Source organism: Ranitomeya imitator, chromosome 1 (assembly GCF_032444005.1).
Source record: "Ranitomeya imitator isolate aRanImi1 chromosome 1, aRanImi1.pri, whole genome shotgun sequence".
Lineage (NCBI taxonomy): Eukaryota > Metazoa > Chordata > Amphibia > Anura > Dendrobatidae > Ranitomeya > Ranitomeya imitator.
This window is the reverse complement of record NC_091282.1, coordinates 119,716,344-119,963,116: the sequence shown is the minus strand read 5'-3', so window position 1 is coordinate 119,963,116 and position 246,773 is coordinate 119,716,344. Positions and strand designations below refer to the sequence as shown.

The 246,773-nt window shown below is 44.5% G+C and overlaps 2 protein-coding genes across 4 annotated transcripts; one reads left to right on the top strand and one right to left on the bottom strand.

Annotated features, from left to right (window-relative positions):
• Positions 1-20,999: 20,999 nt before the first annotated feature.
• Positions 21,000-129,002, top strand: ANKDD1B (ankyrin repeat and death domain containing 1B). Its single transcript, XM_069750174.1, has 15 exons — positions 21,000-21,365; positions 34,271-34,374; positions 38,766-38,864; positions 40,208-40,306; positions 40,893-40,997; positions 65,724-65,822; positions 67,188-67,286; positions 77,609-77,707; positions 84,101-84,199; positions 86,881-86,979; positions 91,297-91,395; positions 92,888-92,983; positions 95,042-95,234; positions 119,205-119,336; positions 128,160-129,002. Exons 1-15 carry the CDS (start codon positions 21,203-21,205, stop codon positions 128,216-128,218), a joined length of 1,644 nt encoding a protein of 547 aa, XP_069606275.1. The 5' UTR covers positions 21,000-21,202; the 3' UTR covers positions 128,219-129,002.
• Positions 129,003-131,923: 2,921 nt separating this feature from the next.
• Positions 131,924-225,261, bottom strand: POC5 (POC5 centriolar protein). 3 transcript variants are annotated; one of them, XM_069750164.1, is made up of 13 exons: positions 225,136-225,261; positions 216,995-217,078; positions 197,410-197,554; positions 195,606-195,701; positions 191,022-191,230; positions 189,633-189,809; positions 170,042-170,146; positions 164,906-165,085; positions 163,235-163,397; positions 157,822-157,949; positions 156,033-156,146; positions 133,470-133,649; positions 131,924-132,460 (listed from the first exon to the last, which is right to left on the bottom strand). In XM_069750164.1, exons 2-13 carry the CDS (start codon positions 217,076-217,078, stop codon positions 132,317-132,319), a joined length of 1,725 nt encoding a protein of 574 aa, XP_069606265.1. In that variant the 5' UTR covers positions 225,136-225,261; the 3' UTR covers positions 131,924-132,316. The 3 variants fall into 3 exon arrangements, with proteins under 3 accessions (XP_069606265.1, XP_069606250.1, XP_069606257.1); XM_069750149.1 differs by lacking the exon at positions 225,136-225,261 and having other exon boundaries at positions 197,410-197,489; XM_069750156.1 differs by lacking the exon at positions 195,606-195,701 and having other exon boundaries at positions 132,173-132,460; positions 225,136-225,246.
• Between the last annotated feature and the right edge of the window lie 21,512 nt (positions 225,262-246,773).

Here is a 246,773-nt window from a genome sequence, read left to right as displayed (position 1 = left end):
ATCCTGTTGGAACCATGTATCCTCTAGTTCCATTGCCTCAAGAGCCGGCTGAAAATAATCCTGTATCATAGACAAGTACCGTTCGGAGTTCACAGTTATGGCACGACCATTATCCTGAAAAAAGTAAGGACCAATGATGCCTACTCGTGATATGGCGCAAATGATTGCTTCCGAGCAGAGCGTTTCGGAGATTGCAGTACTGCTGCTCTAACTCTCTCGATGTTTTGTGGTGTTGTAATCCTTCTCTCAGGTCCCCTTCGTACACATGACACATTCCCTGCTGTTCTGAATGCATTCACCCAATTTACAATTGATTGCCGTCCAGGAACACGTCCGCGTGGAGGAACAGCGAATTGTAAACGAAAAGCACGCTGCACTGCAATGATCGAGTGGGCATTTGAAAAATACGCTTCAACACAAAATGACCTCTCCTCACGTGTCCACTGCATGATGGCAACTGAAAGGCAAAGGAATACAAATCTCCCATCAGCCACTGTAAGCCACACCCACTCTCCCCTCTCTTCGACCGACAGTGCCGCCACAGCATGCAGTGCAAAAAAGCAAATTACCGCGCTCCACCCTGTACAAGGGGAGCTGAGATAAAAGGCTGTTCACACCGCTACCCACCCTAGCTATATGATTTAATACTAGAGATACCAGGGGTACTGAGGTAAGAAGAGGCTGCTCACATACAGGAAATACAAGTGGCGCTGAGGTAAGAAGAGGCTGCTCACACTGCTATCCACCCTGTCTATCTGATCTAATACGGGAAATACAAGGGGAGCTGAGATAAAAGGCTGTTCACACTGCTACCCACCCTAGCTATATGATTTTAATACTAGAGATACCAGGAATACTGAGGTAAGGAGAGGCTGCTCACATACAGGAAATACAAGTGATGCTGAGGTAAGAAGAGGCTGCTCACACTGCTATCCACCCTGTCTATCTGATCTAATACGGGAAATACAAGGGGAGCTGAGATAAAAGGCTGTTCACACTGCTACCCACCCTAGCTATATGATTTTAATACTAGAGATACCAGGAATACTGAGGTAAGGAGAGGCTGCTCACATACAGGAAATACAAGTGATGCTGAGGTAAGAAGAGGCTGCTCACACTGCTATCCACCCTGTCTATCTGATCTAATACGGGAAATACAAGGGGAGCTGAGATAAAAGGCTGTTCACACTGCTACCCACCCTAGCTATATGATTTTAATACTAGAGATACCAGGAATACTGAGGTAAGGAGAGGCTGCTCACATACAGGAAATACAAGTGGCGCTGAGGTAAGAAGAGGCTGCTCACACTGCTATCCACCCTAGGTATACGATTTAATACTAGAGATACCAAGAAGAGGCTGCTCACACTGCCGTCTCCCCTACCTAATGCTGGACATGCTAGGGGTGCTGAGATGGGGTGTACCACCTATAGTAGTGGACTATGAGGCTGCTATGGGGCCCATGATTTGGGGACCTGATGCTGCATAGTACCTAGCCTCTCACCCGTCATCCCAATTTCAGCTGCATGTGCATCAGGATGCGGATACCATTGCAGTGGATCAGGACGTCAACGGACTCAGCACATTGCAGGCATTATAACGTCAATACAATACACCTGCTGCGTCAGCTAAAATGAGGGTAAGTAGTATTTTTTTGTTTATAAATTGTCAGCACTTGTGGGGTTATCATACTGAGAGGGGGCTATCTTACTGAGTGTGGGCTATGGAGGCCTTGATCCTGAGTGGGGGGTGGGCTGTAGGGGCCATCATACCGAGTGGGGAGTTGTAGTGGGCCATAAAATTGAGTAGGGGACTTAGAGCATAATACTGAGGGGGTGGGATATAGGGTCCATCATACTGATTGAGGGTTCGCACTGCCCTCCAAACATTATATTGTACCCCCCCCTCACACACACACAAGCAGTGTAATGGTCCCAATTAGTATAATGTCCTCCAAGTCGTATGATGGCTGCTATACAAATTGCCCTCCACAATATTAAAGAAGACTACTTGCCTTACCCTGCTGCTTTGCTCTTCAGCACGTTCTGAAGCTCCACACTGTGGGCACGATAAACTGATCGCAGACGCACAGGTAGAATCAAGGAGCTGACAGCTCCCTGCCCCATCATTACATTCAACTGTACGTATATCCATGAAGCAGATACAGTTAAGAGGGTAGTGTTGGCACCGGTCCCCCTGACCCATGGGCCCCATACCTGCCACATGTTCTGCTGCTATTAGCGGTATGCACACGGTATAGATTATCGCCAGGTCTCATGCTCATGTACTAACATTCAAGGACAGGTTTCTTTCAACGTTTATGAACAGCGTCCATTTTATTTTTATAGTGATCGCCTCCATAGACAAAACCATTGTGATTTTCTAATTAAATGCATTTAGGAATACATAATGACATTTCCTATAGTTATTTGATTTTTCTATTCCTGGAGAATCCCTTTAACTGACAGCAAACAGATATTTTGAAGACAGAAATCCGTTGCAATTACCCTGTTTCTGGAATCTGTTACTCCATAATAAGAAACAGTCGCTGATTGCTCCGTACATATTGATGTCTGTTTCTTTGTTCTCAATGTTCGGAAAAAAAAAAAAGTAAAATGTAATATATTGTAAGGCGATGAACTAGCGAGACGTGACTTTCATTAACGGGAAATGCCGTGTCAGCAGGGGGACTATCAACATTCTGCACTGTGACAAATATTATGTTTGGAAACCGTAGAGCGTTCACTCCTCTATTTTACTGATCAAAGAAAGAATAACATCATGAGTTCCCAATTATTAGTCACTTATATTAAATGAGGCTTCTGTACTGATCGATGTAATATTCAGGAATTGTGTCCTGTCCCTTGATAAAATGTTATCATACAATTTGCAAATAAACTGTTGAAATTCATATGTTGAAAGCAGAAAAAATGGCCAAGTGGAAGGTTCCCTGTGCACATTAGATAGCTGTCGGGAGAACTGTGGTTCGACCAGCAATTATATCGCCCAACTCTCCCCTACACAGGAGCACTTGCTCTGCCGAGCGCAAAAGGATTTGTGACTTTTGATGCTAAAATGTGTAAAAAATCTTATTAAATACACATATTGAGAGTATTTTATTTGCACCAAATTCATGCATGTGTAATATAATAATAATTTTTATTTATATAGCGCCAACATATTCCGCAGCGCTTTACAAATTATAGAGGGGACTTGTACAGACAATAGACATTACAGCATAACAGAGATCACAGTTCAAAACAGATACCAAGAGGAATGAGGGCCCTGCTCGCAAGCTTACAAATTATGAGGAAAAGGGGAGACACGAGAGGTGGATGGTAATAATTGCTTTAGTTATTCGGACCGGCCATAGTGTAAGGCTCGGGTGTTCATGTAAAGCTGCATGAACCAGTTAACTGCCTAAGTATGTAGCAGTACAGACACAGAGGGCTATTAACTGCATAAAGTGAATGAGAACATGATGCGAGGAACCTGTGTTTTTTTTCTTTTTTTTAAATAGGCCACACAGGGATTGTTAGGTTAATGCATTGAGGCGGTAGGCCAGTCTGAACAAATGAGTTTTTAGGGTACGCTTAAAACTGTGGGGATTGGGGATTAATCGTATTAACCTAGGTAGTGCATTCCAAAGAATCGGCGCAGCACGTGTAAATTCTTGGAGACGGGAGTGGGAGGTTCTGATTATTGAGGATGCTAACCTGAGGTCATTAGCGGAGCGGAGGGCACGGGTAGGGTGGTAGACTGAGACCAGAGAGGAGATGTAGGGTGGTGCTGAGCCATGGAGTGCTTTGTGGATGAGGGTAGTAGTTTTGTACTGGATTCTGGAGTGGATGGGTAGCCAGTGTAATGACTGGCACAAGGTAGAGGCATCGGTGTAACGGTTGGTGAGGAATATGATCCTGGCAGCAGCATTCAGGACAGATTGGAGCGGGGAAAGTTTGGTAAGAGGGAGGCCGATTAGTAGAGAGTTACAATAGTCCAGACGAGAATGAATAAGTGAAACAGAGTTTTTGAAGAGTTGAAAGTAAGAAAAGGGCGAATTCTAGAAATGTTTTTGAGATGCAGGTAAGAAGAGCGAGCCAGTGATCGGATGTGGGGGGTGAATGAAAGGTCAGAATCAAGTATGACCCCAAGGCAGCGGGCATGTTGCTTTGGAGTAATGGTGGAACCGCACACGGAGATGGCAATGTCAGGCAAAGGTAGGTTAGTAGAGGGAGAGAACACGAGGAGTTCAGTTTTTGACAGGTTTAGTTTCAGATAGAGGGAGGACATGATGTTAGAGACAGCGGTAAGACAATCACTGGTGTTTTCTAAAAAGGTCGGCGTGATATCAGGAGAAGAGGTGTATAATTGGGTGTCGTCAGCATAGAGATGGTACTGGAAACCAAATCTACTGATTGTTTGTCCAATAGGGGCAGTATACAACGAGAAGAGGAGGGGGCCTAGGACTGATCCTTGTGGAACCCTAACAGTAAGGGGAAGGTGAGAGGAGGAGGAACCAGCAAAACATACAGTGAAGGATCGGTCAGAGAGATAGGAGGAGAACCAGGAGAGAACGGTGTCCTTGAGGCCGATGGAGCGGAGCATAGTGAGGAGGAGCTGATGATCCACAGTATCGAATGCTGCAGAGAGATCCAAGAGAATTAGCATGGAGTAGTGACCATTAGATTTAGCTGTTAGTAGGTCATTAGAGACTTTAGTGAGGGCAGTTTCAGTAGAGTGTAAAGAGCGGAAGCCAGATTGAAGAGGGTCGAGAAGAGAGTTATCTGAGAGATAGCGGGTAAGACGGGAGTGGGCCAGGCGTTCGAGGAGTTTAGAGATGAAGGGAAGATTAGAGACAGGTCTATAATTAGCGGCACAGTTTTGATCGAGGGATGGTTTTTTAAGTAATGGATGTATGATGGCATGCTTAAATGAGGAGAGAAAAATACCGGAAGTGAGGGAAAGGTTGAATATTTTTGTTAGGTGAGAGGTGACAGCCGGGGAAAGGGACTGGAGGAGATGTGACGGAATGGGGTCACTGGTGCAAGTGGTCAGGCGAGAAGATGCAAGGAGCCTGCTTACTTCTTCTGTAACTGCTTCAAAGTCAGAGAGTGAACTAGATGCAGTGGGGGAGGGAGGACAGTGCATGGTATGAAGAGATTGGGAGATGATTTCCTGTCGAATGTGGTCAATTTTTTCTTTGAAGTAATTGGCCAGATCGTCAGCACGGAGATCCGTGGTTGGGGCCTGCTCTCTTGGGTTGAGTAGGGACTGGAACGTGTCAAAGAGACGTTTAGGGTTATTGGACAGGGAAGTGATGAGGGTGTTGAAGTAGGTTTGTTTGGAGAGGTGAAGGGCAGAATTGTATGTCTTTAGCATGAACTTATAATGGATGAAATCTTCGGGTAGATTAGATTTTCTCCACAGACGTTCTGCGCACCTGGAGCACCGCTGCAGGAAACGTGTTTGCAGCGTGTGCCACGGTTGTTGCCGTCTGTGCCGAGTTGTTTTATGTATAGGAGGAGCAGCTTCATCCAGGGCACCTTGCAGGGTTTCATTGTAATGCTTCAGAGCAGAATCAGGACATGAGATGGAGAAGATTGAGGCCAATGAGGACTGCAAGTTCTTCATAAGTTTCTGGGTGTTAATGGCCTGTATGTTTCTATAAGTGTGGAAAGTGGGGGTGACCTGAGCAGGATGGCAGTTCTTGATAGAGAATGAAAGAAGGTTGTCAGAGAGCGGGAGAGGGGAGTTTGTGAAATCATCCACTGAGCAAAGCCGGGAGAAGACCAAGTCAAGGGAGTTTCCATCTTCATGTGTTGGAGAGTTAGTATGCTGCGAGAGGCCGAAAGAGGAGGATAGAGATAAAAGGTGAGAAGCAGATGGGGAGAGGGGAGAGGCAATGGGGATGTTGAAATCACCCATGATAAGGGTGGGGGTGTCACAGGAGAGAAAGTGTGGAAGTCAGGTGGCAAAGTGATCCAGGAACTGATGAGAGGGGCCGGGAGGACGATACACCACCGCCACTCGCATGGAGATGGGGACGTAGAGTCTGACCACATGGACCTCAAAGGAAGGGAAGACAAGTGAGGGTACTTGGGGGATAACTCGGAAAGTACATTTGGGTGAAAGGAGCAGACCAACGCCTCCACCTGCTCTGTTGTCCGATCTTGGGGTATGAGTGGACCATTTTGAAGAATTTGTGGCAAAAAAATGTGGCAAATACCACAAAACAAAACAAAAAATATAAGTGACTTTTGTAAATTACAAATGATGATTCTGGCCACAAGTTTTGATGAGTTTAGAGTTTTTGAGGAAGATTTGGAGAGTTTCTGCTGCAAAAACTCGTTTCCATCTTCAGTATTCACCCCATACTGCCACTTTTCCATACTGCCCCCCCCCCAGGCTTCCACCTCTCCATACTGTCCTCTCAAAGCTCCCATCCCGCCATGCTGTCCCTCTCTATGCTGCACTGCCTCTCACACTGCCCCCCCTCTACACATTGCATCCACCATACTGTATCCCTATATTAACATCAGTATTCATATAGCGCTTTCCTTAGCCGCACTCTTTGCCGCCTCTTCGGTGCAGCACTTACGACAAAGTACAATGAGGTCAGCACCATGATGACGTCATCATGCCGGTGCACGTTAGGGAAGGAAGCTGATGAGGACTCCTCCGTGCCAGCCCTCATGTCTTCAAATGTTTTTGTTTCTGAAAGATGCAAATTCAATTAAATGCAAAACGAAGCAAACCTGACTTTCTACAGGTTCTCCAAGCGGACTGCCAGGAATCATTTGGTGGACCAAATGTTGTGCAGGTATGAGGTCTTAAGTCTGGGTCAGCACATTGGAGTCCTTGTGGGAAATTCCTGGTATGCAATGGTTATTACCAAACAAAAGTGGACAACCAGAGAACTGGTGCCAGGATTACGGACGCTCAAGTATCATTTGTGTGTTACTAGCCTAGTGAAGACTAGCTGGTTAGGACTGTTTTTTTTCCAGAAAATCTGCTGTAAAACAAGTAACTCAAAAAGATAGAGCTGACCATGTTGAACTGTTTGTTGTGGAATTTTTGTATCACAATATGCTGTATATCTTGCGAATCCAGTCTGAATGCCTCCTGCCTATCACTTAAAATGCCCTCAATAGACATGTGAACATCAGAAATTGACCATGGAACAATGTGTTATGTTGGATAACCAACAAAGAATCTAACATGGTTGGATGCTTGCGTTTTTTTTTTGTTGTCTTTTAAATAATGGCCATGGGCGCCGCACTGCTTACCTAGGGAAGAGATAACGTCAGGGTGCACTATATGAAAAACCAAACGGGCAGAGGCAGTGTAATGGCCTGGGCAATGTTCTGTTGGAAAACCTTGTGTTACAGGCTCATAGTACAATGGTATCATGTATGTATTTTACAAGAGTGTCCAGGATCATGGCCTCTGAACTCTATAAAATCCTGCATATACCCAAGGCTACAACTACAAGCTAATATCTACAATACCCATGCACCATGATGGTCACACAGCGTACAAACATGCCTCTTTATAAGGTTCTTGCCAACCGTTGGCAGAAACATCAACTTCACAGTAAGCTTGTTTTTATTTTTCAATCAATGGTTCAATCAAACTGCATCATCAAAACATCTCAATATGACATCATCACACCTGTTTTGATGATTAAAGAGGTTGTCCAGTGAAACACATTATCACTTATCCTGCAGCTATCGGCAGTATGGGGCATTTTTATCCCTGTTACAATGGAGTGGCAGTGCGTTCATTTCCTATGGGTCTTTTGAGGTCTGCACTTAGCTTTTTCCAGCAGTCCCGAAGAGAATGAATGGAGCAGCGATCCAACCTATTGCGCCATATTGTAGCGGGAATAAAAACTCCCTGATCTACCCATCGGTGCAAGTACCAGCAGTCAGATCAACGAGTTATTACTTATCCTATTGATAGGTGATAACTTGTTTTGGTTGGACAACTTTTTTAAGGTTTCCCAAAACGAGATACCCTAATTAATGGCACATGATAAGTAGAGACATTGGCGCCCATAAGGCTTCGAGATAACGATTTGATGACATCGATATATAGCAATCATCCAAGCAGACATCAATGTTGTAGAGAACATAGAGGAACAGCTGACAAGAGGTATCGATAAGCTCAAACTTCTTCCTGCAGTGATGGAGGCAGTGGTGTAACTTGAAACTCGTGGCCCCAATGAGATCTCTAACAAGATCCCCCAACTTGGAATTTTTATAGTCTTGGACTTTTCATATGGGCTAAACAGGTCTCTTGGGCCCCCGTAGGCTCGGTGTCACGACGCCTCCTGCACCCACTGTAGTCATGTCCCTGGATAGAAGTACGTATGTATAATATACTGCACAATCTACATAGAAATGTAGTGGGTGATCATGTGATTACTTCTATGGTTGTTATGACGTACATCTTTACAATGTTCGCATTCTTTCAGTAGAAAGTTTTCTGGGTCATATCAGTGGCACAAACCTCAGGGCAGATCTGTCATCTATTTTTCATAATCTATTAATCTACACAAATGTTTCAAATATTTTGCTGATTCGTCGCACATTGTTCAGGAACTGCTGCCGAATACTATCATTTATCTCCCATTCCCCCCATTCCCTTGAATCACAGTAAAGATATAATAGATATGACATTGTAAAAATAAGGGCAAAGCACATAGTGATATCATAGCACAGAAGAAATGAACAGAGTGATGTCACAGGAAAGGGATGAATAGAGCATGGTAAAAGAAGAATACACACAGTGATGTCATTAGACATGAATGATGAGCACAGAATTACAATACAAAGATAATGCACATAGTGATGTCACAGTACAGAGATAAAGATTAATGTTGATGAAAAGAATTTGTAGGACCCTGTTGTAGCAGCCACATTGGTTGTCCGTAGCTGTCAGACCAGAGCCCTGCAAACCTCCTCCGACCTCATCACCGGCGCCTCTTCTGATAGTACTGTAGGTCTGGCGTAACGCACACATGGTATCACGATGGGGCAACTAATCACAAGAGGCGCCAGGGATAACAGCTGAAAAAAAGTTCACAAGGCTCTGGTCTAATGGTTACGGACAACTGACATGGCTGCTAGACCAGGGTCTGGGGAACGGTTTTAATCAACTCTAGTAATGACCATAATGAAATGTTATGTAATAAATAAAGTGATGTCAAAGTACAGGAAAGTGATGCCACAGCACAGAGGTAATAGACAAGGTGATGAAACTGAGAGATAATGCACACAATATATCTCAGTACTGTATATTAAACAGTGATGACCACATATCCAACCCAACCTACTTGGGTTTTCAGCATGATAGCGTAAACACTGCAGATTGCCGTGTCAGGGACATTGTCATTCCACCTGATGTGGAGAAATCTACAGAGACAGATCATGTGAAAGTGATTGAGCTGTTGGGCATGCCAGTTGTAGACCGTCCAGGTCTCACGAGCATAGAGAAGTGTGGCAAGGACCACCACGCAGTAGACCTTTAGCTTCATGGTAAGACTAAGTCCTCTTGGTTCACAGATATCCTTAAGCAGTCTCCCGAAGGCAGTGCTCGCTTTGGCAATTCTGTTGTTGATCTCAGCTTCTGGGATCACTGCGTGGGAGAATCTGTAAGGAGATGGAAATGTTGCCTATGTTCTCCCTTGAAGACGTGTGTAATTTTGCAATGTGTTATGATGTTTGTAATAATCTTTATTGTTTGTGATGAAGCTGTTTTGTGCCCAGCAACAGGTAGTTAACAGGGACAGTTAGGCTATGTGCACACGTTCAGGATTTCTCGCAGAAAATTCCTGAGAAAAGCCTGAAATTTTCTGCAAGAAATCTGCATGCGTTTTTGCCGCGTTTTTGATGCGTTTTGTTTTCCGGACATTTCCCAATGCATTTTGTAGTGGGAAATCCGCAAAAAAAACGCAAAATTAATGAACATGCTGCGTTTTTTACCGCAATGCGTTTTTTTTCATGTGCACAAAACCTGCGGAATTCATTCTAAATGATGGGATGCTTATTGTATGCGTTTTTGTGCAGTTTAATAGCATTTTTATCGGGACAAAAACGCCAAAAAACAGCAACGTGTGCACACAGCCAACAGTTGGAACCAGCCTGGAGGGGGAGGGGCTAAAGTGAAAGGACAGAGAAAGAGAGAGTTTCCTGTCAGGAGTTAGACAGGGCCTAACTTGCAGCTAGGACAGACCTCTGGTCTGATTGCTTATCAGATTCGCATAACGTGGGTGTCCCTAAAGTGAGAGGAGACCCAAGAGGACAGAAAGTGTTATCCCATAAGAAAAATGACTTGTTGGATCGCTACTTCCAACAGGTGGCGCTATAGAGTTTAAGTCCTCTTTTTCTCAGAAGAGGCAATTTGCATATTATATTTCCCAGAGGAGCATTGCACGGCGAATAAGCCTCCTTACCTTGACAAGCCAGAGATGGTATGTCACTCTCCATAAGGAGAACACCTAAGCAGAACACCTACAACCTCTGGCAAAAATTATGGAATCATCGGCCTTGGAGGATGTTCATTCAGTTGTTTAATTTTGTAGATAAAAAGCCGATCACAAACAGGGCACAAAACTAAAGTAATTTCAAATGGCAACTTTCTGGCTTTAAGAAACACTAAAAGAAATCAAGAGCAAAAAATGTGGTAGTCAGTAATGGTTACTTTTTTTAACCAAGCATAGGGAAAATATTATGGAATCACTAAATTCTGAGGAAATAATTATGGAATCACCCTATAAATCTTCATACCCAAAAATAACACCTGCATCAAATTAGATCTGCTCATTAGTCTGCATCTAAAAAGGAGTGATCACACCTTGGAGAGCTGTTGCACCAAGTGGACTGACATGAATCATGGCTCCAACATGTGAGATGTCGATTGAAACAAAGGAGAGGATTATCAAACTCTTAAAAGAGGGTAAATCATCACACAATGTTGCAAAAGATGTTGGTTGTTCACAGTCAGCTGTGTCTAAAATCTGGACCAAATACAAGCAACATGGGAAGGATGTTAAAGGCAAACTGGTAGACCAAGGAAGACATCAAAGCCTCAAGACCGGAAACTTCAAGTAATAGGTCTCCAAAACAGGAAATGCACAACAAAACAAATGTGGAACGAATGGGTGGAAACTGGAGTCAACGTCTGTGACCGAACTGTAAGATACCACCTAAAGGAAATGGTATTTACATTTTGAAAAGCTAAACGAAAGTCATCATTAACACCTAAACAGAAAACACAAGGTTACAATGGGCTAAGGAAAAGCAATCGTGGACTGTGGATGACTGGATGAAAGTCATACTCAGTGATGAATCATGAATCTGCATTGGGCAAGGTGATGATGCTGGAACTTTTGTTTGGTGCAGTTCCAATGAGATGTATAAAGATGACTTCCTGAAGAGAACATGCAAATTTCCACAGTCATTGATGATATGGTGCTTCATGTCAGGTAAAGGCACTGGGGAGATGGCTGTCATCACATCTTCAATAAATGCGCAAGTTTATGTTGATATTTTGGACACTTTTCTTATCCCATCAGTTGAAAGAATGTTTGGGGATGATAAAATCATTTTTTCAAGATGATAATGCATCCTGCCATAGAGCAAAAACTGTGCAAACATTCCTTGAAAAAGGACACATAAGGTCAATGTCATGGCCTGCAAATAGTCCGGATCTCAATGCAATTGAAAATCTTTGGTGGAAGTTGTAGAATATGGTCCATGACAAGGCCCCAACCTGCAAAGCTGATCTGGCAATAGCAATCAAAGAAAGTTGGAGCCAGATTGATGAAGAGTACTGTTTGACACTAACTAAGTCCATGCAACAAAATACTAGTGATGTTTTGGAGTGCTTTTTGTTTGTTTGTTTTTCATGATTCCATAATTTTTTTCTTAAAATTGAGTGATTCCATAATTTTTTCCCTATGCTTGGTTAAAAAAGTAACCATTACTAACACATTTTTTGTTCTTGATTTCTTTTAGTGTTTCTTAAAGCCAGAAAGTTGCCATTTGAAATGACTTTAGTTTTGTACCATGTCTGTGATCTGCTTTTTTTTCTACAAAATTAAACAACAGAATGAACATCCTCCAAGGCCGGTGATTCCATACTTTTTGCCAGGGGTTGTAGCAGTAAGGCACAGAGTTTATAACTTTTGAAGGTAACAGGCCTAGACAGGACTGAATACATGAGACGAGTAGAGTACCCCAGTTGGGAGTTCCAGAGAGTGAGCATTAGAGAAGATAAGTATGGTACCTGCCATATTGGCACCATAGCTCCCCTGGCGTGAAAAAGACCAGGGCTCTTGTAAAACGGAACTGTAGTGTAGTGGTGAAGTAGTGAGAAACAGATGAGAGAGGGGACAAGTAAAGAGGAAAGGTGAAGATAGAGAACAATAGAGAAAAGAGAAAGGAAAGCTTGTGGAAAATGCTCTGAGTTGTGAAAGAAGCATTCATAAGGTTGTGTTCCCGGTATCTTCTGTATATATTCTCTACCAAGATGCCCTTCAGTAAAAAGTTTATTTTTGAATAGTAGTCTAGTCAGCAGGATCAAGTCTTGCAACTGGTAAAGCAGAGTGATGCGGGGAAGACACAAGATACATGAAAGATGATGATCAATACACAGTCGAAGATGGCACCGAACATGAACTTCATAATGGCGGTTAGTTGCGCAGAACAGCAAGAAGGGCTTGCCAATCATGGGAGAAGAAGGAACGAAAGGGTGCAAAGCAGTGTCCAGTCCTCCAAAGGTTACACCTACCGGAGGGAGTGACGGAACTGGAGGTGCCAGCCTACGACGAGTAGTGGCCACTGCAGGAAAATGAAGTGGAAGGAAAAGCCTCGCCCAATAAGGTGTGACTCGAGAACCGGTGGAGAAGGTAGAAAAATGGAATAATGAGGTGAAGACAACCCCACTCAGCGAGAGATGGAGCGGTGACAGACATCAAGCCATGGAAGAAACGGCGCCACTTGTGGGTTGGAAGTTGAAGAAAGTGCACTGTGGTGCAGTAATGATGGCAGAGCAGGAGTTGTTCGCGAAGGAAAACCTGGCGCAGAACGAGCTGTTGGATGAGACGATCGGGTGAGGTACTGATGGAGGGAAAGGTGAGGCCGAGTGGCCTGATGGAGGCAGATGTGAGCAGGAGGCTGAGAATTTGACTACAGCCATGCCAACTCCAAGAATGGTTTCTTTCCTGAACAAGCACGCCCTACCACCAAGATGCAGTGGATCATGGATCTAATCCAGGATAAAAAGAGGTAAGAAAGGTACAGAGGAAGGAGAGGAGTCGTCTCTGTATTCCTAAGAAAATGAGGAAGGTCGGTAAAAAAAAGACAGAGTCTGAGGCTGAAGCAGGCCAAATTGTGCTCGTTGCATATAATCATTGGGAAAGTTCCAGATTCCTGAAGCCAACCTATGATTAACTGTCCTGCGGAGTTCGAAGTAAGGCCTAGAGTCAGTTACTCCCGCGGTGTTCCGGCCACCGGCTACGCGCCTCAGTAGGATGTTGCCTCGGTCTCAAGGCACGACTCCTACTGGTACTCCCTTGTGCTTGATCTCATTTGCACTGTTCCACAATATCCTTCCCTTCGTGTCTCTCTCTTGGATACCGCCGCGGGGTGTGCAGGCGTGGTTCCGTTACGTTCTGCTCTGTTCGCTAGGCACCTGCTAGGTTCCCACGCCTGACAGGGACCCCCCTGTGTCTTCTCCCTGCAAGACCCCCTGCCACGGGATGTTGCCTGAATCCAACCCAGTCAGCTTCTCACTAACTTCCTATCCAACCCCTAGTTTTACCAGTGTGAGGAGTGGCCCAATAAATAAAGCCTTTTGCTCCCCCTAGTGGCCAGAGTGTGAAGTGTAATGTGTTCTGGTGATACCTGGTCAGGAGAACTCCTTTAGTGCCATCAGACGTACCATCACTCCCCTTAGTGGCAGAGCGTCATACTGCAACGACCAGGTCTCTGGGGCGCTGCACAAACACTCATGCCTAATGCATTTTCACAGACTCTGTGCATTCCATCCATATCAGCCCATCTCTCCTCCCCTCTCCTATATACAGCTAGTAATGGTAAACTGACTGAACAGCGAACTAGTCTGAACTGGTGCATAACTAAAAACAACTTACATAGCAAATAGATGAATGGCTGCACTCAATTGTACTAAAGCAAGGGAATGTGTGATACATGAAATGTGAATAGCATAATGGCTTGTGAAATCTATGAAAAAAACACAAGATGCTTAGCACAAAATTTGGCCAAAAAATGTGAGCCTATCCACCAACGTCAAGGTAATCTCATGGATTGGATGGGTCCCTGACCTGACTGCCTAGTGTGAACACTTACCTCTGCCTAATATCATGGTAAAGCCTGCATTTATAGGAAGGTCGGAGCCTACTGTGTTTGGATGTAATTAAAATCACAGCATGGTGAAGGGTGGGCGTTCACGTCAGAATAGCAAGTAATGGTAAACTGACTGTACAGCGAACTAGTCTGAACAGACTTCTCCCGAATATCCCCCATCCTCTGGAACTCTCTGCCCCAACACGTCCAACTATCAACCACAGTCGGATCCTTCAGATGGAACCTGAAAACTCATCTCTTCAGGAAAGCCTACAGCCTGCACTGACACCGCTGCCGCCTCATCACTATCGAAGCTACCGCCTCACCAACACCGGAGCTCCTGCAACCCTCAACCTACTGTCTCCTTCCCCATAATCCTGTAGAATGTAAGCCCGCAAGGGCAGGGTCCTCGCCCCTCTGTATCAGTCCGTCATTGTTAGTTTGTTTACTGTATGTGATATCTGTAACTTGTATGTAACCCCTTCTCACGTACAGCACCATGGAATCAATGGTGCTATATAAATAAATAATAATAATAATAATAATGCAGTCCGTTAACACTGCCATTAACCCCTATTATTGGGCACATCGCCAATGCATGCCATAATGGACATGCGCTAGCAATGTGCTGTCATTCTGTGACCCTCGGACGTGGGCTGCAGCGTTTCCGGGTCCGTAACCGCTAGCACAGATAGAGCATCTGCGCTAGCGCGATCGCATAACGAGATCTTTTTCGGTACTTGCGTTAACGCAGTCCATTTAATGCATGTGTTGAACGGACTGCAGTAGCGCAATGTGAACCTAGCCTTAAGGTACCGTCACACTAAGCGACGCTGCAGCGATACCGACAACGATCCGGATCGCTGCAGCGTCACTGTTTGGTCGCTGGAGAGCTGTCACACAGACAGCTCTCCAGCGACCAACGATCCCGAGGTCCCCGGTAACCAGGGTAAACATCGGGTTACTAAGCGCAGGGCTGCGCTTAGTAACCCGATGTTTACCCTGGTTACCAGCGTAAATGTAAAAAAAAAAAAAATAGTACATACTTACCTTCCGCTGTCTGTCCCTCGGCGCTCTCTGCTTCTCTGCCCTGTGTAAGCACAGCGGCCGGAAAGCACAGCGGTGACGTCACCGCTCTGCTTTGCGGCCGCTGTGCTTACACAGGGCAGAGAAGCAGAGCGCCGAGGGACAGACAGCGGAAGGTAAGTATGTAGTATTTGTTTTTTTTACTTTTACGCTGGTAACCAGGGTAAACATCAGGTTACTAAGCGCGGCCCTGCGCTTAGTAACCCGATGTTTACCCTGGTTACCAGCGAAGACATCACTGAATCGGTGTCACACACGCCGATTCAGCGATGTCAGCAGGAAGTCCAGCGACGAAATAAAGTGCTGGACTTTCTGCAGCGACCAACGACATCACAGCAGGATTCTGATCGCTGCTGTGTGTCAAACTGAACGATATCGCTAGCCAGGACGCTGCAACGTCACGGATCGCTAGCGATATCGTTTAGTGTGACGGTACCTTTAGTCAAGTTGACAAAGGTCACAAAAAGGTCGCTGCGTTGCTCCTGGCACTATTCCTGGAGTTGATGCGACACGAAAACCATATCTGCTGTTCCATGTTCAGCATGGTAGCTGCAATGGCTTTCGTGTAGTAGACCTTGTCAAGATGTTGAAGGAGGAGGTTGAGCAAGAGACTAGCTGGAATCTTCCCATTAGTGGACAAAAGGAAGATGCCTCGATGGTTGTCGTAAGATTGGTGGTTGCCTTTTCTCTTGTAAATGCGGATTATGCTGGCATCATTCAGTTTAGCAGGTATAGCATTGTTTCCTGGCGCTTCACCACAGGAGAGTAGTTTTACTGCCTTATTGACTTTATCTTCACTGGGAAGAACATTGAGGTCCTTGTTGATTTGTTGATGAGGCAATGGCCTCATCTTTGATATTGACAGGGTGATTAAGGACACTGTTGAAGTGCTCAGCCCACTGTTCCAGAATCTGTTTCTTTTCTGTTAGCAGCTTAGTTCCATCCACATTGAGGAGTGGGATAATTGAGGTCCATATACAGCCTTAGCACATCATAGAAGCACTTCAGTTTGTGGCTGTCTGTACAGCCCTGGAATTTGTCAGCCTTCTTGCTAAACCAGCTGTCCTGCATCTCGCTAAGCTTTATCTGCACCTTTCTGTGTTGATAAAGGCATCCTTCTTGGCTAGCGACATCAGGTCAATTTGATGCGTTTTGTAATGCTGATGTTTCTCTTCTAGGAGTGCCTTTATTTCGTCATCATTTTCACCAAACCAATTTTAGTTAATGTGGTCTGAGATGCTCCAGGGCAGTGTTGTAAATAGCATTTCTAATAATCGTGCACTGTTCTTCAACACTGGTCTTGTCAAACCGTGCTGTGTCTGACAGTCTGCCGTCAAGGTCATTGGCAAATTCCCCTGTAACTCTTCTGCTTTGCAACTTGGAGAAATTCAGCCTCTTCGCAGTTTTCTGCCCTTGGGGGGTCTCCTCGATGGTAGAATGCCAAGCTTGCACTTAGACACAACAAGGTGGTCAGCCTAGCAGTCAGAACCAGACATGGCTCTTGTTACTCTAAAGCCATACCATCCCATTTCCTGGCAATGACGTAGTCAATGAGATGCCAGTGCCTCAAATATGGTTGCATCCACGATGTCTTCTTATGAGTGGGTAGACGATACAGGGTGTTGGTGATGAGAGGGGTCATGTGTGGCACACGTCTTGAGGAGCAAAAGGCCATTACCGTTAACAATGCTGTTTCTCCTAATGACTTCTTCCCAGTTTTAATAGTCTGTTCCCACTCTGGCATTACAGTCTCAGATTATAATGAGCTTGTCCGCCTGAGGAATTACTGAGTGTGTCAAGTTCATTATAGATCTTATCCTTAATGTCATTTGGATTGGTAATGGTGGGAGCATAGGCATTTATTAGCTTAGCACACTTCTTGTTTGTAAGTGGGAGCTGATGTGTTATCAGGCGGTCAGTGATGCCCTCCAAATGCTAGGCAAGTTTACGGACAAGGTGAGATTGATAACAAATCCCATGCCTGCTTCTCGTTGTTCAATGCTGCTTCGACCACTCCAGAAAAGCGCGTACCCATCACTACACTTTGTGAATTGGCCCTTATCTGCTAAGCAAGCTTCGCTAAGAGCTGCTATGTCCATGTTGTAGCGAGCTGGCTTCATAGCAATTAGTGCCATTCTTCTCTCTGGTCTGTGTGCCTTGATATTGTCTAGCAGAGTTCTCACATTCCACGTGTCAAGGTTGAACACCATAATTTTCTTCTTTGTGGGTTGACTGCTATGAGGGATACCCGCCAGCTGCAGTAGGCTGACCAGGTCAAGGTGAAACAGACTACATTTGAGGCATCTTTTCTAGCCCCTTCCTTTACGTACGTGAGCAGAGTGATCCTAAAAAGGGTGTCATGTGTCTGGGTTCGAACCCTTGAGTGTGCTTTGTAGTCAGCTTCTCCATCCGCTGAGCCACAGTAGTTAAACCCTTTTTCCAGGTGTTTATTATCAGTTATACCGGCTTTAGTCTTTTTTAGGTTAACAGTGTTTTCATTTATTAATTTGTCTGCCCAATCACCTTTTGGGTGCGGCTATATGTACTTTCTCAATGCTAGTATTTCCTGCTGGTGATAATCTCAGTTGGATGTCCAGCAATACTGCCATTGTTTATGCCAGTCAGTGAAAGACCAGCTAGGGTTTATCTCTCTGCTGATTATGCTTTTTACCTGCGCCTATCTTCTGTTTCTTGTTTAGGAAATAGGTGGCATACTATCTAGTAATATGTAACTTATCTTTTTATTTTATATTTCGTGGTTTGTTTTAACTCACTCTGGGATCTCTTTCTATCTCAGCACTCCTTCCCTTCTGAAGGTAAACCACACTCTGCCCTGCCCTCCGAAGGAACGTGAAGCACTCAACAGCCTATTAGGATTCCATAGGTTCGAGCTGCCCTTGTTTAGTATATTGCTAGAGCTGTTCCAGCACACATACGTTTCACTAGGGACTGCGGCGTCAGAAGCTCTAGTTAGGCCCCACGATCAGTATTTGGTCAGTATTTTTCCTTAGTAACTGTAATCAAAACCAGGAGTTGGTCAAAAATACAGAAGTGGTGACGTGTTTCTGTCATACTTTTCCTCTGATTGTTCCTCATCTGGTTTTAGCTTACAAATGCTGACGAAAATTACTGACCAAACACTGATAGTGGGGCCATAACCTAAATAGAAAAACCTGCTGACAAATTCCCTTTAAAGAGGATCTGCCACCAGAAACCAGTGGCCTATTTTTTCTCTTTTATTATTCCCCTTATTCATTTTGTTTGGGTTTTCTAAATCTGCAATATGGTTCCTGAGATATGTACTTTTTTATTTAGTGCTAACAATTACGGTCTTTACCGAGACACTCAATTTTGAATGCCTTTTCACAAAACCAAAAATTACTATTGCAAGAAAATGAGGCCAATTAACTCTCCATGAAATTATTGAACCTACATGATAAACAAGTAACTGATTTGCAAATGATGGAAACATCATTTTCAATTTATCTCGATTTATTGGTCCACAATCGCAAATCAAACTGTTAGCAGTGGATATTGATGATTTGTATGCCCAAGTGCATTCAGAGTGGTAGAATATTCCTCAGACAACCATTAATAACCTCAATGATAGCAACCAAGATGTGTAAGTGTATGGTTTTCTGCATGTGGCACTCATACTCAATACCCAATATGTCGAGATGTTTTTAAAAATTTTGATTCCATTTTTTCATCATGTTCATGTCAGTAACATGTCTACCCAACCTGTGATTTCCATAACTCCACGACTTTTCATTCTTGGTGTTCAATGTTGAGGAATGTGTACTGTATATTTCTACATTGCTCAAAAGAATAACAGGGAACACTTAAACAACAGAATATAACTACAAGTAAATCAAACTTCTGTGAAATCAAACTGTCCACTTAGGAAGTAACACTGTTTGACAATCAATTTCGCTTGCTGTTATGCAAATGGAATAGACATTAGATGGAAATTATTGGCAATTATGAAGACACTCAATAAAAGGAGTGGTTCTGCAGGTGGGGACCACAGACCACATTTCAGTACCAATGCTTTCTGGCTGATGTTTTGGTCACTTTTGAATGTTGGTTGTGCTTTCACACTCGTGGTAGCATGAGACGGACTCTACAAACCACACAAGTGGCTCAGGTAGTGCAGCTCATCCAGGATGGCACATCATTGCGAGCTGTGGCAAGAAGGCTTGATGTGTCTGTCAGCACAGTGTCCAAAGGCTGGAGGCGCTACCAGGAGACAGGCCAGTAAACCAGGAGATGTGAAGGGGGCCATAGAAGGGCAACAACCCAGCAGCAGGACCGCTACCTCAGCCTTTGTGCAAGGAGGAGCACTGCCAGAGCCCTGCAAAATGACCTCCAGCAGACCACAAATATGCATGTGTCTGCACAAACGGTTAGAAACTGACTCCATGAGGATTGGAGGGGGGTTGTGCTCCCAGCCCAACACCGTGCAGAATGCTTGGCATTTGCCACAGAACACCAGGATTGGCAAATTTGCCACTGGCACCCTGTACTCTTCACAAATTAAAGCAGGTTCACACTGGGCACATGTGACAGATGTGACCGAGTCTGGAGACGCCGTGGAGAGCGATCTGCTGCCTGCAACATCCTTCACCATGACCGGTTTGGCAGTGGGTCAGTAATGGTATGGGGTGGTATTTCTTTGGAGGGCTGCACAGCCCTCCATGTGCTCGCCAGAGGTAGCCTGACTTCCATTAGGTACCAAGATGAGATCCTCAGACCCCTTGGGTGACCATATGCTGGTGCAGTTGGCCCTGGGTTCCTCCTAATGCAGGACAATGCCAGACTTCATATGGCTGGAGTGTGTCAGCAGTTCCTGCAAGATGAAGGCATTGAAGCTATGGACTGGCCTACCCGTTCCCAAGACCTGAATCCGATTGAACACATCTGGGACATCATGTCTCACACCATCCACCAACGCCACTTTGCACCACAGACCGTCCAGGAGTAGTCCAGGTCTGGGAGGAGATCCCTCAGGAGACCATTCACCGCCTCATCAGGAGCATGCCCAGGCATTGTACGGAGGTCATACAGGCATATGGAAGCCACACACACTACTGAGCATCATTTCCTTGTCTTGAGGCATTTCCGCTGAAGTTGGACCAGCCTGTAATTTGATTTTCCACTTTAATTTTGAGCATCATTCCAAATCCAAACTTCCGTGGGATATTAATTTTGATTTACATTGATCATTTTTGTGTTTTATTGTTCTCAACCCATTCCACTATGTAATAAATAAAGATTTGCAACTGAAATATTTCATTCAGTGATATCTAGGATGTGGGATTTTAGTTTTCCCTTTATTTTTTTGAGCAGTGTATTTTCCTACTGTCTAATTTCTTTACACCATGTAAAGCTTTCTTTATATAACTATTTTGTTGTACATGTGCTTTTCTTCTAGTTCACTTCTTACCTTGATAATGCTTTGTTTGAAGAGAATTTTATAACTTTCTAGGTCATGAGTGCCTTCAGGTATGAGTCACCCGGGGCTGGTTGTACTACACCTGAGGGGACTCCCATCACTGACAGAGACAGAGGAAAGACCTGATCTACCGCCCAGCCCAAGTCTCTCACTTACTGTTCAAAAAGTAGAAACACAGCAGAGCGCATGGAGTTACTGCATGGAGGGAATCCCTAGTAGAAATCTACTGAAGACTTTGTGAAAGTTGTATACAAGTATTATAGTGAAAAAGGGAACATACGGCACAGACATGAGGGAGGACGAAGAGGAGAACAAGAAAGACGATAAGAAAGCAAAGCTGGTTGCACTGGGAAGAAATGGAGCGCAGAAGATGATTGGTACTGTCAATGGACTGGTTCAGACTGTACGGAATAAAAATACCCCTCAGAGCCCAACTGAGGATCATCAGATATGTAAGTCATGGCAAATAATTATTGTGAATCTTACAATGTAAGTGTTTAGCAGATGTTTCATGTTAGGTCCATATGTCTTCAACATGTGCCAATGTACCAGAAAGTTCCACCAATGTTAATAAATACAGATGTAATGAAGGGACTGTCCAGCATTTACATTTATTATTTCTTAGGCTCAGAGACTGATAAAATAAAAAACTGAGTTATTACTCGTCCCCTGGACAAGCGACGTCTTTCCACTGCTGCTCCATTCCTTGTTATTGAGCTGCAGCAGTAATGTCACATCAATAGTGCTCGTTATCGCTGCCGTCAATCTTTGGACTCAGCAGGTCTGTTGACAGCACGAGCTGCTGATCCTAGTGATTGGCGATTGACTGCAGCATTGTTGACGTGACATCACCACTGCAATCGATCACTTGGATTCAGTTTTGAGTGTATGGAGTAAGAAAGGTTAAAACAGAACAACCCCTTTAAGATAGTTGCACATATGTGGGTACTGTACATCCTATAATATAATAATAATTTTATTTTATATAGCGCCAACATATTCCGCAGCACTTTACAAATAAGAGAGGACATATATGGACAATAAATTCAATACAATGTAAGACAGATTAAACAGTTACATTAGGATTGGGGTCCCGGACTCCCTGCTCGTAAGCTTACAATCTACAAGGAAATAGAAGGAGACACAATAGGTGAAAAGTACAGGTTATTTCAGATCCAGCAATTGTGATAAATAAGGCTTTTCATATAAAGCGGCATGATCCCGTCATCAGCCAGTGTGTTTAAGGGCAATTATCAGGTGCATGAATGGTGTGGAGGCAGGTGAATAGGAGGGATCAGATTCTGAATAATGTTTAGAAGGAGGGAACAGGGGAGAGTTAGGTTAGTGAGTTGAGGTGATAGGCTTGTTTAAAGAGATGTGTTTTTTAAGCACACTTAAAAACGGGGGGGCTAGGTAACAGTCGGATCTGTTGTGAATTCTGTGGCCAAGCTCCCTCCTGTGGTCGTGAGTGGTACTGCGGCTGGTTCTGTCTATAAGCTTCCTTTGGTGGATGAGAGTGGTACTGCGGCTTCTGAGTTTCCTTCCTCAGGTGATGAGGTTAAGTCGTTAGGTGCTGCTCTATTTAACTCCACCTGGTGCTTTGATCCTGGCCTCCAGTGAATGTTCTAGTATTGGTCTTGCTTCCTCCTGGATCGTTCCTGTGGCCTCTCTATCCTGCATAAGCTAAGTTCTGCTTGTGTTATTTTTGTTTGCTATATTTTCTGTCCAGCTTGCTATATTGGTTTTTCTTGCTTGCTGGAAGCTCTGAGACGCAGAGGGAGCACCTCCGTACCGTTAGTCGGTGCGGAGGGTCTTTTTGCCCCTCTGCGTGGTTGTTTGTAGGTTTTTGTGTTGACCGCAAAGCTATCTTTCCTATCCTCGGTCTATTCAGTAAGTCGGGCCTCACTTTGCTAAATCTATTTCATCTCTGTGTTTGTATTTCATCTTAACTCACAGTCATTATATGTGGGGGGCTGCCTTTTCCTTTGGGGAATTTCTCTGAGGCAAGGTAGGCTTATTTTTCTATCTTCAGGGCTAGTTAGTTTCTCAGGCTGTGCCGAGTTGCATAGGGAGCGTTAGTCGCAATCCACGGCTACCTCTAGTGTGGTGTGTTAGGATTAGGGATTGCGGTCAGCAGAGTTTCCACGTCTCAGAGCTCGTCCTATGTTTTTGGTAAATGTCAGGTCACCTTGTGTGCTCTGAACTTCAAGGTCCATTGTGGTTCTGAATTACCTGTTCATAACAGTACTGGAGGCCCAAAGTACTAATTCTTTTCAATAGAGGGAAAAGAGAAGTTCTGAGACCATTTTTTTTTCTTTGCACTGTGTTCTGTCTTTCTTTTCCCCTATACATCAGGGTGGTTCAGAACACAGGTGTGGACATGGATATTCAGGGTCTGTCCTCTTTGATGGATAATCTCACTATAAGAGTACAGAACATTCAAGATTTAGTGGTTCAGAATCCTATGTTAGAACCTAAAATTCCTATTCCTGAGTTATTTTCTGGAGATAGATCTAAGTTTTTGAATTTTAAAAATAATTGTAAACTGTTTCTGGCTTTGAAACCCCGCTCCTCTGGTGACCCAGTTCAACAAGTTAAAATCATTATTTCTTTATTACGTGGCAACCCTCAAGACTGGGCATTTTCCCTTGCGCCAGGAGATCCTGCATTATGTAATATTGATGCGTTTTTTCTGGCGCTCGGATTGCTGTACGACTAACCTAATTCAGTGGATCAGGCAGAGAAAAATTTGCTGGCTCTGTGTCAGGGTCAGGATGAGATAGAGATTTATTGTCAGAAGTTTAGAAAGTGGTCCGTGCTCACTCAATGGAATGAATGTGCGCTGGCAGCTATTTTCAGAAAGGGTCTCTCTGAAGCCCTTAAGGATGTCATGGTGGGATTTCATATGCCTGCTGGCCTGAATGAGTCTATGTCTTTGGCCATTCAGATCGGTCGACGCTTGTGCGAGCGTAAATCTGTGCACCATTTGGCGGTATTATCTGAGCATAAACCTGAGGCTATGCAGTGCGATAGGACTTTGACCAGAGCTGAAAGGCAAGAACACAGACGTCAGAATGGGCTGTTTTTCCACTGTGGTGATTCCACTCATGCTATCTCTGATTGTCCTAAGCGCACTAAGCGGTTCGCTAGGTCTGCCACCATTGGTACGGTACAGTCGAAATTTCTTTTGTCTGTTACTTTGATCTGCTCTTTGTCTTCCTATTCTGTCATGGCATTTGTGGATTCAGGCGCTGCCCTGAATTTGATGCACTTGGAGTTTGCTAGGCGCTGTGGGTTTGTCTTGGAGCCCTTGCAGTGTCCTATTCCATTGAGAGGAATTGATGCTACACCTTTGGCCAAGAATAAGCCTCAGTATTGGACCCAGCTGACCAAGTGCATGGCTCCTGCGCACCAGGAGGATATTCGCTTTCTGGTGTTGCATAATCTGCATGATGTGGTCGTGTTGGGGTTGCCATGGCTACAAGTCCATAACCCAGTATTAGATTGGAAATCAATGTCTGTGTCCAGCTGGGGTTGTCAGGGGGTACATGGTGATGTTCCATTTCTGTCTATCTCATCATCCACCCCTTCTGAGGTCCCAGAGTTCTTGTCTGATTACCGGGATGTATTCGATGAGCCCAAGTCCAATGTCCTACCTCCGCATAGGGATTGTGATTGTGCTATCGATTTGATTCCTGGTAGTAAGTTTCCTAAGGGTCGACTGTTTAATTTATCTGTACCTGAGCACGCCGCTATGCGGAGTTACGTGAAGGAGTCTTTGGAGAAGGGTCATATTCGCCGGTCATCGTCGCCATTGGGAGCGGGTTTCTTTTTTGTGGCCAAGAAGGATGGTTCGCTGAGACCTTGTATTGATTACCGCCTTCTAAATAAAATTACGGTCAAATTTAAGTACCCCTTGCCGCTGCTGTCTGATTTGTTTGCTCGGATTAAGGGGGCTAGTTGGTTCACCAAGATAGATCTTCGTGGTGCGTATAATCTTGTGCGTATCAAACGGGGCGATGAATGGAAAACAGCATTTAATACGCCCGAAGGCCATTTTGAGTACCTGGTTATGCCATTCGGACTTTCTAATGCTCCATCAGTGTTTCAGTCCTTTATGCATGACATCTTCCGAGAGTACCTGGATAAATTCCTGATTGTATACTTGGATGATATTTTGGTCTTCTCGGATGATTGGGAGTCTCATGTGAAGCAGGTCAGAATGGTGTTCCAGGTCCTGCGTGCTAATTCTTTGTTTGTGAAGGGGTCAAAGTGTCTCTTTGGTGTTCAGAAGATTTCATTTTTGGGGTTCATTTTTTCTCCTTCTACTATCGAGATGGACCCTGTTAAAGTTCAGGCCATTTATGATTGGACTCAGCCAACATCTCTGAAGAGTCTGCAGAATTTCCTGGGCTTTGCTAATTTTTATCGTCGCTTCATCGCTAATTTTTCTAGCATTGCTAAACCGTTGACTGATTTAACCAAGAAGGGTGCTGATGTGGTCAATTGGTCTTCTGCTGCTGTGGAAGCTTTTCAGGAGTTGAAGCGTCGTTTTTCTTCTGCCCCTGTGTTGTGCCAACCAGATGTTTCGCTTCCGTTCCAGGTCGAGGTTGATGCTTCTGAAATTGGAGCAGGGGCTGTTTTGTCGCAGAGAAGTTCTGATTGCTCGGTGATAAAACCATGCGCCTTCTTTTCCAGGAAATTTTCGCCTGCTGAGCGAAATTATGATGTTGGCAATCGAGAGTTGCTAGCCATGAAGTGGGCATTCGAGGAGTGGCGTCATTGGCTTGAAGGAGCTAAGCATCGCGTGGTGGTCTTGACTGATCATAAGAACTTGACTTATCTCGAGTCTGCCAAACGGTTGAATCCTAGACAGGCTCGTTGGTCGCTGTTTTTCTCCCGTTTTGACTTTGTGGTTTCGTACCTTCCGGGCTCTAAAAATGTGAAGGCGGATGCCCTGTCTAGGAGTTTTGTGCCCGATTCTCCGGGTTTGTCTGAGCCGGCGGGTATTCTCAAAGAGGGGGTAATTTTGTCTGCCATCTCCCCTGATTTGCGGCGGGTGCTGCAAAAATTTCAGGCTAATAGACCTGACCGTTGCCCAGCGGAGAAACTGTTTGTCCCTGATAGGTGGACAAATAAAGTTATCTCTGAGGTTCATTGTTCGGTGTTGGCTGGTCATCCTGGAATCTTTGGTACCAGAGATTTGGTGGCTAGATCCTTTTGGTGGCCGTCTCTGTCGCGGGATGTGCGTTCTTTTGTGCAGTCCTGTGGGATTTGTGCTCGGGCTAAGCCCTGCTGTTCTCGTGCCAGTGGGTTGCTTTTGCCCTTGCCGGTCCCGAAGAGGCCTTGGACGCATATCTCTATGGATTTTATTTCGGATCTCCCCGTCTCTCAAAAAATGTCGGTCATTTGGGTGGTTTGTGATCGCTTCTCTAAGATGGTCCATTTGGTGCCCTTGTCTAAATTGCCTTCCTCCTCTGATTTGGTGCCATTGTTTTTTCAGCATGTGGTTCGTTTACATGGCATTCCAGAGAACATCGTTTCTGACAGAGGTTCCCAGTTTGTTTCGATGTTTTGGCGAGCCTTTTGTGCTAGGATGGGCATTGATTTGTCTTTTTCCTCGGCTTTCCATCCTCAGACAAATGGCCAGACTGAACGAACCAATCAGACCTTGGAAACATATCTGAGATGTTTTGTTTCTGCTGATCAGGATGATTGGGTGTCCTTTTTGCCTTTGGCTGAGTTCGCCCTTAATAATCGGGCCAGCTCGGCTACTTTGGTTTCGCCATTTTTCTGCAATTCTGGGTTCCACCCTCGTTTCTCTTCAGGGCAGGTTGAGTCTTCGGACTGTCCTGGTGTGGATACTGTGGTGGATAGGTTGCAGCAGATTTGGACTCATGTAGTGGACAATCTGACTTTGTCCCAGGAGAAGGCTCAACGTTTCGCTAACCGCAGGCGCTGTGTGGGTCCCCGACTTCGTGTTGGGGATTTGGTTTGGTTGTCGTCTCGTTATATTCCTATGAAGGTTTCCTCTCCTAAATTTAAGCCTCGTTTCATTGGTCCATATAGGATTTCTGAGGTTCTTAATCCTGTGTCTTTTCGTTTGACTCTTCCGGCTTCTTTTTCCATCCATAACGTGTTCCATAGGTCATTGTTGCGGAGATACGTGGCACCTGTGGTTCCATCTATTGATCCTCCTGCTCCGGTTTTGGTTGAAGGGGAATTGGAGTATATTGTGGAGAAGATTTTGGATTCTCGTGTTTCGAGACGGAAACTCCAGTATCTGGTTAAGTGGAAAGGTTATGGTCAGGAAGATAATTCCTGGGTCTTTGCCTCTGATGTCCATGCTGCCGATCTGGTTCGTGCCTTTCATGTGGCTCATCCTGGTCGGCCTGGGGGCTCTGGTGAGGGTTCGGTGACCCCTCCTCAAGGGGGGGGTACTGTTGTGAATTCTGTGGCCAAGCTCCCTCCTGTGGTCGTGAGTGGTACTGCGGCTGGTTCTGTCTATAAGCTGCCTTTGGTGGATGAGAGTGGTACTGCGGCTTCTGAGTTTCCTTCCTCAGGTGACGAGGTTAAGTCGTTAGGTGCTGCTCTATTTAACTCCACCTGGTGCTTTGATCCTGGCCTCCAGTGAATGTTCTAGTATTGGTCTTGCTTCCTCCTGGATCGTTCCTGTGGCCTCTCTATCCTGCATAAGCTAAGTTCTGCTTGTGTTATTTTTGTTTGCTATATTTTCTGTCCAGCTTGCTATATTGGTTTTTCTTGCTTGCTGGAAGCTCTGAGACGCAGAGGGAGCACCTCCGTACCGTTAGTCGATGCGGAGGGTCTTTTTGCCCCTCTGCGTGGTTGTTTGTAGGTTTTTGTGTTGACCGCAAAGCTATCTTTCCTATCCTCGGTCTATTCAGTAAGTCGGGCCTCACTTTGCTAAATCTATTTCATCTCTGTGTTTGTATTTCATCTTAACTCACAGTCATTATATGTGGGGGGCTGCCTTTTCCTTTGGGGAATTTCTCTGAGGCAAGGTAGGCTTATTTTTCTATCTTCAGGGCTAGTTAGTTTCTCAGGCTGTGCCGAGTTGCATAGGGAGCGTTAGGCGCAATCCACGGCTACCTCTAGTGTGGTGTGTTAGGATTAGGGATTGCGGTCAGCAGAGTTTCCACGTCTCAGAGCTCGTACTATGTTTTTGCTAAATGTCAGGTCACCTTGTGTGCTCTGAACTTCAAGGTCCATTGTGGTTCTGAATTACCTGTTCATAACACGGATCATGTGGGGTAGTGCATTCCAGAGAACTGGTGCAGCATGAGAGAAGTCTTGGAGACAGAGCTGTGAGGTTCGAATTATGGAGGATGTTAGTCTTAGGTCAGTTTCAGAACGGAAAGAACATGTAGGACGATAGACAGAGATGAGAGATATATACTTTTTGAATACACTTCAGTACCATGTAGCGCCATGGGAAAACTAAATCAATATAACATGTACCATCCTCAGACTCAGGACTCATCCTGCATGACTTCTTACTTCTTCTGTACAGAGCCATACAGCCTCCATACTGCTTTGCCTCCGGGCACTGCTTTGCTTCTGAGCACTGCTTTGCTTCTGAGCACTGCTTTGCTTCTGAGCATTGCTTTGCTGCCGAGCACTGCTTTGCCTCCGGGCACTGCTTTGCTTCTGAGCACTGCTTTGCCTCCGGGCACTGCATTACCTTTGTGCATGGCTTTCCAGGTTAAGTCAGGTAATGGGGGATATTTATGAAACTAAATGAACCAGAATTGTGATATAATTTTTGCCTAAAACTGCTTTTCATGATCATTTTTGACATTTTTTGTGTCTTGTCTGACACGAAGAAACAAAGTATATCAGAAAAGGGGTGTGATCTCAAAATGTATCACAAAATGTACAAATATTTTGGTAAAAGTTTTTGGTACAAATTACGCCTGCCAATAGGTGATTAAACTTAGCCCAGACAGTCTTAAAATTAGGTAAGATTTATCAAACACTACTTTCGTAATTTTATCCCTGTCTAGGAATTAGAGGGAATTGATGTAAATCTGTCGCTCTGTGGACTAAGATGTAGGAGAGAACACCTCCGTACAATATATACAGTGGGTACGGAAAGTATTCAGACCCCTTTAAATTTTTCACTCTTTGTTTCATTGCAGCCATTTGTTAAATTTGAAAAAGTTCATTTTCTTTCACATTAATGTACACACTGCATCCCATCTTGACTGAAAAAAAACCCAGAAATGTAGAATTTTTTGCAAATTTTATGAAAAAGAAAAACTGAAATATCACATGGTCATAAGTATTCCGACCCTTTGCTCAGACACTCATATTTAAGTCACATGCTATTTATTTCCTTGTGATCCTCCTTGAGATGGTTCTACTCCTTCATTGGAGTCCAGCTGTGTTTAATTAAACTGATAGGACTTGATTTGGAAAGACAAACACCGGTCTATATAAGTCATCACAGCTCACAGTGCATGTCAGACCAAATGAGAATCATGAGGTCAAAGGAACTGGCCAAGGAGCTCAGAGACAGAATAGTGGCAAGGCACAGATCTGGCCAAGGTTACAACAGAATTTCTGCAGTACTCAAGGTTCCTAAGAGCACAGTGGCCTCCATAATGCTTAAATGGAAGAAGTTTGGGACCACCAGCAGTCTTCCTAGACCTGGCCATGCAGCCAAACTGAGCAATTGTGGGAGAAGATCCTTGGTGAGAGAGGTAAAGAAGAACCCCAAGATCACTGTGGCTGAGCTCCAGAGATGCAGTAGGGAAATGGGAGAATGTTCCACAAAGTCAACTATCTCTGTAGCCCTCCTCCAGTTGGGCCTTTATGGCAGAATGGCCCGATGAAAGCCTCTCCTCAGTGCAAGACATATGAAAACCCGCATAGAGTTTGCTAAAAAATACGTGAAGGACTCCCAGAATGTGAGAAATAAGATTCTCTGGTTTGATGAGATGAAGATAGACCTTTTTGGTGATAATTCTAAGCGGTATGTGTGGAGAAAGCCAGGCACTGCTCATCACCTGCCCAATATAATCCCAACAGTGAAACATGGTGGTGGCAGCATCATGCTATGGGGGTGCTTTTTAGTTGCAGGGACAGGACGACTGGTTGTCATGAAGGAAACATGAATGAAAACCTCTTCCAGAGTGCTCTGGACCTCAGACTTGGCCGAAGGTTCACCTTCCAACAAGACAATGATCCTAAGCACACAGCTAAAATAACAAAGGAGTGGCTTCAGAACAACTCTGTGACCATTCTTGACTGGCCCAGCCAGAGCCCTGACCTAAACCCAATAGAGGATCTCTGGAGAGACCTGAAAATGACTGTCCACCAACGTTCACCATCCAACCTGAGGGAACTGGAGAGGATCTGCAAGGAAGAATGGCAGAGGATCCCCAAAACTTGTTGCATCATTCCCAAGAAGACTCATGGCTGTTCTAGCTCAAAAGGGTGCATCTACTCAAAACTGAGCAAAGGGTCTGAATACTTATCACCATGTGATATTTCAGTTTTTCTTTTTTAATAAATTTGCAAAAATAACTATGTTTCTTTTTTTTCAGTCAAGATGAGGTGCAGAGTGTACATTAATGAGAAGAAAATGAACTTTTTTGAATTTACCAAATGGCTGCAATGAAACAAAGAGGGAAAAACGTAAAGGGGTCTGAATACTTTCCGTATCCACTGTAGAGAGTTTTATAGAACATGGCACAATTTTCTATCATAACAAAACACTTGTTTGTCTCCATATGAGATTGTGTGGCGTACAGAGGTTCAGCAGAAGCCTTATGCACCCCTATGGCAGTGCCGTTACTGCTCTGTATAAAATGAAGCTGGAATATAGCGGGTGCATGAACCCATATTTTGCTACAACAATAATCAGTGCATAGTGAATTTGCAGGATGTTTCTGATGTGTGAAATGCTTCTTATTTCTTCCCTATTGGCAGGATCATCAGATTCAACATTGCCAAGAAAAATATTTAAGGACAGAGGAAAACAATATAAATGTTTATGTTCTTTCTCTATATTGACAATGTATTTAGACCATAATTCACACCACATGACGGATATTGAATCCTTGTCTGGTTAAGATCTAACGAAGTTAAAGTAAAATGAGAAGTAAACAAAACCAAAGCATAAACAGTGCGACAAAAAGCGAAATGCCATTGCCCAAATGTCACTACAAATACATGGTGTTCATTTAGTTGAGGGAACAGCTAATTGTGTTGGCAAGTGGGTATAAATAAAGCTGACGGGGTTAAGTTGGGAACTGACAACTGACAATTGCTTGGTGCTTAGGCTACTTTCACACTTCCGTCTTTTGTCCTCTGTCGCAATCCGTCGTTATGGGCAAAAACCGGATCCTGCAAATGTGCTTACAGGATGTGTTTTTTGCCCATACACTTTTATTAGCGACGGATCGCGACGGATGGGCACACGTCGGGTTTTGGCGGACGCGACGCACAAAAAAAACGTTCAATGTAACTTTTTTTGTGCGACGTGTCCACCATTTTCGACCGCGCATGCGCTTCTGAAACTTCCGCCCCCTCCTCCCCGGACTGCAGAATGGGCAGCGGATGCATTGAAAAACTGCATCCGCTGCCCACGTCTTGCAGTTATTTCACAACGTCCGTTGGTACGTCGCCCCGACGCATTGCAACGGGACCGTACTGACGGAAGTGTGAAACTAGCCTAAGGCCTCTTTCACACATCCGTCTTTCAGCTCCCGTCACAATCCGTCGATTTTTGAGAATGCAAGATCCTGCATTTTCTCATAGATTTGTATTAGCGACGGATTGTGATGGATGGCCATCCGTTTCATCTGTCGTGCACTGGATCCTGCATAAAAAAAGGTCCGTCGGGCGGAGAAAACGTTCAGAGGAATGTTTTTTCTGCATGTCGGAAAATCGGTCAGCGACGCATCCTGCGCTGCCCGTCACTGGCTGCAATGGAAGCCTATGGGCGCCGGATGCATCACTGACTGTGAAAAGCAGGAATTCAGCTACGGGTCCCATCTTTTCAAACTGAGCATGCGTGGAAGAATTTCCCATCAGGGAAATTCTCTCTCGCTCGCTCTCTTTCTCTTTTCACTATTGATGCTGCCTATGCACCATCAATAGTAACAAGATATAATGTTAAAAATAATTAAAAAAAAATAAAAAAATCGCAATATTCTCACCTACTGGCGTTCCCGCGCAGCCTCACCGATGCTCCCGGCACCTAGCGTTCCTAGTTATACATTGCAAAATCTTGCGAGAAGAAAAAAATGCAGCGCTTTCCAGTGCCAGCAAAGCGAATGAGATTTTTGACAGCTCGTGCACACGCTGCTTATTTTTTACTTGCAGGTTTGAACCATCAAAGTGTTTTTCCAAATTTACAGCTTGAAAATTCTTTCATCATTTTTTTTGCGTTGCTATTCATCCATTCAAATGAATGGGCCAAAAATGCAGACAAAAAAGGGGATTAAATGCGCACAACCCTTATTGTTTAGAAATATACAATGTAGTGGTCGATTCGTCCAGCAGATTCTGCCAAATTTCTGGCTTAAAACTGGTACATCACAAAATTTTTGTTCATTTTCAAGCTGCGCAAAACTTTTCGTCGTTTTACTTCCGTCCCGTCCAGGACCAGCAACTTTTTAATAAGTGGGCGAAGATGTGGACGGCACGGGACATAGCCAAGCATACCCAACAAACTCATCATACTTTACACCACAATGGTGGCATAAATAACAGAAATGTACAATAGCCCTCCTGGCTTACATTTCTGGCAATAAAAAGTATATTAAAAACACAATTTTACTGAATCAGAGCCATTGTGTAAAGTAGCATACACTTTTAATTAATTTTGATTTTTACTATGTTATTACCATATTAGGATTTCAGCCCCTTCACCAATATTGGACTCTAATTCCAGCAATGTATCGCTTACTGGGCCGCTTGCTGTCATTTTGATAACATCTGTTTTATCTAGGAGGTGTAACTTAAAGCTTCTGTGCTCCTTGGCAGGATCCTCCATTGTGTCCTTTACAATGCTAGTGTCTTCCTACGTGTCAGAGGGCTTTGGGCCCCTCAAGCGCTAAGGCGACTGCTACCTCTGCTATGCTTTTCGATATATCTTTATATTATTGCTGTTTTATATGAAAGACGATATGTAAAAGGTAGAACATTAGTGTCCACTGTCCACTGAAACCATAAGGCTGTGTGCCCACGATGAATATTTGGTGAGTTTTTGATGTTGCAGATTTTCTGCATCTCTTAAGTAAATTAGGTTACTTGTGCTTTTCATTATGTTTTATTACGTGTGGTTTTTATTGCGTTGCAGTTTTGACTATTTGGTGTGTCATTTTCTTTTTAAATAAAGCTGCTTTATTTTTGATACTTCCTGGTATTTGTCTTTGAGAAATCTTTATTGATACAGTCACGTGCAGATTACATATGGTTTTGGTGTGTATCCGCAGCGGCTACGCACTAATAAAGTTTTGACTTGCATCAGGGCCGGACTTGCCATCTGGCAATTCTGGCAACTGGCAGAAGGGCCTGTCTGGTTATGGGCCGCCTTGTCTTCTACATTGTTAGCAGAATCGGTGTTCTCAAGACACCAATACTGTTAAGGGTTGTGAAGGAGCACAAATTTGCTGACTCCATCCCTTACCCCACCAGGCCATGGGTATCATTAGAAATATTGGTCTTGTAAGAAATCTTGCTTTCCTCCATCCAGGGTAATATTAGTAATATATCCACATTTGGTGCTTGGGGACGGGGACAACATGGGCCTGTGCGATTTCAAATGCCAGGACTGAATTTCAGCCCCAGTCCGTACCTGACTTACATATACTGAGGTAAAAAAGTTACTAATACTGGATGTGTGAACGTGGCCTTAATCACGCCGAGCCTGCATGTTTCCTGGCAGATGTTATTCAGCCATCATGTGCCTTTAACAGGCGCTGGAGGATCTAAGCTAAGCTCCACCCGCGGCTGTTAATCTGTTAAATGCCCATCAATCTCTGACAGCGACATCATTCAATGCTCCCTCCCAGTGAGCCCATGATGTGATAGCGAGGGGTCGATGGGCTGCCATGACAATCGAGGGTCTCCTGAAAACTTCCATGCTTGTCATGACGATCCTCCTGTGAAAGCCAGTCTGTAAATTGCATTTTTTTTCTTACCAAAAATAAGCAAGGTTTTAAACCTAGTCCAACAACTTTTTTTTTTTCATTTTCCAGTTTTTCTTAGTTTTTTTATCTTTCTTTTTTGCAGGCTGATAATATTTGATAGTCTTCCTAATTTTCCTGCACTTGGCGAGCCTGCTGACATTACTTCCATTTATCCTAATATTATGTTTTTCCAGTGCTAAAAAATGAGATGGAGTTTCATCAAGCAGCAAAGAGAAATGATGTGGAGACGATGACCTTACTCAAAGAAAAGAAAGTGAACATCAATTCTAGAAATGTGGTAAGATGAAGTGTTATAGTGCTGGGCAGGCAATGGAGGGATGGATCATAAAAGTCAACATTACTTTTTGGTCCAGGAATATCTTCAAATGACTTTTCTTAGAAGGCCATGCAAAATATTATCTTACTTAGAGGACAACTATGAGCACAGGAATAAGCACCTCACAGGCGTTCAGGACCTAAACACTAAGCTGTGTTCACACATAGCGTAAATAGTGCAGTTTTTTCTGCTTCTTTTTATTAGTATGTTTTTTAAAGATAAACAAAGTAAAATAGGCAATAACTATTGTGTGATTATTAAAATTTTCCTGTTTTTTTTAATGCTTTATTCCTTTAATTTAATATGTTTTTGGTACAAATTTGAGGAAGCATTTTTTCCTAAGCACTACTGGGTCGCCCGCCTGGGCCGTGGGGTACTCAGTACCGGGTCCTGTACTTAAAGGGGATGTCACGGTGGCTGCGACTCGGTCCGTGGCTCTGGGTGCCCAATTAAAGGGAATGTCTTTAAAGGGGTTTTGAGAATAAAGTTTGTTCGTGACACCACCTGTGGTATTTGGTCAGTAGGGACCGACGCTGCTTAAAGGTGTCGTCTGGGGTGATGGTATGGCAGCTAGATGATATAACTTCCCACAGGTGAAGTAAGTCCCCAGGGCTCCTGTGTGTAGTTGGAGATGGTGAATGGTGCAGTAAAGAATATGGGTCCGGCCGGATTGGAAGCAAGTTGGGAGTTCCCTTCACCAGGTGGAGATAAAAGCCTTCTTCTAAGTGCGGTGGTATTGTAGTCCCTTACTGCCTATGGATTCTGGCAAGGTCCTCACAGTTCATCTCTGTCCTCCATTAAGGTTAGGAAACCCGTATGACAGGTGACTCGAGCCTTTTTACAGGGTGTCTATCACGACCCGAGCTCTATGTGCCACTGTGTCTCCTGGATGTTAGGGCGGACAGGTTACTTGTAATAATCCAGCTGTCCTGCCGGTTTCTGCTGTAAGTCTTAGCGTCCCTCACAACCTCGGTCTTCCGGCTACCGGTATCTGCGCTATGCCAGGGAGGTAGCCCAGTTGCATCATGTTCTCCCCAGATGTCACTCGCCCATGCTTCGCTCTCATGTAGGTTCACTCCAAGCCTGTTTGTCTTTCTAAGTCTCTCTATCCAGGGGCTGCAGCACCTCTGGCTGAACGACCCCTCACACCCTCACACATTTTCCTGTCTCAGACTGCTCTAGTCTGCTGTCCGGCACTATCTGACTCACTTTCCCTCAAAACCACAATATATATATAGGGGAGCCACCCATAAGCAGGATCAGAGCTCCTCTTGTGACCTGGAGTGTGAACATGTTGCATGTTTGTGTTTACCTGGTGAAAGATATCCTTCTTTGCCCCAAGCGTGAAATCACTCTCCTCGTGAGGAAAGCAATGCCACTGTGACAACCAGGGCCCTGGGGCGTCACACCACCAACATTGGGCAATGTCAGAGTGCGTGGATGCAAACTCCAAAATACTAATACTAACTCTAAGGCCAGCTTCCACGTCCTGATATTTCCAGTACCGGAAAAACAGATACCGGAGATATCCGTGTCCATGTGTCCGTGTGTGTACTACGTGCGGCACATGTGTGATGGTCAGTGATGTTGCGCTCTCAGCATCTCATTCACCAATGGATTTCAGCCGGGACGGTCACATCTTGGCACCATCCAGGTTGAAAACTATTTAGCCCCCAGACATGGATTACAGCGTGAGACACAATGACAGACAGGTATGGTATATTGTTGTTTTTTTTAATTTTACTTTTATTACAGGAGATCGAGGGCTTCGCAGGAATTAGGCATTGCAGCATGTATGGTTTAATTTAGAATATTAAAGGAGTCTGTGTAATTTTTTCAAATAAAGGATTTTAATCTGGCTGTGTCTTTATTTAACATATAACTATAGGATTAGCAATGGAGAGGTGCCTTATAGACACCTCTCCATTACTAACCCATGGGCTTGATGTCACCTGACATTACAGAGGTGACATTAAGCCCACAAATATGAACCCCACTTGCCACCGCTACAGGGCAAGTGGGAAGAGCCGGGCAAAGCGCTAGAAAAGGCTCATCTAATAGAGGCGCCTTTTCTGGGCAGCTGCGGTCTGCTGTTTTTAGGCTGGGGGGCCTATATCAATGGCCCCTTACCGGCCTGAGAATACCAGCCCCCAGCTGTGAGCTTTAGCAAGGCTGGTTGTCAATAATGGGGGGACCCAACACTGTTTTTTAAAATGATTTATTTAAATAATTTAAAAAAAACAGCGTGGGGACCCCTCTATTCTTGGAACCAACCTTGCTGAAGCTGACAGCTGAGGCTGTAGCCCCCAGCTGTGAGTTTTGTCTGGTTGGTTCAAGAAAATAGGGGGGAACCCACGTCGGGTTTTTCATTCATTTATTTAGTTAGATCGCAGGTGGCGGCTGAGGAATACCCGATAATCCACTCCTGCTGTCACTGTTATTAGCGGCAGCAGGTGTCGGAAGATGGGGTTAAGAGTCACAAAAGCCCCCACCTGCTGTCACCGTTCGGACTTTAAGATAACTCTCATTCTCCTCTGCTCACGCCGATCGCCGGCAGAGCAGGGGAGAATGATGAGAGCCAACTTCATCCCTGGCAGCCGTCCGTGTGTGGTACGTGTTTACATGAACCCATTGACTTGAATGTGCCCGTGTGGTCCGTGCAGCTGCACAAAAATGGACATGTCTACGTGTGGGTCACTCAAACACACGGTCCGTGAAAAAGCACAGATGTGTGTACAGACGCATTCATTTGAATACTGGACTGGAGACACTGACATGTGAAAGAGGCCTAACCCAGCTGTTTTATTCATATATTTTAAGGAGGAATAACTGAGGAACGTAACAATATAGACGTCTAGGAAACATGCTGCAGTAATTGTTATATTATCAGATATTGACTGGTGACTGATCCTGTCTGACCCTAAACAATGAAGGCTCTTGTCACATATACTTTTTGCATCCTGTTGATAGATGCCTCTTTAGGGAGCAAATTTACCTTTGAAGGAAGTGCATCAGGACACAAAAAATGATGCAGACTTCTTTCCTTTGCCCTCTTTTTTTTAGTGAATCATGTTTCTTTACAGTAGTACTCTTAAAATGAGGAACATGACAATGTAAAGTTATTAAATTATTCAATTAAAGTCATGTAAAGGGGGATATCCGGGACTTTGCAAAAAAAAAAGTGCCTAAGCACTAACATACAGGAAAGATATATATCTTGGTACCATGTCAGCCAGTGGATAGAAAAATATTTAGAATTGAGAGTCCTCAGTGGTTGATACCTTTTAATGGCTAACTGAAAAGATGGTAACAAATTGCAAGCTTTCAAGACTACACAGGTCTCTTCATCAGGCATAGACTAAAAGAAATTTTGGAGAATCACATATTTAAGCACTAACAGGCAGGTGACTGCGACCTACTTGCTTATAATGCCCGATGCCGTTCTCCATCGCCCCGTCGACAGAGCAGCAGTTTCTCTTCTGCTCCGCTCTGTTGACAGGGCGGGACTGCTGACATCATTCTGATTCACAGCTGGATCGCCGCTGCCTATCTGGGGGAACTGACTGTCAATCAGAATGATGTCAGCAGTGCAGCCTGGAAGAGCTGCTCTGTTCACAGGGAGCAGCTGAATCGCCAGCAGGAGCGGTCAATGACCACTCTGTGCTGGCAGAGAATGGCGCTGTGCACAACAGGCAGGTAAGTTGCAACCACCTGCCTGTTAGTTCTTAGGCACATTTCCTTTATCCCCTTTAAGAAAACGTTTCAGAAACGTTAGATTAATGTAATGTAAATCTGACACTGGGGTTTTTGCTATGTAATCTGAGAGCACCATAATACAGTTCAAGAGAGCCTGACTACAGGGATGTGTCACTTATTGAGTTGTGTTTCGCGTTTTTCAATATAATCAGTATTTTATCAGAAGGAGATCATCACTACAGGACCAAGTGTCTCGTTTTCTCTAGTCCATTCCCATCCCCAGCACTAATTCACAACTCTGCCACTATACAATGTACACAGAAAGCTGTAATGTGTACTGGGTTATATACAGCTCAATCTGCTATAGCTGCAACAGAGAAAACTGTGATTCTATCACAGCTGCTGCACCCAGTAAACTAAGAGATACATCCCTGGAACCAAGTTCTCTGTTCCGACTTCATGCTGCTGTCTGATTACATAAAAAAAAACTGCTGACGTATTTCCTTTAACAGTTTTTTTTATAAAAAAAAACAATTTTGGAAATGTGTATGAACAGTAAAATGTCTTACATCATTGTCTTCTAACTCTGTGTGCTTGTGTATAGAGCTATATACTAATGCACATGAAATAAAATCGCTGTTTTTGACTTTTCTTAGCTCAATCGCACGGCTCTACATTTTGCAGTTGCGGGAAAACATTATCAAGCAGTATCTTTTCTTCTCAACCATAAAGCACGAGTTGACGTTGCGGATAAGGTAAGAGAAAAACTGCAATATGTGTATTGCTACTTGATTACAATTTAAAGGGATAGTGTGAGGTCAGTATAAAAAAGGGTCTGTTCCTCTCACTCAAAAACCTGCACCATTAAATTGTGTTACAAAGCTAAGAAAAATGGAGTAAGCCATAAACCACCATAGATTATAAACTGAACAAATGTTATCAATACCAAGTATACAAACTTGATAAAACAGAAAACACGTAATAAAATGGAGTGAAGACATATGGAGGAGACATGGAGGTAGGCAAGGAGAGGGTGCAGGTCCAAGTAAGACCTAGGGAGGCAGAGTCACTATGGCATATACTGACTGTGTGGCTCCTAAGGAGGCATCCTTAGGTCTTACTTGGACCTCTACCCTCTCCTTGCCTACCTCCATGTCTCCTCCATATGTCTTCACTCCATGTTATTACGTGTTTTCTGTTTTAACATGTTTGTATAATAAGTGAACATGCTCTATCTCTGTGTAGCTGCTAGGAGGTCCCTCAGAATCATCCATGAACATCAGATGAATAATGTACAGGCCTTTGTCTATGATAAGTTTGGCGTGTATTGGATAGTTTTATAAAATATTATGTGGAGGCACTAAGCTCCCCGCCCCTAGTATTCAACTTACCAGTTGCCATCATCAGCTCTTCCCGGTGCCGCTCTGGTCCTGATCTGCCGTCTTGTAAATACATCTTCTGACTGACTGGAAGTCAGAGGTAACGGTCGCAAGCTCTCAGTGTAAGTCTATAGGAGCCTTGTTCGGGCCTTGTTCAGGCTCTCATACACTTACACTGAGTTGTGACTTCTGGATCCCTCAGCAAACACTAGAACGATCCGGAAGGTCCCAACCTGCAGAAGACTGACCGGAGCAGCACTGGGAACAGCTGAAGATGGTGGATGGTAAGTTTGATATTTGTTGCAGGGAACATACATTAGTTTTATCACTCCAGGGCTGCAATAATAAAACCCAAACGATTTATTAATATGGATGAATGGGCGCTACTCAGAGAAGAGAGGGACCATAGAAAAGCTTAAACTATGTCCCTTTTTTGGTCTACAGAAGGGTCTGGTAGTAGTACCCCTGTCCATGACTCTTGGACCAATTCATCACCATTCGTTTGCTTACAAGGCAGATCCTCTACAGAGGCGAGTCCTTCACAGGTGACTGGATAAACTAGGACTGAGCAGCCTCTCTCCATGGGCCCAGCATGGTATTATGCTTGTAAGGCATGAACTAGTTTCCTCCTTTTTGTAACATTTGCTTCTTATATTTCTTTATTGAAGTCAGCTGAAATTTTATATAAACCCCCGATGACCAAGTTGCTCTTTTCCCAGCATGGCCTCACTGTCCTTCACCTGGCCGCATGGTCAGCAGATCTGACAATTGTGCAGATGCTGATCAAAGCAGGAGCAAGTCAGAAGGTGACAAATCAGGTCGGTATCATTTATTACTCAGGTCATATACATATATATCTCATTTCCTTGTGGGAATACTAAATACTGAGGAGAGCACAGGAATTCATGCAGTTACAGGTTGGTAAAAATGGCGCATATGGTGTGATAAGGTTGGCTTAGTGCTGTATATCAGACACCCCTAGTATACATATTCGTTTTTTTACTATAAAAAGATGATAGCGTTTAATAAATTTGACGCTTTTTCACAATTTCTCTTAGCCACACTGTATTTCTGAAAACTGTCAAAATAAAGAATATTCTAGAACACATAATACATGTATTCTAATTCTATGGTAAAAACTATCATGTATATTGCTATTACTTGATTAATATCTATGTAATCGATTGTTATTGGGACTAATCGTGATCTTTCTCTATTCTTGGATATTCACCTTAATTAAAAGACCAAATACAATAAAATTCCTTTTTTTCTTTTTCTTTATTTTCCTAATGACAGAAGTCATTTTATGTTTTACTCCCCAATGTTTCACTTGTCTGGTCTTATTAATAAAAGACAAAAAGAATGGTCAAGAATATAAAATGTAAACTGGATTGTGTTTCACAGGATGGAATGAACGTTCTGCATTTTGCTGCTCAGAATGATAACAATGACATAGTGGATTATTTGCTGAAAGAGCTGCAGCTAAAAGAGTTAAACATCAAGGATAAGGTACCGTAAGTGTCCTCCTTTATATTCTGCATATTAGGAGTTAAAGCCAGGAAACATCCCAGAACTGTATGTACTATAGGCCGTATATTTAGTGACACAGATCTTTTGCCTGAAGTGCAAACATACACATTTCTCTTCTAAAGTTGGAAGGTGACAATAAATCACATCCACTATAGTGCAAAGTATGTTTCTTACCATCTTATCTATAGGTGACTCCTACATATTGTGTTGCCAACATTTTATATCTCAGAAAACACCTGGTATTGGTCAGTATTTAAAGTCAAGAGCTGCATTCAAATTTCTGCTAGTTGTTACTGGAAACAGTGATTATCGAGCACTAAAATGCTCGATTGCCGTGTACTCGAATGGATCAGGTCAGATGCTCGGACGGGCATGACTCGAGTACCAAGTATATTAGAAGTCAATGGGAAACTCAAGCATTTTTCCAGAAAACCCTGACAGGAGGGCTGGGGAGGCAGGAAAATCGTTGAAATGGATGGAGACAGCATGGGGAAGACGCCTGGATGCATCTCTGACTCCTAGGTCGCTGCTGGGAACAAGGGGAGGGCGCACTGCTACACAATCCCGGCCATCTGATCAGGTACATACTTGATGATGAACATTTTTTGTACATATGCATTAGAGGTTCCTGCCTATTTGTTACTAGGCCTATTGGGAATGTGCAATATAACTAGGGTTAGTTGATACTTTCATACTATATATACCCTGTTAGTTTGTGTGCCCATATCTTGCATGTGCATGTTTTGGTGGTCCTTTCCCCCACTTCCATGTACCCCTATTGACTAATAAAGATTGTTTGTACTTTTATAAAACAATGTTTGGGAATTTTTGATCGTTTTTCTTGGTTGCATAGATTAGTAGTTCAGTGATTTTTTTTTCCCCATTAGGTCCATAATACGTTTTTGACCACATATAATTTATATTTAACCTACACTACATTGATGGGTCATTGTGGTTTTTCCTTGAAGCTTTTATGGGAACAAAGTGGCCAGAGAGGGTGATTACCCTGGGTCCCGCGCTCTGAGGGGTCCACCCGGAGCTAGGCTACTGTTAGCTGTATAGACGTGCACATCACACCCATACAGTTAAACTCTGCAGCAGAGCAGAGGCCCCCACCCGTCAACGCAAGTTCAACTGTATCGGCTGGATACAGCTGAAAGCAATGATGAGAGAGGGAGTATCATGCTCCCCCTACCATCATTTCCCCTCTGTGTCTGACGTAATTGATGCAGACACTGACAGCAAGTGCAATGACGTCACTACATGGCTCCTGATGTCCAGAGATCTGCGAGCGCTCGGAGCAGCGGATGAACGTAGAAGAGGGGTGATTATTATATTTTTTGCATTATACTGTATGGAGGCCTTTGGGGGAGTGCATTATACTATATATCATGTAGCATAAACCCAGAAGAAACTAGGAGTACTCAGTCCAGATATTTCATATAAACGTATATAGTACTTTATTACATCACTTGTAGAAACATGTATAACAACATTACATAATTAGAGGGTTAGGGTAGTCACAGTTACACCGGCACAATCATATATCACAACGTAAAGTGCATAGTGCTCTAAATTTGGATGGGAAGCTTCCCCAATAATGTATACCCACTAGAGTCAGGGATTGGAGATTGCTACACACTTGTAGCCCAATAGAGTGATAGTACTCTTTAAGGGGGCTTACCCATCATGTGGTAAAAGACCGGGTCTGTGTTGCACCGTGGCGGTGCAACACAGACCCGGTCTTTTACCACATGATGGGTAAGCCCCCTTAAAGAGTACTATCACTCTATTGGGCTACAAGTGTGTAGCAATCTCCAATCCCTGACTCTAGTGTGTATACATTATTGGGGAAGCTTCCCATCCAAATTTAGAGCACTATGCACTTTACGTTGTGATATATGATTGTGCCGGTGTAACTGTGACTACCCTAACCCTCTAATTATGTAATGTTGTTATACATGTTTCTACAAGTGATGTAATAAAGTACTATATACGTTTATATGAAATATCTGGACTGAGTACTCCTAGTTTCTTCTGGGTTTATGCAATTGGTTGGAGTGTCCTTTTGATGTTATATGGCCTGTGATACGTGGTTCGTATTTACGGATCCTATGGGCTGTGGTAGAAGTAGAGTGTTCTATCTGGTTTGGTTTTATATTATATATATCATGTAGAATGTAAGTCCGCAAGGGCAAGGTCCTCTTCCCTCTAAATCAGTCTATCATTGTTTGTTTGTTTACTGTAAGTGATACCTGTAATCCCTTCTCATGACATGATATGATATCATAGGCATCACTGAAACTTGGTGGGATGATACACATGACTGAGATACAAACTTTGGGGGTATGTCAAAAGCAAAAGAAAAGTCATCAATGCTATAGGACTTTTACTTTATGAAAATGGTGAACTGGTCAAAAATGATGTTCAGAAGGCCGGACTTTTAAATTGCTATTTTGCTTCTGTATTCTCTAAGAAAGCAATTGTAACATCAACTGATCTTCACAGTGCCATCGACAGAATAAAGGAATCCACACACTATCTATAAACTGAGCGATGGTTAGGAGACACATTTAAATTAATTTAAATCTTCTGGTCCAGATGAATTACATCTTAGGGTACTGAAAGAATTAGCAGAGGACATCGAAGAACCACTAGCCAGAATCTTTGTAAAGTCCTGGAGACCAGGAGAAGTCCCAGAAGATTAGAGAAGGGCAAATGTTGTCCCTATCTTCAAAAAACAGGAAATAAGATGGAGCCAGGAAATTACAGGCCAGTGAGCCTTACTTCTATACCACGAAAGATCTTTGAACAAATTATTAAACAGCATGTATGTAAGCACTTGGATAAGAATGCAGTAATTAACAAGAGTCAGCATAGGTTTTTAGCAAACAAGTCATGCCAGACTAATCTAATTTCCTTGTATGATGAAATCACTGATTGGGTTGATCAGGGAAATGCGGTAGATATATTATATCTCAGCTTCAGCAAAGCATTTAATAAAGTATTTCGTACTATCCTTATTGAAAAAATTACCAAGTATGGGATTGACAAGGCTATGGTAAGGTGAATTCATAACTGGCTTAGTGATCGTACTCAAAGAGTGGTAATAAATGTTTGCACATCCAATTGGAATAGTGTTCCAAGTGGGGTACCACAAGGCTATGTCCTGGCCCAGTGTTGTTCAACATTTTTATAAATAATCTGGATAAGGGAACTGAAGGTAAATTGATCAGATTTGTAGATGATGCAAAGCTAGGAGGGATAGTTTACACTAGAGAAGAGAGAGAAAGGATCCAGAAGGATCTAGATAAGCTTGAACAATGGGCAGTGACTAGTAGAATGGTATTTAGCAGGGAGAAGTGTAAGATTCTACAGCTGGGTAAGAAAAATGAAAATTACATCTACAGTATGGGAGGAATAGAACTAAGCAACAGCACGTGTGAAAAAGACTTGGGTATACTAATAGATCAGAGTGCACATGAGTCAACAGTTTGATGCAGCAGCAAAAAAGGCAAACGCAGTGCTAGGATGTATTAAGAGAAGCATAGACTCTAGATCACGTGAAGTACTTATCCCCCTCTACTCCTCCTTGGTCAGGCCATATCTTGAATACTGTGTCCAGTTCTGGTCACCACATTTTAAAAAAGATATTGAAAAACTGGAGCAAGTTCAGAGAAGAGATGCTAGTATTGTGAGTGGACTGCAAAGTATTTCCTCTGAGTAATGGTTAAAGCGTCTGTCAATATTTAGCTTGCAAAAAAGAAGGCTAAGAGGAGACTTAATAGTTGTCTACAAATATCTGAAGGGCTGTCACAGTGTGGAGGGATCATCCTTATTCTCATTTGCACATTGAAACACAATAAGCGATGGAATGAAACTGAAAGGGAGAAGATACAGATGCGGTATTATAAAAACCTTTTTGACAGTGAGGTTGATCAATGAATGGAATAGGCTGCCACAAGAGGTGGTGGTGAGTCCTACTTTAATGGAAATCTTTAAACAGAGGCTGGACAGTCCTCTGTCTGAGATGGTTTAGTGAATCCTAAACCACATTGAGTAGGGGGTTGGACACGATGTCCCTTGAGGTCCCTTGCAACTCTAACATTCTATGATTCTATGATGGAATGGAATCAATGGTGCTATACAAATCAATAATAATAATAATAGAGGCATAAGGGGAGTGCATTATACTACATGAAGGCCTATGCAGAGTGTATTATACTATATAGAGGCCTATGGGAAGTGCATTATGCTATATGAAGGCGTATGGGGAGTGCATTACACTATAGAGGCCTATGGGAGTGCATTATAATATATAGAGGCTAGGAAGTGCATTATACTATACATAGGCATATGGGGAAGGCATTATACTATATAGAGGCCTATGAGGAGTGCATTATACTATATAGAGGCCCATGGATAGTGCATTATACTATATAACGCCCTATGGGAAGTGAATTATACTATATAGAGGCCTATGGGGAGTGCATTATACTTCATGGAGGCCTATGGGGAAGGCACTATACTACACATAGGCATATGGGGAGTGCAATATACTATATAGAGGCATATGGGAAGTGCATTATACTATAGGGAGGCCTATGTGAAGTGCATTACACTATATGGAAGCCTATGGGGAGTGCATTATACTATATGTAGGCTTTTTAAGGGACTATCATACAGTGAGGGGGCCATCATACAGTATGGGAGCTAATGTGGGGTCTTTGTACAGTGTGGGGGCCATCATACAGTGTTGGAGTCTTCAAACAGTTTTGGGGCTACTAAGGAGTCAGTATACTGTGTGGGGGTTACTCTACAGGGCATTATACTATGTATAAGAGACCATCATACTGTGTATAGGGGAGCTGTACAGGGGGAGTCTTGGAACATTGTTAAATGATAAGTGGGCACTTATTATAGGAGAGGTTATTCTGACTATCAAAGGGGCACGCAGGGCATTATTACTTTCTAGGGCGCAAAATGTGGGAACTGTTTTCTAGGGGACTTGCACATGGCATTCATTAATATATTCTAGAGGTCTGTTTTACCATCTAGAGGGCAAACAGTACCACACTGCAGGTGCAGTAATAGGGACACATATGGCAGAAGCAGCTCAGCATTGAGGTATCAGTAGGATGAGAAGTTTGTGCAGGTTGTGAATAGATGGGACCGTTCTGGAAATGTGAGAAGTCAAATGTGAATTTCTTGTAATGTCTGTAGATGAGTCCTGCCTGGAAGAAGTTGTCATGTTGGACTGGGCAATATGGTAAAGGCAGGAACTGTGAATGATGCTATCATAAAGAACAGGAAAGAAATATATCTTGGTACAGTGTTAGCCAGTGGATAGAAAAATATTTAGAATTGAGAGTCCTCAGTGGTTGATACCTTTTAATGGCTAACTGAAAAGATGGTAACAAATTGCAAGCTTTCGAGACTACATACGTCTCTTCATCAGGCAAAGACTAAAACATATTCTGAAGAATCACATATTTATGCACAGCATAGTATAGAAAAAAAAAAGGGGGGAAAAAAAACATGGATAAGCCAGGTGACATGAAGCAGAATTACCATGGGTGATAAACAGTTACGTCCATAAATATTGGGCCAATTCTTAGATAAGGATTGTTTACTGTCCTGTGATTAGGGTATCTGTTGTGATGACCCTTCATGGTCTGATGGGCAAGTTCCTTAGTTGATGTAAAAAGACATAAATCCATGTGACACATTCATTCCCTCAGTGAGTGTGTCAAAGGTCGTCATCAGTTTATATTCCCAGACTCTTCTCTCTTTCTGCGATTTGAAGTTACCTTTTAATACAAGTACTGTAATTTCATGTCCATAATGTTATGATTTGGGAGACAGAAATGTTTTGCCACAGGTAGATCCATTCTTTATTCTCTTATTGTATGTCGGTGAGAGTTCATCCTTGTTCTCAGTTTCTGCCCTGTCTCCCCCACATACAGACCCCCAGTTGGACATTTGGTATATATAATTAGGTACACCACATTAGAAGTGACGCAGCTGAAAGTACCTGGGATCTTGTAGTCCTGATGTGAATTGGGGATTTTTATCTTGTCCGTGATCATTATAAATGGACAGGTTTTACATTTTTTCTGGTTGCAAGGAAAGGTACCTGCAGCTGTTGGAGAGGACAGGGAGCTCTTGACAATGATGCTTCTTAGATTTGGGGGCTGCCTAAAACACAGTAGTGGGGGGTCTGGAAAAATGGATTGTAGGCATCTTTTTGCAGTAAAGGTTGTAATTTCCGTGCAGCTCCCCTTAGCACCTCCAGATTTGGATTGTGGGTAACCACTAGAGGTACCCGGTTATTTTCTTCTTTAGCTTTGTAATGTAGCAGGTGATTCCTTGATATTCTGGTGGCTCTTGTGATTTGATTTTCAATTGTTCTTGGATGGTAGCCCTGATTCAAAAAGGTCTTTCTGAGGCGACGAAGGTGTTCATCTCTATCCATTGGGTTGGAACATATACGATTGTATCTGATGGCTTGGCTGTAGACAATAGAGTTTTTTATGTGTTTTGGATGGAAACTGTCCCATTTAAGGTATGTTGGACGGTCGATTGGCTTCTGATACAGGGATGTGTCTATCTTATTGTTCTGCAGCTTAATGATGGTGTCCAAAAAGTTAATTTCAGTGCAGGAGTAGTTGAGTGTCAAGTTGATGGTAGGATGAAATTGATTAAACCGTTCATGGAATGTCTTTAGCTGTGGCTCAGACTCCGTCCAGATGATTAAAATGTCATCAATGTAGCGGTAGTACGCCAAAGGCCTGATGGGACATGAGGACAAAAAGTCGCTTTCAAGCTTAGCCATGAAAAGATTTGCATACTGTGGGGCCATTTTACTTCCCATTGCTGTGCCAGTCTCCTGTAGATAGATCTTCTTGTCAAACTCAAAGTAATTGTGGGTGAGGATGAATTTTATAAGTTTCACCACAGAATTTGCATCAGTCCCTGCGTTTTCCAGGAAGAATTTGCAGGCATTTAATCCATCCTGTTGTGGGATATTGGAGTACAAAGATTCCACATCCATGGTGGCCAGGATGGTTCCTTCTGGTAGAGGACCTATTGCTGATAGTTTATTCAATAGGTCAGTTGTGTCCTGAATGTAGCTGGGTGTATCTTTTACCAGGGGTTTAAGAATACCCTCTACCCATCCAGATACCTGCTCAGTAAGGGTGCCCACACATGAAATAATTGGTCTTCCTGGGTTTCCAGATTTGTGGATTTTGGGGAGCATGTAGAATGTCCCTGTTCTTGGACTTTCTGGTATCAGGTCATTGTTTTTTATGGATTCATCGGGCAGACAAGATACCAACTTGTTTAGTTCCTTGTAATAATCCTGTGTAGGATCCAACGAAAATTACAACCTTTACTGCAAAAAGATGCCCCCTTACAATCCATTTTTCCAGACCCCCCACTACTGTGTTTTAGGCAGCCCCCAAATCTAAGAAGCATCATTGTCAAGAGCTCCCTGACCTCTCCAACAGCTGCAGGTACCTTTCCTTGCAACCAGAAAAAATGTAAAACCCGTCCATTTATAATGACCACGGACAAGATAAAGATCCCCAACTCACATCAGGACTACAATATCCCAGGTACTTTCAGCTGCGTCACTTCTAATGTGGTGTACCAAATTATATATACCAAATGTCCAACTGGGGGTCTGTATGTGGGGGAGACAGGGCAGAAACTGAGAACAAGGATGAACTCTCACCGACATACAATAAAAGAAAAAAGAATGGATATACCTGTGGCAATACATTTCTGTCTCCCAAATCATAACATTATGGACATGAAATTACTTGTATTAAAAGGTAACTTCAAATCGCAGAAAGAGAGAAGAGTCTGGGAATATAAACTGATGACGACCTTTGACACGCTCACTGACGGAATGAATGTGTCACATGGATTTATGTCTTTTTACATCAACTAAGGAACTTGCCCCTCAGACCATGAAGGGTCATCACAACAGAGACCCTAATCACAGGACAATAAAACAATCCTTATCTAAGAATTGGCCCAATATTTATGGACGTAACAGTTTATCACCCATGGTAATTCTGCTTCATGTCACCTGGCTTATCCATGGTTTTTTTTCCCCCTTTTTTTTCTCTTCTATACTATGTTGTGCATAAATATGTGATTCTTCAGAATTTGTTTTAGTCTTTGCCTGATGAAGAGACGTATGTAGTCTCAAAAGCTTGCAATTTGTTACCATCTTTTCAGTTAGCCATTAAAAGGTATCAACCACTGAGGACTCTCAATTCTAAATATTTATCATAAAGAACGTCATTTGTAACATTCTTTCCCATATAATGACTTGTATACAAGGCAAAAAAAATAGAAAAAAAGTCTGCTTCACCCTTTAATAGCCAGGTCTTCCATCACAGTGTTTACCCGTCACCTATGACTGAATTTGATGACATAGTAGAGGGGGAATAAAACTACACCCACCAATATTGACCGGTAAATGCAATTTTAAATTTTTTTTCAACTTATCTGGACTTGTGTTCTGTGTGACATGGTCAGACACATCCTGTTTGATTTTTAAAGGAGAAACTCTGAAGCTCACAAAGCCTATGCGGACAATGAAAGTACTGCCAAAAATTAGAAGGAAAAGGAACTCAGATACACCCTGTATACATAAAGGAGGGCCTCTTACACATTCTGTTATAATTGTTAGGTAGTAGGACTCCTAGACTCATAAAGGCTATGCACTAAAAGCAAGGGCTGCCAAAAATTAGAAGGAGGGACTGCCATACACCCTGATAGACATGCAGAGCAGGGCTTCAGAAATGTTTTTTTTCCCATTTTTAAGGAGTGGGACTCAAGACTGCTTAACCTCTCAGGCTACGTCCACACGGTCAGTAATTGGCAGAGCTTTAGACGCAGCACATGTCCGCTGCATCCAAAGCGCTGACAGCTTTTGAACACAGGTGATTCTGCATTTGTACATTGAACCGTGCGGTATCACCCGTCCAATACATTAGATGGGTGAAATTTATCTTGGAGGCTGAGGGTCTCCGCAAGAATAGACATGCTGCGGTCTGGAAAGACGCGTTGCATGTCCGTCTCCGCAGGGAAGCTGAAGGCGTCCTTGCACGCATAGTGGAGATGGGATTTCTTGCCACTATGCCGTAACATCTGGCCGCTATGGGTTGGAAGCTGCGGATGTACGCAGCGTCCAACCCGCAGAGTTTACTGACCGTGGGAACATACCCTTAACAACTGGGCAATTTTTCATTTTTTTTCCATTTTTTTTCCTCACTTCTTTCCAGGGGCAATAGCTTTTTTATTTTTCTGTCACATACCCGAATGAGTGCTTTTTTTTGCAGGACAAGTTGTACTTTTGAATTATACCATTCTTTTTTTTTACACAAAATGTACTGAAAAAAGAATCCGAGTGAAATCAAACTGGTGGAAAAAGAATTGTCAGTACAATTGTGACAAATAAGAAACTTGTATTTTTTTTTTTTATTATTTAATGCTAAAAAAATTCAGAAGTTTGCAAAAAAAACACATTTTTTTGCTGTTGCCATTTTCCCAGGTCTGTAACCTTTTTATTTTTCTGTCAATGGAACTGTGTGAGAGCTTATTTTTTGCATGGCATGCTCATGGTTTTATTTATACCATTTTTTGATACATACAATGTGTTGTCCTCTTTTACTGTAATTTTAAGGGAGATGTTATGCTTGGAAAAGCAATGTTTGTGATACAAGATAATTAATTTTAGATTTTGTTAGATCCAAGTTTTACAGAGTCGGCAATATGAAATATGTTTATTTCTTTAATTTCATTCATTCATTCATTTTATGGCATTTGCTCCAAGCTGGCAATGTTGAATCAAAAGGCTGCATAAAGGACAGGAAAAACTCCCAGGGACTGCTGCTGCTGATCTAGATTCTGCAGCTTATTCTATGTACTATGTGGATTATATATCAGCCTCCCCTCTTGTAAACGCGACACAATATATTTCTTTAGTAAGAATTAGGTAGGCTGAATGTAAAAGTCTTCCAATATTGGTTCTGTGAGGTGTGCCCGGCTCCTTTGTGAAATAGCAACCAGGTACAATCTAATCTCTGTGTTATTCTTGTGGTTTATTCTGCAGATAATCCTTGGGTCACATGGTTAAAGGCAGAAAAGTAGCTATGTGTTATCATATCGAAGGTGCAGCTGGTGGCAAATATAGAATTACGCACTGGGTAATGTGGAGAACATGATCACACTCATCACGCTGTCTCCTCCTGCTAGACTGGCCTGCCCCCATGCTATGTGACTTCAGTCATCTGAGAGTAAAGTCAAGCAGCAGGAGGCATCGCTAGGTGGGGAATAGAGCTGGAGTGACCAAAGCTTCAGATCTACAGCCTCATTTGCAGAATAATTCAAACGCTAATTTCTCAGTACCAGAGAAACAGACTGGCCATGTATAGGAATTGCTGGACCAAGAGCTACTTGTGAACAGTCATAGTTTGGGTTGTGAAATGTTGCTGACAGATTTTCTTTAAAGGGAGCCTGACAGCTGATACATGTATCATTTAATCCGTATAGGCTTAACTATGAAACGCTGTGGAATTTCAGAGAAAAACACAATTTAGCAGCCGCTACTGACCGAGCCACACTGGAGACTAGTCAGACCAGAAGGTCCCTGACGGGTTCTCCCTGCTCGCTGCCCGTGACTGACAGGTCTCTCCTTCCGAGCATGTATAGGGAGAGACTTGTCTCTCCAGGGCAACAGGTGGGGAGAAGCCATTGGGGACCCACCTGTCTGACTAGTCTCAATTCCCTGCTGCTATTAAACTATGTTTTTCTCTGAAATGCTGCAGCATTTTAGAGTTAAAATATATATGCAGGGGCGTAAAGGCTGCGGTCACAGAAGTCACTGCTGTGACCGGGCCCATGCGGGTGGGGGTCTGATGAGACCAGCACAAACTTCAAATGGATGTCCATCCTTAGATGCACATTCAGCTGAAGTGAATTGCAGTGCAGATTGCTTGCCGGGTCCATGCACAGCAATACATGCTGTTGGCCAATCAGAGGCCAGCAGCTGACGTCGGCGTGCACATTACTGGGGTCGCATGGCAGTGATGTAATTCTCTCCCGTTGCTTGCATGCTTAAGTCAGCTGCCGGCTTTAGAAGAGGACAGTACACGGTGCGGGAGCGGATGGGATTAAAGACAGTGGCAGACCGGGAAACATATACCATGCTGGGGAACATACCAAAATGGGGCCCAGGATAAGGGACATATATATCAGGATGGGGACCAGGATAAGGGATATACATTCATGGCTGATAGTGTTGGCATCCTTGAAATTGTTCCATAAATTGAAGCATTTTTCCCTTTCAAAAATTGTGGGTAAACCACTTTGTTTCAAGCATATGATGCTTGTTCAAATTCACCTGTGGCAAGTATCAGGTGTGGGCAATATGAAAATCACACCAGATAAAAATGGGAGAAGTCGACTCAATCTTTGCTTTGTGTAAACGCTGCTGCCCGACTAATCCACCTGTCCCCCCACTATTCCCCGGCCTCTCCCCTCTGTCAATTCCTTCACTGGCTCCCCATTGCCCAGAGACTCCAGTACAAAACCCTAACCATGACGTACAAAGCCATCCACAACCTGTCTCCTCCATACATCTGTGACCTCGTCTCCCGGTACTTACCTACACGCAACCTCCGATCCTCACAAGATCTCCTTCTCTACTCCCCTCTTATCTCCCCTTCCCACAATCATATACAAGATTTCTCTTGCGTATCCCCCCTACTCTGGAACCCTCTACCACAACACATCAGACTCTCGCATAACCATCGAAACCTTCAAAAAGAACCTGAAGACCCACCTCTTCCGACAAGCCTACAACCTGCAGTAACCACCAATCGACCAAACTGCTGCATGACCAGCTCTATCCTCTCCTACTGTATTCTCACCCATCCCTTGTAGATTGTGAGCCTTCGTGGGCAGGGTCCTCATTCCTCCTGTACCAGTTATGACTTGTAATGTTTAAGATTATTGTACTTGTTTTTATTATGTATACCCCTCCTCACATGTAAAGCGCCATGGAATAAATGGGGCTAGAACAATAAATAATAATAATAATAATATGCTTCAGAATAGTGAGATCACAGTGTTCATGCAAGCACGATGAGACGCATGTTACACAAGTTTGGAATGGTTGCCTAACAAAGAGGCAATCCTTGCATGTATTATGGTTGTCAAATAGACATGACACATGTAGCGGCGGCGACTCAAGCATATTTTTTTTTTCTTAGTAAGCCGAAATACTCGATTAGGACATGAGCGTGTTCGGATAACACATTATCCAAGCACTCTCGCTCATCACTAATACCCAAGTGAATCGACCAGTAAGCACCCACTTTGAGAACGTGTAGAAGAGACCTGGGATCAGATTTTGATCAAGACTTGTTTGAATTTGATCAAGAGCATTCCCAGAAGGATTCCGGCAGTGTTGAACGCCAAAGGTGGAATTAAGAAATACTGACAAAATTATACAAATTAAAATGTAGATTTTAGGAGCAAAACAGTAACAATGCAGTGACATGTCAAGAGTCTACATAACTAATCATTTGCTATATAGTTGCAAGTAAAATTTATGTATGAGATAGCCAAGATTGTCTATAAAATGATGGAACTCTCACATTCGAAGCAGTAGTGGATGGTGAGAAATGGAGCCTGAAAGTCAAAATGTCAAGACATTGTTACCCTATTGTTCGTCAGTGTATACTAGGATGGGCCCAGGATATATACACCAGGGAGGATCCCAAGATGGGGGACATTACTACATAATGGGTGTGTGGGTGCTACTCATATGTCCTTATAGGATTTAGAACACTACAAAGTCCCTTACATCTGATACGGGGGAAAGGTACGCAACTGCATATATGGCTGAGATCCTAAAGCCTGTGCCTAATACATAATATCCATTGATCAAGCAACATGGATCAATTGTCAGGTTAACGCTAAGATACTATCTCAGGCCTTCATACTATAAGCTGTAACTTCTCTTTTCATTACTTGTTCTGACTTTGGGGTGGGTGAATTTGCTTAAACAACCACTCATTGGTGTTACGCCTGCACGCACATGTCGTTCATGGACGCACTGTGCCACAGACTTGACCTACCCTGGAGGGGAAAAACTAACTAGCTACCTTGGTGTTTACTGGAGCTTCTCGTGGTGAGGTCAGGCTTGTATGGCAGGTAACTGTCAGGTGCCACTCAAGGGCGATGTCCGGCAGTAGCAGCTGACCCCAATGGTCTAAGCCATTAATCCTGATTTCTACACTGGGCAGTACGGCCACTGGGACAGGTTCAGACTGTGCAGACAGGATGGCCACTTGGGGCAGGTTCAGACACACAGATCTTGGGTAGCCACTGCTGCAGATACAATGGACGCAGCTTCAAGATTTGGACACCACGAAAGTGGTCACAGGAAATAAGGACAACCTACAGTGGACTAACGGGACACAGGATACGGGAAAAGCTTTAATAGGCTAGGGAGATGGGACCTGAAAAAAAATCGATAGGTAATGGAGTGGAATTCAAGTAAGCAGTTCACAGGGAAACCCCCCAAAATTAAAAAAAAAAAAAAAAAACCTTTATTAACCAATTTATTAAAAACTAGTGCACACAAAACCATCACCAAATAATTTTGGCACTTAAATAGAAAAGACCTAGGGAAGTGCCTATCCCTAATTGCCTATCACTCATTAACGCCCTACCTGACAGTGGAGGTTGGCACCCTAAACCTGTGCAGTCACGCCCCCGCTCACCGTCGACTGTCCCTTCTATCCTACAACTCCCTATAACGGAAGGGATGGAAAGATGTATGTATATTATGTTGATAGATAAGGACCAAAGGATAGTGCCTCTATCCAGAGGGTAAACACCCGACGTGCTGATGTCCTGCATCGTTATGGACAACTAACATAATAAGCTAAGTAGCGGTCTCTGATAATATGTGAATATACTCCTGATGAACCTCTTTTGGGAGGAGAAACGCGTTGAGTTTGTGAGATTGACTTATATATGCCTATCTATGGATTCATGATTTTTAGAGTTTGTGAGACTAACTTATTTATGGATTCATTAATTTTAGAGTCTGAGAGACTGACTTATATAGGCCTATCTATGCATGGGCGGACATACCGCCGGTTCAACCGGTGCGGCTGCACCGGGGCCCAGAGGCTCCATGGGGCCCCTGCAGGGCAGCTAATAATGAGGGCAATCTGGCCAGTTTATCCGGCCCTGAGGGGCCCCTGGCCAGATTGCTCTCATGTGCGGCGGCTTGGGAGCCATCCCTGCACTCCGCTGCCTGCAACAGAAAATGGGAGCAGAGCTGCAGGGAATTGATCCATTTCACTCTCACTTCCTGCCTTTCTTGCTGCAGTGCGAGTGCTGACTGAACGATCCTCCCACAATCCTCTGCACATTGTGGGGGCTGGGGCCACAAGATCCCAGGAAATTCAGAGGCCCGTTTGCGTGGCTGCTCCCGACACCATGGCAACCACAAGCACAACTGGGGCCCCCAGGGGCCAGCCGCGCAGTCCGGTGCAGGTGAGGAGCGGCATCCATCCCGAGGTGGGGGGTGTACGGATATGAAGCAACGAGGACAAGATGTCTGCTGTATAACTGGGGGACAGAGCACAAGCTGGCGCCATATACCCAAGGGAGCAGAAGTCAAAGCATGCCCGCCAGGTTGGATCTGGAGCTGTTATGACTCGCACAGCAGCGGCTGAATGACATCATCATTCAGCACCGTGGCTGTGCAAGACAGGAAGCTGCCGGCGATGGTGCGATTTGGGATACCGTGTGGTGAGGTGTGTGTATGCAGAGAAGTGACTGGTGCTGTGTGTGTGTGTGTGTGTGTGTGTGTGTGCTGAGAGGTGAATAGCAGTGTGTGTGCAGAGAGGTGACTGGTGCTGTGTGTGTGTGCAGAGAGGTGAATGGTGCTGTGTGTGTCTGTGTGTAGGTGGAGGAGAGGGCAATGATGGGGGTGATGGGGCAGAAGGCAGTGATTGGATTGAGGGCAATGATGGGGCAGAAGGCAATGATTGGGTTGACAGAGAGGGCAATGATAGGGTTGGTGAGGGAGGAGGAAATGATGGAGGTTGTGAATGGGCAATAATGGGGGTTGTGGGGGAGGAGGAAATGATGGAGGTGGTGGAATGGGTAATGATGGCGTGGTGGGGGAGAAGGCAATGATGGTGGCAGTGGTAAGGACAATGATGGGGTGATGGGGAGGAGGCAATGATGGAGGTGGTGGAATGGGCAATAATGGGGTGGTGAGGAAAAAGCAATAATGGGGGTGCAAGGGGGAGGAGGACAATGAGGGGTGTGGGGGATTGGGATGGGAGGAAGGGGGATTTATAATGGATTTATGAACAGGGCAAGGGGGAGGAAGACGTTATTGTCGATTATTATGTCTAACCCAGTCCCTTAGTATAAAGTGTACTCACTTATGTATAGCACAGTCCCTTAGTGTATATATATACTGTATATATATATATCTTTGTCGCCTTAAAAGGAGGGGGGCCCAGACACATTTTCTGCACAGAGGCCCCAAGCTGTCTGTGTCCGCCCCTGTATCTATGGTTCTATAAAAGTGTGTGAACCTGGGTTTTATAGAAATGGGATGCAGGTTTTTTCTAGATGGAATATTAACTTCTGTGCATAACGTATAGTCTATTTGAACTATTGAGACTATCATTGCATGGCATTGTGCAATATATTCTTTTTCTAGGATAATTGTTTGTGCTCAGTTAATATCCTGTGTTTCTCTTCTACTGGGATTTATGGTTATTATTACCTAGACTAATATTGTATAGTACTGGTACTTAGGATAATTGTTGATCAGAACAATTCCTGCAAATCCCACTTCCGCCTCTTTTTTTTTCTCCCATGGTTCACCACTGTCTGTTTATATATGGTCTTACATTTTGGCACCTTTTACTAAAGCCATATATTGCCCCGACATTGATCTATTAGGGCAATTCTTTTTGGGACAGTCGTCGAGGAGCGGGGGCGCCACATATCGTGAAAATTCAGGGTGCCAACCTCCACTGTGAGGCAGGGCCAGATTTAGGGACAGTCCCCATCCTTTGGTCCTTATCTAACAACATAATATACATACATCTTTCCATCCCTTCCGTTATAGGGAGTTGTAGGGTAGAAGGGACAGTCGACAGTGAGCGGGGGCGCCACTGTGCAGGTTTAGGGTGCCAACCTCTGCTGTTAGGTAGGGTGTTAATGAGTGATAGGCAATTAGGGATAGGCACCTCCCTAGGTTTTTTCTATTCAAGTGCCAAATTTTTTTGGTGATGGTTTTGTGTGCACTAGTTTTTAATACATTGGTTAATAGAGGTATTTTTAAAAAATATGAACTGAGAGATGGGACCTGGCAACATATAGTTGCACACACTAAACCACCTAACAGTAACTATAGGGGTTGCTCAGGCACCTTCCTATTGGGGAGGGTGCCTTTTATACAAGATGCCTCCCAGCTAGCACGTGTGTTCTGTCTTCCTCCACGTAGGATGCTGTGTGGATTCCAACATACGGCTAAACCTTCATCCACATCCCAGTAAACAGACTGTGTTGATGCTTAAGTCTTATTTATTAGGGTGATGATAACCAAAACTATAACGTTGAACAACAATGGTGGACAGTATTCATAGTAGATGATCGAATAGTGAATGATGTTGATGTACAAAGTGGATGTTCAGTGAATAATCATAGTGGATGACTGATCATAGTGGATGACTGATCATAGTGGATGACTGGTGAAAAACTGTAAAGAATAACAGCATTTCAGTATATGCACATACAGGGTGCAATCACATAAATAACTGGGACATTACAGCAAGAATTATACAGAGTGCATTACACAGTAATTCTAACAGCACTGCCCTATTCTATACAAGAATGCATCTATCTAAATGCAGAGTACACATTAACCTAACTGCAAGCTGCAAAGCACATCTGCCTAACTATATCTGACTATAGGAGCTGCATAAGGCTTAAATACTAACACAAACATAAGATGCATTAAACCTTTATAAACGTACCGAGATCCGTTAGGACAGGGGTAAGAAAGCAAGCGAGACAGGAGCACGTGTGCCTCTCTGCAGATCTGAGGAAAAATGGCTACTGAAGCTTGTCTTCACAAGAAGAATGTGGGCGGAACTAACCCATAAGACATTGCTCTTAGGAGGGAAAGGTTGGTAAACAACATGAAAAGTAGGCAACTGATGACCTCCAGTGGCCACAACTTGAATAACATGATAATTAACTCTCTGCACATTAAGATGGGCAGAACACTCCCCGCTTGGCGTCAACAGATGCCACAATTAGGTTCTTTTGGGGAAAATAATAATACAAGCTCGGTAACGGGTCTGAGGAACAGTTTGTTTTCTCCAAGCTTGCACACTCTGACCTCTACTTTCCGCACTTTCCCATCTTTACTGGGCAGGGTCTTAATGACTAGGCCGAGTGGCCACTCGTTCCGATGTGACTGACTGTCTTTGACGAGTACAACATCGCCAGATTGAATGTTTGGGCGGTCTTTCTGCCACTTTGTCCTGCTTTGCAGAGTGGAGAGATACTGTTTCCTCCATCTATTCCAGAAGACGTTGGACACGCTTTGTACTTGCCTCCATTGTCGTCTGTAGAGGTCTTTGTCATTGAATTCTCCGAGTGGAGCTTTCGGGACACAGGTTTTCTGTGTGAGTAACATTGCAGGAGTAAGGATGGATGGATCTCCAGAATCACTAGAAAGGGCTTTCTTGTAGGACTGGGTTACATGAAATAGACAAGCTATAGCTCGAACAAGTGACTTCCATGTGGAGAACCTGCTGAACCGGTGAGATTCGAGGTGGCAGCTTGAAATCTCTGTATGTAGAGCAGACACTTGAGGTCAGATCTCTTCATCTGTGTCTGAACCCACTAGTTCGAAAGTTTCAGGCCTGCTGATGTGGGACATCGAACGGTACAAAGAGGTAGGACCTGTGAACCATGAAGTGTCCTTCAGATGACTGGGTGCAACGGATCTAGTCGCGTGGTCCGCAGGATTGTGGTGAGTAGGTACGTAGTGCCACTGATTAGGGTCGGTGGATCTTCTTACCCGAAGTACCCGGTTGCTGACGTAGACGTAGAAGCGTCGTGTCTCGTTACAGATGTACCCCAGTACCACCTTGCTATCGGTGTAGAACTCTGCATCCCCGATCTTCAGGCCCATCGCATCTGAGACCAGCTCGGCCAACTTAACTGCGAGGACAGCAGCACAGAGTTCCAGTCTGGGTATCGTGTGTTCACGAAGTGGCGCCAATTTCGTCCGGCTCATAACGAACCCGATATGGCATTGCCCGCTTACGTCTGTGGATTTGAGGTACGCTACTGCTGCAATCGCTTTGACTGATGCATCACAGAAAATACAAAATGTTTGCGTTTTGACCTCTGTGGATGGCACAGGAGCATACGGTCGTTTCACACAAAGGTTGGTCAGGGCTTCAAGAGACTTCCTCCACTCTGCCCACAGGTCAGCCTTTCCCGCTGGAAGTGGATCATCCCAATCAGTAGTGTCTTGGGTGAAGTCCCTGAGCATCAGCTTTCCTTGGATGGTTACTGGAGCTACGAACCCCAAGGGGTCGTATAAACTATTCACGAAGGAAAGAACTCCTCTGCGCGTGAAGGGTTTCTCATCCTTGCTGATCTGAAAGGTGAAGGTATCTGTCTTCAGGTCCCACAGCAATCCAAGGCTCCGCTGCATAGGAAGGGGGACGATGCTGAGGTCTAAATCCTTTAGATTGCTGGAATAGTCTTCAGAGGGAAAGGCTTCCATCAACTCTCGGCTGTTGGAAGAAATCTTGTGTAACCTTAGGTTAGACTGAGCGAGCATGTCACGAGTCCTCTTTAGTAGACTGATTGCGGCCTCACTTGTCGGTGTGGACTTCAAACAGTCATCCACGTAAAAATCCTTTTCCACAAAGGACCTGACGTCCGAGCCATACTCTTCTTCACCCTTTTTGGCAGAATGTCGGAGGCCGTAGATTGCGACCGCTGGGGAAGGACTGTTCCCAAAGATGTGTACCCGCATCCGGTACTCTGCGATGTCTTCGTCCGGGTCATTGTCACGGTACCAGAAGAACCTCAGGTAGTTTCTGTGTTCCTCTTTGACGAGAAAACAGTGGAACATCTGTTGTATGTCGGCCATAAATGCCACTGAATCTCTACGGAAACAGAGTAATGCTTCCAGAAGTCTGTTGTTGAGGTCTGGGCCCGACAGTAAGACATCATTCAATGACACGTCTTCGCATTTGGCACTTGAGTCGAATACCACTCTAATTTGACCTGGCTTCTTAGGATGGTACACTCTGAAGATGGGCAGGTACCAACACTCCTCTCCATGTCGAAGTGCAGGTGCAATCTCTGCGTGGTTGTTCTGGAATATCTTTCCCATGAAGGTAAAGAAATGTTCCTTCATCTCAGGTGACTTCTGAAGCTTGTGTGTTAGGGAGATGAATCTGCTGTAGACCAATTCGTTGTTGTTGGGTAGGCGTCTCCTCTGAGGTCGAAATGGTAGAGGTGCGACCCAACTATTCGCCGTATCCTTGACTATTTGTTCGTCCATGATGTCCAGGAATATCTTGTCTTCTATAGACATCGCTACCTTGTTGTCTTCCTTTGTCCTGTGGAAGACTGTACATCCTATGTGGTCTTGTTCACCTTCACAGGCGTGGTCTTCGTTGATAGGAACTGAGAAAGGGCAAGGTAGGGGAGTGCTGCTCGGTAGTTCCTTTACCAGCAGACTATTGTGACACGGCTGGAAGAGAGATGGACGTCCATTTTCTAGTGTGCTGGTAAGCATACTGTTGACTGAGACCGGCTTGTGTGCTCCTCCTAGACAGACATCTCCTACAATGACCCATCCAAGGTCTTGTCTCTGCGCGTATGGAGCATTCCGTGAGCCGTTGATATATTCTCTAGTCTTGTGGACTCGTAGTATATCTCTTCCCAGAAGTAAAGCTATTGGCGCTTCTGGTTCCAACTTAGGTATCAGGTGGGTTATACGCTTCAGGTGGGGGTGATACGTTTCCACCTCTGGTGAAGGTATCTCAGACCTGTTGTCAGGAATCTGGTTGCACTCCAGGATGGTCGGTAGTGACAGACAGGTCTGGCCATCCATGGACTCCACTTTGTATCCGGTTGCTTTCCTCCCCGCCGTCTCGACGGTACCTGAACATGTCCTAAGGGAGTAGGGAGAACTGGGGCCTACAATGCTGAAGTTGTCAAAGAAGATGGACCTGGCTAAAGACCTATTACTTTGGTCATCTAGGATTGCATATATCTTGAGCGCTTTGTCTCTGTGGCCTGTTGGATAGACTCGGACAAGGCAGATTTTTGAGCAGGATCTTCCTCCCTTGAGTCCCTTACAGATCTCCGTACATTGAGAGGTGACCGCAGGGGTGTCTTCGTCTGTGTTCTTCTGTTTCTCATCGTGCTCCTCTGCTTGTGAGTGACAACACTCCTGGAGGTGGTCCAGGATGCAAGGCTGTTTTGTGATCCGTGCTGCTGCATTCTGCACATTTCACGCTAGCTCCACAGTTCCTGGCGAAGTGAGAGGTCGTAGCACAGCATTTGAAGCAGATGTTGTTTTCCTTGAGGAAACCTTTGCGATCCTCTAAAGTCTTCTCCCTGAAGGCTCTGCACTTTAGTAGAGGATGTGGTTTCCTGTGTAGAGGACACTGCTTACTGACATCCTGAGGTTTGCTCTCTTTCGTAGGGGGCTTAGTTGTCTTGTGTGGAGGACCTGTGGAATCAATATCAGTTTTATGGACTGCCACGGGTGTCTTACTGGGTTTGACACCAGGGGTAGTGGAACATGACAGAGTGAAATCAAAACTAGGGTCATTTCTGATCTTGGCTTGCTGGGTGACAAACTCAACAAATACAGCAAAAGGAGGGAATGGTACGTTATGAATTTGTTTATACCGTGAACCATGTATAATCCACCTTTCTTGAAGATTGTAAGGAAGTTTTTGTACTATTGGATTGACACCCCTAGCAGTGTCTAAGAATGCCAATCCAGCCAAGTGACCTTCCTTCTGGGCGACCTGTAACTCTATCAATAAATCACTCAATTCTCTAAGTCTTTGATATCCCTTGGGTCCTATCTTAGGGAAATCATCAATTCTTTTGAATAAAGCATTCTCTATTACTTCTACGGACCCATAGCATTCGTCAAGTCTTTCCCACACTTTACATAAACCTATGTGTGAGTATTCTATGTTAATGTCTCTTAGTCTTTTAGCATGCTCAACCGATTCAGTTCCAAGCCACTTTACCAGGAGATCTAACTCCTCACTACTAGAAAGGTCCAGTCCCTGAATGGCGTTCTGGAACGAAGCTCGCCACGACCTGTAGTTTTCGGCTTTGTCAATGAACTTTACAAGTCCTTTTGTTACCAGTTCTCGGCGGGCAAAGAACTTTGCCAAGTCTATGGTGGCTTGATCAGTGTTGGTACGAGCCGGTATGTTATAGCCATGTCTAGTGTGTGGTGCGTCACCATACCTGTGAGACGCTCTTGGCTTTGGACAGTCTGCATAGTACCTTTCTGGTGAAGAAGATGTCTCTTTAAGGTGAGGTGGGAGCTGTACCTTCTTCTCAGTGGAACGGTAGCTGTGGTCAACTCCTCTGTGTTGGACGTCTTCTTGTTTGTAGTAGTGAAGTTCGGGGTTGGATCGATGATAATCGGCGTAGGCTGATCGTTGTAGTCTGTCGAGGGTGTTGTCCATGCTGGAGTGTCGATGAACGTACTCTGCGACGCGCTGAGCTGGATCTTGCTGCTCTAGATCTGTTCCAAGAACGTTGCTGCGTCTCTCATAATCAGGATCCTTCATGGCTTCCAAGTACTCTGCCTTAGCTATTGCAGCTGCTGCCTCTTTGTCTACCATAAGTCTTTCTAGAGACACTTGCAGGCGCACACCTTCTGCTTCTTGCTCTGCCCTCAAACGTGCGGTTTCGGCTTGCAGGCGTGCAGTTTGTTCTGCCTGCAAACGTACCTTTTCTGCCTCATGCTCTGCTTGTCTCAGCTTTAGATGCATTTCTTTCTCGGCAAAGGAGGACCTCGCTTTGGCTGCTTCAGCTTCAGCACGAGCGATAGCAGCCAGCTCTGCTAATGATGACCTGTTAGAGCTTGCTCGTGACCTCGTCTTGAGTGAGGATGTGCTGTTTCGAGACATTGTGCGCTTATCTGCGTACTGCTGAGTGTTTTGGCGGGAAACTGAGTCTAGGTGCGGTGAGCTTCCGCGTGGCGGGAATGATGTAGCTCCTCTTGGCGGGCTGCAGTATAGTCCCACGGCTGTATGGCGGCTGCTGTGATACCCGAATGCGGAGCAGTGTGGGTGTTAGCGGTTCCGTACAGTCTGAACAACTACAGCCTGCGACCGGCTATCAGTTTCACTGAAGGCAGCTAATCTGTTCTTACTTTACAATCACCGCCTGCGACTGGCGGTCTCGTTTTTCACTGTTCTGTCTTCCTCCACGTAGGATGCTGTGTGGATTCCAACATACGGCTAAACCTTCATCCACATCCCAGTAAACAGACTGTGTTGATGCTTAAGTCTTATTTATTAGGGTGATGATAACCAAAACTATAACGTTGAACAACAATGGTGGACAGTATTCATAGTAGATGATCGAATAGTGAATGATGTTGATGTACAAAGTGGATGTTCAGTGAATACTCATAGTGGATGACTGATCATAGTGGATGACTGATCATAGTGGATGACTGGTGAAAAACTGTAAAGAATAACAGCATTTCAGTATATGCACATACAGGGTGCAATCACATAAATGACTGGGACATTACAGCAAGAATTATACAGAGTGCATTACACAGTAATTCTAACAGCACTGCCCTATTCTATACAAGAATGCATCTATCTAAATGCAGAGTACACATTAACCTAACTGCAAGCTGCAAAGCACATCTGCCTAACTATATCTGACTATAGGAGCTGCATAAGGCTTAAATACTAACACAAACATAAGATGCATTAAACCTTTATAAACATACCGAGATCCGTTAGGACAGGGGTAAGAAGTAAGCGAGACAGGAGCACGTGTGCCTCTCTGCAGATCTGAGGAAAAATGGCTACTGAAGCTTGTCTTCACAAGAAGAATGTGGGCGGAACTAACCCATAAGACATTGCTCTTAGGAGGGAAAGGTTGGTAAACAACATGAAAAGTAGGCAACTGATGACCTCCAGTGGCCACAACTTGAATAACATGATAATTAACTCTGCACATTAAGATGGGCAGAACAACGTGCGTACTAGGCGTGCTGCGAGGACCCAGTGCGACATGCACAGAGGAGGAGGAGACAGCTTCTGGGAACACTGCTGAGCATGGGGAGGTGAGCAAGCCAGCATCCCCGCATGGTGGCAGAAGGGGAACCCTGTGGAGGCCTCAGCAGATGCTACAATTAGAAGAATGTCATCTATCTTTTCCACTTGCAAATAATCTCTCTCACTGTAGAACGATGGACTCCATATTGCTTAGATCTGTTCTAATAACCCATCTCAGATTGCTGGACAGCAGTAATTTCTTATCTAAGATCACTGATAATTTCTTTCCTCCTTGGCACTGTGTTAACAGACGCCTGAAGGCTCCAGATCCGCAAACTGCTTGCTTTTATAGAGGTGGTCACACTTGTTTTTTCCACATTTAATTAAAAGGGCATTTGATTACCAGTTCCCTCTTAATTGCTATGAAAGCAGTAAAGGTGTACTTAATTTTCTACACACTGTATTTGCATTTTGGCTTAGTTTTTGCCAAATAAATAATCACAATGGCACATGACAAATTACACTTTGTCAAGAGAGGTTGTATTTACCTAATTTTTAGATCTTCTAAGGATTTGATGTTTTTGTATTATGTTTCTAGAGTTCACAGAGGTGTTCTTAGTTTTTCGCATGACTGTATATTAAGAAGTAAAGAGCACTGAGCTCAGTGATTAGCTGCAGTGCTGTCAAAAGGACGTCACCACTGCAGTCAACGCAACACAACAGAGACGAGGACGGGAGCATTGAGTCGGCTCTGGATCAGGGGAAGATAAGACCCCAGTCAACTGTTATCACTTCTGGTGGTGGCTGGATATAAACAGTGTGCGGAGCAGAACACCACAGCCGCGTCCACGGTCGGTGGCTGCTACCAGGTGCTGCCGATCACCACTTTTTCAGTATATTCTGATCTATCCTTAATGTCCATTGAATAGAAAAAGTAATGAGCAATCGCTTTAATCTGGTAAAGCAATGACGGGGGTATCTGATAATATCGCCTCATTGCTCGACATATCAACTAGCCAAATAGGGGCTGTGTGACCGCAGGGTGATCGTTTCCCTTTTTTTTATTGCAATGTTCCCACTTATAGAAGAGGGAGAATTCCAGAAACCGAAGTTTTTTTAGAGAATTGGTGCATTCACTGGAGTTCTGATAGTAGTTAGTAATATCCACATTAAAAGTTAAGTGTGTAGCCATAGGGGGTGCAGAGGTAACCTACAACCGTAACTGTTCCAAATTTTACATTGGGCTCAGAAGCTTCTTATTACCTCTGGGTTTAAAGTTCTATAAAACGGGAATGATTTGTATCATTGTCTTTTCCAGAGAGGCAGAGAACCGTTTCATCTAGCTGCTGAGAATGGACATGTTAACATGATCAACAATCTACTTTCTATGGGATTATTCACATCTCAGGAAGACAAGGTGCAGTATTGCTCAGCCTGACCTTTCTTTTCTTTTTTTTTTATTGCCATAAAGTGATTGACAAATATCATGGTGACAGCACAATGTGTCCCGCTGACTTACATTCCTAGAAAACAAGTTTTTCATGTTCTTCCATGACCATTTACCAACAGTACTGTAAGGTGTGTTCATTTGCTATGAACAGCTGTAAAGAATACAGTATATTCTAAAAGGAGTTGTCTGGTCACCACAAGTTGCTGCTGACCTATCCCATGGACAGGTCATCAATACCGGAGAAGTATGGAGTTCCCTAGTGGTGGACATCCCACCCATCACTACCTGCGGCAGCCGGATGGAGACAGTGAATGGGGTGATCAGCACAGCCCTGTACACAGTGTAGTGGACGATATATACAGAATATTATATTTATCACATAATATTTCTCCCAAGGGGTCAAGAAATATAATGTTTTTCACTGCAACTGGGACATCCACAAGTATTACAAGGAAAACAGCCCCCTGAACTGCTAAAACACAGCAGCCTTGCAATGCTGGGCTGAAATCCAGCAAACATGCAATAGTAGATGCCTACACATACTGCAGATGTCGGGAAGGAGTTAAAACTCTCACCATACATAACTATTAATTTCTTAAAGGGGTTGTGCAGGATTAGAAATACCTGGCTGCTTCTTCTAGAAGCCGCATCATTTCTGCCCATGAGTTATATCTGGTATAGCTCAGCTCCATTGAAGTGATTAGCACTGCAGTACGGCATGCAACCTGGGAACAAGAAATATTTCTGGAAATATCCAGTATTTAAAGGGAGAAGATATATATATATATATATGTATATATATATATATATATATATACATATATATATATATATATATATATACTGTATATCTATATATAGAGAAGAAGGAGCTGAGTGGAATGATATATAGGTTTATTAGGAAAGATTCACTTGAACTTGGATTTTATTAATTGAAATCCTTGGTGTTTGTATGTATACGAGTCCAGTGGGCAGATACATATTTCTGCTTTTCTGCACGCACAGACACATAGGGAAGACTGTCAATCACTGAGCAGGACCGCCCACTGGACTCATGCATACAAACGCCAAGGATTTCAATGTATAAAATGTAAGTTCTACTCAATCTTTTCTAACCAAAATGTATAACAATGTGATCAGCTTCCCTAGCTTTACAACATCCGGCCTACAGATCAGATACCATTTTCAACTTGACAGGTTCACTTCAAGTAATAAATTGCTACAACTGGATTGAATATTTCTCGCAATATTCTTACCATTGAGATCATGGCTTGTAAGTAGATCAGATCATTGATTACGTCTTCACGTTCCTTATTTTTGTATTTGGCACAGGATGGTAACACGGCTCTACATCTGGCTGCTGCTAATGGTCATGAAACAGTTGTAAGGGTTCTGTTGGAGCATTTTAAAGAAAAGGACAGTCCGAATAAGGTACAATTATCATAGATTTTTAGAGATGAGAGTTAAGATGACTATAGCTAGGGCCGGCCTTAGACTGAATGGTGCCCTGTGTTAAAATTCTCTTTGGTGCCTCGACCTCATTGTTTATACCGTTTACATGAGAGTACATATTTGTATATGAGAGGAACCCTACATGGTGTATGGAGCTGTGCTCTTCTTCACTTTTTGCTGCAGTGAGACCTGCGTACAGCTGAACATAGGGTATCAGACCTCAAACCATCTGATGAATATGACCCCCTATGGAATAGTCCTCAGAAGAAAACCTCTCCTGTGTCCTTCACATAAAATTCAGTACCAGAAGTATGCAAAAGAACATCTAAACAAGCCTGATGCAAGTCCTGTGGACAAATGAGGTCAAAATAGAACTTTTGAGCACAATAATCAAATGGTATGTGTGGAGAAAAAAGGGCACAGAATTTCAGGAATAGAACATTTCACCAACCATTAAGAATGGGGGTGGATCAATCATTCTTTGGGGTTATGTTGCAGCCAATGGCATGGGGAAGATTTCACAAGTAGTGATAAGAATAGATTCAATGAAATTCTTGATGCAAACATAACACCATCTGTAAAAAGTTGAAGTTGAAAAGAGGATGGCTTTTACAAATGGATAATGATCTTAAACACACAATTCAAAATCCACAATTGACTACCTCAAAAGGCGCAAGCTGAAAGTTTTATAATGGCCCTCACAGTCCTCTGATCTGAACACCATTGAAAATCTGTGGCTAGACTTCAAAATAGCAGCGCATGGAAGACGGCCCAGGACTCTCACAGAACTGGAAGAACCAAGAAAGAATGGATGAAAATCCATCAAACAAGACTTGAAAGACTCTTGCTTGGCCACCACAAAAAGAGTTTACAAGCTGTGATACTTTCAAAATGAGGTACTACTAGGTACTAACCATGCTGGGTTCCCAAACTTTGCATCAGACCATTTTCCTTTTTGTAATTTTTAACCCCTTTACCCCCAAGGGTGGTTTGCATGTTAATGACCGGGCCAATTTTTACAATTCTGACCACTGTCCCTTTATGAGGTTATAACTCTGGAACGCTTCAACGGATCCCAGTGAATCTGACATTGTTTTCTCGTGACATATTGTACTTCATGATAATGGTAAAAATTCTTTGATAGTACCTGCGTTTATTTGTGAAAAAAACGGAAATTTGGCGAAAATTATGAAAATTTCGCAATTTTCCAACTTTGAATTTTTATGCAATTAAATCACAGAGATATGTCACACAAAATACTTAATAAGTAACATTTCCCACATGTCTACTTTACATCAGCAGAATTTTGGAACCAAAATTTTTTTTTGTTAGGGAGTTATAAGGGTGAAAAGTTGACCAGCAATTTCTCATTTCTACAACACCATTTTTTTTAGGGACCACATCTCATTTGAAGTCATTTTGAGGGGTCTATATGATAGAAAATACCCAAGTGTGACACCATTCTAAAAACTGCACCCCTCAAGGTGCTCAAAACCACATTCAAGAAGTTTATTAACCCTTCTGGTGCTTCACAGGAATTTTTTGAATGTTTAAATAAAAATGAACATTTAACTTTTTTTCACAAAAAATTTAATTCAGCTCCAATTTGTTTTATTTTACCAAGGGTAACAGGAGAAAATGGACCCCAAACGTTGTTGTACAATTTGTCCTGAGTAGACCGATACCCCATATGTGGGGGTAAACCACTGTTTGGGCGCATGGCACAGCTGGGAAGCGAAGGAGCGCCATTTGACTTTTCAATGCAAAATTGACTGGAATTGAGATGGGACGCCATGTTTCGTTTGGAAAGCCCCTGATGTGCCTAAACATTGAAACCCCCCACAAGTGACACCATTTTGGAAAGTAGACCCCCTAAGGAACTTATCTAGAGGTGTGGTGAGCTCTTTGACCCACTAAGTGCTTCACAGAAGTTTATAATATAGAACCGTAAAAATAAAAAATCATATTTTTTCACAAAAATTATTTTTTCGCCCCCAATTTTTTATTTTTCCAAGGGTAAGAGAAGAAATTGGACCCCAAAAGTTGTTGTACAATTTGTCCTGAGTACGCTGATACCCCATATATGGGGGTAAACCACTGTTTGGGCGGATGGGAGAGCTCGGAAGGGAAGGAGCGCCGTTTGACTTTTCAATGCAAAATTGACAGGAATTGAGATGGGACGCCATGTTGAGTTTGGAGAGGCACTGATGTGCCTAAACATTGAAACTCCCCACAAGTGACACCATTTTGGAAAGTAGACCCCCTAAGGAACTTATCTAGAGGTGTGGTGAGCACTTTGACCCACCCAGTGCTTCACATAAGTTTATAATGCAGAACCGTAAAAATAAAAAATCATATTTTTTCACAAAAATTATCTTTTCGCCCACAATTTTTTATTTTTCCAAGGGTAAGAGAAGAAATTGGACCCCAAAAGTTGTTGTACAATTTGTCCTGAGTACGCTGATACCCCATATGTGGGGGTAAACCACTGTTTGGGCGGATGGGAGAGCTCGGAAAGGAAGGAGCGCCGTTTGACTTTTCAATGCAAAATTGACAGGAATTGAGATGAGACGCCATGTTGCGTTTGCAGAGCCCCTAATGTACCTAAATAGTAGAAACCCCTCACAAGTGACACCATTTTGGAAACTAGACCCCCTAAGGAACTTATCTAGATGTGTGGTGAGCGCTTTGACCCACCAAGGGCTTCACAGAAGTTTGTAACGCAGAGCCGTGAAAATTAAAAAAAAAAATCTTTCCCCCCAAAATTATTTTTTAGCCCCCAGTTTTGTATTTTCCCGAGGGTAAGAGGAGAAATTCCACCCCAAAAGTTGTTGTCCAATTTGTCCTGAGTACACTGATACCCCATATGTTGGGGAGAACCACCGTTTGGGTGCATGGGAGGGCTCGGAAGAGAAGGAGTGCCATTTGGAATGCAGACTTAGATGGAATGGTCTGCAGGCGTCACATTGCGTTTGCAGAACCCCTAATGTACCTAAACAGTAGAAACCCCCCACAAGTGACCCCATATTGGAAACTAGACCCCCCAGGGAACTTATCTAGATGTGTTGTGAGAACTTTGAACCCCCAAGTGTTTCACTACAGTTTATAACGCAGAGCCGTAAAAATAAAAAATCTTTTTTTTCCCACAAAAATTATTTTTTAGCCCCCAGTTTTGTATTTTCCCAAGGGTAACAGGAGAAATTGGACCCCAACAGTTGTTGTCCTATTTGTCCTGAGTACGCTGATACCCCATATGTTGGGGTAAACCCCTGTTTGGGCACACGGGCGAGCTCGGAAGGGAAGAAGCACTGTTTTACTTTTTCAACGCAGAATTGGCTGGAATTGAGATCGGACGCCATGTCGCTTTTGGAGAGCCCCTGATGTGCCTAAACAGTGAAAACCCCCCAATTATAACTGAAACCCTAATCCAAACACTCCCCTAACCCTAATTCCTACGGTAATCCTAACCACACCTCTAACCCTGACACACACCTAACCCTAATCCCAACCCTATTCCCAACTGTAAATGTAATCTAAACCCTAACTGTAACTTTAGCCCCAACCCAAACTGTAGCCCTAGCCCTAGCCCTAACCCTAGCCCTAACCCTAGCCCTAACCCTAACCCTAGCCCTAGCCCTAACCCTAGCCCTAACCCTAGCCCTAACCCTAACCCTAGCCCTAACCCTAGCCCTAACCCTAGCCCTAACCCTAACCCTAGCCCTAATGGGAAAATGGAAATAAATACATTTTATTAATTTTTCCCTAACTAAGGGGGTGATGAAGGGGGGTTTGATTTACTTTTATAGTGGGTTTTTTAGCGGATTTTTATGATTGGCAGCCGTCACACACTGAAAGATGCTTTTTATTGCAAAAAATATTTTTTGCGTTACCACATTTTGAGAGCTATAATTTTTCCATATTTTGGTCCACAGAGTCATGTGAGGTCTTGTTTTTTGCGGGACGAGTTGACATTTTTATTGGTAACATTTTCGGGCACGTGACATTTTTTGATCGCTTTTTATTCCGATTTTTGTGAGACAGAATGACCAAAAACCAGCTATTCATGAATTTCTTTTGGGGGAGGCGTTTATACCGTTCCGCGTTTGGTAAAATTGATAAAGCAGTTTTATTCTTCGGGTCAGTACGATTACAGCGACACCTCATTTATATCATTTTTTAATGTTTTGGCGCTTTTATACGATAAAAACTATTTTATAGAAAAAATAATTATTTTGGCATCGCTTTATTCTCAGGACTATAACTTTTTTATTTTTTTGCTGATGATGCTGTGTCATGGCTCGTTTTTTGCGGGACAAGATGACGCTTTCAGCGGTACCATGGTTATTTATATCTGTCCTTTTGATCGCGTGTTATTCCACTTTTTGTTCGGCGGTATGATAATAAAGCGTCGTTTTTTGCCTCGTTTTTTTTTTTTTTTTCTTACGGTGTTTACTGAAGGGGTTAACTAGTGGGCCAGTTTTATAGGTCGGGCCGTTACGGATGCGGCGATACTAAATATATGTACTTTTATTGTTTTTTTATTTATTTAGATAAAGAAATGTATTTATGGGAATAATATTTTTTTTTTTTCCATTATTTAGGAATATTTTTTTTTACACATTTGGAAATTTTTTTTTTTACTTTTTTACTTTGTCCCAGGGGGGAACATCACAGATCGGTGATCTGACAGTTTGCACAGCACTCTGTCAGATCACCGATCTGATAGCAGTGCAGGCTGCTTCACAGTGCCTGCTCTGAGCAGGCTCTGTGAAGCCACCTCCCTCCCTGCAGGACCCGGATCCGCGGCCATCTTGGATCCGGGCCTGGAACAAGCAGGGAGGGAGGTAAGACCCTCGCAGCAACGCGATCACATCGCGTTGCTGCGGGGGGCTCAGGGAAGCCCGCAGGGAGCCCCCTCCCTGCGCGATGCTTCCCTGCACCGCCGGCACATTGCGATCATCTTTGATCGCGGTGTGCCAGGGGTTAATGTGCCGGGGGCGGTCCGCGACCGCTCCTGGCACATAGTGCCGGATGTCAGCTGCGATAGGCCGTGAGCGCCGCCGATCGCGCTGGACGTACTATCCCGTCCGTGGTCATGGGGGCCCACCCCACCTCGACGGGATAGTACGTCCCATGTCAGAAAGGGGTTAAAATGTAAAATATGAAAATATATTTTTTTCCCCCTAAAATATAAAGGAAATGTGGCATATTGAACTTTAGGCCTTTTAGAGATAATTTCAGCTTCATCTTGCTTCTCTGTTCACAATAACAGTAATTTTGCCCAGTGGTGCCAAAACTTTTACGTGCCACTGTATGTACAATGTATAGCTAATATCAGGCCATCTGCATGTCTGCGCAGAACGGGTATAATGGGGATGATTGTTTAGAGTGACTTTTAGTTCATTTTAGGAGGATGTACATCGTCCTGCATTCAAGATGGCAACATAAAGACCTACAGTGAGTACGGAAAGTATTCAGGCTCCTTTAAATTTTTAACTTTTTGTTTCATTGCAGCCATTTGGTAAATTCAAAAAAGTTATTTCTTTTTCTCATTAATGCACAGTCTGCACCCCATCTTGACTGGAAAAACCCCCCCAGAAATGTAGAAATTTTAGCAAATTTATTAAAAAAGAAGAACTGAAATATCACATGGTCATAAGTATTCAGACCCTTTGCTCAGTATTAAGTAGAAGAACCCTTTTGAGCTAGTACAGCCATGAGTCTTCTTGGGAATGATGCAACAAGTTTTTCACACCTGGATTTGGGGATCCTCTGCCATTCTTCTTTGCATATCCTCTCCAGTTCCATCAGGCTGGATGGTGAACGTTGGTGGACAGCCATTTTCAAGTCTCTCTAGAGATGCTCAATTGGGTTTAGGTCAGGGCTTTGGCTGGGCCAGTCAAGAATGGTCCCAGAGTTGTTCTGAAGCCACTCATTTGTTATTTTAGCTATGTGCTTAGGGTCATTGTCTTGCTGGAAGGTGAACCTTCGGCCAAGAGCACTCTGGAAAATGTTTTCATCCAGGATATCATTGTACTTGGCCTCAATCATGTTTCCTTCAATGACAACCAATCGTCCTGTCCCTGCAGGTGAAAAACACCCCCATAGCATGATGCCACCACCACCACCACCGTGTTTCACTGTTGGGATTGTATTGGGCAGGTGATGAGCAGTGCCTGGTCTTCTCCACACATACCACTTAGAATTATCAAAAAAAACCGCCTATCTTCGTCTCATCAGACCAGATAATCTTATTTCTCATAGTCTGGGAGTCCTTCATGTGTTTTTTTTAAAGCACTCTATGTGGGCTTTCATATGTCTTGCTCTGAGGAGAGGCTTCAGTTCGACCACTCTGCCATAAAAGCCCGACTGGTGGAGGGCTGCAATGATAGTTGACTTTGTAGAACTTTCTCCCATCTCCCTACTGCATCTCTGGACCTCAGCCACAGTGATCTTGGGGTTCTTCTTTACCTCTCTCACCAAGGCTCTTCTCCCAAAGCTCAGTTTGGCTGGATGGCCAGGTCTAGGAAGACTTCTTGTGGTCCCAAACTTCTTCCATTTAAGGATTATGGAGGCCACTCTGCTCTTAGGAACCTTGAGCACAGCAGAAATTCTTTTGTAACCTTGGCCAGATCTGTGCCTTGCCACTATTCTGTCTCTGAGCTCCTTGGCCAGTTTCTTTGACCTCATGATTCTCATTTGGTCTGACATGCAGTGTGAGCTGTGAGGTCTTATACAGGTCCTTCTCAAAAAATTAGCATATAGTGTTAAATTTCATTATTTACCATAATGTAATGATTACAATTAAACTTTCATATATTATAGATTCATTATCCACCAACTGAAATTTGTCAGGTCTTTTATTGTTTTAATACTGATGATTTTGGCATACAACTCCTGATAACCCAAAAAACCTGTCTCAATAAATTAGCATATCAAGAAAAGGTTCTCTAAACGACCTATTACCCTAATCTTCTGAATCAACTAATTAACTCTAAACACATGCAAAAGATACCTGAGGCTTTTATAAACTCCCTGACTGGTTCATTACTCAAAACCCCCATCATGGGTAAGACTAGCGACCTGACAGATGTCAAGAAGGCCATCATTGACACCCTCAAGCAAGAGGGTAAGACCCAGAAAGACATTTCTCAACAAATAGGCTGTTCCCAGAGTGCTGTATCAAGGCACCTCAATGGTAAGTCTGTTGGAAGGAAACAATGTGGCAGAAAACGCTGTACAACGAGAAGAGGAGACCGGACCCTGAGGAAGATTGTGGAGAAGGACCGATTCCAGACCTTGGGGAACCTGAGGAAGCAGTGGACTGAGTCTGGTGTGGAAACATCCAGAGCCACCGTGCACAGGCGTGTGCAGGAAATGGGCTACAGGTGCCGCATTCCCCAGGTAAAGCGACTTTTGAGCTACAGAGAAGCAGCACTGGACTGTTGCTAAGTGGTCCCAAGTACTTTTTTCTGATGAAAGCAAATTTTGCATGTCATTCGGAAATCAAGGTGGCAGAGTCTGGAGGAAGACTGGGGAGAAGGAAATGCCAAAATGCCTGAAGTCCAGTGTCAAGTACCCACAGTCAGAGATGGTGTGGGGTGCCATGTCAGCTGCTGGTGTTGGTCCACTGTGTTTCATCAAGGGCAGGGTCAATGCAGCTAGCTATCAGGAGATTTTGGAGCACTTCATGCTTCCATCGGCTGAAATGCTTTATGGAGATGAAGATTTCATTTTTCAGCACGACCTGGCACCTGCTCACAGTGCCAAAACCACTGGTAAATGGTTTACTGACCATGGTATTACTGTGCTCAATTGGCCTGCCAACTCTCCTGACCTGAACCCCATAGAGAATCTGTGGGATATTGTGAAGAGAAAGTTGAGAGACGCAAGACCCAACACTCTGGATGAGCTTAAGGCCGCTATTGAAGCATCCTGGGCCTCCATAACATCTCAGCAGTGTCACAGGCTGATTGCCTCCATGCCACGCCGCATTGAAGCAGTCATTTCTGCCAAAGGATTCCCGACCAAGTATTGAGTGCATAACTGAACATTATTATTTGTTGGTTTTTTTGTTTGTTATTAAAAAACACTTTTATTTGATTGGATGGGTGAAATATGCTAATTTATTGAGACAGGTTTTTTGGGTTATCAGGAGTTGTATGCCAAAATCATCAGTATTAAAACAATAAAAGACCTGACAAATTTCAGTTGGTGGATAATGAATCTATAATATATGAAAGTTTAATTGTAATCATTACATTATGGTAAATAATGAAATTTAACACTATATGCTAATTTTTTGAGAAGGACCTGTATAGACAGGTGTGTGCCTTTCCAAATCAAGTCCTATCAGTTTAATTAAACACAGCTGGACTCCAATTAAGGAGTAGAACCATCTCAAGGGAGATCACAAGGAAATGGACAGCATGTGACTTAAATTAAAGAGTGAAAAAGGAGGAAGAATCCGATCATATAGTCCAAGAACAATAATTTATTATTACAATACAGGAAAACGGTAAAATAGCTAAAGGATAAAAAATGAGAATGCTAAATGGGACGCCTAATACAAGAGTATATGCAGGAAAAATGTTTACGATGTTATAAAAATGTGGGTGGGAAGGAACCACCCCTAACAACAGTAACACAAAGTAAATACTGATACTTGGTTTAAAGAAACAATTCAATAAAGTGCTTGGTGCAGCATGGTAAAAACATGATGAAGCTAGAATATAAAATATATGGTAGAAATATAAAAGATCAAATCGTGGCAGTGTAGTCAGTGATACAAACATAAACCACTAAATGTCATTCAGTGATGAAAATCATATGAAAGCAGTGCTGGCAACTAGTGTAACGAAACATGCAGTAAAACATGAAAGTGTGCCCAATATAAAAACCAAAGTAAAAGAGCACTTACAAGGTAGTGTAGCACGTTTTGCTCCTGGATGGCGTCCTCCCCAACGTGCGTTCGGCACACAGCCTTCGTGTTACTGTTGTTAGGGGTGGTTACCTTCCCTCCCACATTTTTTTGACATCATAATCATTTTTCCTGCATATACTCCTGTATTAGGCGTCCCATTTAGCATTGCCATTTTTTATCCTTTTGCTATTTTACCGTTTTCCTGTATTGTAATAATAAATTATTATTCTTGGACTATATGATCGGTTTGTGCCTCCTTTTTCAGTTTTATGTAACCTTCCGATTGTCAGCTTGATATCACTGCTGCCCGGCTTCTTGGTTGCAGGGTCTTTAATTTAGCTTATATTGTTTATCCACTATTTATTACAGATCGCCTCACCAATATTTAGCATTTCCTTTGTCCTCCTTCTTTTGCTACTTAAATATAAGTGTCTGAGCAAAGGGTCTGAAAACTTATGGCCATGTGATATTTCAGTTTTTCTTTTTTTAATTAAATTTGCATATGACATAAGAAGGCCCGTATAGAGTTTGCTAAAAAAACACATGAAGGACTCCCAGACTATGAGAAATAAGATTCTCTGGTCTGATGAGATGAAGATAGACCTTTTCGGTGATAATTCTAAGCGGTATGTTTGGTGAAAACCAGGCACTGCTCATCATCTGCCCAATACAATCCCAACAGTAAAACATGGTGGTGGCAGCATCATGCTATGGGGGTGTTTTTCAGCTGCAGGGAGAGGGCGACTGCTTGTCATTGAAGGAAACATGAATGCGGCCAAGTACAGAGATATCCTGGAAGAAAACCAGTTTTTCTTTTTTAATAAATTTGCAAACTACATTTCTGTTTTTTTCAGTCAAGATGAGGTGCAGAGTTTACATTAGTGAGAAAAAAAATTGAACTCTTTTGAATTTACCAATTGGCTGCAATGAAACATGGAATGAAAAATTTAAAGGGGTCTGAACACTTTCCGCACCCAATGTATAATGTGTAGGTGTCTCAATAGTTTAGTGTACATACAGCAGTGTATAAAGAGATCTAAAACATGCACGACATAGGGATCAGCTCCAGAAAGATCCTCCGGTAGGCCCCTGTGCTGATTCTTTATAACAGCAGTAGTTGATGCTATACATTCATCGCTCATTTAAGAAACTACCCAGTTTATTATTATTATTATAAAGAAGGAGAGATAAAGTTATGAATGAGGGTTATGTAATATTTGCATGTAGTTGAACAGTGGGCCCATAGTCAATGTTACTAGTGGGCCCCCAGCACCTCAGGGGCCGGCTCTCACATCCTCCATGATAAGGTGTTGCAGGGTAATAATAATAGGTGAATACACAGTTCTGCCTTGTTAATAATCTCTGGATTATTCACTAGTCAGGGGCCACGCCGTTTTTCTTGGCCGTTGAAGAAGGACATCAGGCTTGTGCTCGTCTATTACTGGAAGATGGAAGTGATATCGACACTATGAACCGTGTATGTATTTTATTCTTATTGTATTTTAATTTTTTTTTATTGAGAAATTATGGCGCTAAGTAGATTGAAATCATTAAAGAAAGTCATGTATCAATGGGTTTTATTGAACGAACAGATCACAATTAGTGATGAGCGAGCGTGCTCAGATAAAGTATTGTCCGAGCATGCTCGTGTTTTAATAAAATATCTTCGGCATGCTTGAATACTGGGTTCGGGTCCCCCTGTTCGACAGCCTCAACACATGCCTGGATTGACTGTTTGACAATCTCTGCACGTGTTGCGGCTGTTGAAGAGCCGTGAGACATGCAGCCGCGGAGGCTCAAACATAATATTCGAGCACACTGAAGACACTTAATTAGCACAGGAGCATGATAACACCTTATCCGAGCACGCTCACTAATCACAATGATTTAGCTCAAAAGGCTTCATAAAGGTCCTTGATTTCTATATTTATAGAGCGGGGTTCTCCAACTTATTGCTCTTCTATAGTTGCAAAACTACAACTTTCCTGCTGGTTGTAGTTTTGTAATAGCTTGGAGGAGGCCTACAGAATGGAGACCACTGGTCTGGGGCTCTGTGTCCAGGAGTGCAGCCTTTATGTTTACTAATGGTTTTTTATCTGTTCAAAACTCTGCGATAAAAACTATAGTAATTCAAAATATTTTCTCAACACTTTTGAAATGAGGAAAACTCTTACATCAGCTGATTGCGAAGGGCACGGCAAAATTGTGACGTTACTGATGGCAGTTGCAGTCAGACAGAAATGTCCCTTTTTCAGTGGCCACAGCATGAAAATCATTAAAATAAGCATTTACATTGACAATGCTGGTCAGCCTGACATATTGTGGGGCATGTCTCTATTGCAGAGCTGCGTTCATTTTCTCACAGCATTTTGTCAAAGTGTCAGTATTATTATTATTTTTAAAGCATTAATTCCATGGTGCTGTACATGTGAAAAGGGTTTACATAGAGTACATATTAGGCTACTTTCACACATCCGTTTTTTTGCCGTCAGGCACAATCCGATGAATTTTCAAAAAAACGGACCCGGCGAATGACGCCACCGGATCCGTTTTTTTCCCATAGACTTGTATTAGCGCCGGATCGCCTTCCGTTTTGTACGTTTTTCACCGGTGTGGATCCAGCGGCCGGACAAAATAGACAGATTAACTTTTTTTGTGTCGGGTGAAAAACCGGACAGCACCTGAGTCTGGTCTCTCTCTCTCTCATCACGAGCTTACAATCTACAGGGTTGTGGGTATGGAAACAGTAGGCCAGGGCGTTGCAGCAGCTCCATTGGTAGTAAGGTGGAAGCAGGGTTATTGCAGGCTATGGGATTTCCTGAAGAGGTGAGTTTTCAGGTTGCGGTTAAAGTTTCCAAATGTGCAGGAAAAGTTGAGACATTACATTTCAGAGAATGATGAATGCTTGGGAAAGAGCTTACAGGCAACTGGGTGAGGAATGTACGACAGCAGAGGAAGAAAAGAGATCTTGTGAGGACTGGAGATTACGTGTGGGGAAGTATCGGTTGGTCAGTTTGGAGATTTATGCAGGAGAACGATTATGGATAGCCCTGTAAGTCACTGTTAGTAACTTAAACTGGATTCAAAGGAGAATTGGAAGTCAGTGAAGAGATTGGTAGAAGCAGAGTAGTAGCGAGGGGAGAGGTGGACTAATCGGGCAGCGGAGTTAAAAGGACTCTTTCAGCACAGAATGACTGTTTGAATGAAATCCCACCACTCGGCGCATCGTGCTCTGCCCACTCCTTTAAATACCCCTTCCCACCTGCTTGTTTTCCCGCTGTCTCCACTCCCTTCTTCTTTGACTGACAGCTCTGGCTTCTTAGGGCCAGAGAAGGGTGTACATAGAGAATAAACCAAGCAGGTGGGGTTTATTTAAATGATTGGCTCTTTCATGAAGCACCGAACGACTGTACTTGATTTGAGCAGTCATTCTGTGCTGACAGGGTCCCGTTAAGGATGAAGTGGAGAAGTGCGAGACTTAGTTGATAGAGGGATAATGCAGTAATTGAGGCAGAAGATGATATGGGCATGCACTAGCATTTTAGTAGATATGGGGTTGAGGAAAGGTCAAATTCCGGAGATAGTTTTGAGTTGGAGGCCACAAAAAGTGGAAAGAGCTTGGATGGGTGGTTTAAGGTACAGGGCAGAGTCAAGGTTTACACTGAGATAATGGACTTGTGACAAATGAGAAAGAGTGATGTAATTTATATTGATACATCTTGTAAGGGGGTTGAGTTAGATGGAAGAAATATGATCAGTTCAGTCTTGTCCACATTGAGTTTTAGAAAGCGTGATATCAAGAAGGAGGATATGGCTTGTAAACACTCTGGGATTGTGAAAAGCAGAGAAGTCACTGGGCCAGAGAGGTAGATTTGAGTGGAGTGTCATCAACATAAAGGTGATACTGGAAGCAATGACACTTTACGAGTTGGACAGGTCAATGGTGGAGATGAAGCAGAGGAGGGATCCCAGGACAGAGATATGAGCGACAGCAATAGAGAAGGGGTGGGATGAGGAGTTAGGATGGGAATTGGAGATACTAAATGTGAGGTTTGAGGAGATATAGTAGAAGGCAATGTTTTTGATGCCAATGGAAGAGAAGATATGTACTAAGAGGGAGTGGTCAATTGTGTTGAAGGCAAAGGACAGGTCTAGAAAGAGGAGTATATAAATATAGGATATTGTCTGTTAGCTTTGGCAGCTATTAAGTCGTTAGTAATTCTGGTTAAGGCATTTTCATTGGAGTGCTGGGGAGAGAAGCCAAATAGTAAGTTGTCAAAGAGTGTGTTGGATGATATGTGGGAGGAAAGTTCAATGTGGATGTGTAATTGAAGAAGATTGGAGACAAACAGAAGTTGTGATATAGAGTGATAGCTGGACATGGAGGTTGGGTCAAGGGTTGGATTCTTCCAGATAGTCGTGATTGTTGCAAATTTGAAAGCAAAAGGGAAAACATCAGAGGTTAAAGTGGTTTTGCCACAAAAAAAAATTATTTTAGTTAATAGATCTTTGAATAGTAGTAATACATTCCACAATTGGATGTGTTTAAGAAAATGTTATTGTGCTGATATACCGTAATCTTATAAATGTGTCCCTGCTGTGTATTGTGTAATAGCTGTGTCTGACCATACAGGAACATGGTCTTATCATATCATATCTCCTGGGCAGGGGAGGAAGCAAAAGAGAGTATGCAGGCATTACAGCATGTGATCGCAGCTGATACCAAGCCAATAGCTGATGTGAGTGAGGCATTGTAGAATACAGTGGCTCTTTCTGGGTCATGGAATGAGGATAAGGCGAACAGCAGTAGAAGAGAGTCAGAGCATGTTTGAACGTCTAGTCGTAAGGTTTCTGTGATAGTGTGTTAATTGCTGGACTTGAGGAACAAAGGAAAAGAATATGCAAATGTATAGGTATCACCTATAAAATATGTACTTTTTATTAGCTTGAGAAGACAAAAAAGACAACTGCACAAACAATTAGTAAACCAAAAGGCTGTAAATGCCAATTAGGCAAACCAACAATAAGGCAACCACCTATTGCTGGACTTGAAAGGCAGTAAAGCATTACAGGAATGACAATATAAGTAGGTGACGTCAGATGGGAAAGAGGTGTAGTTTTGACATCTAGACTATTTTGGCCCTTTTTAGTGTATTGTGGAGGCTAACTGTATAAGCATGGAAACTGTGGACTGTTGGGTGTCAATGTGGATGTTGAAATTGCCCATGATGATGGTGGGAATATTAGCAGAGACAAATTATAGAAGCCAGGTGGAGAAGTGGTTGATAAAGGCCGTGACAGGGCCTGGAGGTTGGTATGAGATGGCCACTAGTAGGTTGGAGTGTGAGTGGAGGTGGATAATGTGCACTTCAAAAGAAGGGAGGATATGGAAGGGTAGAGGTGGGATAGGATTGAAAACTGACTTGTTAGGAACGAGAAGAACAACTCCTCCACCGTGTTTTTTTTTTTATCAGGGCGATGACTGTTGGTGCAGTGAAGACCACCATAACACTGCAGAGGAGGCTGCTGCAGATAGTGTCATCCATGTTTCTGTGAAGCCTAGGAAGAATAGATAGGGTGTGTCATGCAGTTTATTCCAGATGGAGAGGGTTTTCCATAGTGTTCCAGAGAGAGGGAGTGGAAGAGCAAGGGTCAATTAATTCGCTACACTCTACATGACTCATGAGTCACTGCAAAACTCAGGGCAGAGCAGCTGGGTCACGGGTTGAAGAGGTGAATGATTTATGCAGGGAAAAGAGACTGCCTGTTTCTACATAGAGCTTAGGAAGATTCAGGTAGTCAGTTTTTAATCATGTGATGTCACAGACATAATGGAAAACAGAAGAAATTGCTGGGTAGAATGGTAAAATCAGCAATTGTAAGTACACAGTCCTGTACGATATGATGATAGCAATATATTAAGAGGATAAAAACTTTGATGGAAGGAGGGCTTTAAAGGAGCTGTACCCACAGACCGCTGTCAGAATAGACCTATGCCTTCAAATTTATGTAAGTCTAATGGCACATGAATGTTACTAGGTGTGGACAAAGGGCAGGTGCTAAAAGGTGAGAGGTGAGAAAATCAATGGAAAGGATGTACTAAGTGTATGGATGGATGTGTGTGCATGGATGGATGTGTGTGTATCGATGGATGTGTGTATGGATGAATTTGTGTGTATGGATGGATGTGAGTGTATGGATGGATGTGAGTGTATGGATGGATGTGTGTGTATGGATGGACGTGTGTGTATGGATAGACGAGAGTGTATGGATGTATGTGGGTGTATGGATGGACGTGGGTGTATGGATGGATGTGGGTGTATGGATGGACGCGTGTGTATGGATGGATGCGTGTGTATGGATGGATGCGTGTGTATGGATGGATGCGTGTGTATGGATGGATGCGTTTGTATGGATGTGTGTATATGGATGGATTTGTGTGTATGGATGGATGGATGTGTGTGTATGTATGGATGTGAGTGTTTGGATGAATGTGAGTGTATGGATGGATGTGAGTGTATGGATGGATGTGAGTGTATGGATGGATGTGTGTGTATGGATGGACGTGTGTGTACGGATGTGAGTGTACGTATGGATGTGTGTGTACGTATGGATGTGTGTACGTATGGATGTGTGTGTACTGATGGATGTGTGTGTACGGATGGATGTGTGTATGGATGGATGTGAGTGTATGGATGGACGCGTGTGTACGGATGGATGTGTGTCTACGGATGGATTTGTGTGTATGGACAGATTTGTGTGTATGGATGTGAGTATGGATGGATGTGAGTGTATGGATGGATGTGTGTGTACGGATGGATGTGTGTACGGATGGATGTGTGTGTGTATGGATGGATGTGAGTGTATGGATGGATGTGTGTGTATGGATGGAGGGAGAGAGGGAGGGACAGAAGGAGGGTTGGGAAGCAGGGATGAATGAGGGAGGAATGGATGCACACAGCACATTGTATTCACCTACAGAATGTAGAAACCTTATCTTTCTTGGTTCGTCTAATCAGCTGAGTCTTTCCCCTTCTGCCTCCCACTGTGTGCAGCACCAGGAGGCTGGAGCAGGAGGGTCTTGCAGAGACTGGGGATGGTTACAACCAGTCTCTGCCAGACTGGAAAACTCTTGTCAGTGAGCGAGCAGCTCCTCCAGGATCAGGAGACATCTGCTCACCAGTGTGATATCTAGGACACCATGCAGAATGTATATTACAAACTGTCAGCGTTCTGCACCCTACATACACAAGTATACAGAGAGCCCGGACAACCCCTTTAATATCGACAATTTGCAATATACAGAGGGGGAGCGAAACACACATCCCAGAAATAGATAGATACAGAGGTGTGACTATACAATTGGGAGATGCTGGGATTAGTGAGAGAGCTGGAAGGTTGGATCAGAAGTTAGTGATGATAAAGTAGATGAACATAGTCCATGAGATGACATTTCTTGGATATTTCTATATTTCTAATGTGCACTTAGCAAGCTGCCCGTATAGACCATGGTGTGTAGTATACATATAAAGCATACACGGAGGACTTTTTTTTTTTTTTACACAGCTGCATTTGTGGCATTTTTTTTGCATATAACTAAAAACAAATTTGGACTTGGCCGAAGAAAAAAAATTGCATAATTTTCTTGCCTTCCCTCTAGGCAAAACACAGACATGGCCGACGTCCGGCAGAATATCGGCTGGTGTTTTAGCAGCTTTTCATCCTGAATCATAGACTGCGGCTCCGATTGCAGATCTATATTATATTGTGCTATATAATATTTATATTTAATTTTCATACCAATCTAATGTGTAATATAATACTTTTTGCTTAAAATATGCTTGAACTTTACAATCTACTCCATCTTCAGGAAGGATACACGGCTTTACATTTAGCCTCAGAGAAAGGTTACTTATCCCTGGTCTGCTTTCTCTTGAAAAATAACTATGATATGACACCAAATCCCAATGTAAGTAACTATTAGTATTAGTGTTTATATTGGAATTGGAACTATGTAAATGTATTTATTTATATTTTTTTCTTTTAGTCATTTTTCATGTATTAGTTGTTTTCCAGAATTCGATACAAGATAATTTATAAACTAATTTCTTGGATTAAGATTTAAAATAATTCACATTGAGACTATAATACTGTCTGTCATACATTAGGTTGTGAATCTTAACATTAATGGCTCGTGCAGACAACTGTATTTTTTGGTATGAATGGGATTCCAATAAAACATCGGATCACACCCAATGTTATTCTATGGGGTAATGAACATGTCCGATTTTTTTTCCTCTGACTGAGTCTGTCCAAGGAAAAAAAAATCGCAGCATGCATGATTTGCATCTGTAAATCCAATCGCACTCAGACATGTGATTGTCAAAAAAAATAAAAATCAGATGGCATTTGGATGATATTCTAGTGCGGTCAATTTTCACTGACTGACAGAATGGAGAAGATGGAGAATTTTATTTGTGTCATCTTCTCCGTATCCGAGAAAATAGGATAACACTATGATCGATCTCTGATCAGAGTGCGTCAGAAGTAGAGATAAGGAATATATCAATATTCGGTTCGGATTACGATCGCCGTATTTGCAATATTTGTTGAACATAGCCAAACGCCATTGGAGTCAATGAGAGTATAGATGAGCGAATGTGTACGATCTTCAAACATAAAATTGGCACAAATATGGTACGAATATGGCAAATTTGGACTTGGCGATCGTTTTCTGAACATATTCCCTCATCTCTAGTCAGAAGTCTAAAAAAAAAGGGTGTAACTTAAGGAAAAATAGTACTAGTTACAGAATTCCCGTACACCACGCCTTCACCTCCATGCTGACTTTGGGGCGACTCTTCACTAAACCAACTAGAAAATCCAACAAGATGTATCTAAGGCATCAGAGTTTTCCTCAATTATTCATCTCATCACATGGCAGACAAATGAAAAGGGACACAAATGGCCTTTATCAAGCCAAAATAATAATAATAATAAAGACAACACATACAGGTGACAAGCAGAGCAAGTCGTCAATTCCTTCCTTCTCCTCTCCTCCTCCTCAAGGAAAAATACTATGAATATATTGACTTTTCAAATTAAAGCTTCATCTTTGCTGTGACCTTTAATGGGTTACCTAAATCTTGAAATATTATGGCCTAAATAAACTTTAGGCAACAAAACAAAAACCTGCAGCTGGAAGTAGCAATTCTGACATGGCGCATGGAGGTGCACACTACTCAGAAGGAGCGCCAAATTCATGTGTCTCTTACTGAATTCGGCACCTTTTCTACTCCACGAGACTGACCTAATGCGAATGTGCACTATGCCAATGTTGATTAATTAGTCTCATAAATATACAGAGCTATACCTGGCTACTTCCTTGACACCAATAAAAGTGAATAAATAGTGTATCACAAATGAGTAGCCAACTACTTCTACTTCCCATGGTCAACTCAACAGGCAAGATGGAGGTTTTGAGGACTCCTGATCTGGAAAAAGATGCGAGTCCTAGAGATTAGTCCCTCTTTAACATTGGCATATTTGGCCATACATATCTAAGATGGGAATATATATTTAAAGGAAATATTAATGACTAGATGGCAGCCCGATTCTAAAGAATCGGGAGTCTAGAATCCATATATACTTTATTTATTCAAATGTAAGAATAATACAATTAATAAATAATAGTAAGAAAGAACAAAAATAATAGGCAGTATATGGAGAAAACACCAAACAAAAGTTCAAAATTGGTGTGAAAATGTCACTGAACCACTTCACAACTAAATATATATAGTTTTGGTAAATGGTATTATCATTTTTTTGACGAAATTCGGCAGGAGCTTGAAGAGCAACGTCACTGGGCCCGCCTCCACGCAGTAGAAACTTGCTGTGAGGTAAAAATTCAAAAATCACACCAAAATGGCGGGCGGAGTGTGTCACAGTACGGCACGTTTCTGATTGGTCGCTTGCAGCAGGCGGCAACCAATCAGACACTGGACACTGTTGACGTCACTTATCTCCGGACATTAGCTCCGGACATTAGCTCCGGACATTAGCTCCGGACAAAGCCACGGAAGTTGGCACAAATTGCAGGAAGTAGTATTCTAGGCAATTATATATTAGATAACAATATTATAACAGGGGAGTCATACCTACGCAGTATTCTTCATGTTGTTCTTGTAGTGTCGCTTTACAAATAGTTCCATTGCCCCATTTGCACATTTCTCTAACATTTGACATCCGTGTGTTTTCTGTACACCCCTTCCTTTTAGATGAATAGGAGGCTTAGATATAGCTACACCTTATTGATTATTAAAGCACCAAATGCAAAATTAGCAAAAGGCATTGGAAAGCCCATTTTGCACCAACAAAACAACTTTTCTTGCTGATTTGAGTTTTATGGTGTCTCACTCTGAATTACTTCTGAAGACAAATAAGTTAAACCTCCTTGAGACAACCAGTCCAAGCTGCAGTTAAAAAATGATACGTGGTCCTCTCAAGGAGGTGGGCACAATGCATGGGATAAAGTGGAATTACAATTCTATCCTGGCAAATTGTAGTATAAATCGGAAGTGGTTTAAAACAAAGTTGTCTTTAGAAAGGTGTAATTAACTTGATCTCTTTGCGTGTTACGTGCACTTTCAGGATAAGAATACCCCCATCCATTTAGCCATTCTCAATGATCATATGGATATTGTAGATGTTCTCATGGAGAGCGGATATGACATTAACGCCATCAATGTGGTAAGTATTGGTAAAGAAGAGGAGTATGAAACAACAGATTACTCTCAACAAACAAAATATATTGTTCAGGTTTAGAATCCTTAACAATTAGATTTAGTTTTCTAAATGACAGTAGATAGATACATTCTAATTGTTATACATAAAGAGGACCTGTCTGCACCATGTCTGTTTTTGTAAGTACTTATTGTACTTTTCTTTTGAAATAAATATTCTGGGGCATCGTTTTTTTTAACTTTGATTTATGGTGTTCCTGTTATTCTTCTTAGTTACAAATTATCAGTAAATTTCTAGGTGTTATCAGTTGGGGGGTCTCTATTCTGCCAGTCAATGTCCAATCAGGGCCGACCATGTCAGGCTATACAGATGCACACCTCTTTGACAAGGGGAATATAACAACTGGTTGTCAATGAACTGATACATTGGCAGTAGAAATAACAGGGGAATGGCACAATACAGAGGGTATGCTTCAGAATTGTTCTAATATTCAGAAGGCACTTAAACACATTTTCCTTTTGCAGCAAGTAACTCTAAATTAATAGGGATATAATACATTTTGTTTTGCTGACTTTTTTATTTCATCATCCAAAAAGAAAAAGAAAATGAAGCATATATGTGAATAGTTTTAATTAATAAAAAAAACTTTGCATGCAGTCCCTATGGGTGATTTATCAATCCATAGCTACTAACTTTCCATAACTACTAACTTAAAACAAAAGTTTGGTTTAGTCTGATCCTGTAGTTATTTTTCTGTCTCTAGAAAGAAGAGGGTGTATGTAGAAGATGATCAGACTACACTAAACATTTGTTTGTAGTCTGTAAACATTTGTTTGTAGTCTGTGTCTATGGAGACACACAGGTCTTCACAGGAGCTATATAAGCAAATACCAACATATTTAGATATTTTTCATGCCTGACATGCCAGAGTAAGGAGACTTATAGGCCATGCAATGCTCTTCTAGGAAATTACATACACAAATTGCTTCTTCAGGGAGGAAGAGAACTTGAACTCTAGTGGCTCCTATTGGAAGTAGCAATCCTAATAATTAATATTGACCCTTTAACAAGCCTTTCCTTCATCCTAAGTCATGTGGATAGGCTTGTTAAAGGGTCAAAATCGACTTAGGATCGCTATTTCCAGTAGGTGGCATTAGAGTTCAAGTCCTCTTCTTCTCTGAAGAAGCAATTTGCAGATTGTATAGGGACACACCTGAACTAGTAACACCTCATTTTCAATTTTTTTTTCTAACGGGAGAATGGTACGGCACAGAGTTCTAAGAAAAGATGCTCTACAAATACTATATTAAGGGTAATACAATTTTAATACAACTTTAATACTAAGGCTTGTCAGGAGAGGTGACAGGTCCTCATAAAGGGATTTACAGTTGACCATAAGTGGCTCAACCTTCTAATTTATTTGTTACAACTGTTCTAAATTTCTAAGAAATACAACAACCATCAGCTCGCTGCTCCAAGTAAACCAAGCCGCCAAAGCTCAGCCTGAATAAAGCGCCTCCAACAATGGTTTTTGCCAATTTGGAGATCTAGGATTAATAGTAGCATGAGAGAGCAAAGAGTAAAACGGATTCACAGGAACAGTTCTCCACAGCCAGTGCTATACACTATATATATATAGTGCTCTGCGCCGTTCATATTTCCCCATAGCTGTGCCCCATATAGTGCTCTGCACCGTTCATTTTGTCCCATAGCTGTGCCCCATATAGTGCTCTGCACCGTTCATTTTGTCCCACAGCTGTGCCCCATACTGTGCTTGGCACCGTTCATTATTGCCCCATATCTGTGCAACATCTTAGGTGGAGATTTCAAGTCTTACAAGATTTTGAGTTTGGAATCTTGTAATGAGGTCAGTATTCACCGATTATTGAGCACTATAGAAAACCTAGAGAGATACATAAATATACCCTTCCCATCAAATAGCAAAGTCCCAAAGATAGTAACCCTCATTAGCAGGTTATGAAACTTTACATTTAACTCAGATTGCTAAAACAAATACATTTCTAGAATATGGTGAATATAAAATACTAATATTTGTCTTATAACGAGAATGATAGTGTTTAGATTATTATAGGTAGTGTGATATGCTATGTGGGTATCATTTTTGTGTACCGTATATACTCGAGTATAAGCCGACCCGAGTATAAGCCGACCCCCTAATTTTGCCACAAAAAAAAACTGGGAAAACTTATTGACTCGAGTATAAGCCTAGGGTGGAAATGCAGCATTTACCGGTGAATTTCAAAAATAAAAATAGATCATTATTTCCCCATAGCTGTGCCATATAGTGCTCTGCGCCGTTCATATTTCCCCATAGCTGTGCCCCATATAGTGCTCTGCACCGTTCATTTTGTCCCATAGCTGTGCCCCATATAGTGCTCTGCACCGTTCATTTTGTCCCACAGCTGTGCCCCATACTGTGCTTGGCACCGTTCATTATTGCCCCATATCTGTGCCCCATATACAATGCTCTGCACCGTTCATTTTGTCCCATAGCTGTGCCCCATACTGTGCTCGGCACCGTTCATTATTGCCCCATATCTGTGCCCCATATACAATGCTCTGCACCGTTCATTTTGTCCCATAGCTGTGCCCCATACAGTGCTCTGCACCGTTCATTATTGCCCCATATCTGTGCCCCATATACAATGCTCTGCACCGTTCATTTTGTCCCATAGCTGTGCCCCATACAGTGCTCTCCACCGTTCATTGTGCCCCACACAGTGCTCTGCACCGTTCATTGTGCCCCATACAGTGCTCTGCACCGTTCATTGTGCCCCATACAGTGCTCTGCACCGTTCATTTTGTCCCATAGATGCTCCACATAAATCTGTGCCGCCGCTGATGCTGCAATAAAAAAAAAAAAACACATACTCACCTTTCTTGCTTGCAGCTCCCGGCGTCTCATTCCGGCGTCTCTCTGCGCTGACTGATCAGGCAGAGGGCGCCGAGCACACTATATGCGTCATCGCGCCCTATGACCTGAACAGTCAGATTGCAGATGCCGGGAAGATGGAGGCGCCGGGAAGATGGAGCAACGCCCGGCGGCTGGAACGCGGACAGGTGAATATTACATACTTACCTGGTCCCAGCGCTCCTGACGCTCCCTCTGCCTGTCACACGGTCTTCGGTGCCGCAGCCTCTTTCTCTATTAGCGGTCACCGGCACCGCTGATTAGAGAAATGAATACGCGGCTCCACCCCTATGGGAGGTGGAGCCGCCTATTCATTTTTCTAATGAGCGGTCCCACGTGACCGCTGAAGAGGGACTAGGTAAGTATGCCTCAGCGCCCTCACCCCCTCACCCGCCGACCCTGCCACCCACCTTGACTCGAGTATAAGCCGAGAGGGGCACTTTCAGCCCAAAAATTTGGGCTGAAAATCTCGGCTTATACTCGAGTATATACGGTATATTTCTATTTTACGTATTTTTATGGTGTTTTCTTGTAGAAGGAGTTATTTGCTAATTGATGAATGGCTGTTGCTGCCATCTGATATCAGCCCCCACACTACTGTATCGTATGCTAATGACATGTTGACCTAGCTTGTTGAAACAATGAGCCCCTGAGACCTTCCCCCTCCTGACCTGTGAATGAGGTGGGAGACTTGTAAATATCATGGAGGTGAGACACAGATCAGTCCTGTGTGGAATGATGATGTGCTCACAGCATTTCAAAGAGAAAGATGAGTATATGGACTATGTTATCCTATGTCTGCTGGATTGTTGGACTTTTACCCTGTTACTGAACTGCATTCCTGTTCTGGAATATTTTATCCTTTGTGTAGTGGATCGTATATGGACCTTTCGTATTTTTGCCTAAATAAAGGTCATGGAATTGTTTACTATACTTTAGCTCTGCTGATTGTGTGGTACCGGAGAAGGACCCTGTGACAGGTAGCAATTACTTATCATAGACATGATAGATGGTACCCCGCAGTATCATCCAAAGATGAGGGGCAAATATTAGGAGCATAAAACTTAGACAGAAAGCTCATGTCCCTCTGACATGTTTCACTGCATACACGGCGTCATCTGGGAATGGGACAATGGCGTCAGTGGCAAAATGTCAGAATGTTATAAATATATATGTTTTAGCAATATGAATTAAATGTTACATTTTATAACCTGTTAGGGAGGGTTAAACTCCATTGGGGCTTCACCCTTTTAGGCTATTTAATTCACTTTTTCTAATTGTTTCGGCAGTGGCACACGTAAGAAATCCTGCATGCCATTCTCCAGTAATGATTGTCTTGTTCAGATGAAGTTATCTTTTAAATTAAATCAATCTGTTTGTGTTAAATATAGAGGCAACAGACTCCTTTGCATTTGGTTTCTGAACTTAAGAACATTGATTTGGTGGAAAAGCTTCTTATAGCTGGCTGTGATCTCAGGATTGCAGACAAGGTAATGGTCTGCGGGCCGATTTGTTACATATATCTAACTTTTAGAACAGGCGTAAATTTTTAATTAATGTTTTTCTCTGTAAATTCCACTCCTGGTTTTGGCATACAAACTTTGATGAAATACTGAGCAAATACTAATGCGTCAATAAGCCCCTAGAAAATGCAAACTTTGAATAGCCAGTTTTAAAGCCACCAAATGTATCAAAATTATTGACGCTGTTTGATAAATTTGGCACATCTATAAATTCTTCAGTCTAAAGCCCCCCAACACTTTAGACTAATGTTCGCCGAACCCACAGATATAGATGGACTTGGCCGATAGTCTAATTCCATACCGATGATATCGGGAGAAAAGGATTTTGCATGTCTGATTTTGGACTACCGATCCTTTTGTTCTCCAAGAAATAAGATGTCACCAGGGAGTGTGGCAATGGCTCTGTCATAGAGAATGTAGGAGTGCTCGGAAGTGCAAGCGCTCCGGTGTATGGGAGAGTTAGGTATGATTGCTGCCAGCTGAACCATCGTTTGGCCAACAGCTAAAGTATAGGCTTAACGTTTCACCATCTATGCTGCTAGTTGGCATAATTTGGCAAAATATTTGCACTAAGTTTTAGCTCAATTTGATTTAGAATTTGGGCAACGGCTCCTTTAGTCAAACTACAACCTTTTTAATAGGCCACACACCCAGTTGAGTGTGTTAAAAAATGTGTCTGAAACAAATAGAAAATGCGATGCAAGGCAGGCAAGACATTTTTTTTTATTGCAAATAAAACCAGAATTTTTGTACATATAGCAAGATTATAATTAAGATTCAAAGCAAAGAGAGTGGTTGACTTATCCCTTACTATTCATTAGGACCTTCTCCAATAACTATACTTGTAATGCTGATAACCATTCAAGAAATACCAGTACAAAGTAATGTTACCATATTCCAACCTATTCCCAGGAACTGTGTACTGTGCCTAAGACATATTCCCAAATAAAGTCTGCATAGTTTGCCACCATACCGTGCCCGGAATAGCAATTATTCACTACGAGTTTTTCATCAGTCAGTCATTTACTTGGTCATGAGATGGAACTTCCTACAAAAACATTCTGTGACATATTGCTTCTGGAAAAACTAGTCTATGTAGCGCCACTCATCTCTGTAAAATACTTCTAGATATTCTATGGAGTGGAAGGGAACTCCAAATTTAGAATGTAAAAGCTTGGCGTATCAGAATTCCCGAGTGGTGGCATATTGGCTGCCCCAAGTACAGCACCTCGGAGGCCGCAACCATCTGTGTGGCACTAAAGCAACATCTGCATATAAGTAGTTCTACAGTAGATGACACGCTGGTGGTGGAGGGCGGGGGATAGTTACGTCGCTCAGTCAACACGTTGGTCCTCCATGGCAATATGGGTATATTTTTCGGAATGGTGGGCATGTAACTACGGCACTATCATTATTCCTACTATTATATTTTTACTAAATATTATATCTGGGTTTGCAGCAAAACAAAACAGCACTTGATACAGCAGCAAGAAGCAATCACACCCTCATCGTGGATATGATTATCAAAGCTGAAAGATATTACACGTGGATGGAGGTAAGATATAGCTAGATCTAGTACAGCGGTAGCCATAATGAAGCGTCAGGCTGCACTTGTACAGAATGTTGTGAATGATGGTGAAATCACCCAAAACGTTAGCACAATGTTATAGTAACATTATGGAGTGTTAAAGATTTTATGGACACTCCATGAAAACGAACATTATCCTGCAAAGTGCATGGCCTGATGGGGAAGTGCCTGATCCAAAGAGTCACTAGAAATAGAAGGTATCTACTGGCATCTTCAGGCCCAGCTTTAGGTACAACTGCATACAGCAGTTTTTTTTATAAGGCATTCTCCATAATAAAAAGAGAAAAAAAAAATACTTCCTAGTACCGTTTGTTTCGGACTATAATACGCACCGGACCATAAGACGCACTCCAAATTTTCAGAAGAAAAATAGGGAAAAAAATGAATGCGTCAAATGAGGGTCTGTCTTACAGTCCAAATTATTCAGCTTACCTGGGGGGTAGGGTGTGATAGGGAGCGCTGGTGGAGTGGGTTCACAGGAGGTGTTTGGTGGTCTGGCTCATCCCAGGCTGGTGCAGCAGTTTTGGTGGTGTGGTGGCTCTGCCATTTTGTGAAAACCCTCACACATCCATGCCAGGCTGATGGGTGGCAGTTTCGCGGATCGGTGGTGTGGGGGCTCTGCCGGCATTTGTGGAAATCCCGAAGCCCCCACACATCCATCCCAGGCTGGTGCGTGCAATTTTGTGAAAGGCCGGAGCCCCCGCACTTCCATTGCTGTAATGAGTTGGTCTCCATGAAAATGGCGGCCGGAGGCGGCGCATGCGCAGAATGAGATCTCAGCCTTTTACAAAATGTCAGCAAAGCCCCCGCACCACCGAGCATCTACAAAAGTGCATGCACCAGCCTGGGATGGATGTTTGGGGGCTCCAGGATTTCCACAAATGCCAGCGAAGCCCCCACACCACAGATCATCTGCGAAACTGCCGTGCATCAGCCTGGGATGTGTCTCCTGGTAAGTGCATCCGGCCACCCCCATTTTCCCCAAAAATTTTTTGGGAAAAAAGTGCGTCTTATAGTCCGAAAAATCCGGTAGATATAATGGAATATTCTTTGATTAATTTAGCCATTTTTTTCATCCGTTTCTGGAAAAGCGTTGCAACAACCAGAGCGTCCATGTTAGCAGCACGCCGGATCCTTGCTCTGACATGCTGGGTCGGCGCCGTGTCTTTTCATTCACCCATGCTGCAGATGGTTCTTTCCCTCCCCATGCTTGGCATGCTTCCAGCCGTTCCTCTAGCCATTTCCTTAGGTCTCGCATGCGTGCACTCCCACCCCCTTAAAGGGCCAGCACGTTCACTTGCTATTCCCTCCCCAGCCAATGGCTGTGAAACACTATGTATATATTGCTTCCTCACCACTGGGGAGGTGCCTGAGCAACCTTCCTGTTTCAGTTTGTTGTGTAAGGTCGCATACCAGTGCAAATCCTGCCTGCTGCATTCTGAAGCAAATCCTGCTTGCTGCACTCTGACACAAACTCTGTCTCCGACAAAAACTCTGCTGCACTCTAATACAAACTTGGTCAGCTGCACTCTGATGCTAGCTCTGCCTGCTGCTCCATCTAGTCACTCCTTTGGGTCCAGCTGCTGCGCGACCATTGCTCTGTCCTGGAGTGGCAACTGGCATTCATCGGAAGCCAAGTGTAACCTCACCATCAGAGGCTCTAGTGAATAGTCAGGTGATTGCTTAGTCATGCCCCTCCAGGCTCTCCTCGGTCCATGGCACAGTGGTTCCACAAACCACGATCGTGAAAGTCCTCTATTAAAACTCTTATAGGAGTTGTTGTTCTCCTTTCTCAGACTCTTGGACGATATGATAAATTTGCGTTATATGTACCATAGTTAGAATGATTTACCTTTTCACAAGTTAGGGAAAACTTGCTTGCAAGTGTGATTACATTCACTTTACTCCAGAAAGAGATCTCACCAATGGAGCATCTCACAGACTTTTATTTACTGATTTTGGCATCATTGCTCAATTTCGTTAAGTCTTGTCTTGATGTGTCATTGTCTCCATTGCTTTGGTTAGAGCCTTAATGAAGAGGTTAGCCATGAGGGACCTGTGTCATTCAAACAAGATCACTTGTCGAAGAACGGTCAGATCCGCTCAGCTCTCTGGAACTTGGCGTATCAGCAGCTGAAGCCCGATGAATGGAAGAGGTTGGCTCAGGTGTGGAACTTCTCCGAACGGCAGATTAAAGCCATTGAGATGCAGTGGACAGGTATAGTACGAGGACTCATTAAAGTAACACTCTCATTATTTGGAATAAGTAATGTTGGAGACATATCTGTTTTAATTTTTGTTTTCCATTTCTTTATTTCTACTCTGTTCACATCTAAGGCTACATTCATACATCCATGTGAATCTTACCATATTTTTCTTTTACTAAAGCAGGTAGACTAAATTTTATTTTTAGCCATTAACTCTTAGCAATGTATCAGTTAAAAAACATAGTACTCGGATGGAACTCTAAAGTAAAAAGTATGGGGGCAAATCATTAAGATATTTACAGCAGAAATATAATGTAAACACAATAAGTTGCAATACGGTATTTTTGCTCAACTTGAAAGTTGCGCAAAAAAATCATACGACTTTTGGCATGTAAACGCCAGTCCTGGCCAGCTACACCAATATTGGCAGGGCATGGATGTCCCGAGGTGTGGTCACACCGCCTGTCAAATACATCATAAGCTACACAGGTGGCATAACTTACTCCAGGAATGTAGGTCTATCTCAGACTGGAGCACATTTCTGGCTTCAGCGCTGGGTAATAGTTGGGCATAATTGGTTAAGTGGCTCTTCCTATGTCTTCAGTGTGTCATCTGGTCTGCACTGCTTCCTATAGACTTTAATGTCCGAGTCTGATCTGCAAGGGAAGAATAAGACAATGCTTTGAGTCTCACGGACTGGAGACATGGATCCATTTTATTAAATTGATGTGTGTATGGCGCAATGAAAATCTATAGGCCTTTGCGTTGTTCGAGAAAAACAGCAGCACTAGGATGTGTGAATGCAGACTTAAAAGAAATCTATCACTAGGTTTTTGCTACCTTTTCTGAGAACAGCATGATATAGGGGCAGAGACCCTGATTCCAGCGATGTGTTACTTACTTTGCTTCAATTTTGATAGACTGTCTGTTTTCTCTGCTGTAGATCTACCAGTTCTCTCGATGCTGAGCTCTGTATGACCCCACCTACCCCAATTGACAGCTTCCTGTGTACACTGTGCATAGGCAGAAAACAGCCAATATGTGGGTATGTTGTTATACAGAGCTCATGAATATGGAGGACTGCATGGCATCAGGTTTACTAGTTCTCTAGTGATAATTTCCTGCTGATAAAATAGTGATTTTTATCAAATCTACAGCAAACAGAACAGTAAGCGACACATCAAGCTGCATTCCGATTAGGTGTTAAAAATCAAAATCCTTTTATGCTAAATTCAGAATTCTCTTGGTCTTCTGTTACCAGAGTGCTGGGTCTTATGTATGTTCTAAATACAATTAGGGAATAATTACTTGTGGAAGATATGCTGCCGATTTTCCGGGTGGAACATTTTGCAGCTTATTACAGTACCGTAGTTATTTTTTTAATAACCGAGTTTTATTAAATCTTTCATATATAAATTTACAGAAAAAACAACAACATAGAAAATATTCTATTATCTAACGTTCCATCTTAGTTTGACTCAACACTGAAGAACCCATTGCTTGTATCAACCATTGTACCTGAATAAATGACAAGATATTGACACATGGTGGGGGGAGAAGGAGGTACATCTATCTCAGCCTTTAATACCAGGCCTACTTTACATAGCCCTGACCGCTAGCAATTTCTTTGTACCGCTTGCAAACAGTCAATTGTGTTATTCAATAGAGCCGTGAGAAGTTCCATATTTCACATGTCCTGAATGCGTGTGTCCATGCGTGCAACTGATTATTAGAAGAAGGTTGAGACATCTTCCATTTACACGCTATCAAACATCTAGCTCCCATGGTCATGTGCATCAAAAGTTGATGAGTTTTGTGGCTGAACTGAAATGGTGGGATACTGAGTAAGTAAAACCGTTGATTTTCCATGTAGATGAAACATGTGGAGGTCTTATCTGCACTCCTCCAGACTCCCTAACGGGTATCAGGTAACGAGATCCCCCCTCTTGAAATATCTCCCATTTACTCATACAGGGCTGAGTCTTGTGATCAAGTAAATGAGGGATAAGTGACAGTCGATAGATATCAGATCTAATCCCTCTAGTGAAGACGCCTGCTCTACATAACTTTTCGAAATATGTAGGTTGGGAGACCTTGAGGAGGGAGAAGAGGGAATGCATATAGTGTCTAATTTGCAAATATCAGTAACAGGAGTTTACTTATATGTTAAATCGAGATTGTAAAGTCTCAAGAGTTAATAAGACCCTAGAGTGTAAGCCGACTATATCTGTGAAACAAAAAAGTTGCTTGTTAAACCACGGTCTAAGGAAGTAGTTTTTCAAACTATCAGGTATAGCAGGGTTAAATAGATAAGAGTAGAGATGAGCGAACCCGAACTGTAATTTCGGGGTTTGTACCGGACACCTAGCATCCAGTGCTGAATTCCAAACACGGACTTCTCCCAGAAGTCAGTGTTAGGAGAGTGAGCGAGAATTCTGTGGGGATACTCTGCTTCCTTTGGCAGCCCTCTAGCCCTTACTAGGACCATTTTACAGCACCAAAGTTCAGGTCCCCATTGACTTCTATGGGGTTTGGGTTCAAGTTCGGGTAGAGTTCTGGTACCTGAACCTTGAAATAAAATTCGGTCAGACACGATGAACCCAAACATCCACGGGTCCGCTCATCCCTAGAAAAGAGGTCAAAGAGGTGTTTGGACATTGATGGAAACTTTTTCGAACATGTATCCCAGATCATCGTAGTAAAAGTTATTGGGCCAAGCATAGGGGAATCTAGTTTATGTGATGTGGTAGCCCAAAGGTATGAATTCAGGTGGATTGGGGCCAACCATAGTTTATCAATTTCCACCCATCTAGAGCACGCTCTGAGGGCAGACCAAGCAGGTATATGACGGAGAGGAGTACAGTGGATGACATTTTAACAAATATCTTTCACATAGTCCAGAAAAAATCATCAGCAAAAATTATTCTGTGGATTGAATTTGAAATCTGAATAGCAAAAGACAAATAATAGTACAAGGTTCACCAATAATGTATACATATTTATTGAGAGAAAGGACACCAAATAAAGAACATGATTAAAAGCATTTAAAAACATACATGATTTAGGTAAGGTGTGTCTATGATAAGATAACACCCTTCTGTTATGCCAAGAAGAAAATAACCACAAAGGCAAATTTCCAATGAAAAATGTGTTGACAGGACACCATAAAAAAATAAAGCAAAAAGTACTTGAGGAGGATAATTTGCATATTCCAGGGGCCTTCTGGGAAAAGCGAAGAGTCTCCCTCAGCTAGACGATCGTTGGGTACAGCCGGGACCAGCTGCTTGGAAAGCATCACCAAACCAGGGATTCAAGCTTGAGGAGGATAATTTGCATATTCCAGGGGCCTTCTGGGAAAAGCGAAGAGTCTCCCTCAGCTAGACGATCGTTGGGTACAGCCGGGACCAGCTGCTTGGAAAGCATCACCAAACCAGGGATTCAAGCTTGAGGAGGATAATTTGCATATTCCAGGGGCCTTCTGGGAAAAGCGAAGAGTTTCCCTCAGCTAGACGATCGTTGGGTACAGCCGGGACCAGCTGCTTGGAAAGCATCACCAAACCTATATATTTGCCTGTAGGACATTATTGCAAGAAATCTTGGCTGAGTAGATTACACAAGAAGGAAAACACACAGCAAGTCAGCAGGATCTAGGAGCAACATGGCAGATGTGACAACCTACATGGTGAGCTGCAGCATGTGCTACATGTTCACAGATCGACCAGAAGAAGAATCGAATTTCACCTGTCAGAAGTGTAGACTAGTGGCCCTTTTAGAAGAAAAGGTGTGGGGTCTGGAAGAAAGAATAGCAACTTTGAAACTCATCAAAGAGAATGAAGACTTCCTAGACAGAACAGAAGCATCTCTACTGGTCACAGAAGGTGAAAAAAGTGTCAGAGAACCTCCAAAAGCAGATGAGTGGAAGCATGTGACCAAAAGAAGCAAGAAGACCATGGAGAAATCACCAACCACACAACTGAAGAACCGATATCAAATCTTTGTAGAGGATGAAGATGGCACACCTAAGGATGAAGCAATACCAGCAAGCAAAAAAGAAAAGGGCACACAGCAACAAGTGACAGCAAAAAGTACAGCCAAGACAGCAAAAAGTACAGCCAAGAAGCAACGAAGAGTGGTGGTGGTGGGAGACTCACTACTGAGAGGCACAGAAGCAGCCATCTGCAGACCGGACATAACCGCAAGAGAAGTATGCTGCCTTCCAGGTGCGATGATCAAGGATGTGACCGATAGGATACCAAAGCTCTTCAGCTCCAAGGACGTCCACCCATTTCTTCTGATACATGTTGGCACCAATGACACGGCAAGGAAAGACCTACCGACAATCTGCAAGGACTTTGAAGAGTTGGGGAAGAAAGTAAAGGAACTGGATGCACAGGTAGTTTTTTCTTCTATCCTTCCAGTAGACGGGCATGGCACCAGGAGATGGAACAGGATCCTTGATGCGAACAACTGGCTAAGACGATGGTGCAGACAACAAGGATTCGGATTCCTGGACCACGGTGTGAATTACTTGTACGATGGACTCCTCGCCAGAGACGGACTACACCTCAACAAACCTGGGAAACACACAGTCGCCAGAAGACTCGCTACACTCATCAGGAGGGCGTTAAACTAGAAGAAGAGGGGACGGGAAGAAAAACATTAGACTCGAACAAAGAAGACCCAGGAAAACATACTCAGAAGGGAGGTAAGAACATTTCTAAAACAATCCACAGCGAGGAGATTGGAACAAAACAAAATCCTCTAAACTGCATGCTCGCAAACGCCAGAAGCCTGACAAACAAGATGGAAGAACTAGAAGCAGAAATATCTACAGGTAACTTTGACATAGTGGGAATAACCGAGACATGGTTAGATGAAAGCTATGACTGGGCAGTTAACTTACAGGGTTACAGTCTGTTTAGAAAGGATCGTAAAAATCGGAGAGGAGGAGGGGTTTGTCTCTATGTAAAGTCTTGTCTAAAGTCCACTTTAACCCCTTCCCGACCTTTGACGCATACGCTGCGTCATGAAAGTCGGTGCCATTCCGACCCATGACGCAGCATATGCGTCATGGAAAGATCGCGTCCCTGCAGATCGGGTGAAAGGGTTAACTCCCATTTCACCCGGCCTGCAGGGACAGGGGGAGTGGTAGTTTAGCCCAGGGGGGGTGGCTTCACCCCCTCGTGGCTACGATCGCTCTGATTGGCTGTTGAAAGTGAAACTGCCAATCAGAGCGATTTGTAATATTTCACCTAAAAAACTGGTGAAATATTACAATCCAGCCATGGCCGATGCTGCAATATCATCGGCCATGGCTGGAAACACTTATGTGCACCCACCCCACCCCTCCGATCGTCCCCCCAGCCCCCCGATCTGTGGTCCGCTCCCCTCCGTCCTGTGCTCCGCTCCCCCGTCCTCCTGTCCGCTTCCCCGTGCACCAATCACACCCCCTGTGCTGCAATCAAACCCCCCCGCACTCCGATCCCCCCCCCCGCACACAGCGACCCCCCCCCGTGCTCCGATCCACCCCCCCCGCACAGCGATCCCTCACCCCGTGCTCCAATCCTTCCCCGTGCTCCAATCCTCCCTCCCGTGTTCCGATCCACCCCCCCCATGATCCGATCCACCCCCCCGTGCTCCGACGCCCCCCCGTGCCCTGATCTCCCCCCCCTTATACTTACCTGGCCGCCCGAGGTCCGTCCGTCTTCTTTCCTGGGCGCCGCCATCTTCCAAAATGGCGGGCGCATGTGCAGTGCGCCCGCCGAATCTGCCGGCCGGCAGATTCGTTCCAGAGTGAATTTTGATCACTGAGATATATCCTATCTCAGTGATCAAAATAAAAAAAATAGTAAATGACCCCCCCCTTTGTCACCCCCATAGATAGGGACAATAAAAAAAATAAAGAATTTTTTTTTTTTCACTAAGGTTGGGGTAAGAACTAGGGTTAGGGGTAGGGGTAGGGTTAGGGTTAGGGGTAGGGTTAGGGGTAGGGTTAGGGTTAGGGGTAGGGTTAGGGGTAGGGTTAGGGTTAGGGCTAGGGTTAGGGTTTCGGTATGTGCACACGTATTCTGGTCCTATGCGGATTTTTCCGCAGCGGATTTGAAAAATCCACAGTGCTAAACCGCTGCCGATTTATCGTGGATTTACCGCGGTTTTTCTGCGCATTTCACTGCGGTTTTACAACTGCGATTTTCTATTGGAGCAGTTCTAAAACCGCTGCGGAATCCGCAGAAAGAAGTGACATGCTGCGGAATGTAAACCGCTGCGTTTCCGTGCAGTTTTTCCGCAGCATGTGTACAGCGATTTTTGGTTCCCATAGGTTCACATTGAACTGTAAACTCATGGGAAACTGCTGCGGATCCGCAGCGTTTTCCGCAGCGTGTGCACATACCTTTAGAATTAGGCTATGTGCACACGGTGCGGATTGGCCGCTGCGGATCCGCAGCAGTGTTCCATCGGGTTTACAGTACCATGTAAACATATGAAAAACCAAATCCGCTGTGCCCATGGTGCAGAAAATACCGCGCGGGAACGCTGCGTTGTATTTTCCGCAGCATGCCAATTCTTTGTGCGGATTCCGCAGCGTTTTACACCTGTTCCTCAATAGGAATCCACAGGTGAAATCCGCACAAAAAACACTGGAAATCCACGGTAAATCCACAGGTAAAACGCAGTGCCTTTTACCCGCGGATTTTTCAAAAATGATGCTGAAAAATCTCATACGAATCCGCAACGTTGGCACATAGCCTTAGAGTTGGGTTGGAATTAGGGTTGTGGTTAGGGTTAGGGGTGTTTTGGGGTTAGGGTTGTGGTTAGGGGTGTGTTGGGGTTAGAGTTGTGATTAGGGTTACGGCTACAGTTGGGATAAGGGTTAGGGGTGTGTTGGAGGTAGAATTGAGGGGTTTCCACTGTTTAGGCACTTCAGGGGGTCTCCAAACGCAACATGGCGCCACCATTGATTCCAGCCAATCTTGTATTCAAAAATTCAAATGGTGCTCCCTCACTTCCGAACCCCGACGTGTGCCCAAACAGTGGTTTACCCCCACATATGGGGTACCAGCATACTCAGGACAAACTGTGCAACAATTACTGGGGTCCAATTTCTCCTGTTACCCTTGAGAAAATAAAAAATTGCTTGCTAAAACATCATTTTTGAGGAAAGAAAAATGATTTTTTATTTTCACGGCTCTGCGTTGTAAACGTCTGTGAAGCACTTGGGGGTTCAAAGTGCTCACCACATATCTAGATAAGTTCCTTTGGGGGTCTAGTTTCCAAAATGGGGTCACTTGTGGGGGGTTTCTACTGTTTAGGCACACCAGGGGCTCTGCAAACGCAATGTGACGCCCGCAGACCATTCCATCAAAGTCTGCATTTCAAAAGTCACTACTTCCCTTCTGAGCCCCCACGTGTGCCCAAACAGTGGTTTACCCCCACACATGGGGTATCAGCGTACTCAGGAGAAACTGGACAACAACTTTTGTGGTCCAATTTCTCCTGTAACCCTTGGGAAAATAAAAAATTCTGGGCTAAAAAATTATTTTTGAGGAAAGAAAACGTATTTATTATTTTCACAGCTCTGCGTTATAAACTTCTGTAAAGCACTTGGGGGTTGAAAGTGCTCACCACACATCTAGATAAGTTCCTTTGGGGGTCTAGTTTCCAAAATGGGGTCACTTGTGGGGGGTTTCTACTGTTTAGGCACACCAGGGGCTCTGCAAACGCAATGTGACGCCCGCAGACCATTCCATCAAAGTCTGCATTTCAAAAGTCACTACTTCCCTTCTGAGCCCCCACGTGTGCCCAAACAGTGGTTTACCCCCACACATGGGGTATCAGCGTACTCAGGAGAAACTGGACAACAACTTTTGTGGTCCAATTTCTCCTGTAACCCTTGGGAAAATAAAAAATTCTGGGCTAAAAAATTATTTTTGAGGAAAGAAAACGTATTTATTATTTTCACTGCTCTGTGTTATGAACTTCTGTGAAGCACTTGGGGGTTCAAAGTGCTCACCTCACATCTAGATAAGTTCCTTTCGGGGTCTAGTTTCCAAAATGGGGTCACTTGTGGGGGGTTTCTACTGTTTAGCCACATCAGGGGCTCTGCAAACGCAACGTGACGCCCGCAGAGCATTCCATCAAAGTCTGCATTTCAAAACGTCACTACTTCACTTCCGAGCCCCAGCATGTGCCTAAACAGTGGTTTACCCCCACATATGGGGTATCAGCGTACTCAGGAGAAACTGGACAACAACTTTTGGGGTCAAATTTCTCCTGTTACCCTTGGGAAAATAAAAAATTGCGGGCTAAAATTCATTATTGAGAAAATAATTTTTTTTTTTTATTTTCATGGCTCTGCGTTATAAACTTCTGTGAAGCACTTGAGGGTTCAAAGTGCTCACTACACATCTAGATTAGTTCCTTTGGGGGTCTAGTTTCCAAAATGGGGTAATTTGTGGGGGATCTCCAATGTTTAGGCACACAGGGGCTCTCCAAACGCGACATGGTGTCCGCTAATGATTGGAGATAATTTTCCATTTAAAAAGCCAAATGGCGTGCCTTCCCTTCTGAGCCCTGCCGTGCGCCCAAACAGTGGTTTACCCCCACATATGGGGTATCTGCATACTCAGGACAAACTGGACAACAACATTTGTGGTCCAATTTCTCCTATTACCATTGGCAAAATAGGAAATTCCAGGCTAAAAAATCATTTTTGAGAAAAGAAAAATTATTTTTTATTCTCATGGCTCTGCATTATAAACTTCTGTGAAGCACCTGGGGGTTTAAAGTGCTCAGTATGCATCTAGATAAGTTCCTTGGGGGGTCTAGTTTCCAAAATGGGGTCACTTGTGGGGGAGCTCCATTGCATAGGCACACAGGGGCTCTCCAAATGCGACATGGTGTCCGCTAACAATTGGAGCTAATTTTCCATTCAAAAAGTTAAAAGGCGCGCCTTCCCTTCCGAGCCCTGCCGTGTGCCCAAACAGTGGTTTACCCCCACATATGAGGTATCGGCGTACTCGGGAGAAATTGTTCAACAAATTTTAGGATCCATTTTATCCTATTGCCCATGTGAAAATGAAAAAATTGAGGCGAAAATAAATTTTTTGTGAAAAAAAAGTACTTTTTCATTTTTACGGATCAATTTGTGAAGCACCTGAGGGTTTAAAGTGCTCACTAGGCATCTAGATAAGTTCCTTGGGGGGTCCAGTTTCCAAAATGGGGTCACTTGTGGGGGAGCTCCAATGTTTAAGCACACAGGGTCTCTCCAAACGCGACATGGTGTCCGCTATCGATGGAGATAATTTTTCATTCAAAAAGTCAAATGGCGCTCCTTCCCTTCCGAGCCTTACCATGTGCCCAAACAGTGGTTTACCCCCACATGTGAAGTATCGGTGTACTCAGGAGAAATTGCCAAACAAATTTTAGGATCCATTTTATCCTGTTGTCCATGTGAAAATGAAAAAATTGAGGCTAAAAGAATTTTTTTGTGAAAAAAAAGTACTTTTTCATTTTTACGGATCAATTTGTGAAGCACCTGGGGGTTTAAAGGGCTCACTATGCATCTAGATAAGTTCCTTGGGGCGTCTAGTTTCCAAAATGGGGTCACTTGTGGGGGAGCTCCAATTTTTAGGCACACGGGGGCTCTCCAAATGTGACATGGTGTCCGCTAAAGAGTGCAGCCAATTTTTCATTCAAAAAGTCAAATGGCGCTCCTTCCCTTCCAAGCCCTGCCGTGCGCCCAAACAGTGGTTTACCCCCACATATGAGGTATCAGCGTACTCAGGACAAATTGGACAGCAACGTACATGGTTCAGTTTCTCCTTTTACCATTGGGAAAATAAAAAAATTGTTGCTGAAAAATCATTTTTGTGACTAAAAAGTTAAATGTTCATTTTTTCCTTCCATGTTGCTTCTGCTGCTGTGAAGCACCTGAAGGGTTAATAAACTTCTTGAATGTGGTTTTGTGCACCTTGAGGGGTGCAGTTTATAGAATGGTGTCACTTTTGGGTATTTTCAGCCATATAGACCCCTCAAACTGACTTCAAATGTGAGGTGGTCCCTAAAAAAAATGGTTTTGTAAATTTCGTTGTAAAAATGAGAAATCGCTGGTCAAATTTTAACCCTTATAACTTCCTAGCAAAAAAAAATTTTGTTTCCAAAATTGTGCTGATGTAAAGTAGACGTGTGGGAAATGTTATTTATTAACTATTTTGTGTCACATAACTCTCTGGTTTAACAGAATAAAAATTCAAAATGTGAAAATTGCGAAATTATCAAAATTTTCCCCAAATTTCCGTTTTTATCACAAATAAACACAGAATTTATTGACCTAAATTTACCACTAACATGAAGCCCAATATGTCACGAAAAAACAATCTCAGAACCGCTAGGATCCATTGAAGCGTTCCTGAGTTATTACCTCATGAAGGGACACTGGTCAGAATTGCAAAAAACGGCAAGGTCTTTAAGGTCAAAATAGGCTGGGTCATGAAGGGGTTAAGGGAGGATATTAGCGAAGGGAATGAGGATGTCGAGTCCATATGGGTCGAAATTCATGGAGGGAAAAATGGTAACAAAATTCTCATTGGGGTCTGTTACAAACCCCCAAATATAACAGAAACCATGGAAAGTCTACTTCTAAAGCAGATAGATGAAGCTGCAACCCATAATGAGGTCCTGGTTATGGGGGACTTTAACTACCCGGATATTAACTGGGAAACAGAAACCTATGAAACCCATAAAGGCAACAGGTTTCTGCTAATAACCAAGAAAAAATTATCTTTCACAATTGGTGCAGAATACAACCAGAGGAGCAGCACTTTTAGACCTAATACTATCTAATAGACCTGACAGAATAACAAATCTGCAGGTGGTCGGGCATCTAGGAAATAGCGACCACAATATTGTACAGTTTCACCTGTCTTTCACTAGGGGGACTTGTCAGGGAGTCACAAAAACACTGAATTTTAGGAAGGCAAAGTTTGACCAGCTTAGAGATGCCCTTAATCTGGTAGACTGGGACAATATCCTCAGAATTAAGAATACAGATAATAAATGGAAAATGTTTAAGAACATCCTAAATAGGCAGTGTAAGCAGTTTATACCTTGTGGGAATAAAAGGACTAGAAATAGGAAAAACCCAATGTAGCTAAACAAAGAAGTAAGACAGGCAATTAACAGTAAAAAGAAAGCATTTGCACTACTAAAGCAGGATAGCACCATTGAAGCTCTAAAAAACTATAGGGAGAAAAATACTTTATCTAAAAAACTAATTAAAGCTGCCAAAAAGGAAACAGAGAAGCACATTGCTAAGGAGAGTAAAACTAATCCCAAACTATTCTTCAACTATATCAATAGTAAAAGAATAAAAACTGAAAATGTAGGCCCCTTAAAAAATAGTGAGGAAAGAATGGTTGTAGATGACGAGGAAAAAGCTAACATATTAAACACCTTCTTCTCCACGGTATTCACGATGGAAAATGAAATGCTAGGTGAAATCCCAAGAAACAATGAAAACCCTATATTAAGGGTCACCAATCTAACCCAAGAAGAGGTGCGAAACCGGCTAAATAAGATTAAAATAGATAAATCTCTGGGTCCGGATGGCATACACCCACGAGTACTAAGAGAACTAAGTAATGTAATAGATAAACCATTATTTCTTATTTTTAGGGACTCTATAGCGACGGGGTCTGTTCCGCAGGACTGGCGCATAGCAAATGTGGTGCCAATATTCAAAAAGGGCTCTAAAAGTGAACCTGGAAATTATAGGCCAGTAAGTCTAACCTCTATTGTTGGTAAAATATTTGAAGGGTTTCTGAGGGATGTTATTCTGGATTATCTCAATGAGAATAACTGTTTAACTCCATATCAGCATGGGTTTATGAGAAATCGCTCCTGTCAAACCAATCTAATCAGTTTTTATGAAGAGGTAAGCTATAGACTGGACCACGGTGAGTCATTGGACGTGGTATATCTCGATTTTTCCAAAGCGTTTGATACCGTGCCGCACAAGAGGTTGGTACACAAAATGAGAATGCTTGGTCTGGGGGAAAATGTGTGTAAATGGGTTAGTAACTGGCTTAGTGATAGAAAGCAGAGGGTGATTATAAATGGTATAGTCTCTAACTGGGTCGCTGTGACCAGTGGGGTACCGCAGGGGTCAGTATTGGGACCTGTTCTCTTCAACATATTCATTAATGATCTGGTAGAAGGTTTACACAGTAAAATATCGATATTTGCAGATGATACAAAACTATGTAAAGCAGTTAATACAAGAGAAGATAGTATTCTGCTACAGATGGATCTGGATAAGTTGTAAACTTGGGCTGAAAGGTGGCAGATGAGGTTTAACAATGATAAATGTAAGGTTATACACATGGGAAGAAGGAATAAATATCACCATTACACACTGAACGGGAAACCACTGGGTAAATCTGACAGGGAGAAGGACTTGGGGATCCTAGTTAATGATAAACTTACCTGGAGCAGCCAGTGCCAGGCAGCAGCTGCCAAGGCAAACAGGATCATGGGGTGCATTAAAAGAGGTCTGGATACACATGATGAGAGCATTATACTGCCTCTGTACAAATCCCTAGTTAGACCGCACATGGAGCACTGTGTCCAGTTTTGGGCACCGGTGCTCAGGAAGGATATAATGGAACTAGAGAGAGTACAAAGGAGGGCAACAAAATTAATAAAGTGGATGGGAGAACTACAATACCCAGATAGATTAGCGAAATTAGGATTATTTAGTCTAGAAAAAAGAAGACTGAGGGGCGATCTAATAACCATGTATAAGTATATAAGGGGACAATACAAATATCTCGCTGAGGATCTGTTTATACCAAAGAAGTTGACGGGCACAAGGGGGCATTCTTTGCGTCTGGAAGAGAAAAGCTTTTTCCACCAACATAGAAGAGGATTCTTTACAGTTAGGGCAGTGAGAATCTGGAATTGCTTGCCTGAGGAGGTGCTGATGGCGAACTCAGTCGAGGGGTTCAAGAGAGGCCTGGATGTCTTCCTGGAGCAGAACAATATTGTATCATACAATTATTAGGTTCTATAGAAGGACGTAGATCTGGGGATTTATTATGATGGAATATAGGCTGAACTGGATGGACAAATGTCTTTTTTCGGCCTTACTAACTATGTTACTATGTTACTTAAACAGAATAGCGGATATGTATATACTGGACCATAGCCAGTCGCTCATGACGCTTTATCTACCCCTGATGAAGTTGCCTTAGGTTTGGCGATGCAAGTGAGGTTTATTTGGTGTCCTATCTCTTAATGAAGATTTATACTTTATTGGTGATCCTCGCCATATTTTGTACTCTTCTTTGTCTTTTACTATCCATATGGTTTGTTGACTACTTGATAAGTTGATCCCAATATTTTTGTAGTGCCCACCTTGCTCGTTCTGTATAAGCTGAAATTTAAGTTTATGCGGTTAATTTGCACCAAGAATTTTGCGCCTCAAAGGATGTTTGTCACAACTCTGTTGTCAGAACACCCAGGGCCAGGGGCTTCTTCCCTGTCCTTAATGCGGGGGGGACGCCCTAGCTATCACTGCTCCCCAGATTTCTTCTGAAGGTTAAGGTGCCACGTACCTTGCTGACTCCTGATTTAGCCCTATATCTGTCCCCCTGCCACACCCAGGAAAGTGGGGAGTAATAGTATATATGTGTAACATAAAAAAAAAAAAAAAAAAAAATATATATATATATATATATATATATATATATATATATATATATATATATATATATATATATACACACACACAGTACAGACCAAAACCGGTTTTACGTACCGGTAATAGGATTTTACGGAGCCACGACAGCACCCCTACGAGAGGGGATCCGCCCACTTTCCGGACAGGAACCTACAGGATTTAAAGGGGCGGTCCCCCTCACCACTCCAGTTTGTGTTTCAGAGTATAAGGGACACCGCCATTGAGTTAGTACATAAACATATAAACTTAAACATTACTAAATACCATCACCTTCTAAAGAGTGATTTTTTAACAAGCACACTTTCTCCAAAAGGGTGCAGAAACCAGTGATCAACTACGGGGGGGAATGTGCGGGTGCTGTCGTGGCTCCGTAAAATCCTATTACTGGTACGTAAAAAACGGTTTTCCTATAGCCATGACAGCATCCCTACGAGAGATTTTCAAAGATCAATCACCTGGGAGGGACTACAGCACTAAGTACTGTACGGCCAAAAACTAAATTGGCCTCTGAAGATAAGTCAAGACGATAATGTCTATAAAAGGTGGAAGGAGATGACCACATTGCCGCCTTACATATTACGTCTATGGAGACGTCCGCTCTTTCCACCCAGGATGAGGCCATGGCTCGAGTGTTGTGGGCCCTGATGCCATCTGGTGGTGTCTGGCCTTTAGCAGTATAAGCAAGATATATGGCATCTCTTATCCATCTGGCGATAGACGCTATAGTTACACTCGCCCCTTTCCTTGGATTCTGAAAGGAGACAAACAGAGCCCTACTCTGCCTCCATTGTTCTGTCCTGTGTAGATATTCTAATAGAGTTCTTCTGACATCCAATAATAATGTGATATTTCTGCTTGTCAGCTGAATTCGGATTGTCACAGAAAGATGGTAAAATTATTTCCTGACTTCTATGAAATTTGGAAGCTACTTTTGGTAGGTATGCTGGGTCTGGTTTTAATACTACCCTATCTTGAAAGACCATTAAATAAGGAGGATCTATCGACAAAGCTTGTAAGTCACTCACTCTCCTAGCAGAGGTCAGGGCTACTAGGAAGGCTGTTTTTAAAGTAAAATTTTTTATGGAGACAGAATCTAATGGCTCAAAGGGGGGTTCTGTTAGTTCTGTTAAGGCGTCTAAAACCAAATTTAAGTCCATGGTGGTAATCTAGGGATAAACACTGGGTTACTACGTTCAGTGGCCCTCATAAATCGGGAAACCCATCTATTTCCCGCCACATCGCTGTTATATAACGCTCCCAAAGCTGATACTTGGACTCTAAGGGTATTTACCGCCAAGCCCAATTCTCGGCCCTTCTGTAAAAACTCCAGAATAGCCGGAATTGGAACCTTGCCTGAAAAGGGATTTTGATAGAAGGCAAGGAACTTTTTCCAAGTTTTTGCATAGATTTTAGTGGTAACTTCTTTCCGGCTCTTTAAAAGGGTAGATATGAGAGCCTCTGAAAACCCTCTTCTCCTCAACAACTCCCTCTCAAATTCCACGCCGTCAGATGCAGGGATTCCACATTTGGGTAACGGAATGGACCCTGAGAAAGAAGCTCCGGGCTGGTCGGCAGTACCCAGGGGTCGGACACAGACATTGCCCTGAGTAACGAGAACCATGCCCTCCTGGGCCAAAAGGGGGCAATCAGGATCACTCTCGCTCTCTCCTCCCTGATCTTCCTGAGGACTATAGGGATCAGACACATTGGGGGGAACGCATAAGCCAGAGGGAAACCCCAGTGTATTTGAAGGGAGTCTATTATACAGGGCTTGTCCGCCACCTGAAGAGAAGCGAACTTCCTGGTCTGCCTATTCTCTCTCGTTGCAAATAGATCGATAACGGGCAACCCTCATAGGTCTACTATCTGTTTGAACACACATCGATTCAGAACCCATTCTCCCTGACGTAGAGAATGACGGCTGAGGTAATCTGCTTCTGTGTTGAGCTCTCCCCGAATGTGAACAGCTGATAGAGAGCGAAAGTGGGCTTCGGCTACTTTGAGTATGTCTGTGGCGGTGTTCATTAGGGATCTTGACCTTGTACCCCCTTGATGGTTGAGATACGCCACTACTGTTGTGTTGTCTGTCTGGACTCTTACATGTGAATCCTGCAGAGATGGAAGCAAGCTGAGTAAAGCCTTCTTTACTGCTGTGAGCTCTTTCCAATTTGAGGACTCTTGAGCCTCTAAGAGAGACCATTGCCCTTGAGTCCAAACATCTCCTATATGAGCTCCCCAACCTATTGGACTGGCATCGGTTGTGACCGTGTTGTCTGGTACTATACTCCAGCGTACTCCTTTTTCTAAATGTATCCTGCTTAACCACCATCTCAGACTGTGTAGAGTGGCGGTGGACAGCCTGAGTCTTCCGCCCAATTGCCCTTGAAGACTCCTCTCTGCATCCAAGACTTGGGCCTGCAATACCCGAGTGTGGAATTGAGCCCACTGGACGGCTGGTATGCAAGACGTTAGGGATCCCAGAAGGGACATAGCGTCTCTTAAAGTCAGATCTGGCTTCCTTGTTACCGTACTGACTTTGTGTACAATCCTCTGCTTTTTGTCTTCCGGAAGGAAACATTGTTGCTCTTCCGAATCTAGCAGAATACCCAGGAAGGTCTAAGTTGTTGATGGTTCCAATCTTGATTTTTCCATATTGACTATCCACCCCAAGTCCTGTAAGGAAGATATTACATGATTTAGGCGAGTACTACACTGAAAAAACGAATTTCCCACTACCAGGAAGTCATCCAAGTAGGGTATAATTAATGTATCCTGTTCTCTGACATGGGCCATTACTTCCGCCATGACTTTAGTAAACACCCTCGGCGCCATAGATATACCAAATGGCATTGCAGCAAACAAAGTGTCTGACCTGGTCGTTTAAGCGCACCGCCATTCTGAGGAATTGTTGATGATCCTGGTGAATGGGCAGATGGTAATACGCATCTTTTAAATCCAGGACTGTCATATAACATCTGGGAAAAAGAAGTTTAGTCACCGTTTTAATAGATTCCATCTTAAAGGCATGATAATTTAGATGTTTGTTCAATCTCCGTAAATTTATGATGGTTCGAAAGGATCCATCTGGCTTGGAGATTAAGAATAAAGGGGAATAGAACCCTTTCCCCTGTTGATGTTTCGGAACCTCCACTATAACTTCCTTCTGTCTTAACATATGGACCTCTTTTTCAAGGGCTTTTTGTTGGTCTAAGGAATCAGGGGCAGTCAAGATATAAAAATCAGAAGGTTTCTCCCGAAACTCTAATTTTAACCCTGAATCAATTATACCTAAAACCCAATTACTCGCAGTTATTTGAGCCCACTGCACATAGAAATATTTTAACCTGCCCCCTACTGGAAGATCTTTACTATCGATAATTTCTTCTTCTTCTTGAGGAAGATGATGAGGCATTAAAGTCCGAACCTTTCTTTTTCGGGTCTGTTGGTTCTCAGTCTCGGTTGTGGTAAGGTCTTCGGTATTGGAAGCGCCTCCTGAAGGTATTCCAAAAGGTAGGATTGAAAGCTTTAGGAAAACCTTTCTTCCTATCCTCAGCTTTAGCTAGGATATCATCCAATACCGGGCCAAATAGGTACTCACCCCTACACGGTATTGTACACAGTTTAGCTCTCGCCTGGGCATCTCCTTTCCAGGTTTTAAGCCATAAGGCTCGGCGAGCCGCGTTTGAGAGGCCTGCTGATCTTGCCGCTAACTTTAAAGAATCCACCGATGCATCCGCTAAATACGACACCCCTTCCCGTATTTGCGAAAGAGAGTTCAGCATCTTGTCTCTGGGCACCTTGGATTTCAGCTGTTCCTCCAGCTGTGATATCCACACCATGACTGATCTAGCCGTACACGTGCTAGAGACAGCAGGCTTAAACGCTCCCGCAGATGATTCCCACACTTTCTTCAAAAACATGTCGGCTTTTCTATCCAACGGATCTTTCAGAAGGCCCACATCCTCTAGCGGCAAAGCACCGGCTTTAGACATAGAAGCCACCGCTGCATCCACTTTTGGAACTTTCATCCATTCTGCCAGATCATTGTCGTCAAAGGGATATCTTCTCTTGGCTGATGACGGCAGGAAACCTTTATCCTGCTTATCCCATTCCCGCTTTATAAGGGACTTAACTGTATCCACCACCGGGAATGCCTTACGACTCCTCTGGCACAAGCCCGCAAACATTCCTTGCTCTCTGCAACACCCATGGTAGCTCGGACTCCTTTAACTAACATGTCAATGTTCTCCACCGAGAAACAAGGCCTTCCCTCTTCATCTGAGGAGGATGGAGATGAGGAGCGGGAACATTCACCCTTTTTGCGGGGACAGACTAGATCCTGGAGATAAGTCCCTGCCCGACCTTCCCTGGCGGCTGCCTCTAAGGGAATAACTTATTTCCTCCCTTATGACCGCTCTAAGGTCTGATGACCGAAGGGGAGCTTCCTCTTCTAAGGTCTCACAGATGCAAGCCTGACAAAGCCTCTTGGTATAACTGTCAGGCATTGGAGTCATGCATAGAGCACATTGCTTGTGCTTAGATTTAGCTGTTTTTTTCCCCCTAAAACAAAAGCACAAATAACAGACCATATCAGCACCAGGTGTCTAGTTAACACTCACCATTAAGGCTGACTCTGTGAATACCGGTTCTGGAGGAGTAGGGTCCAAATGTGACGCTGGGGCGCTCGCACGCTGCTGCCCCCGTACCACGCTGCTGCTGCTTCTCCTTGAGCGGCCGCTACCGCTCTTACTGCGCTGCTCCGTTCCCTCTCCATGAGGGTGCTCGGCGTCCCCTACTGAGGACATGGCTGCACAACTCATTCCATAGGCGCCGCTCTTTTACAGCGCTGCAGCGCTCCTCCCGTGGCTTACCCCGGAAGTGTACTAACTACTTCCAGGTTCACCAGCGCCGGTGTGGACGCTGCACACCGCGCTCAACTGCGGACCAGGACGGCACTGCCCGACTCCTGGGACACGCTCCGTATGGCCAGACAAGGGGGGGTCTGCGCGCAGGACACCCCCGACGCTGCTTCCGAGCCCCCGATTCTGCCGTTCCCACAGATACCACGCAGAGGCATGGAGGCCCGGGTAAGACTGCTGCTGCAGGCTCCCGCCGTCTGGACAGGAACCTAAACTGGAGTGGTGAGGGGCACCGCCCCTTTAAATCCTGTAGGTTCCTGTCCGGAAGGTGGGCGGATCCCCTCTCGTAGGGGTGCTGTCGTGGCGATAGGAAAAGTTTGGACACCTTCTCATTTAAAGATTTTTCTGTATTTTCATGACTATGAAAATTGTACATTCACACTGAAGGCATCAAAACTATGAATTAACACGTGGAATTATATACTTAAAAAAGTGTGAAAAAACTGAAATTATGTCTTATATTCTATGTTCTCCAAAGTAGTCACCTTTTGCTTTGATGACTGCTTTTCACACTTTTGGCATTCTCTTGATGAGCTTCAAGAGGTAGTCACCGGGAATGGTTTTCACTTCACAGGTGTGCCCTGTCAGGTATAATAAGTGGGATTTCTTGCCTTATAAATGGGGTTGGGACCATCAGTTGTGTTGAGCAGAAGTCTGGTGGATACACAGCTGATAGTCCTACTGAATAGACGGTTAGAATTTGTATTATGGCAAGAAAAAGCAGCTAAGTAAAGAAAAACGAGTGGCCATCATTACTTTAAGAAATGAAGGTCAGTCAGTCTGAAAAATTGGGAAAACTTTGAAAGTGTCCTCAAGTGCAGTGGCAAAAACCATCAAGCGCTACAAAGAAACTGGCTAACATGAGGACCGCCCCAGGAAAGGAAGACCAAGAGTCACCTCTGCTTCTGAGGATAAGTTTATCTGAGTCACCAGCCTCAGAAATCGCAGGTTAACAGCAGCTCAGATTAGAGACCACGTCAAGGCCACACAGAGTTCTAGCAGCAGACACATCTCCACAACAACTGTTAAGAGGAGACTTTGTGCAGCAGGCCTTCATGGTAAAATAGTTGCTAGGAAACCACTGCTAAGGACAGGCAACAAGTAGAAGAGACTTGTTTGGGCTAAAGAACACAAGGAATGGACGTTAGACTAGTGGAAATCTGGGTTTTGGTCTGATGAGTCCAAATTTGAGATCTTTGGTTCCAACCACCGTGTCTTTGTGCGACGCAGAAAAGGTGAACAGATGGACTCTACATGCCTGGTTCCCACCGTGAAGCATGGAGGAGGTGTGATGGTGTGGGGGTGCTTTGCTGGTGACAATGTTGGGGATTTATTCAAAATTGAAGGCATACTGAACCAGCATGGCTACCACAGCATCTTGCAGAGGCATGCTATTCCATCTGGTTTGCGTTTAGTTGGACCAGCATTTATTTTTCAACAGGACAATGACCCCAAACACACCTCCAGGCTGTGTAAGGGCTATTTGACCAAGAAGGAGAGTGATGGGGTGCTACGCCAGATGACCTGACCTTCACAGTCACCAGACCTGAACCCAATCGAGATGGTTTGGGGTGAGCTGGACCGCAGAGTGAAGGCAAAAGGGCCAACAAGTGCTAAGCATCTCTAGCTGGGAACTGCTTCAAGATTGTTGGAAGACCATTCCCGGTGACTACCTCTTGAAGCTCATCAAGAGGATGCCAAGAGCATGCAAAGCAGTCATCAAAGCAAAAGGTGGCTACTTTGAAGAACCTAGAATATAAGACATAATTTCAGTTGTTTCACACTTTTTTGTTAAGTACATAATCCCACGTGTTAATTCAAAGTTTTGATGCCTTCAGTGAGAATGTACAATTTTCATAGTCATGAACATACAGAAAAATCTTTAAATGAGAAGGTGTGTCCAAACTTTTGGTCTGTACTGTACACAAACCAGACTAACAAGGGAGGACGTACAGGGGTAAATGAAAATATTAAACATACAAATATGCACTCACAGAGATAAGATAAGGGGAAATAAGGGTGATAAACAAAATAGGAGATGATGAGGAATCGCAAAAAGCAGAAACACCAAGCAATAATCACAGATCAACACTGCAAAAGCCAGTACTAACTTTTTTTTTTTTAGGTATAGGCTTTTACCAAGTTAAAATTCCAAAGTCGACTGCTACTCACCCTCCCCTTGTCCAGCACTTCCTCTCTGCAACTACCCAAGGTAATTGTTTACAGGCTGCAGCAGAAACATCACTAATTCAATGAACATGAGCACTACAGCTAACACTGGGCTCACTGAATCTCAATATAGACGGCACAAGCTGCTGTGCCTAGAGATTGGCTGACATGGTCATGTGTGCAGGATGTCAGCAAATACCAGAACAGTGGTAAAGAGGCAGTGCTAGCCTTCAAAGAGGGTGAGTTTACTATTTTAACCTGGCAGAAGCCTATGGGGACGATCCATTTCTACCCAGAAGAGTACTTTAATTGTTGATTTGGTTGATAAATACTGAGGTGACCTGATATAATTGGATTTGTAAAGAATGCTATTCACACAAAGTGGTAAAAGTGTAGTTTTCAACCTTCCCTATCTATTGTGCTGCAGCACCAAACAAAATACATGTACAATATTTGGTGTAGTTTTGCTATGGTACTATAATTGTAACTTTTCATACAATCTACACTTCATGTGAACCAGCCCTCAAAACGACATACTTTCCCTAGTGTTATAATTAAAATTTGTTTTTTATACCATAAATATCTGGAAGCACCAACTATCCGTCTGACACTAGTAGTAGTGATCATAGTACACTTCCAATGTCCTCTGAGATCAGTAGTTCGGTCATTAGGAAGCCATCCTGTTTTGATTTGTTCCAAGTACCAACATTTTTTATGGTTAGATTCAAAGGAATTTGGCAGGATGGTATAGATCAGTGTGTAATTTGGATATTAGCAGTCTTTCTCCCTTTCTATCAACCATTTCAGAGTTAAAGACCTGGTTAGGCACCATTGCTTCCAGTTACATCACCCACGCCCAATGGACCCATTATCTTATAATAAGATATATTGGGCCCAATTACATGTGTGCCGTTTTTTTTTTTTTTTTTTTACAATCTTTCCATTCGCACCTTTTTATACACTGCTCAAAAAAAAATAAAAGGGAACACTAAAATCCCACATCCTAGATATTACTGAATGAAATATTTCAGTTGCAAGTCTTTATTCATTACATAGTGGAATGTGTTGAGAACAATAAAACATAAAAATGATCAACGTAAATCAAAATGAATTTCCCATGGAGGTCCGGAGTTGGAATGATGCTCAAAATCAAAGTGGAAAAACAAATTACAGACTGATCCAACTTCAGTGGAAATGCCTCAGAACAAAGAAATGATGTTCAGTTGTTTGTGTGTTGCCTCCATGTGCCTGAATGACCTCCCTACAACGCCTGGGCATGCTCCTGATGAGGCAGCGGATGGTCTCCTGAGGGATCTCCTCCCAGACCTGGACTAAAGCATCCGCCAACCCCTGGAAGTCTGCAGTGCAACGTGACGTTGGTGGATGGTACGAGACATGATGTCCCAGATGTGTTCAATCGGATTCAGGTCTGGGGAACGGGCTGGCCAGTCCATAGCTACAATGCCTTCATCTTGCAGGAACTGCTGACACACTCCAGCCACAGTCTGGCATGGTCCTGCATTAGGAGGAACCCAGGGCCAACCGCACTAGCATATGGCCTCACAAGGGGTCTGAGCATCTCATCTCGGTACCTAATGGCAGGCTACCTCTGGTGAGCACATGGAGGGCCGCGCCACACCATTACTGATCCACTGCCAAACCGGTCATGCTGAAGGATGTTGCAAGCAGCAGATTGCTCTCCACGGCATCTTCAGACTCTGTCACATATTCTCAGTGTGAACCTGCTTTCATCTGTGAAGAGCACATGGCGCCAGTGACAAATTTGCCAATCCTGGTGTTCTGTGGCAAATGCCAAGCGTCCTGCACGGTGTTGGGCTGTGAGCACAACCCCCATCTGTGGACGTGGGCACTCAGACCATCCTCATGGAGTCGATTTCCAACAGTTTGTGCAGACATGCAGACACATGCACATTTGTTGCCTGCTGGAGGTCATTTTACAGGTCTCTGGCTGTGCTCCTTCTGTTCCTCCTTGCACAAAGGTTGAGGTAGCGGTCCTGCTGCTGGGTTCTTGCTCTCCTATGGCCCCCTCCACGTCTCCTGGTGTACTGGCCTGTCTCCTGGTGGCACCTACAGCCTCTGGACACTGCGCTAACAGACACCGCAAACCTTCTTGCCTCAGCTCGCTTTGATGTGCCATCCTGGATGAGCTGCACTACCTGAGCCACTTGTGTGGGTTGTAGAGTCCGTCTCATGCTACCACGAGTGTATAATAATTTCCATCTGTTGTCTATTCCATTTGCACAACACCATGTGAAATTGATTGTCAAACAGTGTTGCTTCCTAAGTGGACAGTTTGATTTCACAGAAGTTTGATTTTCTTGGAGTTATATTCTGTTGTTTAAGTGTTCCCTTTATTTTTTTGAGCAGTGTATCTCAGATGTGCTTGCCTGGTCTTTTATTTGCTTTATTTTTGTTGGCCCTTGGGGCAAAGTTTGGGATTTTCAGATGTTTTCACCTGAATCATAATTTACGACTTTTCGAATAGTTGGAAAGTTTGTTGGAAAGGTAGTCCAGTTCATCCCTTGGAGTGACTTAATGTATATATTAAATTGTGGCTACATTTTTGAAAACCATGTGACTTTTTGCACAGAAAAAGGATAAAGACAAAAATAAAAGACCGGTTTTGACTTTGCACAATATTTGTAAACCGTGTGCGCCATTTTGATGAATTAACCACAAAAAATGGTATTGAATACAAGACAAGAAAAGTTGTTTACAAAAATGCAAATGATGCATTGGAGCCATTGTTTTGATAGGATGCAATCTGAGTAACTGGTTACTACGGCCGTGCTTCCTGATGGACTACTATGGAAGACTCAAGCTGCTGGGCTGCGTATTCTTTATATCCAGTTTTTGTAAAATGACTTATTTGATATCAAGACTGGCATTGTGTTGGCTGAAGTCAATCCATGACATTGTCCATCTTGGCTTACACAATCCCTCCTCTCAGGAGAGAACTCTAAAGCTGAATTCCTCTTACTTTGATTTGCCACAATTTTACATTGTGGACCATTTTTATGCATTTTATAGTTTTTTAAAAAAGTGTGTTTCACCTGCAAAAGCCACAAGATATAATGCTGCAACGTGTCAACACATTGTAACAATTCAGTATTGTAATTTTCTTCTATTAACAGATAAATTCAGCTACAAGGAACACGGCAATCGGATGTTGCTCATATGGCTACATGGCGTCTTACTGAAAAAAGAAAATCCAATTAAATCTTTATACGAGGATCTGGTGAAGATGGGGCACCCACAGCTCGCTGGTAATTCACACTTTTTTTTTTTACACTACATAAAACTTCCACTTTTGAATAATCCATCTTAGTACAGTTCTGTAGTTAATTGCTCCAGAACCTTGTGGTGTTATACAATTTTAAGCATAAGTAAAATAAGTATTGGACACGTCACTAATATTAAATATAAGTAAATATATTTCTAAATGTGCCATTGACATGAAATTCTCACCAGATGTCAGTAACAACTCATCCAATGCACACAGGGAAAGATATCAAACACATAGACGTCCATTAATTAAGTTGTGTGTAATAATGACAAATGACGCAGGGAAGAAGTATTGAAGACATGAAGAAAGAGGTACAAAAAACAATGGATAAAGTCAGGACACCAGATGAAATTTATCAGTAATTAGAAAGCAATCCTGCCACTTACTGAAAGTAATATCAACTGGTCCAACTGATGGCCTATAAAAAGGTGTCTCATTACTAAGGTGCCACACAAGAAATATCTCAAGATGGGTAAAACCAGTGAGCGTTTGCAATACCTTTGCAACATTATTGTTGTAAAACATACTGATAACATTGATTACAGAAAAATTTCTAAACTACTGAAGGCTCCAGTACTGTTGGGGCCATAATCTGGAAGTGGAAAAAAGATAATTTTTCCATAAAAAGGTGACGTCCATGTGCTCTTTGCAAGATTTCAGAGATAGGAGAGAGAATAATTAGTAGAAGAGTTGTCCAAAAGCCAAGGACCATTTGGGGAGATCTACAAAAAGACCTGGAATCAGCTAAGCTATAAGTAATGCACTCAACCTCCATAGCCTGTATGCACGCTAACCTGTGAACTACTGGGAGACTATGGCCTGGTCAGATGAGACCGAAATTGAACTCTTTGGATGCCATAGTACACACCATGTTTGGAGGTAAAAGGCACTAAATAAACCCTGCAATGTTTGGTTGGGGTGGTTGTTTTTATCAAGTAGTTTGCACCTGTGCCGCTCCTAGCCTTTATCAGTGGAGGCCTGCTGCATCCTGCTATGTGTGCATTTGTCATCAGACAGGGTTTTGGGAAGGCCGTATCTCATGGTATGTATTTTTTCTGAGTTTTTTCTATGTTAGCTGTTTTTTGATATTAGTGGTAGGACCCGCAATATTATGGGGACCCTTGACGTTGGGTTGCAGGCTTACTTTATTTTGGCCAAAATATTAAACCAATACCTCATATAGTGTATGTGTTTATCATACGCATGCATTTTTTTGCACTATATCATATCCTTTTTTGCAGGATGTGGCCAGGCCTCTTTATGTTGGCTAGGTTTTTCTGGGGCGTCTGTCACTGTGTTCTGCATATTATAGTGCTGGGCAGCCTGCCTGTTAATACAAGGGGCGTCATTAATAGGTTGCATAGCAGACACTGTGCACCACACCTATCAGTGTGACTGGCGTCCAATGTGAGTTATATCAATGTGCATTTTTTCTGCTAGGCAGCCAAGCCCTGCAATGTTTGGTTGGGGTGGCTGTTTTTATCAAGTAGTTTGCACCTGTGCCGCTCCTAGCCTTTATCAGTGGAGGCCTGCTGCATCCTGCTATGTGTGCATTTGTCATCAGACAGGGTTTTGGGAAGACCATATCTCATGGTATGTATATTTTTTGCACTAAATATCACCCCAAAAACATCATACCACCAGTGAAATTTGGTGGTGGAAACATCATAGCGTTGGGCTGTTTTCATCATAATGCACTGGCAAACTTCATATAATTGAAGGAAGGATGAATGGACAAATGTACTGAGACATTCTTTATAAAAAAAATCTGCTGCGACCTACCAGGATGATGAAGATAAAACGAGGATGGACATTTCAGCAAGAAAATGATGCAAAACACACAGTGAAGGAAACGCTCAATGGGATTCAGAGAAAGAAAACAAAGCTGCTAGAATGGCCCAGCCAATCACCTGACCTAAATTCAAACAAAAAGGTATAGAAGGAACTAAAGCTTCATAGAAGGAGCCCATGGAACCTTCAGGATATGAGGAGTGTTTGTGTGGAAGAATGGGACAAAATCACACCTAAGCAATGCATGCGACTAGTTTCTCTATACAGAAGGCGTCTTGAAGCTGTCACCACCAACAAAACCTCCTGTATGAAATATGAAATAAATTTCAGTAAGCGCGTTTGTGATGAGGGAACAGCCGCCATCTTGGATGCGAGCATACTAACAGAGATTGGCGTGACTCCATTTTGTTTCCTATCAGAATTCCCCTGGTCACACATCTGCAGGGATGAGCGCTCCTGGCCCCCACCCTTTTCCCCTAGCTGAATAAAGTTCCTTTTAGTATGGTAATGGGCTGAGCACAGTGTAGCAGGCAGATGGCATTTCAAAGCCTGAGTGAGGAAGCCACGCCAGCAGGGGGCATTGAGGTGTCAATTAAAGTGTGCATGTCAGGTGGCTCCAGGAGCCTAAGTCTATTATCTGCCCAGCTGGACTGTCTCTGTCATGAAATTATAAATTATAGACGCGTCGTCCAAGGTACAGGCTCCTAAAAAATATCCTCATGGCCCTGAAGAAACTGCACACCTGACAGTGCAACTCCCGGGTCCATGGGAGTTCCGGGAGATGATATAGAGATCAGCCTCCCACAGCGACCGAACGGGTCCAGGTTTGATCGCTATATGACTGGCAGAACAAATCTCATGCGCTGGCACTACCCGTGTACTGATCCGACCACCCTGAGAGCAGTTATCCCATTTATTAGATATTGGAATAAATCTTGCAGGGAAGCTGAGGGGTGGAGAATGCTAGCCCACCCAGTTACAGGGGGGAGGGACACGGAAGGTTTAAGAGCTGAGGACACTTGGAGAGACACTGAGACTGAACAGAGGAAGATGACTAACTAAGGAACTAAGGGAAAGGGTATGCCAGCCAGAGGGGAGCAAGCACACGGTTTCTGGGGGCTGCCCGGCAACTAAGTCTTGGACCTGCGGAACGCTGAGCCCCCCGGCTTCCATAAGCGACCTTCAACCTGGTAAATTGACCTCCAGCTTTATACCTTTAAGCCTTGTCTTATGATTGTTATATTTTACTCTGACTGTAACTCTTGATATATTTTTACTGTATTTCTTGTAATTACCTAGTGCGCCCTTAAGGCAATTAAATCATAAATTAATTTTGGGCTGATTCTTTTACTCTGATTGCGAATCTTAGAATACCCAGCGTGGGTAACAGGGCAGTCTCACCGGCGGTCATTTGCTCTAGGTGCAGTTCCCTTATTGACCTGAGACAAAGGGGGCGCCGGAGAGCTGTGCCTGTGTAGTGACGTCACGGATTGGTGACGTGGGAGGAACCGGGGTTTCCCTCACATTAGTAGCAGCATGTGGGATCAGAGTAATAGTGTGCGTGGGACCCCTACTCCCGGACACTATAGACTACCAGCGGTAACTTTCACTGCTGGGGTCTTAAGGTCAGCCCAGCACTAGACTGTCAGAGTGTAGATATAATAAGCTGTGTGCAAGGTCAGGGTTACAGCTGTGTCAGTAACCAGAGGTTCCAAAGATGGCGGATGGCACCAGGAGTGCAGTGAGGGCGCAGGCCAGTGCTATGGTCTATGAGGAGGTGGTGGTGGATGGTACTGTTCAAGGCGAGGGGGAGCTCAGCCCGGACTCCCCAAGGAGCCAGCCACCCGTGCTTAGTCCGGCAAGGGACTACCCACCACCTACCCGCCCCAGCCTGTCCACAACAGAGGCCCTTGTTGCAGCGGCAGTGGCACGTCTCGAGGCGGGTAATGAAGACGCCTATATGAGACACATGGCAGCTGCAGAGAAAGCAGCAGAGGCCGAGCGTGCAGAACGCCGTGAAGTGGCAGAGCGAGAGTGTGCAGAACGCCGTGAAGCAGAGGAGTGAGAGCGTGCAGAATGCCGTGAAGCAGAGGAGCAAGAGCGGGCAGAACGCCGTGAAGCATTGGAGCGGGCAGAGAAAGCTGCAGAGCGGGCAGCGGAGCAAGCAGCGGCAGAGAGAGCAGCGGAGCACCAGCACCGACTGGAGATGGCTCAACACGGGCTCCCGTTGGACGCCCCAGCACCAGAGTCAAGGGCTTCCAAAGTCCGGGCCGAGGACTTCCCTCTGCTTGACAAAGATGGAGACCTGGATTCCTTCTTGCTGGCCTTTGAAAGGACCTGCCTTCAACACCATCTGGCCCCGGATCTGTGGGCAAGATACCTGACTCCCCATTTGAGGGGTAAGTCCCTGGAAGTTTTGGGGGACTTACCTGCCGGGGCGGAGCAGGACTACAGCAGCATCAAACAGGCCCTGATCCAGCACTACAACCTCACCCCAGAGTCCTACCACAAGAAGTTCCGGAGCCTGCAGCGGGGCCCAAAGGACACCTGGACCGACCACATGTGGGCCTTGCTGAGAGCTGCAGAGCACTGGACCTTGGGTCTAGCGCTCACCACCCGCCAGGAGGTCCAGGAACTGTTCGTCACGGAGCAGTTCTTGTGGAACTGCCCAGAGGACCTCCAGCAATTCCTCCGTGACTGGAAACCGAAGGGGGCTTCTGCTACAGCCGCCCTGGCAGACGAGTATGCCAATAACAGGGCGCCTGAGCCGAAGAAGCCTGCCAACAACAACTGGAGAGGGGGTAAGCCCAATCCTGCCTGTTTCCCCAGCTCCCAGAGTGCAAGGGGTGTACCCCCCTGCTGCCCTCTCCAGGCCAGGCGCAGAACCCAGAAGTTGTCATCACTGCAACCAGCTGGGACACTTCAAGGCTGTATGTCCCCAGCGTCTTAAGGCCCCATCCCTGTCCCCGAAACCGTCCACTGTTTTATGTGTGGGAGGGGGTGGTGGGAGGTCCCTGGACAATTACAAACCCTTCACCATCGGCCGCTCAGCAGTCATGGGACTGCGGGACACAGGCGCTGAACGAATCCTGGTACGTCTTGAGGTGGTGTCCTCTCAAGACTTGGTACTGGTGAAAACCCTTTCCTTCTCCAGAATTGGAGGCATGGAACCGGCGCTGCCTGTCGCCAAGGTGTTTTTTGACTGGGGCGCCGGGAGTGGAATGCGGGAGGTGGGAGTAACGTCAAATATTCCTGCCAATGTATTACTTGGGACCGATTTGGGGCGGCTAGTGTCTCAGTATGTGGCCACTGAACCCCCAAGTTCGGCTCCCCAAGAATGTCATGACTCTACTGTGAATGATGATGTGTTGAATGTGCCTCCAACAGTGGAGGAGGGAGTGAAACCTGAGAGTAATCCATGCACTGACACCACACACACACAAGGAGGACAGGTGAGGAGACTGTAAGGGAGAGCTCAGAGGTGGAGGGAGGGGCTGCTATGGGCAGTGTAGGGCCCCTAAGTGAATCCCACCTGCTGAGTCTAGGGCCCCTGCAGGAAGAGGAACAGGCCATGGGGGAGGGGGCGTTCCGGGAGAGGAGCCACCAGGTAAGACCCCAGGGCAGGAGTTCCCCACACCCGGGATGTCAGGAATGCAGGGAAGTCTGCCTGACCCAGCAACTTGGTCAGGAGCCGGGGGGGGGGGGGGGGGGGGAGAAGCAGGCGCTACCCGTGGGTATAGCGGTCATGGCCGCTGTCACCAGGAGTGGGAGCGCCGGAGCCCAAGGAGCCTCGCAGGGGTCCAACGGCTTCCCCCTCTCTGACCAAGTGGCTGCCGAGTCAGACAGCGGCCAGGAGACAGATCCCAGGGAGCTGACAGCGGATGAGGCGGTGTCGTTCATTCTTGCCACATCGAGTCAGGGATTTCATGCAGCCTCAGAGAGAGACAGAGGAGGAGGCAGAGACAGCCTCAGAGAGAGAGAGGAGGGGGCAAAGATGGCCTCAGAGAGAGACAGAGGAGGAGACAGAGACAGCCTCAGAGAAAGAGATGAGGGGGCAGAGACAGCCTCGGAGAGAGAGGAGGGAACAGAGACAGATATAGACGCGTCGTCCAAGGTACAGGCTCATAAAAAATATCCTCATGGCCCTGAAGAAATTGCGCACCTGACAGCGTTCAATACATTTTCCCGATGCGGTGTCATTTCTCATTATTACACAACTTAATTTACCTGGATAGAATTTCATATCAGTAGCGCAGAAAATTGGTGACACATTCAATACTTATTTCACCTGCTGTATATGAACATGCAGCTCTTTCAAAGTCCAGCAATACTTTTACATGGCCAGTGCATTTCTCCATTATTGAAAAATCAGTGTTTGAATTGAGAGGTAAATAAGGCTGAAGAGCTATTTATCACTCCAGTTCTATTTCTCATTCAGCCTAGTCTCCTCCTACTTGACAAACAGCCTCTATGAATAGTGACTTCAGGCAAAAGAGCAGTCAGTCAAGCATGAGGAGTTGGAACTGAGCAGAGAATAGAGCTGGAGTGACAAAGGTTTCAGATGTACAAATCACTCTTCAGCCTCACTAGCTTAACAATTCAAACACTGATTTCTCAGTAACAAACGAACATGTAAAGGTATTGCTGGACTTGTCTTTCAAAGAGCCTATCAAACGGTTGAGATCTGTGAAGGAATCTGACAACTGTTCAATTTCCCTGCAGTGCCTCCGCAGGTGAAGAGAAGTATTTACAAAGCTCATATTGAAAACAATTTACTGCAAAATACACCGAAGGGCTGCGTGCTCCAGAGAGTCACTCTTTACAGCCTCCCTTTATCTCAGGAGGTGGAAATCCACAGGTTGATTTATTCAAAACTCAACATGTTTTAGGGACCATCTATCCCGTTCATCAGCTGTTAACCTGATGAAGGGGACAGATCATCCCTGCAACGCATTGTACGTTGTATAAATAAACTTCTCTTATCTGACCTGGGTGGCTCCTGACTCAGAGCGTGACGCTTGTGGATTTCCACCGCCCACCTTTCATAGTTTTTCACTGCATCATGGCCCCTGAGCAGGACGCCAGGAGCGGGAGGAAGGTGCTGCAGCGCTCCAAGACCGCCATCATGCACCGCTTAGCATTAGCGTTGTGCCTGCCATGCACAACTGCCAGACGTGCTGTGACATTCCTCACATGGAGCGCCCTCTCTTTTGGTTTATTGTTACATGTTAAATTGGGTTAAGTGTTCTGAATTAGCGGAACCTCTTCTACTCTTAAAGAGTTTTTTTGCTTATGGGGTGTATTTTTCCTACTTTTCATATATTCAGTAGGAAAATGTGGAGCTTTTCTTCAGACAAAATTTACATTTCCCCTTACTGAAAACAAGTGGAAAAAACAGAACTATGTGCACTACGGATGAGGTTTCATAAAATAACACAGGATGCCGATACAGTTGAAAGTATGATGCCTGGCAGGGGAAAAGGGGCGACACCGACGCTGGCACTGGCACCCCCCCCTCGACTCACGGTCTTCATAGTGACCGCTATTGGTGGTACACCACTGATAGGAAGGAAGGAATGCTGCCAAATTTCAGCTCCGAAGCCAGGAGAACAATAAATGCTACTCTGAATTAAAATACAGACAAACCCTGGATCAGCACAAAATTAATAATAAAATGTATTTGAGGAGCTAAACAACTTTTTATGAAGATACATTTTATATGTGAACTGTTAACCATGAGCGAAGTTTGCATACTCTTTATTTTATTCACATTACTCATGAAGATCCTTTTAATGATCTATATCCAAAACATAAAATATTGTCATATAAAAACAAGACTAGGAAACCTTGTAATAGGAAAGTGATAAACTAACAAAACCACATGAAAATACCAGCATGAGCCATCAGCGTAACATATGAGCTAGCAGATACCTTGTAGATGTAGAAAAATATTTATTCCCGTTTCCTGTTAATTGTTCTTCTCAGCACGAGCCAGGCATGCAAAGAACATGACATTTTTTACAATTTCCTTTTTATTGCAGATTAGTCACTGCTTATTTGTTTGAGGGCGTTCACAATGGCTGAAAATGAGTCAGTGTTTTTTCTACGACACGGTATTTTTCTCACATTTAAGACGTTTTTGATATGAAACTAATCCAGAGAATGATGAGGCCAGGATCTGTGCTCCTGGAAAAAAGCTGCCAAGCGTGCCGACTAGGACATCCACCATGTACACGTTTATAGCATACCCATTTTATAGGTCTTCAGGGCTTCCCCACTGCTTGAACAAGCCATTTTTAAATGAAGTACCGTAATCCCTCCTTGTTAAATAAAATAAAAAAAACACTCATCTCCTGCACCGGCGTTGCTCCAACAATGTTGGCCTTGGGTCTCTATGTGCTTACGTGACATTGTAACGTACCGTGAGTCATGAAGGCAATCGTGTCTGTCATTGGGCTCCTGTGCGCTCACTTCCTTCCCTAGGGTAAATGTTTGACAAAAGGAAGAAGTGAGAGCGCAGAAGCCCAATAGTGGACGCTGAGTGGCTGCAGGGCTCACGTGGCATAACAGTGCCAACTGAGCCACAGGACTCCGGCGCTGACATCACTGGAATGACGCAGATGTGGGAGATGATTCCTTTTTTTTTATTTGGCAGGGAGGAATACTTCTTTACAAAAGGGAACGTCCACTCCTTTCAAGGGGTTTCCCACTTCAGACATCAGTAATCTATCACCACTGTGGTTGTAACATTTCGCTCTGGAGATGTGTGTGTGTGTGTGTGTGTGTGTGTGTGCGCACACAGTATGTAGTGTCTGTAGGTTAATTGTAGTCAACCAAAATAGTGGCCACTATGGATTCTAGAAAGGTGAACATATCGAGAACCACAGTTAAGACTATAATAGCTTACATCTGATCTTACTATTGAAGATAATATACCGGTAGTTGGAGGAATTCAACATCATGGACAAATTACCTCCCTAGCTAACATTTCACTGTCTTACTTTCTTTACAGAAAACTTCAGAGTACAGAGCAGTGATGGTGTGCAGCCCAAGAAGTGCACAATTTCCTAAGACTGGATGGTACTGAAACATTTTACAACATAAGGACTAAGTAAAACCAAGAAACCAATGACCTGATGTCATCTCAGATTGGTCCTGGCACATACGTCTATATGAGATGAGGACAAGAAAAGGACCAAACATTAGGCCTCATATTCTATAAATGGCTCTGGATCTTGCTTGTATTTCCAGTTGTGAACAGCCATAGGACTTCTCCTGATAATGTACCAATGACATGGCCTTAAGACTTGTATTAAAATGTCTCAGGTTTCAGGATGAATAATTGAGAAATCATGTTGTACACAGACTGCCGCTTGCCGAGAGGTGAAGACATAGATGTTAAATTCTCATAAGATCTTCTGCTTCTAAAGCTAATTGCATTGCTGACTTACCCAAATTTGTTACTAACTATTAGAGTGTTATTAAATCCCAAAAATGTAGGTCAAAACATACATGGAAAAAAAAAGAAAACAGTATAAAGAAGCTCTCACCTGTGTGTGTCTCTGCCTGTTCTTCCCTCTGCTCCCCCTTCATAGTTTTCAGTAGGCATCTGTCATCTGCCACCTCAATAAACTGGAAGTCTGTCCTGTTTTGAGCCAGATGAATTTTAGCATGTTTTCAGAGTGAATTCAGGAGGATGTGTGGAGGGGAGTCTTGTAAGTGATGAAAGAAGCATATTTATCCAATAACAAAAATTAGTTATTTTTTTTAATTTTTCATTTATGCACTTTGTTACATAAAGTAATTATGTAAATAATGCACTTTTAATACAATAAACATTTATTTTACATTAAAATTTTTTTTTAGCATTACTAGGATCGGTTAGTTTCACCAATGTGTGTTTTGATACATTTAGTAATAGACCAGATAGACAGCAGTGTGAGCAGCCTCTTCTTACCACAACACCCGGACTATCTCCAGTATCAGATCAGATGGACAGCAGAGTGAGCAGCGTCTTCTTACCACAACACCCCTGGTATCTCCAGTATCAGATCAGATGGACAGCAGAGTGAGCAGCGTCTTCTTACCACAACACCCACCCCTGGTATCTCCAGTATCAGATCAGATGGACAGCGGAGTGAGCAGCGTCTTCTTACAACACCCCTGGTATCTCCAGTATCAGATCAGATGGACAGCAGAGTGAGCAGCGTTTTCTTACCACAACACCCCTGGTATCTCCAGTATCACATCAGATGGACAGCAGAGTGAGCAGCCTCTTCTTACCACAACACCCACCCCTGGTATCTCCAGTATCAGATCAGATGGACAGCAGAGTGAGCAGCGTCTTCTTACAACACCCCTGGTATCTCCAGTATCAGATCAGATGGACAGCAGAGTGAGCAGCGTTTTCTTACCACAACACCCCTGGTATCTCCAGTATCACATCAGATGGACAGCAGAGTGAGCAGCCTCTTCTTACCACAACACCCACCCCTGGTATCTCCAGTATCAGATCAGATGGACAGCAGAGTGAGCAGCGTCTTCTTACTACAACACCCCTGGTATCTCCAGTATCGGATCAGATGGACAGCAGAGTGAGCAGCGTCTTCTTACAACACCCCTGGTATCTCCAGTATCAGATTAGATGGACAGCAGAATGAGCAGCGTTTTCTTACCACAACACCCCTGGTATCTCCAGTATCACATCAGATGGACAGCAGAGTGAGCAGCCTCTTCTTACCACAACACCCACCCCTGGTATCTCCAGTATCAGATCAGATGGACAGCAGAGTGAGCAGCGTCTTCTTACTACAACACCCCTGGTATCTCCAGTATCAGATCAGATGGACAGCAGAGTGAGCAGCCTCTTCTTACCACAACACCCCTGGTATCTCCAGTATCAGATCAGATGGACAGCAGAGTGAGCAGCATCTTCTTACCACAACAACCCTGGTATCTCTATTATTAGACCAGATAGACAGGGTGGACAGCAGTGTGAGCAGCCTCTTCTTACCTCAGCAGCACTGGTATCTCCAGTATTAGATCAACATTAAATAGAGGAGACAGCATTGAGGGTATTTTGCAGCTAAGGATTGAGGAATAGTTTGCTTTAAAAAAATATAAATGTTTAAAGAAAGGGCATTTAGGAGCATAGTTACATAAAGATCCATAATAAAAAGATTAGAACAATGCCTCCGTGACACGGCAGCAGCCTTTTTAACCTTTGGGAAATGCAACAAATGGATCATTGAGAGGCTGATCAAACCGTTTAGCATGCTAATACACCAACCTGGCATAATGAGCCTAACCTTTCCTGCCACACTGTGCCAATGAGAAACACTAGCATGAAACAGAAGAAGGAGGACTCCGCAGGAAGCGGTCTTATTGTAAAATTCTATTGCCACCCTTCCCCCACCAAAAAAAAAGACGGAAAAGTGTGTAAGGTAAGAACAATTGAAACTCAAAGTCGTCCCAGATAACAAACCCTCACAAGGTGAAAGATATGTCAAACTATTGGAAGGGCCATGGCCTGAAGTTTATTAGGTTATTCCATACCTTTTTATTTGCCGCTTTCAGGGTTATACTGATGTATGCCCTATTGGTACAGCTTTCAGCCTTCACAAACAGATTTTTCTTATAATAGAATATCTAGGTACAGGACCTTTTGGTCCAAAGGCCAGACATGTCTCTGGCGATGTGAGCATTTAGTTTTATGGAAATCTTGAGTTTCAAAGGCTTCATAAATAGGTTTCTTAAATAGGTTTCTTGATCAGGTTAAAATAGTATTCTTATTCTGAAACTCTTTCTTCCCTTTGTTGAGTCCACAGCATTGGACAAAGAGCTTCTGGCTTTTTTAACTGAGAATGACTCTGCATACATATTAGGAATTACGATCACATGGTGCCAATAAGGGGGAGCCTCCTACCTCTTAACTACCACATCTAAGAGGTTAAGTGGCCCTGATCAGTGACATGGGTTTTATTACAGTCTTATTATTTTCTATATTGTGTTGGGATCTGCAGCTACCTTATTACTATGCTTTTATGTAAACTTATATAGCGTCATCATATTCCACAGCCCTTTACATACATTATCATCTTTGTCAGAATCTCACTATCTAATTTCTAATTTCCCTATCAGTATGACTTTGGAGTGTGGGAGGAAACAGGGGAAATGGAAGGAAACACGGGGAGAACATACAAACTCCTTGCAGATCTTGTCCTTGGTGGGATTTGAACCCAGGACCCCAGCGCTGTTTGGATGCAGTGCTAACCACTGAGCCACCGAGCTGCCTATATTGTTCATTCACTAAGGCTGGGTTCACATTGCGTTTCACGCGTCCGTTAGACGGACTACGTTACACCGCGGCATAACGCGGTGTAACGCAGTCCGTTAACGCCGCCATTAATTCCTATGTCGGACGCATCGCTAGCGCACGCCCACAATGGGTGTGCACAAGCGATGTGCCGTCATTGTGTGACGGACCTAGGAACGCCGGCTGCAGCGTTTCCGGGTCCGTCACTGCTAGCGCAGATAGAGCATCTGCTAGCTGTATCTGCGCTAGCGCGATTGAATGTCGGCACTTGCTTTGGCGCAGTCCGTTTAATGCATGTGTTGAACGGACTGCACTAACGCAATGTGAACCTAGCCTAAGTCTGAGGTAGCTTGTGCTATGGCACCAGTACAGTTGGCAATACTTTCATGTTTATTTTTTCCAACAAAACCGTAACCTTCAGTCTTTTACATTTTTGCCCTTTTAATTGAAACACTCGGAAATAGTAATTGAAAATTTGTTTTATTACAAAATTGTAAAATATTATAAAAACACAGCAGCTGTAGATAATCTGATTTAAGGTCAATGTGGCCCACATACACCATAACCATAGAAAAGTATGAAATGAAAAACATAAATACGACTTGATAAATACTATACAACACACATAAGGCACCTTGGTAAACACCCCACAGCCACTTGCAAGAGAGAGGTCAGGATCGATGAGGAGAAGCAGGACTCCGATATGTTTAAAGCCACGAGCAGGTACAATTCATTCAGAGGTTGATCTGCTCCATCCAGAATCAAGACGATGTATCAATTCAGATCCAGTAATTTATTATTGCTTCACTTCTTGTGGATTTGCTCATGGACTTTGAAGACAAAGGAACTGAAGGTCAGTCAACGACTTTGATTGAATGAACCCCGGAGGGGACGTGAGATGTTCGGGTACTTTGCCCAGTACCCCTGCCACTGATGGAGCTGGCACTGTGCAATGCAGATCGAGGGTGTTTTGCAGCTATGGCTTGAGAAATGGTTTGCTTTAAAGATACAAATGTTTAGAGAAAGGACAATTAGTAACAGAGTTACATAAAGATCCATAATGGAAAGATTAGAACAATGCCTCTGCAATCGGAAATGCGATAGATGGGTCATTACGAGGCTAATCAGGCTGTTTAGCATGCCAATACCCAAATCTGGCATAATGACCCTTACCTCTTCTGCCACATTGTGCCAATGAGAAACACTGCCATATAACAGAAGCAGGACAGAGGACTCCACAGGAAGAAGCGTGGGACTAAATATATCTGTCTGAGTCTAGCAGTGAAACAGACTGATGATACATAGCTCATAAATCCTCACAGTGTTATACGTCCGTAGGAGAAACCAAAGACTTCATGGGGAAATAATCAATATCCTAGTACAGAGACCAGCTCTCCTGAACAACCAGGAGCATCTTTTCTTAGACCTCTGCACTGTGGCGTTCCTTTGTAATTCTACCTGGAAATGTATAAATAAACTGACAAGTGGGTGTTAACAATCCCCTTTAACCAATTAGGTGCGCCCCCACGGCATCTGGCCAATCAGTGCTGATCGAAGAAAACTGTGAAATGAAACACCCGATTATCAGTCTGTTGAAAATTTATCTTTACATTTTCAGGAGGATTTAGAAAGGAAGAGGACAGTAGAGTTCTAAGAAAAGGCGCTCCAACATTGTTTTTTGTCTTGTTGAAAATAAAGATTTATAACTGACTGGACCAATTTATTGTCTTACCCTTTTCTGGTTAGACCTAAGATCGTATTATTGTTACTGGGGTAAAAGGTAGACAGCAGTATGGATCCTTTATTCCAGAGGTGCGATTCCCACAGGTGACACATTGTTGGCCTATGCTTGGAAGACCTGCTCCATTATAGGTTTTATTCAAAATGGGACGTTCACCACAGATGTCAGGTTGTAGTGCAAATGATGAGGGATGTAGTGACTTCTCAACAGGCAATCAGCCATGCTGTTGATTTCTTACAATGGGGAAACATGACATTTAAAGCTACCTGAGTGATTGGATGATGCTTTTCCACCACTATGGAGCTCATTGGTGGTGAAACTCCCATAGAAGTGACATTTCCTCCAGTCCTGGTGATCTTCTGTGCCAGATCAGCACGAGCAGTAACACGGGCCGTTATCGTCTTTCCAGCCTTTTGCTGGCCTGAAGTTATAACCCTGGTCACAGGCTATAAAAAACATACAAAGACAGTGGATCATTCAACAAGTGATGGGAATACGATTTATGGTGTTCAGCATCCGTATTGTCATTATGCATGTATGTATGTATCTATGTATGTATGTACAGTATGTATGTATGTACAGTATGTATGTAGACAGCCATGTAGCTATGCTTACCTCAGTGAAAACAATGCTTTCCACAAATATAGTAATCACTCAAACATGGAGAAATGGGTCGAGAAGAGTGAGGCAGTAAAAACACATTAGATAAAAGTTGGCTGAATCTGCTGATTTCAGTCAACCACTTCTACATAAATAATTAACCCATACAGTAAACACTGCAAGGAGAAAAAAAATCACCATCCTGCAATAATGGATTTTGGTCACCTCACCTGCTTAAAAAAATGCAATAATAAAAAAACAACAATCCAAACCAAGTACTGTATGTATTCCTAATTGGATACAATAAAACCAGTCGGGACACGAAATACAAAAAAAAAAAAAATTGCGATATAGTCAACATATATACACATAAAAAATAGTGCTGTATGTCATACCTGCTGTAGGTCATCTCCTCCTGTTTATAGTAAATACCTGTATGTCCTCTCTTTTGTATATACTATATACTTGTATGTCATCTGCTCCTATATATAGTATATACCTGTATGTCATCTCCTGTATATAGTATATACCTGTATGTCATCTCCCCTGTACATAGTATATACCTGCTGTATGTCATCTCCTCCTCTATATACCTATGTGTCATCTCCTCTTTTATATAGTATATACCTGTATTTCCTCTCCTCCTGTATATAGTATATACCTGTATGTCATCTCCTCCTGTATATAGTATATACCCGCATGTCATCTGCTCCTGTATATAGTATATACCTGCGTGTCATCTCCTCCTGTATATAGTATATACCTGTGTGTCATCTCCTCCTGTATATAGTATATACCGGTGTGTCATCTGCTCCTGTATATAGTATATACGTGTGTCATTTTCCCTGTATATAGTATATACCTGTGTGTCATCTCCTCCTGTATATAGTATATACCTGTGTGTCATCTCCTCCTGTATATAGTATATATCTGTGTGTCATCTCCCCTGTATATAGTATGTACCTGTATGTCATCTCCTCCTGTATATAGTATATACCTGTGTGTCATCTCCACTGTATATAGTATATATGTGTGTCATCTCCCCTGTATATAGTATATGTGTGTGTCTTCTCCCCTGTATATACCTGTGTGTCATCTCCTCCTGTATATAGTATACATCTGTGTGTCATCTCCTCCTATATATAGTATATATGGCGACATAGTCAACATACAGCACTATTTTTTATGTGTGTATATATGTCATACCTGCTGTATGTCATCTTCTCCTGTTTATAGTATATACCTGTATGTCATCTCCTCCTGTATATAGTATATACCTGTATGTAATCTCCACTGTATATAGTATATATGTGTGTCATCTCCCCTGTATATACCTGTAGGTCATCTCCACTGTATATAGTATATATGTGTGTCTTCTCCCCTGTATATACCTGTATGTCATCTCCTCCTGTATATAGTATATACCTGTATGTCATCTCCTCCTGTATATAGTATATACCTGCATGTCATCTCCTCCTGTATATAGTATATACCTGCATGTCATCTCCTCCTGTATATAGTATATACCTGTGTGTCATCTCCCCTGTATATAGTATATATGTGTGTGTCATCTCCTTCTGTATATAATATATACCTGTGTGTCATCTCTCCTGTATATAGTATATTCCTGTGTGTCATCTCCTCCTGTATATAGTATATACCTGTGTGTCATCTCCCCTGTATATAGTATATATCTGTGTGTCATCTCCCCTGTATATAGTTTATATCTGTATGTCATCTCCTCGTGTATATAGTATATACCTGTAGGTCATCTGCTCCTGTATATAGTATATACCTGTGTGTCATCTCCTCCTGTCTATAGTATGTACCTGTATGTCATCTCCTCTATATAATATATACCTGTGTGTCATCTCCTCCTGTATTAGACCTCGTTCACACGCTATTTGCTCAGTATTTTTACCTCAGTATTTGTAAGCTAAATTGGCAGCCTGATAAATCCCCAGCCAACAGGAAGCCCTCCCCCTTGGCAGTATATATTAGCTCACACATACACATAATAGACAGGTCATGTGACTGACAGCTGCAGTATTTCCTATATGGTACATTTGTTGCTCTTGTAGTTTGTCTGCTTATTAATCTAATTTTTATTTTTGAAGGATAATACCAGACTTGTGTGTTTTAGGGCGAGTTTCGTTTGTCAAGTTGTGTGTGTTGAGTTGCGTGTAGCGACTTTTGTGAGATGAGTTTTGTGTGGCAACATGCGTGTAGCAACTTTTTGTGTGTCGAGTTGCATGTGACAGGTTAGTGTAGCAAGTTGTGTGCAGCAAGTTTTGCGCATGGCGAGTTATATGTGTGGTGCCTTTTGAGTATGTGCAAGTTGTGTGTGAGGCAACTTTTGCATGTGCTGCAACTTTCGTGCATGTGGCAATTTTTCCGCGTGTGCAAGTTTTGCGTGTGGCGAGTTTTCCATGAGGTGAGTGTTGCACTTGTGGCGAGTTTTGCGTGAGCCTAGTTTTTGCATGTGGCGAGTTTTGCGCGTGGCGAGTTTTGAGCGGCGACTTTTGTGTTTCGACTTTTATGTGGCGAGGTTGGTGTTTGTGTGGTGAAATGTGTGCTGAGGGTGGTATATGTGTTCAAGCACGTGGTAGTGTGTGGCACATTTTGTGTGTGTGTTCATATCCCCGTGTGTGGTGAGTATCCCATGTCGGGGCCCCACCTTAGCAACTGTACGGTATATACTCTTTGGCGGCATCACTCTCATTCTTTAAGTCCCCCTTGTTCACATCTGGCAGCTGTCAATTTGCCTCCAACACTTTTCCTTTCACTTTTCCCCATTATGTAGATAGGGGCAAAATTGTTTGGTGAATTGGAAAGCGCAGGGTTAATATTTCACCTCACAACATAGCCTATGACGCTCTCAGGGTCCAGACGTGTGACTGTGCAAAATTTTGTGGCTGTAGCTGCGACGCCTCCAACACTTTTCCTTTCACTTTTTTCCCCATTATGTAGATAGGGGCAAAATTGTTTGGTGAATTGGAAAGCGCAGGGTTAAAATTTCACCTCACAACATAGCTTATGACGCTCTCTGGGTCCAGACGTGTGACTGTGCAAAATTTTGTGGCTGTAGCTGCGACGGTGCAGATGCCAATCCCGGACATACATACATACACACATACACACACACACATTCAGCTTTATATATTAGATATAAAAACAGGAAAGCAGCATTGCAAAATAAATGCAAATGAATAGCATAGAAGTATAGTATATTATAGAATAGTATTAAGCCCAGACAGCGACATTTCGGTTTTAAAAAACCTTCTTCAACTCTCTTTGGCTTACAAATATTTAGGTAAAAACCCTCAAATACTCCATGTGTGCACATGGCCTTAAGAGGCTGCTGCCAATCTTGGATAGCGGCATTTAACACGCTCCAGCAGGGGACCTGTGAGGTGATCGTGGGGCGCCCCCGGGTTACAATGACAGGTGGAGGTCTGCTGAAGGCCTCTATACTTGTCACGATTCTCCTGTGAAAGTCAGCGACTAGCTGGCGTTCATAGGAGACCGTGATGTCTGCTATACATAGCAGTGCTACAAGCGATGGGATGATCTAAGGCTCAGGTCACACAAGGAGGCTAACCTTACAGTAAAAGGAGAAAAGTTTTAAAATATGGGGAAAAAAGTTCAAATCATCCCCTTTTGCGCCATAAAAAAAAAAAACAACATACATTTGGTATTGCTGCTTTTGTAAAAGTTCGATCTATGAAAATATAAAATAAATCAGTTCTGGTAAACGGCATAAAGGGTAAAAAAAAAAAATCAAAACGCCAAAATTACGTTTTTATTTTTGTCAGCCACAACACTGCAATAAGAGGCGATCAAAACACTGTATCTACGCCAAAATGGTATCAATAAAAACGTCAGATTAGGGCACAAAAAAAAGCCCTCACCCAGCAATAGAACCCGAAAACAGAAAACATTATGGGTCCTGGAAAATAGTGACGTAGATTTTTTTTTTTTAATTTTTTTTTACAAATGTTCACATTTTTTTTCCACCACGGTATATAGCACAGTCATGAAGTGGTTAAGGGTTAAAGTTGCATTGGACAGAAGTATCTCCAAAATATACAAAGAGCACCTTGGAAAAAAATGTAGCTGTTCCTCCTAATGTTTCCACTGAACGCTGCACCATGTGATCGTGATCTCAGTCTGTTTGTGAATCCTTCGTCTTCTCAGGACAAAAATGTGCTGTAGTATTTCCTTTACGATACAAAGTAGAATACAGGAACTCTGCACGTGTAATACATCGCGCCAAGTTGTGGGGATCGGTCTGATTTTACGTTATTTATACTCTACATTAAAATCTACAAAGCCCTTTTCAGTCCTACAGAAGAGACAGAAACACTTCTATTTTGTTGCAGGAAAAAAGTCTCAATATATAAAAGCATTTATTTTGATACAGAAGAATTAGAAAATACTGCAGAGAGGGATAGGGCGCACATTTGTGAGTGTGAAAGGGAATGTGTCAGAAAATGACCTATTGTTTAAATCAGGTTTCTGTGTTACATGGATTTTTTATTTAGAAATTTATTTCCTACATGTTTTCATTAAAAAAAATTCAATATTGGTAATTTTGCAATTTTCACACAGGCCACTGGGGCTATTTTAGGCTCATACTTCCAGTCTTTTGAGAAGTTTTCAGTAGTCTCATTATCATCTAAGGCATAATTACAATAACAGGTAAATAGCAGGATGCAATGATCACAACAGGTGACGTCGCAGCTCCTCCTGCCTTCACACGCACATTAGATGCTTCACTAGAAGGCAGGGACAGAGTCTGCTCACTGCTGCTAATACAGGTGGATTTCCTGAAACATCTATTAGATGTGCCAATTCTGGCGCTTTGCCCGGCTCTTCCTACTTGCACTATAGTGGTGGCAAGTGGGCTAATATTTGTGGGGTTGATGTCACTTTTGTACTGTCTGGTGACGTCAAGCCAATGGCTTAGTAATGGAAAGGTGTATATAAAACACTTTTCCATTACTAATCCTATAGTTATATTGTAAATAAAGACACAGCAAGTATAAAATCTTTTATTTTAAATCAAAACACAATTTTCCATTTTTATTTAAAAATAACAAACACAGTTAGGCTGTGTTCACATGTAGCAGATTTTTCACGTTTGTTTTCACGATTTTTCGCTATACAACAGCGAAAAAAACGCTCACATTAAGCATCCTATTTAATAGAATGCAATCCGCATTTTTTGTGCACATGCTGCATTTTTTTCCTGAGCGGATTCGCATTCCAGAAAAAAACGCAGCATGTTCATTAAATTTGTGGAATCGCGGGGATTCCGCACACCAAGGAATGCATTGATCTGCTTACTTCCCGCATGGGGCTATGCCCACCATGCTGGAAGTAAGCAGATCATATGCGGTTGGTACCCAGGGTGGAGTGTTGAGAGTTCTGTTTTTGGGCTCCCTCTGGTGGTTACTGATGGTACTGGGTGACTTGTGTTCTCTGCGGTCTCTGGTGTCCACCTGTTCCATCAGGTTATGGGAGTTTCCTATTTAACCTGGCTTTTTTGTCATTTCCTCGCCGGCTATCAATGTAATCAGCGTGTCTTTTTACCTCTGCTCCCTGCGTCTGTTATCTTCAGGACAAGCTAAGTTTTGATTTTCCTGTTCCACGTTTTGCTTAATTTTTGTCTTAGTCCAGCTTGCAGAGATGTGATTCCTTGCTGCTGGTTGCTCTAGTGGGCTGAAATTACTCCTCATGTTCCATGAGTTGGCACATGAGTTCAAGTAATTTCAGGATGGTTTTTTGAAGGGTTTTTCGCTGACCGCGCAGTTCACTTTTGTATCCTCTGCTATCTAGCTTTAGCGGGCCTCATTTTTGCTGATTCTATTTTCATACCTACGTATGTGCTTTCCTCTCATTTCACCGTTATTACATGTGGGGGGCTGCTATTTCTGTGGGGTGTTTCTCTGGAGGCAAGTGAGGTCTGTGTTTCTTCTTATAGGGGAAGTTAATCCTTCGGCTGGCGCGAGACGTCTAGGAATCATCGTAGGCACGTTCCCCGGCTACTGCTAGTTGTGTGTTTAGGTTCAGGATCGCGGTCAGCTCAGGTTCCATCACCCTAGAGCTTGTTTTGTTTTTGTGCTTGTCCTTTTGTGATCCCCTGCCATTGGGATCATGACAGTATAGCCGGCCAGTAAAAAATTGGTCATCGTTTTGGCTGAAGTAGGAGGAAAAGTAGTCTGAGGAAGTTTTTTTTTTTTTTTTCCCCCTCCTCAGTGTTTGCTGCCTAGCCTTAATTGCAGCTTGACTGCTTCTTTCCTCCTCTTAATCCTTGAATGGCTCTGACCTCAGCTGTTTATCATGGACGTCCAGAGTTTGGCTTCCAGCCTGAATAATCTTGCTGCTAAGGTTCAAAATATACAAGATTTTGTTGTACATACGCCTATGTCTGAACCTAGAATTCCTGTCCCAGAGTTTTTTTCTGGAGATAGATCTAGTTTTCTGAATTTTAGGAACAATTGCAAGTTGTTTCTTTCCTTGAAATCTCGCTCCTCTGGAGACCCTGCTCAGCAGGTCAAGATTGTTATATCTTTCTTGCGGGGTGACCCTCAGAACTGGGCATTTGCATTGGCACCAGGGGATCCTGCGTTGCTCAATGTGGATGCGTTTTTTCTGGCATTGGGTTTGCTCTATGAGGAACCTAACCTAGAGATTCAGGCTGAAAAAGCTTTATTGGCTCTCTCTCAGGGGCAAGATGAAGCAGAAATATATTGTCAGAAATTTCGGAAATGGTCGGTGCTTACTCAGTGGAATGAGTGCGCTCTGGCTGCAAAATTCAGAGATGGCCTTTCTGAGGCCATTAAAGATGTTATGGTGGGGTTCCCGGCGCCTACAGGTCTGAATGAGTCCATGACTATGGCTATTCAGATTGATCGGCGTTTACGGGAGCGCAAACCTGTGCACCATTTGGCGGTGTCTTCTGAACAGGCACCTGAGATAATGCAATGTGATAGAATTCAGTCCAGAAGTGAACGGCAAAATTATAGGCGGAAAAATGGATTGTGTTTTTATTGTGGTGATTCAGCTCATGTTATATCAGCATGCTCTAAACGCACAAAAAAGGTTGATAAGTCTGTTGCCATTGGTACTTTACAGTCTAAGTTCATTCTGTCTGTGACGCTGATTTGTTCATTATCATCCATTTCCGTCGATGCCTATGTGGATTCAGGCGCTGCCCTGAGTCTTATGGATTGGTCATTTGCCAATCGCTGTGGGTTTAGTCTGGAACCTCTGGAAGTTCCTATTCCTTTGAAAGGAATTGACTCTACACCTTTGGCTATGAATAAACCTCAGTACTGGACACAAGTGACCATGCGTATGACTCCCGTTCATCAGGAGGTGATTCGCTTCCTGGTACTGTATAATTTACATGATGTCTTCGTGCTTGGTCTGCCATGGTTACAAACTCATAACCCAGTCCTGGACTGGAAAACAATGTCTGTGTTAAGCTGGGGATGTCAGGGGGTTCATGATTATGCATCTCCGATTTCTATCGCTTCATCTACTCCTTCTGAGGTTCCGGTATTTTTGTCTGATTATCGGGAGGTTTTTGAGGAGCCTAAGCTCAGTTCGCTTCCTCCTCACAGGGATTGCGATTGTGCTATAGATTTGATTCCTGGCAGTAAATTCCCTAAAGGTCGTTTGTTCAATCTGTCAGTGCCAGAGCATACTGCTATGCGGAATTATGTTAAGGAGTCCTTGGAAAAGGGACATATCCGTCCATCTTCGTCCCCTTTGGGAGCAGGTTTTTTTTTTGTGGCCAAAAAAGATGGTTCCTTGAGGCCTTGCATAGATTATCGTCTTTTGAATAAGATTACAGTCAAATATCAGTATCCTTTGCCATTGTTGACTGATTTGTTCGCTCGCATTAAGGGGGCTAAATGGTTCACTAAGATTGATCTTCGGGGTGCATATAATCTTGTGCGGATAAGGCAGGGTGATGAGTGGAAAACCGCATTTAATACGCCTGAGGGCCATTTCGAGTATTTGGTGATGCCTTTTGGACTTTCTAATGCTCCTTCTGTCTTCCAGTCTTTTATGCACGATATTTTCCGTGAATATCTGGATAAATTTATTATCGTGTATTTGGATGATGTTTTGGTTTTTTCTGATGACTGGGAGTCTCATGTTCAGCAGGTCAGGAAGGTGTTTCAGGTCCTGCGGGCCAATTCTTTGTTTGTAAAGGGTTCTAAATGTCTCTTTGGAGTCCAGAAGATTTCTTTTTTGGGGTATATTTTTTCCCCTTCTACTATTGAGATGGATCCCGTCAAGGTTCAGGCTATTTGTGACTGGACGCAGCCTACATCTCTTAAGAGTCTACAGAAGTTCTTGGGCTTTGCTAGTTTTTATCGTCGCTTCATAACTAATTTTTCTAGTGTTGTTAAGCCTTTGACGGATTTGACTAAAAAGGGTGCTGATGTTACTGATTGGTCTCCTGCGGCTGTGGAGGCCTTTCAGGAACTTAAGCGCCGATTTTCTTCTGCTCCTGTGTTGCGTCAGCCAGATACGTCGCTTCCTTTTCAGGTTGAGGTCGATGCTTCCGAGATCGGAGCGGGGGCGGTTTTGTCACAGAGAAGCTCCGATGGCTCAGTGATGAAGCCATGTGCGTTCTTTTCTAGAAAATTTTCGCCCGCTGAACGGAATTATGATGTTGGTAATCGGGAGCTTTTGGCCATGAAGTGGGCATTTGAGGAGTGGCGTCATTGGCTTGAGGGTGCTAGACATCGTGTGGTGGTCTTGACTGATCACAAAAATCTGATGTACCTTGAGTCTGCCAAGCGTCTGAATCCTAGACAGGCTCGTTGGTCACTGTTTTTCTCCCGTTTCAATTTTGTGGTTTCATACCTGCCAGGTTCAAAGAATGTGAAGGCGGATGCTCTTTCTAGGAGTTTTGTGCCTGACTCCCCTGGAAATTCTGAGCCCACTGGTATCCTTAGGGATGGGGTGATTTTGTCGGCTGTCTCCCCAGACTTGCGACGTGCTTTGCAGGAGTTTCAGGCGGATAAACCTGATCGTTGTCCGCCGGAAAGACTGTTTGTGCCGGATAATTGGACCAGTAGAGTCATCTCCGAGGTCCATTCTTCTGTGTTGGCAGGTCATCCTGGAATATTTGGTACTAGAGACTTGGTGGCCAGGTCTTTTTGGTGGCCTTCCTTGTCGAGGGATGTGCGTTCTTTCGTGCAGTCTTGTGGAGTTTGCGCTCGGGCTAAGCCTTGCTGTTCTCGGGCCAGTGGATTGTTGTTACCTTTGCCTATTCCGAAGAGGCCTTGGACGCACATTTCCATGGACTTTATTTCGGATCTCCCTGTCTCTCAAAAAATGTCCGTCATATGGGTTGTGTGTGACTGCTTTTCTAAGATGGTTCATCTGGTACCCTTGCCTAAGTTACCTTCCTCCTCTGAGTTGGTCCCTCTGTTTTTTCAAAACGTGGTCCGTTTGCATGGCATTCCGGAGAACATCGTTTCTGACAGGGGATCCCAGTTTGTGTCTAGATTTTGGCGGACGTTCTGTGCTAAGATGGGCATTGATTTGTCCTTTTCGTCTGCATTCCATCCCCAGACGAATGGCCAGACGGAACGAACTAATCAGACTTTAGAAACTTATTTAAGGTGTTTTGTTTCTGCCGATCAAGATGACTGGGTTTCCTTTTTGCCGCTTGCCGAGTTTGCCCTTAATAATCGGGCTAGTTCTGCTACCTTGGTTTCTCCTTTCTTTTGTAATTCGGGGTTTCATCCTCGTTTTTCCTCTGGTCAGGTGGAGCCTTCTGATTGTTATGGAGTGGACATGGTGGTGGATAGGTTGCATCGGATTTGGAGTCATGTGGTGGACAATTTGAAGTTGTCCCAGGAGAGGGCTCAGCAGTTTGCTAATCGCCGTCGCCGCGTGGGTCCTCGACTTCTTGTTGGGGACTTGGTGTGGTTGTCTTCTCGTTTTGTTCCTATGAAGGTCTCTTCTCCTAAGTTCAAGCCTCGGTTCATCGGTCCTTATAGGATCTTGGAAATTCTTAACCCTGTGTCGTTTCGTTTGGATCTCCCGGCATCGTTTGCTATTCATAATGTGTTCCATCGGTCGTTGTTGCGGAGGTATGAGGTACCTGTCGTTCCTTCGCTTGAGCCTCCTGCTCCGGTGCTGGTGGAGGGTGAATTGGAGTATGTTGTGGAGAAGATCTTGGATTCTCGTGTTTCCAGACGGAAACTCCAGTATTTGGTCAAGTGGAAGGGTTATGGTCAGGAGGATAATTCTTGGGTGATTGCCTCTGATGTTCATGCTGCCGATTTGGTCTGTGCTTTTCATAGGGCTCATCCTGGTCGCCCTGGTGGTTCTCGTGAGGGTTCGGTGACCCCTCCTCAAGGGGGGGGTACTGTTGTGAGTTCTGTTTTTGGGCTCCCTCTGGTGGTTACTGAAGGTACTGGGTGACTTGTGTTCTCTGCGGTCTCTGGTGTCCACCTGTTCCATCAGGTTATGGGAGTTTCCTATTTAACCTGGCTTTTTTGTCATTTCCTCGCCGGCTATCAATGTAATCAGCGTGTCTTTTTACCTCTGCTCCCTGCGTCTGTTATCTTCAGGACAAGCTAAGTTTTGATTTTCCTGTTCCACGTTTTGCTTAATTTTTGTCTTAGTCCAGCTTGCAGAGATGTGATTCCTTGCTGCTGGTTGCTCTAGTGGGCTGAAATTACTCCTCATGTTCCATGAGTTGGCACATGAGTTCAAGTAATTTCAGGATGGTTTTTTGAAGGGTTTTTCGCTGAACGCGCAGTTTACTTTTGTATCCTCTGCTATCTAGCTTTAGCGGGCCTCATTTTTGCTGATTCTATTTTCATAACTACGTATGTGCTTTCCTCTCATTTCACCGTTATTACATGTGGGGGGCTGCTATTTCTGTGGGGTGTTTCTCTGGAGGCAAGTGAGGTCTGTGTTTCTTCTTATAGGGGAAGTTAATCCTTCGGCTGGCGCGAGACGTCTAGGAATCATCGTAGGCACGTTCCCCGGCTACTGCTAGTTGTGTGTTTAGGTTCAGGATCGCGGTCAGCTCAGGTTCCATCACCCTAGAGCTTGTTTTGTTTTTGTGCTTGTCCTTTTGTGATACCCTGCCATTGGGATCATGACAGTGGAGGAGAGGAGACTCTCCTCCACGGACTGGGCACCATATAATTGTTAAAAAAAAAAGAATTAAAATAAAAAATAGTGATATACTCACCTTCTGATGGCCCCCGGAGTCTTCCCGCCTCTCAGCGGTGCACGCGGCAGCTTCTGTTCCCATGGATGCTTTGTGTGAAGGACCTGCGATGATGTCGCGGTCACGTGACGGCATCGCAGGTCCTGCACACACACCATCTATAGGAACGGAAGCCGCTGAGGAGATCGGCTGCCTTCGGAAGGTGAGAATAACCTTTTTTTTTAAATTATTTTTAACATTATATCTTTTAACTATTGATGCAGCATAGGCAGCATCAATAGTAAAAAGTTGGTCACACTTGTCAAACACTGTTTGACAAGTGTGACCAACCTGTCAATCAGTTTTCCAAGCGATGCTACAAATCGCTTAAAAAAGGCTAGCATTCTGCAAGCTAATTTTGCTTGCAAAACGATAGTTTTTAGCAGGAATATGCATGCCAATTCCGCATGCGATATACCCGCGGCAGGAGTTGCAGAATTGGCGCGGAAATTTCCACGGCAATTCTGCGACGTGCGCACTTAGCCTTAGGTTATGTGCACACGTTCAGGATTTCTTGCAGAAATTTCCTGAGCAAAACAGGACATTTTCTGCAAGAAAGCCACATGCATTTTTCTCGCGTTTTTGGTGCGTTTTTTTTCCAGATTTTTCCGAAGGTTCCCAATGCAATAATATAGTGGGAAATCCGCAAAAAATCTGCAAAATTAATGAACATGTTGCGGTTTTTTTTTTCCGGAAAAAAACGCATCATGTGCACAAAAATTGCGGAATGCATTCTAAATGATGGGATGCATAATGTATGCATTTTTTTTTCGCATTTTTTATAACGTTTTTATAGCGAAAAAACGCAAAAAAAACCTGAAAAAATCTGCAACATGTGCACACTGCCTTATACTCACCTAATGCCCGTTCCATTGAATACCTCGTCTCCTGTAATAAAACAAAAATAAAAAAATCCATCCACATCCTTCACCTGTCAGTTGTTCTGTCCCACACCGTAATCGACGTCTGGGGATAAAATAGTTTTCAATCTGGATGGTGGCAAGATGCGACCGTCCAGGCAAAGAACCACTGATGAATGAGTTGTTTCGAGATGAGCATCAGTGAGTAGCGGTGACTTATTGCTGGTCACGGAGGTTGCGTTTCCAGCTGGGCTGAACTGCGGTGACCTCAGCACCATGAGAAAAAGTCACTGAGTTCACCGCAGATCACCGTCAGAATTCATGGTGATCTGCGGTGAACTCAGTGACTTTTTCTCAAGTTGCTGAAGTCACTGCAGTTCAGCCTGGCTGGGAACACAGCCTCAGTGACCAGTGGTAACCTCGAAGCGCTACTGTGTATAATGGCACTTATGAGAATATTAGTATTGTGTTTTTTAATTAGTGATCAGCATTGCAGTATTCGATCACTATGCGGTGGTAATATGTGGTCTGGTCCTCGTGTGGAGATATTTCTTTCTTGTATGTGGTATTATTCAGTCACTATGTGGTGGTAATATGTGGTGTGGTCATGGTGTGGCGATAGTTGTCCCTTGTGGTATTATCGGTCATTTTAAAAAAAAAAAAATGTATGCGACACATTCCCTTAAACAAAATAAATAAAATATCTAATACTCTTTTTATGTGTATTTCTAAGAAATCTTTAATAGGTTAGAGTGGATTAGGGCCCCTGCAAAAGAGTCTTGGTCATGGTGGCGGCTTAAAAAATCTTTTGGTCAAATCAAAAGCTGTGGCTATTATTAGCGATACGGTGTTTGATGGGAACTGTTAATTTGTGATTGGTGAGGACGTGGTGCAGAAGTGGAGTTTTTCCAAGAGTGGGCGGTGGGACTGTGGAAGGCTCAGGAGGTGGAGCTGGGGTGGAGCCTGGGCCGAGTATCAAGGGGGCCCTGAAATTCCTGGTGGCAGCCCTGTATATAATGTGTGTGTGTAAATAAGTGTATATATAATGTGTGCGGAACATAATATGAGAGGCTGAGGGGGAACCTGACATGAGAGATGTGTGGGATATGTACAGAGTTTAAGATATGAGGGGTTGTGGGGGGGGGGGGACATTATATGAAGGAGCTGTGGCAGACATTATACCTGGGCTGTGGGGACATCATACTGTACATGACCATACTGGATAGGGGGTTGTGGTGGATATACTGTATGGGGTGTTGTTGGAAACATTATAATGTATATAAGGGGCTGTGGGGGCCATTATACTGTATTGGGGACTGAGGGAGACCATCATACTGTATATAAGGGGGCTGTGGTGGTAACCATACTACATAATGGGAGGGCTGTGGTGACCTTTCTATATAATGGGAGGGCTCTGATGACCATTCTATACAATGGGAGTTCTGTGGAGGACAGTGTGGCAGACAGTGTGGTGGTTATAGATCATTAAAGCAGACAGTGTGGAGGTCATATACCATAAGACAAAGTATGGACAAATATTTATATGCAGTGGGCCTTTTAATAACTCTTATTTTTAAAGGCACAGTGTTGGGATGTGCTGCAGAAGACCAGAAAAGAGGGAAGTCTGCAGACTAGAGCTGTGGATGTGAGAAGTCAACATGGCGTCAGGAGAAGATGGAGACAAAAATAAAGGGATCAGAGAAAAGGTACTTGGATGTAAAAATTTTTGGGTAAATTTTGCCTGAGTATCATCAGTCCTGTTGTTCCTATATGGTCTGTAATCTCAAAGTATCGCCTTACCATTGTTAAGGACATACTGGGAATTGTAGGTTTATGCAATACAATGTGTATGGGGCTGACTTTGTACTGCAATTCAAGAAGAAAGCAGTGTTAACCCCTTCATGACCCAGCCTATTTTGACCTTAAAGACCTTGCCATTTTTTGCAATTCTGACCAGTGTCCCTTTATGAGGTAATAACTTGGGAACGCTTCAACGGATCCTAGCGATTCTGAGATTGTTTTCTCGTGACATATTGGGCTTCATGTTAGTGGTAAATTTAGGTCGATAATTTTTGCGTTTATGTGTGAAAAAATTGGAAATTTGGTGAAAATTTTGAAAATTTCGCAATTTTCAAATTTTGAATTTTTATTCTGTTAAACCAGAGAGATATGTGACACAAAATAGTTAATAAATAACATTTCCCACATGTCTACTTTACATCAGCACAATTTTGGAAACAATTTTTTTTTTTGCTAGGAAGTTATAAGGGTTAAAATTTGACCAGCGATTTCTCATTTTTACAACGAAATTTACAAAACCATTTTTTTTAGGGACCACCTCACATTTGAACTCAGTTTGAGGGGTCTATATGGCTGAAAATACCCAAAAGTGACACCATTCTAAAAACTGCACCCCTCAAGGTACTCAAAACCACATGCAAGAAGTTTATTAACCCTTCAGGTGCTTCACAGCAGCAGAAGCAACATGGAAGGAAAAAATGAACATTTAACTTTTTAGTCACAAAAATGATCTTTCAGCAACAATTTTTTTATTTTCCCAATGGTAAAAGGAGAAACTGAACCACGAAAGTTGTTGTCCAATTTGTCCTGAGTACGCTGATACCTCATATGTGGGGGTAAACCACTGTTTGGGCGCACGGCAGGGCTTGAAAGGGAAGGAGCGCCATTTGACTTTTTGAATGAAAAATTGGCTGCACTCTTTAGCGGACACCATGTCACATTTGGAGAGCCCCCGTGTGCCTAAAAATTTGAGCTCCCCCACAAGTGACCCCATTTTGGAAACTAGACGCCCCAAGGAACTTATCTAGATGCATAGTGAGCACTTTGAACCCCCAGGTGCTTCACAAATTGATCCATAAAAATGAAAAAGTACTTTTTTTTCACAAAAAAATTATTTTAGCCTCAATTTTTTCATTTTCACATGGGCAACAGGATAAAATGGATCCTAAAATTTGTTGGGCAATTTCTCCTGAGTACACCGATACCTCATATGTGGGGGTAAACCACTGTTTGGGCACATGCTAAGGCTCGGAAGGGAAGGAGCGCCATTTGACTTTTTGAATGAAAAATTATCTCCATCGTTAGCGGACACCATGTCACGTTTGGAGAGCCGCCGTGTGCCTAAACATTGGAGCTCCCCCACAAGTGACCCCATTTTGGAAACTAGACCACCCAAGGAACTTATCTAGATGCATATTGAGCACTTTGAACCCCCAGGTGCTTCACAAATTGATCCATAAAAATGAAAAAGTACTTTTTTTTCACAAAAATTTTATTTTAGCCTCAATTTTTTTCATTTTCACATGGGCATCAGGGTAAAATGGATGCTAAAATCTGTTGGGCAATATCTCCTGAGTACACCGATACCTCACATGTAGGCGTAAACCACTGTTTAGGCGCACGGCAAGGCTCGGAAGGGAAGGAGCGCCATTTGACTTTTTGAATGAAAAAATAGCTCCAATCGTTAGCGGACACCATGTCACGTTTGGAGAGCCGCCGTGTGCCTAAACATTTGGAGCTCCCCCACAAGTGACCCCATTTTGGAAACTAGACCACCCAAGGAACTTATCTAGATGCATATTGAGCACTTTGAACCCCCAGGTGCTTCACAAATTGATCCATAAAAATGAAAAAGTACTTTTTTTTCACAAAAATTTTATTTTAGCCTCAATTTTTTTCATTTTCACATGGGCATCAGGGTAAAATGGATGCTAAAATCTGTTGGGCAATATCTCCTGAGTACACTGATACCTCACATGTAGGCGTAAACCACTGTTTAGGCGCACGGCAAGGCTCAGAAGGGAAGGAGCGCCATTTGACTTTTTGAATGAAAAAATAGCTCCAATCTTTAGCGGACACCATGTCACGTTTGGAGAGCCGCCGTGTGCCTAAACATTGGAGCTCCCCCACATATGACCCCATTTTGGAAACTAGACCACCCAAGGAACTTATCTAGCTCCAATCGTTAGCGGACACTATGTTGTGTATGGAAGGTATGTAGTGTATGTCAGGTTGGTGTGTGTGTGGTGTAGTATTCACCACACACACACACACACACCTGACGTACACTATACCACACCACACCAAACTGACGTACACTACGCCATACACACCCTGACACTACGTCAGGTTGGGTTGTGTAGTGTTAGGTTGGGGTGTGGTGTAGTGTACGTCAGGTAGGTGTGTGTGGTGTAGTGTACACCACACACACACACACACACACCAACCTGACGTACACTATACCACACCACACACCAACCTGATGTACACTACGCCACACACACCAATCTGACACACTACGTCAGGTTGGTGTGTGTGGTGTAGTGTATGTCAGGTTGGGGTGTGGTGTAGTGTACGTCAGGTAGGTGTGTGTGGTGTACTGTACACCACACACACACACCAACCTGACGTACACTATACCACACCACACACCAACCTGATGTACACTACGCCACACACACCAATCTGACACACTACGTCAGGTTGGTGTGTGTGGTGTAGTGTATGTCAGGTTGGGGTGTGGTGTAGTGTACGTCAGGTAGGTGTGTGTGGTGTACTGTACACCACACACACACACCAACCTGACGTACACTATACCACACCAACCTGATGTACACTACGCCACACACACCAATCTGAAACACTACGTCAGGTTGGTGTGTGTGGTGTAGTGTATGTCAGGTTGGGGTGTGGTGTAGTGTACGTCAGGTAGGTGTGTGTGGTGTACTGTACACCACACACACACACCAACCTGACGTACACTATACCACACCACACACCAACCTGATGTACACTACGCCACACACACCAATCTGACACACTACGTCAGGTTGGTGTGTGTGGTGTAGTGTATGTCAGGTTGGGGTGTGGTGTAGTGTACGTCAGGTTAGTGTGTGTGTGTGGTGTTGTGTATATCAGCCTGGTGTGGGTGAGTTCTGTAGTGGAATATCAGGATGTGGCTAGTCCACGGACGTGTGATGAATTCTGAAGCATTCATTCAAACACAGTGCAGGTTTGTCGGGACACGTTTCACATTGGAAACGAGTTTCCCTTCTTATCCCCCTTTTATAGCACACCCGGCACCTTTTTTTTGCTCTCCCCTCACAGGGAAAATGTTGCACCGGTACCATACGGGAGACTTGAGTTCCAGCAGTGCTGGGGCCCGCTCCTTCCTCGTCTCCAAACATCAGGGCCTTTATCACCGCCTCCTGGAACTGAAGGAAGGTGTTGTTGGTCTGGCCTGCACATCGTGATAGCACGTATGCGTTATACAGTGCCATTTGTACGATGTGCACAGCCAGTTTTTTATACCACACCTTCGTTTTCCGCATGGCACTATAGGGCTGGAGGACTTGATCAGAAAGATCAACTCCCCCCATGTGTTTGTTGTACCCCAGGGCACAGTCCGGTTTGTGGACCTGTGCTGGGGTACCTCGAACAGTGCTGGCCGTGGTGCCGGGACCATGGATTGTTGTCAAGAAAAAGACGTCCCTTTTGTCTTTGAACTTGACCGCAAGCATGTTGCCACTACATTGGGCCCGGCTCTCACCCTTTGGGAGAACCTGCTCAATTAGTGACAAAGGGAGACCCCTCTTGTTTCTGCGCACAGTACCGCAAGCAACGGTAGCTCTGGCAGAGAGGGACTGAAAGAGTGGGATGCTTGTATAAAAGTTATCAACGTACAGATGGTAACCTTTATCAAGCAGTGGGTGAACCAAATCCCACACTATTTTCCCACTCACCCCCAGAGCAGGTGGACAATCTGGGGGCTGGATACTGCTGTCCTTTCCTTGATAAACTCTAAAGCTGAGAGTGTACCCTGAGGTACTCTCACAGATCTTGTAGAGTTTTATCCCGTACCTCGCCCTTTTGCTTGGCAGGTACTGACGGAACTGAAGCCTCCCTTTGAAGTGGATGAGGGATTCATCCACACAAATTTCCCTTTGGGGAATGTACACTTCAGCAAACTTGTTGCTGAAGTGTTCGATGACCGGCCGAATTTTGAACAATCTATCAAAATTCGGGTCATCGCGAGGAAGGATGTCCGTATTGTCCCTAAAGTGGAGAAATTTATGAATCGCCTCAAAACGTTTGCGATTCATAACCATGCCAAATACTGGAGTTTGATATAAAATATCAGTACTCCAGTATTGGCGAAGTTCTGGTTTCTTCACAATTCCCATGTGAAGGACCAGTCCCCAATATTTCATCATTTCTACGGAGTCAACGGGCTTCCAAGTAGTAAATGATGAAACTGGGTTTTGGGCAAAAAATTGCAGGGCGTACAAATTTGTTTGCTCCACCATGAGACTGACGATTGACTCCGAGAAAAAGACTTTGAAAAAGTCTATCTCCCGGAGGTTGGCAGTCTCAAATTGGATTCCTGATTGGGGAATGAAATCAGGAATCCGTGGAGCAAAGTTTTCAGGGACGGGGGTCCAGACGGGGGCACTAGTGCTAGGTTGGGCGTCACTAGCACTAGGTTGGGGGTCACTTACACTTGGCTCCGACTCTCCTCCCCTGGGCTCCGGCTCCCCTCCCCTGGGCTCCGGCCTGCGACATCTTGGGGGTGGCGAGTCGGTGTCACTAGGGGAGGAAGAGTGGGAGGAATACAGAAAAGTGGGGTCCTCTCCCTCACTATCAGCTTCGGAGGCAAGAAAGGAATATGCCTCCTCAACTGAGTACAGCCTTTGTGACTGGGATGACTGGGATGAGCGGGACATTGTGTGTGTGGTGCGTGTGCGTGTGTAAAAAAAAATCTAAACTTTATTATAGTGTTGCGTGTGCGTGTATATGTGCGAGTGTTTGGTGCAACTCTTCTGCAGGAGGAGGCTATCAGGTGCGGGGAGCTGTCAGACGCGTGTGGGGGCTGTCAGGCGCGTGGGGGCTGTCAGGCGCGGGGGGCTGTCAGGCACGGGGGGACAGGAGGGGGCTGAGGAGATGCAGCGTCAGATGGAGATGAAGCTGGCAGCAGCAGGTGATCAGGGGGTGATCAGGGGGTGATCAGTGGGTGATCAGGGGGGCCAGGGGGTGATTAGCGGTGATCACTGAAGAGGGTGATCACCAGGGCAGGAGGTGCTGACAGACACAGGGGCGGTAGCAGAGAAGAAAACGCAGCAGCAGCAGCAGGTGATAAAGGGGGGCAGAGGGGTGATCAGGTGGACGGGGGGGGCAGGGGGTGATCAGGGGGGGCAGGGGGTGATTAGCGGTGATCACTGAAGAGGGTGATCACCAGGGGAGGGGCTGACAGACGCAAACGCGGTAGGAGAGAAGAAAACACAGCAGCAGCAGCGGGTGATGAAGGGGGGCAGAGGGGTGATCAGGTGGACAGTGGGGGGGCAGGGGGTGATCAGGGGGGGTAGGGGGTGATCAGGGGGGGCAGGGGGTGATTAGCTGAAGATCACTGAAGAGGGTGATCACCAGGGGAGGAGGGGCTGACAGACGCAGGGGGCAGTAGGAGAGAAAACACAGCAGCAGCAGCAGGTGATAAAGGGGGGCAGGGGGTGATCAGGTGGACAGGGGGGGGGCAGGGGGTGATCGGGGGGGTAGGGGGTGATCAGGGGGGGGCAGGGGGTGATTAGTGGTGATCACTGAGGAGGGTGATCACCAGGGGAGGAGGGGCTAACAGATGCAGGGGGCGATAGGAGAAAAGAAAGTAGAGCAGCAGCAGGTGATAAAGGGGGGCAGGGGGTGATCAGGTGGACAGGGGGGGGGGGCAGGGGGTGATCGGGGGGGTAGGGGGTGATCAGGGGGGGGGCAGGGGGTGATTAGTGGTGATCACTGAGGAGGATGATCACCAGGGGAGGAGGGGCTAACAGATGCAGGGGGCGATAGGAGAAAAGAAAATAGAGCAGGAGCTGGTGATAAAGGGGGGCTGGGGGATGATCGGGGGGGGCAGGGGGGAGGGAGCGGAGGTTGGGGGGAGTGGAGGACAGGAGAGGGGAGGTACCTGTCCTCAGCAGCAGCGGTGGTACTGGCGGTAGCAGTGGGGGAGGCGGCGGTGGCAGTGGGGGATACGGCGGCGGCGCTCTGAAGATGTGTGCGGCGGCTGCGGCGGCGATCGCGGAGTCTGGGGGGGCAGGTGAGCAGTCGGGCACCTCGCTCCTCAGCTTCCACGGATGGGATGAAGCTGAGGAGCGAGGCAGACGCTGTTTTTCTCCGCCCCTCCAGCTCTGATTGGAGTGCTAACGTCACATGGACGCTAGCTCCAATCAGAGCTGGAGGGGGTTAAAAAAAGGTCAGCAGCGGTGATCGTAGACCCGGGGGGGCAAAGCCACCCCCCCTGGGGTGAAGTACAGGTCCCCCTGCACCTGCGGGTACGGTGACATTTGAATGACCCCGGTCACCGGACCCGCAGGGAAGCATTCCCGCCATGACGCCACATAGGCGTCATGGGTCGGAATGGCACCGACTTTCATGACGCCTACGTGGCGTCATGGGTCGGGAAGGGGTTAAATCCCAAAGGTGGATTTACAAAATAATAAAAAATAAAATTTAGATTTTTAGGAGCAAAACCGTAACATGCAGTGACATGACAAGAATCTGCATAACTAATCATATGCTAAACAGTTGCCAGTCAAATTCATGTATGAAATAGCCAAGATCATTGTCTATAAAATGAAGGCAAGTCCCACGTTAGAACCTGTGGTGCATGGTGAGATATGGAGCCTGAAAGTTAGACGTAAAAAAACATTGTTACCCTTTTGCTTGTCACTGTATATTAGGTGCCATGACTGTCTTTGGGTTTGACACTGAAAATATAGGACGTAGGGATGAATATCACTAGGTGACCCTCATTGTGTAAATGGTTCGCAAACAATTAACTATTTTTGGAGCAACCTCCTGCACTGCATGAATACTGCTGGACTTTTCCTACACAGCGGACTCCATGCTGGCAGTGAACGGCAAAGTTTAAGATGCAAGATCTATTACACTGCTGCAAAAAATCACACGAGTGATAGATCGATGAAATGAACTAAGGCTCTATAATGAACATGACGGATTACCTCTAAAAAGGTCAAGTACACATTCCCACAGAATAGAACTGTGTTGCTCATTTTCTTCCTAATTGCAGGCAACTTTCTAAATTGTAGTCATTAAAAAAAAAAAAAAAATCTTTTATGCTGCAGAGTGTCTCTAAATCCTTTATCTAGCCGAGTGACCTACAAAATCTTACAAATCCTTCATAGCTCCTGATCAGATGGCTCTACTCCCCTCTCCCTTCTTTCAGTGTTAGAGATACTTTCTCAGCGAGGACAATATTCTAATTTAACCCGTATGCTTTCCAAATATTTACAGCTGGTTAGAAAAATGATATTTTAAAACTTAGCCTTTATTACTACATGCTAAAAAATGAACAAATTACCACACACATACAAAGTGCCAGTGCTGACAGGACAGTGCAGATAAAAACCAAAGGACAATATTGGTAAACTACACATATGCTTCCTATGCTATCCCCTAGAGGAAGCATATGTGTAGTTTACCAATATTGTCCTTTGGTTTTTATCTGCACTGTCCTGTCAGCACTGGCACTTTGTATGTCTGTGGCAATTTGTTCATTTTTTAGCATATAGTAATAAAGGCTAAGTTTTAAAATATCATTTTTCTAACCGGCTGTAAATATTCAGTGTTAGAGATAGCAACAAGTGGGTTGTACGCAGATCTGCAGTGGCAAGGGGAAAGCATGTACATTCTCAAAGAGGGCAGAGAAAAGTAGGGAAGTACAGGAAGTGTATATAAGAGCAGGATAGCAGCTATTCTTATACATGAAAGCAAGTGAAGTCAGCTTGACCTCAGGATACACTCACAGCTCACATTAAGCCTATATGCCCGGGAGAACCGCATGCTCCCACGTGAGAAAAATCAGAAGCTTGGATCAGTCTGCAAACTGCATATCAGTGGTTCTGAAAATGAATGAAGGAATGAAGACTACAGACTGAAACTTGGTGCAATTTTTTAAGCTAAAAGGAAACCGCTAAAATAATTCTTTCCATGTCATAGTTGTCCACAGCCCAGCCTCATAGCTTATTGTCAAACATTGCGGTGGAAGAGCACAATCACAGATACAAATCAACGTTTGCAATTACCAGTTTCTGCGTTGCCAACATGCTTGATCCTGACGTAGTAGCCGATATTACCACTGGCGTGCTCAATTCATCTTTGGACTCAGAAACACCTGAAGAAGCCAAGTGCGATCGAAACTGGAGGCCAAAGAATAAACAATTCAAGTTAATGTTAAGAAAAGTAAAACAAACAATCTAATGTATAACAGGGGATTTACAATAACCCAGGATATGAATAACTTCAGGAATCTGATTGCAGCATATAGTACAGCATTCACAGGACTGTTGCTGTCACATTACAGACTTGAATAGCTTGTATAAAAATCTATCAGTTTGTATTGTCATGGAATATTGCACATACAGTCAATTTAATGTGCACCTTCCACACATGGGAGTAGCGAGTAAAGACAGCGTTTGTGATTTTTACCTGGAGTGTGGGAATGTACAATTTTTGTTTTTTACCTAACATTAAAGTGTATCCCCAGTTTCTTAAAATAATTACAGTGCAGGAAAAACATTTTTCTTAATCACTACTACTGTTTTTTTTTGCTAATAACCAGCAGTATGGACCATCAGAACTTTGTGCTGTGGGCTACACTAAACTAAAGAGTGTCCTTCTGGGGCCGATATGCGACCATCTGCAGTGCGGGAATCAGAGCTGCAAAACCCCTATGACCCTCGCTCCTGCACTGAAGATGGCAGCTTGTTTTAGTGTGGCCCGCAGCACAGGATTCAGCTGGTCCGTGCAGCAGGTGATGCGCAAAAATCACTAAGCGTGATAGAGAAACATGATTGCACTGCAGAGTTCTGCTCTAGAACACTTTTCTTGTGAAACTGGAGGCTCACTTCTAAGAGGACCTGCTAATTGAACAAATACATTTCAGTTCAAGACCTTGTAAAAAATCCCTAAGCTCTCCTGATTCTGCTGCACTTTTCCGTTTTGTGTCGTGTCCCTCCATGGCAGAGAGGTTCACATTTGTTGCTTTAGGAGGGCAGTATGTGAAATCTCATCTTGTAGTCCACCTGGGCTTCTCTTCAGTCTCCTGTGGGGACGTGCGCTTTCACCCCTCCCTGCTGGATGCTGCCAATCACCGCTCTGATCTAGAAGTTTAGCACTTTCAGATGCTGTCGACCAGTGACTGGCAATGTCTGGGAATAGGGGTGAAAGCGCACGTCCCCCGAGAAGACTCTAGTAACACTCTCTTGGACTAAATTATAACCTAAGCCACAACGGAGAGGAGTAAATGAAAAAATGGAATAAAAAAAAAAAGATCAGCTCTGCAGTCACTATTCCATTATGTGGCCAGTTTAAAATGATAAAACTTGGGAAAAGTCCTCTTTAAAAAGGACTGGTACAGACATACTGTCATATCAAGCAGGAGAATAGGCCTTGGCAACCCCTTTAAATAAAGTATTATACAAAATATTGACATTAGTGTATATATATATATACAAACATTACATTTTTTTGCATACAGAAATCGTGTTGCCATTGATTTCTACTCGATGAAGGTGCAATTGGACATTAGGGCTATATTAATTATACCTTATTTTTTCACAACCCTAATACATGCCCAGGGTAAGACTGCTGACATATCATATATCCAGAGATATATGTTGAGAGGATCCAATGCACACCTCCGATGGAAGGCTGTGACAAATTCCACTTCACGTGTGCCCCTCTGCATTGTAAAGGATACAGACTACACTACAGTGGAAGAAAAGATATACTAGTATATAAAAAACAAACGGGGTGACATACTCCCAATGGACAGCGAAATGAGATGTTAGAACAACGTTACTTCTTACTCACATTAGGCTCTGATGTAGCAGCAGGAATATGGACGGCCGAGGGGAGGTCGTGCTGCGCAGGGATCAGAGGCACCTGCTGAAATGTGACGGAGGGACCGCAGCCAGGGTCTTCTCTCATAGGAGGATGACCTGGACAAGAGACACAACTATAAACATTGTGCTGACTGCAAAACAACATACATAAAAAAATATAAAAATGAATAGGATGAAAATTCACTTTTTTTTAAAGCACCACTCCAGTGTTTTATATTTTTTTATTGCACTGCTAGAGTGGTGCATTAAATGTAAGTCTCATCTGTCATCCCCTTCATTCTTTCTTGGCGTCGCTCGGGCGCGTCTCCGGTGAAAAGTAACCTGACGAATAGCTCACGTATCTGCTAGAGAGCGTCGGAGGTCACTTTTCAATACTATGACAGCCTCCTTCTATCACTCATAGACTTGGAATGAGAGCTTGTGACGTACTTTTTGACTTCCGGCCAGTCAGAAGCTACAGTCACAAGATGGCGCAGCGGGTTCGGAGCGATACTGGTAAAAGTTGAAAATGCCAGATGGCAACTATAAGATCGGAGGCAGGGGGCTTACACTTAAAGCGCCAATGTAGCGCTGCAAAAAAAAGAAACACTGGAGTGGTGCTTTAAGAGGAAAAAAAAAGTGTTGTAGTTGATTAGCAGATTAGGATGAAGCACAATGTCCATAATTGATTAATTTGGCCAGATGTTTGCATTTTCATCTAATATACTGTGTACGTGGATTGTCTCAGCGCTTCAGCCGTGGAAAGCAGGCGCTGCTGTATTGTGTTACAGTGACACCTTGTGTTCACATGAGTATTACACGTGCACCAATTCTGTCCGCTTAGGTAAATGCTTAGCACTCAGCCATTTCAGAGTAGTTAGGGGATCACATAAAAAACAAGCCCAGCTACAGAAAAACGCATTTTAAACCTACTTTTTCATATATAAGCTTTGGCCACCGCCATCAGGGGCTTATCTATGACATTCTGTAATGCATTCTGTAATGCTGTAGATAGGCCCCCGATGTAACCTGAAAGATAAGAAAAACAAGTTATATTATACTCACCCAGGGGCGGATCCGATGGGCGTCGCGACCCGGCACCTCCCATCTTCATAGGATGACGTCCTCTTCTTGTCTTCCTGCCGCGGCTCTGGTGCCCTGTTGAGGGCAGCGTAAAATACTGCAGTGCGCAGGCGCTGGGCCTCTCTGACCTTTCCCGGCGCCTGCGCACTGCAGTACTTTGCTCTGCCCTCAACAGGACAGAGAATTACGCCGGCGCTGGAGCCGCGACAGGAAGCAAAGAAGAGGACGTCATTGCATGAAGATGGGAGGTGCCGGACCCGGACGCCCATCGGACTGAACTGCACCGGACCGCCCCTGGGTGAGTATAATCTAACCTGTTTTTCTTCTCTTTCAGGTTACATCGGGGGCTTATCTACAGCATTACAGAAAGGTGTAGATAAGCCCCTGATGCCGGTGGCCGAAGCTTATATACGAAAAATGAGATGACAGATTCCCTTTAAAACCTCTGTTTTTCTTATGCTAATTAGCCCCTTTGACTAGTCAATGGGGCATTAAGTTTCTCCAGACTAGTGGGCCTTCTTTGCAAGAGACAAGTGAAGAAACTTGAGTTTATAGGCGCTGATTGCAAATACATTTTTCTTTTTCTAACAGTGACAGATGCTACCAGCAATAGTGACAAAACCTGTATTTCTCAATTGTAAAAAAATCTTTTTTTTTTCACCTTGATTTTAGTGAATAACATTATTGGAGGGCATGGGGGACCTGGCAGGTTGCCTTCAATGGCTGCTGATGTAAAATAAAACAAAAAACAAATTGCATACAGATAACAAGCTAAAAAAAAAAATGTCTGAGCTTTCTGGCTGAAACGCTAAACTATTTTTAATAGGGTTGTGCGAACCTACCCTAAAAGGTGCATACTAAACCCTGACAGTCTCCATGCCCAACTCCAAGACGCGCACCTCTACTGACCCAAAAAGCACAAGGAAAGTCGGCTCTGATGAGCTCAAACCTAGAGATGAGCGAATTTGTTCAGATTTGGCTCCGAATACGATCGGTAGCGAATATTGTTTTTGCAATATTCGTCAAATACAGCCGAACGCCATTAGAGTCAATGGGAGTAGAAATTACCGAATATGTTAGGAACCGATCATCAAACAGACATTCGGCACAAATGCGGTAACAACATGGCAAATTCAGATTCGGCAACCAAATTCGCTCAACTCTACTCAAAACCACAAAAGTCACAGACGTTTGACGATTGTGTTCTGTGGAAGGGGGTGAATAATTTGGAGACAGCAGTAGTCCGCAAATCTGGCATTTGTATGTGAATTTGGAGAAACCACTTGTGATGTTTTTTGCGTTGAGCTATTTACATTGTTCTCGTTTGATTGTTTTTTGCAAACAGCAGAAAGCTTTTAGATTTTGCGAATAAATCCACTGTGACATGGAGGCTGAATAATGGTGACTGCAACTGTAAAAGCGTGCGGACCTGCCGTCCTCTGTATTCACAAAGGCTACATTATCTTCAGCGATTACAAGAGGCATCTTGTGGATTAATTTTGCTATTTTTGAGGCATTTGGAAATTAAAAAAATAAAATATATATTTTTCAAGCAAAATCTGGCTGCAGCGTTAATGACAAAGTCAATTACAGATTATTGAATGGCTCACGTACAGTTCTTTTTGTCTGACAAAAAAAACAAAAAACAAACAAACCCCAAACTGTAAAACTCTTCATATTCATGGCATTTTTAATAGATGTTTAAAAACCTTTAAGAAATGTGGGAGTAATTAGACCTTAAAGAAACCAAAATTTGCATAAGTGATCATTCCTAAGAATATAGGAAAGATATATATCTTGGTACCGTGTTAGCCAGTAGATTGAAAAATATTTAGAATTGAGAGTCCTCAGTGGTTGATACCTTTTAATGGCTAATTGAAAAGATGGTAACAAATTGCAAGCTTTCCAGACTACTCAGGTCTCTTCATCAGGCAAAGACTAATAGAAATTCTGAAGAATCACATATTTACACACAATATAGTACAGAAATGATGCCATAGATAAGACAGGTGACGTGAAGCAGAACTACCATTATGTGAGTGATAAACAGTTATGTCCATAAATACTGGAACAGTTCATAGATAAGGAGTGTGAATGTTTTATTCTCTGATTGGGGTCTGGTTCTCTGTTGTGATGCCCCCACACGGTCTGAGGAGCAAATTCCTTAATTGATGTAAAGAGACATAAATCCATCCGATACATTCATTCCTGCACTAAGTGTGTCAAAGGTCATCATCAGTTTATATTCCCAGACTCTTCTGTCTCTCTGAGATTTGAAATTACCCTTTAATACAAGTAATCTCAGGTCCATGGTGCTGTGATCAGGGAGACAAAAATGTTTTGCCACAGGTAGCTCCATTCTATTTTCTCTTATTGTATGGCGATGAGAGTTCATCCTTGTTCTCAGTTTTTGCCCTGTCTCTCCTCTACATACAGACCCCCAGTTGGACATTTAGTACAAATAATTAAGTACACATTAGAAGTGATGCAGCTGAAAGTACCTGGGATCTCGTAGTCCTGATGTGAATTGGGGATCTTTATCTTGTCCGTGGTCATTATAAATGGACAGGTTTTACATTTTTTATGGTTGCAAGGAAAGGTTCCTGCAGCTGTTGGAGAGGACAGGGAGCTCTTGACAATGATGCTTCTTAGATTTGGGGCTGCCTAACACACAGTAGTGGGGGGTCTGGAAAAATGGATTCTAAGCAGGCATCTTTTTGTAGTAAAGGTTGTAATTTCCATGCAGCTCCCCTTAGCACCTCCAGATGGAGGTGACTACTAGAGGTACCCGGTTATTTTCTTCTTTAGCTTTGTTATGTAGCAGGTGATTCCTTGATATTCTGGTAGCTCTTGTGATCTGGTTTTCAATTGTTCTTGGATGGTAGCCCTGATTCAAAAAGGTCTTTCTGAGGTGACCCAGGTGTTCATCTCTATCCATTGGGTTGGAACATATACGATTGTATCTGATGGCTTGGCTGTAGACAATAGTTTTTTATGTGTTTTGGATGGAAACTGTCCCATTTAAGGTATGTAGGGCGGTCGATTGGCTTCTGATACAGGGATGTCTCTATTTCATTGTTTTTTAGCTTAATGATGGTGTCCAAAAAGTTAATTTCAGTGCTGGAGTAGTTGAGTGTTAAGTTGATGGTGGGATGAAATTGATTAAACTGTTCGTGGAATGTCTTTAGCTGTGGCTCAGACTCCGTCCAGATGATTAAAACGTCATCAATGTAGTGGTAGTACGCCAGAGGCCTGATGGTACATGAGGACAAAAAGTCGCTTTCAAGCTTGGCCATGAAAAGATTTGCATACTGTGGGGCCATTTTACTTCCCATTGCTGTGCCAGTCTCCTGTAGATAGCTCTTGTTGCCAAATTCAAAGTAGTTGTGGGTGAGGATGAATGTTATAAGTTTCACCACAGAATCAGCATCAGTCCCTGTGTTTTCCAGGAAGAATTTGCAGGCATTTAGTCCATCCTGGTGTGGGATATTGGAGTACAAAGATTCCACATCCATGGTGGCCAGGATGGTTCCTTCTGGTAGAAGACCTATTGCTGATAGTTTATTCAATAGGTCAGTTGTGTCCTGAATGAAGCTGGGTGTATTCTTTACCAGTGATTTAAGAACACCCTCTACCCATCCAGATACCTGCTCAGTAAGGGTGCCCACACGAGATAATTGGTCTTCCTGGATTTCCAGATTTGTGGATTTTGTGAAGTATGTCGAATGTCCCTATTCTTGGACTTTCTGGTATCAGGTCATCGGCTCTTATGGATCTGTCAGGCAGGCAAGATACCCACTTGTTTAGTTCCTTGTAATAGTCCATGGACATGAGATTACTTGTATTAAAGTGTAATTTCAATTCTCAGAGAGACAGAAGAGTTTGGGAATATAAACTGATTGATTTGTCTTTTTACATCAATTAAGGAATTTGATCCTCACACCGTGTAGGGGCATCACAACACAGAACCAGACCCCAATCAGAGGAGAATAAAACATTCACACTCCTTATCTATGAACTGTTCCAATATTTATGGACACAACTGTTTATCACTCTCACATAATGGTAGTTCTGTTTCAGGTCACCTGTCTTATCTATGGCATAATTTCTGGGTTGTATTGTGCATAAATATGTGATTCTTCAGAATTTGTTTTAGTCTTTGCCTGATGAAGAGACCTGTGTAGTCCGGAAAGCTTGCAATAGGTTACCATCTTTTCAGTTAGCCATTAAAAGGTATCAACCACTGAGGATTCTCAATTCTAAATACATTCCTAAGAATGAAACTTCTCCAACAAGGTGTTTTAATCTTTGTTACCTACCTTGCTCTGCTCGGCTTTCTCTCCCTTGAAACATGGACATAGCCTCCATATTTAATGCACAGACACCACGCATAAAGGCTTTCTTCATAGTTCCTTCAAACTGTCCCCTCTCTGCATGAAGTCTTGAAACTTCGGCTCTAGCATCTTCCAGAGCATTGCTCAGCTAAAAAATGGCACGATGGAATTGCTAAAGGTTGTGTGCCTTGTATGGCATATTGATGGGCATTTATCAAAACAACATGGTTAAATCCAAAAACACAACAACACATGAATACTCTTAGAAATAATTTCATTAATCAAAGCAAGAAAATGGTCACAGACCAGATTCAATCAAACCTAATTAATGTTTGCATGAACAAGAAAAAAAAAAAGAAAGAAATAAAAGCAGCCATATTTACCAGGACTTGGTCATAATACTAATGCACTGCGGGATGTAGCAGCCCCCATAATAAAGGCGGAGGCAGCACAAGTGCAAAGTACAGATGAAACAACCACTCCTTTATTATTGGGCCCGCTGCATCCTGTATTTAGACCTAGTGTTGGCAAATACGACTAGCTATTTTCTGGGATGTTTTATGAATTTGCTGTCCTTTTTGGTGAGTGTTTGATTATGTAGCGGATAGCTGCCAGAATGTGCTCTGCTTATACAAATTCACAGTAAAACCATGTGTATTAAGTCTCGCACGGTATATACTATGTGTGCAGGCACCCCCGAGGCTTTTCGATTTCTATATTTCTGCTTCACTTCACCTGTCTTATCTATGGCATTTTTTTCTGGGCTGTACTGTGCATTTTTCAGAATTTGTATTAGTCCATGCCTGATGAAGGGACCTGCGTAGTCTCGAAAGCTTGCAATTTGTTACCATCTTTTCAGTTAGCCGTTAAAAAGGTATCAACCACTGAAGACTCTCAATTCTAAATATTTTTCTATAGGAATCCAAATACAATTTCCTTTGGGATCTTAGACTGAAAAGTAAGCAGACAAATTATATGTTACACACACTCAGACTTTCCATTGCTGATTTTCTGTAGATCTCACCAGATGCATTTCTTGGAATCTCATACCCTTTACTAGCACTATAACACACTGTCGATTTTCTGCATGCAAATAAATCGGTAAAAGAAAACACAACTTGAGTATCTGTTTTGTGTGGATGTACCCCTAATGCTTTCATACATTGGTGGGCTTCTGTCCAGCACTCATACTTTGTCAGTGAGGAGGACTCGAGTAACATTCAGATGTCCTGCTGACCATTAAAGAGGTTGTCCACTACTACAAGCGTCACCCCCAACAATCAGCTGTTATCAGTATCTGCAGCGGCGGCCATCCGGAAGTACTCACTTGCCAAGCAGCTCCATTTTCTGGCAGTGCCAGAGCTTGGTACTACACATCCGCCTCCTATCCAATTCAATAAGAGGCGGGTGTGGAGTACCCTGCACAGACACTGGTAAGAGCGGATCTGCAGGTGTTTGCCAGGTGTCAGCTCCCGGCTGATCAGACAGGTTAAGGATAGATCATTAATGTAAAAGTAGTGCACAACCTCTTTAATGTGAAGGATATATCTGATCTTGGTTGGTGGAGCCTGGGATGTACAGTTCTTTCTATGGCGTAACAAGCTTTCATTACGTACTGTTCATTATATGAATATATACTGGTCATGGTTTACATACCTGAGCAACCTTCGTCTCATAATCACTAGATAGCTCAATGCAAACTTCTTCAGCTCTGGCCCGGCATGCTTGTTCCACTTTATCCTTCCAGTTGGACTCCATAACTGAGCGCCATGTTCTCCACATATTCTTTAATAGTATTCTATTGTAATGTTTGTCGGCCATGCTGCACACATGGTCCTAAAGGAATATAAGGAATATATATTAAGTGAGATGACAAATTCCATAAATGCAAAACAAAGGGCAGGTAAACTATATGGTGGAAATATCAGGAGAAACATTACAGGGTATTAAAGGATAGAACAGTAGGAATTTGGAACAATTTAAAAAGAGTCCTGCAGTAATCTACGGTCTGCAGCTGCGAGGCCTCTGTAAGCCCCTCTCACATGCAGTCACCATATTTCTGGCATGTATCTCCTGCTTGTGTGATATCAGGTACTCTGAAAACATCTCTGTAAGCCACTCTCCATGCAGTATAGGGGGCATCCACGTTGGTCTCTTCTTCGCTTGGCATCTACAATTGCTCTCTAGCTTCCTCTATGTCTCTAGAGGGGCAAGTATCATATTTTGGTCAGCAGAATGAGCAGACATAAAGCTTTTTGTAGCATAGATAGATGCAGTGCCTTGGGAAAGTATTTGTCCCCCTGGAACTTTTCAACCTTTTCCCACATATCATGCGTCTAACAAAGATACCAAATGTAAATGTTTGGTGAAGAATCAACAACTGGAACACAATTGTGAAGTTGAATGAAATTTATTGGTTATTTTACATTATTGTGGAAATTAAAAAACTGAAAAGTGGGGCGTGCGATATTATTCGGCCCCTTTAACTTAATACTCTGTTGCGCCACCTTTTGCTGCGATTACAGCTGCAAGTCGCTTGGGGTATGTCTCTATCAGTTTTGTACATCGAGAGACTGAAATTCTTGCCAATTCTTCCTTGGCAAACAGCTCGAGCTCAGTGAGGTTTGATGGAGATTGTTTGTGAACAGCGGTTTTCAGGTCTTTGCACAGATTCTCGATTGGATTGAGGTCTGGACTATGACTTGGCCATTATAACACCTGGATATGTTTATTTGTAAACCATTCCATTGTAGATTTTGCTTTATTTTTGGGATCATTGTCTTGTTGGAAGCCAAATCTCCATCCCAGTCTCAGGTCTTTTGCAGACCCCAACAGGTTCTTCAAGAATGGTCCTGTATTTGGCTCCATCCATCTTCCCATCAATTTTAACCATCTTCCCTGTCCCTGCTGAAGAAAAGCAGGTCCAAACCATGATGCTGCCACCACCATGCTTAACAGTGGGGATGGTGTGTTCAGGGTGATGAGCGGTGTGGCCTTTACGCCAAACATATCGTTTGGCATTGTTGCCAAAAAGTTGGATTTTGGTTTCATCTGACCAGAGCACCTTCTTCCACATGTTTGGTGTGTCTCCCAGGTCGCTTGTTGCAAACTTTAAACAACACTTTTTACGGATATCTTTGAGAAATGACTTTCTTCTTGTCACTCTTCCATAAAGGCCAGACTTGTGCAGTGTACGACTGATTGTCCCACCTCAGCTGTAGATCTCTGCAGTTCATCCAGAGTGATCATGGGCCTCTTGGCTGCATCTCTGATCAGTCTTCTCCTTGTTTGAGATGAAGGTTTAGAGGGACGGCCGGGTCTTGGTAGATTTGCAGTGGTATGATACTCCTTCCATTTCAATATGATCGCTTGCACACTGCTCCTTGGGATGTTTAAAGTTTTGGAAATCATTTTGTATCCAAATCCGGCTTTAAACTTCTCCACAACAGTATCATGGACCTGCCTGTTGTGTTTCTTGGTCTTCATGATGCTCTCTGTGCTTCAAACAGAACCCTGAGATTATCACAGAGCAGGTGCATTTATACTGAGACTTGATTACACACAGGTGGATTATATTTATCATCATTAGGCATTTAGGACAACAATGGATCATGCAGAGATCCACAATGAACTTCTGGTGTGAGTTTGCTGCACTGAAAGTAAAGGGGCCGAATAATATTGCACGCCCCACTTTTCAGTTTTTGATTTTCCACAAAAATTTAAAATAACCAATAAATTTTGTTCAACTTCACAATTGTGTTCCACTTGTTGATTATTCACCAAAATTTACATTTGGTATCTTTATGTTTGAAGCAGGATATATAGGAAAAGGTTGAAAAGTTCCAGGCAGCCGAATATTTTCACAAGGCACTGTATATACTGCGAATACAATAAGGCCTTGCTTAACTTCTTCTCAGCCATATAACATAAATATACATCATATGGGTGCAGGGATTCTATGGGGAGAGCTTAGGAGCTGAGCCTGCTCCATACATGGTGGGTGCCAGCTGCGTCATTTAACCCCTTAATGACCGCCAATACGTCTTTTAACTGACCTGAGATATAAGAGAATAGCCTCCCCATACAGGTGACAATCCAGCATCTGTCAGTTGTACACTATAGCTGACAACTTGCTGTATCAGCCACGATCAGTATTTGCACCATCTAAATCTGTTTAACCCCTTAGATGCTGCTGTCAATAGTGACTACATCATTATAAATGGTTAACAGAGCGTGGGGGCTTCTTCTTTGTCCCAATTGGTACTCTCATATCATGATTTTGTTGTCCTGATGTTTGCCATGGCAATTCATGGCCAAATAGCGGCCTTAGAGTCTGACAGCTGTAGTAATCTGTTTAGAAGTTAGAGACATTTAGGTGGTAAAAATACACATTTTCATTTCTGTCATACCACTTTGCATTAATTCCTGTAAAGCACCTGAAGGGTTAATAAACTACCTGACAGCAGTTTTCAATATGTTTAGGGGAGCTGTTTTTAAAATGTTATCACGTTTGTGGGTTTCCCAATATATGGGACACCTAAAGTCACTTCAAACATGGATAAGTCCCTAAAAAAATAAATTTTGTAATTTTCTTTGAAAAAATGAAAAATTGCTGCTACATTTTTAAACCTCCTAAACTGCTAACAAAATAAAATAATATTTTACAAATGGTCCTGATGTAAAGCAGACATGTGGGAAATGTTATTTATTAATGGTTTGCTGTGGTATGACCATCTGGATTAAAGGGATAATCATTCAAATTTAGAAAATTGCTAATTTTTTTACATTTTTCTCAAATTTTTGATATTTTTTATAAATAAACACAAAAAATGTTGAACAAAATTTACCATTATCATAAAGTATAATGTGTCACGAAAAAACAATCTCAAAATCACTGGGATTTGTTGAAGCGTTGCAGAGTTATTACCACATAAAGTGACACTGGTCAGATTTCAAAAATTTGGCTCGGTCACTAAGGGGTTAAAAGCAGCAACAGGGACTAAATCCATTGCTGCTTTTCCAATGCCATTTCTAATGCCACCGACAGTGGCATTTAACTGGTTTGATCACGTGGCACAACTGTTCCTGGGTCCCACCACCAATATAATTGTGCGGTGCTGAAGGGTCACCATGGCTGCAAGGGTTGGTCTGACGCTGCCATTTTTGCACTTCCATCAAGCCGAGCCAAGGATGGATTAGATTGATTTCTTGTTCTATATATTACAATACTTCGGTATTGCAATATATGGTAGAAATAAGAAACAATCACAGGTTGGTTCAAATCCTCCAGAGTAGAATGGAAAATAAAAGTAAAATCATAAAAATAGCCCAGTCATAAATGGGTTAAAAATTAGCAATAACAGTGAAACAATAGCCGTTAAACCGAAACTCCCTGCGAGTTATGGTGACAATATCTGGTCGGTATATAGACATCTACTATAGAATTGTCTAAGGGTCACTTCCGTCTGTCTGTCTGTCTGTCTGTCACGGATATTCATTGGTCGCGGCCTCTGTCTGTCATGGAATCCAAGTCGCTGATTGGTCTCGGCAGCTGCCTGTCATGGTTGCCGCGACCAATCAGCGACGGCCACAGTCCGGCGGAAAAATGGCCGCTCCTTCCTCCCCGCAGTCAGTGCCCGCTCCGTACTCCCCTCCAGTCAGTCAGCGCTCACACAGGGTTAATGGCAGCGTTCACCGTGGTGTAACGCACTCGATTAACGCTGCTATTAACCCTGTGTGACCAACTTTTTACTATTCATGCTGCCTATGCAGCATGAATAGTAAAAAGATCTAATGTTAAAAATAATTTAAAAATAGTTACATACTCACCCTCCGTTGGCCCCCGGATCGAAGCGGCCGGTTACCGATGCTCCTCGCGACGCCCCGGTGACCGCTCCATGCATTGCGGTCTGGCGAGATGATGACGTGCAGTCTCGCGAGACCGCAATGCACTCTTCAGACCGGAGCGCGAGGAGCATCGGTAACCGGCCGCTTCGATCCGGGTGCTCCGGAAGGTGAGTATGTAACTATCTTTTATTTTAATTCTTTTTTTTTTAACAGGAATATGGTGCATACTACGTGACTGGCCAATATACTATGTGACTGGGCAGTATACTACGTGACTCTGTGCTGTATAGTACGTGACTGGGCAATATACTATGTGGCTGGGCAATATACTACGTGGCTGGGCAATTTACTACGTGGTTGGGCAATATACTACGTGGTTGGGCAATATACTACGTGGTTGGGCAATATACTACGTGGTTGGGCAGTATACTACGTGGTTGGGCAGTATACTATGCAATATACTACGTGGCTGGGCAATATACTATGTGGCTGGGCAATATATTACGTGGCTGGGCAATATACTAAGTGGTTGGGCAATATACTATGTCACTGTGCAATATACTATGTGGACATGCATATTCTAGAATACCCGATGCGTTAGAATCGAGCCACCATCTAGTATTTAAATATTTACTTACAAAAGTTTTGCAAACTCCTTTAACCAATTCTGATTGTCACAGACCTATAACAATGAGAGATGCACCCTACCATGTTCCTGTAGAAATAAAGTGCTGCCCATTTTTACATGTTGGTAACCTTGTTATTTACTGGCACGCTCTGGAAATCATTACTACAATAACCTAATAGACCTGAATGATATGTTAATACTTAGCATCCCTGAGCCAGTGCAGACTCCAAGAAGGTCAATTCTTAGTACTAGTCACAAGGACACTACTATAGCAAGGATGCAGACGGATCCCTGGGAATGATTCACATGCCATTCACCTCTTGTCCGGCTTCTATTTGCTGAAGACGCCAGTGGGAAAATGTTCGCATTAGTTCAGTCTTTTCTTTCTGCTTCTCCAGAGCACGGGTCAGGTTAGAAATCACCTAGGGGTAAAAGAACATTGCATTTGGTGATGTCAGAGCTTGGACTAATGTACCAAGAGATTGCTAAACATGAATGAATCATACGTGGAAGCAAAGAGAACCATCAATCCTTGTGAGCTGCACATAAAGCGGTTATTATTGGCATCAACAACGGATGTCAATATTCATTTGTGTCAAAGGAGGGAATATTCTGACCATTAAAGGAACATCAAACATAGAAATGATAAAAGTAAACAGAATCGTGACTATACACCAGCCGGCAGGATTTTCTGCAGGGTAGTGAAACAAGTGGACTTCCAGCAGAGAAGAAATCCAGCAGAGAAGACTCAAAATGATATCTCATACATGTCGGATAAATGCAGGTCCCTACAGGACATCAGGTTGCGGAGAGGCACGGGAGCTTCCTCCGCAATTTTCAGATCTTCCACAAAGTGGAGAAAAGCTGCATTAGAAATAATTAGAGGCAGTTTGTGCGTGCCAAAGTCTGCATGGAAAATACGCAACTGCACTCAAAGTTCTTCGTATAAAAGAAAAAAAAACAAATTTCTCCATCGCCTCATTGGGGTACACAGGAACCATGGGTGTATGCTGCTGCCACTAGGTGGCTGACACCACGCACAAAAAAAGTTAGCTCCTCCTCTGCAGCATACATCCCACCGACTGGCATTATGAACTTCAGTTTAGCTCAGTGTCAGTAGGAGGTGGACACGGGTCTTTTATTAGACCCTTATTGACCTCAACGTGCGTCATTTTCTTACAGGTTCCGGAAGGGATACAGTGTGAATAGTCACAACTGTAGTCCCATAATGCGGCCTATAAGTACGGCGTGTACTGCCACCCCGTATCCTCATAGATCCGACAGCAGGACCAAAAGACCCCTAGCACACAAGCGTGCACAGAAGACCGGTCCTAGCCCCGTCCCCCCACCCACAAGACAAGAGCCTGTCGGTTGGAGGAGACGAGGACGTCCATCACCAGCTCCCTGGATGTCTGATACCTTCCCACAGTTTGAGGCTAGTAATGGACGGCGTGGGATGTTTAGGTGAGTATTTCACTCTCCCTCTCCTCAGATGCCTCTGGATTACTCCAAGTCGGGATAGTCATGGGGGGTTCCCTGGGAATTCCCTGTGCCTCCCCCTGGTCCTCAGAAAATATGCCTCCCTATGTCCTTTCTGAAGGTAAATATGGGGCGAGAGTCAAGCTCCGTTCGCGCGGGCCCTAGCGGACGTCCGCGCTGCTGTTACTGCTTTCCCCCCGGCGGCCGCACTATTACAGGCAGCCGCACTGCCTTTTCCATCCTGCACAGGAAGCTCCGTCTGGTCACCTTGCCAACGGTGACTCTGAGCGGAGCGGCGATCCCACAGCAGCCGCGGTGCTGTTACTGCGGCCGCACCTTCTGCAGGGGTGCTGGTAACCCATCCTGGCGCGGCGCCGCTTTTCCGACGGCCGCACCTCTTCCAGTACCACGGCCTACTCTGCCGGTCGCTGGCTTCTAATTTAGGCCCCGGCTTCTTCCGGGGCCTACTTCCGGATGCGACTCCGCCCACTTCTGCTTGTCCTCAGGCAGGTTTTTCTCCCGCCCAGCTGGTGGTACTGACCCAGAGATTAGCCCCGCCCACCTTCTCCTGCACCGCTGTAGACCTCTTTTCAGTGCCAGGAACGCTTGCTCCATCAACTCACAAAAGAGCGCGAATCCTGGCATCCCTCTTTCTCGCCGGTCTTCTGTCAGCCCAGCAGCACCGAACAGGAGAGTGTCTCACAGCCTTCCCTGAAGGCCCGCAGTGAATGACTATCGTTCCGAGACAGCATCTTCAAAGTCGTGCAGCCTTCCATCTGGATAACGCTTCGCCCGCCGTGAGTAGCTCTGCTCAGCAGACTGACACTCTCCTCTGCCCTCCTGTCCCCTAACCGTCTGGCTCTTGCTAGGGACCCGTTCGTCATGTCTAATTGTAAGGGAGGTCACTCTCGTCCTCATACTTCTTCCTCTACTTGCTCTGCCTTAGTCAAAAACTTTGCGTGTTCGTCTTGTAACCGCAAACTTCCCTCAGGTCAGTCCTCTCCCCTCTGTCAGACCTGCAGCAACCCCATTATGCCCGTCGCCCAGGACCCCCCGGCTACTCCGCCTGAGAGCGAAGTCCCCACCCCAGGCTGGGCCTCCTCTTTATCACAATCGGTAGGGGATCTCACAGGGTGTCCCAGACCCTTGTGTCCGTACTTGATCGCCTGCCCCTGCAGACTTCCACAGTAGCCAGCGGGTCGCAGGCAGCTCCGGCTGAGACTTCCAATATAGGCCGCAAAAGATCCAGACAGGAACGCCGATCCGAGTCCTCTTCTCATTCCATCTCGCCCCACGGCCCTTCTCTGCGGTCGACCTCCCCCCGGTCCTCCTCCTCTGAGTCAGGAGAGGCGTTCTCAGATGCGTCTTCGGATTATATTTCAGAGCTGGACCCGAACCAAATCTCTAGCATGAGGGATATGGTTCAGAACCTCATTGGAGCGATAAATCAGACCTGTGGCATCAAAGACACCTCTACGGAACAAGCAGATTTAAAACCACCTTCCAAATTTTTCGCTCCTCACCCTGAATTCGAGGAGATCCTGAGCAGAGAAAGAGAGAACCTGACCAGACGCTTTCAGAGAGGAAAGCGCCATGGCGTTTTATATCCCTTTTCTCCGGAGCTCACCGCTAATTGGACTGCTTCTCCTTTGGTGGATCCTCCAGTTTCCAGGCTGTCCACCAACACGGTCCTACCGCTATCCGGCAGAGCATCTCTGAAAGACTAACGATAGGGTCATTGAATCCTTTGTGAAGTCAGCCTTTGGAGCGGCTGCGTCTGCCCTTTGCCCGGCTTTTGCTTCCACTTGGGTCTCAAAATCAATTTCCAAATGGGCCAAACAACTCCGTCGGGGCATCCTGGACGGGACCCCATCTGGACAGCTGGCAGAGCTTGCCAACCAGATTTCCCATGCGGGTGAATACCTGGTCTCAACTTCCCTAGATGCTGCGTCTTGTGCGGCTCAGGCGTCCAGCAATGCCGTGGCCATCTGTCAGACCGTTTGGCTCAAGGCCTGGCAGGCGGACTTGTCTTCAAAGAAGTCCCTTACCAGCTTGCCTTTTCAGGGTTCACATCTATTTGGTTCTAAGCTGGACCAAATCATTAAGGCCACCAGGGGCACAAGTTCCCTTCTTCCCCAGTCTAAACCTAGCTGCCCTCCTCCTAGGCGGCAATTTCGGTCCTTCCGGCTCTTTCGTCGCTTCGCAGTGTCGGATTCCTTTGCCCAACAGCAGAGGCCACAGGCACGTCAAGAGAAGAAGGTATCCTTTAGACCCACTCCTTCCTGGCGCCCTCGCTACTCCCAAGGTAGATACTCTAGGTCTAGGTCTGGAAGGTCCACCTCAGCATGACTCGCGACAAGCCCCCAGCCCACTTCCCAGGCTGGGCGGCAGTCTCCTCTTCTTCAGAGACGTCTGGACCTCCTCAGTAGAGGACGCATGGGTCAGGGAAGTTGTATCCTTGGGATACAAGATAGAGTTAGATTCACGACCACGGGATCGTTTCTTCGAATCCTGACCTCCAAGAGACCCCGCTCTAGTTCCGGGTTTCTTTGCAGCCATCGCTTCTCTCCTCAAATCCGGGGTGATCGTTCCCGTCCCAGAAAAGGAACGGTTCCCAGGTCTCTACTCGAACCTTTTTGTCGTACCGAGAAAAGATGGCAAGGTTTGTCCCATTTTGGATCTCAAATTGCTGAACAAGAGGGTTCATCTCAGACACTTCAGGATGGAATCCCTTCGTTCAGTAATTGCTTCCATGGAGGCTCAGGAGTTTCTGTGCTCCATAGACATCCAGGACGCCTACCTCCATGTCCCAATATTCCCGGGACACCACCAATTCCTGCTTTTTGCAGTACTTCAGGAGCATTTTCAGTTTGTCGCCCTGCCATTCAGTCTCGCGACCGCTCCCAGGGTTTTCACAAAGATCATGGCAGTGCTGATAGCCATCTTGAGGGTCAGGGGCCTGGTACTTTTTCCGTACCTCGACGAAATCGTCCTCTCAGGCTCAAGAAAGTCTGTCCATCGTACTCAACACTCTAGCCCGTTTCGGGTGGCTTGTCAACAGGAAGAAATCCGGTCTTGTTCGCTCTCAGCGCCTCGTTTTTCTGGGCATGCTCTTCGACACTCGCCAGACCAGAGTCTTCTTTCCCGAAGACAAGAGATCCATCCTTCGCCGGGAGGTTTGTCTGCTCCAAGGTCCTCGGGGCTTCCCTCCATCCGATCGGCCATGAAGGTCCTGGGGAGGATGGTTGCAACATTGGAAGCGATCCCCATCACCCAATTTCACTCAAGACCATTTCAGCAGGCTATTCTATCACAGTGGGACAGGTCTGTCTTCTCCCTGGATCGTCCGATTCGGCTCTCTCCTCGGGTCAAACGGTCCCTCAACTGGTGGCTGACGTCACCTCTCATCTCCCAGGGCAGGTCCTTCCTTCCAGTTCACTGGCAGGTAGTGACGACGGACGCCAGCCTGCTCGGCTGGGGTGCGCTGTTTCGACACCTGACTATTCGGGGTCGTTGGTCGACGCAGGAGTCATCCCTGTCGATCAATATCCTCGAGATTCGGGCCATCTTTGTCTCTCCTTCACTGGGAAAACATTCTCAGGGGCCTGCCAATTCGGATCCAGACGGACAATGCCACTCGGAGTTGTCTGGCCTCGGCATCCAAGATCCTCCTTTGGGCAGAGGTAACGGTCCCGGTGCATATCCCCGGCGTAGACAATTGGGCCGCCGACTTTTTCAGCCGCGAGGGCATCGCGGCAGGGGAATGATCCTTGCATCAGGAGGTCTTCCGTCAGATTTGTCTTCGATGGTTGACACCAGATGTGGACCTCACAGCGTTCCGAATCAACAGGAAGGTCCCGCGGTTCGTTTCCAGGTCCAGCGATCCTCTTGCAGTGGGCGGCGACGCTCTGGCCATTCCTTGGTCGCACTTCGTGCTCTACTATGTGTTTCCACCCCTGCCTTTGCTTCCCAAGCTGTTGAAAAAGATTAAGGCGGAAGCGGTTCCGGTCATTCTGATCGCCCCAGATTGGCCCTGGAGATCTTGGTTCCCAAAGATTGTCAATCTTCTCGCGGACGCCATCTGGTGGCTTCCAGACAGACCTGATCTGCTGCCTCAGGGTCCGATCTGCCACCCGAATTCTCGGTCGTTCAGTTTAACGGCATGGCTGTTGAGACCGCAGTTCTAAGAGTGTCCGGCCTTTCAGATCGAATGATTCACACTATGATCCAGGCTAGGAAACCTTCGTCTTCCAGGATCTACTATTGTACCTGGAAGGCTTACTTCCGTTGGTGCGAGTCCAACCACGTTTCACCTATGTCCTTTTCCCTTAATTTTGGCCTTCCTTCAGGCAGGACTGGATGCGGGCCTTGCCCTTAGTTCCCTAAAGGGCCAGGTTTCTGCGCTCTCCATTCTCTTCCAGAAGATGTTATCTTCTCGGCCACAGGTCAAGACCTTCCTTCAGGGAGTAGCCCATGTTGTCCCTCCGTACAGGGCTCATGTGGATTCATGGGATCTTAATCTTGTGCTGGAGGTTCTGAGGGGTTCGCTCTTTAAGCCTCTCAGGGAGGTCTCCCTGTCAGTTCTAAGCTGGAAGGTGGCTTTTCTTGTGGCCATCACCTCTATCTGGCATGTTTCCGAGTTGGTGGCCCTTTCTTGCGGGCCTCCTTTTCTGGTTATCCACCAGGACAAGGTGGTCCTGAGGTCTCCGCCTTCCTTCCTTCCTAAGGTGGTCTCCACCTTCCACCTCAACGAGGACATCGTCCTACATTCCTTTTGTCCAGCTCCGACTCATCCCCTGGAGCGATCGTTGAACCAGCTGTACCTCGTCAGGGCGGTGAGGATCTACCTGGCTAGAACGGACTCTTTTCTGAAGTCAGACTCCTTTTTCGTCATTCCTGATAGCACGCGTAGAGGCCTGCCAGCTTCCAAGGCGACTATTGCTCGCTGGATCAGAACGGCAATTTTGGAGGCTTACCGGGTCAGGAACAGAGTGCCCCCTCCTGGGATTAAGGCTCACTCTACCCGGGCAGTCGGCGCCTCCTGGGCGGTGCACCACAGGGCTTTCGTCCTACAGCTTTGCAAGGCAGCAACCTGGTCTTCCATCCACACGTTCGCCAAATTTTACAAGGTCCATACCTACGCTTCGGCGGACGCCAGCCTAAGCAGAAGGATCTTGGAGGCGGCAGTGGTGAGTCCTCTGACCTGATGGAAGTCTGTTTTTTTCCCGCCCCAGGGACTGCTTTGGGACATCCCATGGTTCCTGTGTCCCCCAATGATGCATCCTCCCATTCAGTTCTTGTTGTTCTGTGTCTGTTCTCATGCTTACAGTTCTCATGTTTGTGGTTATGTTATTTCAACCTTATTGTTTTTTCTCCTACTGCTTTCTCACTAAACTGAAGTTCATAATGTCAGTCGGTGGAGTGTACACTGCAGAGAAGGAGCTAACTTTTTTGTGCATAGTGTCAGCCTCCTAGTGGCAGCAGCATACACCCATGGTTCCTGTGTCCCCCAATGAAGGCTCCGAGAAACAGATTTTACGGTAACCAACCAAAAAAATCCTGTTTCATGAATTGTCATCTAGCAAGTAGTACAAATATTTGCTTAACCAGTTCACGACTGGGTCATTTTCCCCTGTTCCTGACCAGGCTCATTTTTGGGTTTTATGGTACAAGCGCTCTGCACAACTTTACATTTTTTTCTCATTCAAACAATTTTTGCCTTTTCCCCGCGATACATGGGGCTTATTTTTTTTTCTACTACTAGAAACATTTAAAATTGTTCCCCTTTTTGTTGAAACTATTTTGAAATACTAGACATGTTTTTGACAGGTGCAGAGCTAGAAGCAATGATTCAGACCGGCAGTGTCTTATTTTAATGCTTTTTTTCTATTTTATTGTTTTCTATTTTAATATTTTATTCCCCATTTGTTTCACACACTGTGCACACTATAGGTTCTTAAAATATCTTTGGGGGTATAGTAACATTAACCCCTTCATGACATGATGTGCATTTACGTCATATGTTGTGTCCCTGACTATCATCTGCCACTAACAGCTGCGAGTGGAGCTCCATGCTGCTGTCAATAAATGTCACTGACAGCGACATTTAACACGTGCCGACAGGGAACGCCTCATTCCACATGCCCATCAGCACTGGCAATGACTTTTGGGTTTTTCATTGGCTGTAAGTAATAATCATCAACTTTAACAGAAATAAACACTTGAAATAGATCACTCTGTTTGTAATGACTCTATATGAGTTTCACATTTTGTATTGAAGAACTGAAATAAATTAACTTTTTGAGGATATTCTAATTTTGTGAGAAGCACCTGTATGTAATAGGAGAATAAATAACAGAGCATGAGAAAAAAACAACAAAACATTGTGCTCATTCGGCCGTTAGGTGAAGTGTGATGGAGGCAGCATTATACTATGTGGCTGTTTTTCAGCAGAGGAAACTGAGGCTTTAGTCAAGGTGGAGGGAATTATGAACAGTCCCAAATATCTATCACTTTCGCAACATAACCGTCAGGTCTCTGCTAAAAGGCTGAAGAGGAATTTTACATTTCAGAGCGACAGCAACCCAAAGCATACCTCCAAATAAAGAAATGGAAAAAAAATGGCATCACCAGAAGATACTAGTTTTGTAATGGCCCAGCCAGAGCTTAGTCTTAAATCCAATTGAAAATCTACGGGGGACCCGAAGAGGGTGCTGTACACAAGGGGGACCCGAAGAGGGTGCTGTACACAAGAGATACCCTCAGAATCTGACAGATTAAAGGGAATCTGTCACCCCATTTTAGGCCTACAAGCTGCCACCACCATCAGGGGCTTATCTACAGCATTCTATAATGCTGTAGATAAGCCCCCGATGTAAACTGAAAGATAAGAAAAACAAGTTAAATTATACTCAAATGGGGGGCGGTCGAGTGCGGTCCGATCCGATGGGCGATCGCAGGTCCGGGCCCAGCACCTCCAATCTTCATACGATGACGTCATCTTCTTTGCTTCCTGTCGCGGAGTACTGCAGTGCGCAGGTGCCGGGAAAGGTCAGAGAGGCCTGGCGCCTGCGCACTGCAGTACTTTGCGCTGCCCTCAACAGGGCAGACAAAGTACGCCTGCGCAGGAGCCGCAGCAGGAAGCAAAGAAGAGGACGTCATTGTATGAAGATGGGAGGCCCCGGACCGCGATGCCCATCGGACCCGAACCGCATCGGGACCACCCCTGGGTGAGTATAATCTAACTTGTTTTTCTTATCTTTCAGGTTACATTGAGGGCTTATCTACAGTATTATAGAATGCTGTAGATAAGCCCCTAATGGTGGTGGCCGCAGCTTATAGGCCCAAAATGGGGTGACAGATCCCTTTAAAAGCACTACCGTAAGTAAGAGTGAACAACGATTGCAAATTCTAGATGAGCCATGCTGATAGACTGTTACACAATAAGACTGAATGAAGTCATATATTCAAAGGGTACTTTAACAAAGTACTAGTTAAGTGTGTGCATACACAGGGTGATTATCAAAGATTCATCGGATTTTGCATTTATTACTGTAAAGATATAAATTTCACCTGTTTGTAATAATTAGTAACGTATCAAAAGGTCACATCTCTCGCACATGCAAACTCGCTTGTGACTCACCAGGTGGCATTCAGAGGGGGCCTCGCTATCTCAACGAGGAAATACCAAACCGATGGATTGGGCGCTGTACTGGTGTTGACTAGGCACTCTTCAGATGGTCCCCCAGATCTCCGGATGGGACAGTGTGTGACTTCTTCTTTTGGGGGTATGTCAAAGATATCGTTTACGTGCTGCCTTTGTCAGAAACGCTGTATGATTTCCAGGACCGCACTACCACTCTAATGACCATCGACGGGGACATGCTGCAGTGTGTTTGGGTCCAAATGGATTAACGCATAGATGTGTGACAAAAGGAGGACACAGAACATTTGTAAACATTATGTGCTAAACTTGGAGTTCATGTCCGTATGTGCTATTCATTATTGTGCATGTAATACATTCTGAAATATTCCTCTTTCAAAGCCAATTAATCTTTTATCATCACCCTGTATATGCAAAGCCAGTATTTTAGCTCTCCATTTTTCAGTTTTCTTTTCTCAATGGATCTGTACAGAGATTATCGTTGACATTAAGTGTGGAAAGTTTTCAAATGTTTCTTCTTGGCAAGTTTTTTTTTATAAGTCAAAAACCCGGCCTTCTAATAGTGATGTGTAGACTTATATGCACCATTTATATTTCCGTGCACAATAACATTCAGTTTCTGGAGTGTCAGCCCATAGATATGTGAAGCTCAGGGCACTGCTTGCCATTTCAGAGGAGGACAGCGGCTGAGTTGTGTGGTAGTATGATTAAGCTGTGGTTATTGAGGAATTATAATTATTATAACGAGCGACTGATTGGGAAAACAAAAACGCCGTAATCCAGCAAAATGACTATACCGAGATATAATTATAGGCTGCAGGAACACGGCTCAGCTAATCAATCACCTCTGTAGTCTTCCTGCCGCTGTGCACATAGCCGACGTTCCCACGCAGACAGCGGGAGCGGTACACAAATGCTCATTTATCTTTTCATGGAGCAAATAAGATCATTTAGCGTGTATGTGCTCAGCCATATCAAAGTACATTAAACTAGCATTTGATCGGATGTCATGCGAGATGCTTTACATGTAGATGCAAAATGCGGGGCTTAGCAGGCTTCAATGTGGGATATATAGGTCTATGCTGACATAATTCTCAATATATTCCCTCTAAACGCTGATTCTTCAATAATAAAGCAAACAGTTATTATTGCATAAGGCAATATTATCAGCTTGTCAATTTAACGACTTTTGTATTTAACAAATTTATTACTGGACTGTCTCAAAACATGTAATGAAGAAAAACAGCTGAAGAAGATGACGTGATACAAGGGTACTCCATGCAGTAATTATGGCTGACATCTCAATGACCTGACCAAGGTAAAGAAGAGAAGACTACAATGCTAAAGAGCAAGAAGGAGGTGGAAATCCGTAACATTTCGCTTCTATTTTCATCCACAAACATAAATAAGAGATAATGCGAGCAGATACTAAGCAATTAAAAGGGTTGTCCACTACACTTGCTGACAGAAGTTATGTCTCTTATCCATGTTATGTAAATAAAAGCTTATAACCTGATGTTAAATTCATCCATTGGTTGTATAAATTATTCTTTTGACAGCTGAAACCCTCCGAAATGTGGTTTAGGTTAAGAAAATAAATTGTCATCAATACAGAAATAGTGATCAGTGAATGGACACAGAATGGTCAGATTTTGGCAAGACAAAAGTTGTCACCTGGTCATATAATGCATCCTCACCTGTGCTCAGTAAATGAGTTAATTAGTTTGTGAGTATGAAAAGAAACCCAGCACCCCAGACCTTCACTTGAACTGCAACATGAGCACTGACAACATGCCAAAAATCCACCCTGCAGCCTGGATTATCAAGAGGCTGAAGACCAGATCCACTGCAGAGGTGGCTGGCACCTTTAAATGTGTCTCAGCGTCAAGAACAAAGAATTAAAAAAAAAGATATTAAGAGACTGGAGGTGTGTTTGACAAGCTCAGGTCCGGCAGACCCTGCATGACAACTGCTCAGGAGGAACGTTTGTTGGTTAGAAAATCCAAAGCAAGCCCCTCTTCCACTGCAGCAGAGCTCCATCAGGCCTGGTCACCTCAAGTCCCTGTGTCAACTAGAACAGTTTGTAGGATTCTGTCTCGAAATGGCCTCCATGGTCGAATCAGTGCCCAGAAGCAAGTACTAAACAAAAGGCAAATAAAAAACTGTGTGGCATTTGCAAAGTCCCACAGCCTGCTAAACAGATGGAGGCTGGAAAAGTGGCAGAAGGTGGATTTCTCTGATGAATCTTCAGTAGAATTACACCACAGCCGCCACAAATACTGCAGGAGACCTACTGGAGCCCGTATGGATCCAAGATACACCCAGAAAACAGTTACATTTGGTGGTGGAAAGATCATGGTCTGGGGTTACATTCAGTATGGGGGTGTGCGAAATATTTGCAAGGTGAAAGGCAATATCAATAGCCTAAAATATCAAGAAGTATTAGCTACCTCTTATATTCCAAATAATAAAAGGGGTCAAATTCTGCAGCAGGATGGTGCTCCATCTCATACATCCATCTCTACAACAAAGTTCCTCCAGGCAAAAAAAATCAAGGTGCTCAAGGACTGGCCAGCCCTGGTCACCAGACATCATTGAGCATGTTTGGGGTAGGATGAAAGCGGAAGCTTGGAAGACAACACCAAAGAATCTAGATGAACTCTGGGAGGCATGTAAGACTGCATTCTTTGGTATTCCTGATGACTTCATTAATAAATTGTATGAATCATTGTTGAACCGCATGGATGCCGTCCTTCAAGCTCATGGAAGTCACACAAAATAGTAAATATGACTAATAGCACCACAACTTCATTCACCAATGTTATGCAACATATATTTGTATTTTAAGTTAATTATTTGTTTGAATATCACGTTACTTTCTGTGGGCGACAAAACTTTTGTCTTGCCAAAAGCTGACCATTCTGTGTCCAAAAACTGATCAATATTTCTGCACTGATGCCAATTTATTTTCTTAACCTAAACCACATTTCGGAGGGTTTCAGCTTTCAAAAGAATAATTTATACAACCAATGGATGAATTTAACGTCAGGTTATAAGCTTTTATTTACATAACATGGATAAGCGACATAACTTCTGTCAGGGAGTGTACTCTGACAGCTGATACATGATGCCTGAGCCACCCTGAAGCCTAGACAGACATGTCAGGCCCCGGTGACTTCTCCACGATCGCTGATCTGGATTGACTCGTCTCTCCGTATGTGCACGTATAGACAGAGATCTGTCACTCCAGGGCTAGCGCAAGGGATCAAGCTGCCTGTGACCCTCCTCTCCAACTAGTCTCCAGTGCGTCTTTTAACCTCTTAATGACAGCCAATACTGTTGTGGATTCTGTTTTTGGGCTCCCTCTGGTGGTTACAGATGGTACTGGGTGATTTGTGTTCTCTGCGGTCTCTGGTGTCCACCTGTTCTATCAGGATATGGGAGTTTCCTATTTAACCTGGCTTTCTTGTCATTTCCTCGCCGGCTATCAATGTAATCAGTGTGTCTTGTTACCTCTGCTTCCCGCTTCTGTATTCTTCAGGACAAGCTAAGTTTTTGATTTTCCTGTTCCACGTTTTGCTTAATTTTTGTCTTAGTCCAGCTTGCAGATATGTGATTCCTTTTTGCTGGTTGCTCTAGTGGGCTGATATTACTCCTCATGTTCCATGAGTTGGCACATGAGTTCAAGTAATTTCAGGATGGTTTTTTGTAGGGTTTTTCGCTGACCGCGCAGTTCACTTTTGTATCCTCTACTATCTAGCTTTAGCGGGCCTCATTTTGCTGAATCTGTTTTCATAACTACGTATGTGCTTTCCTCTCATTTCACCGTCATTACATGTGAGGGTTCGGGGGCATTGATTTGTCCTTTTCGTCTGCATTCCATCCTCAGACGAATGGCCAGACGGAACGAACTAATCAGACCTTGGAAACTTATTTAAGGTGTTTTGTTTCTGCTGATCAAGATGACTGGGTTACCTTTTTGCCGCTTGCCGATTTTGCCCTTAATAATCGGGCTAGTTCTGCTACCTTGGTTTCTCCTTTCTTTTGTAATTCGGGGTTTCATCCTCGTTTTTCCTCTGGTCAGGTGGAGCCTTCTGATTGTCCTGGAGTGGACATGGTGGTGGATAGGTTGCATCACATTTGGAGTCATGTGGTGGACAATTTGAAGTTGTCCCAGGAGAGGGCTCAGCAGTTTGCTAATCGCCGTCGCCGTGTGGGTCCTCGACTTCGTGTTGGGGACTTGGTGTGGTTGTCTTCTCGTTTTGTTCCTATGAAGGTCTCTTCTCCTAAGTTCAAGCCTCGGTTCATCGGTCCCTATAGGATCTTGGAAATTCTTAACCGTGTCGTTTCGTTTGGATCTCCCGGCATCGTTTGCTATTCATAATGTGTTCCATCGGTCGTTGTTGCGGAAGTATGAGGTACCTGTTGTTCCTTCGCTTGAGCCTCCTGCTCCGGTGCTGGTGGAGGGAGAATTGGAGTATGTTGTGGAGAAGATCTTGGATTCTCGTGTTTCCAGACGGAAACTCCAATATTTGGTCAAGTGGAAGGGTTATGGTCAGGAGGATAATTCTTGGGTGGTTGCCTCTGATGTTCATGCTGCTGATTTGGTCCGTGCATTTCATAGGGCTCATCCTGGTCGCCCTGGTGGTTCTCGTGAGGGTTCGGTGACCCCTCCTCAAGGGGGGGGGTACTGTTGTGGATTCTGTTTTTGGGCTCCCTCTGGTGGTTACATATGGTACTGGGTGACTTGTGTTCTCTGCGGTCTCTGGTGTCCACCTGTTCTATCAGGATATGGGAGTTTCCTATTTAACCTGGCTTTCTTGTCATTTCCTCGCCGGCTATCAATGTAATCAGTGTGTCTTGTTACCTCTGCTTCCCGCTTCTGTATTCTTCAGGACAAGCTAAGTTTTTGATTTTCCTGTTCCACGTTTTGCTTAATTTTTGTCTTAGTCCAGCTTGCAGATATGTGATTCCTTTTTGCTGGTTGCTCTAGTGGGCTGATATTACTCCTCATGTTCCATGAGTTGGCACATGAGTTCAAGTAATTTCAGGATGGTTTTTTGTAGGGTTTTTCGCTGACCGCGCAGTTCACTTTTGTATCCTCTGCTATCTAGCTTTAGCGGGCCTCATTTTGCTGAATCTGTTTTCATAACTACGTATGCGCTTTCCTCTCATTTCACCGTCATTACATGTGGGGGGCTGCTATTTCTGTGGGGTGTTTCTCTGGAGGCAAGAGAGGTCTGTGTTTCTTCTAATAGGGAAAGTTAGTCCTTCGGCTGGCGCGAGACGTCTAGGAATCATCGTAGGCACGTTCCCCGGCTACAGCTAGTTGTGTGTTTAGGTTCAGGATCGCGGTCAGCTCAGTTTCCATCACCCTAGAGCTTGTTTTGTTTTTTTGTGCTTGTCCTTTTGTGATCCCCTGCCATTGGGATCATGACACAATACATCTTTTAACTGACCTGAGATATAAGAGAATAGCCTCCCCATACAGGTGACAATCCAGTAGCTGTCGGCTGTCCACTATAGCTGACAACTTGCTGCATCAGCCACGATCAGTGTTTGCACCGTCCAACTCTGTTTAACCCCTTAGATGCTGCTGTCAATAGTGACTACATCATTATAAATGGTTAACAGAGTGTGGGGGCTTCCTATTTAACCAAATTGGTGCCCTCAGATCTTGATTTTGTGGTCCTGATGTTTGCGATGGCAATTCATGACCAAATCGCGGCCTTAGAGTCTGATTTCTGTAGTAATCTGTTCAGAAGTTAGAGACATTTAGGTGGTAAAAATGCACATTTTCATTCCTATCATGCCACAGAGCATTAATTCCTGTAAAGCACCTGAAGAGTTAATAAACTACCTGACAGCAGTTTTCGATATGTCAGGGGGTGCTGTTTTTAAAATGGTATCACGTTTGGGGGTTTCCCAATATATAAGACCCCTAAAGTCACTTCAAACATGGATAAGACCCTAAAAAAAATTTTTTGTAAATTTCCTTGAAAAAATGAAAAATTGCTGCTGCATTTTTAATCCTCCTAAAATGCTAACAAAATAAAATAACATTTTACAAATGGTGCTGATGTAAAGCAGACATGTGGGAAATGTTATTTATTAATGGTTTGCTGAGGTATGGCCATCTGGATTAAAGGGATAATCATTCAAAGTTTGAAAATTGCTAATTTTTTAACATTTTTCTCAAATATTTTATATTTTTTATAAGTAAACACAAAACATATTGACCTAAATTTACCATTATCATAAAGTATAATGCGTCACGAAAAAAAAATCTCAAAATCACTGGGATTTGTTGAAGCATTGCAGAGTTATTACCACATAAAGTGACACTGGTCAGATTTCAAAAATTTGGCTCCGTCACTAAGGGGTTAAAAATGTGTCTTTCTCCGAAAGTCCGCAGTGTTTCAGAGTAAAAAAATACCTGGCTGAGATCATACAGTCAGTGCCTGATACAAGCTGCCTGTGGATCGAGCAACATGTATAAGCCCTCTGTAAATACTATATTCCCCAATATTACACACACTTGTCTCCAGCATTAGCGCCGTCACAGTGATGTCGGCATCGGCTTTCCAAGGGCTTATATGACACTGGCTGCAGTGCCCACTGTGGGGAGAGGGGAAAAGATCCATGACTGGTAATGGTTGGCAGTTTTCACACTTCCTTAGGACGTTCATTGTTCGTATGTTGGAAGTGCGAGTGAAGCAGGCCGTTAGCGCCCGCTGATTGTTATGCTACATGAGCACTGCATGTATATAGGTCTGTGTGTATATTTTATTTATTTTAACATGAAAAAAATTTAATTATCCACCTTATCAAAATAAGAACTCACTTCACTCGAGCAGATACTGTATCCGTCTTGTGAATCAGGTTATATTTTCTTTAGATATTTAAAGGAAACCCAAAGGAAGTGTCATCCCCAGGTGCCTATGAGAACGTGAAGTGTTCTCGACAGTGACGGCAAATCTGCTCATCCAGAGACAGATTACACTGAGAACACATTAATCACCAGTGCCACGTCAAGAGCAAGATAAATGAGCTCCACATCACCTTGTACCATTCATGTAAAAGTATGTCTACCTAATATCGGCAAGACATTTCGGTTTACATTAGATATGTATAGAAATATGAAGATGGGGGAATTATCAAGGCCTCTGTGTTAGTTTTCTGGCAACAAAAAATTTGAAAATTTTCTTCCAATTCATTTTTGCAACTCTGAGATTTTACACCGCTCTCGTTAAATAGTATACCGTATTTTTCTAACCATAAGACGCACTTTATTTCCTCCAAATTTTGGAGGAAAGTGTGGGTGCGTCTTATGGTAGGGATGTAGCATGTGGGGAGGGGGGCAGCAGTGAGTGGGATCGCACTGTTATCCCACTTCAGGATGTCCCTGCTGCCTGAATCAGTGCTGGGGAAACCATGTGGTCCCGATGATTAAGTGCAGTGAATATTCATTAGCTACTCCCTGCCCACCTATCAGCTGAGCAGTGAGCAGCAAATGAATACTGCACTTAAGCAGGGACACACATGGCTTCCCCAGCGCCGATTCCTGCAGCAGCTGGGGAGATCCGTGTGTCTGGGGAGAGGAGGAGGCAGCAGCAGCAGGGTCCGGGGGAGAGGAGATTGCTGTACCTTCCTGGGCTGGAGCGGAGTGCTGTGCAGTGTGCACAAGGAGGACCTGTCAGAAGTGGGCGGGCTGGTGCATCACATGGCAGCACAGAGCCCTCCCTCTTCTTGACATCATCACAGGTCCTTCAGACTCCAGCACTAGAATCTGCTGGTTTCCATTACCTGTGCTGTGGAAAGGCAACAAGAGGGAAGGCTCTGTGTGCAGTCATTGGATGCTTTTACCTCACCACAGTGTGGCTGGCTGCCACAATTAAGAGGTTAGTCTTTCCAAAACACAATAAAGCACTCTGCCACTTTAGTGAACTATAACTCCCAGCATGTCATAGGACCTGCAGGACATGCTGGGAGTTATAGTTCTCCCATTGGATTTTAAAGCAGCACTCCAGTGTTATTTTGCAGTGCTGGAGTGGTGCTTTAAATATAAGCCCTGTGCCCCCATTCTTATACTCACCCTCCAGCATCTTCATATAGTACTGTACAGACACCACACTGGTCCCGCAGCTTCCAACATAATAACATACTATTATATGCGGTGTTATTATATATAATAGTATGTTATTAAATATTTTACCACATTTTTTTGCTTCAAATATTTTTTTTCCCTATTTTCCACCTCTAAAACCTGGGTGCGCCTTATAGTCCGGTGCGTCTTATAGTCCGAAAAATACGGTAAATAAAGCTGGGTTCATGAATTGTGACGTCAAAGAATCTCAGCTAGTCATTTTATTGTATCCATTCCATATTTAATATGTATACAATCTATAATATAACGCTGGGAGCGTCACTCTGTCTGAAGCCTTTATAGACTGTGCAGGCGCGACGCTCCTAGCGTTACATTATAGAGTGTCAGGAAAAAAAAAATTGCGCCGGAAGGCGCGGACTGCCGGGAGCAGGGGATCGGGAGCAGGGGGACACCGTGCACATATTTACACCCTGATTATGCTGGGGCACTTCATGCCACAGCAATTTGTTACTTACGCCATTCCTTTCCGCCCATTTTCTTCGTCCTCCTGCTGCTGGAATCGGCGCCTGCGCATGCCACAGCAATTTGTTACTTACGCCACCTGATTCCTTTGTCCTGCTGCCGGAATCGGCGCCTGCGCACTGCAGTGTGTCTTCAAGAAAATGGCACCGGAAAGCACGGACTGCGCAGGCGCTGATTCCTGCTGCCGGGATCGGTGCCTGCGCAGTCCGCGCTTTCAAGCGCCATTTTCTTGAAGACTGCAGTGTGTCTTCAAGAAAATGGTGCCGGAAAGCGCGGACTGCGCAGGTGCCGATTCCGCCACCAGGAGGACCAAGAAAATGGCGGCGGAAAGGAATCAGGTGGCGCAAGTAACAAATTGCTGTGGCATGAGGCTGTGGCACTTCATGCCACAACTATTTGTTACTTACGCCACCTGATACGGGGCATATACTATGGAGCATCTTATGGAGCAGCGTATGGGGCATATGGATGGGAGCAGCAAATTAAAGAACGGGGGCGCAGGATGGGAGAAGCACATGACAGAATGGGGCAGCACATGAAAGAACGGGGGTGCAGGATGGCAGCAGCACATGACAGAACGGGGGCGCAGGATGGGAGCAGCACATGACAGAACGGGGGCGCAGGATGGGAGCAGCACATGACAGGATGGGGGCGCAGGATGGGAGCAGCACCTGACAGGATGGGGGAGCAGCAAATGACAGAATGGAGGCGCAGGACGGGAGCAGCATATGACAGAACGGGGGCGCAGGATGGGAGCAGCAAATGACAGAACGGAGGCGCAAGATGGGAGCAGCACATGACAGAACGGGGGCGCAGGATGGAGCAGCACATGTCAGAATGGGGGCGCAGGATGGGTGCAGCACATGACAGGATGGGGGCGCAGGATGGAGCAGCACATGACAGGATGGGGACGCAGGATGGAGCAGCACATACCAGGATGGAGACCATATACCAATATAAATGCTCGCCACCCGGGCGTAGAACGGGTTCAATAGCTAGTGTAGTATAAGTGCAGTAAAATATCTACGGATTGCTGTGTTATTCAGTTTCCCGCTTTGCCGGATCCCAGTGTAATGTATGGAGCGATCGCTGAATTCCCAATGTCAGCTAATAAGACTCAGAACAAGGCTCCATAGACTTACACTACGAAAGTGACTTTCAGTCCACACATAAACCCGTGTGGCTCGGCTAGTCTGATCTAAGGTCACACAGTCGAGAAAAAGATGGGAATGGTGCTGAACATACAAAACTACATACATATTTAGAAAGGGTTATGGAAAAAACTTGTTGGGAGAGTTTCTTTACATCAAATCTCAAAATTTCACTTTACTAGAGTAAAAAGTGGAAAAAGAATGTGAGTGGACTTCTGATTTTTTTTTAATTATATAATATAGATCTTAATCGTAAAAAATATTTTCCATGGCATGTTTGTTTTTTTATCAATTTAATTACTGGTTTTTTTTTATTATTCTTTTAAAGGGGTGTTACCCAACAGATGGTCACTGACAGCGCTGAACGGAAAGTATCGGTCTGTAGGGACAGCCCTCAACTATTATTGACCCAGCTGTAAATGTATTCCTAAATTTAAGAGGAACGGTCCAAGGCAGAAAAGATAATCTATCAATGTTATTTCATGAAGCATACAAGTATCTGCTAATACAGACATGTGGGCGACATTATATCCCATGTAATACAATAATCAGCACCCATACTTCCATTGTGAAGAATCTGAAAGCACGGCCATATCTCTACTTAGTGTAAAGGTAAAAGAACATGCATGGTCTTCACTCAAATGAAAAGATTTTAGGAAACCTAAAGACCCCCCCCAAAACACTAGACTAAAGTTGGCCAAATATTCTGAGATCAGTGGAAAGGCCTACAATAAAGTGTGCATGGGGGCTTCCCAAATCTCTGCCCCACAGAGGATGTCTTGAAAGAGAAGGACCCTGCATGTTGGATTTCAGTGTCCTCAGCGCTAAGGTAAGCTGCTGCCATAAGCTGTAGTGTAATAAAGAACACGGGGCGCTGAGCCCAGGGATCATGTGTATGGAGGAGCGGGAGAGTCCGGAGCCATCTAATGTGTATGGGGGCTCTAATAATTTATACAACAAAAATACAAAAAAAGAAAAAAGGTTACCTCATCTTTTCTATGTATGGAGGTTTCATAGGCCTGTATGAGAGCCTGGAGGTTGTCTATCTGGTTGCTCATGTGGTTAATATGCTCTGTATGTTTTTCATTCTGCTTTTTCATCTCCAGCTGGTGCTTCTCAATAATTGTAAGCCGCCATTTTTTCAGCTCCGCCAACACATTTGTCTTAAAAAATAAAAAAAATATTTATACGTATACACACGCACACATTCATTTTTTCACTGAGATTCAGCATCATAGCTCTTGGAGCAGGTAATAGGATTGTATCTCAGCCCTATGGGATAAACACACCCAAAATGAGGATTAGAACACAGCATATAAAGAAGCTACATGCACGGAGAATTTCTGGCTGTTCATATATGCAGTCTTTTAATTAAATATGGTCTCAGTAATAAAAATCTTAGCTTCAGCACTTTGTTTTACTTGAGGGGGCGGTCAAACAAAGTAGGCATCGCTGATGGAGTTCTGAGGCCACTTTGCAATGACTAAGCTGCCCGATTCTTGCCAATCAGGGATGACAAAGAGCGAATTGGACCCCCTGAATGCTTCTGCAAAAGACAAGTAAGCACACACTGCCCTTAACAGATCCAGACAATGTAGGCAGCGCTCCGGGACTAGAGGGTGAAGGGCGAAACTAAGGCTACTTTCACACTAGCGTTTTCTAAAATCCGTCACAATGCGTCGTTTTGCAAAAAAAACGCATCCTGCAAAAGTGCTTGCAGGATGCGTTTTTTCCCCATAGACTTGTATTGACGACGCATTTGCGACAGATTGCCACACGTCGCATCCGTCGAGCGACGGATGCGTCGTGCTTTGGCGGACCGTCGGGAGAAAAAAACGCTACATGTAACGTTTTTTGCTCCTGACGGACCGCTTTTTCCGACCGCGCATGCGCGGCCGGAACTCCGCCCCCACCTCCCCGCACCTTACAATGGGGCAGCGGATGCGCCGGAGAAATGCATCCGCTGCCTCCATTGTGCAATGCGTTAAACGCTAGCGTCGGAATCTCTCCCCGACGCATTGCGACAGGGAGATTCCGACGCTAGTGTGAAAGAAGCCTAAGGCAGCACATCCGACACCCAGTGAATAAGAGAATGATTTCCTACACGATCTGATCGTTAGCTATGAAGAATGACATGAGTTAATGTGTGTACACTGTGTACAGAGCTGACGCTCAATCCAAAAGGGTAATAAACCTGAATATTTCGGTAACCATCAGAAGTTATACTTATTCAGCAGGCAAAGCAGCAGATAAAAGCGGTGTTATACAACGTGTGAGGTTAGGAAGGTGCCTGGAAAAGTCGGAAGAACTAAGGTAAAAATAAGTCTGTGCAGACTAAAAAAAAACACCCCCGGATTTGGAATAAATCTATCTACCTTCAGGTTACCGCTCCATAGATCAAGTAAGTCTTCGACCAGCTGCAGGCTTTCAGAAGAGACAGGCAGCTGTGTTACTTGGATCCGTTCTGTCTGGGATCTAGCCGATGCTGAGGAGGATGAGCCATGGAGAGACAGATCATCTGTATGAACAGGAGAAAACGCCTCCATACCCGATGCAAAGGTCCTTGGGAATGTAGGTTCTTCAACTAGAGTAGGAAAAAAAACGCACTCGGTCACTCAGGATATCATTGTAGACCCTGACTGTCCATAGAGTGAAGGCACATGATTACACGTTATAACAGGGAAAAGGACAAGAAGTCGTCACCAGTAGAATGTGAATTTATCAGGTCACGCACAAGTGTGAGGGCTATAAAAAAAAAAAAGTTGTCCATTTCCTTCAGGTTTGGAGGTGGAAGGCAAATACTGACGTCTAAACTAAATGTCTAAAATACTAACGTGTATGCAGGCCACGCTGCATTAGTATAACAACCTGTTCTCATGCAGGCTGTCGCCGCTCACTTCCTTGCTAGAGTCATCAGTATCTGTAATACTGAGCAATATCATTAGGCTATGTGCACACATTGCGGATTCTGATGCGTTTCCACAGCGTTTTTGGACGCGCGGAATTGCATCGAATGCGCAGTGTAGTGCACAAGCAATGTTAGTCAATGTGAAATTGATATTTGTTGTGCACATGCTGCAGAAAAAAAAAAACATGCGGAATTGCAGCTTTTTTTTTTCCCCCCAGCATGTCAATTCTTTTTGCGGATCTGCAGCGTTTCTGCACCCATTGACTTCCATTGTGTCAGACCAATCCGCAGGTTTAAAAAAAATCTGCAAATTTGCTGCGGATGTGCCTGCGAGAAACGCTGCAGATCGGGAGGGGGAAGAGTGTGTGGGCGGAGACTTGTGTGGGTGGAGACTGTGTGTGGGCGGAGAAGATGTGCGTGTCTGTGTGCGGGTGTTTGTGTGTACCTGTGTGTGTGCAGGGCTGTATGGGTGTGTGCGGGGCTGTGTGTATCTGCGTGGGTGTCCGGGGCCGTATGTGTGTGCGTGCGAGGCTGAGTGTAGGCAGGCATCGTCTGATGGGACTATTAGTCCCATCCGGCTATGCCTGCTACAGTGACAGGTAGCCGGATAATGGGACTTATGCTGCTACTGTGTTCAAGTGTAAAAAACAAAACAAAAAAACAAACAAAAAACAAACAAACATATACACACATATAGACATACAGTACATACAACATACAGTACATACTCACCACACAGCTAATCCCCGAAGCCATCGATCATCTTATAAAAAATAAAATACAATAATAAACCAACAGTATACTCCCTGATCCGCAGTAATCCATGTAATAACGAGTATCCCACGACGATGTTCCGGGATACAATGATGGAAGGTAAGGTATCCTTCCGCACTTTATCCCTCTGCCGCTGTGAGTACAGTAAAGTTCATACTGTCACTTGCAGCACGGCTGCATGGGAAAATTCTCACGCAGCAATGCCGTAAAGTGAGAGGCCATTGAACCCTCAGGGATAACACTGCAGGAGTCAGTGTCTCCTGTCAGTGTGTCACTGAAGGCCTGTCAGTGTGTCTGCCGATGTGACAGCTCTATAGGGGGATCGTCGTGGGACACTCGTTATTAAATGGACTGCTTCGGAACAGGGAGTATACTGTTGGTTTATTATTTTTTGCAGGTGATCGATAACTTTGGGGAATTAGGCTTGGTTGCAAGTATGGCGAAATTAAGAACATTAAAATACTTTTTTCTGGCTGTGTCTTTATTTAACTCTTTCACTACTATAGGATTAGTAATGCATAGGTGTCTTATTGACGCCTCTCCATTACGAACCAGGCTTAAAGTCACCTTACAATCAAAGGTGACATTAACCCCTTACTACCCCATATGCCACCACTACAGGGCAGTGGGAAGAGAGAGGCTAAGTGCCGGAACTGGTGCATCTTACAGCCGGGAGCCAATATCCATGGTCCCTCTCTAGGCTATGAATATTAGCCTGCAGCTGTCTGCATAGCCTTTCTGGCAATAAATTATAGTGTGACCCCACGACATTTTTTTTTTTTTTTTAATAGTCAGTAAAGGCTAAATAGACAGCTGCGGGCTGATATTCATAGCCTGAGAAGATCCTTGGTTTTTAACCATTCCCTGGCTATAAACATCGGCCCCGGCCGTCAGCTTTCCCTCTCTGGTGCAGAAAATTGCGCAGGAGCCCACACCATTTTTTTTTTTTTATTAAACAGATATTGCATTCAATGTGTGTGTGTGTGTCTTTATTTAACTCTTTATGTACCATTTTGTTATATTTATTACTAAACATCGGGCTTGGTATTATCTATCTATAGATATATAGAAAAACTATAAACAAAGTAAAGGGCTTGTGTCAATAACATCAACCCTCCTAGGCCGTGTATATGGGAGGGAGGGAGACAGAGCTGCTGGGTCACAGAAGACCCACACAGCTATGCTATTCAGCCAGTAGGCTCCATTTCCCCTGTAACTGTGGCCAATATACCAGCTACAGTAACAAGGCAAATAAAATGACAATAAAAATGCTTAAATTGTGAAATATCCCAGGAAAGGCCTTTTATGGCATTATTGGAGTCATAATATGTTAAAGAAATGAAAAAAAAATTTAATATGTAAAAAATAAAATGCCACTGTCAATCCAAATTGCTGTTACTAGTGCCATTCCTGTAAAAAAAACAAAAAAACAAAGCACACACCCCCCAAAAGCCGTGTCAAATTTATAAATATAATTGTTATAGAAAAGGGGCATAATTTTTTAAATGTATTTCTGTGGTCCTTTGTGATCATAAATAAAAAAAACAAAACTAGACATTTATTTCTATTACTTTCTGACAGATATCACCAAAGGTAATGGCGTTAGGATACCTGACAGGTTCCCTATAAAGGAGTTGTTCCTTTTTATTAAAACAGTCCTACCTCTCATATCAGATGCCTTGTTGCTGAGAAATCATCTTTTATCACTTTATATAAATGACCTCCTCCAGGCTGTCAGGCGGACACTACCTGGAAGATAACTCTGCCTCCAGAGCTTAGATTATATAGGAGTCAACAGTGTTACATGTAATGGTTACCAGTGTGATGTCCAATACCTAGTGATGGGCGAACCCCTGAGTGTTAAGAGTCCAGCGGACTTGGTCGAACAGTTAAAAAAAAAAAAAAGCTTGGTTCGGGTACCAGAACAGTGCCCAAACCGGACGCGATTATTACCGCCGGTCAGAGACTCGCAGTTCCCACGCTGTCAAATGACAGTGTGAGCCCACAGCTGTGATCAGAGGTAAAAAGTTTACCTCTGGTCACTTGCGTCAGCGGATGGGACGACTACTCCCATCAGCCAAAGCCTGAACTCTAAATAAATAATTAAAAAAATAATAATACAGAATCGGAGTGGGTTCCCCTGTAATTTATCCCAGACAGATTACGGTGTGGAACAGAACGACAGACAGGTGGGGGATATGGTAGTTTCTTTATTTTTATTCAGGAGATCATGGCTTCAGTGGAATACTCCCATCAGTCGCCGCCTGCTCTCGCTGTTATTAGTGGCAGCAGGCGAAGACTGATGGGAGTAGTAGGTGTTTGATACGGACCCTGAACTTTACCCATCTCTAGTAATGGTCAGCTTTCCTGATCTCACTGCAGAGCTAAGTGTGATTATACCTGACACATCTGCAGGTTCCTCTCAGCTTCCAGCTCACAGGCAAACAGGGATCTAAAATTGTTGTAATACAGCAGAGCTGAGAAGCAAAAAAATGTGTTTACAAGAAGACAAATTTCATTTTTTTAGTTCTGTTTTGGTTACTTGTCTCACCAGTAGCTCCCCCCTCATGTAAAATAAACTCCCCAGAGCCTGGAAGAGATCATTCTATAGCCTGTATGCCCATATTAATAATTTAGCTTTAAAAGCTCATCCTCTTCTGCAGGCTACTATAAAGAAACAAACTGCACTGTACTGATCTTCTCCACGTCTACCGGCGAGTATCACCACTGCTCTAAGTGTCTGGCTTTGGCTGCAGCACGGATGTCACGTCGACCCTCAGTGCATTCAGCTGCTCTGAGCAGGGCATCCATTTACATAGGAACGCCCTGCTTAGAGCCGCCGAGCACTCAGGAACACCCCCCCCCCCCCACTTAGCACATAGGAAAGCCCCCATGCTGAGGGCCGCTGAGCACATAGAAACGTGGCTGCTCACAGCTGCTGAGCACACAGGAACATCTCGATCAGAGCCACTGAGCACACAGGAACACCCCCCCGCTTAGCATATAGGAAAGCCCCCATGCGGAGGGCCGCTGAGCACATAGAAACGCCGCTGCTGAGAGCCGCTGAGCACACGGAACATCTCGCTCAGAGCCGCGGAGCACACAGCTCACACACTGCTCAGCACATAAGAACGCCGCTGTCCACAGTACTGAGAGCATAGAAACCCCCCTGCTCAGCACATAAGAACACCGCTGCTCACAGCTGCTGAGCACATAAGAACGCTCCCACTCAGAGTCACTGAAGGCATAGAAACGCTTAATTTCCCTACATAGCTACCTGGATTATGTTCAGCAATTTCAATAGGAGAACTTTCTCTTGGACTTTCTCTCTCTGAACTTCTGGGATTATCTTCTAATGAAGATTCTGGTCTCTCTAAAAAGAAACATTAAGCAGAGACAAGACAAGCTTTAGAATTCATTAGAAAAAAAGTGCTGTAGAAACTGAAAATGAGCACTCATCCCCTCCAAATCTTAACATTATAGGGCAAGTGCATTGCGTATATCATAGTAGTATAATATAGTATCATTTTAACCAATACTAATTGCAGATTGTACATGAATGGGGATTTCTCATGAAGATGACCCTGTACAAATATCCTATTGCATCTGAGCAATCTGCAGATGTGTTAGGTATAATCACACACAGCTCTGCAGTGAGATCAGGAGAGCAGAGAGCGGCCATCACACATCACACAGGTAACGCCTCCTTTTATATAATATAATCTCTGGAGGCAGAGTCTCAGATCAGTGTCCAGCCCACAGTCCTGAATAGCTCATTTACATATAAAAAAACATTAATTTCTCTGGAATAAGACATTGGATCGTAGATATCAAGGTATCATTTTATTCAGCTTCCTATGAGCTACATGACCATATAGACGGCTTAGGAGGGTTGATCCACACATTAGAATAACATTGTCCAAATCTGCAGATATCGACAGGTTTGGTTGAAAGTCTAATGTGTGGATGGGTGAGTTAAGGATCCGGCATGTCCAAATTTACTCTGGCTATTTTCATTCATATTTACACCAGGCATGTTTTGGTTTTTGAAAGAAGGCAGCCATGTTTTTATCTGATACAATATCATAGCCTGTATACAAATGTTTCTACTGAGATGTTCATCGGCTTGAGTCAAATTTGGAATTTTGTCCCGGGCTTGGAGGTAACCAGTGATCAGCCTCGATAGGATCTTGCTAGATGTGTATCAGTTGATATGGAGTAGAATAAACAAAGAGCTAGCACTCGACTTGGAAGGGATATAGACGGTGCAAGTGAAAGGAGTCGGATGACCCCCAAAAACTTGAAGAAAACGAATCACTGCACACGTCAAAATCAGTCAACTTTTGCTGAGGTGAAACTTTATTCAGGTGCAAAAACAATGAAGGACGTACATTGTTTTTGCACCTGAATAAAGTTTCACCTCAGCATCAGTTGATATGGAATCACAACACATTGTGTTTACAAATGTTAATCGGCTGTGTGCCTTTCGACTTGGCTGGCCTTGACCGGCCTGATTTATTCTGTTTTGTATGGGCGTATATCTATGATATGGTATTCTGAATAGAAAATGTTAGGGGGGTTGTTCAGTGTATGGGGGAAGGGGGTCAACATCTTTGGTTGAGAATGTTATTTGTGTATCTGTTATAAAATTAATAAAAATGTACTTGATTAAAAAAATAAATAAATTTGGTTATTTATTTCGTAAAAACTGATCAAGTCCAAAAAAGCCAATACAAAATCTGGCCACAGATGAGATGATTGTCAGATTTTTTCCATCTCCACTATAAACAAGCACGTCAGGTTTGGCGGAGAGCAGACGTTTATTTTAATATGGGGAGAGAAATTAGCCACTGCTAAAAACAATTGGAAACAACCTATTGAACATAGTGAAATCCAACATGCCCAATCCTTCCTTCCCCTCACCATTGATCATTATAGCAAAATCATGTGACCCCAATACATATAATAGGTCACTTACCCCGTGGATAAGTCTGACTTTTAATTCATGTGTATGGCTACTGGTAAAGATAAGGAAGAAGCAGTGTGTCCATATAGCTGTATACGCGCCTGTCTGATATTACCTGGAAGTTTCTCTTGCACGGCTTCCCTGGGACTGGAGAACCTGTCACTTGTGGTTTGTTCAGCAGTCAGTTGATGCTCCCTGAGGAAATGAGGCCCAAACTTAGGAGTTACCACCGCATAGCGAAGAAGCTCCTCATATTCATCCTGTCACAAAAGAGTCGGAACAATAGGAGCTGCTTAACCATGTAATGAAGGCAGGAGATGGATGTCATTTCTAGGACAGCCGGATCTGCAGAAAAAAGGGCTCTCCCTTCCTTCAAGAGCATGTTCACATTGAAAGTATGGTATACAGACAACTAAAGTATGGCGTCTCCTAACAAGAAAAGATGAAGAAAAAAAACCACGACAAGCAGAAACACACATCTCATAGCCTCTCACTGCAAATGACAGGGCTCCTCAACATAAATCCTATAAAGTGAAAGCATTAAAGGGAACTGGTCACACCATTTCAGGCATCAAAACTGTCCCCAGTGCGTTCTTAGTGATGTGCATCGCGAACAAGTTTTTTTCATTAAAAACTGCGCAGTATTGATGTCAAAAAAGCACTTTATACAGTTATATGGTACCTGCTCGTTCAGTCATAGGGGTGCACTTCATTTTCTGTTCGGTCACAGTCGTCGGCGCCCACTCAATTTGATTGATTTCCCTGGTTGCACCAACGTCACTGGAATCCAGCGCTTTCGCAGTGTGGCGATTGGAGCCAAGCTTGTGCAGTGCTGAGCGGGAAGACGTGCATCTCGGCGCATGCGTAGCTCCCGGATCAACAATGCGAAAGCGCAGGAATCCAGCGAGATCGGCGCAACTAGGGAAATCAATCAAATTGAGTGGGCAGTGACTGAACAGAAAATTAAGCACACCCCTATGACTAAATGAGCAGGTATCATATAAGTATATAAAGTGCTTTTTGGACATCATTACAGCGCTTTTTTAATGAAAAAAAACATGTTGGTGATGCACACTGTGCCACTAACGCACTGGGGATAGTTTTGATGCCTGAAATGCAATCACAAATTTCATGCTTTTGAAATAAACAAAACAAAATTCTGTATTATAAAATAAAAAAATGAATAAATATCACATTGTATTGCCATACTGACACATATTTTCTGAAAGTAGGGGGCTGATGTGCACCTTTATGCAATTTTACATGAAAATGTAATGTTTCAAAAATGAATACCATTTAAAAGGAATCTACAGGCCCATGCTACCATCAGATGAAGCAAAAACCTGCCGAGACCCTGATTTCAGTAATGTATCACTTATTAGGCTGTGTAATATGATTTCAATAGTGTTTTATCAGCAGGAGATTGCCACTGTCAGACTAGCTCCCACATGTCTCCTGGTCCAACCACGTCCCCAGCACTGATTAGTCAATATACAACGTTCACAGAGATCTGCTAATCAGGGTGTGGGCAGCTTTCTGAGCTTTGCTACATCTGCAGCAGGGAAAACGGAGTATATCACAACTGCTGCACCCAGTAAACTAAGTGACATGGCTGGAATCAGGATTTCTGCCACTACATTATGCTGCTCTCATATGAGGTAGCAAAAACTCCTCACTCAACCGCCTACAAGACTTCTCCCGAATATCCCCCATCCTCTGGAATTCTTTGCCCCAACACATCCGACAATCAACCACATTCGGATCCTTCAGACGGAACCTAAAAACCCACCTCTTCAGGAAAGCCTACAGCCTGCACTGACCCCACTGCCTCCTCATCACTACCAGAGTTACTGCCTCACCAACACCTCAACCGCAATCCTCAACCTATTGTCTCCTTCCCCACCATCCTGTAGATTAGGGGTGGGGAACCTCAGGCCCCAGGGCCATTTACGGCCCTTGATGACCTTTTATTAGGCCCCCGATCAGATTCTCAGGGACCACATTCTTGGGCAGGGAGCTGTATTTGGATTACAACTAGCTCATTCATTTCTTCTTGCTCTGTTAGCACACACACGCAGTGTTCACTACTGAACACTGAAGGGCCTGCAATGAAAGATGCCAGAGTCAGGATGCACTTTGTGGGCGGCGTTTGTACGGCCCCCAAAGGATGGAATAAATATCCAAATGGCCCTTGTTAGAAAAAAAGATTCCCCACCCCTGCTGTAGAACGTAATCCCGCAAGGGCAGGGTCCTCTCCCTCTGTATCAGCCTGTAATTCTTAGTTTGCTTACTGTAAGGCTATGTGCCACGTTGCAGAACAGAAGCAGCTTTTTCCTCATCAAAACCGCACACCTTTGCCAAGGAAAACGCATGCGGATTTTGATGCATTTTTTCTAAGCGGTTTTTAGCACAAATAAAGTTGGGGAAAAAAATAGGGATTTTTGTGTACTCACCGTAAAATCCTTTTCTCCAAGCCATTCATTGGGGGACACAGACCGTTGGTGTATGCTGCTGCCACTAGGAGGCTGACACTAAGTGATACAAAAAAAGTTAGCTCCTTCCCTGCAGTATACACCCTCCTGCTGGCTCTCAGCTAACCAGTTCGGTGCAAAAGCAGTAGGAGATCAATAATAACATTTGAGAGTATATTATATCAAATTATATATGGGAGTATAGCATGTAAAAATACACATATAAGAGTATAGCATGTGAAATTATATATATGAGAGAATAGCATGTTAATTCTAAAAAAAAAAACAAGCACAAACTAATAACAGGGCGGGAGCTGTGTCCCCCAATGAATGGCTCGGAGAAAAGGATTTTACGGTGAGTACACAAAAATCCCTATTTCTCCTTCGCCACATTGGGGGACACAGACCGTGGGACATCCCAAAGCAGTGCCTGGGCGGGAACAACATCAGAACAGATCCTGTGTAACGCTACTTACAAGTGCACCACCGCGGCCTGCAGAGTCCGCCTGCCCAGACTCACGTCTGCGAAGGTCTGGGAATTATGGTGCTTCAAGGGTGCATGCGGGCTGGATGAACCCGCAAAGTTGACAGACGCGCTTTGCTGACGCCTGGTGTTTAGAACCCAAGGAACCTCGATCGATCGAGTGGAGTGAAAATAGGCTGACGTCTAACACGGAAGGATTTCTGGATGTGTAAAGAATCCACCAGACTAACATGGCCGAAGACACGGCTAAGCCCTTCCTGAAAAAACGCCAGGAAGCCCAAATGAGGTGTCCATCCTCTCGAAGGACGCCGTCCTCGACACGTACTTTCTCAGGGCTCTCACATTGTCCAGGGAATGGGGCACCCATTCCGCTTTGTGGACTGGAGCTGAAAGAAAAGTACAATACCCCCTTGGAACAAGAGACGGGGACGGGCTGAGGACAACCTTGCCTTGATGGAAATAAGGAAAAAAGATCTGAAGGAACAGAGCAGCCATCTCCGAAGACTCATCTGAATTGACCTTGACAACGCGGATGTCCAGGATCACTGGGGTCTTCCTGTTTCCTAAAGACCCCCGGAACTAGTGGAAAAGGCGAGAAGGAGCTGGTATCACAGACGAACCAGAGCATGCACTACAATGGCTATTGGGTATCGAAGCCGAATCATGAACTTGAGTACATTGCCGTTCAGGCTGGACGCCATCCGATCTACATCTGGAGTGCCCCACTGAAGGCAGATATGTTGGGAGACTTCCGGATGAATTTCCCACTCACTTGAGGCGAGACTCTGGCTGCTGAGGAGAAGCTGCCGCCCAGAGTTGTACTCCTGGAATGAGTACTGCCGAGATCACCGGATGATAGATCTCGGCCCATCAGAGAGGGTAGATACGTAGGTGAAGGTGTCTGACCGCGGGTACCTAATAAATAATAATCTTTATTTATATAGCGCCAACATATTCCGCAGCGCTTTACAGTTTAACAGTTTCAAAACCTGGTACCTGGTAGATGATAGATGTATTGCACAGCCGAGATAATATCCAACTGAATTTGGATGGGGAGACCTGCCAGACAGCATTGGGCCTGCTGTAGGCGCAGAGGTACTATTGGGATCCCCAGAAAAAAACTGATCGGGAGACTGGATTCCCAAAATAACCAGAGGCCTTGAGCTGGGACGCTCCGCAGTTACTAGCAAACATTGAACAGAAGGGATCTCCCTCGGATGAGAAAGACGCTCAAAGATTACCCTTTGAAAACCTGTTTGACCTGTAGAAAAAAACAAGCGGAGCGAAGGGAACTGCCTCCATTGCTATTATTCTACCCAAGGATACTCATAGCAAATCGGATGGAATGAGGGCAGGTACAGACCGGGGCTGAAATTCAGCCCCGTCATGAGGACCCGCGTCTTAACGACGTAGCAGAAGAGATAGCCCACGACCAGACAGGCCGTTCTGGCATTTGCCAGAATTGCCTGATGGCCATTCCGGCCCGAAATGAGGGGATGAGTGACCAAGTGCGGGGGCTCCCTGTTGAAGGAGCACGGCCTTGTTTCAAGGGAGGATTCCAACCCTCTGGAGGTGTCCAGGATCGTCCTTAAAGAGGATATCTGCTGGGCTAGAAACGAGGAAGACCGGTCTGAGTTTATCCGCTAGCCCAGGTGAGGAAGGGTATCGTAAGTACATATGTATATAGACGGGCCCAGCATAGTCCTGGAAGGACGGCTGGAAGTTGACCAGATAGGAGAGGACGGCCACGCACCTAGCGTGCCAGAGGGGCATGACAGCCGCCATGATAATGGTGAACACTTTTTGAGCAGAAGCAAGGCCAAAAAGCAAGGTCGTGACTTGTGAAGGTAAGCATCCCGAATGTCGATGGATGCCAGAAAAAAAACTCCAGCTTTTCCTACTGAAGTGATGGCCAAGTGTGGGAACTCCATCCCAAGGAGGATGACCTTTTTGAAGCATGTTAGAAGTTAGAGTTCCAGGATCGGTCTTACCTTTCGGTCCTCTTTTTGGAACCAAGATCCCTCAGATCTACACTGTCCTGGACAACCCTTCCACTGTTGGTTGGATCTATAGGACCCTGCTATCCTTTGTGCCCACGTGGGGAACACTCCCAACTACTCACCGAATAAGCGACCACTCTGTAAAAGAGTGATGACAGAGGTTTGTTTTTTTTCTTAACGCAGAGTATGCTTCCGTTCTCTGATCCATAAAGCTGAATGAAATGGGATTCGCTGCAGACAGCACCGCGCAACTAGCCGCATTCAAAGAGGCGTGCACCAGAAAGCCTTCCGCTCAAGAGATTTCAATGGCCTGCTGTACTGTCTCCAGAGGAGAGATAATTGATCTGAAACAAACAAATATAGACCAACACTGGAACCATCAGTAACAAAAAACTTCATAGACCAAGCACCCTATGGTGAGGTGTATAGCATACTTTACATAGGACATTCCTATGTGTTGCGGACACTACTCCAATCTTTCTATAAATGAAAGTAGCTAAGGTGTCCGACCAGTAGACAATTGTTCTGGTAACCCGTGTGGGCTAAGGAAGGGTACTGAACTCGATGCCGCAAGACGGAATGAGTCATTGTCTGACAGTCCATGGTATTTCTAAAAGATGATCCATCGGGCAGGAATACTGGTAGGTGCCAGGTAGCGAAGTGCACGGTTGCATCCGCCAGGTGAGGAAAAGAACCCATCTCTTGAGTTGCTGCCGTCTTTGAACGTGCAGAGATAAAAGGATGAACTCTCAATCAACCAACCTCTTAACAGGGAGGTGGAGAGGAATCCTCCGCCTCCTCGCATCATCCGCTAAAAAAATAGTGGCGATGCAGAGGGGAACTGCTCGGACGTCAAAAAGGCATCTGTACATCTATGGGGATCAAGTCCCCTGGAGGGCCGGGTTGACACGTGGCTCGGTGGTAGCAGAGTATACGTAGAGGGGATACTCCATGTGCTCATTTGATGATGACGTGAGGTCCTTTGAAGGACCCGTCGCCCAGAGTATACGTGAGGCGACCACTCCATGTGCTCATTTGATGATGGTGTGAGGAGATCGGAACCCGTCGCCGCGAGTATACGTGGAAGAGACACTCAATGTGCTCATTTGATACTGGTGTGAGGAGATCGGTGTCCTTTGAAGGACCCGTTGCCCAGAGTATACGTGGAAACACTCCATGTGCTCATTTGATGCTGGGGTGAGGAGATCGGTATCCTTTGAAGGACTCGTCGCCGCGAGTATACGTGGAGGAGACACTCCATGTGCTCATTTGATGCTGGTGTAAGGAGATCGGTGTGCTTTGAAGGACCCGTCGCCCTTAAAAAACAGTTAAACCAGGCATGGCATCTCATGACGCTTGAAGAAGAGTGTTTCTACAGCAAGTCCATTTGCGATTATTCATTGCGTGATCTAGAGGAAGACCTTGTCAAATTACAGAGATTGTGGCCTAAATGGGCGAATCGATCCTGTTCTGAGGCTCTGGCGAGTCCAGATCCAAGGCGATGTCTGATTCATATGCGGAGACTTGTTTCGTTTCTAGAATACATGTGGCCCCTGCTAGCCTAAAGTTCCCATGTAGGGGAGGATCTATGCATATTGGTCTTGCGAGCACTTCAAACCAGAGGGTTGCATCTCTTGTCAGAGAAGCCATGGATTATGCCAGATGCGAAGCCCCTTGGGGGGAACTAGGTACTCTGGGAAGAGCTGGGATCGGCGGAGGGCTCCTATGCTCATTTGAGCTAAGTACTCTGTTAAAGGCGGCTGGCTTCTGGCTGGTCATGACTTTGAGAGCAGAGAAAACTGGTCATGAGTCTCAAAACTAGGGAACCTTTAAGACCAGGGAATGCTGGTCATGTGTCTTTAAGGCCAGGGAAAAACTGGACATGTACTTATAAGCCCAGCGACTGACTATTGGACATGCGCCTTTAAGACCAGAGAATGCAGTCATGTACCCTTAAGACCAGGAAATGCTGGACGAGTGCCTTATTGCCAGTCACTTGCTGGTCATGCGCCTTTAAAACCAGAGATTTTAGGATGTAAGCATTAAACAAACAGGGAACGCTAGTCCCTTTATGCTGCCGGTGCGTGCGGGGAAGGGGTGCGGAGGGAGGGATTGCTGAGTCCCCCTTCTGGAATAGCGCTGTCTTCAGGGGTGAATACCGCCGGTGTGTGCAGCAGCCACTTCCGGATGAGCTTGTGTCCGGAAATGGCAGGAGGAAGAAGATGGCCACCGAGAATAGAGTTCTCATCCTGAATGAGAGGCGCCTGAATAGGGAGGCAGAGCCTGAAGCGCTGCCTGGCAGGGGGCGGAGTTCCGGGTTGCAAAGCCAGCGGGCTAAATTTTGAAGCCAGCCGGCGTCGAACGAGGGAAAACAAGGAAAAAAAGCCGCCGGTTGCGCAGAGCCCTCCACCGCTCGAGCCCCGGCACTTACCCCAGTATGCAGCTTTGTTCAGCAGGTCAGAAAGTAGAAAGAGATCCTGTGCTGTTGCTGCTGTTTGGACGGTGCAGGGATAAAGAAATGTCCTCAATCCATCGTCCCTTTGGAGGTGGAGAGGAACCATCCGCCTCCTTGTACCATCCGCTTTTAAATAGTGGTGGTGGAGTGGGGGCTGCTCGGACGCCACGCTGGAAAGTGCCTCTGAACAGCCGAGGGTAAAACCTGGTGGGCAGGGCTGAATGTCCGGCAATAGGCCTGGCTGCAGAAGAGGATACTGGAGGTGTCACTCCAGTGCTCGTCTGATAAAGGAGGGGAGAGATCGGTGCCCTTGAAGGGGCCCGTCGCCCCTAGAATCAGCTCAGGCAGTGGCTTGCCACGTCGCAGGAGGGGATACGGAGAGGTAAAACTCCCGTGCTCGCCTGTTATTGGTTCGGGGAGATCGGAACATTGAAAGAATCCATCGCCCCATTCGTCCGTTGTAAAGGTAAAACGAGTTTTTGGGGTCTGAATGGCAGACCAGTCTGTGTGCCTCCTAGACACTAAGCAAGAACTGGTTAGCTGAGAGCCAGCAGGAGGGTGTATACTGCAGAGGAGGAGCTAACTTTTTTTGTATCCCTTAGTGTCAGCCTCCTAGTGGCAGCAGCATACACCCGCGGTCTGTGTTCCCCAATGAGGCGTAGGAGAAACAATGTTTTTTGTTTTTTACAGCAGGAACAGGTCAATGGGAAATACTGCTCCCATCGAGCTCATCCTGCTGCCACTAAGGCCGGTCTCACATTTGTGGTTGTGTCTGCAGCGTTTCTTCCGCAAATATCCGCATGCGTTGTGTATTCCTATCTTTAACATTAGGGACGCATGCGTCTGCGATCGTTTGCGGTTTGCCGCGATTGATGACGCATGCGGCTTGTCGCAGAAATGCAACATGTAGTAATTTTTAGAGGCGTCAATTTGCCACCGGGAAACGTATGCGGTCGATTGCGCAAGGAATGCGCCAAAAAAACGCATTGCTGTCTATATGAACGCATGCGTTCACAAGCACATGCGTTGGCTTGCGTTCGTGAACGCATGCATTCCACAAGAGAAAAACATGTCTAGATACTGAGAAGCCACCCCCCACATACAAGGTGATAAAGGGAGGGAGTGGACATTTGCAGGTCACTACTCAGCATACAGCCAAGCAGAACAGACAGACCACAGCACCTTGGAGCAACCAAGCCTCTGAACAATGTGAGTATATCCTAGCCAATGCCTTTATTTTCTTTTTTTTGTCTCTACATGTCCTGATTTCTGCTATTTCTTTCTTTCTGCATGCATCAAAATGTCTTCTTCTTCTGATGAGGAGCAACGTCCTGGGCCTTCTGAATTAGAACATGTCAGTGAGGAGAGTACTTGCCTCCTCAGATTGGTAAGTATTCTCTGTCACATAAACACATATGACAATTTTTGTTTTTCATTTTTTTAGAGCTCTTCTTCTACTGCGGCAGAGACTGGGCAGGAGCAGCGGAGTCAAGGTCGGGTGGCAAGGCAGCAGCGTGTACATATACAAGGCTGACTGTTTACTGTATCCTCACTTTAGTATTCTTGAATCTTCCTTTCTTTACATTCCTATTTCTTTACATTTTTCTTCTGGAATCCTTTTGTATCTTGACTTTCCTATTCATGCCATTTCTCAGCCTCTGTTTTCTTTCTTTTCCTTAATTGACCCAACATTAATGTCTTTATTTCATTTTTAGGTTCCAGAACGGGATGAAGACATAATAGAGAATGACCTCCTCATCTCCCTGGTCCAGGAGCGAGTCCCGTCGTGGGACACCCGGGATCCACTGCACTCAAACAACGTAACGATCCGGCGCCTATGGAATGAGGTGGCCATAGCGATGTGGGATGGCTGGGACAACGCCCCGACTCGGGTCCGAACTGCATTTGTTAAGTATTGCAATGCAGTGTGAAGCAGCCGAGACCTTGGCCGTGCTCACACAACTGTGTGTGATGAAAGAAACTCTCAGGAGTTTCTCTCATCACACATAGTTGTGTGAGCACGGTCAACAGTTCATTTTCTGACCATAAGGTTTTTTTTTTTTTTTTTTTTAACAGTGGCCAAAGTAAAAACACGTTGGCGTTCGATGAAGGACCGCTTCAACAAGGACCTGCGTCAAGAGAGCCGTGTTCCCAGTGGTTCAGGAGCAAGGATCAGAAAATACAAATACCATCGTGTTCTGGCATTTTTAAGACCGGTCCTTGCCCAGAGAACGTAAGTATTTTTCCCTTGCATTAGGTTATATTGTATTGCCATAATCTGTATGTTTCTATTCCACAGGATTTTGCGTCTGGTTATTTTTTGGTATTAATTTTCTTTTTACTTTTTTCACAGCACATGGAGCACTACTGTTGGCCCAGGTTCTGGAGCGGTCCTTCAACAGACAGCCACGGACCTGTCCCAGCCATCCAGCAGCGATGCAGCAAGTGGGCCTGCCACACTAACTGGAGACCAGGAAGCTGGTCCATCAAGTCTTCCCCTTTCCCAGTCCTCTGCCCCTTTTTTATGGGCTCCTCCCGGCAGCGGCAGAGGGCATCGGACAGGTCCCTCATGCCTGAGTTTTTGCACTTGAACTCGGTTTTTCACGAAGGACTCAAGGCTTTGGGTGACTGAATGGATATTTCACTTAGCCACATGAATACACGTATCCAGGAGGTCACCAAAAGCCTTGACCAAGTAAAAGCCGACCTCCAGAGGCCAGCACATCATTTTTTTAACCAAATTGAGCAGGGCATGTCGGAACACCTTACTCCCGATTTCTAGCTGAGTGTCATGCAGGCCTGCAATGCTGCTTACGTGCAGGCTATGCAGCAGAGTCGGTATTTTCAGCAGACAGTGGCGGCATATCCACCTGTGCCTTCACTGTCATGATTAACCTCAATACCGACCTCTGCTGCATACCACTGCACGGCCACCTCTATTCCTAGCACTGCCGGACACCAGTACAGCACCACCACCATGCCGAGTGCTGTTGGACAGCACCACCACCATGCCGAGTGCTGTTGGACAGCCCCACCACCATGCAGAGTGCTGTTGGACAGCCCACCGTCACCACCATGACAACCGCTGCTCCTGCTTGGACCTCCTTCACTGACACCACGATGAAGCAGAACCCTAGCATGGCCTTCCGTACCGCCACCACCATGATGCAGCAGGACCCTGGCATGGCCTTCCGTACCGCCACCACCACGATGCAGCAGGACCCTGGCATGGCCTTCCGTACCGCCACGATGCAGCAGGACCCTGGCATGGCCTTCCGTACCGCCACCACCACGATGCAGCAGGACCCTGGCATGGCCTTCCGTACCGCCACCACGATGCAGCAAGACCCTGGCATGGCCTTCCGTACCGCCACCACCACGATGCAGCAGGACCCTGGCATGGCCTTCCGCTCTACGAGCGCTATGGACTCTGGCATGGCTGCACGCTCTACGAGCACTATGGACTCTGGCATGGCTGCACGCTCTACGAGCACTATGGACTCTGGCATGGCTGCACGCTCTACGAGCACTATGGACTCTGGCATGGCTGCACGCTCTACGAGCATTATGGACTCTGGCATGGCTTCACGCTCTATGAGCACTATGGACTCTGGCATGGCTGCACGCTCTACGAGCACTATGGACTCTGGCATGGCTGCACGCTCTACGAGCACTATGGACTCTGACACAGTGCAGCCGGACCCTGACAGGTCACCCACCACGACCATGCAAAGACATATGAGCCCACCGAGGCTTCCCAAAACCCGGCAATCACAAAAAACAAACAAAAAAACAGCGGACTCTTAGTATTCCTCCCCTTCACCTCCCAGTGTGTCTGTAATGTCAGGTTTGTCTAATCCTTCCAGTGCGTCTCAAGCCTCTCATGTGTCAAGCCCCATCCCCGAACTACCAGACCCCACTAGTTTCATTGCCCCTTCTCCTGCCACCTCTGCATCGTCCATGGTTAGCCAGGCCTCAGTGCTTCACACCCCCCGTTTACATCACTCTACCCCAAGCCGGCGCAGTTAAAGAAATATTTTTGTTGTTAAAAAATAAAAACAATTTTTTCTGCCCCAATTATGTTTGGTTTATTGTGTCTTTCGCCGCCGGCAACACACACCGTGCGCCAAATAATAAACTTCACCACACACTTTATTTTTTGGCCACATCATATCTTCAGTAGTTAGCAAATAAAAGACTACAGCTTTGTGTGTCTTTGGTATAGAGATATGAGGTGGGCCAAAAAATTAATTCATGTATTATCTCCATAATCTCTTCATTCTGCTTAGTCTGTGACTAGTGTTGCAGTCTGAAGAGAAAATGGCGGAAATACAATGCAGAACTAAACTCAACAGGTCAGGTGTCAAAAAACTCATTAGTTAGGACACCTGACCTGGTGAGTAGAGAACTGCCTTGTATGATAACCTCCATTTTCTCTTCTGTGTACATAATCTATTACACACAAAGTGAAGGGACGATGGTGGTCACACATGGCATATCTATGCTCACCTGCACAGGTGTCAGAAATAGGGAGTTCATGAGGCTGTTATATGTGCATCATGAATTCATTATTTCTGACACCTGACTTGATGAGTATAGATCTCGTTAATGTGACAGTCATTGTCTCTTCAGTCTGTGTCCAATGGATACTGCAGAACAGAATCAGGACGCAATGACGTCACCAAGCTTAAAGCAACATGGCTGCCGTCACACTAGCAGTATGTGGTCAGTGTTTTAGATCAGTATTTGTAAGCCAAAACAAGGAGTTAAACAATTAGAGGTAAATTTTGATATTAACATAATAACTAGCACCTCTGCCTTTATCACCCACTCCAGGTTTTGGATTATAAACACTGATATTAAATACAGACCAAATACTGCTAGTTTTAGGACAGCCTTGGTTTGTAGAGGAAATACATCGGAGACACGGTCAACACAACCAAAAATAAAGTTTATTAATGAGAAATATTATTAACATTTAAGAAAATTACTGGTACAGATAAAATTACAACAGGACATTTACACAACATTGTCCTGCCATGACACACGTCCAATATCAGAATCAAAAAAGGCGGCAAATTGGTCCCGCGTGTGATCAACTTCAGCAGTTGACCACAGCGGGTGATGATGGTAATCGGGCAGTGGGTGTGCAACAGGTTCATCCAGTTCAATGTTGGGTCGCTCCTTAGCCATTATGTAATTGTGCAGAACCACACAGGTTTTGACCACCTCGTCGACTGTCTCCATTTTTAGATTAATTGCTGATGCAAGGATGCGCCATTTTGAGACTAGAATGCCAAAGGTACACTCTACTGTTCTTCGGGCCCTGGTCAGTCTGTAGTTAAAGATCCTTCTAGTGTGGTACAAGTTCCGACTGGAATATGGCTTCAGTAGGTTTTCACACATCTGAAAGGCCTCAACCCCAACCATAACAAATGGCATCGTTGTACCTTGATTGTTGCGGAGCGGTTGTGGCCGTGGAAAATTAAAATTTTTGCCATACACACGGCGGCCCATATCAGAGTTCTTAAAAGTCTGTGAATCGTTGCCACGGCCAAAAGCTCCAATGTCCACGGCGATGAAGCGTCAGTCCGCATCGGCAATTGCCATGAGCACAACAGAAAAATATTTTTTGTAACTGAAGTACTCCGATCCTGTTCTGGCTGGTTTGATAATGCGAATGTGCTTTCCATCAACCGCTCCCAAACAGTTTGGGAAATCACACACACTCCAGAATTTTTCCGCAATTTCAAGCCACATGTCCAAGGTGGGTAGGGGTATATAAACTTATCCCGGAGTACATTCCACAAAGCCCGGCAGGTGTCCGCAACTATTCCGGACAGGGTGGATATTCCAAGCCGGTATTGGAAGTGGAGGGATGATAAACTCTCGCCGATTGCCAGAAATCTGGAAGAAAATAATAAAAAAAAAATATTACACTCTATTCTATTTATGGTGTGGTTACGCTAAAAACAGAAAGGAAAATACACAAAAAATACATGTCAGAAAACCGAAAATTTGGACTGTCATTGGTTTAGATTTAGAACGTACCTTAATGTAACCAGCAAACGTTCCTTGGGTGGTATCGCTCTACGGAGCTGGGTGTCCTGTCTCCGTATGGCTCCCGGAACGAGTCTTGCGACATCCTTGTATATTCATGGAATTTCTCCGGGTTGGCAGTAAAGGGCCACTGTCATCCCCTCCAGCCGTTATAAACTAAAAGAGCCACCTTGTGCAGCAGTAATGCTGCATTCTAACAAGGTGGCTCTTTTAGTTTTTGGTGCATGTATTCCCAAAATAAAGCGTTTTATTACTTCTCCAAAATACCTGTCTTTCGCCAGGGAGGCAGGTCCTCACCCCCCTGCTTGAAACGCCACACTGCCGTCACTCACATATTCAGGGGCTCCGGGCGCCGCCCCCTCCGCGCTGTTTTCGCCTGCGCTGTGTACTACTGTGTGGGGCAGGCGCAGAGAGCTCTGGCCATCTGACGTCACAGCCAGGCTTGCAGACTGCGCATGTGCGGACAGTGCGGCCACCCACCTTGGGAATCCCAGGCCCGCAGTGTGTTATGCGTTATGCACAGTGCGGGGCTGGGATTCATAGGCAGGGCGGCCAAACAATAGTACACAGCGCAGGCGCCGGATTTCGTGCGAAAACAGCGCGGAGGGGGCGGCGCCCCTGAAGATTTGAGTGACGGCAGTGTGGCGTTTCAAGCAGGGGGGTGAGGACCTGCCTCCCTGGCGAAAGACAGGTATTTTGGAGAAGTAATAAAACGCTTTATTTTGGGAATACATGCACCAAAAACTAAAAGAGCCACCTTGTTAGAATGCAGCATTACTGCTGCACAAGGTGGCTCTTTTAGTTTATAACGGCTGGAGGGGGTGACAGTGGCCCTTTAAGCTCGCCATATAGCGTGTGATAGGCTCCACGGCTCTCACGTAGTTCGATAATGGGGTGTCTCCAAAAACGCCTACGATGTCTCCTTCTCCATCTTTCGCGATTTCTGTCTTGTTCCCAAGCAAACGCACAGGCAAGAAACAGCTTGATGCTTAAATCCAGGTAGAAATAAAAGCTCTCCATGCGAAGATCCATTATGACACAGCATACAGGAGCAAAATCTGAAGATAGATATATATAGAGATCCCAAAATACACGCCCTCTGTAGTCACATTGGCGGTGTCTGGTTATCTAGATTTTTCTCCTGTAAAATTTGTCACCATGCGCACCAAAAACGCAAATGCAGAAAAAAACGTATATAAACGCGTACAAGTGCGGCGTTTTTTAAACCGCATGTGTTCCCGCATGCGTCTAAAAAACGCCGCGTTTATATGCGTTTTTTCCAGCACTTGCGGATGCGGATTAAACGCTGCGGATTCTAATGCAAATGTGAAACTAGCCTAAAGGGGAACAGACACAGGCCGATGGGAGTAGTAGTCTCATTGGCCGATGTCTAGCTTTACACACATACACCGCTAATACAACACACACACAGACATAGATCAAACAAGCCATCATCCAGGAAGACGGGAATGATCTGAGATTCTCGTCTTCCTGGATTATATGATGCCCATGATGTCACTTCCTATTTGCTGCGGTTTTGATTTACAAAACCGCAGCAAATGCGCTTGAAATCCGCAAACATTTTTAATATTTGCGGATTTCAAGCGTTCCAATACAAGTCTATGGCCGCGATTCCGCAAAATAATGAACATGGTGCGTATTTTACCACTATGCGATTCCCCTGCGGAAAAATACGCAGCATGGGCACAGCAACTGCGGAATGCAATTAAAATTCATGGGATACATTTTGTTAGCGTTTTTTTTAAGTGTTTCCGCAGTGGAAAAAGGCGGCGGAAACGCTTAAAAAAACGCAACGAGGGCGCACAGCCTAAGTGTTATCTGTAATTTGTATGTAACCCCTTCTCGTCTACAGCACCACGGAATCAATGGTGCTATATAAATAAATAATAATAACAAAAAACCTGGTGACAGATTCCCTTTAAGTTTGTGGCTCTAGGCCTGACCCAACGCCAACTATCTAAAAGTAAATGGCTAGGATGTGCAGCGTTAACACACGACTTATGTCACAGTAAACATTTGTGTCACACAATCTGTGAAGGAGCAGGTGTGAGTACAGAAGACAGTACAAGGCTCCGAGAAGGCTGATATGCGCTAGTGAACGTCTTTACTATATTATAAATTTCAGAACATTTTACCTTAAGTGATGTTACGTTCAAAGCATTGATTTCGGATTTGTATTTTTTTTTTTAAGCTTTTGCTGGAAAAAAAAATGTGTTTCGTGCATAAAGAAAAAAAATGATCCTGCAGTTGAAGCAGCTTCCATAGAGATCCCTTCCGCCTTGTGGTAAAGGGAAAATGTCACATGAAAAAAAATGCTATTAACCTGGATATATGGGGTTAATCTGCAGGTTAATGGCGTCCTGAAGCTGCCCGACGCCCACACTTAGAGCCCCGCTGCCAGAACGAAATGAACTGGAAGGGGTGGCACCGGTTTACTTACTGCTATGTGCATAGAGAGCGGGGGCTGTAACCGCGCCACTTGCACTGACTGACAGCTCGCTTAGCATTAAGGCCAGCTGTCAGTCAGTGTCGGGGGCATGGCTACTTTGACTGAAACCTGAATACTGCTGGGAGGAATAAAGTTAATTTCCTTCTGGCAGCGGGGCTCTCAGTGTGGGTGCCAGTTAGGTTTAGAAAGCTATAAAACTGCAGATTAACGCCATATCTGCAGGTTTTTTCCATATGAGAGGTTTCCTTTAAGGCCATGCACATCAGACGAAAGCCATCCAAACCACCAAAATCAGCGTGATTGGCTGACAGTGTATGTGGGGCCTCTTGGCGTCATCTATGGGGGGAAGAGAAGTATCTGGCCTATTGAATTCAAACATTTGATCCTTTTATTCCCAAGGAGATAAGCCACTGCCAAACGAATCTGGCAGCGGTTCTCTCATAGAGAACATAGGAGCACTCGTTTACGCCGAAGCCAGTAGAGATAGCCAAATGATAACAGAAACACAGTAGTACGGTCGGGTGCGTGATTTATTGTTAGCATCATCAGAAAGAGAGGGGTTAGAGTCTCCTCCTTGAGAGACCAGGGAAAGGTATGGGAGATGCATTCATTCCTTTATCTGCGAGTGATGTGTATACTATCATGTCTCTTCCAAGCCTCCAGAAGTACAATAAAGCTTTATTAATTCCCCATCCTCAGCTGACACTGCCCCAATCTACACAGGGTATTGTGCCCTTCATACAATGAAAGCATCCCATACCTCTAGGAAGAGCAATACATTAGGTATACTCACGGAGGCCGGCACCACAGACAACGATTTCTGGCCCGACCGCGGGTCTCCCGACCTGACCCAATAACCTCATAAGCCTAAGGGGCTCGGAGGTCGATGAGTGATTTATAGTTGGTCCAGAAATTGTGGTTGTCAAATGCAGGTATGCAAAGTCAGCCTAAAGAAGAGTGACCACATGTATGTGGCTAATTCTCAGTCTTCGGGATTTTGATTCAGGTTGTTTCCAGGAATGAGTAAGAAAAAAAATAGCAAAAACAGTTGAATCTGTCCTTTGTACGAGTTTGACTGACTCCGACATTTGACTATACATTGGAAATATGGCTAAGACAAAACAGCAGTCCAAAGGTTTGAGGTCGACCACTCTTGAGTAAAGTTTTGGCAGGCTGTACAGCTTGCCAAATCCTAATGCTGTGTAAGGTGCACACTGTTGGGATTGGCTCTGCTTACCGGTTCTAGGGATCGTCACATGACCGCAAGTATGGGATTTGCATACTGTACTTACATTCATGTGCCGACAAGACGTTGTATCTTTGGTCAGCTTGCCAAAATTTACTCAAGAGTGGACAACCTTTTTAGGAGAAGAGATTGCAAAGGCATTGAATGTTCCCAGAGATACAATAAGAAGCTGAGTTTGCAACTTTAAAGTTAAAAGAACACTGGACAGACGACCTGGAAGGAAGAAGCCATCCCTGGCTGCCAACAGACTGAGGTTGTCAAAATCCCCCAAGTGACTGCAAAGACCTGCAGCAAGATTTGGTGGCAGCAGGCACGGAGGTTTCAGTTTGAGGATATACATAATAATATAATCTTTTTATTTATACAGCGCTAACATATTCCGCAGCACTTTACAGTTTGCACACATCATCGCTGTCCCTGATGGGGCTCACAATCTAAATTCCCTATCAGTATGTCTTTGGAATGTGGGAAGAAACCAAAGGATCCGGAGGAAACCCACGCAAACACGGAGAGAACATACAAACTCTTTGCAGATGTTGTCCTTGGTGGGATTTGAACCCAGGACCCCAGCGCTGCATGGCTGCAATACTAACCACTGAGCCACTGTGGCCACATAAAGAAGCCATCACCATATAAAAAAAGTCAAAGAAATTGTTGGATTTCAGTCAAAACTGGAACTTTTTGGGTCTAAGGACCAGCGGTGTATCTGGATGAAGTAGCACAAGCTGAAAAGAATCCTCCACCTAGAGTGAAGCATGGCCTCAGTGATGCTCTGCTTTACTTCCTCTGGCATTGGAAACCTATGGAGTACAGAGGGCAATATGGATCCAAACAAGTATCAGAACATCATGTCTTCTGTGAAGAAGCTTCAGCTTGGGGTCATTGGACTTTCTAACAGGGCAATGATACGAAACATACCTCAAAGTCCACAAAGGATTAAAGTTGTCCACTACATGGGACAGCTTCTTGTTATACCCCTCGCTTGCTTGACTCCCATAAAATAATAAAGCTTATACTCACCTCCCGTGCCATTCCCAGGCTGTGGGCACTTGTTCTCCTGGGGCTCTGGTGCTGTTATGACATGTGACAGCAGAGTCCAATCAGTGCTTGCATCACTGTCCCCGCCTCCTATCAAATTGAGCAGGAAGAGGAAGTCAGCTGTAGGCAGGACTTCCTCTTCATGATTGATTTGTCCAGAGGTGGAGACAGTAACCCCAGCGCTGATTGGGCACCGGCGTCACAACTCTGCACAAGAGCCCGAGAGAGAGCAAGTTCCTGAAACCGCGGGAACGGCATCGGCAAGAAAGGCGAGTATAGGCTTTATTATTTTATGTGGGCCAAACATTTTGATCAAGGTGTTGTCTAAGTAGTAAACAACCCCTTTAAAGTTCTGGTTGTAAGTTACCTGAACAAAGGTTTTCTATGGGATTTAAGAAGGCAAACTTGCAGCAGGCAAATCCAAAAATATTAGAGAACTGAAGGGCACTGCCCATGAGGAATGGTCCACAATTTCCCTAAAATGCTGCCAGTAGTTGGTGTCTGACTATACCTCACATTTGCAGCAGGTAATAACAGCCAGAAGGGCTCTACTGAGTACTAAAAACGCTTGTCATGAGGTGGCTGGGTAATATGAAAACTGCAGGTGTCATTAAAAGTGGCATTGTGTGATGAATTTAAAGAAATCACTTGTTAGTAGATGTGTTGAGCGATATAAATTGTTCTTGCCTCATTGGTTTATGATATTTTGGTATGATTTGTAGGCAATGATAGTTTTGCCCATAAACATATGGCTTCTCATGCGTCTCCTTAATGGGTCCTATTGGAACCAGGGCTGTGGAGCCCGAGTCGGTCTCCATTTTGGTGGGGCCGGTATAAAATGGACTGACTCCGACAATAGAGCATAAATTGGGTACAGTAGTACAATGAAGAATGTGCTGCAATTTTTTTCATAAGAATTTGGGAAAGTCCTATAAATGTCTGTTCTCTTCCTGATCTAAAGATCTTGGTTTTTAGATGAATCTGTGCTGCACTTTATGTACATGCTCAGTAGTGACCAGTGCTGTGGAGTCATAGAGATGAATCTGTGCTGCACTTTATGTACATGCTCAGGAGTGGCCAGTGCTGTGGAGTCATAGAGGAGATGAATCTGTGCTGCACTTTATGTACATGCTCAGTAGTGACCAGTGCTGTGGAGTCATAGAGATGAATCTGTGCTGCACTTTATGTACATGCCCAGTAGTGACCAGTGCTGTGGAGTCATAGAGATGAATCTGTGCTGCACTTTATGTACATGCCCAGTAGTGTCGCAGTGCCGATTTGATCTCCGTCCAATTAGGGTTTTAAAAAGCAGATTTCTTCATCTGACAACCCCACAACTCTTTTAATTGATAGGAAGATACCACTTCTGTATGTTATAAACGGGTTAGTTATTGCAGTCTCTGACATGTCCAGAGTGCTGTGGATCAGATCACTAGAAATTCATTTTTAAGAGACAAATATTTTCTTTTGTGTTACCTGGAAATCTGAAGACACTGAGCTGCCATGGTCTGAATCTTTTGGAACGATGGGACTTCTAGTGCTCTCCTCATCTGAAGACATCTGCACAAAACATCACAACACTATTCTGATATAGGCGATTATGCTGATGATGATGATGTAGGAGGTATGAATGGTTCAGAGATCATGAGCCAAGAAATGCTTCTTTTTATGTGAAGGTATATAATCAAGAATCAAAATCAGTTGTGATCAGACAATGTGCCAAATCGTCAGGGTACGCAAGATCAAGGGGACAAATCTATCAGTTTTCATGCAAAACAAATAAAAAAAAAAAAAAGCTACAGAGACTGACAGCCATAGGTGTAAGTGGCCCCAGCACCAAGCAGGCAACTACATCAGATTCTGCTGCACACAATGTATCACTTGGTATAGAGAGGGCAGGACAAATCCCAGGTGATGGGCTCCTAACTTAAAAATTTTACGGATGCCAATTAACCTAATCCTAAACTTCCACCCGTTTTCAATATACATGTAATAAAATATTTACACACATCAACATTGAAATTGCAACACCAAAAAGGACAAGTCATGGAATTATGGAAATTACAGGATGCATAGACATGGTAGTGATATGCAAATTAAGAAAAAAATGGAAAGATATACGCCGGTCTGGAGGGAGCGTGCAGGGCGTCAGATTTATTAACAGGCACGAACAGCAAGAAGAGGCTTGTGCCCCTCACCACGGATCTCACTCCAGACAGACTGGAGTATGATTTCTGGCGTGAGGAACTTCACTGCTCATCATAGGTTTGAGGAGCAGGCATTGCCACGTCTTGTTGAGTGAAAATGACATGAAAAAAGCCAAAAGTGGCAAAATTTTGCACAACCTCGAGTTGCAAATTTTTTTTTATAGCTTTTAAAGGGCCACTGTCACCCCCTCCAGCCGTTATAAACTAAAAGAGCCACCGTGTGCAGCAGTAATGCTGGATTCTAACAAGGTGGCTCTTTTAGTTTTGTGTTCATGTATTACTAAAATAAACTTTTCAAAAATACCTATCTTTGTCCATGGAGGCGGGTCTGAAGCCTCCTCTGTGAAGCGCCCAACTGCCGTCACTCATCTCTTCTGGGGCGATGGTCGCCGCCCAAGCGCGCTGTTCTTCTTAAATCCGGCGCCTGCGCTGTGCGTGCCTGTCTGGGGCAGGCGCAGTGTTCAATGGCCGTCATAGCTCAGATGCCGGGTTACTGACTGTGACTGTGCGGCCACCCTGTTACTGAATCCCCGCCCCGCACTGTGTTATGCATTATGCACAGTGCGGGGCTGGGATTCCTGGGCAGATTCCTGCACAGACCGACGCTGGAAGGCGGGGAACCTGGGGGAGCATCTGACAAGTGCAGTGTGCATGCCCAGGAATCCCAGCCCGGCACTGTGCATAATGCATAACACAGTGCGGGGCGCGGATTCAGTAACGGTGGCCGCACTGACCGCACAGGCGTCGTCAGGAACCCGGCATCTGAGCTAGGACAGCCAATGAACACTGCGCCTGCCCCAGGCAGGCACGCACAGCGCAGGCGTCGGATTTAAGAAGAACAGCGCGCAGGGGGCGGCGACCAGCGCCCCAGAAGAGATGAGTGACGGCAGTTGGGCGCTACACAGGAGGCTTCAGACCCGCCTCCGTGGACAAAGACAGGTATTTTTGAAAAGTTTATTTTAGTAATACATGAACACAAAACTAAAAGAGCCACCTTGTTAGAATCCAGCATTACTGCTGCACACGGTGGCTGGAGGGGGGTGACAGTGGCCCTTTAAAAGCTTTTTACACCAGTTTTCTAGCATAAAAGCTTTGATGACTCAGGACCAACATTTTAAAAACATCTCATTTTATTCAATATCAAGTATGAGAGCCGCATAAAGATACTTACATGCCTTGGCTGCTATCATTGAGATTATTACTGGTTGTCTGAGAAATGTTCTGCCACGGTGAATGTATTTGGACAAATCATCAAGATTCACTACTGGCAGCTGCCTTTGCAATTGCCAACCAATAACGTACCAGGTGTGCTCGATGGATGACAAGTCTGGAGACCCTGCAGGCCGTGGTGGCTCGTTTAAGGCATGCAGGCTGTTCACAGCAGCACGAGCAACATGAAGCCTGGCATGTCGTGTTAAAAAAATGTTTCCCGAGACACTTTGGAGAATGGTCGTACCACTGGTTCCATGATTAATCCATTCTGTACTTCAAGTGAAATTAGGCATCACATACCAAGCCTAAGGCATCAAATTGTCTATGCAAACCATCAGAAGGCATTTACATAACATTGAGCTATGAGACAGACAACCAGCTACCTGCGTTCCATTGACCTCACTTCTCTCTAAGGCTGGAGTCACACTCAGCGTAAGACAATATGGTCCGTATATTATGGCCGTAATACGCTGAAAAGTCCCCAAAATAGTGGTCCGTAGCTCCACCGTAGGCTATACAAGGGATCCATGTGTAAAAAACAAAACAAAAAAAAAACCATATATACTGTCTAAATATACTGTATATATATATATATATATATATATATATATATATATATATATATATATATATACACATATATACATACAGTAAACCATCTCATATCAACTTTTTTTTTGCATATTCCACACTATTAATGTTAGTAGTGTGTATGTGCAAAATTTGGCCGCTCTAGCTATTAAAGGGTTAAATGGCGGAAAAAATTGCTCCCGCGCAATTTTCTCCGCCAGAGTAGTAAAGCCAGTGACTGAGGGCAGATATTAATAGCCTGGAGAGGGTCCATGGTTATTGCCCCCCCCCGGCTAAAAACATCTGCCCCCAGCCACCCCAGAAAAGGCACATCTGGAAGATGCGCCTATTCTGGCACTTGGCCACTCTCTTCCCATTCCCGTGTAGCGGTGGGATATGGGGTAATGAAGGGTTAATGCCACCTTGCTATTGTAAGGTGACATTAAGCCAAATTAATAATGGAGAGGCATCAATTATGACACCTATCCATTATTAATCCAATAGTAGTAAAGGGTTAAAAAAATACACAAACACATTATTAAAAAGTATTTTAATGAAAAAAAAAATCACAAAGGTTGTTGTAATATTTTATTCTACGCTCAATCCACTCACTGAAGACCTTCGATCTGTAACAAAAAAAAAAAAAAAAAAACCAACAATATACATACCTTCCGAAGATCTGTAAAGTCCCGCGATGTAAATCCATCTGAAGGGGTTAAAATATTTTGCAGCAAGGAGCTCTGCTAATGCAGCACTGCTCCTTGCTGCAAAACCCCGGAGAATGAAAGTAAAGTAGGTCAATGACCTATATTTACCTTCATTTGCGGTGAGGCGCCCTCTGCTGGTTGTCCCTAGATCGTGGGAACTTTCCTAGAAAGCTCCCAGGCTCGAGTTCATAAGAGGCGCCCTCTGCTGGTTGTCCTATGAACTCGAGCCTGGGAGCTTTCTAGGAAAGTTATATATACCTAATCTATGTGTACACATTTATTCTACCTATTCTAATGTAAGCTGTCAGTGTGATTTTACTGTACACCGCACTGAATTGCCGGCTTTTCTCTCTAACACCGCTGCGTATTTCTCGCAAGTCACACTGCTGGTCCGTGTGTAATCCGTATTTTTGGGGCCTCCATAGACTTTCATTGGCTTTTTTTTGCGCAATACGGTGACAAACGCAGCATGCTGCGATTTTCTACGGCCGTAGAAAGCCGTACAGTACTGATCAGTAAAATACGGCAGATAGGAGCAGGGGCATAGAGAACAATTGGGACGTTTGTTAGGCGTGTTTTACGGACGTATTTTCTGCACTCATAAGTCCGTAAAACTCGCTAGTGTGACTCCAGCCTAAGGCTACGGTTCAGCGCAAGATGGCAATATAGGCTGGATTGGAGGTCTATCCACTTCAGCGACGAGTCCCACTTTTGTCTCAAGACACAATAATAGCGGGAAGGTGACACTGGCCCTACTTCAGGTATTATGGTATGGCATGGCATGGAAAACTAAACTGTAGCTTGACCCCTCTAGACTAGGCAAACGAAGAAATTACATTGATTTGGTTGTGGAACCAGTTGTACAGCCATTTCGCAGAGTGTCTCAGGAGCCATTTGTCAGCCACAGCAGGTCACGTCACTGGCACTAATGCCAGTTCTACCATGGCCTCCAGCATCTCCGGACTTGTCTCCCATTGAGCACATATACGGCATGATTGGTTGGCATCTACACAGGAGCTGCCAGCAGCAGATCTTGATGATTTTGTGCATTCAGCGTGGCAGAGCATTGCTCAGGCAACCATTAATAACCTCATTGACAGCAGCCAAGGCGTGTAAGTGCTGGGATTTCTGCACATGGCGTTCATACTCCATAAAGAATAAATTAAGATGTTTTGTAACTTTTGTTTCCATTTTTCATAATTTGCAGGTCAGTAAAATGTCTATCTTGTGATTTCCATAATGCCGTGAGTTTTCCTTCTTGGTGTTACAATTTCAATGTTGAGGGCTGTATATTTTAATTAAAAAAAAAAAAAAAGGGGGGGAAAGGGCTTGTCCAAAATTATAACAAAAAAAAAAAGAAAAAAAATTGTTGGAATAAGATGCAATAAAACAAAATAACTTATAAAGGTCACCTGCACGTTACTGTCATTCACTGGCCTCTGTGGTGATAGTAGCACGATCAGGTGTGACCGCTGAGGCCAGTGATTAACAGAAGGACATCATGACTGCGGACCTTAGAAAGACAGGCACTGCTGCAGCAGTGGAGGATTCACCGGGTGAAAAGATTTTATTTCAGCAAATTTACTGATATATATATATATATATATATATATATATATATATATATATATATATATATATATATATATATATATATATATATATATATATATGTGAGGCATCGTGATTACTCGCTAATCCCGCCCCCTGCACAGTAGTTCTGCCCCCCAACACATCACCACACATAATTCTGCCCCCACCCCATTACCACACACAATCCCGCCCCCACCCTATTACCACACACAATCCCGCCCCCACCACACATAATCCTTCCCCCCCAACACATCACCACACATAATCCCGCCCCCCACCACACATAACCCCACCCCCACACCACACACAATCCCGCCCCCCCACATCACCACACATAATCCCGCCCCCCCACATCACCACACATAATCCCGCCCCCCCACCACACATAATCCCGCTCCCCACTACATTACCACACGAGGCTCAGTCCCCACACATTACCACATGAGGCTGCGTCCCCCACATCCGCACACATTACCACACGAGGCTGTCCCCCCACATTACCACACGAGGCTCTGTCCCCCCACATTACCACACGAGGCTCCACCCCCCACATTACCACACGCAGCACTTCCTTTCTATGTAATTCAACCACTTCAGCCAAGGTAAACGTACATTTAATTGCATACGCATTCTCCCAAACAAAATGAGCCAAGAAGAGTCGCCAGGTCCATCTCACAGGCCGCAGGAAAATCCGGACAACGATGCAGTAGCTGATCGACAACAACAATATTAGTATTTTTCAGATTTTTAATGATTATTATTGTTATTAACTTCATTTTACGTTAATTTACCACCTGCGTAAGCGCTATTGAATGTTGTCATTATTTACTTTTAGTTTAATCACAAGCAGCGTTAATTAGATAGCAATGAGCATGCCGAGCGTTAGCTGGCTGGAAACAGCTAGTATATGTATATATGTATACACACACACACACATAAATATACCAGTGTACACACCGGGCACTGTACCGCCCGTGTACACATCAGGCGCCGCTCACTCCGTACCACCCGTGTACACATCAGGCGCCGCTCACTCCGTACCACCCGTGTACACATCAGGCGCCGCTCACTCCGTACCACCCGTGTACACATCAGGCGCCGCTCACTCCGTACCACCCGTGTACACATCAGGCACCGCTCACTCCGTACCACCCGTGTACACATCAGGCACCGCTCACTCCGTACCACCCGTGTACACATCAGGCACCGCTCACTCCGTACCACCCGTGTACACATCAGGCACCGCTCACTCCGTACCACCCGTGTACACATCAGGCACCGCTCACTCCGTACCACCCCGTGTACACATCAGGCACCGCTCACTCCGTACTATCTGTGTACACACCGGGCACCGCTCACTCCGTACCACCGGTGTACACACAGGGCATCGCTCACTTCGTAGTACCCGTGTACACACCGGGCACCACTCACTCCGTACTGCCTGTGTACACCGCTCACTCCGTACTGCCTGTGTAGACACCGGGCACTCCATACTGCCTGTACACACACCGGCCCCCGCTCACTCCGTACTGCCTGTGTACACCGCTCACTCCGTACTGCCTGTGCACACACCGGGCCCCGCTCACTCCGTACTGCCTGTGTAGACACCGGGCACCGCTAACTCCGTACTACCTGTGCACACACCAGGCGCCGCTCACTCCGTACTGCCTGTGTAGACAACGGGCGCCACTCACTCCGTACTGCCTGCGTACACACCGGGCGCCACTCACTCCGTACTGCCTGCGTACACACCGGGCGCCACTCACTCCGTACTGCCTGCGTACACACCGTGCGCCACTCACTCCGTACTGCCTGCGTGTACACACACCGTGCGGCACTCACTCCGTACTGCCTGTGTACACACCGAGAACCGCTCACTCCGTACTGCCTGTGTACACACCGGGCACAGCTCACTCCGTACTGCCTGTGTACACACCGGGCACAGCTCACTCCGTACTGCCTGTGTACAGCGCTCACTCCGTACTGCCTGTGTACATACGGAGCACCGCTTACTCCGTACTACCTGTGTACACATAGGGAACCTCTCACTCCGTACTGCCTGCGTACACAGCGGGCACAGCTCACTCCGTACTGCCTGCGTACACAGCGGGCGCCGCTCACTCCGTACTGCCTGCGTACACAGCGGGCGCCGCTCACTCCGTACTGCCTGCGTACACACCGTGCGCCACTCACTCCGTACTGCCTGCGTACACACACACCGTGCGGCACTCACTCCGTACTGCCTGCGTACACACCGGGCACTGCTCACTCCGTACTGCCTGTGTACAGTGCTCACTCCGTACTGCCTGTCTACACACCGGGCACCGCTCACTCCGTACTACCTGTGTACACACCGGGCACCGCTCACTCCGTACTGCCCGTGTGCACCGCTCACTCCGTACTGCCCGTGTGCACCGCTCACTCCGTACTGCCCGTGTGCACCGATCACTCCGTACTGCCCGTGTGCACCGATCACTCCGTACTGCCCGTGTGCACCGATCACTCCGTACTGCCCGTGTGCACCGATCACTCCGTACTGCCCGTGTGCACCGCTCACTCCGTACTGCCCGTGTGCACCGCTCACTCCGTACTGCCCGTGTGCACCGATCACTCCGTACTGCCCGTGTGCACCGCTCACTCCGTACTGCCCGTGTGCACCGATCACTCCGTACTGCCCGTGTGCACCGATCACTCCGTACTGCCCGTGTGCACCGATCACTCCGTACTGCCCGTGTGCACCGATCACTCCGTACTGCCCGTGTGCACCGCTCACTCCGTACTGCCCGTGTGCACCGCTCACTCCGTACTGCCCGTGTGCACCGCTCACTCCGTACTGCCCGTGTGCACCGATCACTCCGTACTGCCCGTGTGCACCGATCACTCCGTACTGCCCGTGTGCACCGATCACTCCGTACTGCCCGTGTGCACCGATCACTCCGTACTGCCCGTGTGCACCGATCACTCCGTACTGCCCGTGTGCACCGATCACTCCGTACTGCCCGTGTGCACCGCTCACTCCGTACTGCCCGTGTACACCGCTCACTCCGTACTGCCCGCGTGCACCGATCACTCCGTACTGCCCGCGTGCACCGATCACTCCGTACTGCCCGTGTGCACCGATCACTCCGTACTGCCCGTGTACACCGCTCACTCCGTACTGCCCGTGTGCACCGATCACTCCGTACTGCCCGTGTACAGCGATCACTCCGTACTGCCCGTGTACAGCGATCACTCCGTACTGCCCGTGTACACCGCTCACTCCGTACTGCCCGTGTACACCGCTCACTCCGTACTGCCCGTGTACACCGGGCCCAGCGACGTCACCCACCTTTAAAGTTGGCGCTGTCAGCAGCAGCTGTAGTGAGGAGGTAACGGCCGGATACCAGAGAGCGGAAGTACAGCGCTGCCATGGAAACAGCGGACATTTCGACCGCTGCCAGCGACAAGCTACTAACTGTCAATTGGGTTCCACCAATCACCGCGTCGCTCTTAAACGCGTCTGGGACGTTTAGTAGAACAAGAGCCGTGATTGGTTGGTAGCTGCAGCGGTGACAGAGAGTGTGCAGGAGGTCCCCCCACGGTTGTGGCTAAATCCCGGTCGGCTAAGGGACCAGGTCCTTCTGTGCACTGGGATTTCGCTTTCTCACACAGAGTCGGCTATTTCCTAGTTGCAGAGGGACCAGGTCCTTTAGCCCAGGGGTCCCCAACTCCAGTCCTCAAGGCCCACCAACATGTCATGTTTTCAGGATTTCCTTAGTCTTGTCCAGGTAATAATTGCATCACCTGTGCAATGCAAAGGAAATCCTGAAAACATGACCTGTTGGTGGGCCTTGAGGACTGGAGTTGGGGACCCCTGCTTAGCCGACTTGGTTTTATCCTGCTCTATATAAGAATGCTGAATCCCAGTAGATAGAAGGACTTACTGTATATAGATAGATATCAATACTGTCATGTGATTTTTTTGAGCAGCAGACTAGATATGACATCTGATCACACATTTATTTATATGTGACAATTACACGGAAGAATTTTCCCCTTAATCCCAGTGTGTACAATATTCTGCGCCAATCTCATCCGCGCCCCGTTTTATTTTCTGGTGATCATTTTTGTAGATTACACAACCACAGATTTTTTCCATGCATGCACCTCGGAGTGTTTTAACCCTCGGGCGATTTTCCGTTTTTTAACATTTTTTTTCCTTCCCATAACTTATTTTTCCATCCACATCGCCGTTGGGATTTTTTTTTTATTTTGGCGGGACGTTATTATTGATACCATTTTGGCGCGGATACCATGTTTTGATCACCTCTTATTTCATTTTATTGCAATGTTTGCAGCGACAAAAAAAAACGTAATTATGGCGTTTCGAGTTTACTTCTCGTTATGCCGTTTACCAATCAGATTATTTTATATTTTGATTGGTCAGACCTTTCTGAACACATCAAGTCCCAATTTATTTATTTTTTTTTAATGGAGCAAAAGCGATATTTTTTTTTCTTATATTTTTATGATATATGACGTAACTTGTAGATCACACAACCACAGATTTTTTTCCATGCATGCACCTAGGAGTGATTTAACTCTCTGGCGATTTTCATTTTTTTAATATTTTTTTTCCTGCCCATAACTTATTTTTCCATCCACATCGCCTTTGGGATTTTTTTTTATTTTGGCGGGACGTTCTTATTGATACCATTTTGGCGCGGATACCATGTTTTGATCACCTCTTATTTTATTGCAATGTTGCGGCAACCAAAAAAAAGTCATTATGGCGTTTCGAGTTTTTTTCTCTTTGTGCCGTTTACTGATCAGATTATTTTACATTTTGATTGGTTAGACCTTTCTGAACACGTCAATTCCAAATTTCCAATTTTTTTTTTTTTTTAAATGGAGCAAAAGTGATATTTTTTTTTATATATTTTTATGATATATGATGCAACTACATCATGCGTTGTGAAGGGGTCAATTCTATAACTATTGGCCAAATGGACCAGGTCCTTCTGCCGACTTGGATTTAGCCTGCTCTCTGTGAGAAAGCTAAATCCCGGTCGGCTAAAGGACCAGGTCCCTGTGAGTGTTTTAACACTAGATCTAGCAGGCTAAGGGACCAGGTCCTTCTGCCAAATTGGATTTAGCCTGCTCTCTGTGAGAAAGCTAAATCCCAGTTGGCTAAAGGACCAGGTCCCTGTGAGTGTTTTAATACTAGATCTAGTAGGTTAAAGGACCAGGTCCTTCTGCCAACTTGGATTTAGCTTGCTCTCTGTGAGAAAGCTAAATCCCAGTTGGCTAAAGGACCAGGTCCCTGTGAGTGTTTTAATACTAGATCTAGTAGGTTAAAGGACCAGGTCCTTCTGCCAACTTGAATTTAGCCTGCTCTCTGTGAGAAAGCTAAATCCTGGTCGGCTAAAGGACCAGGTCCCTGTGAGTGTTTTAACACTAAATCTAGCAGGCTAAGGGACCAGGTCCTTCTGCCAACTTGGATTTAGCCTGCTCTCTGTGAGAAAGCTAAATCCCAGTTGGCTAAAGGACCAGGTCCCTGTGAGTGTTTTAATACTAGATCTAGTAGGTTAAAGGACCAGGTCCTTCTGCCAGCTTGAATTTAGCCTGCTCTCTGTGAGAAAGCTAAATCACGGTCGGCTAAAGGACCAGGTCCCTGTGAGTGTGTGAGTGTTTTAATACTAGACCTAGCAGGCTAAAGGACCAGGTCCTTCTTTCAACTTGGATTTATCCTGGTCTCTGTGAGAAAACTAAATCCCAGTTGGCTAAAGGACCAGGTGCCTGTGAGTGTTTTAATACTATAGGAGGCTAAAGGACCAGGTCCTTCTGCCAGCTTGAATTTAGCCTGCTCTCTGTGAGAAAGCTAAATCCCATTCGGCTAAGGCCTCTTTCTCACTTCCTTTTCTTGCAATCCGTCGCAATCCGTCATTTTGGGCAAAAACGGATCCTGCAAATGTTCTCGCAGGATGCGTTTTTTTTACCATAAACTTGTATTAGCGACGGATCGCAACGGATTGCCACACGTCGCGTCCGTCGTGCTACGGATCCGTCGTGTTTTGGCGGACCGTCGTCACAAAAAAATGTTCAATGTAACGTGTTTTTGTACATCGTGTCCGCCATTTTCGACCGCGCATGCGCGGCCGAAACTCCGCCCCCTCCTCCCCAGACTGCAGAATGGGCAGCGGATGCGTCGAAAAACTGTATCCACTGCCCACGTCGTGCAAAACTTTCACAACGTCCGTCGGTACGTTGGCCCGACGCATTGCGACGAAAGATGATCTACTAGATCTAGCAGGCTAAAGGACCAGGTCCTTCTGCCAACTTGAATTTAGCCTGCTCACTGTGAGAAAGCTAAATCCAAGTGGGATAAAGGACCAGGTCCCTTGAAGTGGTTTAATACCAGACTTAGGCTAGGGTCACATTGCGTTATGTGACCGCGATTAATTGACTATGTTACACCACGGCATAACGCGGTGTAACGTAGTCCGTTAACGCCGCCATAGCCTGTAATGGCGAACGCATCGCTAGCGCACGCCCACATTGGGCGTGCGCTAGCGATGTGCCGTCATTTGAGTGTCGGACCACGAACACTGCTTGCAGCGTTCGTGGTCCGTTCCTTGCTAGCGCAGATCGGGCATCTGCGCTAGCGGGATCGGCTAATGCGATCCCTTTTGGGACATTGCGTTAGCGCAGTCCATAGCGCTATGCGCTAAACGGACTGCCCTAACGCAATGTGACCCTAGCCTTAGTAAGCTAAGCTTAGTAAGCTAAAACACCAGATCCTTCTGCCCACTTAGATTTAGCTTGCTGTATGTAACAAATTCTAGTGGGCAACGCAGTCCAACAGTGATTCACCATCTGATGCACTGTAATGATTCCACTGGTTCACTGTCGGACTTCCGTACTGTAGTGCCCCTGTGTCACGCAGGGGGCAATCCAACCTACTACAATGTTTCCGCCAGGTTATGCATATTGCTGGTCACTGTGCTCCTTGAGTTCACCTCAAGTGACAGTTGACAGCTCAGAGGGTTCTGTGATAACCGCAAACTGTAATCTCCAGTGACCTCACAGGTGGTGGCTTCCATGCCACCCTTAGGCCGGGGTCACACTCGGTGTAAGACAATACGGTCCGTAATTTACGGCCGTAATACGCAGAAAAGTCCCCAAAATAGTGGTCCGTATCTCCTCCGTAGGCAGGGTGTATCAGCGTATTTTGCGCATGGCATCCTCCGTATGTAATCCGTATGGCATCCGTACTGCGAGATTTTCTCGCAGGCTTGCAAAACCGACCTATGGACATACAATGGATCCATGTGCTCAAAAAATCGTAACAACATATATACTGTCATATATATATATATATATATATATATATATATATATATGTGTCAGTAGACACATATATGTATATATATTAATATTTCATCCAGCGCGAGATAGCAAAAGCCGGCAATTGAATTATCGGCTTTAAAGCTATCTCCTTCCTAAGCCCGACATGATATGAGACATGGTTTACATACAATGAATGAACAAAACGCACCAACCCATTTCCTCAGGTTACCAATGGGCCACATTCCAAGCTCAATATAAACATATTGACCATAAGGTAATAAACCCTAGTCACGAAGTGTATTCTTTAAGACAAAATCTTTATTTAACATACATAAAACAACATATAAATATTAAAACAGTGCCTCACAATCAGATGAAATACTACACCAAGGTGAACAGCGAACATCACAGCTATATAATCTTAAGTGTATTTTATAGTTACCTAGAAATCATCGGATAGATATTTCCTATTTCATATCTCCACCAGAGTAGTAAAGCCAGTGACTGAGGGCAGATAGTCCATGGTTATTGGCCCCCTCCCTGGCTAAAAACATCTGCCCCCAGAAAAGGCACATCTGGAAGATGCGCCTATTCTGGCACTTGGCCACTCTCTTCCCATTCCCGTGTAGCAGTGGGATATGGGGTAATGAAGGGTTAATGTCACCTTGCTATTGTAAGGTGACATTAAGCCAGATTAATAATGGAGAGGCGTCAATTATGACACCTATCCATTATTAATCCAATTGTATGAAATGGTTAAAAAACACACACACACACACATTATTACAAAGTCTTTTAATGAAATACAAACACAGGTTGTTGGAATATTTTATTATCCTGGTAATCCACCTGAAGACCCTCGCTCTGTAACAAAGGAAAAATAAAAAAAACAACAATATCTCATACCTTCCGATGATCTGTCACGTCCCACGATGTAAATCCATCTGAAGGGGTTAAAATATTTTACAGGCAGGAGCTCTGCTATAATGCAGCTGTGCTCCTGCCTGTAAAACCCCAGCAAATGAATGGAAAGTAGGTCAATGACCTGTAGTTACCTTCATTCGCGGTGATGCGCCCTCTGCTGGTTGTCCTCATATGACCTCGAGGCTGGGAGAATATTCTGAAAAGTTCCCACGCTCGAGGTCATATGAGGACAACCAGCAGAAGTGTCTATCAGCCATAGGCCGGCGTCACACTCAGCGTAAGACAATGCGGTGCGTATATTATGGCCGTAATATGCTGAAAAGTCCCCAAAATAGTGGTCCATAGCTCCTCCGTAGGCAGGGTGTTTCAGCGTTTTTTGCGCATGGCATCCTCCGTATGTAATCCGTATGGCATCTGTACTGCGTGCTTTTCTCACAGGCTTGCAAAACCGACATACGGCTATACAAGGGATCCATGTTTAAAAAAAAACAAAAAACATATATACTGTCATATATATAAATATATATATATATATGTCAGTAGACACATACAGTATATGTATATATATATATATATATTAATATTTCATACAGCGCGAGATAGCTTTAAAGCCGGTAATTCAATTACCGGCTTTTGCTATCTCCTTCCTAAACCCGACATGATGAGACATGGTTTACATACAATAAACCATCTCATATCCCCATTTTTTTGCATATTCCACACTACTAATGTTAGTAGTATGTATATGCAAAATTTGGCCGTTCTAGCCATTAAATTAAAGGGTTAAATGGCGGAAAAAATTGGCGTGGGCTCCCGCGCAATTTTCTCCGCCAGAGTAGTAAAGCCAGTGACTGAGGGCAGACATTAATAGCCTGGAGAGGGTCCATGGTTATTGCCCCCCCCCCCGGCTAAAAACATCTGCCCCCAGCCACCCCAGAAAGGCACATCTGGAAGATGCGCCTATTCTGGAACTTGGCCACTCTCTTCCCATTCCCGTGTAGCGGTGGGATATGGGGTAATGAAGGGTTAATGCCACCTTGCTATTGTAAGGTGACATTATGCCAAATTAATAATGGAGAGGCATCAATTATGACACCTATCCATTATTAATCCAATACTAGTAAAGGGTTAAAAAAACACACATTATTAAAAATTATTTTATTGAAATAAAAACAAAGGTTGTTGTAATAATTTATTCTACGCTCAATCCTTCTGAAGACCCTCGCTCTGTAACAAAGTAAAAATAATAAACCAACAATATACATACCTTCCGAAGATCTGTAACGTCCCACGATGTAAATCCATCTGAAGGGGTTAAAACATTTTGCAGCCAGGAGCTCTGCTAATGCAGCGCTGCTCCTGCCTGCAAAACCCCGGGGAATGAAGGTAAAGTAGGTCATTGACCTATATTTACCTTCATTTGCGGTGAGGCGCCCTCTGCTGGCTGTTCCTGGAGCGTGGGAACTTTCCTAGAAAGCTCCCTGGCTCGAGTTCATATGAGGGCGCCCTCTGCTGGTTGTCCTCATATGAACTCGAGCCTGGGAGCTTTCCAGGAAAGTTCCCACGATCTAGGAACAGCCAGCAGAGGGCGCCTCACCGCAAATTAAGGTAAATATAGGTCATTGACCTACTTTACCTTCATTCCCCGGGGTTTTGCAGGCAGGAGCAGCGCTGCATTAGCAGAGCTCCTGGCTGCAAAATGTTTTAACCCCTTCAGATGGATTTACATCGTGGGACGTTACAGATCTTCGGAAGGTATGTATATTGTTGGTTTATTATTTTTACTTTGTTACAGAGCGAGGGTCTTCAGATGGATTGAGCGTAGAATAAATTATTACAACAACCTTTATTAAAAATTATTTTATTGAAATAAAAACAATGTGTGTGTTTTTTTAACCCTTTACTAGTATTGGATTAATAATGGATAGGTGTCATAATTGACGCCTCTCCATTATTCATTTGGCTTAATGTCACCTTACAATAGCAAGGTGACATTAACCTTTCATTACCCCATATCCCACCGCTACACGGGAATGGGAAGAGAGTGGCCAAGTGCCAGAATAGGCGCATCTTCCAGATGTGCCTTTTCTGGGGTGGCTGGGGTCAGATGTTTTTAGCCAGGGGGGGGGGGGGGGCAATAACCATGGTCCCTCTCCAGGCTATTAATATCTGCCCTCAGTCACTGGCTTTCCCACTCTGGCGGAGAAAATTGCGTGGGGGCCCACGACAATTTTTTCCGCAATTTTACCCTTTAATTTAATAGATAGAGCCCCCAAATTTTACACCAAGACACTTCTTACATTACTAAAGAGGAATATGTAATAAAAGAAGAGATATGAGATGGTTTACTGTATGTAACCATGTCTCATATCATGTCGGGTTGGGGAAGGAGATAGGAAAAGCCGGCAATTGAATTACCGGCTTTTCTGCTATCTAGCGCTGCATGAAATATATATATATATATATATATATGTGTCTCACTGACATATATATATATATCCCTATACTATGTATAGACATTTATTTTAGCTATTCTATTCTAAACTGTCAGTGTGATTTAACTGTACACCGCACTGAATTGCCGGCTTTTCTATAGAACACCGCTGCGTCTTTCTCGCAAGACACACTGTTGGTCCGTGTGTAATCCGTATTTTTCTCGCCCCCATAGACTTTCATTGGCGATTTTTTTTTTGCGCAATACGCTGACACACGCAGCATGCTGCGATTTTCTACGGCCGTAAAAGACCGTATAATACGGATCTATAAAATACGGCAGATAGGAGCTGGGCCATAGAGAATCATTGTACCGTGTGCAATCCGTATTTTCTACACCTCTCATACATCCGTAAAACTCGCTAGTGTGACGCCGGCCTAACTCTCGACTCTGCCCTGTCCATCAAACCGCACGTCCAAACTCTTGCCACCTCCTGTCGCCTCCAACTCAAACATATTGCCAGAATCCGTCCCTTCCTCTGCCCTCAATCTACTAAAACGCTTGTGCATGCCCTCATCATCTCTCGCCTCGACTACTGCAACACCCTCATCTGTGGCCTCCCCGCTAACTCTCTTGCACCACTCCAGTCTGTCCTCAACTCTGCTGCCCGGCTAATCCACCTCTCTCCTCCCCTCTGCAAATCCCTCCACTGGTTCCCAATTCCCCAACGAATCCAGTTCAAACTACTAACACTGACCTACAAAGCCATCCACAACCTGTCCCCTCCCTATATCTCTGAACTATTCTCCCAATATCTTCCCTCACGTAATCTTCGATCCTCCCAAGACCTCCTACTCTCCTCCACACTTATTCATTCCTCACACAACCGCCTCCAAGATTTCTCCCCAATATCCCCCATCCTCTGGAATTCAACACCTCAACACGTCTGATTAGCCACTAGTGCCACCACCCTCGGATCCTTCAGACAGAACCTGAAAACCCATCTCTTCAGGAAAGCCTACAGCCTGCAATAACCATTCTGCCGCCTCCCCACCACCAGAGCTGCTGCACCCCGACCTTCTGTCTCTTTCCCATTATCCCATAGAACATAAATCCACAAGGACAGGGTCCTCTCCCCTCTGTACCCGTCTGTCATTGTAAATTTGTTCACTGTAAATGATATCTATAACCCTGTATGTAACCCCTTTCTCATTGACAGCACCATGGAATTAATGATGCTATATAAATAATAATTCATGCCAGGCTGCCCAGAGGCAAAGACAAACTGTCCTCTGTGGAAGGTGTATGGTCTATGTCCTCCCTGCCATGCTCCAGTGATGCCTGTGAGCTACTTTGAGTGCCACCCTGTTGTGTTCACGACATGGTGAAGTGTTGTTCCACAGAACTACTCACCCGTGCGTGCTGCAGCTGAAACTCCAGTATTGCTTCTGCTCGCACAGCCTCTACAGCGTATGCAACTTTTGAGTTCCACCTTGTTGATATGTCGCATATGAGGCGCTGAGCGAGAAGGCAGAAGTGACGCTGCAGTGCAGACCGTCGAGCAGCTGCAGGGTGTGAACGCCATAATTGTGCACAGACGACCTCTCACATATGGGTAATTTTTAAGAAAGATTTGCACCACTAAACTTGACACATGTGCCAGGCAAGGGATGTGGTCAAACCAGCTACGCCTAGAGGTGCTACCAGATTTCGCCCGTTATTGCACACCACCAGGCCTGGATTTAGGTCCAGCAGCACCAACCACTCATCAGTCTCGTTTATTCCTTGTCCACAGCTCTTGAGCAGTATGGCACTTGTCCCCCAAAATGATGAGTTTGAGAACAGCCTACTGTCTTTTCCCCCTGGCTGTGTTAAAGTTGCTGGTGCAAGTCTTACTGCTAGGTGATGGAGTAAGTGGAGTAGGCCACATGGGCAGAGCAATGTCCAACAATAGATGTAGGACATGCGCTAGAACGCCTCCCTCCTCTGTCCCAGCTGCAACATTTACCCAGTGTGCAGATAGGGAGATATAACGTCCCTGCCAATACTTACTGGTCCACGTATCGGTAGTTATCTGGACTGTGCCACTGATGGCGTTGCACAGTGCACACCTGATTTTGGTTGCAACATGTGTGTGCTGGGCAGGGATGGCCAACTTGAAACATTAGTGGTGGATGGGAACCATGTACTTAGCAACAGCCACCACCATCATTTATTTAAAATGTTTTTTCTCCATCAGCTGGAATGGCAGTGTTTCAAAGGCCAGGAATTGGTAAATGCTGTTATTCAGGACCAGGGCCTGTGGGCAGGTAGTGGGGTATTTCCTCTTTCTCTATGGGGTTTGGGTGATGGAGAGATGAACACTTCAATGGGACAGGGTGGAGATGCTTGGTGACACTGCTGGTGCTGTCACATCCTGTCTTTGCGGGTAGGCTGTTGTTCGTGAGCTGGATGAAGAGGTCAAGACAGCAGCAGAAGAGGGAGCAGGAGGAAAGCTCACATCTGTCATGTTATTTTTTTTTAAGGTGTCTACTCTACTGCTGCTCGTACTTAGAACTCAGATGCAGGTGGTGCTCAGGTTAAGAAAATGTTAAAAAAAAAAAAAAAAAAATCAGAAGAGACTGCTTCATGACTTTGGGCTGATACTGCTTGGCCGATTTGCAAAGGGGTGAGGTGGTAGAAAGATGCCCACGGTCCTCAGGTGAAAACTGCGCTTTCAGCAGTGGACCCAGTGGAAGGAACTAGAGGCGCTCTCAGCCATCATAGATGAGGAGGGTGAGGTTTTATTGTCCTGTGATTTAGGTCTGATCCAGGGTTGTGAAGTCTCCAGGAGGTCTGAGGGAAACATTCCTTAATTGATGGAGCAAGATAAATACATGCGACACATTCATTCCAGCTGTGTCACAGGTCGTCAGAATTTTGTAAACTATTAGTACAAAAAAAATAAAAAAGTATGTAAATATTGCCTAACATTCCAGAGATACATTATTCCTCTGGAAAATATGTCACAGCCTGTCCCATCAGTGGTGGCAGAAGCACCCTCAGAGGAAGCCAGCTTATGTCTTTTACAGAAAAAACAATTATGGATTTAAAAAAAACACCCAAGTGCGGGTCCGGTCTACTGGTGAGGACGTCCCTACAGATAGTTTCCCCAATAACCTGCAATGTGTAAACTCAGCCTGATACAGATCCAACTCCTTACTCTCCACTAATGTTACCCCGCGCTTAAGAATTATAGAAATGAAAATTCAACTCATAGCTGTCAAACAATTTTATTACAAGTCAAATAGTTAGAAATAAAAGAGATATATAAATATATGCATAAATACAAATGAATAAGTTGTGTTTTAGAAATCAAAACAATAAATTAAACATTAAAGACAGATTAATGATAAAAAAGCAAAACACATTTTGTACCAAAGTCCCCTGTGCTTTAGCTGCAAAAATTGTATTGTGGTGCTTAAAGGGAACCTGTCACCCCCAAAATCAAGGGTGAGCTAAGCCCACCAGCATCAGGGGCTTATCTACAGCATTCTGTAATGCATTCTGTAATGCTGTAGATAAGCCCCCGATGTATCCTAAACAAATGAGAAAAAGAGGTTAGATTATACTCACCCAGGGACAGTCCCGGTCCTGTCCAATGGGCATCGCGGTCCGGTCCAGCACCTCCTATCTTCATCAGATGACGTCCTCTTCTTGTCTTCTCACTGCGGCTCCAGCACAAAGTACTGCAGTGCGCAGGCCCCAGGCATCTCTGACCTTTCCCGGCACCTGCGCACCGCAGCGTGAAGACAAGAAGAGAACGTCATCCTAACAAGATGTGAGGCCCCGGACCGCGACGCCCATCAGATCGGACTGCCTGCGTGAGTATATTATAACCTCTTTTTCTTATCTTTTAGGATACATCGGGGGCTTATCTACAGCAACAGCATTACAGAATGCTGTAGATAAGCCCCTGATGCTGGTTGGCTTAGCTCAACTTGAATTTTGGGGGGAGGCGGAGGGACCCGACGGGGCCGGGGAGGCGGAGGGACCCGACGGGGCCGGGGAGGCGGAGGGACCCGACGGGGCCGGGGAGGCGGAGGGACCCGACGGGGCCGGGGAGGCGGAGGGACCCGACGGGGCCGGGGAGGCGGAGGGACCCGACGGGGCCGGGGAGGCGGAGGGACCCGACGGGGCCGGGGAGGCGGAGGGACCCGACGGGGCCGGGGAGGCGGACATCCACATCCCGCCTTGACATCCACAGCTCCCTCCTGTCTGCTCTGCTCTATGGAGGAAGAGGCAAATCCTGCACAAAACAATCCAAATCCTGCACGAAATCCCGCCATGACATCCACAGCTTCCTCATGTCTGCTCTGTCTGTTCTGTGGAGGAAGAAGCGCCGCCCCTTCCGGTCACATGGGCATGACGTCAGCAGAGGTCCCTTAGCCGACTTGGATTTAGCCTCTACCGTCCCCCCACCGGTATACTGAGGCGCTTTACGTTACGGTGTCGTTACCGTTATGTGGCGATGAACTGCTGTGTAGTCCGAATCCTAAACGTTCACCCCGACGAGCTGCCACATACAACGGTGGCGATACCCGGGCGCAGACGGTGTGCAGGCGACTCCCTGCGTGTAGGGGATCATACATTCTGCTGACGACTCCTCGAGTTCACATGTAGACAAATGCATGAATAAGGATAGAAACTATAAGAGCGGGTGCACCGGAAGGTGGTGGGTAGAGTCGGTGGCCTAGATCCGCATGTCCCGGTCCTACAATGGCGGGAGGACCACCTCTGCCGGCACCTGTCTGTTCTGCTGAGCAGCCGGTCTGGGCGACATCACTGGGTCCTACAACAACTGCGGTTACCGATCACGGCTGTGGCTAATAACATGGGACGTGCAGATACATTTGCAACAACTGTAGTGGTGGGATTTATGGGGTCTACTGATCAGATCGGTTCTGTTAAAAATCCCCACAGGAAAACTGAATTGCAGCATCACAAAGTTTCAGATCTATGATATTTGAGGTGCAAGGTGAGGATGTTCCCCTGATATGTGATTGACAGCTGACCTAGTGCAAAACTGCAGAAGATCTGTGGTCTGTAGCAGTCTGTCATTATCAGCAATAAATCTAGTCTGCTGTCACTGATTCTGCCTTAGGCCGGGGTCAGACCTAGCGTATAAAAATACGGTCTGTTTTTTATGGCCGAGAGATGCAGAACAGTTCCTGAACAGTGATCCGTATTCAATGCAGATGGCCTGGTCGTGCGACTGCGCTCTGTGGACGAGCTCTCGCTTCTGGAGGAGGGGTGGCGAATGCCTACAGCCAACTGTTTCCTAGACCGTGGGCTAGGCAGAACTGTCCCACTATGGCTGTCCCCTGTGGACCCTGCATCCACCACATTAACCCAGTGCGCTGTGATGGAAACGTAACGTCCCTGGCCATGCCTACTGGTCCATGCATCTGTTGTGAGGTGTACCTTTCTACTGACTGATTGCCTCAGTGCATGGACAATGCGGTCTTTGACATGCTGGTGGAGGGCTGGGATGGCCTTTCTCGCAAGGAAGTGTCAACTGGGTAGGTCATAGCGTGGTACTGCGTAGGCAATCAGGGCTTTGAAAGCTTCGCTTTCAACCAACCGGTAGGGCATCATCTCTAACGAGATTAGTCGAGCAATGTGGGCGTTCAAACCCTGCGTACGCGGATGAGAGGATGAGTACTTTCCTTTCCTAACAAGAGTCTCTTGTAGGGTGAGCTGGACTGGAGAGGTGCATATGATGGAACTAGGGGGGGTGGTGGTGGACATGGCAGATTGAGAGAGGGTTGGTGATGGTATTCTTGATGTTGGCTTGCATACAGTGTTTCCTACCAAGAACAGTGAGGGAAGCAATGTAGCGTTGCTGACTAGCTTCATTCTGAGCATGTGCACCAACGTTACGGGACGTTGGGTAGTTAGTCCATGCTTGCAAGTGCATGCTGGTTAAATGTCTAAGCATGCACGTTGTATTTACATTTTGGAGATTCTTCCCTCTGCTAAAGGTCCTTGAGCATTTCTTACAGATAACTTTGCACTGATCATTCGGATCTTGGTTAAAAAATTCCCACACTACACTCTTCCTACTATGGAATACCTTTTCAGGCATTGCACGCTGTGCTACTTTATCTGGATAGCCACGCTGTCCTAAAACTGTTTTTGGTTTTGACAAACGTTTTTGGCCAGATATGGGCCTGCCAGATGAAAGCTGTTGCGGTATAGATGGCTGCTGCAGATCATCCCCCTCCGCTTCTGAGCTACTGGCAGCGGCACCCTCTTCCCCCAATAGCTGCCAATCTGGGTCATCTATCACCTCTTCTTCAATTTCATGTGCACCTTCCTCTGTGTCACCGTGTAAGGTGCTATAACGTTCGGGATGGGGCACCATAGTCTCATCAGGGTCAGATTCTGGCTCAGTACACTGCGAGGGCAATGTAGTGATCTGAGTCACTGGAACAGCATAATAATCTAGCTGTGGCTGTGCAACAGTGCACTCCATGTCCGATTCATCTTGTAATGGGCTGTTAACAATTTCCCGTTCTAACCCAGGCACGGTATTTGTAAAGAGCTCCATGGAGTAACCTGTAGTGTCGCCTGCCGCATCCTTCACTTTTGGTTTGGGTGAAGGACACAAGGAACTGACTTGTTCCTGACCGAGAGCATCCACTGACGACTCGCTGCTTTTATATTTCGAACTTTTTGAAGAGGAGGCGAAAGAGCTAGAGGCGGAGTCAGCAAGGAAAGCCAAAACTTGTTCCTGCTGCTCCGGCTTTAAAAGCTGTTTTCCTGCTCCCAGATAAGGGAGCCTTCGAGGCCTTGTGTAGCCAGATGATGACGCTGGCTCAACACCTCGAGCCTTTGGTGCTATTTTGCTTTTCCCACTACCACCAGATGCTCCACCACCACCACCACCATCAGTACCAGCTGGCAACGACCGCCCACGGCCTCTTCCACCAGACTTCCTCATTTTTGGAAAAATTTAACCAAAATAACAACCGTTATATGGTACTGTGAAACAAGGTAGAAGGTGTATATAAACTTGTTGAGAATTTAAATCTCCCTTTTTTGGGGGAGACTGCACCAAAACTCAGGCCCAGTGTATTACACTACACAATGTAAGTGGCAGAACGTGGCTGGAAGATATACGACTAACAGAACTGACGTAGATCCACTTAGTGCCAATTTAAATCTCCCTTTTTTTGGGGGGAGACTGCAACAAAACTCAGGCCCAGTGTATTACACTACACAATGTAAGTGGCAGAACGTGGCTGAAAGATATACGACAAACTAACAGAACTGACGTAGATCCACTTAGTGCCAATTTAAATCTCCCTTTTTTGGGGGGGGATACTGCACCAAAACTCGGGCCCAGTGTATTACACTACACAATGTAAGTGGCAGAATGTGGCTGGAAGATATACGACAAACTAACAGAACTGACGTAGATTCACTTAGTGCCAATTTAAATCTCCCTTTTTTAGGGGGGGAGACTGCAACAAAACTCAGGCCCAGTGTATTACACTACACAATGTAAGTGGCAGAAAGTGGCTGGAAGATATATAAAAAAATACAAGGGCTGTAGTACAATTTCAAACTCCCTACAATGATCTCAGGACAAGTATGGCAGCAATAAAAACTGCTGCACACAAAAGTGTGGACAAATAAACAAGATAACTGTGCAGAAAGGAGCAACAGGATTTTTGCTTTTAAAAAAGCAGTTGGTTTGCACAGCGGTGTACAAACAGCAATGCAGCTATCAGGGAGCCTTATAAGGCAGCCTAATAAGCTACAGCGCTGATGCACAAAAATTTAAACTCCACTGTCCCTGCAAAGAAAAGCTGGTGTTGGACAGTGGAAATCGCTACAGCACAAGCAGTTTCGGGGCTTAATCTTCCCTCCCTAACTATATCCCTTCTTCTGATGCAGCTGCAGCAACCTCTCCCTATGCTAAGATCGGCAGAAGTAAGATGGCGGTCGGCGTGCACGCCCCTTTATAGTCCCTGTGATGCCGCAGAAAGCAAGCCCAATCACGGTCATGCCCTTCTCTAAGATGGTGGGGACTGTTGTGAGTTCTGTGATCAAGCACCCTCCTGTGGTCACGAGTGGTACTGCGGCTTCTGAGTTTCCTTCCTCAGGTGATGAGGTTAAGTCGTTAGGTGCTGCTCTATTTAACTCCACCTAGTGCTTTGATCCTGGCCTCCAGTCAATGTTCTAGTATTGGTCTTGCTTCCTCCTGGATCGTTCCTGTGGCCTGTCTGCTCAGCATAAGCTAAGTTCTGCTTGTGTTACTTTTGTTGCTATATTTTCTGTCCAGCTTGCTTTTTTGGTTTTGCTTGCTTGCTGGAAGCTCTAAGACGCAGAGGGAGCACCTCCGTACCGTTAGTCGGTGCGGAGGGTCTTTTTGCCCCTCTGCGTGGTTGTTTGTAGGTTTTTGTGTTGACCGCAAAGCTATCTTTCCTATCCTCGGTCTATTCAGTAAGTCGGGCCTCACTGTTGTGAGTTCTGTTTTTGGGCTCCCTCTGGTGGTTACTGATGGTACTGGGTGACTTGTCTTTCCTGGGTTTCTGGGTTCCACCTGTTCCATCAGCATATGGGAGTTTCCTATTTAACCTGGCTTTGCTGGCATTTCCTCGCCGGTTATCAATGTATCCAGTGTGTCTTGTTACCTCTGCTCCCTGCTCCTAGAACCTTCTGGTCAAGCTAAGTTTGGATTTTCCTGTTTTGGTGTTTTGCTTTATTTGTTTTTTAGTCCAGCCTGCAGATATGTGATTCTTGCTGCTGGTTGCTCTAGTGGGCTGAAATTGCTCCTCATGTACCATGAGTTGGCACATGAGTTCAAGTAATTTCAGGATGGTTTTTTGAAGGGTTTTTCGCTGACCGCGCAGTTCACTTTTGTATCCTCTGCTATCTAGCTTTAGCGGGCCTCATTTTGCTGAAACTGTTTTCATACTGCGTATGTGCTTTCCTCTCATTTCACCGTCATTATATGTGGGGGGCTGCTATTTCTGTGGGGGATTTCTCTGGAGGCAAGAGAGGTCTGTGTTTCTTCTAATAGGGGAAGTTAGATCTTCGGCTGGAGCGAGACGTCTAGGATCATCGTAGGCACGTTCCCCGGCTACTTTTATTTGTGTGTTAGGTTCAGGGTCGCGGTCAGCTCAGGTTCCATCGCCCTAGAGCTTGTTTGTATCTGTGCTTGTCCTTTAGTGATCCCCTGCCATTGGGATCATGACAGTATAACCGGCCCACAAAGTGTTAATTGTATTGGCTGAAGTAGGAGGATAAGTAGTCTGAGGAAGTTTTTTTTTTCTCTTTCCCTCAGAGTTTGCTGCCTAGCCTTATTGCAGCGTGGCTACTTCCTCCTCCTCTTAATCTTTGAATGGCTCTGATCCCAGCTGTTTATCATGGACGTCCAGAGTTTGGCTTCCAGCCTGAATAATCTTGCCACTAAGGTTCAAAATATACAGGATTTTGTTGTACATGCTCCTATGTCTGAACCTAGAATTCCTGTCCCAGAGTTTTTTTCTGGAGATAGATCTCGTTTTCTGAATTTTAGGAACAATTGCAAGTTGTTTCTTTCTTTGAAATCTCGCTCCTCTGGAGACCCTGCTCAGCAAGTCAAGATAATTATATCTTTCCTGCGGGGTGACCCTCAGGATTGGGCATTTGCATTGGCACCAGGGGACCCTGCGTTGCTTAATGCGGATGCGTTTTTTCTGGCATTAGGTTTGCTCTATGAGGAACCTAACCAAGAGATTCAGGCTGAAAAAGCTTTGTTGGCCCTCTCTCAGGGGCAAGATGAAGCAGAAATTTATTGTCAAAAATTTCGGAAGTGGTCGGTACTTACTCAGTGGAATGAGTGCGCTCTGGCTGCAAAGTTTAGAGATGGCCTTTCTGAGGCCATTAAAGATGTTATGGTGGGGTTCCCTGCGCCTGCTGGTCTGAATGAGTCTATGACTATGGCTGTTCAGATTGATCGGCGTTTACGGGAGCGCAAACCTGTGCATCATTTGGCGGTGTCGTCTGAACCGTCACCTGAGATAATGCAATGTGATAGAATTCAGTCCAGAAGTGAACGGCAAAAGTATAGGCGGAAAAAAGGGTTGTGCTTTTATTGTGGTGATTCAGCTCATGTTATATCAGCATGCTCTAAACGCACAAAAAAGGTTGATAAGTCTGTTGCCATTAGTACTTTACAGTCTAAGTTCATTCTGTCTGTGACTCTGATTTGTTCATTATCATCCATTTCCGTCGATGCCTATGTGGATTCAGGCGCTGCCCTGAGTCTTATGGATTGGTCATTTGCCAATCGCTGTGGGTTTAGTCTGGAGCCTCTGGAAGTCCCTATTCCTTTGAAGGGAATTGACTCTACACCTTTGGCTATGAATAAACCTCAGTACTGGACACAAGTGACCATGCGTATGACTCCCGTTCACCAGGAGGTGATTCGCTTCCTGGTACTGTATAATTTGCATGATGTTCTAGTACTTGGTCTGCCATGGTTACAAACTCATAATCCAGTCCTTGACTGGAAATCAATGTCTGTGTTAAGCTGGGGTTGTCAGGGGGTTCATGATGATGCACCTCCGATTTCTATCGCTTCATCTACTCCTTCTGAGATTCCTGTGTTTTTGTCTGACTATCGGGATGTTTTTGAGGAGCCTAAGCTCAGTTCGCTTCCTCATCACAGGGATTGCGATTGTGCTATAAATTTAATTCCAGGCAGTAAATTTCCTAAAGGTCGTTTGTTCAATCTGTCAGTGCCAGAGCATACTGCTATGCGGGATTATGTTAAGGAGTCCTTGGAAAAGGGACATATCCGTCCATCTTTGTCCCCTTTGGGAGCAGGTTTTTTTTTCGTGGCCAAAAAAGATGGTTCCTTGAGGCCTTGTATAGATTATCGTCTTTTGAATAAGATTACCGTAAAATATCAGTATCCTTTGCCATTGTTGACTGATTTGTTTGCTCGCATTAAGGGGGCTAAATGGTTCACTAAGATTGATCTTCGGGGTGCGTATAATCTTATACGAATAAAGCAAGGTGATGAGTGGAAAACCGCATTTAATACGCCTGAGGGCCATTTTGAGTATTTGGTAATGCCTTTTGGACTTTCTAATGCTCCTTCAGTCTTCCAGTCCTTTATGCACGATATTTTCCGTGAATATCTGGATAAATTTATGATTGTGTATTTGGATGATATTTTGGTTTTTTCTGATGACTGGGAGTCTCATGTTCAGCAGGTCAGGAAGGTGTTTCAGGTCCTGCGGGCCAATTCCTTGTTTGTAAAAGGCTCAAAGTGTCTCTTTGGAGTCCAGAAGATTTCTTTCTTGGGGTATATTTTTTCCCCTTCTACTATTGAGATGGATCCCGTCAAGGTTCAGGCTATTTGTGACTGGACGCAGCCTACATCTCTTAAGAGTCTACAGAAGTTCTTGGGCTTTGCTAATTTCTATCGTCGTTTTATAACTAATTTTTCTAGTGTTGTTAAGCCTTTGACGGATTTGACTAAGAAGGGTGCTGATGTTGCTAATTGGTCTCCTGCGGCTGTGGAGGCCTTTCAGGAACTTAAGCGCCGGTTTTCTTCTGCTCCTGTGTTGCGTCAGCCAGATGTTTCGCTCCCTTTTCAGGTTGAGGTTGATGCTTCCGAGATTGGAGCGGGGGCGGTTTTGTCACAGAGAAGCTCCGATGGCTCAGTGATGAAGCCATGTGCGTTTTTTTCTAGAAAGTTTTCGCCGGCTGAGCGGAATTATGATGTTGGTAATCGGGAACTTTTGGCCATGAAGTGGGCATTTGAGGAGTGGCGTCATTGGCTAGAGGGTGCTAGACATCGTGTGGTGGTCTTGACTGATCACAAAAATTTGATTTACCTTGAGTCTACCAGGCGTCTGAATCCTAGACAGGCTCGTTGGTCACTGTTTTTCTCTCGTTTCAATTTTGTGGTTTCATACCTGCCAGGTTCAAAGAATGTGAAGGCGGATGCTCTTTCTAGGAGTTTTGTGCCTGACTCCCTTGGAAATTCTGAGCCCTCTGGTATCCTTAGGGATGGGGTGATTTTGTCTGCTGTCTCCCCAGACTTGCGACGTGCTTTGCAGGAGTTTCAGGCGGGTAAACCTGATCGTTGTCCGCCTGAGAGACTGTTTGTTCCGGATAATTGGACCAGTAGAGTCATCTCCGAGGTCCATTCTTCTGCGTTGGCAGGTCATCCTGGAATATTTGGTACTAGAGACTTGGTGGCCAGGTCTTTTTGGTGGCCTTCCTTGTCGAGGGATGTGCGTTCTTTTGTGCAGTCTTGTGAGGTTTGTGCTCGGGCTAAGCCTTGCTGTTCTCGGGCCAGTGGATTGTTGTCACCTTTGCCTATCCCGAAGAGGCCTTGGACGCACATTTCCATGGACTTTATTTCGGATCTCCCTGTCTCTCAAAAAATGTCCGTCATCTGGGTTGTGTGTGATCGCTTTTCTAAAATGGTTCATCTGGTACCCTTGCCTAAGTTGCCTTCCTCCTCTGAGTTGGTCCCTCTGTTTTTTCAGAATGTGGTTCGTTTGCATGGGATTCCTGAGAACATCGTTTCTGATAGGGGATCCCAGTTTGTGTCTAGATTTTGGCGGACGTTCTGTGCTAAGATGGGCATTGATTTGTCCTTTTCGTCTGCATTCCATCCTCAGACGAATGGCCAGACTGAACGAACTAATCAGACCTTGGAAACTTATTTAAGGTGTTTTGTTTCTGCTGATCAGGATGACTGGGTTACCTTTTTGCCGTTGGCCGAGTTTGCCCTTAATAATCGGGCTAGTTCTGCTACCTTGGTTTCTCCTTTCTTTTGTAATTCGGGGTTTCATCCTCGTTTTTCCTCTGGTCAGGTGGAACCTTCTGATTGTCCTGGAGTGGACATGGTGGTGGATAGGTTGCATCGGATTTGGAGTCATGTGGTGGACAATTTGAAGTTGTCCCAGGAGAAGGCTCAGCAGTTTGCTAATCGCCGTCGCCGCGTGGGTCCTCGACTTCTTGTTGGTGACTTGGTGTGGTTGTCTTCTCGTTTTGTTCCTATGAAGGTCTCTTCTCCTAAGTTCAAGCATCGGTTCATCGGTCCCTATAGGATCTTGGAAATTCTTAACCCTGTGTCGTTTCGTTTGGATCTCCCGGCATCGTTTGCTATTCATAATGTGTTTCATCGGTCGTTGTTGCGGAAGTATGAGGTACCTGTTGTTCCTTCGCTTGAGCCTCCTGCTCCAGTGCTGGTGGAGGGAGAATTGGAGTATGTTGTGGAGAAGATCTTGGATTCTCGTGTTTCCAGACGGAAACTCCAGTATTTGGTCAAGTGGAAGGGTTATGGTCAGGAGGATAATTCTTGGGTGGTTGCCTCGGATGTTCATGCTGATGATTTGGTTCGCGCTTTTCATAGGGCTCATCCTGGTCGCCCTGGTGGTTCTCGTGAGGGTTCGGTGACCCCTCCTCAAGGGGGGGGTACTGTTGTGAGTTCTGTTTTTGGGCTCCCTCTGGTGGTTACTGATGGTACTGGGTGACTTGTCTTTCCTGGGTTTCTGGGTTCCACCTGTTCCATCAGCATATGGGAGTTTCCTATTTAACCTGGCTTTGCTGGCATTTCCTCGCCGGTTATCAATGTATCCAGTGTGTCTTGTTACCTCTGCTCCCTGCTCCTAGAACCTTCTGGTCAAGCTAAGTTTGGATTTTCCTGTTTTGGTGTTTTGCTTTATTTGGTTTTTAGTCCAGCCTGCAGATATGTGATTCTTGCTGCTGGTTGCTCTAGTGGGCTGAAATTGCTCCTCATGTACCATGAGTTGGCACATGAGTTCAAGTAATTTCAGGATGGTTTTTTGAAGGGTTTTTCGCTGACCGCGCAGTTCACTTTTGTATCCTCTGCTATCTAGCTTTAGCGGGCCTCATTTTGCTGAAACTGTTTTCATACTGCGTATGTGCTTTCCTCTCATTTCACCGTCATTATATGTGGGGGGCTGCTATTTCTGTGGGGGATTTCTCTGGAGGCAAGAGAGGTCTGTGTTTCTTCTAATAGGGGAAGTTAGATCTTCGGCTGGAGCGAGACGTCTAGGATCATCGTAGGCACGTTCCCCGGCTACTTTTATTTGTGTGTTAGGTTCAGGGTCGCGGTCAGCTCAGGTTCCATCGCCCTAGAGCTTGTTTGTATCTGTGCTTGTCCTTTAGTGATCCCCTGCCATTGGGATCATGACACCTCACTTTGCTAAATCTATTTCATCTCTGTGTTTGTATTTTCATCTTAACTCACAGTC

Excerpts from the sequence above, each read along its gene's own strand:
- ANKDD1B (XM_069750174.1), top strand. The coding sequence starts at position 21,203 with ATGAGGGAGGACGAAGAGGAGAACAAGAAAGACGATAAGAAAGCAAAG. Across the intron at positions 34,375-38,765 it reads ACATCAATTCTAGAAATGTG|CTCAATCGCACGGCTCTACA; the intron begins GTAAGATGAAGT and ends GACTTTTCTTAG. Across the intron at positions 77,708-84,100 it reads ATATCGACACTATGAACCGT|GAAGGATACACGGCTTTACA; the intron begins GTATGTATTTTA and ends CTCCATCTTCAG.
- POC5 (XM_069750164.1), bottom strand. The coding sequence starts at position 217,078 with ATGTCTTCAGATGAGGAGAGCACTAGAAGTCCCATCGTTCCAAAAGAT. Across the intron at positions 163,398-164,905 it reads ATGAGACGAAGGTTGCTCAG|CTGAGCAATGCTCTGGAAGA; the intron begins GTATGTAAACCA and ends GCCATTTTTTAG. Across the intron at positions 156,147-157,821 it reads CTGCTACATCAGAGCCTAAT|TTTCGATCGCACTTGGCTTC; the intron begins GTGAGTAAGAAG and ends TTTGGCCTCCAG.